The 275,071-nt window shown below is 42.3% G+C and overlaps 9 protein-coding genes across 15 annotated transcripts; 3 read left to right on the forward strand and 6 right to left on the reverse strand.

The window, feature by feature from the left end:
* The first annotated feature begins 446 nt into the window (after positions 1 to 446).
* LOC135550832 (galactosylgalactosylxylosylprotein 3-beta-glucuronosyltransferase 1-like) lies at positions 447 to 54,436 on the forward strand. The gene is made up of 6 exons (XM_064981974.1): positions 447 to 494; positions 39,851 to 40,088; positions 49,093 to 49,235; positions 50,560 to 51,080; positions 51,419 to 51,715; positions 52,507 to 54,436. Exons 3-6 carry the CDS (start codon positions 49,124 to 49,126, stop codon positions 52,591 to 52,593), a joined length of 1,017 nt encoding a protein of 338 aa, XP_064838046.1. The 5' UTR covers positions 447 to 494; positions 39,851 to 40,088; positions 49,093 to 49,123; the 3' UTR covers positions 52,594 to 54,436.
* Positions 54,437 to 54,727: 291 nt separating this feature from the next.
* On the reverse strand, positions 54,728 to 64,996 carry LOC135550833 (beta-galactosidase-1-like protein 2). The gene is made up of 18 exons (XM_064981975.1): positions 64,836 to 64,996; positions 64,082 to 64,150; positions 63,426 to 63,521; positions 62,817 to 62,925; positions 62,606 to 62,698; positions 62,286 to 62,367; positions 61,678 to 61,742; positions 61,417 to 61,501; positions 60,954 to 61,091; positions 60,670 to 60,754; positions 60,370 to 60,478; positions 59,997 to 60,143; positions 59,733 to 59,804; positions 59,525 to 59,603; positions 59,334 to 59,421; positions 59,005 to 59,116; positions 55,962 to 56,078; positions 54,728 to 55,769 (listed from the first exon to the last, which is right to left on the reverse strand). Exons 1-18 carry the CDS (start codon positions 64,871 to 64,873, stop codon positions 55,683 to 55,685), a joined length of 1,671 nt encoding a protein of 556 aa, XP_064838047.1. The 5' UTR covers positions 64,874 to 64,996; the 3' UTR covers positions 54,728 to 55,682.
* Positions 64,997 to 83,277: 18,281 nt separating this feature from the next.
* Positions 83,278 to 104,909, forward strand: micu2 (mitochondrial calcium uptake 2). Of its 3 annotated transcripts, none has more exons than XM_064981977.1 (12): positions 83,278 to 83,508; positions 93,968 to 94,097; positions 94,285 to 94,316; positions 94,456 to 94,531; positions 94,724 to 94,771; positions 97,548 to 97,630; positions 100,666 to 100,725; positions 100,988 to 101,085; positions 101,395 to 101,578; positions 101,874 to 101,982; positions 102,463 to 102,620; positions 103,908 to 104,909. In XM_064981977.1, exons 1-12 carry the CDS (start codon positions 83,320 to 83,322, stop codon positions 104,007 to 104,009), a joined length of 1,269 nt encoding a protein of 422 aa, XP_064838049.1. In that variant the 5' UTR covers positions 83,278 to 83,319; the 3' UTR covers positions 104,010 to 104,909. The 3 variants fall into 3 exon arrangements, with proteins under 3 accessions (XP_064838049.1, XP_064838050.1, XP_064838051.1); XM_064981978.1 differs by having other exon boundaries at positions 83,279 to 83,508; positions 101,395 to 101,566; XM_064981979.1 differs by lacking the exon at positions 83,278 to 83,508 and adding an exon at positions 85,598 to 85,686.
* Positions 104,910 to 106,431: 1,522 nt separating this feature from the next.
* LOC135550834 (interferon regulatory factor 2-binding protein 1-like) lies at positions 106,432 to 109,462 on the reverse strand. The gene is made up of 2 exons (XM_064981976.1): positions 107,457 to 109,462; positions 106,432 to 107,355 (listed from the first exon to the last, which is right to left on the reverse strand). The coding sequence occupies exon 1, from the start codon at positions 109,251 to 109,253 to the stop codon at positions 107,472 to 107,474; it is 1,782 nt and encodes a 593-aa protein (XP_064838048.1). The 5' UTR covers positions 109,254 to 109,462; the 3' UTR covers positions 106,432 to 107,355; positions 107,457 to 107,471.
* Positions 109,463 to 111,606: 2,144 nt separating this feature from the next.
* LOC135550839 (cation channel sperm-associated auxiliary subunit gamma-like) lies at positions 111,607 to 139,727 on the forward strand. The gene is made up of 30 exons (XM_064981987.1): positions 111,607 to 111,650; positions 112,063 to 112,322; positions 112,424 to 112,477; positions 112,565 to 112,712; positions 112,870 to 112,993; positions 113,503 to 113,575; positions 113,851 to 114,006; positions 118,451 to 118,622; positions 121,155 to 121,292; positions 121,539 to 121,604; positions 121,959 to 122,081; positions 122,218 to 122,265; positions 125,253 to 125,382; positions 129,681 to 129,795; positions 129,908 to 130,069; positions 130,828 to 130,946; positions 131,067 to 131,280; positions 131,667 to 131,729; positions 131,875 to 132,076; positions 132,271 to 132,383; positions 132,704 to 132,784; positions 132,944 to 133,000; positions 133,315 to 133,471; positions 133,938 to 134,001; positions 134,160 to 134,258; positions 134,404 to 134,505; positions 138,732 to 138,824; positions 138,933 to 139,032; positions 139,231 to 139,357; positions 139,610 to 139,727. The coding sequence occupies exons 2-30, from the start codon at positions 112,065 to 112,067 to the stop codon at positions 139,699 to 139,701; spliced, it is 3,450 nt and encodes a 1,149-aa protein (XP_064838059.1). The 5' UTR covers positions 111,607 to 111,650; positions 112,063 to 112,064; the 3' UTR covers positions 139,702 to 139,727.
* LOC135550836 (heterogeneous nuclear ribonucleoprotein L-like) lies at positions 139,721 to 152,100 on the reverse strand. Of its 4 annotated transcripts, none has more exons than XM_064981981.1 (14): positions 151,977 to 152,100; positions 151,046 to 151,164; positions 150,663 to 150,900; positions 148,502 to 148,589; positions 148,089 to 148,183; positions 147,903 to 147,975; positions 142,635 to 142,670; positions 142,301 to 142,369; positions 141,901 to 142,181; positions 141,220 to 141,341; positions 140,922 to 141,123; positions 140,712 to 140,769; positions 140,435 to 140,578; positions 139,721 to 140,101 (listed from the first exon to the last, which is right to left on the reverse strand). In XM_064981981.1, exons 1-14 carry the CDS (start codon positions 152,055 to 152,057, stop codon positions 140,043 to 140,045), a joined length of 1,665 nt encoding a protein of 554 aa, XP_064838053.1. In that variant the 5' UTR covers positions 152,058 to 152,100; the 3' UTR covers positions 139,721 to 140,042. The 4 variants fall into 4 exon arrangements, with proteins under 4 accessions (XP_064838053.1, XP_064838052.1, XP_064838055.1 ...); XM_064981980.1 differs by having other exon boundaries at positions 140,435 to 140,587; positions 140,709 to 140,769; positions 151,977 to 152,098; XM_064981983.1 differs by having other exon boundaries at positions 140,483 to 140,578; positions 151,977 to 152,096.
* A 1,897-nt stretch (positions 152,101 to 153,997) lies between these two features.
* On the reverse strand, positions 153,998 to 175,023 carry LOC135550838 (serine/arginine-rich splicing factor 7-like). 2 transcript variants are annotated; one of them, XM_064981984.1, is made up of 7 exons: positions 174,896 to 175,023; positions 171,490 to 171,718; positions 171,188 to 171,370; positions 170,952 to 171,020; positions 160,416 to 160,568; positions 154,844 to 154,954; positions 153,998 to 154,420 (listed from the first exon to the last, which is right to left on the reverse strand). In XM_064981984.1, the coding sequence occupies exons 2-7, from the start codon at positions 171,708 to 171,710 to the stop codon at positions 154,369 to 154,371; spliced, it is 789 nt and encodes a 262-aa protein (XP_064838056.1). In that variant the 5' UTR covers positions 171,711 to 171,718; positions 174,896 to 175,023; the 3' UTR covers positions 153,998 to 154,368. The 2 variants fall into 2 exon arrangements, with proteins under 2 accessions (XP_064838056.1, XP_064838057.1); XM_064981985.1 differs by having other exon boundaries at positions 160,416 to 160,565; positions 174,896 to 175,022.
* A 6,979-nt stretch (positions 175,024 to 182,002) lies between these two features.
* LOC135550840 (sodium/calcium exchanger 2-like) lies at positions 182,003 to 208,830 on the reverse strand. Its single transcript, XM_064981988.1, has 12 exons — positions 208,424 to 208,830; positions 208,013 to 208,150; positions 207,160 to 207,387; positions 206,757 to 207,038; positions 206,030 to 206,485; positions 204,900 to 205,264; positions 202,755 to 202,858; positions 191,099 to 191,116; positions 190,742 to 190,854; positions 185,902 to 186,004; positions 184,418 to 184,684; positions 182,003 to 184,101 (listed from the first exon to the last, which is right to left on the reverse strand). Exons 1-12 carry the CDS (start codon positions 208,784 to 208,786, stop codon positions 183,725 to 183,727), a joined length of 2,814 nt encoding a protein of 937 aa, XP_064838060.1. The 5' UTR covers positions 208,787 to 208,830; the 3' UTR covers positions 182,003 to 183,724.
* Positions 208,831 to 242,725: 33,895 nt separating this feature from the next.
* Positions 242,726 to 245,472, reverse strand: nccrp1 (P1, F-box associated domain containing). The gene is made up of 6 exons (XM_064981989.1): positions 245,285 to 245,472; positions 244,524 to 244,604; positions 244,289 to 244,385; positions 243,568 to 243,663; positions 243,155 to 243,293; positions 242,726 to 243,036 (listed from the first exon to the last, which is right to left on the reverse strand). Exons 1-6 carry the CDS (start codon positions 245,424 to 245,426, stop codon positions 242,890 to 242,892), a joined length of 702 nt encoding a protein of 233 aa, XP_064838061.1. The 5' UTR covers positions 245,427 to 245,472; the 3' UTR covers positions 242,726 to 242,889.
* Between the last annotated feature and the right edge of the window lie 29,599 nt (positions 245,473 to 275,071).

The following is a 275,071-nucleotide window of genomic DNA, read 5'->3' on the forward strand; positions in this document are numbered from 1 at the left end:
ACAGAGGGGAGAGAGCAAACGAGAGAGAGACAGAGAGCTCCGAGAGAGCTGAGAGAGCAAGCAATAGAGGGAAAGAGCTGAGAGAGAGCAAGCTAGAAAGGGAGAGAGCTGAGAGAGAGGAAAAGAGTAAGCAGGAGAGTGCGTACTGTATACTACAGGATGCGCTGCCTTATCTATTCCCACGTCTGTATGCGTGTGAACCGAAGCAAGGAGTGAGCATTGGGAGTATTTTCTGCTTCTCCTTTCAGCCAGAGTGAGCATTGGGAGTATTTTCTGCTTCTCCTTTCAGCCAGGTGTTTTTTGGGGTTGAACATTTCAATAGGAATGTCAGCTACAGTGTTGGCATGAAATGAAATGTAAAAAGGCTTTGAGTCTGTCTTGGAGGTGGAACAGAGCTTGGAAACATAGGAGCGTGAACTGGATTTCATGGACTGAATTGGATTCTACGCAGCAAGGGGAACGCTGTCAGACTGGAGTTACAATTAAGACTTAAAGTAAGTTCTAATGGTCTCTCTTTCTTCATTGATGCCTCCTTTGTCCAAGTCCTTTATCACTTGGAGATGCTAGTGGTTAATCTAGTCAGTCTTTCAGTCTTGTGTTCATTGAAGGGAGTGAGCTATAGTGTGTTGTCTCACAGTGAAGAGGGACACAACCATGTACAGGTGTTGAACTCCATGTCTTCTGTGTTATTTTGTTGCCGTCACCAAAGGGCATGAAGACAAAAATATGTGTCATGGGTCTACAGTTAGCATCCTGAGTGTCATGTTCTAAACAGAATAAATTATTTCCCTACTGAAAATGTAGATTTTTTTCCTTCTAAATATTGTGGTTCTTTGTAATAACACTGCAAACACATTTAGAGCTAAACATGTTTTAAATGCATTTTCAGTTTCAGCAAGTTTATTGCAAATAGATTGAAAATAGTTTGTGTTTTTAACAAACTCAGCAAAAAAAGAAATGTCCCTTTTTTCAGGACCGTGTCTTTCAAAGACAATTCGTAAAAATCAAATAACTTCACATATCTTCATTTCAAAGGGTTTAAACACTGTTTCCCATACAATTAATGAACATGCACCTGTGGAACTGTCTCTAAGACAGTAACAGTGTCCCAGACGTGCTCAATGGGGTAGGCAATTAAGGTCACAATAAAGAAAACTTAGGACACTAAAGAGGCCTTTCTACTGGCTCTGAAAAACACCAAAAGAAAGATGGCCAGGGTCCCTGCTCATCTGTGTGAACGCGCCTTAGGCATGCTGAAAGGAAGCATGAGGCCTGCAGATGTGGCCAGGGCAATAAATTGCAATGTCCGTACTGTGAGACACCTAAGACAGCGCTACGGACAGCTGATCGTCCTCGCTGTGGCAAACCATGTGTAACAACACCTGCACAGGATTGGTACATCCGAACAACATGCCAGATGGCGACAACAACTGTCCGAGTTACACCAGGAACACACAATGAAAATAGGCTGGACTGAGGGCTTGTAGGCCTGTTGTAAGGCAAGTCCTCACCAGACATCACCGGCAACAACGTTGCCTATGGACCAGACAGGACTGGCAAAAAGTGCTCTTCACTGACAAGAGGCAGTTTTGTCTCACCACGGGTGATGGTTGGATTCGTGTTTATCGTCAAAGGAATGAGCGTTACACCGAGGCCTGTACTCTGGAGCAGGATCGATTTGGAGGTGGAGGGCCCGTCATAGTCTGGGGCGGTGTGTCACAGCATCATCGGACTGAGCTTGTTGTCATTGCAGGCAATCTCAATGCTGTGCGTTACCGGGAAGACATCCTCCTCCCTAATGTGGTACCCTTCCTGCAGGCTCATCCTGACATGACCCTCCAGCATGACAATGCCACCAGCTATACTGCTCGGTCTGGCGTGATTTCCTGCAAGACAGGAATGTCAGTGTTCTGCCATTGCCAGCGAAGAGCCCGGATCCCCCCAGAAATGTCTGGGAACTTGCAGGTGCCTTGGTGGAAGAGTGGGGTAACATCTCACAGCAAGAACTGGCAAATGGTGGCCACACCAGATACCGACTGTTACTTTTGATTTAGACCCCCCCCCCTCCTTTGTTCAGGGATACATTATTCCATTTCTGTTAGTCACATGTCTGTGGAACTTGTTCAGTTTGTCTCAGTTGTTGAATCTGGTTGTGTTCATACACATATTTACACGTTATCTTTGCTCAAAATAAATGCAGTTGACAGTGAGAGGACATTTCTTTTTTGCAGAGTTTATTAGAATTAATCTTTCTAAAGTATTTTTGTACAAAGTGTACCTACATTGTAGGATAGATGAAAGATTAGTGAAATCTGTGTGGGTAGCTGGACAGGTAGGATGACTGACAGTGAAGGTGAACAGGTGGTCACGTGTCAGGTGACAGGAATGGATGAGACTGAGGCAGGAATTCCTTTAACCATAAAGTGGTATATTTACTGAGTAGTCTGTGCTTCATCACAAAGGAAACAAATAACATGTATCCAATCAAATTCATAATCAAAGATCAAATCATATCATTCATTATTAACATAATTTAGGGAATTCAACAGTCCAGTTCATTAAGTCAATAGTAATCATCCGCGAGTCATTTAGGCTCGTAACTATTTATCATAAATCATGAAAGAATACAAAACAGTGAATACAATACAATCTATAATCCCCATTATCAAAGTCAATCAGTTAGCAAACAATGACGTTTCTCATTTCACTCTTTCAATTGTCTTCATGTGTCCATATAATTAATTTCAATACACATGAACCATATCGATTGCATAATTGGCCTATGAGGATCCGTAGGGACGTAATCATTGACAATTCACATTACACAATATGTTTGAAGCGTGCGCTCCAAGCCGCGCTCCGCGGTGATAACTATAAACAATAACTGAATGGCCCACTCTCCCGATCGCCACAGATAATTCAGATGAAAGGTAAGAGTCGGTGGACTTACGTGGATTCATGGACGCACAGAACTTCTGGATCAGATGGTGTTAAGAAAGAGAAAGCAGCGAGATCAGGCGATGGCAATTTCCTCCTTTTATGGAGTTGAGATCTGTCGGACATTTCCACCTGACCTAATTAAAGCGCCCCTGGCCCAGCTGAGTAAATGGCAATGAATTAAAGGATTATTCCACCAACTCCATGGGCCTTTTCTACAAGAACGTATTTGCTTTGCTTAGGGTAATTAATCATGTTGTTCTCGGTTATCTTGACATTCTAACCTGTAAATCTACTCCAGGGAATGAATCTAAAGTTATTACCAGAGCTAACTTGCTCTCATCAAGAGTTACAGCTAGCAATGCTTGGTGACTACTGGACAACAACCCCCTATAGTCAATTACTAGCATAATTTAACGAAAACAGTTGTAGCGTCCGAACCGTTTAGGTTACAAACTAATATGAACCCACCATTGAAAGGTGGTACCAGTTAAAAAATATATATTGAATTTTATATGAAAGTACATTCGTTTTTAAAAAAGTGCTAAATCTAAACCGTACCAGTCAAAAGTTCGGACACAACTACTTATTCAAGGGTTTTTCTTTATTTGTACTATTTTCTACATTGTAGAATAATAGTGAAGACATCAAAACTATGCAATAACACATATGGAATCACGTAGTAACCAAAAAAAGTGTTAAACAAATCAAAATATATTTTATATTTGAGGTTCTTCAAAGTAGCCATCTTTTGCCTTGATGACAGCTTTGCACACTCTTGGCATTCTCTCAACCAGCTTCACTTGGAATGCTTTTCCAATAGTCTTGAAGGAGTTCCCACATATGCTGAGCACTTGTTGGCTGATTTTTCTTCACTCTGCAGTCCAACTCATCCCAAACCATCTCAATTGGGTTGACGTTGGGTGATTGTGGAGGCCAGGTCATCTGATGCAGCACTTCATCTCTCTCCTTCTAGGTCAAATATCTCTTACACAGCCTGGAAGTGTGTTGAGTCATTGTCCTGATGAAACACAAATGATAGTCCCACTAAATGCAATCCAGATGGATGGTGTATCAGTGCAGAATGCTGTGGTAGCCATGCTTGCTAAGAGTGCCTTGAATTCTAAATACATGCTGACAGTGTCACCATTAATGCACCATCACACCTCCTCCAAGCTTCACGGTGGGAACCACACATGCAGATATCATTCGTTCACCTACTCTGCGTCTCACAGACACATCAGTTGGAACCGAAAATCTCATATTTGGACTCATCAGACCAAAGGACAGATTTCCACCAGTCTAATGTCTGTTGCTCATGTGTCTTGGCCCAAGCAAGTCTCTTATTTTTATTGATGTCCTTTAGTAGTGGTTTCTTCGCCGCAATTTGACCATGAAGGCCTGATTCACGTTGTCTTCTCTGAACAGATGTTGAGATATGGCTTGATGTTTTTTGCAACCTCACTTGAAGAAACATTCAAAGTTCTTTAAATTTTCCCCATTGACTGACCTTCGTGTCTTAAAGTAATAATGGACTGTCGTTTTTCTTTGCTTAATTGAGCTGTTCTTGTCATAATTTGAACTTGGTCATTTACGAAATAGGGCTATCTTCTGTATACCACCCATAACCTGTCACAACACAACGGAATTGCCCGCGCCTTATGAGTTTCAATTTGTTTACTAAACATGCAAACAAAAGGTGTTTGGACATAAATTATGAACTTTATCAAACAAATCAAACATTTATTGTGAAACTGGGATTCCTGGGAGTGCATTCTGATGAAGATCATCAAAGGTAAGTTAATTAATATTTATAATGCTATTTCTGACTAATATTGACTCCAACATGGCGTATATCTGTTTGGCTTGATTTGTCGTCTGAGTGCCGTACTCAGATTACGCTTTTTCCGTAAAGTGTTTTTGAAATCTGGCACAGCGGTTGCATTAAGGAGAAGTTTATCTAAAGTTCCTTGTATAATAGTTGTATCTATTATCAATGTTTATTATTAGTATTTCTGTGAATTCATGTGGCTCTCTGCAAAATCACTGCATGTTTTGTAACTACTGAACATAACACGCCAATGTAAAATGAGATTTTTGGATATAAATATTCACTTTATCGAACAAAACATACATGTATTGTGTAACATGAAGTCCTATGTGTGTAATCTGATGAAGATCATCAAAGGTTAGTGATTAATTTTATCTATATTTCTGCTTTTTGTGACAACTCTCTTTGGCTGGAAATGTCGCTGTGTTTTTCTGTGACTTGGTGGTGACCTAACATAGTCGTTTGTGGAGCTTTCGCTGTAAAGCCTTTTTGGAATCAGACACTGTGGCTGGATTAACGAGAATTTTATCTTTAAAATTGTGCCTAATACTTGTATGTTTGAGAAATTTGATTTATGAGATTTCTGTTTTGAATTTGACGCCCTGCAATTTCATTGGCTGTTGGCGAGGGGTTCCACTCCCAGACAGATTATTTGAAATGCATTCCAGGTGATTACCTCATGAAGTTGGTTGTGAGCACGCCATGAGTGTGCAAAGCTTTCATCAAGGCAAGTGGTGGCTACTTTGAAAAATTTAAAATATAAATTATATTTTGATTTGTTTTCAAACTGTTTTGGTTACTACATGATTCCATATGTGTTTTTTCATATGTTAGCTTTGTAGAAACCCAGCCCGGGCCCTTAGTCAGTTAATAAGGTCCATCAGTTTATTTAAGTTCCTAACTTCTGATGGAACGGAGTTGTTATGTTTTTCCTTCCCCAGTCAATTTTAAACTTTCTGTGGACCTTTTGTTAAGATGGATGAACATTATTTAAACCGAGCATCCATTTTTGTAAGGAACATCATAAGCCCTACAATCCTACATGCAAACGGAATGGTCTTTCTTGTTCAGATGTTCCAGAAGCAGTTATCAGAATTTTTTTTGTGTCAATCCTCTGTAAACTCTGCCTACTACACTCTTTGTTAAAAAGTTGCTAAGTAGAACCATATTGGGTTCTTCAGCTTGTTTCCATAGGGGAACCCATTTTGGTGCTAGGTCGAACACTTTGCAGGTTGAATCTTTTTATAGTCACTTGTTTTGTAAATAAGAATATAATGTTTCTGAACAATTCTACATTAAAGTGGATGCTACCATGATTAGAGATAATCATAAATTAATTACGAGTTAGATAGTTAGAGGCGCAAAGATTGTACCCCTGTTACCAATAACAGGGGAAGTAACATTGGGGGGTATGATATGTATGCCTCACACTTTCTCACTCATCATTATTCACGATTCATTCATGATTATCCTTAATCATGGTAGCAATAACAAATACAATTAAAAAGCTTATTTAGATTCAGAAGGGATCTATGTAGAATCCTTCTTGCCTTCCAAAGAATCATCAAAGACCACTTTCTATCAAACTGTTCTTAGGATGAAAAAGCCTCTAGGTAGAACATTTTGCCTTACAAAGAACGCTCGTCTTCCAAAAAGGGATCTTCAGATGAAAACGGTTCTTGGTAGAAACCTATCCCTCCGCAAGAATCTCCATTGAAAGTGCTTTTTAGTCCAGGACTAGGCTTAATCTGTGTCCAGGGAACCTCCCCATAGTGTTTTTGTCATAGGCCTAACTAATGTATAGGCCAACATGCCATTGCACCAATGCTGGAGGGGTCTCAGAGTAATAGACTTGATAATGATATGCATTATCTGGTGTTCATTTGCAATGTCAACAAAAAGCAAAGCCCACAGATAATACATCATAAAGGGCTATTGGTAATGTAGCCGCTGGTAGTCCCTTTTTAAATCAACATAATTTACTGACAGCCAGCACAGTCACGTTAAGATCATCAGATATGCGCATATGCAAACAGCTATGATCTAATATTTAAATATGCATTGACCTTAATCAGAGCCGAGGTTTGATGAACAGAAACTCTAATCTTTCCCACAAACACGTGTTCCCATATCTCCTCGTGCAAAAACTGTGTTTTAATGGAAGGTAAAATACTTTTGGAGGATAAGAAACTAGAACTTTGTTACGCTATTGCTTTAGATTAGAAGCATCACAGACTTTCTAAACTCCTTCTCTCCAGGCTATTGTAAGGCTACTGTACAATGAGCTATTGATGTGTGTTCAAAACAAGTGCTTTTGATTCTGTTCTACTGAGGTAGTGCTGCCTGAAGTTCAAAGCCATCTTTCTGAGGATGATCAGAGAGGTATCTCCAGCCTTACGCAGAGGGAATTCTGCATAAGCAATACACAGAGCAAGGGTTGTGCTAAGCTACTTTTGTCATACTACCACAATAGCAAGTAGACTCTTAAATCTCTCTTTCTCTCACTCTCGCTCTCTCACCATCTTTCTCTGTGTAGTTTTTCACAGCCAAAACACAAATGGAATCCAACTGCATAAATCTATATTTACGTTAACCTGCCTTAAAACCACTGAGCAAATGTTTAAGAAGTGACTACTATAAGTAAGAAAGTGCTCCTTATTTTGTCCTTCTCTCTTGTATTGGTTTTATTTTCCCAGTTAAAACACATTAAGTCTAGTCTTTTATTGAAACACACTAACCAGTTATCCTTCAATGTCAGAAAGAAACATTCAACTGCAGGGGCTTCTGAACCCAATTTAATCCGCTGTTAGAGACTGACAGGTTCCATGCTATGATTACATTTATAGGAACTCTCCTGGGACTGGAATCTCTACACAGCAAGAGAGAGGCAGTACTGCATGCTGTGGATTAAAAACATGTGCTATGAAATGTCTACATACTCTTTATGTGTTATGGTTTTGTTGTACAGTTTAATGTAGGCAATCTGTAGGTATGTAATCATTCATCCCATATCCAACCATCACTAATCTCATCACGTCCATGGCAAGACATGTGAGACTCCTTGTGTACGATATCATTTAATTGATTGTGTGTGACATGGGTTTGTCTCCTTCTTTCACACATTTCACTCATATTCTAGTCTCATATTCAGGTTCTGAGACATAGAATAGACGCGAAGCTAGTGATCTTTGATGGATTGTTCCATATGAATTAACTTCTGTATGTACAGTCCCTTCAGAAAGTATTCAGACCTTTTCACTTTTCCACATTTTGTTATGTTACAGCCTTATTCTAAAATTGATTAAAATTGATTAAATAAAAATAAAAATCCTCAGCAATCCACAACACACAATACCCCATAATGACATTTTGGCAAATTACTTAAACATACCTTATTTATATCAATATTTAGACCCTTTGCTATGAGACTCGAAATTGAGCTCAGGTGCATCCTGTTTCCATTAACCATCCTTGAAAGATTTCTACAACTTGATTGGTGTCCACCTGTGGTCAATTCAATTGATTGGACATAATTTGGAAAGGCAAACACCTGTCTATATAAGGTCCCAAAATTGACAGTGCATGTCAGTGCAAAAACAAAACCATGAGGTCGAAGGAATTGTCTGTGGCTCTCTGAGACAGGTTTGTGTTGAGGCGCAGATCTGAAGAAGCGTTCCCAAAAAAATCTGCAACATTGAAACAAGATTCTCTGGTCTGATGAAACCAAGATCTTTGTCCTGAATGCCAAGCGTTACATCTGGAGGGAACCTGGCACCATCCCTACGGTGAAGCATGGTGGTGGCAGCATCATGTTGTGAGGGTGTTTTTCAGTGGTAGGGACTGGGAGACTAGTCAGGATCAAGGCACTGATGAACAGAGCAAAGTACAGAGATTATTGATCTCTGTTCCAGAGCGATCAGGACCTCAGACTGGGGCGACGGTTCACCTTCCAACAGAACAACGACCCTAAGCACACAGCCAAGACAATGCAGAAGTGGCTTCGGGACAAGTGTCTGAATGTCCTTGAGTGGCCCAGCCAGAGCCCAGACTTGAACCCGATTTGAACAAGGCCCTTCTACCCCAATTGCTCAGTTTGACCAGGCTCTACGGACAGTTCCTTCAACCTCTTGGCTTGTTTTTTGCTCTGACATGCACTGTCAACTGTGGAACCTTAGAGAAGTGTGTGTGTGTGCCTTTCCAAATCATGTCTAATCAATTGAATTTACCACAGTCGGACTCTAATCAGGTTGCAGAAACATCTCAAGGATGATCAACGGAAACAGAATGCACCTGAGCTCAATTTCGAGTCGCATAGCAAAGGGTCTGAATACAGTAAATAAGGTGTTTTTGTTTTTTGTTCTTTATAAATTTGCAAACGTTTTTGAACCGGTTTTCGGTCATTAAGTAAATTACGTGTCAAACTTATTCCACGGAGGGCCAAGTGTCTGCAGGTTTTCGCTCCTCCTTTGTACTTGTTTGATGAATTACGGCAACTAATTAGTGAAATACTCCCCTCACCTGGGTTTCCCCTGTTTTTTTTAATAATTAAAGATACACTGGTTCTTAATGCAACCGCTGTGTCAGATTTTTTAAGAACGTTACGAAAAAAGCATACCATGCAATAATCTGTGACGGCGCTAAGACGTAAATATATTTCTCCGCCCTGTTGGAGTCAACAGAAATACAAAATTACATCATAAATATTCCCTTACCTTTGATGATCTTTCATCAGAATGCAGTGCAAGGAATCCTAGTTCCGCAATAAATCGTTGTTTTGTTCCATAATGTCCATCACTAGTGTCCAATTAGATACTTTTGCTAGCACGTTTAGTTCACATGTCCAAAAGCTGGCGCTGGTCCAGGTGGAACTCGGACGAACACTTCAAAAAGTTATATTCCAGGTCGAATAAACTGGTCAAACTAAGTAGAGAATCAATCTTCAGGATGTTATTATTATATATATCCAATAACGTTCCAACCGGAGCATTCGTTTTTGTCTACATGGTAATGGAACGCAAGACAATATAATGACTACTGCGCGTAACCAGGAACTGGTATTCTGCCAGACCAGTGACTCAAATAGCTGCCATCTGGTCCCACATCACACTAGAGGCTTCATTCCACGTTCTACTGACTGTTGACATCTAGTGGAAGGCGTAGGAAGTGCGAACAGATCCATATCTTATTTGGATGTGAATAGGCGATGAGTTGAAAATCAACCAGCCCCAGAAATTCCACTTCCTGTTTGGAAGTTTGCCTGCCCTATGAGTACTGTTATACTCACAGACATAATTCAAACAGTTTTAGAAAGTTTAGAGTGTTTTCTATCCAATAGTAATGATAATATGCATATATTAGCACCTGGGACAGAGTAGGAGGCAGTTCACTATGGGCACGCAATTCATCCAAAGTGAAAATGCTGCCCCCTATCCCTAAAAGGATAATTGAAAGCAAATACATGGAATGAGTTTGACACTCCTGATATAAATCAACAGTCAGAACCTTGAAAGTTGCGGGGTGGCCGGTAGTCTAGTGGTTGGAGCATTGGACTAGTAACCAAAAGGGTTGAAAGTTCAAATCCCTGAGCTGACAAGGTAAACATCTGTTGTTCTGAACAGGGCAGTTAATCCACTCTTCCTAAGCTGTCATTGAAAATAAGATTTTTTTCTCAACTGACTTGCCTAGTTAAATCAAATGTGCATGGACGTGTGGTTTGGAGCTTTGCTTCTCTTTTGAGAGAAAGGAGCAGAGACTCTCTTTCGCTTTGAGGTCTAAGATTTGATGTTTTCATTGAAAATGTAGCTTTCGAAACTCTCCGACAGCTCAATTACAGAGTTGAAAATCCATATCTAATAATATCTTCCATGATGAACTCAAATTGTACTGAGAGAATTAAATTCCCTGCGTTTATTTACTGTTTTAGTGACTAGTTCAATAATACATTATGATTAGAAATGCATGATATCTGCCATAAACTCATGGTATTACACACCATTGTAGACGTGAGGTGAGCTGTCATACTGCTCAAGCTTGACAATAATCAAATGTCTATGTGCTGTCATCTTCCTGCCTGGGTTTGCTGGCTACTTTGTATGCTCCAAACCAAGTTAAACATGACTGATTTTAGTACAATTGCACACACTTCACTATCGATTTCAGGGGTATGTCAAGGCTGCACTGTTTTGACTTGTTCATTCAGAATCCATCTGCCCAGGTGGTTATGTTTCTGAGCATCGATGAAACACCGCTAATCCGCCACGCTGTTCTGCTCATGAGAAAGAAAATGTTTGCTCAGATTGCACAAACACAATCATCCTATCTGCAGCCCTTTGCAGCTCCACCAAGAATGTAGAATTAAAACAAGATATTTTCTCAACTCTGTGTAATTATTGTATTTTTTGGTCTTGGTGTTATGGAGGGAATTGTGTTTATTTTACTTTGGAAATTCTTGTTCAATGACCTGTCCTGAGTCTGAAATGTACTATTTTGCTTTGTCTGTTGTAAAGTGAAATAAGTAGGAGAGCGAAACACGCGTGATTAAAAATTATGCTAAACTGGTCCAGTTTGTTATCTACACATTTATTTTTTTCCTTATTTATCAAGCATAAACAGTAAGAGTAACAATAATAGTAGCAGTAAGAGTAACAATAAGAGTGACAGTAATAGTACAAAAGGACATTATCAACGTTTTTGGAGTGGGTATAGGATTCAATAGTGATTGGCAGGGGAAATTGTTGTCTCCTGAATTGACGCTTTGTCATACACCTGAAGAATTATTCCAATCTTTTACATACTGTTTGTGTGAGTTCAGTTAAGAGTTAAGTTTCAAAGTATATGACACATTGCATATACATTCCTTGAAGGAATATTGCACCATTTACCCAGGAGAAAGTGAAAATAAGTATAGGAAATGGATTTCTGTTTCAATTACTAGTTAACAAATAACTTGTGCCAATATCCACACAATATCAGCCTTCACAATCATATGGGACGTATATATATCCCCAACCCCTCATATGTTTAAATGAATCAGACTCCTCACTCTTTCACCATAAAGAAGTTATATGATTACACCCATGGAATATTTTCTCACCCTCATCTTCAGTCATAGAACATGTGTAATCGATCAAAATAACTGATACATTAAGCAATCAATCAAATTAATTTATAAAGCCCTTTTTACATCGATGTCACAAAGTGCTATACAGACACCCAGCCTAAAACCCCAAACAGCAAGCAATGCAGATTTAGAAGCACGGTGGCTAGGGAAAAACTCCCTAGAAAGGCAGGATCCTAGGAAGAAACCTAGAGAGGAACCAGGGTCTGAGGGGTGGCCAGTCCTCTTCTGGCTGTTCCGGGTGGAGATTATAACAGTACATGGCCAAGATGTTCAAACATTCATAGATGACCAGCATGGTCAAATAATAATAATCACAGTGGTTGTAGAGGGTGCAACAGGTCAGCACCCAGGCATAAATGTCCGTTGACTTTTCATAGCCTATCATTCAGAGTTCTCTTCTCCGAGAGAAGAGAAAGAGAGACATTTAGAGGGAGCATACTTAAATTCACACTGGACCCCCAGATAAGACAGGAGAAATACTCCAGAGATAACAGACTGACCCTAGCCCCCGAGACAAACTATTGCAGCATAATTACTGGAGGCTGAGACCGGAGGAGTCTGGAGACACTGTGGCCCGACGATACCCCCGGACAGGGCCAAAGCACAGCCCCTTCACCACGAAAGGGATATCTTCAACCACCAACTTACTACCCTGAGACAAGGCCGAGTATAGCCCCACGAAGATCTCACCCATGGCACGAACAAGAGGGGGGTGCCAACCTGAACAGAAAGACCACATCAGACTCAACCCACTCATCCCTCCTGACACATCCCTCCTAGGGACGGCATGGAGGAGCACCAGTAAGCCAGTGACCCAGCCCCTGTAATAGGGTTAGAGAAAGAGAATCCCAGTGGAGGGAGGGGAACTGGCCAGGCAGAGACAGCAAGGGTGGTTCGTCGCCCCAGTGCTTTTCCGTTCACCTTCACACCCCTGGGCCAGACTACACTCAATCATAGGACCTACTGAAGAGATGAGTCTTCAATAAATACTTAAATATCGAGACCGAGTCTGCGTCTCTCACATGGATAGGCAGACCATTCCATAAAAATGGAGCTCTATAGGAGAAAGCCCTGCCTCCAGCTGTTTGCTTAGAAATTCTAGGGGCAATAAGGAGGCATGCGTCTTGTGACAGAAGCGTACGTGTAGTTATGTACGGCAGGACCAACTCAGAAAGATAGGCGCAAGCCCATGTAATGCTTTGTAGGTTAGCAGTAAAACCTTGAAATCAGCTCTTGCCTTAACATGAAGCCAGTGTAGAGAGGCTAGCACTGGGGTAATATGATAACAAAAATTGGTTCTATTCAAAATTCTAGCAGCCATGTTTAGCACTAACTGAAGTTTATTTAGTGCTTTATACGGGTAGCCGGAAAGTAGAGCATTGCAGTGGTCTAATCTGGAAGTGACAAAAGCATGGATTAATTTTTCTGCATTTTTGTACAGAAAGTTTCAGATTTTTGCAATGTTACTTAAATGGAAAAAAGCTGTCCTTGAAACAGTCTTGATATGTTTGTCAAAAGAGATCAGGGTCCAGAGTAACGCAGAGGGGTGGTGAGAGAGCCAGACGCAATCCCCAAGGTGGAACACAGGGGTCTCGCTGTGGTGATGGTCTGCCTGCTCCTTCTGACGATGGACAGCATGATGGAGTCTCACGTGTGCATTGTTCCACCACCTCCGCACGCTTGGAACTACTCCTCTACTGCAGGAGCTGTGGTCTGGCCCGGGGTCCACGGGGCCAGGGCCGGCTGGAAACCCAACACACACACTGGAAGGGGGTCAACCCAGTGGAGGAGTGACATAGAGAGTTCTGGGCATACTCTGCTCAAGGAAGGAAATGTGCCCACTCACCAGCCGCTCCTGACAGTGATTCCTCAGGAACCTCCCCAGCTCCTGATTCATCTCTCCACCTGCCCGTTAGACTGAGGCCAATACCCGGATGTGAGACTAACCGTGACCCCAAGCTTCTCCAAGAAGTCCCTGAATTGGTGGCTACGGTCCGAGACGATGTCCTCTGGAAGGCCATAATGCCGGAAGACCTCCTGGAAGAGTGCCTCAGTGACCTGGAGAGCAGTAGGAGACCAGGAAGAGGGATTAAACATCATGACTTGGAAAATCTATCCACTACCACGGTGAAACCATCAGAAGGGGGAAGATCAGTAACAAAGTCAATGGACAGATGGGACCAAGGTTGCTGAGGCATGGGAAGTGGCAGGAGCTTCCCTGCTGCATGGAGCAATCTGGGGGGACTTGTTTTGAGCACACACAGAACAGGAGTTGACATACCGCGTAACATCCTGCACCAATGTGGGCCACCAGTATTTCTCAGTGATGGAATGGATGGTGCGAGAAATACCTGGATGTCCAGCAACGACAGCTGTGTGTGCCCAGGTCAGCAGACGATCCCTTATCTTTGCGGGAATGTAGATGCGTGTGGGAGGACAATTCCGGGGAGGTGGGCTCCCTCTCTAGGACCTGGCGGATGTCCACAGCTACGTCCAAAACCACTGGACCCATGACTCGGGAGGACAGTATTATGGGTGCCCTCTGGAAGGGCGATATGTCAGCGTGAAGTCGAACCTGTTGAAGAAGAGGGCCCACCTGGCTTGGCGCGGATTCAGTCTCCTAACTGTACATATTTACTCAAGGCACCCTCCAGCCAGTGTCTCCACTCCTCTAATGCCAACTTCACCACCGTCCCAGGGGCAATGAGGAGGGACACATGTAGCGTGCGTCTTGGAGAATACCTCCCTTAGATCCTGATATTCCTCTGGAATGTTGGGCTGGAGCGCAAACGGGACTCTCAACCGGCGTGGAACCACAGGGGACAGGAAAGCAGGTCTTCCGGCATTCAGCTGACCAGTTGGTGATTCTCATCCTCGACCATGAGATGTTATGGCGCTGAAGCCAAGGTAGGCCGAGGATGATCTTGTGAACTGGTGCATAGGTGATGAAGAAGGGGATGTTTTCCTTGGGGATTGGGCTCCATGGTGAGGGTTAGTGGTTGGGTGATGTGTGTGATGGTTCCAGATCCTAGAGGCCAACAGTCGAGACCTTAAACTGGAAATGGAGAGAAGAGCGGGTAGGTAGTAATATATAGAGAGTAGGCAAGGGTCTAATCCATAATGTTCCCCGTAGCGCTGGAATCCACTAAAGCTGTAGATACAGGGCATTGGAGCCAGAGTGATGGGTATTAAAAATTGTCTAACAGGAAGAGCAGTAGATGGAATACTCACTCCTGGTCCAGGGGATGTAACATCATGTGACCGTCCCTCTGCTCTAGAGGATCTCCGATTCTGAAGTAACGGACACAGCTGGCACTTTTGCCCTCCCTGGCCACAGTACAAACAGAGCCCCAGCTGCATGCGTCTGCTTCATTCCGCTGCGGGACGGCGTGTGACCCCTACCTCCATGGGTTCAGGCTCTGATCCCAAACACTCACCGAAGGAGGGAGAGAAGCGATGTAGATGCCAACGCTCCGGGAGGAGGTTATCCAGATGGACGGCCATCACAATGAGTGTGTCCAGGTTGAGGTTGTCATCTCGGCAGGCCAGTTTCGTCTGGACCTCCTCGCACAGACCTCTTCTAAATAACGTGCTGAGCGCCGGCTCATACCAAGCTGCTACCATTGGTTAGAGCCTGTAAGTAAGCATTTCACTGTAAGGTCTACCTATACCTGTTGTATTCGGCGCACGTGACAAATAAACTTTGATTTGATTTACTGTCTGGAAGGTGAACGCATACTCAGCAGCCATCTGATTCCCCTTCTGTAGCTGAAGCAGACGCTCACCTCCCTCTCTGCCCTCCGCGGGATGATCGAAAATACATTTAAACAGAGCCATGAATCCCTCATAAGACTCAAGCTCCTCTCTCCCAGACGGCCGTAGCACATTCCAATGCCCACCCAGTCAGCAGAGAAATAACCATAGCAACCTTAGACCTCTCAGTGGTGGGAGCGCCCATTTGATGTGCGAAATAGAGGAGGCACTGAAGGAGGAACCCACGGCATTTGGATGGTATCCTGTCATATTTCTCCAGGAGGGATAGATTGCATCGCTGACCTGAGCGGGTTGCTGAATGGGCTGGTGTGCTGACTCGTTGGGTAGACTGGCTCTAGAATATCCTCTGTTGAGACATTGTAGACTGCGGAGAACCTTTCCCCTGGCCGTCCCCAGTTGAGCCAGCTGATCATGGTGTTGACGAAGGTCACCTTGTTCGTTGATCATCTGGGAGATGTCCGGTTATCCTGCTGCTTCCATATTTTGAGTTGGTATTCTGTAATGATGGGGTGGTGAGTCGGAAGCAGGTGAAACGTTTTAATAAAATAACAAAACCAAGAACACGACACTAACATAAGGCAGAACACCGATACACAAGAGGAATACCAACTGGTGAGTTACCCTGGGAGAGTGACATATAAAAGGGAGGAAATTATGAAGGTAATGGAGTCCAGGTGTGAATCATAGGTGCTCGTAATGATGAGTGCCAGGAGTACGTAATGATGAATCCCAGGAACAGTGGTTAGTAATCTGGCGACGTCGCACGCCGGAGGGGAGGAGCAGGAGCAGACGTGACAGACATCTCCAAGAGGTAAAATATATTGTGAAAACAATAGAGGTCCCAAAGCGGAACCTTGAGGAACACCGCTATTTACCGTTGATTAGTCAGAGGACAAACCATCCACAGAGACAAACTGATATCTTTCCAACAGATAAGATCAAAACTAGGCCAGAACTTGTCCGTGTAGACCAATTTGGATTTCCAATCTCTCCAAAGGAATGTGGTGATCGATGGTATCAAAAGCAGCCCTAAGGTCTAGGAGCACGAGGACAGATGTAGAGCCTTGGTATGACGCCATTAAAATGTAATTTAACACCTTCACAAGTGCAGTCTCAGTGCTATGATGGGGTCTAAAACCAGACTGAAGTGTTTCGTATACATTGTTTGTCTTCAGGAAGGCAGTGAGTTGCTGTGCAATAGCTTTTTCAAAAAATGTTGAGAGGAATGAGAGATTTGATATTGGACGATAGTTTTTTATATTTTCTGGGTCAAGGTTTGGCTTTTTCAAGAGAGGCATTTTTTATTGCCACTTTTAGTGAGTTTAGTACACATCCGGTGGATAGATAGGCATTTATTATGTTCAACATAGGAGGGCCAAGTACAGGAAGCAGCTCTTTCAGTAGTTTAGTTGGAATAGGGTCCAGTATGCAGCTTGAAGATTTAGAGGCCATGAATATTTTCATCAATGTGTCAAGAGATAGAGTATTAAAAAACTTGAGTGTCTCCCTTGATCCTAGGTCCAGACAGTGTTGTGCAGACTCAGGACAACTAAGCTTTGGAGAAATACGCAGATTTAAAGATGAGTCCGTAATTTGCTGTCTAATGATCATAATCTTTTCATCAAAGAAGTTAATGAATTTCATTGCTGAAGTGAAAGCCATCCTCTCTTGGGGAATGCTGCTTTTTAGTTAGCTTTGCAACTATATCAAAAATATATTTTGGATTGTTCTTATTCTCCTCAATTAAGTTGGAAAAATAGGATGATCAAGCTCTTCGATACTGCACTGTACTGTCTTTCCAAGCTAGTCGGAAGACCTCCAGTTTGGTGAAGCGCCATTTCCGTTCCAGTTTTCTGGAAGCTTGCTTCAGGGCTCGGGTATTTTCTGTATACCCGGGAGCTAGTTTGTTATAACAAATGTTTTTTGTTTTTAATGGTGCGGCTGCATCTGGAATATTATGCAAGGTTAAATTGAGTTCCTCAGTTAGGTGGTAATCTGATTGTTGTACTCTGACATCCTTGGGTAGGTGGAGGGAGTCTTGAAGGGCATCTAGGAATCTTTGGGTTGTCTGAGAATTTATAGCACAGCTTTTGATGATCCTTGGATGGGGTCTGAGCAGATTATTTGTTGTGATTGCAAACGTAATAAAACGGTGGTCCGATAGTCCAGGATAATGAGGAAAAACATTTAGATCCACAACATTTTATTAAATGGGATAAAACTAGGTCCAGAGTATGACTGTGACAGTGAGTAGGTCCGGAGACATGTTGGACAAAACCCACTGAGTCGATGATGGCTCTGAAATCCCTTTGGAGTGGGTCTGTGGACTTTTCCATGTGAATATTAAAGTCACCAAAAATTAGAATATTATCTGCTATGAATACGAGGTCCGATAGGAATTCATGGGACTTAGTGAGGAACGCTGTATATGTCCCAGGAGACCAGTAAACAGTAGCTATAAAAAGTGATTGAATAAGCTGCATAGATTTCTTGACAAGAAGCTCAATAGACGAAAAATTATTTTTTTGCTTTTTTTTTTGTAAATTGAAATTTGGTATCGAAATGTTAGCAACACCTTCGCCTTTGTGGGATGCGCGGGGGATATGGCCGCTAGTGTAACCAGGAGGAAAGGCATCATTTAACACAGTAAATTCATCAGGCTTAAGCCATGTTTTAGTCAGGCCAATCACATCAACATAATGATCAGTGATTAGTTATTTGACTTTAACTGCCTTGGAAGTGAGGGATCTGACATTTAGTAGCCCTATTTTGAGATGTAAGATATTACAATCTCTTTCAATAAGGACAGGAATAGAGGTCTTTATTCCAGTGAGATTGCTAAGGCAAGCACCGCCATGTCTAGTTTTGCCCAACCTAGATCGAGGCACAGACACGGTCTCAATGGGGATAGCTGAGCTGACTACACTGACTGTGCTAGTGGCAGACTCCACTAAGCTGACAGGCTGGCTGGCTAACAGCCAGGAGGGATCCAGAGACAATTACTCAATGCCGACACATCTTTAGCTGATTTACAAGCTGAGGCTATGTTGCGCTTGATGACCTCTGACTGTTCCATCCTAACATCGTTGGTGCCGACATGGATAACAATATCCTTATACTCTCTACACTCGCCTTAGCCAGCACCATCTTCAGATTAGCCTTAACTTCGGTAGCCCTGCCCCCTGGTAAACAGCCTATGATCGCTGGGTGATTATTTTTAAGTCTAATACTGTGGGTAATGGAGTCGCCAATTACTAGAGTATTCCATTTGTCAGAGCTAATGGTGGGAAGCTTCAGCGTCTCAGACCCCATAACGGGTGGAGGAGAGACCAGAGAAGCCTCGGCCTCTGACTAGTTGCTTAATGGGGAGAACCGGTTGAAAGTTTCTGTCTGCTGAATGAGCGACACCGGTTGAGCATTCCTACAGCATTTCCTTCAAGAAGCCATGAGAAAGTTGTCCGGCTGCGGGGACTGTGCGAGGGGATTTATACTACTATCTGTATTTATTTGTGGCACAGACGCCGTTTCATCCTTTCCTACACTTAAATTACCCTTGCCTAATGATTGCGTCTGAAGCTGGACTTGTAGCAAGGCTATCTTTACCCTAAGGCGATCTTTCTCCTGTATATTATTGTAATGAGTATGATGGGAGACAGTGTGCTGGTTTCAAGCGCAGGGCGCAGCAGGTGATTATTAGTAAAAGACCACAGGAGGAGGCAGGTAGCTGGGTCCAGGGACAGGGACAGGCAGAAGGCCATACATAGGGACTCCAAAAGGTAACAGTACAGGCAGGGAAAAGGCTAATAATGTAGTCCAGGAGATCAGGCAAGAGGTTGACGACAGGAAATCTGATAGGCAAAAGTACTGGCAGGTAATAGGCAAAAATGGCGTCGTTAGTGAGGATGGCCAAAAACTACGATACATGGGAGGACTACTACTGAAATAAACAGCGCTCTGAATAGACCATGTATCAAAACAAATGGAACAATGGAATAGTCCTATCGTTCACACTCATTGGTTCACTCCAGGCATGTTCAATCAAACAGTCAAAGTATTTGAAAGAAAACAAATAGGCTACTATTTGAACCTATGTGTGATCACAAATCAGACGTTACTTTTGAAACACAAAGGGAGGAGGAGCAGCAGGAGTTGGGAGCAGAGAGGAACACAACAAGCCAGTACCCAGAAGCCCCACTCATTGCCTGGAGCTGTGGTGCCTGTGTTGCCATAGCAACTGTCATTAAGCGTAATAGTGTGGTTTGTATTTGAGTCACAAGGGGGGTTTCAATCGACAAAGACAAGTTGGCTCCTTTGTCTGTCTGTGGCCTCTATCATTTCTTTGTCCTTCAATATACAGTGCTGTAATTAAGTACAGCAAGTTGGTATAAACATCCTCTGTGTATGTGACTAAAACACTAACTCCTGAAGCATGATGTACAGAAAAAGGCACTTATTATTCATAAGTAAATGAAAAGGGCACATTCCTATCACGCCTCCAATAATAAGGACATCAGTTTGATGTCAGAATCATCACGTGGGTTTAGTTTTGCTTGATTTGATATTTTGAAAGACATACTGTATAATATACTGTGTACTATCCAGAGGAGTACAGAACAATCATGTTAATATGGGTTCGGGGACAACACATGCAGTTTTTGTAAAGTCTGCTTCCAATTCGCACTCTCAAACATGTAGATCCCCTGAACACAGCTCACTCTCCAGATTCCAATCACCTGAATTCTGATCACCTGTTCACACACCTGTATGTCATTATCACACACTATTTAGTGCGGCAGGGTAGCCTAGTGGTTAGAGCGTTGGGCTAAAGTTCAGTTCTTTGCGAGGTATTATTTGTTTTGTGACACACTTCTAGTCAGAGCTCTGGTTTGCCCGTAATTTAATCCTCCCGTATATGATAGTTTTTGCCTGCCTCACTAACAACGCCTATTCCCTGCCTGTACCTTAACCTATTGGATTTCCTGTAATCAACCTATTGCCTGATCTCCCAGACGACGTTACTAGCCTTTTCCCTGCCTCTACTGTTGCCTTTTTGGACCCCCTGTGTATGAACTTCTGCCTGCCCTTGGACCCTGCTACTTTTCTCCTCCTGTGGTCCTTTACAAATAAACACCTGCTGCATCCTGCGCTTGAAACCATCTCTTTGTCTGACATCGTGTTCATTACAGTTTTATGTTAATGCAACTTGTTACATCTGCACAAATTAATTGTGGAGTCCATTCCGAGGACCATGTAAATGTCCTCTGTCGAATCAACTTCTATTCGCCTCCCTCTGGTTCTCGGATGCATCGTGACATCATTTTATATCACTTCACTGCAGCGTTACGTCAAAGGGGCAGTCCTTAGAAAGACATTTAGCCAACTCGAATGCTTCACGGGACAGATATGGCAAAGCAATCGCTGAATTTGTCTTGATCAGGAGGATCAATCGATTTTACTGTGTAAAAGTATTATCTAATTCTCTTTTACATATTTTTCATACTGAATGTTATCAGATCTTCAACCAAAACTAATATTAGATAAAGGGAACCTGAGTGAAAAAATAACACAATTACGTACTCAATTTATTTTATAAACACAGTTATGCAACACCCAATACCCCTGTGTGAAAAAGTAATTGCCCTTAATAAACTGGTTGTGCCATCTTTAGCTGCAATGACTCCAACCAAACACTTGCAGTTGTTGAGTATCTCACGTCACTGTGGAGGCAGTAAAGCATCCCTAAACCATCACCAAAATGCTTAACCGTTGTTATTAGGTTCTTACTGTGGAATGCAGTGATGGTTTTCACCAAGCATAACTTATTTATTATTTAACTAGACAAGTCAGTTCAGAACAAATTCTTATTTACAATGACTGCCTACCCCAGCCAAACCCTAACGAGGACGATGCTGGGCGTATTGTCCGCCGCCCTGTGGGACTCACAATCATGGCCGGTTGTGATATAGCCTGGAATCGAACCAGGATCTGTAGTGACGCATTTAGCACTGAAATGCAGTACCTTAGACCGCTGCGCCACTCGGGAGCACAAATATGGGACCCATGTCATCCAAAAAGTTATCCTTTTGACTAATCTGACCATAGAACATTCATAAAATATTATTGATGATCATCCAGATGCTTCCAGGAGTTCTTTGGCAAACTTTAATCACTTTTTGGTTGAAAATGGTCCCATTATGTCTGTTGAAAATAGTCCCATTATGTCTGGTGAAAACCTAACACTGCATTCCACTGTAAGGACCTCTGTAACGGATTTCCTCCTCTTCGTCTGATGAGGAGTAAGGATCGGACCGAAGCGCAGCGTGGTAAGTGTTCATGATGATGATGATTTTTAATTCAAACTCAGAACACTAAACAGAAAATAACAACGTGAATTTACAAAACCGAAACAGTACCGTGTGGCCAAAACACTCACACGGAAACAAACAAAAGTGAAACCCAGGCTACCTAAGTATGATTCTCAATCAGAGACACCTAACAACACCTGCCTCTGATTGAGAACCGAACACAAAAACCAACATAGAAAAACAAACAGACTGCCCACCCCAACTCATGCCCTGACCATACTAAAACAAAGAATAAACAAAGGAACTAAGGTCAGAACGTGACAACCTCATTCCAACGGTCAAGCATGGTGGTGGTCGTGTGATGGTTTTGGGATGCTATACTGCTTCAGGACCTGGACCACTTGGTTTAATAGAAGGAACCATGAATTCTTCTCTGTATCAGATAATTCTACAGGAGAATGTCAGGCCATCCGTCTGTGAGCTGAAGCTGAAGAACAGCTGGGTCATCCAAAATGTGTTAAAAAAACACATTTGACATTTTGGAATGGCCTAGTCAAAGTCCAGACCTATCCCCAATTGAAATATTGTGGCAGGACTTGAAAAGAGCAGTTCATGCTGGAAAACCCACAAATGTCACTGAGTTATAGCAGTTATGAATGCAAGAGTGAGCCAAAATTCCTACACAGCGATGTGAGAAACTGATCAACAACTACATGAAGCATTTGGTTGCAACAACCAGCACAACCAGTTATTGATTATAAGGGGGCAATTACTTTTTCACACATTTATATTTGTAAACTCAGGTTCCCGTTAGCTAATATTAGGTTTTTTGTTGAAGATCTGATAACATTCAATTTGCAAGATTTGCAAAAAGTGGCTTCCTGAGTGGCACAGCGGTCTAAGGCACTGCATCGCATTGTTGCAGTGTCACTGCAGCCTGGGGTTCGATGTGCCATGACCGAGAGTCCCATAGGGTGGCGCACAATTGGCCCAGCATTGTCTGGGTTGGGGGAGGGTTTGGCCGGAGGGGCTTTACTTGGCTCATCGCACTCTAGTGACTCATTGTAGCGGGCTGCAGGCTGACTTTGGTCGTCAGTTGAACAGTGTTTTCTCCGACACATTGGTGCAGCTGACTTCTGGGTTAAGTCAACAGGTGTTAAGAAGCGTGGCTTGGTGTGCCATGTTTCAGACGACGCATGACTTGACCTTTGCCTCTCCCAAGCCCGTTGGGGAGTTGCAGAGATGAGACAAGATCTTAATCATGAAGTAGGGAAGGAAAAGAGGGTATACAAATATAGAATAATATGCAAAAAACAGAGAAAATCAGAAAGGGGGCAAATACTGTTTCAAGGCACTGTAAATACATAACTTTTGTCAGCTCAACTTTAACATGATTTTTGAATGATGACCTCATCTGTACTCCACATACTACCGTTTTGGGTCACTTAGAAATGTCCTTGTTTTTGAAAGAAATTTTTTGGGTATTTTTAAAATAACACGAAATTGTTCAGAAATACAGTGTAGACATTGTTTACTTTGTAAATGACTATTATAGCTGGAAACGTCTGATTTAAAAAAAAAATGGAATATCAACATAGGCGTACAGAGGCCCATAATCAGCAACCATCACTCCTGTGTTCCAATGGCATGCAGTGTTAGCTAATCCAAGTTTATAATTTTAAAGTGCTAATTGATCATTAGAAAACCCTTTAGCGTTCATGATAGCACAGCTGAAAACTGTTGTGCTAATTAAAGAAGCAATAAAACTGTCCTTCTTTAGACTAGTTGAGTATCTGAAGCATTAGCATTTGTGGGAAACAAAGAGCTTTCTTCTGAAATTCATCATTCTATTCTTGTTCTGAGAAATTAAAGCTATTCCATGCGAGAAATTGCCAGGAAACTGAAGATCTCGTACAACGCTGTGTACTTTTCCCTTCACAGAACAGCGTAAACTAACCCTAACCAATATAGAAAGAGGAGTGGGAGGCCCCGGTGCACAACTGAGCAAGAGGACAAGTAATTTAGAGTGTCTGGTTTGAGAAACAGATTCCTCTCAAGTGGCAGCTTCATTAACATAATTGCAAAAAGGTTTTCCAGTGATCAATTAGCCTTTTAAAATTATAGACTTGGATTAGCTAACACAACGTGCCATTGGAACACAGGAGTGATGATTGCTGATAATGGGCCTCTGTTCGCCTATGCACGTAGATATTCCATAAAGAATCTGCCGTTTCAAGCTACAGTAGTCATTTACAATGTCTACACTGTATTTCTGATCACTTTAATGTTATTTTCATAGACAAAAATGTGCTTTTCTTTCAAAAACAAGGAAACGGAAATGTACCTGCAAGGTCCCTGAGTTCAGCAGTGAATTTCAAACACAGACTCAACCACGAAGACCATTGCAAAGAAAGGCACCTATGGGTAGATGGGTAAAAATGTTTTAAAAAGCAGACATTGAATATCCTTTTGAGCATGGTGAAGTTATTAATTACACTTTGGATGCAATACATCCAGTCACTACAAAGATGCAAGTGTCCTTCCTAACTCAGTTGCCGGAGAGGAAGGAAACATTTCAGGGAATTCACCATGAGGCCAGTTACAGAGTTTAATGGCTGTGATAGGAGAAAAATTAGGATGGATCAACAACATTGTAGTTACTCCACAATCCTAACTTAATTGACAGAGTGAAAGGAAGGAAACCTGCACAGAATATATATTCCAAAGCATGCATCCTGTTTGCAACAAAGCACAAAAGTAATACCACTAAAAAATGTGGTAAAGCAATTCACTTTGTGTCCTGAATACAATGTGTTTTTTGGGGGGAAATCCAATACAATACATTACTGAGTACCACTGTCCGTATTTTCAAGTATAGTGGTGGCTGCATCATGTTATGGGTATGATTGTAATCATTAAGGACAGGGTAGTTTTTCAGGATAAAAAAGAAATGGAATGGAGCTAAGCAGGCAAATTCCTAAAGGAATACCTGGATCAGTCTGCTTTCCACCTGACACTGGGAGATTAATTCACCTTTCAGCAGGACAATAACCTGAAACACAAGGCCAAATCTACACTGGAGTTCCTTACCAAGAAGACAGTGACTGTTCCTGAGTGGCAAAGTTACATTTTCGACTTAAATCTGCTTGAAAATAAGTCTATGGCAATATTTGAAAATGGTTGTCCAGCAATAATCAACAACCAATTTGACTGAGCTTGAAGAATGATGGGCAAATATTGTACAATCCAGGTGTGTAAAGCTCTTAGAGCCTTACCCAGAAAGACTCTCAGCTGCCAAAGGTGATTCTAACATGTATTGACTCAGGGGTGTGAATATTTATGTAAATTCGATATTTCTGTATTTCATTTTCAAAAAAAGTCTAAAAAATGTGTTCACTTTGCTATTTTTTTATTTTACCAGCCAAGTCAGTTAAGAACAAATTCTTATTTTCAATGATGGCCTAGGAACAGTGGGTTAACTGCCTGTTCAGGGGCAGAACAACAGACATGTACCTTGTCAGCTCGGGGGTTTGAACTTGCAACTTTACGGTTACTAGTCCAACGCTCTAACCACTAGGCTACCCTGCCCTATAGTGTATGTAGATGGGTGAGAAAAAATATACATTTAATCCCTTTTGAATTCAGTCTGTAACAACTAAATGTGGAATAAGTTAAGGGGTATGAATACTTTCTGAAGGCACTGTATATGTACGATATATATATATGTATATATCGTACAAGTCAAGTTTGGACAAGTCAAGATTAGACAAATCTACTCATTCAAGGGTTTTTCTTTATTTTTACTATTTTCTACATTGTAGAATAATAGTGAAGACATCAAAATGTTGAAATAACACATATGGAATCATGTAGTAACCAAAAAAGTGTAAAACAAATCATAACATATTTTATATTTGAGATTCTTCAAAATAGTCAGCCTTTGCCTTGATGACAGCTTTGCACACGCTTGGCATTCTCTCAACCAGCTTCACCTGGAATGCTTTTCCAAAAGTCTTAACGGAGTTCCGACCTAACCTGAGCACTTGTTGGCTGCTTTTCCTTCACTCTGCGGTCCTACTCATCCGAAGCCATCTCAATTGGGTTGAGTTTGGGTGATTGTGGAGGCCAGGTCATCTGATGCAGCAATCCATCAATCTATTTCTTGGTGAAATATGTATGTTGGGTCATGTACTTTTGAAACAGAAATGATAGTCCCACTAAGCGTATTGCTGCAGAATGCTGTGCCTTGAATTCTAAAAAAATCAGACAGTGTCACCAGCAAAGCTCCCCCAGACCATCAAACCTCCTCCTCCATGCTTCACAGTGGGAACCACACATTCGGAGATCATCTGTCCACCTACTCTGCGTCTCACAAATACACTGCAGTTGGAGCACAAAATCTTGAATTTGGACTCATCAGACCAAAGGACAGATTTCCACCAGTCTAACTAAATCAAATGTATTTATTTAGTCCTTCTTACATCAGCTGATATATCAAAGTGCTGTACAGAAACCCAGCCTAAACCCCCAAACAGCAAGCAATGCAGGTGTAGAAGCACGGTGGCTAGTAAAAAGTCCCTAGAATGTCCAAAACCTAGGAAGAAACCTAGAGAGGAACCAGGCATGAGGGGTGGCCAGTCCTCTTCTGGCTGTGCCGGGTGGAGATTATAACAGAACATGTCCAAGATATTCAAATGTTCATAATTGACCAGCATGGTCAAATAATAGTAATCACAGTGAACAGGTCAGGGTTCCATAGCCGCGGGCAGAACAGTTGAAACTGGAGAAGCAGCACGGCCAGGTGGACTGGGGACAACAAGGAGTCATCATGCCAGGTATTCCTGAAGCATGGTCCTAGTGTTCAGGTCCCCCGAGAGAGAGAAAGAAACAGAATTAGAGAGATCATACTTAAATTCACACAGGACACCGGATAAGACAGGAGAAATACTCCAGATATAACAGACTGACCCTAGCCCCCCAACACATAAACTACTGCAGCATAAATACTGGAGGTTGAGGCAGGAGGGGTCAGAAGACACATGGCCCCATCCGATGATACCCACGGAGAGGGCCAAACAGGAAGGATATAACCCCACCCACTTTGCCAAAGCACAGCCCCCACACAACTAGAGGGATATCATTCTACTTCCGGCGCCAACAGAGATGGCTGCCTCGCTTCGCGTTCCTAGGAAACTATGCAGTATTTTGTTTTTTTACATGTTATTTCTTACTTTGGTACCCCAGGTAATCTTAGGTTTTATTACATACAGTCGGGAGGAACTACTAAATATAAGAGCAACTCACCATCATTACGACCAGGAATATGACATGCCCGAAGCGGATCCTGTGTTTTGCCTTCCACCCAGGACAACGGATTGGATGACAGCCGGCGACCCAAAACAACAACGTCGTAAAAGAGGCAAATGAGGCGGTTTTCTGGTCAGGCTCCGGAGACAGGCACATCGCGCACCACTCCCTAGCATACTACTCGCCAATGTCCGGTCTCTTGACAACAAGGTTGATGAAATCCAAGCAAGGGTAGCATTCCAGAGAGACACAAGATACTGTAACGTTCTTTGCTTCACGGAAACATGGCTCACTCGAGAGATGCTAACGGAGTCGGTGCAGCCAGCTGGTTTCTTCACGCATCGCACCGATAGAAACAAGCATCTTTCTGGTAAGAAGAGGGGCAGGGGGGTATGCCTTATGATTAACGAGACATGGTGTGATCATAACATACATACATACATACATACATAACATACAGGAACTCAAGTCCTTCTGTTCACCTGACTTAGAATTCCTCACAATCAAATGTCGACCACATTACCTACCAAGGGAATTCTCTTCGATCATAATCACAGCCGTATATATTCCCCCCCAAGCAGACACATCGATGGCCCTGAACAAACTTTATTTGACTCTATGCAAACTGGAAACCACATATCCTGAGGCTGCATGATTTTAACAAGGCTAATCTGAAAACAAGACTCCATAAACTGTATCAGCATATCGATTGCGCAACCAGGGCTAGTAAAACCTTGGATCATTGTTATTCTAACTTCCGCTACGCATATAAGGCCCTCCCCCACCCTCCTTTCAGAAAAGCTGACCACGACTCTGTTTTGTTGCTCCCTGCCTACAGACAGAAACTAAAACAAGAAGCTCCCGCGCTCAGGTCTGTTCAACGCTGGTCAGAGCAATCTGATTCCACGCTTCAAGACTGCTTTGATCACGTGGATTGGGATATGTTCCGTATTGCGTCCAACAACAACATTGACGAATACGCTGATTCGGTGAGCGAGTTCAATAGAAAGTGCATTGACGATGACGTACCCATCGCAACGATTAATACATTCCCAAACCAGAAACCGTGGATTGATGGCAGCATTCGCGTGAAACTGAAAGCGCGAACCACTGATTTTAACCAGGGCAAGGTGACCCGGAAACATGACCGAATAAAAACAGTGTAGTTATTCCCTCCGCAAGGCAATCAAACAAGCTAAGTGCCAGTATAGAGTCAAAGCAGAGTCGCAATTCAACGGCTCAGACACAAGAGGTATGTGGCAGGGTCTACAGTCAATCACGGATTACAAAAAGAAAACCAGCCCCGTCGCGGACCAGGATGTCTTGCTCCCAGACAGACTAAATAACTTTTTTGCCCGCTTTGAGGACAATACAGTGCCACTGACACGGCCTGCAACCAAAACCTGCGGACTCTCCTTCACTGCAGCCGATGTGAGTAAAACATTTAAACGTGTTAACCCTCGCAAGGCTGCAGGACCAGACGGCATCCCCAGCCGCGTCCTGAGAGCATGCGCAGACCAGCTGGCTGGTGTGTTTACGGACATATTCAATTAATCCTTATCCAAGTCTGCTGTTCCCACATGCTTCAAGAGGGCCACCATTGTCCCTGTTCCCAAGAAAGCTAAGGTAACTGAGCTAAACGACTACTGCCCCGTAGCACTCACTTCCGTCATCATAAGTGCTTTGAGAGACTAGTCAAGGACCATATCACCTGCACCCTACCTGACACCCTAGACCCACTCCAATTTGCTTACCGCCCCAATAGGTCCACAGACGACGCAATCGCAACCACACTGCACACTGCCCTAACCCATCTGGACAAGAGGAATACCTATGTGAGCACGCTGTTCGTCATATACATTGTTTGTTGAAGACAAACAATGTATACGAAATGCTTCAGTCTGGTTTTAGATCCCATCATAGCACTGAGACTTCACTTGTGAAGGTGGTAAATGACCTTTTAATGGCATCAGACCGAGGCTCTGCATCTGTCCTCGTGCTCCTAGACCTTAGTGCTGCTTTTGATTCCATCGATCACCACATTCTTTTGGAGAGATTGAAAGCACTAAATAAACTTCAGTTTAAATATGGCTGCTAGAATCCTGACTAGAACCAAAACATTTGATCATATTACTCCAGTGCTGGCCTCCCTACACTGGCTTCCTGTCAAGGCAAGGGCTGATTTCAAGGTTTTACTGCTAACCTACAAAGCATTACATGGGCTTGCTCCTACCTATCTCTCTGATTTGGTCCTGCCGTACATACCTACATCTACGCTACGGTCACAAGACGCAGGCCTCCTAATTGTCCCTACAATTTGTAAGCAAACAGCTGGAGGCAGGGCTTTCTCCTATAGAGCTCCATTTTTATGGAATGGTCCGCCTACACATGTGAGAGACGCAAACTCGGTCCCAACCTTTAAGTCTTTACTGAAGACTCATCTCTTCAGTGGGTCATATGATTGAGTGTAGTCTGGCCCAGGAGTGTGAAGGTGAACAGAAAGGCTCTGGAGTAATGAACCGCCCTTGCTGTCTCTGCCTGGCCGGTTCCCCTCTTTCCACTGGGATTCTCTGCCTCTAACCCTATTACAGGGGCTGAGTCACTGGCTTACTAGGGCTCTTTCATATCCCTAGGAGGGGTGCATCACTTGAGTGGGTTGAGTCACTGATGTGATCTTCCTGTCTGGGTTGGCACCCCCCTTGGGTTGTGCCGTGGCGGAGATCTTTGTGGGCTATACTCGGCCTTGTCTCAGGATGGTAAGTTGGTGGTTGAAGATATCCCTCTAGTGGTGTGGGGGCTGTGCTTTGGCAAAGTGGGTGGGGTTATATCCTTCCTGTTTGGCCCTGTCCGGGGGTGTCATCGGATAGGGCCACAGTGTCTCCTGACCCCTCCTGTCTCAGCCGCCAGTATTTATGCTGCAGTAGTTTATGTGTCGGGGGGCTCGGGTCAGTTTGTTATATCTGGAGTACTTCTCCTGTCCTATCTGGTGTCCTGTGTGAATTTAAGTATGCTCTCTCTAATTCTCCCTTTCTTTCTCTCTCTCGAATCCTCTCTTTCTTTCTTTCTCTCGGAGGACCTGAGCCCTAGGACCATGCCTCAGGACTACCTGACATGATGACTCCTTGCTGTCCCCAGTCCACCTGGCCGTGCTGCTGCTCCAGTTTTTTGACCATGCTGGTCATTTATGAACATTGGAACATCTTGGCCATTTTCTGTTATAATCTCCACCCGGCACAGCCAGAAGAGGACTGGCCACCCCACGTAGCCTGGTTCTGCTCTAGGTTTCTTCCTAGGTTTTGGCCTTTCTAGGGAGTTTTTCCTAGCCACCGTGCTTCTACACCTGCATTGCTTGCTGTTTGGGGTTTTAGGCTGGGTTTCTGTACAGCACTTTGATATATTAGCTGATGTAAGAAGGGCTATATAAATACATTTGATTTGATTTGATTTGACTAGAGCTCAGCATTTAACACCATAGTACCCTCCAAACTTGTCATCAAGCTCGAGACCCTGGGTCTCGACCCCGCCCTGTGCAACTGGGTACTGGACTTCCTGACGGGCTGCCCCCAGGTGGTGAGGGTAGGTAACAACATCTCCACCCCATGGATCCTCAACACTGGGGCCCCACAAGGGTGTGTTCTGAGCCCTCTCCTGTACTCCCTGTACTCCCCACACGCACGACTGTGTGGCCATGCACGCCTCCAACTCAATCATCAAGTTTGCGGACGACACTACAGTAGTAGGCTTGATTACCAACAACGACGAGACGGCCTACAGGGAGGAGGTGAGGGCCCTCGGAGTGTGGTGTCAGGAAAATAACCCCACACTCAACGTCAACAAAACAAAGCAGATGATTGTGGACTTCAGGAAACAGTAGTGGGACAGTAGTGGAGAGGGTAGTAAGTTTTAAGTTCCTCGGCGTACACATAACGGACAAACTGAATTGGTCCAAACACACAGACAGCGTCATGAAGAAGGTGCAGCAGCGCCTCTTCAACCTCAGGAGGCTGAAGAAATACGGCTTGTCACCAAAAGCACTCACAAACGTTTACAGATGCACAATCAAGAGCATCCTGTCGGGCTGTATCACCGCCTTGTACGGCAACTGCTCCGCCCACAACCGTAAGGCTCTCCAGAGGGTAGTGAGGTCTGCACAATGCATCACCGGGGGCAAACTACCAGCCCTCCAGGACACCGACACCATCCGATGTCACAGGAAGGCCATAACGATCATCAAGGACAACAACCACCCGAGCCACTGCCTGTTCACCCCGCTATCATCCAGAAGGCGAGGTCAGTACAGGTGCATCAAAGCAGGGACCGAGAGACTGAAAAACAGCTTCTATCTCAAGGCCATCAGACTGTTAAACAGCCACCACTAACATTGAGTGGCTGCTGCCAAAACACTGACTCAACTACAGCCACTTCAACAATGGAAATTGATGGAAAATATATCATTAGCCACTTTAAACAATGCTACTTAATATAATGTTTACATACCGTACATTACTCATCTCATATGTATATGTATATACTGTACTCTACATCATCTACTGCATCTTTATCTAATACATGTATCACTAGCCACTTTAACTATGCCACTTTGTTTACATACCCTACATTACTCATCTCATATGTATATACTGTACTCGATACCATCTACTGCATCTTGCCGTTCTGTACCATTACTCATTCATGGCCGAGTATAGCCCACACAGATCTCTGCCACGGCACAACCCAAGGGGGGTGGCGCCAACCCAGACAGGAAGATCACGTCAGTGACTCACCCCTCCTAGGGAGGGTCTAATGTCCATTGCTCGTGTTTCTAAACCCAATCAAGTCTCTTATTTTTATTGGTGTCCTTTAGTAGTGGTTTCTTTGCAGCAATTTAACCATAAAGACCTGTTTCACGCAGTCTCCTCTGAACAGTTGATGTTGAGATGTGTCTGTTACTTGAACTCTGAAGCTTTGTTTTGGGCTGAAAATTCTGAGGCTGGTAACTCTAATAAACTTATCCTCTGCAGCAGAGGTAACTCTGGGTCTTATTTTCCTGTGGTGTTCCTCATGAGAGCCAATTTCATCATAGGGCTTGATGGTTTTTGCGACTGCGCTTGAAGAAACTTGAAAAGTTCTTGACATTTCAAGATTGACTGACCATGTCTTAAAGTAATGATGGACTGTCGTTTCTCTTTGCTTATTTGAGCTGTTCTTACCATAATATGGACTTGGTCTTTTAACAAATAGCCCCACCACCACCTTGTCATAGTACCACTGATTGGCTCAAATGCACTAAGGAGGAAAGAAATTCCACAAATTAACTTTTAACAAGGCGAACCTGTTAATTGAAATGCATTCGGGGTGATTACCTCATGAAGTTGGTTGAGAGAATGCCAAGAGTTTGCGAAGCGGTGTTGGCTATTTTGAAGAATCTCAAATATAGAATATATACACTTCTATATATATATATATATATTTATACACTTTTTGGTTACTACATGATTTGTGTTTTTTCATAGTTTTGATGTATTCACTGTTTCATTCCACAATGTAAAAATGAAGGAAACCGTTGAATGAGTGTGTGTGTGTGTGTGTGTGTGTGTGTGTGTGTGTGTGTGTGTGTGTGTGTGTGCGTGTGTGTGTATGTATGTATACATATATACAATGGGGAGAACAAGAATTTGATACACTGCCGATTTTGCAGGTTTCCCCACTTACAAAGCATATAGAGGTCTGTAATTTTTATCATAGGTACACTTCAACTGTGAGAGACGGAATCTAAAACAAAAATCCTGAAAATCACATTGTATGATTTTTGAGTAATTAATTTGCATTTTGTTGCATGACATACGTATTTGATACATCAGAAAAGCAGAACTTAATATTTGGTACAGAAACCGTTGTTTGCAATTACAGAGAACATACGTTTCCTGTAGTTCTTGACCAGGTTTGCACACACTGCAGCAGGGATTTTGGCCCACTCCTCCATACAGACCTTCTCCAGATCCTTCAGGTTTCGGGGCTGTCGCTGGGCAATACGGACTTTCAGCTCCCTCCAAAGATGTTCTATTGGGTTCTGGTCTGGAGACTGGCTAGGCCACTCCAGGACCTTGAGATGCTTCTTACTCCTTAGTTGCCCTGGCTGTGTGTTTCGGGTCGTGGTCATGCTGGAAGACCCAGCCTCGACCCATCTTCAATGCTCTTACTGAGGGAAGGAGGTTGTTGGCCAAGATCTCGCGATACATGGCCCCATCCATCCTCCCCTCAATACGGTGCAGTCGTCCTGTCCCCTTTGCAGAAAAGCATCCCCAAAGAATGTTTCCACCTGTAACGGCGTTCTTCGTTTGTCAAAAGAGAGTCGGACCGAAATGCAGCGTGTTGGTTACTCATGTTTTTTAATGAAACAAATGACGATTACATGAAATAACTTATAAATACAAAAACAACAAACGTGAAAAACCTATACAGCCTGTCTGGTGAACACTAACACAGAGACAGGAACAATCACCCACGAAATACACAGTGAAACCCAGGCTACCTAAATACGGTTCCCCATCAGAGACAACAAGAATCACCTGACTCTGATTGAGAACTGCCTCAGGCAGCCAAACCTAAACTAAACACACCCCTAATCAACCACAATCCCAATGCCTACAAAAACCCCAATACGACAACACAATAAACCCATGTCACACCCTGGCCTGAACAAATATATAACGAAAACACAAAATACAATGACCAAGGCGTGACACCACCTCCATGCTTCACGGTTGGGATGATGTTCTTGGGGTCATACTCATCATTCTTCTTCCTTCAAACACGGCGAGTGCAGTTTAGACCAAAAAGCTCTATTTTTGTCTCATCAGACCACATGAACTTCTTCCATTCCTCCTCTGGATCATCCAGATGGTCATTGGCAAACTTCAGACGGGCCTGGACATGCGCTGGCTTGAGCAGGGGGACCTTGCGTGCGCTGCAGGATTTTAATCCATGACTACGTAGTGTGTTACTAATGGTTTTCTTTGAGACTGTGGTCCCAGCTCTCTTCAGTTCATTGACCAGGTCCTGCCGTGTTGTTCTGGGCTGATCCCTCACCTTCCTCATCATTGATGCCCTACGAGGTGAGATCTTGCACGTAGCCCCAGACCGAGGGTGATTGACCGTCTTCTTGAACTTCTTCCATCTTCTAATAATTGCGCCAACAGTTGTTGCCTTCTCACCAAGCTGCTTGCCTATTGTCCTGTAGCCCACCCCAGCCTTGTGCAGGTCTATAATTTTATCTATGATGTCCTTACACAGCTCTCTGGTCTTGGCCATTGTGGAGAGGTTGGAGTCTGTTTGATTGAGTGTGTGGACAGGTGTCTTTTATACAGGTAACGAGTTCAAACAGGTGCAGTTAATACAGGTAATGAGTGGAGAACAGGAGGGCTTCTTAAAATAAAACTAACATGTATGTGAGAGCCGGAATTCTTACTGGTTGGTAGGTGATCAAATAATTATGTCATGCAATAACATGCATGCATGGGGATTTACTTAAAAGTCATACAAAGTGATTTTCTGGATTTTTGTTTTAGATTCCGTCTCTCACAGTTGAAGTGTACCCATGATAAAAATTACAGATCTCAACATATTTTGTAAGTCGGAAAACCTGCAAAATTGTTAGTGTATCAAATACTTGTTCTCCCCACTGTGTGTATATATATACTATACCTTTCAGTTAATCCAAGTAATGAAGGTGATTACTATTATTTATATATCACTACAGTACTCAGCTACCAATGTGTTGCCTCATTCAGAAATCTTGGCAGAAGGCAGATATTGATCATGGTTCATTTATGGTTGTATTCTCATATCCTACCTGAATAATTAAATAGAGCATGGAGAGATATTTATCAGAGGAAGAGATACTGTATTTGTTATATTGGGCAGAGACAGATGGAAGAAGATAAACTTTGGAAATGTTGGAATTCCAATATGGCTCCAAATACAATTGTATGTGTAGCAGTTGATTTTCCAGTTCTCTTAAATCATACTGTAAATTGTGTTTAGGATATTCTATCTTGAGAAATGCCACATATATAGAATATTTTGTTCTCTGTACCTAAGCTTTTTTCCACTTGGTCTCAACTCAAGAGTAGGTTTCACATACTCAGTGGCTCTAAAAAAACAGTCAGAAAACAATGACTCATTTTTATATCCTGAACAATTGTTTAAATTGTCTCAAACTACAAAAGAATAGAAGAAAGGAGTCATTTCTATGGAATGTATTTCTGGTATCGTGTAGCATGATAGAGTACTCAAACACCCAGACCTAAAGCATTACATTCAGTGCAGCACGCTAGTGCTCTAATAGGAAAGTAGTTTGAGCATGTGTAGATGCTGCTCCTCCTGGATAAATTGCAGGTGTTTTATTGCAACTGGGACCACAGAGCGGGCACAAGACCAGCTGACCTTGGCTATATCCCTTTACAATGGGAGGAATAATACCAGGGATACAGACTGTGGGGCAAAGGAAGAGCTGTAATGAACAAGCAATGGGAGAATGGCAGAGTGGACAGAGGTGGTAGAAGCCAATGCTTCCACATCCCCACTTTTTTGCCAGTTGTGCAACATTTTTGTTCCTTCTAACTTGGCAATATTGGAGAAAGCAATTGTTGTCAAAACGTTCTATTTGCTACGATCAAAATTAGGAGTTTCACTGAAACAGGAATGCAGAAACACACTTTTAAGTCTTTTCCAACTAAGAGCGAAGAATGGGTGGTATCGGCAGTGTAGTGATGGGTTTGAAACTGGCCCTTTAATTAGAAGACTTGAGTGAATGGACCCAAGGCAATTTGATGAGAAAAACAAACAAATTCTAGTGATTCATGTGTGTTTTAAATCAGTTTTGGGAAAGCTACTTCAAAATATAGTTTATCAAGCTACCAAGTACTTCACACTGGAAGAAGTTGAGCTACAGTTAAGAAACCCTTAAGAGAAATATAGTTTCTTTAACTAAAGTTACTTAGAAAAAGTAGTGTCTGATTGTCATAATACAAAGGTAAGAAACATGACTGCAAGAACACATCACTCTCTGGAGTCAGATGTTAGCCATATGGGGCTACGGGTTCCCAACTAGGAACCCCCCCCCCCCCCTTCAGCCCAAACGGTGGCGCAGGGAAAGCAAAAATATTCTTAAAAATATTTAACCTCCACACATTAACAAGTCCAATAGCTTAAATGAAAGATAAACACCTTGTTCATCTACCCAGCATGTCAGAACTTTAAAATGTTTTACAGCGAAGACATAGCACATATTTATGTTAAACCACCACTAGGAAAACATACAATATGTAGCCACATGGCTATGCAAAACAAAATAGCACAATCACAAACGCAGGATTAAAAGAAAAATAATTCACTAACCTTTTGAAAATCTTCATCAGATGACAGTAATAGCACATGTTACACAGTACATTTATGTTTTTTTCAATAATATGCAATTTATATCCATAAATCTCCATTTACATTGAGCCATGTTCAAAAAATGCAGCAGAAATGACTGGAATTATAAATATCTCTGGCAGCTAACGCCAGATAACAGCAATAAACATCATAAACTTTGACTAAATATACATGTTCTACATATATTTAGAAAGATACACTTCTTCTGAACGCAAACGCTGTGTTACATTTATTTTTAACGTTACAGAATTCGTTCACTATTCAATAATCTGAGACGGTGTTCAGCCATTAGCATTATTTCTCTACTATGTTGGATTCGACAAAAATACAATTTTATAACATAAATATTCCCTTACCTTTAATGGTCTTCGACAAGAATGCCGTGGAAGGAGTTATACTTACCTAATATAACGTTTGGTTGCTGTTGGTGTGTCTTTGTATTAGCAAAAGCTAACATCTTCAGGTGAATTACCCCAAAAAGGACTTCTGATCACGAAAATTGCGCATCAAAACTTCAAATTTACATATTATATGTCGACTAAACTGGTCAAACTAAGTGCAGAATCAAGCTTTAGGATGATTTTAACGTACAAAACAATTGGCGATTAAATCAAACATAACGAACTCTCTTCAGCCAAGCTGGGAAAAAAAGACCCTTTTCACAGAGCGCGCACCTGAAAACTTGTGACACCTCAGTATTTTGCCCGCCAAGCAGTCAAAGCTCGTGCTATTTTCTCCGTTCCACGTCTCATTGAAAGACGAGAGCGCGCTGAAGAAATAGAAACTGTTCCCAGATCCATAGCTGGTTGGGAAGGGTGGGGGCGATGACGTCAAAGTTGGAGCAACTTTCTTAGGAGAGAGAGAGAGTTTGGGAGAATGGCTGCCCTGTGAGTTCTGCTTTACATACAGACATAATTTGAACGGTTTTAGAAGCTTTAGAGTGTTTTCTATTCAATAATAATTATATGCATATATTAGCAATTTTTGACAGTTTTTTTTTAAGTTTACTTTGGGCACACAATTCATCCAAAGGAGGCAGTATTTCCCATAGCCCCATCAGGTGCAGTGAGATCTGTATAACAGTCAGAGAGTGAGTGCATCAAGTTAGTCCAGTGGTCAGGGAGAGAGAAAAATATTTGTACCATGTCAAATTTGCCAAATATGTACTACACTACATGGCAAACAAGTTATGAACTACTGCAAAACACTACAAAGATTTTAATTTAGTTAAACTACCACCAAGCTACTGCAAAATAGAGTTAAATTGCTAGTTGAATTACACTTAGGAAATTACTCCCCAACACTGGTTGGAATATAAAGCATCATTCAAGAGAAGACTTTCTCGCACAATGAGGTTAACAAAGCCTTTTTTTTATAAAATGAAATGATAACATTTGTTAGGAAATAAGACAGACTTGTCATTCAACAGGAGCCAACTGCCAGAATCAGATGTTGGAGTTTTTCAAGGATACCCTTCTCTCTGTCATCCTGTAATCTTATTTTGTGAGCTGCCTTCCATCATCTTCTGTCATGGCCCTTAAAGTAAAATACCCTAACAAATATCTTCTTCAAAAAAGGAGACTGAGACGGGGTGCATGCCTTTTCAAGAAGTTGATGCTGTCTGTGTTATGTACTTGAGTGAAGACCCAAAAGCGGTTTTAACAGAAACAGAGTTCTTTTAATGAAAAAACAGGAATGGCATAGATCCTCTTCCGACGTTGTCAATGGCACAATAGAATACCCGCAGAGAGGGTGACAAATGAAACATAAAGTCCCTCTGATGAATAGCTGGGTAGCGGCGACAGGCTGCAGGTCGCTCTGGGTCGGTGCGGGTCACAGAGGAACGGTGGTAGCTGATCACACGTAGCATATGATGAACTGGACACGGTGCAAACAAAAGATAGTTAGTAGAGTGCAGGATGCACCTGCCAGGCAGACTCCGACAGGATAGGACTAGGTGGAAGCAAACGAGACGATAGCTTGCTTCTGGCATGAGAAACACAAACGAGAATCTGACACCGAAAGTAGCAGGAACAGAGAGAGAAATAGAGACCTAATCAGAGGGAAAAAAGGGAACAGGTGGGGAAAGGGTGAATGAGCTAGTTAGGGGAGATGAGGAACAGCTGGAGAAGGAGAGAAAGAGAAGGTAACCTAATAAGACCAGCAGAGAGAGACAGAGTGAAGAGAAAGGACAGGAACAGACATAATAAGACATGACAGTCTGTCTCACCTGTCTGGTACTAAAGAATAAATGGCTTGTGAGATTTCAAACATGTCATCAGTTGTTGTTGTGTTTTTTTGTGACAAATTCTGAAGAAATCTGACAAATGTTTTCTTTGCTGAAGAGATTATCGAGTCCAAAGCATATACAGAATTTGACACATCATTCAATATAATCTTATAATACTTCACTGATGAACAATTTATCTTAAAATGACTAATTCACTCATTCTGAGTACTCTTTTATTTCACATTGCCATTTTAATACAGTAGCTTTGATCTCAACTGGTCTAGTCTGTCACAGGGCAGGGAGTTCACAGACAGTTCCTCCTCATCCAAAACACCTGCTGCATGCACTCCTCAGAGAAACAACAGTATTCTAATCCCCATGCCAAAAGTATTTAGCTAATTTCCAGCTAAATTACCACTATCAGCATGTTCTTCAATCCAATCTTGATCCAATTTAGAAATGTCTCACTGTACTGCCTCTCATATAGTCGGTTTTCTTTTTTACCATCTGTGAAATTCCTTCGATTAGAGGATTATTTTTACCATGTCAAATGTGTGGCAGTTTGGGGGCTTTAGGAATTCTGCTGAGAATGTGGCCCTTTCATAACGCTAGTCAGGAAATTAAAGCGAATGAAAAGAAATGACACAACTGTCTGTCTGACTACCCATGTGACTGCTGCTTGTACTGCAGATGAAAGACCTGAATGTTATGCATCACTCGCTTTGTTTTTCAATGCCTCATCCCTAAAATTCCGTTCAGAGGGCTGTGACATTTTTTACGTGATTTATTCCATTGTCCCACCATGCCCCCCCCCCTTCTCCTTCCGTCAGCTTTCAACAATCACAGCCTTTGTTTTAGGAATGAGAAGCAGCATTCTTCCAGAGGGATGACCTCTTCTGTCTCCACAGGGGCTGGCATTGAGGAAGAGTACCCTGCTGCCGGTGTATCGAATACTCCCGCCCGAACACACAGCCCGGATCAGCCTGCTCAGACTCATAGCTTCTCAGTGGGGCAAATCACTTTGTATAGTTTACTGGAGAGAGAGGAGGAAGCTGACTTAATGGGTCCCGTCTGACACACTATAGCACCATCACCAGACACTACAGGATTTGCCTCCCTGAGAAGAGCAGCAGATCCAATGTCCTTGTGAGTATGACGAGTCATTCATGTTTGAGTTGCTGTGGCATTTGATTTCCCTCTTATTTTGGAATCAGTCCCAATCTCAACCACAGGAAAATAATGACCACCATCATAGAGTGTTGACACACATGGCGATGTCTGTTCTAGAAATTCTATTTCAATAAGTCAAGAATGTTTAACATGCTGTCCAGGTTCAGGGACTGATCCAATTGGATTGACCTGAGAACTACATGTCATGTAGGTCTGTTTCACAAATTGATAGTATTTAAAATGATGATTCTGTAACTGCTTGGGTGCCCATGCAGACCACTCATTGGAACACAAAGATTGGTTCCTACTGACCAGTGCAGTCAAAAATGTGATTTTCCTTTGTTTTATATATATTTCTATACTATGAGGTTGAAATTATACTGTGAAATTGTGATGCCCGTTTATTGTAAGAGCTGTTTGAAAAGACTGCCTGAAATTGAGCCTGTTTTTGTGGGATGGAGTTTTGGCCTTCCACGGTGACATCACCATGCAGTAAATTAGTTAATGTACCAATAAGAAAGAGAGTTCCAAATCTTTTGTCTAATAACAGAAGTTTTCAGTTTCCCCTCCCCACTCAGACCATTCCCAAACAGTCCTATCAAAGTTCTTGCTTGAGAAATTGCTCTTTGCTAAGCATATATTTTTGTTTCTTTTTGACAATTTTAATTGAAAACAATCACAGTAATTATTGTATTTTATAATTGGCACTGATAACACTTCATGTTGCTGTGTCATGCTGTATGCATGCAAAACATGTCTGCATCTAAAACCAATACATTAGTCTACTTTCTCTTTAACATTTAAAATGGACAACAATCCACTGTATTCCATGCTGACATTTTTATAACCTTAACCTAAAGCATCTTTCCTGTCCTACTCCCACCTTGTGATGGTCGTTAATGCCGACAACATTGTGGATTTCCCCACTGAGACTGGAATTTAACACAAAAAGACCCCTATCTGAGTGTTTTGATATCAGAAGTCGAAGGTTTACATGCACTTAGGTTGGAGTCATTAAAACTAGTTTTTCAACCACTCCACAAATTTCTTGTTAACAACCTATAATTTTGTAAGTCGGTTAGGACATCTACTTTGTCCATGATACACGTAAAGTTCCCAACAATTGTTTACAGACAGATTATTTCACTTATAATTCACTGTATCACAATTGCAGTGGGTCAGATGTTTACATACACTATGTTGATTGTGCCTTTAAACAGCTTGGAAAATTCCAGAAAATGATGTCATGGCTTTAGAAGAATGTACATATTTTATTTTGAGTCCATTGGAGGTGTACCTGTGGATGTATTTCAAAGCCTACCTTTGCTTGACATCATGGAAAAATCTAAAGAAATCAGCCAAGACTTCAGAAAAAAATGTAGACCTCCACAAGTCTGGTTCATCCTTGGGATCAATTTCCAAATGCCTGAATGTACCACGTTCATCTGTACAAACAATAGTGCGCAAGTAGAAACACCATGGGTTCACGCAGCCGTCAAACCACTCAGGAAGGAGATGTGTTCTGTCTCCTAGAGATGAACATACTTTGGTGCGAAAAGTGCAAATCAATCTCAGAACAACAGCAAAGGATCTTGTGAAGATGCTGGAGGAAACGGGTACAAAATGATCTATATCCAAATAACCTGAAATGCCGCTCAGCAAGGAAGAAGCCACTGATCCAAAACCGCCATAAAAAAGCCAGACTACGGTTTGCAACTGCACATGGAGACAAAGATTGTACTTTTTGGAGAAATGTCCTCTGGTCTGATGAAACAAAAATAGAGCTGTTTGGCCATAATGACCATCGTTATGTTTGGAGGAAAAAGGGGAAGCTTGCAAGTTGAAGAACACCATCCCAACCGTGAAGTACGGGGGTCGCAGCATCATGTTGTGGGGGTGCTTTGCTGCAGGAGGGACTGGTGCACTTCACAAAATAGATTGCATCATGAGGAAGTAAAATTATGTGGACATATTGAAGCAGCATCTCAAGACACCAGTCAGGAAGTTAATGCTTGGTCGCAAATGGGTCTTCCAAATTAACAATTACCCCAAGCATACTTCCAAAGTTGTGGCAAAATGGTTTAAGGACAACAAAGTCAAGGTATTGGAGTGGCCATCACAAAGCCCTGACCTCAATCCTATAGAAAATTTGTGGGCAGAACTGAAAAGGCGTGTGTGAGCAAGGAGGCCTACAATCCTGGCCCAGTTACACCAGCTCTGTCAGGAGGAATGGGCCAAAATTCACCCAACTTATTGTGGGAAGCTTGTGGAAGGCTACCCAAAATGTTTGACGCAAGTTCAACAATTTAAAGGCAACGCTACCAAATACTAATTGAGTGTATGTAATCTCCCACTGGGAATATGATGAAAGAAATAAAAGCAGAAATAAATCATTCTCTCTACTATTATTCTGACATTTCACATTCTTAAAATAAAGTGGTGATCCTAACTGACCTAAAACAGGGAATTTTTACTAGGATTAAATGTCAGGAATTGTGAAAAACTGAGTTGAAATGTATCTGGCTAAGGTGTATGTAAACTTCCGACTTTAACTGTATATATAGTTTATGGTTTGGTCCTTGTCCATCTCCTTCACTGAGTGTGAGTGTGAGTGTGAGTGTGAGTGTGAGTGTGAGTGTGAGTGTGAGTGTGAGTGTGAGTGTGTGTGTGTGTGTGTGTGTGTGTGTGTGTGTGTGTGTGTGTGTGTGTGTGTGTGTGTGTGTGTGTGTGTGTGTGTGTGTGTGTGTGTGTGTGTGTGTGTGTGTGGACACGCACGCATGCAAGGCTCTTTGTGATGTCTTTGTCACCATGGAGCATGCAGTGAGACTTGCAGTCAGTCCCCCAAATCTATGGCATTCAGAGGACAAACTCCAGAGCTGCCAAGCATTTGAAAAAGTGGCCTGACTGTTATATCTACAGTACCTATCAGTTAGATTCAGTTTGCACATCTACTATATCTAGGCATCACAAAGCTGAAAAAGATGTAACTATTAATTTGCGTCACTAGTAAGCACATAAGAGGCAGTGAGCATTTACAAACATCAATACAGTAAGTGTAACGAGGGAGTAACAATGAAAAAAATAAGTTGGTTCGTTGTCAGATAAATCAGATACTGTAAGTTTTGTGTGTTAGGCGGTTTTCTCATTCCATCACAATGTCCTCGGGGGGGGGGGGTTGTATTGTGTGATGTGCTTTGATATTATTCTGTCACTCAGAAAAGCTTTGCATGTAAAACAAGCTGAGTTCATATCATGAATATAAACATTTAATATATCTACGCTGGGTTGGCTTTGCTTGTCTGGCTTTTTAAGCTCAAGATTTTTAATACAAGTTTGTTTGCAGATTTTAATAATACCCCTATTATGACCTGTGGCTATGTTATTCCAGTATGATACACTTTACAGTCCATTCACGTCTTAAAATACTGACACAAGAGAAAACACCATTGTTGTTGTTGTTCCTCTATTCATCACTGTTTAGTGAGGAAGAACAAGGTCATGGTTTTGTCTTGACTCAGTCCAATCACATAATGACATCCATGGTATGTGCTTTGCTTACCATGCAAAATGGAGTCTGTAAACAAAAATAAGTACTTGAGAATCGCCCTGCACCTCTTCTGAGATCAGGCAGACAGGCAGCTTTTCTAGATGTAGCAGATGTGAAGTTACAGAACAGTGTCCTCATTTACAAGATGAGTGTACATGTTGTTACTAATTGTACAGTGGAAGCTGGACCAGGTAGGAAGTGAAAAATTGGCCTCCCTTGTAAATTTGTGGAAATTGTAATGATTCATCCTCCTAGTAAATAAAACTAGACTTAATATACTATCATCAAATAACTGCTTAAAACAGTAACATCTTATATTTTATGTTCATAGTCTGTTTTTAAATCTACCTATTTATATTTGCCAACCACAAAACATACACGGATCTTAGAAATGAGGCTAATGACAAATAGCAACACATTTTACTAACCTTCACCTGCTCATAGTTGTTTAATATCACTATGATGCACACCAGATGATGTCATCAGTGTCACCGGATTATGTCATCGGAAACTCTTTGCTTTCTATTCTTTTGACTACAAAACATAGCAACCTGCCATTTTCATAATTTGATATTGGGGTGGTGCTGAAGATATTGAATTTAATGTTGAAAAAGGGTGGAATTTCCCTTTAACAATGAATATAGATATTAGTCATGGTTGCTCTAATACCACATCAAACTGATTACATAATTATAATGCACAGTGTGTCAGCTTTAGGCTTGCCATGTAGTGCCATGTTGGAGCAATGCTGGATGTGTTCCCTTTCTAATGAGTCCCAGCCTCTAGCTAGGCTTGGTGTGGGCTAGCCTGTGCTCGGCTTGGTGTGGGCTAGCCCGTGCTAGGCTTGGTGTGGGCTAGCCCGTGCTAGGCTTGGTGTGGGCTAGCTCGTGCTAGGCTTGGTGTGGGCTAACCCTTGCTGGGCTTGGTGTGGGCTAACCCTTGCTGGGCTTGGTGTTGGCTAGCCCGTGCTGGGATTGATGTGGGCTAGTCCGTGCTGGGCTTGGTATGGGCTGGCCTGTGTTGGATTGGTGTGGGCTAGTCTGTGTTGGGCTGTTTTAGGCTAGCTTGTGTTGGGCTGGTGTGGGCTAGCACGTGTTGGTCTGGCGTGGACTTGGTGTGGGCTAGCACGTGTTGAGCTTGGAGTGGTCCTGTTGGGTTGGTGTGGGCTTGGTGTGGTCGTGTTGGGCTGGTGTGGGCTTGGTATGGTCGTGTTGGGTTGGTGTGGGGCTGGGGCTGGTGTGGTCGTGTTGGGCTGATGTGGGCTTGGTGTGGTTGTGTTGGGCTAGTGTGGGTTTGGTGTGGTTGTGTTTAGCTGGTATGGGTTTGGTGTGGTCATGTTGGGTTGGGTTGGTGTGGGCCTGGTGTGGTCGTGTTGGGCTGGTGTGTGCTTGGTGTGGTCATGTTGGGCTGGTGGGGGCTTGGTGTGGTCATGTTGGGCTGGCTTCTCCCCCAATTGCTCAGTTTAGAAATAGTTTTGGTGGTTACAAACTTCTTCCATTTAAGAATGATTGAGAGGGCTCCCGGGTGGCGCAGTGTTTAAGGGTGCTGTACTGCAGCACCAGCTGTGCCACCAGAGACTCTGGGTTCGTGCCCAGCTTGCGCCCAATCTCGTAACTGGCCGTGACCGGGAGGTCCATGGGGCGATGCACAATTGGCATAGCGTTGTCTGGGTTAGGGAGGGCTTGGCCGGTAGGGATATCCTTGTCTCATTGCGCACCAGCGACTCCTGTGGTGGGCCGGGTGCAGTGCACGCTAACCAAGGTTGCCAGGTGCACGGTGTTTCCTCCGACACATTGGTGCGGCTGGCTTCCGGGTTGGATGCGCACTGTGTTAAGAAGTGCGGCTTGGTTGGATTGCGTATCGGAGGACGCATGACTTTCAACCTTCATCTCTCCCGAGCCCATCCAGGAGTTGTAGCGATGAGACAAGATAATAGCTACTAACAATTGGATACCATGAAATTGGGGAGAAAAAACACACAAAAAAACACACACAAAAAAGAATGATTGAGGCCACTGTGTTCTTGGAGGAACTGTAGACATTTTTTGGTACCCTTCCCCAGATCTGTGCCTCAACACAATCCTGTCTCGGAGCTCTACGGACAGTTCCTTCGACCTCATGGCTTGGTTTTTGCTCTGACATGCACTGTCAACTGTGGGATCTTAAATAGACAAGTGTGTGCCTTTCCAAATCATGTCTAATCAATAGATTTTACCACAGGTGGACTTCATTAAAGTTGTAGAAATACCTCAAGGATGTTCAATGGAAACAAAATGCACCTGAGCTCAATTTCAGGTCTCATAGCAAAGGATCTGAATACTTACGAAAATAAAGTATATCTGTTTTTGATTTTTAATACAATTGCAAACATGTCTAAAAAGCTGTTTTTTCTTTGTCATTATGGGGTATTGTGTGTAGATTGCTGAGGATTTTTTTTCAATTAATCAATTTTATAATAAGGCTGAAACGTAACAAAATGTGGAAAAAGTGAATACTCTCCGAAGGCACTATATATATATATGTATACACACTGCTCAAAAAAATAAAGGGAACACTAAAATAACACATCCTAGATCTGCATGAATGAAATGTTCTTATTAAATACCTTTTTATTTACATAGTTGAATGTGTTGACAACAAAATCACACAAAAATAATCAATGGAAACCAAATTTATCAACCCATGGAGGTCTGGATTTGGAGTCACTCAAAATTAAAGTGGAAAACCACACTACAGGCTGATCCAACTTTGATGTAATGTCCTTAAAACAAGTCAAAATGTGGCTCAGTAGTGTGTGTGGCCTCCACGTGCCTGTATGACCTCCATACAACGCCTGGGCATGCTCCTGATGAGGTGGCGGATGGTCTCCTGAGGGATCTCCTCCCAGACCTGGACTAAAGCATCCGCCAACTCCTGGACAGTCAAATTTCTATAGATGGTTGACATCTATTGGAACCCCTAGGCAGTGCAACATCATTAATATCTCAAGGGGATTTCATTGGGGACTGTGGTGAATACATACAAAGCTCAGATTTCTCACTTCCTGTTTTGATTTCTCCTCCGGATTTTGCCTGCCATATGAGTTCTGTTATACTCACAGACATCATTCAAACAGTTTTAGAAACTTTAGAATGTTTTCTATCCAATACTAATAATAATATGCATATATTAGCAACTGAGCCTGAGGAGTAGGCCGTTTACTTTGGCCAACTTATTCATCCAAGCTACTCAATACTGCCCCCCAGCCATAAGAAGTTATTAATCACCGTATTCTTATCAGCAGTCTCAACAGCCTTGGTTTCTCAAATGACTGCCTCGCCTGGTTCACCAACTACTTCTCAGGTAGAGTTCAGTGTGTCAAATCGGAGGGCCTGTTGTCCGGACCTCTGGCAGTCCCTGTGGGGGTGCCACAGGGTTCAATTCTCGGGGCTGACTCTTTTCTCTGTATATATCAACGATGGCGCTCTTGCTGCTGGTGATTCCTTGATCCACCTCTACACAGACGACACCATTCTGTGTACATCTGGCTCTTCTATGGACACTGTGTTAACAAACCTCCAAACAAGCTTCAGTGCCATACAACACTCCTTCCGTGGCCTCCAACTGCTCTTAAATGCTAGTAAAACTAAATGCGTGCTTTTCAACCAATCGCTGTCCGCACCCGCCCACCCGACTAGCATCACTACTCTGGACGGTTCTGACTTAGAATATGTGGACAACTACATATACCTAGTTGTCTGGCTGGACTGTAAACTCTTCTTCCAGACTCATATTAAGCATCTCCAATCCAAAATTACATTTAGAATAAGCTTCCTATTTCGCAACAAAGCCTCCTTCACTCACGCTGCCAAACATACCCTCACAAAACTGACTATCCTACCGATCCTCAACTTCGGCGGTGTAATTTACAAAATACCCTTCAACAATCTATTCAGCAAACTGTATGCAGTCTATCATAGTGCCATCTGTTTTGTCACCAAAGCCCCATATACCACCCACCACTGCGACCTGTATGCTCTCATCGACTGGCCCTCGCTACATATTCGTCACCAGACCCACGGGCTCCAGGTCATCTATAAGTCTTTGTTAGGTAATGCTCCACCTTATCTCAGCCCACTGGTCACCATAACAACACCCACCCATAGCACGCCTCCAGCAGGTATATCTCACTGGTCATCCCCAAAGCCAACACCTACTTTGGCCGCTTTTCCTTACAGTTCTCTGCTGCCAATGACTGGAACAAATTGCAAAAAATCATTGAAGTTGGAGACTTATATCTCCCACACTAACTTTAAGCATCAGCTATCTGAGCAGCTTATCGATCGCTGCATCTGTACACAGCCCATCTGTAAATAGCCCATCCAACTAACTACCTCATCCCCATATTGTTTTTTTATTTACTTTTTTTTGCTCTTTTGCACACCAGTATTTCTACTGGCACATCATCATCTGCATATCTATCACTCCAGTCTTAATTTGCTAAATTGTAATTACTTCGCTACTATGGCTTATTTATTGCTTTACCTCCTTACGCCATTTGACCACACTGTATTTAGATTTTTCTATTGTATTATTGACTGTACTTTTGTTTATCCCACGTGTAACACTGTGTTGTTTTTTGTCGCACTGCTTTGCTTTATCTTGGCCAGGTTGCAGTTGTAAATGAGAACTTGTTCTCAACTGGACTACCTGATTAAATAAAGGTGAAATAAAAATGTTTAAAAAATAATAATAAAAAATGACAATGCCATACTGCTCGTTTTGTGTGCGATTTCCTGCAAGACAGGAATGTCAGTGTCTGCCATGGCCAGTTAAGAGCCTGGATCTCAATCCCATTGAGCATGTCTGGGACCTGTTGGATCGGAGGGTGAGGGCTCACAGAACTGGAAAATCTGGTGCAGTCCATGAGGAGAAGATGCACTGCAGTTCTTAATGCAGCTGGTGGCCACACCAGATACTGGCTGTTACTTTTGATTTTGATCCCCCCCCCCCTTTGTTCAGTGACACATTATTACATTTCTGTTAGTCACATGTCTGTGGAACTTGTTCAGTTTATGTCTCGGTTGTTGAATCTTGTAATGTTCATACAAATATTTGCACAAAATAGACGCATTTGACAGTGAGAGGACATTTATTTTTTTGTTGAGTTTATATATTCTGATGACAAGTTATGAGGCTTGCATGGAGTATGGGCACATGAATCATGCAGTTACTGGCAGTTTAACCAATGCTTACAGGCCTACCTCTTAGCCTTAACAGGTCAATTGGCTAACAATAATCATTGCATGTCAAAACAGAGGAAAACGACATGTTAACATGTCTGTAAGTAGACTGTTAATGTGTTGCCAATATCAAAACGATATTTCCAGAGGGAACTGTAAAAGTGTAAAGGAGACTAGGCACATAACACTCCCCATCTGTTGTGTGTTGCAGGTAATGACGTGGCTCAGGTTTGACCTCGGAGATGCCGAAGAGACGAGACATTCTGGCCATCGTGTTGATCGTGTTGCCTTGGACGCTACTCATCACTGTTTGGCATCAGGGAGCCATCAACCCCTTGCTAGCTGCTCGAAAGGGTAAAAGTCGTTCCTGCATTTACGTAGGGGGGTTTCATGGTTAGTCTCTCTAGTAAAGGAAACCATTTTTGCTTATTTTGGGATGCTCCTCTTTATATAGTACACTTTAGAGACATGATTAAAAATAACGTCTACACATGTCCCTGATTTTACAGCTGATTTTTTGGGCATTTTCCCCCACTTAACATTTTATCAGAATATGCTTCATTCTCTATTGCAAGACTTTTAAGACAATGGGGATATGTTTTTGTTCATAATGAGCTGAAAATCTCACCCGTGTGTGAAGGAAAATTGTCATTTTGTGAGACCGTGGCATGAGGTCGCTATCAATTTGAGGTCGCTGAGGTCGCTATCAAATTTCAGTACAACATGTATGGTCCGCGAAATTGAATTTCACTATATATACAAAAGTATGTGGACACCCTTTCAAATTAGTGGATTCAGCTATTTCAGCTACACCCGTTGCTGGCAGGTGTATAAAATCGAGCACACAGCCATGCGATCTCCATAGACAAACATTGGCAATAGAATGGCCTTACTGAACAGCCCCACCATGGCACCATCATAGGATGCCACCTTTCCAACAAGTCAGTTCGTCAAATTTCTGCCCTGCTAGAGCTGCCCCGGTCCACTGTATGTACTGTTATTGTGAAGTGGAAAAATCTAGGAGCGACAACGGCTCAGCCGCGAAGTGGTAGGCCACACAAGCTCACAGAATGGGAGCGCATACAAATCTGTCCTTGGTTACAATACAAGGCCTAATCGCCCAAAATCAGTGCCAACCTCACTAATGCGCTTGTGGCTGAATTTGAAGCAAATCCCACAACAAATGTTCCAACATCTTTTGGAAAGCCTTCCCCAAGAGTAGAGGCTGTTATAGCAGCAAGGGGGGGGGGGGGGCAACTCCATATTAATGCCCAGGATTTTGGAATGAAATGTTTGACAAGCAGGTGTCCACATACTTTTGGTCATGTAGTGTATTTCTCTATTCGGATTCACACCTTCAACTAACTCATATTAGTCTGACAACTACTTCATTCCTTTATAAGTTAGTGATGAGTATATTATATTTATCACAAGGAGAATACATGTCTCGCAAAAGAGCATGGCATTAGATTTCAGAATGATACGTTTGTTCCAAAAATTTACTCCATAACATATGGGTAAGTCCAACTATGCAACTGTAGAACTATGTACAACTATTTGCACGACTAGATCTTGCCTTACTCTCTACGCAGGCCATCTTTCTGGAAACATACAGTTCCTAAACAGTCTATAATAGTTTATTATACCAACAATACCAGCTTTCTTTCCCTTCTCCTAGATGACAGACATGAGAGTCGACGAGACTCCCGGAACACCTTCACCCTCAAGAAGCCCTGCTCCTCTGAGAACAACAAGGACATTGTTGAGGTGGTACACACCGAATACGTCTACAGCCGCCCGCCACCCTGGTCGGATGTCCTCCCCACCCTCCACGTCGTCACCCCAACCTACAGCCGGCCGGTCCAGAAGGCAGAGCTGACACGTCTGGCCAACACCTTCCTCCACGTGCCTAACCTGCACTGGATCCTGGTGGAGGACTCTCCGAGACGAACCCCGCTGGTCACCAGGCTTCTCCGGGAAACAAGCCTGAACTACACTCACCTCAACGTGGAGACACCCAGGAACTATAAGCTGCGTGGGGACACGAGGGACCCCAGGATACCCCGGGGAACCATGCAGAGGAACCTGGCCCTGCGCTGGCTCCGAGAGACGTTCAGCTCCAATAATATACACAGCCAGCCAGGTATCGTCTACTTTGCAGATGATGACAACACCTACAGTCTGGAGCTGTTTGAGGAGGTGAGTGGAACAGGGAGAGATGTTGTGCAGTACAGAGTTGTTTCCTCTTGAGTTACCAAAATAGGCTACATTTTTGGCTTCAGTGCACACTAACTGTGTAATGACATAAAGAACATGAATCCTTACAGTATTCCAGGTAAATGCACAGCCTAAAAACATAGGCATCACTTGACACCTGCCTATTTGCGCATGATAAAATAAATTAATATAATATACTGGAAAATCAATACTTATTGATCACATGGTAATCCTTCTCCAACCAATGACTCAACCATATAATTACATATAGAATACAAATCTCTATGGGAACAACCCTCTCTCTCCTTCATTTTGTGTAGATGCGTTCAACGAGGAAGGTGTCGGTGTGGCCTGTAGCCTTTGTGGGCGGCCTGCGCTACGAGTCCCCTAAGGTCAACACCCTGGGCAAGGTGTATGGATGGAAGACTGTGTTTGACCCCCACCGACCCTTTGCCATAGACATGGCTGGGTTTGCGGTGAACCTCCGCCTCATTCTCTTTAAACCTCAGGCCTACTTCAAGCTGTGGGGAGTCAAGGGAGGATACCAGGAGAGCAGCTTACTGCGGGAGCTGGTCACCCTCAATGACCTGGAGCCCAAGGCTGCTAATTGCACTAAGGTGAGGAACTGATAGTTGTTCTGTGTGGCTCAGTTAATAGAGCATGGTGCTTGCAACACTATGGTTGTGGGTTTGATTCCACCCATAAGAAAATATATGCACTCACTACTGTAAGTTTCTCTGGATAAAAGTGTCTGCTAAATGGCATATACTATTATTATATTAAAGAGGTGTGTTGTGACTGTTGACCATTACAAGACAAGTAGACTATTATATTGGTTACAGCTGATATTACACTGACATTATAATCTTGTTGTAGTGACTTAATTTCAACTAGTTTGGTGCTCTGAAAATGTGTTCATAACAAATAGTGGTATGCACAGCACAGGAAGTCACTGAAGCAAACTTGTCTTTTACTTGTTCTTTTCCACTGTAAATGGAGGAGAATAATGCTCTTACTGTATGGATTTCAATAGGCTTTCAGTTGCTAAGGCCTTTATTCCTCAACATTTTTTACATTTTGCCTCATGAAATGTACTTCCGATCAAGTGCTTTAGAAAATGCATGTTGTTTCATAAACCCATGTGTTTTAGACCCCTTGCATCTCACCTGTGTTCACACACTCGCACACACAGTTCCGATACTCCATATACCTTCAGCAAATGTTGACCATGTTTGAATCAGTGCAAATCTAGCAAGTGAATCATACTTCCGCTCTCTACAACAATACAAACATCTTCAAAAACACGATAAAAAAGGTGCGCAAAGATTTGTGGATCTTTGAACTGGTACAAACATGCTTTCAGCTGTACCTTCTCCACCTTTTTAACTTGAACCCCCCCACCCACCAGGTACTTGTATGGCACACTAGAACAGAGAAGCCTGTTCTGGTGAATGAGGGAAAGAAAGGATTTACCGACTCCAACGTGGAGATATGAAACTTCTTCCAACACAGGTAATAAGAAAGCTTTACATTGACTGGGATTATGTACCTTTCCCAAATTTCCCAAGTTTTTCAAACGGAATTTTGCAACCTTATGTCTGAGGGCCAACCTGTCTATCTGAGCCTCTGTGAGCTTATTATTATTACATTAAAACATTTAATATTATTTTATTATTCATAGAGTAAAGCTTTGCCGAATCTGTCTGAATTTGTATAACAGGGATGTTATGATTTCATAAAATAAAAACTTGACAAGTGATCCATACTAAAAAGCTATTTTTATGGTTTAATGTCTATGAACCCCTCTTCAAAACCAGTTGCCTAAATAATTCTCTCAATGTTTGGTATTAATGAGAATGTAACTCTGAAATTATTTCTTAATTATGTATTTTCTTTATCTCCTAAGCCCATATACTTTACACCATTGAGTTATTAATAAATATGACTGTCATTCCAAACGGACTGACAAAAGACAAGGCAGGCAGGATTGGAGTTTAACATGTATTTACAGTAATAGTACTGTAAAGGGAGTCAGACAGCCACCTTGTCTACTACAAGCAGCACAAAGCCACGTATCAATACAGGCGTAGAATATCAAAGCATAGCTTCAAAGATGGTGATACTGTATCGAGCTAAGCGTTTTATTGATGCATCGATGGAAGCTGTACACGAGGAGCTAGCCAGTCGCCAGAGTGCAGCTTAAGACAAAAGTCTGTCGGTGGTTCAGACTACTGTCGGTGGTTCCTTACAGTAGCCAATAAGAAGCATTGTCAACCCAGCCGACACAAACCAACTGTCCAATCAACATCCTTAAAACTAGGTACTGGACCAAACCGGACCAATCAGGGGACCTGAATGGCCCTTGTTTGCTGGTGATTGGGCTCCCTTTGTCGTAGAGCGGACTGTTCTTGGGGTGTGGAGCAGACCTGGATAAAGGGGTCCTTGTCTGACTCGAGTCAGCATTGACTGAAAGAATGATCTGGAGAGGACATGAACTCTTCCCACGTTCCACTGTAAAACACTGAACAGACACAGACAGCTACACTCCCTCAAATCACTAATTATGACACGTCTCATACACAGATAGGCGTGCACAGTGTACAGACATACAAATGCGTGTGCACAGACACACACATACATACATGCGGGTGCGCATGCGTGACGCACATGCACACATACTTTTGGTTGTTTGTTTTTTGTCCATTTGCACATGTTTTACTGATCACATAACACTACTGATTGTATCAGCACTTTAAGATCAGGCTCTGCTGCCTATGTTCATTTTGGTGTGAAATGCTGTTTCACCTCCAACAGAAAATAGGTGAGGACGTTTGCCAGTGAAATCGTTTTATTTAAAAAATAAAAAATAAATGTTATTATGCTAGTCAATGCAATATTATTATTTCACAACACATACAGTGCCTTGCGAAAGTATTCGGCCTCCTTGAACTTTGCGACCTTTTGCCACATTTCAGGCTTCAAACATAAAGATATAAAACTGTATTTTTTTGTAAAGAATCAACAACAAGTGGGACAAAATCATGAAGTGGTTTTGTCCATCCCCACTGTCAAACATGGTGGTGGCAGCATCATAGTTTGGGCCTGCTTTTCTTCAGCAGGGACAGGGAAGATGGTTAAAATTGATGGGAAGATGGGTGGAGCCAAATACAGGACCATTCTGGAAGAAAACATGATGGAGTCTGCAAAAGACCTGAGACTGGGATGGAGATTTGTCTTCCAACAAGACAATGATCCAAAACATAAAGCAAAATCTACAATGGAATGGTTCAAAAATAAACATATCCAGGTGTTAGAATGGCCAAGTCAAAGTCCAGACCTGAATCCAATCGAGAATCTGTGGAAAGAACTGAAAACTGCTGTTCACAAATGCTCTCCATCCAACCTCACTGAGCTCGAGCTGTTTTGCAAGGAGGAATGGGATAAAAAATTAAGTCTCTCGATGTGCAAAACTGATAGAGACATACCCCAAGCGACTTACAGCTGTAATCGCAGCAAAAGGTGGTATTTATCATCGCTACAAAGTATTAACTTAAGGGGGCTGAATAATTTTGCACACCCAATTTTTCAGTTTTTGATTTGTTAAAAAAGTTTGAAATATCCAATAAATGTCGTTCCACTTCATGATTGTGTCCCACTTGTTGTTGATTCTTCACAAAAAAAATACAGTTTTATATCTTTATGTTTGAAGCCTGAAATGTGGCAAAAGGTCGCAAAGTTCAAGGGGGCCGAATACTTTCGCAAGGCACTGTACTACAGTCACAGGATATATGCCAGTAATAGTCTTCCCTTGATACAGTATGTCATTTTCTGACCAGTCTGGACCCCAAAATGCCACTTATTGACCTTTGATTTGATATTCAAAGGTAAACAGAAGGAATACTTCTGCATTGTAAACTGCCACTGTAATATTTATATGTAAATACGATCATAAAAATATACTTAGTATGTCAGCATCTCTTTGCTTTCCTTGTTTGATGTGGTTTATTATTCTTGTTGATATTGTAATTTCTGTTCAAAATCATAGTATTGTTTTAATTTTGTATTAATTAGTCCTATACAGTCCTGGTCTCAGGGAAGATACATTATTGAAGTGCCAAGCACATACAGCACACTAACTCATATTTGCCAATTTGATGCATGATGAATACTAAAATAAAACTGCTTAAGCTCTTGTAGTCTATCAATCAGTGGTCAGATGATACAGGTATAACATTTTGTGTGGAAGCAAGGGTCACCAGAATGCTATCATTAACATGACATGCCATTTGTTATAACCAAAATACTTGTCATCATGACACATACAGACATTGATGACTTGTTTAGCCAACACAATGATTCCAGTTGAAAATAGCTTTGTTTTTAGGCTGTGATATTTTGTTATTGTTACTAGATTCAATAAAAATCCAGTTTGGATGATATTTACGTCAATAAAATGATGAACAATATTGTATGGTGAGTTATCCCCATACAATGTACAGCATTTTGGGTAAAAAAAAGAATTTTTTAAAATAAGATCCATCCAGTATTATTGTTTATTAAAAGTACAGTAGCTTGGGAATGCAGTTACTGAATGTCCACAGCCATGCCCAGATCAGGAGTCTCTTCAAACGTGATTTTATAATCAGCTTCCTGCTCTTCAAACACAATGACCTGCATGATGATGATGATTATGATGTTGATGAAAATGGAGATGATGAAGAAACACATGAGGGTAACTGAACGAGACTGTAAGTAAACACAACTTTGTGAACCTAAGACTAAGAACCTAAGAGCATGTATGATCTCTTTTAATGTCTTATTTTACCATAATGTTGCTGACTAAGTGCTTGTAGTGAGTCCTACCTGGTTTACTCCACTGTTGAGAAAAGGTCCTGGGAGGTAGAGTGTTTGCTGGGGGCCGATATACCAGTGGCGCCCCAGGTTCAAACCATTGATGAAGACTACCCCTTTGCCCCAGCCCTGCAGAGATTATTATAGGCATTACAAAATTATCAACATCATAACTTCACTGTCATCCCCTTTAGTTTATGCCTCATAAATAATTAATGTGCTTGCTGAAAGCCACCTCAAACATAGTACTTATGGTATTGAAGTAGTATCAACACATTTTTTTCAAGGGATTTTCTAGTTCATTCTTAGAAAATTTATCTATTTACAATTCACTTAGGAGGAATTCAGATTTGAGCTATGGGACTTTATTCCCTTTTTATGCACTTTTATCTTTACGCGTATTTTGACCTTGAACTTGTGTGTGAGAAAACGCGTGTGACAGCCAGCTATTGGTTTGTGGTGGAGATCATAGAAATGTATGGCGGAGGTGACTATACAGATACGCCGTATTCTGCCATGGTTTAATACCCTCATAATTTCACCACCTTTACACATGAGGAAACCATGAATAAGGCCGAGCACCGGTCGGTTCCAAGTGGAAAAACATGTGCTATAGAAATAACACCATTCTCCATGCGCTATAATGTAGAAATTGATAAAAGCTAGGTAATTGAGTTTAGAGAAGAGGATTGTAATTACAAATAGCAATTTTTTTAGATGATATTTACTTATGATCGCTGGAGACAAATGTGAAACCAGTCATATGGAAGCAAACATTTCAACATGATATGTACAGTGAATTCAGTAAGTATTTAGACCCCTTGACTTTTTCAACATTTTGTTGCATTACAGCCTTGTTCTAAAATTGATTAAATTGTCCCCCCCCCCCCTCATTAGTCTACAAAGCTAAAACTGTTTAAAAATAATAATAATAATGAAAAGTGACATTTATATACAATACCAATCAAATGTTTGGACACACCTACACATTCCAAGGGTTTTCTTTATTTTTTACTATTTTATACATAGTAGAATAATAGTGAAGACATCAAAACTATGAAATAACATATAGAATCAAGTAGAAACCAAAAATGTGTTAAACAAATTAAAATATATTTTATATTCTTCAAAGTAGCTACCCTTTACCTTGATGACAGCTTTGCACACTCTTGGCATTCTCTCAACCAGCTTTACCTGGAATGCTTTCCCAAAAGTCTTGAAGGAGTTTCCACATATGCTGAGCACTTGTTGGCTGCTTTTCCTTCACCCTGCAGTCCAACTCATCCCAAACCATGTTAATTGAGTTGAGGTCAGGTGATTGTGGAGGGTGACAGGTCATTTGATGCAGCACTCCATCACTCTCCTTGGTCAAATAGCCCTTACACAGCCTGGAAGTGTATTTTGGGCACTGTCCTGAAGAAAAAAAAAATAATAGTCCCACTAAGAGCAAAACAGATGGGAATGGCGTATCGCTGCAGAATGCTGTGGTAGCCATACTGGTGAAGTGTGCCTTGAATTCTAAATAAATTACTGACAGTGTCACCAGCAAAGCAACCCCACACCATCACACCTCCTCCTCCATGGTTCATGATGGGAACCACACATGCGGAGATCATCCGTTCACCTACTCTGCGTCTCACAAAGACATGGCGGTTGGAACCAAAAATCTCAAATTTGGACTAATCAGACCAAAGGACAGATTTCCACCAGTCTAATGTCCATTGCTCGTATTTCTTGGCCAAAGCAAGTCTCTTCTTATTATTGGTATCCTTTAGTAGTGGTTTATTTGCAGAAATTCGAACATGAAGGCCTGATTCACGCAGTCTCTGAACAGTTGATGTTAAGATGTGTCTGTTACTTGAACTCTGTGAACTCTGTGAAGCATTAATTTGGGCTGCAATTTCTGAGGTGGGGTAACTCTAATGAACTTATCCACAGTTTCATCATAGCGATGGTTTTTTGCAACTGCACTTGAAGAAACTGTCAAAGATCTTGAAATGTTCCTGACCTTCATGTCTTAAAGTTAAAAAATGTTGTTTCTCTTTGCTTATTTGTGCTGTTCTTGCCATAATATGGACATGGTCTTTTACCAAATAGGGCTATCTTCTGTATACCACCTCTACCTTGTCACTACACAACTGATTGGCTCAAATGCATTAAGAAGGAAAGATATTCCACAAATTAATTTTGAACAAGGCACACCTGTTAATTGAAATGCATTCCAGGTGACTACCTCATGAAGCTGGTTGAGTGAATGCCAAGAGTGTGCGAAGCTGTCATCAAGGCAAAGGGTGGCTACTTTGAAGAATCTTAAATATAAAATATATTTAGATTTGTTTAACACATTTTTTGGTTACTACATGATTCCATATGTGTTATTTCATAGTGTTGATGTCTTGACTATTATGCTACAATGTAGAAAATAGTAAAATAAAGAAAACCCCTGGAATGAGTAGGTGTGTCCAAACTTTTGACTAGTACTGTAAGTATTTAGACCCATTACTCAGTACTTTGTTGAAGCACTTTTGGCAGCGATTACAGCCTCGAGTCTTCTTGGGTATGACGCAACAAGCTTGGCACACCCGTATTTGAGGAGTTTCTACCATTCTTTTCTGCAGATCCTTTCAAGCTCTGAATATGCATATGTTTAGATGGCTTTCTTTCATTGATCCCTAATATTCTGAACCCGTTATCTCAATATATTATATTGAGTCTATAAAAAAAGTATCATTAATGGTACACCGTATTTAAAGGGATGGCTTTAGATAAATGTACTGAAAACACCATTGAATGAAAACTCCATGAGGAAATCTACTTGCCAGCAAGTGGGAGGTTTTTCAGCGGTTTAATTCAATATATTCAGTCTGCATAAGGGAGACACTACCAAAGAGCTCATTGTACATTTCCTAAGTCTGAAAATCAGGCCCTTAATCACAAGACTTCCCTGCTCCACTTCCACGATAACAAACATACAATAGCATCAGAGAGAAGCACGCACACCATAACAAGTGTCACAGCCAAAGTATCACAGTATAATATGACTGTATTTACTCACTGGTAGCTTGACGAAGGTGTCACTTGGATAGCCGTAGGTAAACATTCTTCCCAGGAAGAATCCAGGGAAACTGGGCACGTGTGGAAGGGACATCCAAGGTGCCTGGTTGAGGCTGAAATAGATATTGCTCAAGGTATAGTCACAAATATATTAATGTACATGCATACCATCAAAGAGTGGGCCACCAACAGAAATCTGTTCCATGAAATGTTCACACGCAAACATTGGTTTACTTGATTGGTATCTGTAGTGCTCAAGCGCATAAAAATGACTTTTTATGAACTTGATTGTTTACAAGTACTACAGGTTGAAAATTAAAATATACAAACCTATCAATAAAGCTGGTTTTCATATCCAGACTGTATATCGTGAAGTCCCTCAAAGGACTGTTGTTCAATAGAATGTCACCTACCAGACCTAAAATACAACACAGACAATAAAAAGGCATCAAAGCTGAAAATAAGGACATTGTTATCGGTTTCTGCTACAGTAGAATAATATAGGCAAAATAGGTGTGCACCTTTGCGCTGTTTATCTAGAGCTTTCCCATAGTGAACTCGTCCACAGTTCTCAACCAGTAAGCTCAATGTCCGTTTCTCCTGTAGTTAGAATATTAAATCATTATTTGGCTCCATACTTTTTGTTGTTGACAATTATGAAAGTTTGAAAAGCTTGTAGGTACTATTTGGAAGTAGCTTCCAGTAGGCCTCATGTTCATCTTGCAGTACCTTTCCATCAGGCACCGCTAGCTCCAGATTCTGATGCTTGAAAATGCCAATGTAGTGTCTGTCCACAAACACCTAAAAACAAACTTCATATCTGTCAAATAAATGCCTTCAAACCTGACTGTATTTTCCCAACTTCTTTATCATAAGAGAATCATAATAGATTTCCACATTAACAGGACCATTTGAATAAAAGAATGTGATAGAACTGTGTCATAAACTCTATATTTTAACAAGACATTGTGTCTATAGGATGTGTAGACCCACCAGGGCTCTGTCCCGTACATTGTCTCCAGACTTGAGGGAGCCTCCGCTGGTTATAATGGTTTCATAGAGGGTATAGCCATAGGACTGGCCATTCCCACTGTTCACTGGGAGATTCTCCATGTTGACTGGGGTTGGTGATTTAAATGGCTAGAGAGACATAAAGAGCCACACACACACACACACACACACAGTCGTGAAGCGTAAGTTTGGTGTAGATCTGACCCATGATTATGCATACACACGCATACAGTACGTACACACATACGCACACAGAGGCACAAACAGACCCACACACACACACACAGACCGACCTACACATGGACCAGCACACACACACACACACACACAAACACACACATATGCACACGCATACCTCCTCAGCGAAGGTCAAGGCGTCCCACAGAGAGAGGTGCTGGTACATGATGGCTGGCTCATACGTCTCCTTCCAACGCAGGGCTGGCATATCAGGGAGCTTCTCACCTCCGACACACAAGGACAAGGGAGTCATCAGACAGTGAGGTCACACACAGTCTTCCAGACTCAGGTTACAGTAAAACTAACCCTGGATTTGAACACATTTTCAATGGGGATTCTCTATTGGTCTGGAAAACCAGCCCTTAAAGTTGACAAAAGTCGGGCTATTTAATTATTATTTTTACGTTTAGTGATCAACTTACTGTGGTACTGACTGAATAGATCCCTGAGAAGGTGATACTTTGGCGTGTATTCTCCCGATTCGGACAGAGGTGCATCATAATCTGGATAACAGCAATCATCAGTCGGGACAGGGAAGATCTCTTATGACATGTTGGTACACACTGCCACTCACTGGTGGCAATGTGTAATACAAGCTAATACAATACAAAACTCATTTGTGAGAGGAAACTTCAAAACACATTGCCACTAGTGTAAATTGGAATGCTGCTAAAACCTGTAATAAATATCTGGATAAGATACCATAGCTTGTGATTAGTGCCTTGTAGATTGGGTTTGTCAGTGCTCCACTCATGAAGCCAAAGTTAGTCCCTCCGTGGAACATGTACAGGTTGATGGACATGCCGCGTCTCAGAATCTCCCGTACAGCAGAAACCATATCTGACGAACAAAGAGATCATTCATGTTCATCGCAGATATCAAACAATTTAATAACTGACATTTTGGAGAAGCATGTTAATGTGGAAATGACAGGCACAAGAATATGTTCATGAATAGCAGCTTCAGAAAAACTCCACAGTCTGAAAAACTACAGAATAAGCTAACGGAATATTAGTCATTTCACTGACTACTACTTTTAAATCATTGCGGAATCCTGCATATACTGGAAAGATGAAGGTAAACACATGGAAAGAGGTTCAGGACAGGGAGAAATGGAGGGACCACGACAAAGCCTAAGTAAGTAAGCTTAAAAATACAACCCTACCCTCTTGAGCGAGGACATGGTGGAGGTCTCCCCATGCATCAAACCAGCCTGTCCAGCACTCCATCACCATCATGGGGCTATTGGGCTGCCATGCATAAATACACAGCCCACAACATACACATGATCAATACAGACTTGTGTCATTTTAAAACGTGGCCAATGTATAAATACTTAGCTGATCTTCCTAGTAACCTATGCTAAGCATTTGTTGAAAATGTTCTAATATGAAGATGAGGAGCAAGTGGAGTGGATGAGACGTACCTGAATAGCATTCAAATACTTGATGTCCCCCTGATTTAGTTTCTGTAGATTCACTGTTCTGATTACTATAAGATAGGTTGGAATGAAAAGAATATACTGTAAAATGACAGCAGAACTTTGATCAGTGAATGTGGATGTCACGGTCGTCCTCCTCTTCATCTGAAGAGGAGAGGCGAGAAGGATTGGAAGACCAAAATGCGGCGTGGTATGTGTTCATCATGAATTTTAATTAAGAAAACACTGAAACACTATACAAAAACAATAAACGAAATAACAACCGTGACGCTAATGAGAACTGTGCCGAAACAAGCAATCAACATAGACAATCACCCACAAACAAACAGTGCAACCCAGGCTACCTAAGTATGATTCTCAATAAGAGACAACTAATGACACCTGCCTCTGATTGAGAACCATACTAGGCCGAAACATAGAAATCCCCAAATCATAGAAAATCACACATAGACTGCCCACCCCAACTCACGCCCTGACCATACTAAATAATGAATACAAAACAAAGGAAATAAAGGTCAGAACGTGACAGAGGACACAAGGACGGTGTAAAATAAGGACTCTGAAAGTGTGTCTACGGTAATGATAAACTTTACCTCCCGTCACACCCCCTTCCTTTAATCCCTCATGGTTATCTGACGTCAGTAAGAGCTCATTGATTCCTCTGGACTGTAGAGCCTATGAAGAAACACAGTAGTGAGTACCAATACTGGACATGGCCCATACATTATAAAACCTCATTGGATAATGCCATACATACCGTAATTACATTGTGTGTGTGTGTGTGTGTGTGTGTGTGTGTGTGTGTGTGTGTGTGTGTGTGTGTGTGTGTGTGTGTGTGTGTGTGTGTGTGTGTGTGTGTGTGTGTGTGTGTGTGTGTGTGTGTGTGTGTGTGTGTGTGTGTGTGTATGATTACCTCCTTGATGAAAGGCATGTAAGTGTTATCCATTGCAAATGATCCATATTCATTTTCCAACTGTACAGCAATGATGGGCCCTCCTTTCTTGAACTGAAAAAAAAACAAAAATACATTTTCAAATGATATAGGACAATTATACCGCTAATGTATTCCCTAGCTTTAGTTTGGCTATAGCCAGGTTCTATTCGAATAGGAACCAAGTAATGACCTGTAGAGGAACCACTTTTGGAATGAGCTTGTCAAAGAACGTATTGACTGCCTCAGCAAATCCTGGGTGAGTAGTCCTCAACCTCATACTCTCGTCACGAAGAAGCCAACTTAACCGAGGGAAGAAAAGAGAGTGGAAAAGTATTATTAGAGCTGCCAGGGAGAAAGAGAATTGGGGGTGTTGTAGTCAGTGAAACTCACTGTTCATGAACTGTTGAGTCATATTCCCAGGAGGACAGAAAGGTAGAAGACAGCCAATCCACTCCTCCCTGGGGTATAGCATAAGTTGTTTACCCTGGTCCCCATGGTCGCATATTACAATCAAAATGGTACCTTGTGTTGCTAAATCAAGTGCCTCTGTGCAAAACACATTTACACGCTCCGACTTCCTTATTACATTTACTGAGGAATGTTGCCTCAGAAATGTCCTGGCTCTTAAGAGTAGACAATTCAACAGTAAAGTAGTGTAGGACAGAGTCTCCTATTCAAAATGGATGGCTCCGTTGGCCTCAATTTCACCAAACTCCAAATGCAGTGGTTTAAAAATGGAAGGTCAGACAGACAGATAGACAGGCAAACATACAAATAGATAGACCGACAGCTGACTGACCTCGGCAGCCCTCCTAGGTCGAGCTCAGAGCAAATGTATGGCCCTGGACGCAGGATCACCCAGAGTCCTACCTCAGCAGCCAAGTTAATGTAGGCTCTGGGAAAACAAGACACGATGAAGAGTTATAATCAGTCAGGTACACCACTTACTTCACCTCAACACCAGTGGCAAAAGCAGGGACATCACTCTGTACCAAAGATTGTCAGTACTTTTCAGATATAAAAATAAGTCCACTTCTGGACTGAGGTCTGATTTTGGAGTGTAAGTTTCACTTGAGCATCAGATTTGCAAATATTCTGTGAACCATAGACATATGAAATTGGTGTGAACCCAAGTCCCCTGGAAACATGATAAATCATGTGACCTGACCTCAGTGCCATTAATTGCACAGCAAGCGCTGTTGTTGTGGAGATGCATTGGATGTTGTCAGGATAGTGCATCTGCTACTCACTCCCATGAGCATGGCAGCTCGAGTAATAACAACACCTGATGCCAAAAGATGTAGAATGAAATTGCCAATACATTTTAGTCGTTTGAGTATTAATGCCAGGGGGGATAAATAAGATGAAAGGCAATTGTTTGTGTTTGTATAGAGCAATGGAAAGCTGCAAACGTTCAACTGTAAATGGTGAAGAGGAGGAACAGGGGGTCCTTACTCTAAATCCAACTCTGTTTGAAAGTGGAAAACCCCTCTCTCTGGCTGATGTAAGCTCCATGGTACATATCTGCAAGATAAACAGAATGCTCCTCATTATCGCTCAACAAATGACCAGTCATGAACTATTACAACACACACACACACACATAACATGCGCACACATGTATACTGATGCCACAGGCACACTGAACACACACACACACATGCATACTGATGCTACACACACACACTCACACAAACACTTTCACACTCACCACATATACTGCAGTTACTGTCTATTTTCTATCCTGTTGCCTCGTCACTTTACCCCTACCTACTGTATATATTCATAGCTACATAAACAACCTTGTACCCCTGCACATCGACTCGGTACTGGTACTCCCTGTGTACAGACAAAGTTTTTTTTACTCATTATTGTTATTCGTTATTCACTTCTCGGTTTACTATTTCAAATGTATTTATTTTTATCTTTAATTATGCATTGTTTGAAAAGGATTCTTAAGTAAGCATTTCACTGTTAGTCTACACATGTTGTTTACAAAGCGTGTGACAAATAAAATGAGATTTTATTTTATTAGTAACTATTGTACTGTAGGCTTAAGTTACGACCAAATTGGAACCCTATTCAGTATAGTGCACTACCTGGACCCATAGGACCCATAGGACTCTGGTCAAAAGTAGTGATCTATGAATAGCATGCCATTTCAGATGGTCAAAGGTAGTGATTGCCTTAGTGATTGTATGCTACCTACGTAGTGAGGGTGTTGATGCCACAAGCCTTCATTTTCATCAGGCGGTCTCTCCAGTAGGCTCTAGGGACCCGGAAGTAGTGGACGGATCCCCCCAGAATACGGAATGTTTCTCCCTCCAAGGTGAACTGGGACGAGTTGGCACTCAAACCTACTCTCCTGCTCATTCTCTTGCCTCCGGGCGCAGTACTAGGCAAGAATTGTCCGTGTCACATTGATTTGGGTCAATAAACATTGAACAATACAGGTCACACAAGTAGTACTCCTTTCTAGGCTTCTCCAATTCATAGCCTTGTGCTTGGAGATTTTTGTATTTTTAGACCCCAAGTTTGCTGACGTTCCAGATGGGACATAGTCCTCCAATCTTATAAATAGATCATATGGATAAAATAAGGTACTTTTTTGTTATCCACTATCAAGAAATGATATGCATGAAACCACACACAGTTGTATTCATCCTTTTTACATACTGGATAGAAAAGGGCACTGTGCGAAAGTCCAATACTTCAGAGTAGGGCTAATCATTGAAGTGAAGACAAAACGTTTTTTCAGTCTATCAATTCATGCTCATAAAACATGCCATAGAATGAATAGTAAGTAAAATATTATTATCTTACTTACCCCAGGTACCGGTACATGATGAAGCCAACAATGCTCAAACATAGAAGTGCATAACGTCTTTTGTGGGCTTTCCTTATTCTTAGAACAACCATCTGTTAAGCGTAAATATATATGTTAATCTGTTATCTGTTGATAGACAGTACTTACTTTATAGAAATGAAACCCTTTCCAATGACAAACACATCTAATCTGCTCGGATCTGCTGGGGAAAATGTAGCTAGGAGAATCACTGCAACTCCCTCAGGATAGATAGAGCATAGCCTATTAAGCATTGCACCGCCCAGAAAGGGTGTGTTTGTGCGATGGTGTGAGAGAGAGACTCTTTGAGACAAAAGAAATACATTGAGACATTTCCACGTCATAAATTGATAGCCTATCGAAGCAAAATGCTGAAGAATTTAAAATATTAAAGTATTTATGGGACATTATTATTTCCATATTAGAACCATGGTTGGGGTAATGTAGTCAGTCGTCGGTGTGGTAAGTGTTTGTAAGGTGAAGGAAGCATGGAGAGGTCAACGATAGCCAGACTTGTTAAGTGGGCTAATTAACAGAAGTTGGGTTTGGAGGAACGCCATCAGTGCGTGCTCTACAAGCAATGTAGTGGATGAAGGTGCAGCAAGAGCGTGGAGAACGGATAGATGTGTTTATAGACAGCGAGGAAGATGAAGAGCCAAGTGTAATTGGGAAGATGAATGTTTAGGAAGAATGGCATCAGACATGATAAAGAAGAATCTGGACCAGTAGGAGTTACATTTTTGGAGAAAGTGGACCCTTGCCTTTTGGCTGATCTATTTGTGGTTTCAGGGTGTGTGAGAAAGGAGTTGGGGGTAGTTGAATCAGTGAAGGTAGCCTGTAGTGGACTTGTGATATCTGTGCTTCTTCTGAACAGAGGGAACAGGCTTGGGTTACGTAACTTGGGTCAATATCTGTTTCTTGCTTTGCTCTTAGGAACAGGGCATCATGGAAAGGAGTAGCGTTAAGTTTGGAGGTGGAGCAATTTAAGTTGAAAATTCCTGGTGTTTGTGATGCCTGCCGTTTGGTGCGACGTAGAACCGGTGGGGAGCGTAGTAAAACAGAGGAGTCATTGTCAGCCCTTTAGAGTTTTACTACGCTCCCCACCGGTTCTACGTCGCACCAAACGGCATTTTCAACTTAAATTGCTCCACCTCCAAACTTAATGCTACTCCTTTCCATGATGCCCTGTTCCTAAGAGCAAAGCAAGAAACCCAAGTTATGTAACCCAAGCCTGTCAGAGCCTCTACCAGACAAAGTCATGTTAGGATATGTCAGTTATCCTGTTAGAGTTTCATGATCATGTTGCAGCAGTGTGTAGGAAGGAGACTCCAAGATGTGTGAATTGTGCAGGAGGGCATGGGACAGAGGATTGTATAGTTTTGGTGGATAAAGTTGTGTGTCAATGGTAGGGGTGCTCATCTTGCCGGCGGATCAGCGGTGTAAGGTGCGAGAGAGGCAGGTTGATGTGGCCAGAGTCAGAATAGTGCAGAGGGTGTATGCTGAGGTAATGAAGAAAGTGGAGGAGGATGGGTCAAGGGTGAGGGATAGTAGTAGATTTGTGCCAGCACAGAGGGTTAGTGTTGGTATAATTTCATTATTCCAATATGTTTTCATTAATTGAATTCACTTAGTCTATTTTATGAGAATTTGTAAGATTCTTATTTGCATAAAATAGACGGAGACCAGTCTTAACAAAAATAGATAATAGTATTTATTCTCGGAGCGCGCTGCCATGTAACCATGAACAACAGTTTATATACAAGATATGACGTCATTGGTTCTAGAATGAATCTCCTCCTCTCGACCAAGACAAAGCAGGTTTAAAAGTTAATTCCGACCTACTAGCGCACACACATGACACACAATATAACTGAATTAACTCTTGACTCCTCACCATTATCCATCACCATTTAGCTGACAATTCCAGTTAACGGAAAACCTGGGAAAGCACTCATTGCCTTATCTAAACCTCCCAGAGCTAAGTTGCGTCGGTTCAACCATAGGTTAATGACCTTTTCTGCTTACTTAAAAACCCCAACTTCCAATCTTCTCCAACCTGGCTGGAATGGTATTTATTTAATTTAATTACTCCCTGTTTCAGGCTACACAATCCCTCACTTATGAATTCATATTGTTAATCAGATATAATAAAACAGAGTATAAGTTTACTTAGTTACAGTTCTATTTATAATGGGAATATTGTTTAGTCATTTATTCATAAAAGTCCTAACAGTTAGGGCAACAAGTGAGTTATGCTTCAGTAAGGTTGTCTTCTTAGCGTTCATAGCAATGGTTATTAACTGTACCGCAGAAATGGAACGTAAATCATGGAGAATAGATGGTGTGGTGGCAGCTGCAGAGAAGTAATTGGGTATACGAGATTTGACTTCAGAATGGTTACAGGGTGTGTTGAGGGGTGGTGTCAGGTCCTCCCAGGCCGTTGGCATAGAGCAGGAGCTAATAGGGTCAAAGTAGTGGAATGGGTTAGTGGGGTTTTCATGAGTTTAGGTGGCAGCTGCAGAGAAGTACCTGGGTGTATGCAATTTTAGGATTAGGGTTAGGGTAAACGGGATGGTGATTTAAATTTTGATGAAATAGTGGTATATAGGTGTAGGGTTAGTTGGTGCATGTTTTTCCTTTTAGAAACAGGAATAATGAAGAGAATTTAATGTAGGTCAGCCGTGACTGGCCTCACACTTTAGTACAGAAGGTGGTGGTGTATGAACCTTTAAGTAAGATGCGATCCACCAACCCAATTCCGAAGAAGAAGAAGAAGAAGAAGAAGAAGAAGAAGAAGCAGGGTTCGATAATGGTTGGGGAAAGATGGATGAAGAGTTTGAATCAAGCAGAGCGGTGAGCAAAGTTGGTGAAGATGAATGTTCTGAATGGACAACAGTAGTTTCGAAAACTGGATAAAAAAGGAAATTGTCTAAAATTGGAGTGGATGATACTTGTATGAATTATAATTAATCACTTCTTGTTGGGATGTGTTTATTGAGTCGGGGTGCATATGTGGAAGACCCGTTTTAGGTGTCGAAAATGGTGAAGTACGCATTGGGAAAAGTGGAGTCTGTCAGAGTGACCAGGAGTGGTCTTATTTTTATTAATTGTATTTCTGAAGAACAGAGGAAGATTGCAGTGAGCCTCAAAAGAATCCAGACAACAGAAGTTTTGTGGTTTTAACTTCGCAGTAGAACACCGGTCAAAGGAGTCATCTCAGGGGTGACGACGGATGTTCAGGTTAAATCCCTGAAGAGAATTCCTGGTGTGGTTGGTGCCCAGCGTCTGACTCACTGGTTAAATGGAGAAAGAGAAGAAATGCTGTATGTCCTCTTTTTTTTATAAAGAGCAAGTACCTACGCATGTGATGCTTGGTTAAGCAAGATACACTGTAAGAGCTTTTTTCCCCAAACCATTGCAGTTGTAGAATTGTAAAGGATTTGGCCATGTTTCAAGTGTGTGCAGACAGACAGAGTATATTGAAGAATGGTGTGTAGAAGGACAACGGTGTTGCAATTGTGGTGGGGATCATGATCCCAATTACCTGAAGTGCCCTGTAAGGGTGACGGAGATTGAGGTGGCAAAAGTTGAATCTCCTATGTGGAGGCGATTAAAATAATTGAGAAAACAATTGATGCTCATAAAGACATGGTGGTGGACACACCACAGCCTGCAGTAAATGTTTGCTGCCAGTCAAAGATACCCTGGATGTTAAAAAGTTGGCCCGTCCTACCAGGTTCCCCTTGAGCCTGTGTAGGGATCAGATTTGTGTTTTATTTTTATTTATTTTTTTGAAAAGTTGTTTGATTTAGTTTATTTTTTAATATTTTGGTAGTTTTTTTGTTTGATTTTCTTCCATATTTTGGAATCATGTTTCCATCCCGCACAGTAGGTGGCGGAATGCATACTAAATTCTGTGATCGCCAATATAGCATAGAAGAAGAAGAAGAAGAAGAAGAAGAAGAAGAAGAAGAAGAAGAAGAAAAACCACCTGTTGGAACATGGAGAGGCCACAATGTGGAAAGGTGGCGGAAGTGGACGCTGAAGTGGATTGTGAATCTAATGGTGGTAGAATGAAGGAGAATTAGTATTGTCCAAAGGAATGGAAAACAGAGCAAAGTATTGTACAGTGCTGAGAATGTCTCTTTATATCTTGAAGGAGTGTGGTTTGTTAATGAGCAGCAGCTGATCGAAATACCAATCTTGAAGAATCCATTTAAGCTATCCACACTGGTGGGAGTATGTTATGGGTAAAGTGAAGGCTGTGAGGATCACAAGAGGCGGGCTTGTTTTGATTTTTTGTACTTCTGCGGATCAGAAGGAACGTGTGCTGCGTCTCAACCGATTTGATAAGTTTGACGTGTTGTGTGTGTCTCTTTGGAACAGGGCACCCCTCAAGATGGTAATATCTGACATTACGTTGAAAGTCGATGTTGAAGAGATTAAAAATATTCCTGGAGTGATTGATGCACATCGGATGAATCGTGTGGTGAATGATGATGAAGTGAAGAGTTTTTCTGTTTGTTTGTTTTTTGATTGGACGTTTCTCCCTACTAAAATGCAGTTGGGGTATATAAACTACAAAGTCAGAGCATTTATCCCAAGACCAATGCAGTGGGATCACTGTAAAGCTTTTGGTCATTATTTCAAGTGTTTGCAGACGGGAGAAACCGAGATATCCAAGTTGTGGAAAACATCACATCATGTGTTATAAAAGTGATGAAAATGTGACATGTTGCGATTGTGGTGGGAACCATGAAGCCACGTCATTTCAATGCCCGACAAGGGTTAAAGAAAATTAGGTGGCCAAAGTTAGGCTTGTCCAGAGCATTTCATATGCAGCAGTTGTTTAAAGTGTTGAGGGTTTGAATGGTGCTCATGAAAAGTCCATGCTGGTGGATAGGCTTCACTACATGCTGCAGGGGTTTGCCTTTCACGAGCAGGACCTTGATATTTTTAAGAAGGTGGCCTTTATAGCTATGGTGATCAATGTCATTGCCAAGGTGGAGAGAAGGTGCAGGAAAAAATATATTATTGTGGATGCGGCGGAGCATTTCCTGGGAGTAAAAGATTTGTCGGCGGAGGAACAGGGAATATTGTCACAAGCCGTACTCTCAGGCCCTAGAGGCTGAGAAGGAGATATGGAGAAGTGGGAGTTTTGTTTTGTTTTTGTCAATTTACTATTTTTATTTGGGTGGATTAAGTTAGGTTCCCTGTCACGTATGGATTTTGTACCTTTTTTTTTCAACCCGTCCAGTTGGTGGCGGCAATACACCTTTTGGGGTTGTAGTCCGCTATAAAACCCACAGAAAAAGAAGAAGAAGAAGAAGAACAACAACAACAACAACTCGGATGGTGGTTAGAAGAGAATGCTTGTTTGAAATGGAAAAGCGTTGGGGTATCTTTTGATAAAGAATAACATCAAGACGAAGCAGCTGCTTTACAAGTGGGATGCACTGTTGAGCACTACATCCCGAGGGGTTCGTGCTGATTGTACGGAGATTGTGACAATCGGTTAAATGGCATCCATTTGTCACGTTCTGACCTTAGTTCCTTTGATTTGTCTTTGTTTTAGTATGGTCAGGGCGTGAGTTGGGTGGGTGGTCTATGTTCCATTTTCTATGTTGTGTTTGCGTTTGGCCTGGTATGTTTCTCAATCAGAGGCAGGTGTTGTTAGTTGTCTCTGCTTGAGAATCATATTTAGGTAGCCTTTTCCCACTTGTGTTTCGTGGGTGTTTATTTTCTGTTCTGTGTTTGTATTTCACCGTTCTAGACTGTTTTCGTTTCGTTCTCGTGTTTTTTTTTTTTCCGTTTGAGTATTCCTTTTCATTAAAAGAGAATATGAACACCTACTACGCTGCACCTTGGTCCTCCTCTCTATCTCCCAACGACAAGCGTTACAGAAACACCCACCACCAAAGGACCAAGCAGCGTGGTAACGGGCAGCAGTAGCAGCAGCAGCGGCGGCAGCAGCGGCAGCGGCAGCAGCGGCAGCAGCAGCAGCGGCAGCAGCGGCCGAAATCTCAGGACTCCTGGACATGGGAGAAGATTTTGAACAGAGAAGGACCCTGGGCTCAGGCTGGAGAATATCGTCGCCCCAAAGCAGAGCTGGAGGCAGCGAGGACTGAGCGGCGGTGGCATGAGGAGGCAGCACGGCATCGCAGTTGTAAGCTCGTGAGGCAGCCCCAAAAATGTCTTGGGGCGGCACATGGGGAGTGTGGCGAAGTCAGGTAGGAGACCTGCGCCAACCAACTCCCCATGCTTACCGTGGAGAGAGAGGGACCGGGCAGGCAACGTGTTATGCCGTGAGGCGCACGGTGTCCCCGGTGTGCAGGCATAGCCCGGTGCGGTACATAGCAGCGCCTCGTATCAGCCGGGCTAGGTCGGGCATCGAGCCAGGTGCCATGAAGCCGGCTCAGCGCATCTGGTCTCCAGTGCGTCTCCTCGGGCCGGGGTACATGGCACCAGCCCTACGCATGGTGTCCCCGGTTCGCCAGCACAACCCAGTGCGGGCTATTCCACCTCGCCGCACTGGCCTGGCTACGGGGAGCATCCAGCCAGGTAGGGTTGTGCAGGCTCGGTGCTCAAGACCTCCAGTGCGCCTTCACGGTCAGGTCTATCCGGTGCCACCTCCACGCACCAGCCCTCCCTACAGGTGCTCCCGCCTGTCCAGCGCTGCCAGAGCCTTCCTAATGCCCAGCGCTGCCAGAGTCTCCCGTCTGTCCTGAGCTGCCAGAGTCTCCCGTCTGTCCTGAGCTGCCAGAGTCTCCCGTCTGTCCTGAGCTGTCAGAGTCGCCCGTCTGTCCTGAGCTGACAGAGTCTCCCGTCTGTCCTAAGCTGCCAGAGTCGGCCATCAATCAGGAGCTACCAGAGCCACTCGTCAGTCAGGAGCTACCAGAGCCACTCGTCAGTCAGGAGCTGCCAGAGCCGCTCGTCAGCAAGGAGCTGCCAGAGCCGTCCGTCAGCCAAGAGCTGCCAGAGCTGTCCATCAGCCAGGAGCTGCCAGAGCCGTCCGTCACTCCAGTGCCTCCGGAGGCATCCTTCACTCCGGTGCTGCCGGAGTCTCCCGCCTGTCCGGTGCTGCCGGAATCTCCATTCCATTCGGGACCCATTGCTAGGGTCCCCAGCCCGAGGTCGGTGGCGAGGGTCGCCGCTCGAAAGAGGCCACGGAGGCAGTTGAAGAGGCGGACAAAGACTATGGTGGAGTGGGGTCCACGTCCCGCGCCAGAGCCGCCACCGCGGACAGACACCCACCCAGACCCTCCCCTATGGGTTTAGGTTTTGTGGCCGGGGTCTGCACATTTGGGGTTTGTTTTGTCTTTGTTTTAGTATGATCAGGGCGTGAGTTGGGTGGGTGGTCTATGTTCCGTTTTCTACAGTGCCTTGCGAAAGTATTCGGCCCCCTTGAACTTTGCGACCTTTTGACACATTTCAGGCTTCAAACATAAAGAAATAAAACTGTATTTTTTTGTGAAGAATCAACAACAAGTGGGACACAATCATGAAGTGGAACGACATTTATTGGATATTTCAAACTTTTTCAACAAATCAAAAACTGAAAAATTGGGCGTGCAAAATTATTCAGCCCCTTTACTTTCAGTGCAGCAAACTCTCTCCAGAAGTTCAGTGAGGATCTCTGAATGATCCAATGTTGACCTAAATGACTAATGATGATCAATACAATCCACCTGTGTGTAATCAAGTCTCCGTATAAATGCACCTGCACTGTGATAGTCAATTTTGGGGCTTCAGCAGGGACAGGGAAGATGGTTAAAATTGATGGGAAGCTGGATGGAGCCAAATACAGGACCATTCTGGAAGAAAACCTGATGGAGTCTGCAAAAGACCTGAGACAGGGATGGAGATTTGTCTTCCAACAAGACAATGATTCAAAACATAAAGCATTGAAATGTACAGCTGTGTGTCATCCGCATAGCAGTGAAAGTTGACATTATGTTTTCAAATGACATCCCCAAGAGGTAAAATCTATAGTGAAAACAATAGTGGTCCTAAAACAGAACCTTGAGGAACACCAAAATTTACAGTTGATTTGTCAGAGGACAAACCATTCACAGAGACAAACTGATATCTTTCCGACAGATAAGATCTAAACCAGGTCAGAACTTGTCCGTGTAGATCAATTTGGGTTTCCAATCTCTCCAAAAGAATGTGGTGATTGATGGTATCAAAAGCAGCACTAAAGTCTAGGAGCACGAGGACAGATGCAGACCCTTGATAATTTACCACCTTCACAAGTGCAGTCTCAGTGCTTTGATAGGGTCTAAAACCAGACTGAAGCATTTCGTATACATTGTTTGTCTTCAGGAAGGCAGTGATTTGCTGCGCAACAGCTTTTTCTAAAATCTTTGAGAGGAATGGGAGATTCGATATAGGCCGATTCGTTTTTTATATTTTCTGGGTCAAGTTTGGCTTTTTCAAGAGGCTTTATTACTGCCACTTTTAGTGAGTTTGGTACACATCCGGTGGATAGAGAGGCATTTATTATGTTCAACATAGGAGGGCCAAGCACAGGAAGCAGCTCTTTCAGTAGTTTAGTTGGAATAGGGTCAAGTATACAGCTTGAAGGTTTAGAGGCCATGATTATTTTCATCATTGTGTCAAGAGAGATAGTACTAAAACACTTGAGTGTCTCTCTTGATCCTAGGTCCTGGCAGAGTTGTGCAGACTCAGGACAACTGAGCTTTGGAGGAATACGCAGAATAAAGAGGAGTCCATAATTTGCTTTCTAATGATCATGATCACCAGCAGAATACCACCCTGCATACCACTGCTGGCTTGCTTCTGAAGCTAAGCAGGGTTGGTCCTGGTCAGTTCCTGGATGGGAGACCAGATCCTGCTGGAAGAGGTGCTGGAGTGCCAGTAGGAGGCACTCTTCCAATGTTCTAAAAAAATATTTAAAAATTTCCCAATACCCCAGGGCAGTGATTGGGGACACTGCCCTGTGTAGGGTCCTGTCTTTCAGATGGGATGGTAAATGGGTGTCCTGACTCTCTGAGGTCATTAAAGATCCCATGGCACTTATTGTAAAAGTAGGGGTGTTAACCCTGTTGTCTTGGCTAAATTCTCAATCTGGCCCTCAAACCGTCACCTAATAATCCCCAATTTAAATTTGGCTCATTCATCCCCCTCCTCTCCCCTGTAAATGAGAATGTGTTCTCAGTCAATTTACCTGGTAAAATAAAAATGATCTTTTCCTCAAAGAAGTTCATGAATTTATTACTACTTCTTATGACAAATGTTTTTAGTTTTTAGGGATGCAACTGCATCTAGGGTATAGCACAAGGTTAAGTTGAGTTCCTCAGTTGGGTAGTTAACTGATTTTTGTCCTCTGACGTCCTTGGGTAGGCAGAGGGAGTCTGGAAGGGCATCAATGAATCTTTGGGTTGTCTGAGAATTTATATGCTCCTTTTGATGCTCCTTGGTTGGGGTCTGAGCAGATTTTTGTTGCGATTGCAAACGTAATAAAATGGTGGTCCGATAGTCCAGGATAATAAGGAAAAACATTAAGATCCACAACATTTATTCCATGGGACAAAACTAGGTCCAGAGTATGACTGTGGCAGTGAGTAGGTCCGGAGACATGTTGGACAAAATCCACTGAGTCGATGATGGCTCCGAAAGCCTTTTGTAGTGGGTCTGTGGACTTTTCCATGTGAATATTAAAGTCACCAAAAATGTTCATATTATCTGCTATAACTACAAGGTCCGATAGGAATTCAGGGAACTCAGTGAGGAATGCTGTATATGGCCCAGGAGGCCTGTAAACAGTAGCTATAAAAAGTGATTGAGTAGGCTGCATAGATTTCATGACTAGAAGCTAAAAAGACGAAAAAAATAGAAATTTGCTATCGTAAATGTTAGCAACACCTCCGCCTTTGCGGGATGCGTGGGGGATATGGTCACTAGTGTAACCAGGAGGTGAGGCCTCATTTAACACAGTAAATTCATCGGGGTTAAGTCTTGTTTCAGTCAGGCCAATCACATCAAGATTATGATCAGTGATTAGTTCATTGACCATAACTGCCTTTGAAGTGAGGGATCTAACACCTAAGTAGCCCTAAATAGCCACCCTTTGCCTTGATGACAGCTTTGCAGCCTCTTGGAATTCTCTCAACCAGCGTCATGAGGTAGTTACCTGGAATGCATTTCAATTAACAGGTGTGCCTTGTTCAAAGTTTATTTGTGGAATTTCTTTCCTTCTTAATGCATTTGAGCTAATCAGTTGTGTGCGACAAGGTATGGGTGGTATACAGAAGATAGCCCTATTTGGTAAAAGACCAAGTCCATGAGGAGCACGTGATGCCGCGGAGCTGAGCAGACGTTGACAAACCGAGCTCTTCAAAATTATTCTATTTTTACCTAAATAACAACGTTGAAACAATATTCTAACATCGGCTGATAAATTGTCAAGTACTTACCTTCCCAAAGAGCCATGGACCTCCGACCGAGAGGCAAGAAGGACGACCAAAACGTCGTTGATTCCCAAGATAACGATAACGCTACAGCTAGCAAGATTAGCATTAGCCCTCATAACTCAGACGACAGTTCCAGACTGTTGCTCTCAGCAACCTCTTGCGAGCCTGCCGACATGCTGGCTACTCTCCTCCGGGAAATTCAGGATGGTAACAGAGGTCTTTCTCTGAAAATCGATAAGAAATCAGCTGAACTCCATTCCTCCATTGACGACCTGAAATCCTCCATGAAAGATCTCCTTTTGAGAACGACTGAGGCAGAGTTACGCATTAGCACAGTTGAAGATACCATCGCTAGACATGACCAGGTCTTGACACAACTGCAAAAGGACAATGCCTACCTCAAAAACAAAGTAGATCAGATGGAAAACCAGAGTAGACGTAGTAATATCCGTGTGGTGGGATTGAATGAGGACAGCGAGGGCCGTGACCCGGTCCGTTTCTTCACTCAATGGATCCCGGAGGTCCTAGGCATAATCAACTTCACCAAACCGCTGGAAATCGAACGCGCCCACAGAACATCAGCGCCGAAACCCCGGCCAGATGAGCCCCCACGAGCCGTCCTGATCAGGTTCCTCCATTTCCAAGACAGAGAGAAGATACTGCAACTCGCAAGAGCCAAAGGGGACATCACCATCGATGGAAAGAGGGTCAGCCTTTTCCCAGATATGAGCGCGGATCTCGCCAGACGCCGCAAGCAGTTCAGACCTGCCGACAAAGCACTGAAGGAGAAGAACATCACCGGCTACCTCATCCACCCTGCGAGGATGAAAGTTCAGTACAAAGGCCGAAGCCATCTCTTCAACACACCGGGAGAAGTGCACACTTTTCTCAAAGAACTGAGCAACTTCTGAGCCAGGACGGTCTCTCTGGGGGTTTTCTCTTATCTGGATTGAACTGCTGGTATCTCCCGGTCACTTTAATTGATTTGTATATTTTCAACTAACCGTATCTTCCCGGCGTGAGTTCTATTACATTTACAGGAGAGTATATTTTGGTTTCGTCCATATCTACTGGGCGAAGCAATAAGTGGGCTTAGGCCCACTGCTTTCCCCCTCATTTATGTTAATCTTTCGTAAAGAGACTCAAGCATCCCTTACCGTGGGCAGTAAATATTCAGCCATAAATATCTATTCACAACGTTTGTTTTCAACTTAGAGAGCTCACAGGTTTTAGTTTACGCCAAGGTTTAGCTAGTAAGAGCAAGATGGAAAGCGAGCAGCAACGTATCTCTACAAGTGTATTCATGTTTGATTGTTGGGACTGTTGTTCTAGTCTGACAATCGGGGTGGGTGGGATTTTTATTATTTTTTCTTCCTTTTTTCTATGTTTATTGTTTTCTTCCTAAAGAGACACACAGGTCACTTTTGTGCTCAAACCAAAGTTGAAACATTTCCTAATTATCTGCATATGATAGATTTCTATTCAGTTACATATTTGAAACCCAACCTATGCTTAACCCACTAAAATATGTCACATTCAACGTAAAAGGTCTTAACAGCCCGATTAAAAGGAAAAGAGTCTATACATACCTTAAGAAATTAAAGGCTGACATTGTGTTTTTACAAGAAACACATCTTACAGCCAGTGAACACAAGAAATTGAAGAAGGAATGGGTAGGACAAGTTTTTGCATCCTCTTTTAACTCCAAAGCAAGAGGAACTGCAATTTTGATAAGTAGACACATCCCCTTCTGCGTCAACAACACCATCTCTGATCCCTCTGGCAGGTTTGTTTTGGTGCAGGGGCATATGTTTTCAGAGTCTTGGACCCTATTGAATATTTATGCTCCTAACTTTGATGACCATATGTTTATTCAGAATGTCTTCCTTCAGGTTGCTCAAGCACCACCAGGATGGCTACTGGTTGGAGGAGATTTTAATTTTTGCTTAGATACAGTTCTTGATAGGTCTTCTGATAAACCCTCACTTCTTTCCAAAGCCGGCAAGCTCACCATGTCATTCATGAAAGATCTCAATTTACTAGACATCTGGAGACAGTTGCACCCACAGGATAGGGACTACTCTTTTTATTCACACCCACACAAGACACACACACGCATAGATAACTTTTTACTTTCGACACAACTGTTTCATAGAGTGTTAGATGTCGAGTATCTCCCCATATTGCTTAGTGACCATTCTCCTCTGGTATTATCAATCTCCATTCCTACCAAAGTAAATGGAGCATATAGATGGAGACTAAATCCTACACTTCTAAAGCAACCTAAATTTTGTGCATTCATCAAAGAGCAGATCAATATTTTTACTTTGACAAACAAACCCTCTGCTCCTGACAGCTTCATTCTTTGGGACACATTGAAGGCCTATCTGAGGGGACAGATTATTTCCTATACTAAAGGGCTGAAGAAAAAACACGGTGCGGAACTGAGTGCCCTTGAATCTGAAATCTCCGAGCTAGAGAAAACCTACCAAAGAGGCCCGACTAAAGATCTATACAGGCTTTTGGTAAATAAAAAACTTAAATATAATATTCTGAACACATATCAAGCTGAGAGGGCCATCACTAAATCAAAACAGCGTTATTATGAGCTTGGAGAGAAAGTTCACAAAGTATTGCCATGGCAACTGAAAGCAGAGGAAAGTAAGAGGACAATTAATGCCATAGAAACTCTTACTAAAGAGATATCCTTCGACCCTACTGAAATTAATAATACTTTTAAGAAATACTATGAAGACCTCTACACTTCCCAATCAAGCGATGATCTATCAGAGATAGACTCCTTTCTCTCGTCTCTCTCTCCTCCCATGCCTGTCATGGGAAGACAGCGAGCGCCTGAGTGAACACTTCTCAGTTCCTGAATTGTTGGGGGCCATTAAATCCCTACCTTCTAATAAATCTCCTGGGGAGGATGGCTTCCCTCCAGAGTTCTATAAAGAATTTAGGGAGCTGTTGGTCCCCTACCTTATGGAGGTACTTAAAAAAGCCAGAGAAGACAACTGCTTTCCAGAGTCCTTCTCTCAAGCAGTGATTACTGTAATCCACAAGAAAGTGAAAAACCTGCTAAAGTGCGCCTCCTATAGATCAATCTCTCTCCTTAACACAGATTGTAAACTGGTCACCAAGATGCTATCTAAGAGACTGGAGTCATGTCTTCCCCTGTTGGTCAACCCAGATCAGACTGGCTTCATAATTAATAGATTGTCCTCAACAATCTCAGACGGTTCTTTGATATCATTCACCTTGCTAACAAAAACAAAATACCTAGTGTCGCAGTCTCCCTCAACGCTGAAAAGGCCTTTGATAGGGTTGAATGGCCATACCTCTTTCGCGTCTTGGAAAAGTTTGGTTTAGGTACCGTGTTTGTAAATTTGATAAAATCACTCCACAAATCTCCTAAAGCTAGGATTGCTACCAATGGGATTACTTCCTCCTCTTTCCCTCTTTATAGGGGGAACAGACAAGGTTGCCCAATTAGCCCCCACCTCTTTGCCCTCGCTATCGAACCGTTGGCTGAGGCTATTAGAACGTGCCCTGACATACATGGCTTTGAGGTGGGCCCCCATACCCATAAATTATCACTCTTTGCGGACGACCTTGTCTTATTTCTAACAAACCCAGAACACTCCCTCTCTCACTTGCAGATCCTACTACAGCGTTATAGTTCTTTCTCTGGATATAAGGTCAATCTTGATTAAAGCGAAATCTTACCGTTGTCTGTCTTTGACCATCATACCATCAAGCACAAGTTTCCTTTCAGATGGTCGCCTATGGGCTTCACATATTTGGGCATAATGGTGGATGGTAATCTGAACAACCTCTATAAACTCAATCTGGCCAGTTAGTTGCAAAAGGTGGAGGTTGACCTTTGTAAATGGATGGACTTACCTCTCACTCTACTGGGTAGAATCAATGTAATTAAAATGAATGTCCTGCCCAGGTTTCCATATCTGTTTCAATCTCTCCCTATCCCTGTTCCCGCAGCATTTCTTTCCTCTCTCGACAAGCTGACCAGACGGTTTATCTGGCACGGCAAAACCCCTAGGGTTGGCCTGGATAAACTGACCCTTGATTACAGTCAAGGGGGCTTAAACCTCCCCAATTTTAGAATGTACTACTGGGCTGCACAGTCTAGGTTTCTGGCTCAGAGGTTTGACAAGGGTCCCTCTCCCTCATGGTTGAACATTGAAAAGCTTGAGGTAAATGATGACACTGGGGCAGATTTGTTTTACAAATGGGACAGAAAATCTATAAAAACCATCACAGACAACCCTTTAATCATACATTCTGTCCTGGCATGGTGCAAACTGCATGAGCTGTTCGGACGAGGGGGATTCCTTTCCCCTAAAACCCCTTTATGGAACAATAGATTGATCCCTATGTTTTTCCAGAATAGTAACTTTAGACCATTGTCTGATAAGGGGATCACTCTTCTGGAACATTGTTACGAGGAGGGAGTTCTTATGTCTTTTGATCAGCTGAAACAGAAATACCACTTGTCTAACAGGGACTTCTTTAGCTACCTACAACTACGAAACTTTATTAGGGTGACTCTCAAGGGACAATGGAACCTACCTAAGATGTCACCTATTGAACAACTCTGCCACGCAGACCAACCACTGTTCAAGACCATTTCCCGTGTTTACAATGCTCTTATGTCAGGACTAACACTGCCTGGGCTAGATAAACCCTGACTTAGATAGGAGAAAGATCTGGGTATTGATCTTGATGAGGATCTATGGAGTGACCTATGCAGGGATGGGGTTACATCCACATTGAACTCCAGATACAGACTGATCCAGTTTAATTTCCTCCATCAGCTCTATATCACCCCATCTAGACTGCACAAGTTCAACCCAGATATCTCCTCCCTATGTTTTAGATGTGGCTCAGATGAAGGAACATTCCTCCATTCCACTTGGCAGTGTTCAAAACTACACGGTTTCTGGCAGGGGGTATGCGATACCATATCCTCAATTCACGGGTTGCATTCCCTTTAGACCCGGAGGTCTGTCTACTGGGTAACTTTACTAACACCAATCTTAGGCAAAGCCATACTATAAAGCTAACAGAAATATTGCTAGCGATTGCCAAGAAATGTATTGCCTCGAAATGGAAATTGGATTCCTCCCTGCCAGTTGCAATGTGGCTTTCGGAAGTTAATAGTTGTATCCCTTTGGAGAAAATCACTTACTGCTTGAGGAATAAGTTAAAGACATTTTACCGAATTTGGCAACCTTTTATTGACTATATGGAGAATCTCCCCCCACATCTCATCGATTGAATCTATATATAATCCTCACATAATGTTTCACACGTAATGTATAATATGTAGCCTACGGCAGGTGATCCAATGTCTCGTTATTTTGTTTTTTTAATTAAAAAAAAAAAATTTCTTATTGTATGTTTGTTTATATAATTATAATTATAATTTATTTTTGTTACGTTCGTCTGTTACTGTCACTTTGTCCTATCGTTGTCTAATATCTTTTCACTTTTGTTTTGAATGTTCTTAATTGGAAAATGCAAAAAAAAATAAAAAAAAATTAAAAGACCAAGTCCATGTTAGGGCAAGAACAGCTCAAATAAGCAAAGTGAAATGACAGTCCATCCTTGCTTTAAGACATGAAGGTCAGTCAATACGGCAAATGTAAAGACCTTTGAAAGTTTCTTCAAGTGCAGTCACAAAAACCATCAAGCGCTATGATGAAACTGGCTCTCATGAGGACCGCCACAGGAATGGAAGACATCTAGTTACTTGAGGTCGACCGATTATGATTTTTCAACGCCGATACCTATACCGATTATTGGAGGACCAAAAAAAGCCAATATCGATTAATAGGCCGATTTTTATATATATATTTGTAAAAATTACAATTACAACAGTACTGAATTAACAATGAACACTTTTATTTATTATGTTTTAACCCCCTTTTTCTCCCCAATTTCGTGGTATCCAATTGTTTTAGCAGCTACTATCCTGTCTCATCGCTACAACTCCCGTATGGGCTCGGGAGAGACGAAGGTCGAAAGTCATGCGTCCTCCGATACACAACCCAACCAAGCCGCACTGCTTCTTAACACAGCGCGCATCCAACCCAACATCTGCTTCTTAACATAGCGTGCATCCAACATCGCGCGTTAGCGACTCCTGTGGCGGGTCGGGCGCAAGTGCACGCTAACCAGGTCACCAGGTGCACAGTGTTTCCTCCGACACATTGGTACGACTGGCTTCCGGGTTGGATGCGTGCTATGTTAAGAAGCAGTGTGGCTTGGTTGGGTTGTGTTTCGGAGGATGCATGGCTTTCAACCTTCGTCTCTCCCGAGCCCATACAGGAGTTGTAGCGATGAGACAAGATAGTAACTACTAACAAAAAAACAAAACAAAAAAAGAGTTACCAGCCTCAGAAATAGCAGCCCAAATAAATGCTTCACAAAGTTCAAGTAACAGACATATCTAAACATCAACTGTTCAGAGGAGACTGTGTGAATCAGGACTTCATGGTCAAATATGGTCATTGTCTGTTCTTTTGAGTGTTGATGTTGAGTCTTTGCTCGACAAAGTGATGTTAGGATATATAAGTTATCCTGTACAAGCTTTTGTGCAGAATACATTTTATGGTTATATGTGTCAAGCTTATGGGCATGTGTGTAGGAGGGAGGTTCCTAGGTGTGAGAAGTGTGCAGAAGGCCATGAGATAAAGGAATGTGTAGCATTGAGGAAAGTAGTGTTAATTGTAGGGGTGTCGATGGGGCTGGGGATCAGAAATGTACGAGAGAGGCAGGTTGAGGTTTCCAGGGTTAGAGTAGTGCAGAAGTTGTCATATGTTGATGCAGTGAAGAAAGTAAAGGAAGATGGGTCATGTGGGAGGGACCCTGAGAGGAGTGGTGTGAGTAGTAGATCTCTACCAGTACATATATGTTTCAGTAAGATTGGATTTTTAGCATTTATAGCAATGATTATCAACTGTACTGCAGGGATGGAACGTAAATTGCAGAAAATTGAGGTTGTGGTGGCAGCTGCAGAGAGGTATTTGGGTGTGAGAGTCTTGACATCAGAAGAGTTAGAGGGTGTGTTAAGTGGTGATATCCCATCCTTTCAGGTTGTTGGCCTGAGGAAAGTTTAAATAGATTTAAATAGTCGAGTAGGGTGGTATTATTTTTATTGTATAAAAAGTGTGGTGTTAGAAGGGTAGGATATTTGCTTATATTGTTATATTTTTTATTTTCAAGCGAGGTATAAGGGAGCTGTAATTCAGTCTGGCGGTGGTGGCGGTAATTCAGTGGTGGCGGTAATGCAACATATTGGATGTCAGACGCCGTTAAACCTCATCGAAGAAGAAAATTCTTAAGAATGTTGGAACCTGACCAGTGGGTGTGGCAGTTTATGGAAAATGGCTAGCTGGGGAAGGGCTGCTGGAGTTTTGAGAAACTTGTTGACTAGACCTTGGTCGTACAGAGCGCTGCATCGTGCCTTGGGACCTGGCATTTTGGGGACTCTCGTTGGAAGCGGACTGATATATTATCACTATGAACCGAGCAAGAGGTTTTTTCCCTTCACCGTTCATGCGGAGGAAGAAAAGGTAACGTATATTTGGCGCAGCAGTAACTAACGTTAGCTGGATTTATATCTATGTTAGCTAGCTAAAGTTAGCTAGTCAGCCACAATGTGACATTTTCTTGCTAGTTAGTTACCTGTCAGTGCCTGGTGAATCAGTGTTTGTTCGCTATACTCGTCTACCATGATCACAACTGAATATTACAGTGCACAAGTAAACAGCCCTACATAGGACGATTCGCGGAGTCCTATATAGGGCTAAAGTAAACAAGTAACGTTAGTCCAGGGTTGAGGAGTAACGGATTACATATATTCTGTTACATGTAAGGGATTACATTTTAAAAAACTGTAATCCGTTACCTTTAAATATATATATATTGTAATCAGATTACCTATTGTTTTGAAAAACTAGATTAATTGGAGGATTATTTTTGAATTCTGAAAGGATGTTTCAGAAAAACAATATTTGACACTTCTCTGTTTACTAAATGACATTCAAATAAGCATTGAAAAACGGAGCATGTTTACATTTGTTCCACCTGAGCGAGTCTGGCCACAATGATGACACACCAAATGGGTTTGATGGATCGCGGGAAAATAGCAGGAAAAGGCTTTTGCAGGCTACAGTTTGTTAGGGTTGCGTAAATTCGAATCTGGTATCAGGATAAATATAACAATGAGTCACCGATTTTATACTATGTATTTTTTATTAGCTAAGTAATAAATGGCAAATGCAACTTTCGTATATACGGCTCTCTGTAATACCACGCAGGGCAGAACAGAGAACTGACAGGATGTACTAAACAACTGTTGTTCTTATACTGTGATGACATGGTTCCAACCCGTCTGTTGGCCTATCACAGTAGAGGCTGGGCGTGGTTTAGACTTGTTCAGCCTATTGCAGGCGCTCAGGCGGGTTCCCGCCTCTTGGCGTTTCTTGGAGTCCTCCCTCCATCGATGTATAGATTCCTATTGTTCTGGTATCACCCCCTAGTTGTAACAGTTGCTCAGTTCCTGCTATTGTGTTCAGTATTTTTTCCATCTCAGTTAAACCGAGTGATGACCACCCCTCCCTATCACAACTTTGTAAAATACAGCAAGTCACACCATGTGCTCAATATTGTTACATACAAACACAAGGACAAAGCATCTGCTGGGCTGTTATCTACAGTTTTGCAAAAGTGCAGGACACAACATGTTACTCAGTTCTTGTCACACACAAACAGGCAAGTAGCAAGCAGTTGTTTAATTTCATAATGATGCTCCAGTGCACAAATGCAGATACCTCACACAACCAACATCAGATAATATTTAATCATATATATGGTAATGGCTATAATGTAAAACACAGAATCCAACAATCCCCCTTTTTCACACCTCCAAAGGTGTGAACAAAAATTCAGCAATGAATCATATAACAGTTACAAAGTTCAAAATACCTTCATGTTCTCCATTTGATCCCACTATGTACTAGATTGGCTACCAGCCACCTAGGAACTTAAAACCCTCATGTCAAAAGAGAACAGCTCATTTATAAACAGAATAAAAAAAAATGGTGTTAAATTTAAGTCCCCCTTTTGACACCTGCTAGGGTGTCACTCATTATCCTTTATTTCAGCGGTCCCAACATAGTAATATGTTAATAGCATTTCATGAAAATAATAGAACGTTTATTATTAATAAAACATTATTATTATCTTTATTATTATTATTTTTTTTACTGAAAAACAGAAAAGGAAAATCAACCAAGAAAAAATAAAAATCAACAAGTGATATGCTTTTGTCTCCCCCTTTTGACAAAAACAGGATAAGACTTTGCTGTTTATTGACATGTATATTAAAACTTTGGTCACGGAAAACAGAGTAAAGCAGTGCAAAGCATTATTATAAACCATCTGATCCTCTCAGCTACTCTTATCCTGCACCAGGTGGGCACCATGCCACCCAGGGCATCCAAACCTTCACAACAGGGAGAACAAACATACTGGAAAGAACTTATCATAAAACAAACATGTAAAACAAGGAACTGTGGTGGTGTAATATTTATTCTACTACCTCACCCACAGCATACCATGGGTCATCCTCAGTCAGTCCCATCCTCCCTGAAAGCTTGATTCAGTGTCAGGATCTCCAACTGGAGCATCAAGCAAAGGCATCATGCCTGAAGCCTTCACCACATCTGTAACAGACTTCTTAAAACACGGTATGATGCAAGCAGCACAACACATCAATAATAAAAATAAAGAATTAGGGTCAGAAATCCAGTAACCACCATACTAGTGTACTTACCAAACCAGGCTCCCAACCAAGAGAACAGTCCAGACTCCTCCACCCCCGCCATGGTCCTCATCTCAGCAGATAGTGCATCAAGCCCACTAAGGGCCTTAGATATACTACCATCTGGACTGGTGTCATTAGGAATATACGTGCAACTTTGTTCACCGAACATCTTGCAGACACCCCCCTGACTGGCAAGAAGCATATCCAAAGCAAGTCTATTCTGTCTGGCAACCTTAGATGTGGCCTCAAGCTGTTCAGACATACCAGTGAGTGCATAACGGGAGTAATTCACCAAACGCTGTTGATTATAGTAGATATAATTAATCCATGCAGTCTGTCTTGCATCCACTATGGCTGGACCTATAATAGGTAGTAAGTGCCAGAGTCCATCATTCCTACCCAAGGCCTGAAACTCATGAGGAACCCCCACTGGCACCCCCAACAGGTTAGCGTGTATGTCAACTACATCATCCGTCCATGTAGCACTACGTCAATGTCTCCCAGAGGATGTAATGTTTTCAGGCCCCCTGGATACAGAACCCAACAGCTGTTCAGCAGTAACATCAAGGGGTCCTGTGTGGCTCAGTCGGTAGAGCATGGCGCTTGCAACGCCAAGCGTCGTGGGTTCGATTCCCGCTGGGACCACCCATATGTAAAAGTAGTGGCCCCAGCCGACTTGTAAGTCGCTTTGGACAAAAGCGTCTGCTAAATGGGATATATATCAACAATGGTCAGTGGAATTATCAAACTGGTCAGAGCACACATACCTTGCCAGTCTCCTCTAAGAATGGGTCTCAGCACTCTTTTCGGTCCACAGATCCACCACACATCAGCCAGACCACTAGTTTGGTTTAGGCCTGCAACCGGCCAAGTGGCATTAATGGTATGTTACTACTGCAATCAGCTTCAGGCAATCTCCCATAGTCTATGCCATTACCTGTACCCGTGATGCAACTGTAGATGCCCTCATATGCCTTAACACCCCAAGGGGCCCGATGAGGAGGTAGTGTAGGTAACACAAGGCTCAAAGGGGAACAGACAGTTGAATTGGGCTGAACCTGGTAAAAACCTCTCAGAATACACAACCACCCCTCTCCTTCTCCTATAGCAAATGGGTGTGTAGCCAGAACAGGTCTAGCATGACCACATAATGCAGTCCTTTCTTTTCAGGGTCTTCGCTGTATACCTCATATAAGACAGCCACAAATTGTCCCTACCATCAAAACCAGTCTCAGTGCCTAATTGATCAATAGCTGAATAGTCTCTAACGTTAATTACCTGAATGGGATTTAACACAGTGGTGGTAGGTGGTAGGTGGCAGGTTTGGTCCAGGGGTGGTAGAGGAGTGTGTCTGGCTCTGGTTTGTCTGGGACCTCTGTGGTTTTGGCAGCACCTTAATAGAAAACACACCCATCGTGTCTGTCCCGGTCCTTTGTAGTCCGAGGGTGTAAGTGCCTGCATCAGAGAGCTTAATAGTTTTGATGGTTAGTAGGATTTCATCACCTTTACAGAGTTCAACAGTGCTCCCAGGTTTCCCCCATATCTTGGAAAACCTATCCACCTTTGCGGGATCCCCTATGCTATAAGGATACCCTCTTCTCCAATCCCAGAACTGTCCCAAGTTGGTTATCATGTAATCCCCATACGGACACCCTCCCCCATTACACAGGTACACTGGCACTCCTGTACACAGATGTTAAAACCAAACACAAATATCTCAATTTCTTCCCTGCCCTGTTGGCTCAAAATATGTCCCAAATACTTAACATGAGTCTACCATAATTAAAACTTATCCTAGCTAATTTTCACACCACATTCATCAGAGAAAATATAATGACACTATAATGTAAATTTCACTGCCTTTTTTGTATGAAATTACCTTAATATCAGTATTACAAATGACCCTAGATTCTCCATCCAAATGGCTTTCCAATGAGGCTGATCAGACCACAAAGGAAAGTTACAATGGAGGTCATAAGTCATACCACCCCTCCAAAGAAGTGTTTCTTACTATATTAAACAACATTCCATTATTAAAAGATTTCACCTATTTAATTAAGACTCAGAAAATAAAAACTTCTATTTTTTTCATATGTGAGTGTACCCCTTTAAGATATCTTGTCTCTGGGAACATGGAAATCCCCTTAAACCCAAAACGTTTACTACAAAAACAAAACCTAATAATTATGATAATCCCCTCAAACTCAAATAATTAGTCTCGATGTTTCATGTCTTACATTCGTGTTTCTCCAAATTGTCTCCCCAAAATACTTCTTAAATACCTTGCCATTAGACACACACAACTGTGATAAACGTACACTGTCCCTTTAACATAAAATAAACTCAGCCTGCAATCCACTCTGCGGGCCTTTCATTGTTCCCCATAATGAAAACAGATTCTAATGTTAGTATACCTTAACCTCCTGTTTAATTTCAATTGTGTTATCTGAACAATCAAACAAATCAATAACCGGGAAGTACTTGTGTAAATTAATTAAAAGAACAAAATAAATCTACCTTATTTCTCAGCACTTGGTTAGAACACCCCTCCCGTCTTACGTCGACCACACCCTACACCCCGTCTCCCGTACCTAGTGTATATCTTATCTATTACTCAGTGGCTCAATTAATGTTTAACGTAAGTATGTTCAGATGTTGATTATGTCATTCTACAATATCAGTATAGTTCAAACCTCATACACACAGAATTTTACATTAATAGAGTTTAACACTTTTTCCAATAGTCATGCACACCCCCTCAATATTCAATGATATAACTCTGTGCAAACGTCTCATTTGCAAGTCTGCGACTTTTTAAACATTCTCCCCGGTACCAGCTCCAACTGTAATACCTAATGTACCACACTCGCTTGGTCCCCGACCTCATTCATACCGATATTAGCCCCCGACTGAATATCAAGCGTATTTCATGCACACGATTGAGTCTCACAAATCTTCATTCACGCCAGTAAGCTTCAATTTACACCATACACACACAGATCTTCATTTTACCCCAGTAAACCGACCAGTGGGAGACGCAATGGCCCCACCTTCTATCCATTCTCTGCACAGCTTCTCCCCCCGTCTCTTCCACTCCCCACTCTCTTCACCTCCATTCACTTCTAGAGTGGACTTCAGCGTTTTCAACACCTTTTCTATTTCCAACGACATTTTATGTACACTACAATACCGTCAACAACCTATGCCTTTTCTCAAACCCAAGTGGTACCCTTTCCATATGGCTAAATCGGCCCCCAATTAGGTCTAAAGTAAGAACTCAATTATGCACTGTGGGTCCCCTAGGGTATTAAGTAGTCTAGTGTCCCCCGGATTATCACCTTTACTTCAATACCAAATGTACAAAATAAAAAATACAATCACTCCATATGACTAATGTGTTGACCGGATCACGTTTCTAGAACAACTTAATGTCTCACTCAAACTTGGTAGTCAGTGCGCCGACTTTACTACCCGATGTACTTCACACACACCTATGCTTTGTTAGGACCTTAGAGAGACCCTCTCCATAGGGCTAAATCGGTCTCAAGTCCATTTAGTCAATTTAATTATCCGTCATTCACACTTGGCCCTGCCTAGTACATCACATTCGCATCATATGGCTTTCCATTCGCACTTGGGTGGTAACTCGTTACCCACCACTCATACATGTAGTCCCAGACTATCCATTCACACTATGGTGGTCACTCGTTACCCACCACTCAGTTACCCACCACTCATACATGTAGTCCCAGACTATCCAGTCACACTTTTATAATCAACTAGAATGAATCATACATGTAGTCCCAGACTATCCAGTCACGCTTTGGTGGTCACCCGTTACGCACCATTCATACATGTAGTAAGTGTCCTCTGTTACCACCTACCAGCCAGGCATACTAGTACATCCCATACACAATGCATCATTAAGTATTGTTGATCAATAATAAAATTGCAGTTTCCAATGGAGATATTACTTTCTCAACTATTTTCCAATCTCACACATCATAATAGTTTAAATTTAGTAACTTACATCAAACAGGTGTCTCACAAAACTAAATTTGGATAACTCCAATGTACAGAACTTTAGTTTTTCACAACAGGTGTCTGCTTACCTCTTTTAGTTGACCGGTCAGGATTTGTGAGACACACCGTCCGACGACAGTACTGGCCAATCGGCTGGCACACCAGTGTCCAGTGATGTCCTTTACCAGATCACGTCGGGGTCACCAAATTGTTAGGGTTGCGTAAATTCGAATCTGGCATCAGGATAAATATAACAATGAGTCACCGATTTTATACTATGTATTTTTTATTAGCTAAGTAATAAATGGCAAATGCAACTTTCGTATATACGGCTCTCTGTAATACCATGCAGGGCAGAACAGAGAACTGACAGGATGTATGTAAACAGTTGTTCTTATACTGTGATGGACATAGGCCACCAGACGGGTTTGAACTATCACAGTAGAGGCTGGGCGTGGTTTAGACTTGCCCAGCCTATTGCAGGCGCTCAGGCGGGTCCCCGCCTCTTGGCGCTTCTTGGAGTCCTCCCTCCGTCGATGTATAGATTCCTACTGTTCTGGTATCACCCCCTAGTTATAACAGTTGCTCAGTTCCTTCTATTGCACATGCACAATGCACATGTAAATAGCACTTGTCAGAGCTATTTAGTGTAAACATTAACATTGATTTATCCTGCAATAGATGTAATTCAATTGGTAACATTTTTGTCTTCTTCGAATTCCTCTTAAGGGGAAAGTAATCTAAAAGTAATGGAATTGAATCAGATTACGTTACTGAGTTTGGGTAATCCAAAAGTTACATTACTGATTACAATTTTGGACAGGTAACTGTAATGGATTACATTTAGAGTAACCTACCCAACCCTGCAAGTAGCCTATTTAAGGCTGCATACAAATATGGTAGGTAGCTAGAGACTACAACTACTTATTCGGTGGAGTTTACCGGCGGTTGGCATCCAATATGTTGAATTACCACCACCAACGGAAATATAGTATACAGTGGGACAAAAAAGTATTTAGTCAGCCACCAATTGTGCAAGTTCTCCCACTTAAAAATATGTGAGGCCTGTAATTTTCATCATAGGTACACTTCAACTATGACAGACAAAATGAGGAAAGAAATCCAAAAACTCACATTGTAGGATTTTGTGAATTTATTTGCAAATTATGGTGGAAAATAAGTATTTGGTCACCTACAAACAAGCAAGATTTCTGGCTCTCACAGACCTGTAACTTCTTCTTTAAGAGGCTCCTCTGTCCTCCACTCGTTACCTGCATTAATGGCACCTGTTTGAACTTGTTATCAGTATAAAAGACACCTGTCCACAACCTCAAACAGTCACACTCCAAACTCCACTATGGCCAAGACCAAAGAGCTGTCAAAGGACACCAGAAACAAAATTGTAGACCTGCACCAGGCTGGGAAGACTGAATCTGCAATAGCTAAGCAACTTGGTTTGAAGAAATCAACTGTGGGAGCAATTATTCGGAAATGGAAGACATACAAGACCACTGATAATCTCCCTCGATCTGGGGCTCCACGCAAGATCTCACCCCGTGGGGTCAAAATGATCACAAGAACGGTGAGCAAAAATCCCAGAACTACACCGGGGGACCTATTGAATGACCTGCAGAGAGCTGGGACCAAAGTAACAAAGCCTACCATCAGTAATACACTACGCCGCCAGGGACTAAAATCTTGCAGTGCCAGACGTGTCCCCCTGCTTAAGCCAGTACATGTCCAGGCCCGTCTGAAGTTTGCTAGAGAGCATTTGTATGTTCCAGAAGAAGATTGGGAGAATGTCATATGGTCAGATGAAACCAAAATATAACTTTTTTATAACTGACATTTAATCCTAGTAAAAATTCCTGTTTTATGTCAGTTAGGATCACCACTTTATTCTAAGAATGTGAAATGAATAATAGAGTTATTTATTTCAGCTTTTATTTCTTTCATCACATTCCCAGTGGGTCAGAAGTTTACATAAACTCAATTAGTATTTGGTAGCATTGCCTTTAAGTTGTTTAACTTGGGTCAAATGTTTTGGGTAGCCTTCCACAAGCTTCCCACAATAGGATGGGTGAATTTTGTCCCATTCCTCCTGACAAAGCTGGTGTACCTGAGTCAGGTTTATCGGCCTCCAAGCTCCCACGCTCTTTTTCAGTTCTGCCCCCACATTTTCTATAGGATTGAGGTCAGGGCTTTGTGATGGCCACTCCAATACCTTGACTTTGTTGTCCTTAAACCATTTTGCCACAACTTTGGAAGTATGCTTGGGGTCATTGTCCATTTAGAAGACCCATTTACGATCAAGCTTTAACTTCCTGACTGATGTCTTGAGATGTTGCTTCAATATATCCACATAATTTTCCATCCTCATGATGTAATCTATTTTGTGAAATGCACCAGTCCCTCCTGCAGCAAAGCATCCCCACAACATGATGCTGCCACCCCCGTGCTTCACGGTTGGGATGGTGTTCTTCGCCTTGCAAGCGTCCCCCGTTTTCCTCCTACCATAACAATGGTCATTATGGTCAAACAGTTCTATTTTTGTTTCATCAGAGCAGAGGACATTTCTCCAAAAAGTACCATCTTTGTTCCCATGTGCAGTTGCAAACTGTAGTCTGGCTTTTTTATGGCGGTTTTGGAGCAGTGGCATCTTCCTTGCTGAGTGACCTCCACACTTAATGCTACCCCAGAAAACACTCCCTTCAATGGTGCCCTGTACCTAAGTGCAAAGCAAGATACTGGTCTTTCCTCAAGTTGCCGCATGGAGTGCCTGCTCCCTCTGATCGGAAAAAACACAAACATCACAAGTCTGCTTCGGGTTACCTTCACCGACTCAACAGCACCCACCATCTTTTCCACCCAACCTGAAACCATCCATGGATCAGCCAAAAGGCCTGGTTCCACCCTATTCAAAAATCACACTCCCTCTGGACCAAACGTATCTTTATCACAACCATGTCCGGCAATGCAAGGCTCTGGCTCCGAGCTCCTCACATCACCTTCTACCCCTTCCATTTCACCTCCAGAACTCAAAAATGGCATCTGGCTTACTCTGTATGAACTTGACACCAATCGTCCTCTACATACCCTCTCCCTTGTTATTGTTAGCTTCAACAGATTCAAACCCATACTCTGCCTCCCTCAGTCTTTTCAACCTCCTCTCTTTTTTTCCTCCAATCCTCCTCCCTTAACCAATTACCCGACTCCTTTTGAAAATATTCAACTTTTCCAAGACAATCTCGTTTTAGCCTCCTCGAGAGATATGCTAAGCCCTGTACTCCCTTCACCTCAAACGTGAGCAATCTGCCAAAAATGCTACTGAACGACAAGCTAGCTAGCGAACTAGCCCCAATCAGCATTCGAGCCCAGAATGACAGCCATGGTATATCAGACCGTATACCACAAGTATTTTTACTGCTCTAGTTAAGTTGGTAACCAGTTTATAATAGCAATAAGGCTACTATTGATATATCGCCAATATACCACAGCCCTTAGCTGTAGTAGATTGGTCCTATACCACCCCCCCAGGACTTATTGCTTATATATATATATATATATATCACTATCCCCAACACACCCCACCATTCCTTCCCACTACTTTTGGGGTAGAAAAATAAAATTGCGACACCTCTTAAGACATTGGGGACTTAGCTGAAAGTTACATACCCTATAAAGGGATAACAGACAATAGGCTAACAGACATGAGCCAAGTAGAGAATGGGTTATAAGACCCCTGATTCATTTCATTTAGTCAGTTCTACCACTGAATTGCTCATTTTTAACAAGGTTAAAGGTTGTAGTACAGTTCAGCTTCAGTCCACAGGAGGGCACTGTGTCACTGTCAGAAGATGTGTGCTTCAGTCAGAAAAAGTTTCTCTTATCTCTTTGGTCTCAGCTAGCTAGCCAGCCAGTGTTTATTTCCTATGTTTTCTATCTATGGGGAAATTGTGCAATCAGTAGCCTTGATAAATTGATAGCTGAAGCAAGTGAAATGTATTAACTAGTTGCTGTTAGATAAATAACAGACATTCATGCAATGTGCCACAATAGTTGGTCAGGAGTACTGACAATTGTTCTATAGTCATTACCTTATCCAATTTTCAGCTTTGCACTGCCCTTGTATTTTAGACCTTGTCTTTCTTTTAGTGCTAATGCTTCTTTCCATATTATAGTTGCTTCCAGTGTTCCAGCATTCTGCCAGACGGATGTGCTTCAACCAGTTTGCTTCCATGACGTACAATAAGGAACTCTACATGACACCAAGGGATTTCCTCTTCTCAATCATGTTGGAGAATGTTGACCGTAAGTACAGTTGTATCAAATGATAGTGTCCATGTTGTAAAATGGCCTAGCTGGTAGAAAAGGGAATACTTCATGATGTAATGAATTGAATTGATTGGTATATGGCTACATAAGCTCCCTCTGTATTCAATTTTGTTACAGGCAAGAACTGCACTTTACATAATTTTCCTTTCATCTGCCATTATAGGTAAATTACCAAAGAAAGCTCTAACCAAAAAGGTGAGTGTTGTGATCAGGTTAACTCATTGTCAGAACGGGTTTTGGATTTTAGTCCTATCGTGCAATGCCATCAACATGAGCTTTACAGCAATAGAATACTATTGGTTGTTTCTCCTTGTATAATATATGTTACTTGCAGGAGGTGGATAAGATGCTGGATGCTGCCTCACGGGTCCAGGCAGGTAACAGTCTGTTCAGACACTTCGGCGACGATGGTACGTTTTTATGCCATGGTCAAACAGCCTCACTGGTGCTATGTGCTTCATCAATGTAAAAAGATGCGGGATAGTTATACTTCAGGCAGGATATATGTATTTGATCACTATGTGGGAGTGTCAATCTAAACAGGATAAATGAACACTCACTGAAATGTTTGTGTGATGGAGAAGGCATGTTTTGTCTTGCAGGTCTGATATCCTACACAGAGTACCTGTTCCTGTTGACTATTCTGACCAGTAAGTTATAGACCCAGAATGACATACAGTGGAAACAGCCCTCCCTTTCAATGACATGCATTTGCAACCGGCATCCTCTAATTCTTACACAACACATTTCACTTCATCTGGGTTGTGTGGATTATGAGTCCATGTCCTTGTTTTTGTTTGAAAGCCATTTTTTTTGTCAATTTAAAATAACATCAAATTGATCAGAATTACAGTGTAGACTTTGTTAATGCTGTAAATTAATATTGTAGCTGGAAACGGCAGATATATATATATTTTTTATGGAATATCTACAAAGGCGTACAGAGGCCCATTTATCAGCAACCATCACTCCTGTATTCCAATGGCACGTTGTGTTAGCTAATCCAAGTCTATCATTTTAAAAGGCTAATTGATCATTAGAAAAGGCTTTTGCTATTATGTTAGCACAGCTGAAAACTGTTCTGATTTAAAGAAGCAATAAAACTGGCCTTTAGACTAGTTGACAATGTCTGCACTGTATTTCTGATCAATTTGATGTTATTTTAATTGACAAATTCTTTTTGCTTTTCTTGAGAGAGATCATTTTAGAATAATAGTGAAGACATCAAAACTATGAAACACCTGGAATCATACAGTAACCAAAAAAGTGTTATATATTTTTTGAGATTCTTCAAAGTAGCCACCCTTTGCTTTGATGACAGCTTTACACACTCTTGGCATTCTCTCAACCAGCTTCATGAGGTATTCACCTGGAATGCATTATAATTAACAGGTGTGCCATGTTAAAAGTTAATTTGTGGAATTTCTTTCATAATGCGTTTGAGCCAATCAGTTGTATTGTGACAAGGTAGGGGTGGAATACAGAAGACATCCCTATTTGGTAAAAGACCAAGTCCATATTATGGCAAGAAACACAAATAAGCAAAGATAAACGACAGTCCGTTACTTTAAGGCATGAAGGTCTGTCAATCTGGAAAATTTCAAAAACTTTGAAAGTTTCTTCAAGTGCAGTCGCAAAAACTACCAAGCCCTATAATGAAACTGGCTCTCATGACCACCACAGGAAAGGAAGACCCAGAGGTACCTCTGCTGCAGAGGATAAGTTAACTAATTAACTGCACCTCGAATTGCAGCCCAAGTAAATGCTTCACAGCGTTTAAGTAACATGCACATCTCAACATCAACTGTTCAGAGGAATCAGGCCTTCATGGTTCATTTGCTACAAAGAAACCACTAAAGGACACCAATAAGAAGAAGACTTGTTTGGGTAAAGAAACACGAGCAATGGACATTTGACCAATGGAGTCCAAATTTGAGATTTTTGTTTCCAACCTCCATGTCTTTGTGAGACGAAGAGTAGGTGAATGGATGATTTCCGCATTTGTGCTTCCCCCCATGAAGCGTGGAGGTGTGTCGAGGCTTTGCTGATGACACTGTGATTTATTTAGAATTCAAGGTACACTTAACCAGCATGGCTACCACAGCATTCTGCAGCAATACTCCATCCCATCTGGTTTGTGCTTAGTGGGATGATCATTTGTTTTTCAATAGGGCAATGACCCAACACACCTCCAGGCTGTGTAAGGGCTATTTGTGCTGCATCAGATGACCTGGATTCCACAATCACCCGACCTCAAATCAATTTGAGATGGTTTGGGATGAGTTGGACAACAGAGTGAAGGAAAAGCAGTGCTCAGCATATGTGGGATCTCCTTCAAAATATAGAAAACCCTTGACTGAGTAGGTGTGTCCAAACTTTTGACTGGTACTTATCTTTTTTCTTTCTTACTTTCTAACCCTACCTCTCCTGATTGGAGTGAGCTAGTGAACAACAACGCTTAGCCCTCTACTTCCAGCTTATACATATTATGGACACAGTATTTTACAATAGTTCTATTTTGTTTGTTTTTACTCCATTCCTTCATAATTTACATGCATTAACATGTAGTGTGTGTGCATCTATCAGGTGCATTTCAGTACATATAGTGGAGACAACATATGGGTGACAGTTGTCGATGTGTTCAGAGGGTCCCTGATTCGAGCCCAGATTGGGGCAAGGAGAGGGACTGAAGCAAAACTGTTACACAAGTACATATAGTACCACCTTGTTTCACTCTGTTTTGGAACACTTTCTTCTGTTGAGTTTTGCCAAATGAACAGGACCCTGGTTTAGTGCAGCTGTAGTTTAAAGACGTGACCAGGCAGTGCCACATTAGTAAGCTCTCATATACTTTTCTTCACACACGGCACAACCTTGCCTTGGCGGACCAGCACAACCATAATTGTCGCAATATTTTTGTACAGGAGCTGGCTCCTTATGGATTGCCGAGTGTCCGTTGCCCATGATATTCTCAGGACCTGCAGTTGTCTGCACATTAACTTAATTTATTGACATTGTACGTTAGATTATGGTATCTATCCTGTTTAGGATCGTACATTGTGTAGCCTTTTACTGTAACACATTGACTGAACCTGGGTGGTGTTCAGTTGGCACAAAACAAAAAAGGATGTCTTCAAACGGTCCAATAGAACACACATTTTCCATTGACAGTTTTTTATTGCTGTTTTCGTACTTACTGAACACACTGCCCATGTGGTAGTGTTTTGGCGACTTAGCTTCCTCATTCAAAATGTTGCCCAGTCACCAACAATGTTGTGCTTGAATCATTATTTCAGGAGACCCTGCTGTTAACCTTGTGGCGTGGACAGCAATCGAAAACTAACCGCTCATCTTGTCGCTGCTTTGTTCTGTCCAAGCAGCACCTAGTGACGTTAATTTCTAACAGAAAATGCATTGTTATTTCAGAGCCACACACAGGATTTCATATAGCTTTCAAAATGCTTGATATTGATGGCAATGAGCATGTGGACAGAAAGGAGTTTCTCAAGGTATGTTTTATAATCTATATTATAAAATGTTCCTTAAAGGGCCAATCTGCAGTTCAAACAACAGCAACCGGGTACCACTCCACAGTTTTAGGTAAACGGCTTTGGGGTGGGACTAGAGAAATGTAACCACTCTCACTTTCATAGACAGGACTATGGATGCAAGGACTAACCATCCATGAGAGTTTTAACTATGTTTTTAAGCTATAGTGTTATTTTACAATTGCATTGTTTATAAACAATGGAGTAACTCAAGCTTATATTATATATAAGCTTATCATTAATTTTACATTTTAAAAATGGATGTAGCAATCGCAGATTGCCCCTTTTAAATGTTTTATTTTATGCTTCTCAAGGAATTGATGGAATTGTATTCTGTATTCAGTGTCATGTATTGTATATCTATACAGTGGGGGGAAAAAGTATTTAGTCAGCCACCATTTGTGCAAGTTCTCCTACTTAAAAATATGGGAGAGGCCTGTAATTTTCATCATAGGTACACTTGAACTATGACAGACAAAATAAGAAGAAAAAATCCAGAAAATCACATTGTAGGATTTGTAATGAATTTATTTGCAAATTATGGTGGAAAATAAGTATTTGGTCAATAACAAAAGATTATCTCAATACTTTGTTATATATCCTTTGTTGGCAATGACAGAGGTCAAAGATTTTCTGTAAGTCTTCACAAGGTTTTCACACACACTTGCTGGTATTTTGGCCCATTCCTCCATGCAGATTTCCTCTAGAGCAGTGATGTTTTGGGGCTGTTGCTGGGCAACACGGACTTTCAACTCCCTCCAAAGATTTTCTATGGGGTTGAGATCTGGAGACTGGCTAGGCCACTCCAGGACCTTGAAATGCTTCTTACGAAGCCACTCCTTCGTTGCCCGGGCGGTGTGTTTGGGATCATTGTCATGCTGAAAGACCCAGCCACGTTTCATCTTCAATGCCCTTGCTGATGGAAGGAGGTTTTCACCCAAAATCTCACGATACATGGCCCCATTCATTCTTTCCTTTACACGGATCAGTCGTCCTGGTCCCTTTGCAGAAAAACAGCCCCAAAGCATGATTTCTCCACCCCCATGCTTCACAGTATGTATGGTGTTCTTTGGATGCAACTCAGCATTCTTTGTCTTCCAAACACGATGTGTTGAGTTTTTACCAAAAAGTTATATTTTGGTTTCATCTGACCATATGACATTCTCCCAATCTTCTTCTGGATCATCCACATGCTCTCTAGCAAACTTCAGACGGGCCTGGACATGTACTGGCTTAAGCAGGGGGACACGTCTGGCACTGCAGGATTTGAGTCCCTGGTGGCGTAGTGTGTTACTGATGGTAGGCTTTGTTACTTTGGTCACAGCTCTCTGCGGGTCATTCACTAGGTCCCCGGTGTGGTTCTGGGATTTTTGCTCACCGTTCTTGTGATCATTTTGACCCCACGGGGTGAGATCTTGCGTGGAGCCCCAGATCGAGGGAGATTATCAGTGGTCTTGTATGTCTTCCATTTCCTAATAATTTCTCCCACAGTTGTTTTCTTCAAACCAAACTGCTTACTTATTGCAGATTCAGTCTTCCCAGCCTGGTGCAGGTCTACAATTTTGTTTCTGGTGTCCTTTGACAGCTCTTTAGTCTTGACCATAGTGGAGTTTGGAGTGTGGCTGTTTGAGGCTGTGGACAGGTGTCTTTTATACTGATAACAACAAGTTCAAACAGGTGTCATTAATACAGGTAACGAGTGGAGGACAGAAGAGCCTCTTAAAGAAGAAGTTACAGGTCTGTGAGAGCCAGAAATCTTGCTTGTTTGTAGGTGACCAAATACTTATTTTCCATCATAATTTGGAAATAAATTCATTAAAAATCCCACAATGTGATTTTCTGGATTTTTTTTTTTCATTTTGTCTGTCATAGTTGAAGTGTACCTATGATGAAAATTACAGGCCTCTCTCATCTTTTTTAAAGGGGAGAACTTGCACAATTGGTGGCTGACTAAATACTTTTTTGCCCCACTGTATAAAGTATCCACACTGAAAAATATTGCTGCCCCTTACATGGACATTACCTAATTGGAGGTTTTGACATACACACTCCTACAATGAATGAGTACTATGAACACTTGATGCTAATGCAGAGGTACTATATGGCCAGTACCTTAAGTCTGTGCCACATGTTTGTTCCTCTGAACTAGTTTCTCCCACCTCAATTGGTTCCTTCTGTCAAAACATTGGCCTATTCATTCTCAGTCTGAAGTATCACATTTTACAAGGCACAGAAACTAGCTTGTAAACATACTGTATCTGTTAGTTGGCTTTAGCACAAGACAGTATGCATACATGGCTACAAAAATGCCCGTGACTATACAATTTTGTACAAAACCAGTGAAAAGTTGATTCCCTAATTTAGGCTGTTGTGAAAATTGGCAACACTGGGAACCACAAGGGTTAGAGTTAGACCACTGTTGTGTTCCTAAAACCCACTGCACGTCTAAAAGGTGTTATGCACCTCCAATTAGATTATTGTTTGGTTTAGAAGATGAGTTCCACACCTGACAAAGTAGAGCGGAGCAGCATGGATAATAATTCAGTGTGTTTGAGGGGTTCCGTGTGAGCAAAGCAAGGCAAAGGATCACTAATCTTGATCACATAATAATTAGTAATTGGGCTTCAAAGTGATTTGTAGATTAGTGATTCTGTGTGGTCCAACTGCTTTGTAGTCGATCTCAAACACTCACTGTTTGCTGTTTCATACTGTTTCCAGTTTTAATATTAGAGTGAGGCATTGTGGGTAGTTGATAACCTTTTGACTAATGAAATGTTCTGTTATTGCTGACATTTCTTGGATTATTCAGATGAGTATGAGGTATGTATGTGTTATTAGTGAATTTAACTGAATTAGTAGTTTCCCGCATTCTGAGAACATGTAAGCTCGCTAAGAAATGCTCTCACAAGTAGTAAATGTTTTTAGCTTAATCTTCTGTTTTATCTGCATTATTATAATGCAAAGAATCATTGTTGCTGCTTTGTTTTATGATGAAGCTCAAGAAAATAATTGGGAAAAGAAAAGAGACAGTGCCTAAGGAAGGTGCCACAGACATGGTAAGTCAACACTGAACTTTTATTTTTAAGGCGGAATTCTCATGTGACTTTTGGAAACACTTTTTAAAATACTCTCTATAGATGACATTGAATGGCCTTTGGGGAAATGCCTATTGAAAGCACTAAGCCTGGCCAACTGTCATTATATGATATTGTAAACCGTTGTATACGGAAAATGATTGTTTACTCGTATTTCAAGCGTGATGGGGCTTGCAGTAATAACAAAGGCAGGAAGTGTTGAAACTTGATGTCATCTAAACAGAAACCAGTCGCAGAGGGGGATGATGTGAACACTACACTGCAGGCCTTCTTCTTTGGCAGGAATGGTGAAAACAAGCTTCAGTACAAGGGATTTTGCAGGTAAAATATATGTGGGTTACAATGTAGTATCATTGGTGTTAAATGATATAGCTACTCCCAACCTTTTTCTTGTAGGTATACATAATCCTAGTAAAATCATGTTTTTGATACTTCATATAGACACTAATGATAGACTTCAGAGTAGGAGTATTGATCTAGGATAATTGTTGCCTGTCAGATCATAATGAATATGGTCACATAGACAGGGGGAACCTGATCCTAGATCAGCACTCCTACTATTAGACACTTTTTGAATACAGGCCCAGAACCGACCTGTGTCAGTGTCTTTACTCTGGATTTCTCCTCTAGGTTCATGGAGGACCTGCAGGCGGAGGTGCAGGAGATGGAGTTCCTGCAGTTCTCCAAAGGTATGGACACCATGCGGCGGGAGGACTTTGCCGAGTGGCTGCTGCACTACACCAACGAGGAAGCCAACGAGGCCTACTGGGAGAACATGAGGAAGAGGATCCCTGCGGGCCAGGTAAAAAGGAATGTAATCCACCCTCCTTTCCTCATTTCCTTGAGATCATCACAGATCAGTAAGGGTTGTAATAGGTGATATTGAGGTTGCCAATTACTACCCAAATGTTTTCCCCAATTCAACAAATTCAGATATGGGGGTCACTTTTTATTGAAGGATGAAATTTCAAAACATTCGGATAGGGATAATATGCAGTAATGTCAATGTACCTTCAGGTCTAAGAAGTGAAATATAGCACATTTTGGGGGACTCTCAAAAGGTGACTGATCAATGTACGACTTGGACATTTGTCCCTCTTCTCTTCTAGAGCATCACATTTGACGAGTTCAAAGCGTTCTGCCTCTTCACCAACAACCTGGAGGACTTTGCCTTCTCTGTGAAAATGATAAGTGAAGCCAACCGACCTATCGGAATGGGTAATTTTCTTATCTCTCATAGTTTTTTGTAGGAAGGACATTTTGTCTGAAATATTCTGATTCTACACAGTCAAATCACTTTAAAGCAGCATTCAGCAGTTGAAACAGTAACAAAGGGCACTCCCTGCCCCTGTTTTGGTGAAAAGCTGAGGAAATGTGCTCGAGAAATGTAACCACTCAAATGTATATCCAGAAGGACTGACCATCCATGATATCAACATTTTAGCCATGTTTTGAGGCTATATAGTGTTTATTTACATTTACTTTGATTACAAACATTGGCGTAAAACAAGCTTATTTTGGGTTCTGTTGGGGTACGACAGTTGAACTCAGTTCATGAGACATTTCTAAGTTATATTCTTCCATGGATACGTATCATAATTATTATTTTTTTGTCCAATAATAGATGTAGCAACTGCTGATTGCCCTGTTAGCCAAGTACATTATCCTGATAGTTTATTTCCCTTGCATTCTCTGCAGTCCAATTTAGGCGAGCTGTGAAGATTGCCACAGGGCACGACCTCTCTGAGAACGTGCTGGACACTGTGTTCAAGATCTTTGACCTGGACGGCGATAACTGTCTGAGCCACAAGGAGTTTATCGGAGTGATGGAAGACAGAGTACTGCGCGGCTTGAAGGTACAGGGGGCATTTATATATCAGTTGAAGCAGTCCTTTATGGCGTTATTTGGTCTTGAGATCCACACTTAACTCTAACTTTCATGCAAGTCTCCAATTGACGTTAACAATCATTGTGATGTGAGTTGCGGTCTCTGTATGAATTGTGCTATACAAATCAAGTTTAGGCTGAGGCTGTATGACCTGATCGATTTGCAATGTTACTTTACGCAAAAAAAAACATTCAGAAAAACCTGATGCAGCTGCTGCTCCCTCCCCATCCCTTCACGTTCCTCACTTTAGGCTACTCACCTTTATGAAAACCCCAGTCTTATCAGCAACATGGTTTACAATCTGCCTCACATTTCTGAACTAAAATAATATATTTTAAATTTATTTCACCTGTGCTTTTGAATATTTCCTGCATGTATTATTTTAGAACGCATGGGTGTGGTTTTATGCTGTCTGTTAACTCCCCCATCAATTGATGTAATCTATTTGGGCCCAGTACAGACTAAAAAGCTTTGTGCAATGATGTAATCATCCTAGATATGCTGTCATATCGGAGGCCTACCCTAAATTACAGGGGGGGTGGGGAGTTAATAGCTGCTTGTTACTCCCCACCTGAGAAAGGAATATTAAATCACTATTTGGATGTTGATCATGTCGCCCATTTTTTTTGTATGTTCATCCCGGAGGTAAGTGAGAATTAAAAAAGGGGAAGGAGGGAGCAGCAGACATTGTGTAAAAAAAATAACACGTGCAGTAAAGTTGTTTAGTCCTGGGCTCAGTTTGTCAAAAGTTATCTGTATTTTGCCTATCGGATAGGATTAAATGCATAGAAATAGAATGAATAGAACGGACAAATCCGTCTTGAATGGGGGCTCCCGTTCTATTTTTATGCTTTTAATCGTATCTGATAGGATAGGGCCCTGGTGATCAGGTCATGCAGCCACTCTGGGAAGTTTATTAAAGCTGCAATATGTAACTTTTTGGGCGACCCGACCAAATTCAGACATGTCATTCTCATTGAAAGCAAGTCTAAGAAGCGGTAGGTCTGTTTTATGTGTACTATTTCTATGCTACCCATTAAATGTAGTTTTACTTTCGGTTTTGTATACTAGCTTCAAACAGCGGAAAATGCAATATTTTTGGTTATGGAAAAGATACTTCAGTTATTTTAGATAATTCATTGTACTATCTAAACAATGACTGCTTGTTTTGTTGGCAAACTATTAGAATTGTAGCAGAGCGATATTTGCATATTTTACCTTTAACGTTTATTATGTGATGTCTGTATTTCCCCAGGTGCAGCCCCAGCGTGGCATCACAAATTACTGGAAGTGTGTGAAGAGGGAGACCCTAAAGGGGGCCCAAGAGGCCCTCCGGGACACCGGAAGCCCTTTTTGAGGGGCTAGGCCATTGGATGGAGATGCGTCTTACGAGTGTTCACTGGGTGACTCCAATGTAAAGCATTGATGGCTGACCACTAGTTGACTATTATCACTGGATATTTGTCAATGGAATATAAACATGGTCCTAATGAACTAAATCAATGTTTTTCAGGATTTTTGTTTGCGAAAATATAATTGCAATATACAGCACATAATCTATAGGTGAGGTTTATTCTAATATAAATGGGTTGTTGTGATGCTTGATACCAGTCTATGCATACAAGGCATATAAATGTGAGATCTTTTTACATTTTATTGAAAGTGTCTTGGCACTTTTTACCCTATTTCTCTCAAATGCAAGTGATTTGTTTACAGGTAGACATGGTGTACTGTGGTATCATTTGAAAGTTCTAAACTGTTGAGTCATATAGGTGGAAAGAGTCATGTTTGAAATATGTTTGTCTTCAACACATTGCTAAGTACAGTTGTGTTGTAATATATTGGCACCCTTGCACAATTCACTTTGATTTCTTCAATAAGTTGACATTTAAACTTTTTGTTCACCCATGTATTTAAGAACTGCGCAGGATCAAAAAAAAAATCTGAAATTAAGATTGTTCACTACAAAGTCAAAATGGCGTGGACAAAAGAATTCAGAATTCCAATTAATTTGGTTGAAGGAAGGAGATTCTTGTTTAAGGTGTGATTTTTCACCTGTGGTAAGTTGCATGTGCTTACAGGGTACAAAGCTGTTCAATACGTTTTGAAAACAGAACATTCTGCTCCATTTCACTCCATTGTAAAGTGCAAGGGTGCCAATCTATTAGATCATAGCTGTGTACTTTTTTTGTTGTGTAGATTAAATAAATTCAGAATTGCTGCATTGCTCCTGGAATGTGCATTTGGGAAAGATTCAGACCCCTTGACTTGTTCTACATTTTGTTACGTTACAGCCTTATACTAAAATTGATTAAATACTTTTTACCCCCTCATTAATCTACACACACCCCATAATGACAAAGCTAAAACTTTTTTTTTGCAAATATCTTTAAAAAATAACATACCTTATTTACAAAAGTATTCAGACCCTTTGTTATGAGACTTGAAATTGAGTTCAGGTGCATCCTCGATGTTTCTACAACTTGATTGGAGTCCACCTGTGGTCAATTCAATTGAATGGACATGATTTGGAAAGGCACACACCTGTCTATATAAGGTCCCACAATTGTCAGAGTAAAAACCAAGCCATTAGGTCTAAGGAATTGTCTATAGAGCTCTGAGACAGGATGGTGTTGAGGCACAGATCTGGGGAAGGGTACCAAATAAATTATGCAGCATGGAAGGTCCTTAAGAACACAGTGGCCTCCATTCTTAAATGGAAGCAGTTTGGAGCCACCGTGACTTCCAAGAGCTGGCCACACTGAGCAATTGGGGGTGAAGGGCCTTGGGCAGGGAGGAAGAACCTGATGGTCACTGACAGAGTGTAGAGTTCCTCTGTGGACATGGGAGAACCTTCCAGAAGTACAACTATCGCTGCAGCACTCCACCATTCAGGCCTTTATGGTAGCGTTGCCAGATAGATGCCACTCCTCAGTAAAAGGCACATGACAGCCTGGTTGGGGTTTGCCAAAAGGCACCCAAAAGACTGACCATGAGAATCAAGATTATCTGGTCTGATGAAACCAAGATTAAACTCTTTGGCCTAAATGCCAAGCATCACATCTGGAGGAAACCTGGCACCCTACAGTGAAGCATAGTGGTGGCAGCATCATGCTGTGGGAATGTTTTGTTTTTTTTTCGGACTGGGAGACTAGTCAGCTTGGAGGGAAAGATCCTTGATGAAAACCTGCTCCAGAGAGCTCAGAACCTCAGACTAGGTTGACAGTTTACTTTCCAACAGGACACCAACCCTAAGCACACAGCCAAGAAAACACAGGAGTGGTTTTGGGACAAGTCTCAATGTACTTGAGTGGCCCAGCCAGACCCCAGACTTGAACCAGATCGAACATCTCTGGAGACCTGAAAGCAGAGATGCTCCCCGTCCAACCTGAGCTTGGGAGGATCTGCAAAGAATGGCAAACTCCCCAAATACAGGTGTGCTAAGCTTGTGTCATACCCAAGAAGACTCAAGGCTGTAATCACTGACAAGGTGCTTCAACAAAGTACTGAGTTGGGGGACTGAATCCGTATTTAAATGTTTTTTTTTTTTTTTTTGCTAAAACTTCTAAAAAACTGTTTTTGCTTTGTCATTATGGGGTATTGAGGGAAACAAACTATTTCATCCATTTCGGAATAAGGCTGTAACTTAACATTTGGAAAAGTCAAATGGTCTGAATACTTTCTGAATGCGCTGTACATGTAAACAAAGCGTATCATTACAAGTTGGTAGAACTGCAATTGCACCACCAAAAAGGGAGCAAGAAAAAAAACAAGTGCAATGAATATTCTGTAATTTATTATAGAGTTGACCCCATTCGATCACATTTGAGTACGTGGGCTAACCATTGAAGCATGTTGCTAATTATCTAACCGTACATATATTTGGGAGGATTTCAGGAAAAGTCAATTAGACAGACAAACAACCAGCTTACTTTTGTGGTAGATGAAACAGAGTGACTGATGCCAGAGGTTATCAGCATGTACAGCATACATAGATACAATACAATAAAATTACAGCGCACAAAGCAGTCTTTGGTCTTACCACTATATAAACTCATACATATAAATGTGTATTGTATCAAAAGTAGAAATTACATAGTCGTTGAAAGTAAATTCACATTTTTGACATACAATATGTAATAAAGGAGCATACATAGAGACATTGTATGTGTTAATAAAATGTTGAAACCATGGCTTTTTTAAGGACCTACTGGTTTTGCCATTTATTTTTTCACAATTATATTTTTCCTGTCCAAATAATTGCATGATTCTGGCTACCCATGTACTTTCAATATCAGTATCATTCACTTGTATGACAGTATGCAACTAAATATTTTTTTAAATATAATATATAGAAACATCTGAAACGCTGAGAGATTGTCATATTGAAGAGCAGACCTGTGCTTTTAATCCTGGGCTTTTAAAACAAGGCCTCTTGAATAGCCTCTGCTGCTGTGTTGGACATGAAGAATAATGTGTGCCAGATTTTCTCTTGTTTAAACTGTTACTACTAACCCCTGCAGATGAGCCCAGCCCAGAAAATACTTGTGGCCCCCCTCGATGGTTCTGGTGCCCTCCTAACTTGTTTAGAAGGTTGTTCTGTTGCCTCCTGGCTTGCGTGGTGATTCAGTTGTGAGGCACATGTGATGAACCTTCCGGGTGAGATAGATCAGGGAAGTGCTTTTAAAGTGTTGTTTGACCCGCTGTGGAGAAAGAGGACAATTACAATCTTTATTAGCAACAGAATCACTACTCAAATAGAACTATGGAAAAAATATAAAGAGTGATGTCATCAGCCTCTCACCTCAATAAGACATGGTCAGGGGTCGTTCTCCTTCTTTACCGTCACGTCTCCGTCTCCGGCAAGGATGGTGGAGATCTCTCCCTGCATGAAGGCCCAGGGTACGGTGGATCCAGCCAGAGGGCAGCGCTCGCCGCTGGGGCAGTACACCTCTCCTCCGGGTCCCTGGCTGCGAATGGAGCCGCGCGTGCATGGGAAGCAGAACTTGTGGTGCGGGACAGATGGACACTGGACAAAATGAGTGTCCTCCAGGCGCTCTCGGCAAAGGGTGCAGCAGAGCAGGGCGCTTGGGGTGCCGCTTCCAGACTCCCCAACGCTGGTGGTGCTTGGCCCCCCTTGGCCCATAACTGCCTGGGAGACTGCAGCAGAGGCTGAAGAGGGACTGCCACTGGTTGGGCGACCAGATGCGGAGGAGTGGGCCGAGGACATCCCGGGGCCATCTCGGGACATCTGGTTGGAGCTCAGGCTGTCGGCCACTCCCATGAGCGCTGAGATGGGTGAGGGCTGGCTGTGGGAGCGGGGCGGGCATTCCTGGGGGTTGGGCATGCCTGAGCCCAGGGGCTCCATGCCTGGATAGGCACCTCGAGGCCAGGGATCCCTGGCTGGGTGATCCCCCATGGGCCTTCCTTCACTCTCTCCGTTTTCTGAGCCAGGGGATGCTTTGCGTCGCCGTGCAGCACCCTTTGGAGGTGCAGAGCGAACGGCAGGCACCATTGGCATGCCGCCATCTGCGTACAACTGTGGAAGAACATCGGGCATCGGTGGCTCCTTAAATGAACGCACGCCATCGCTCAGGAGCTCAGTGAGTGCACGCCAGTCCCCAGCGCTCTGCCGCCTCTCGTATTCCACGTAGCGCAGCCCAGAGTTCACTGCTTTGCCTGCGTCTTTGTTAGAGTCACGGAACATCTGCCTGACCAGCTCCGTGATGCCAGAGAACACTATTCCAGAGCCGCTGGGGTACTCCACAAACACCTTCAGCTCAAACTCTGGCCCGGCCCCGGCTTCGAAAGCGAGGATGCGCCCCACCAAGTTGTGGTCTTTCCTGAAGCGCACACTGAAGGGGGCACAGCCACAGAGGGTCACCAGGACTTCTCTTACCACTTTGGGGCGGTTGGGCCAGCCCTCTGCCCGGCTCCTGGCGCTCTCCGCTAGCTCAGCCATGACCTCCCCATTCCTCCAGCCTGCTTCCAGACCCACCAGAGCAGAGGCGCCAGCTCCCAGCGACATGGCTGACACTACCTGACGCCTACTAACATCACCCATTATAGGGCCAGATGAGCCAACAATCTGTTGCCCCCCAGCCCTGGTGCCTAAAACGGGAGTCAACAAGCCGTGAGGGGGCCCCACTAACCCCTGGGATATCAAAGCATGAGGTATGGTCCCATGTAGAGCAGGTATGGCCCCAGCCATAGCCCGTCTGGTGTTGGGGCTCTGTCTGCTCCCTTCTGACATACTCACATCCTCAGCTCTGTGCAGACCATTGGGGAGACGGGGGGAAACTCCATACTCTCCCCTAACCCTGTCTAAACGCTCTGCGTGCTGCCTCCCTCCTTCCATTGGCCCACCTGAGCTGGGTTTTCCTTGCTGAGGGCCTGGGGACCTTCCGTCCAAAACACCGTGACTGCTCTTCAACTGCCTGGCAGTCTCAATTAGAAGCTCGATTCTGTCTGCCCCGTCGTAGTTCACGCATCCCCGGCAAACAGCTTCGCTGAATTCCCAGAGCATGGCCCAGGGCATCTTGGGCAGATCGCAGAGATAGCACCATTGCCGCCTAGAGGATGTCTGTGAGGCAGACGACATGTTGTTTACAGGCCCTCGCACAAACTTTCTTGAGCGGCCAACGCGTTTCAGTCTTTACTTTTCGCGGATTTTTCAATATTCAGTCACGTCGAACAACATGCCCCGATTTTGTTGTAAAATTTCAAACTGTCCGAACAGCTCTTGTCGATTGCCGCTTTTAAAAGTTATCTACGTTTTCTTTCTCGGGCTACCCGTGTCGTTATGTCTGGGAGGAAGTAAAATGAGTTTAAGACACCGGATACACCTACTGCATTGCTGTTGAATTCTGGGAGTTGTGGTTGAAGTCGGAACTTCTAGAATTTATGAGATACCATTTAAAAATGTTGCGATACTAAGTCAACATTTTGAGATACAGACAGACCATATATATTTAAGCAATAAGGCAATTTGCCAATATACCACAGCTAAGGGCTGTTCTTAGCTGTGGTATATTGGCCATATACTACGAACCTCTGAGGTGCCTTATTGCTATTATAAACTGGTTACAAATGTAATTAGAGCAGTAAAAAATACATATTTTGTATACCCACGGTATGCAGTCTGATACACCACGGCTGTCAGCCAATCAACATTCAGGGCTCTAACCACCCAGTTTATAATTCATAATTTGTAACATTGTGAGGTGATTTCAAAGGTGACACCACAGGAGTGTTTTCCTGGGGCCCAAAGTTTATCCTGATCTGGTAGGCAAAGCTAACCAGGAAAAAATCTGGACCGTAATTCTAGGGTATGACAAAGTAAATAATCAGCTTTAATTTAAAACGGTTTTATATGGGCTATAATGGGACCACTTCTAATCAGGTCATACATTTTTTTTTACGACAACTGCGATTAGACAACATAACTACATTTACATTTACATTTAAGTCATTTAGCAGACGCTCTTATCCAGAGCGACTTACAAACAGGAATGAGCTTGCTTTATGCAGGGTTGCATTGTGTAGGCAATTGCATCAGTAATTAAACAGTTACTCACGCAGTATGTCATCACTGTGCAGTGTTGGAAAAAGTACAAAATTGTCATACTTGAGTAAAAGTAAAGATACCTTAACAGAAAATGACTCAAGTAAAAGTGAAAGTCACTCAGTAAAATACTACTTGAGTAAAAGTCCAAAAGTATTTGATTTTAAATATACTTAAGTATCAAAAGTAAATGTAATTTAAGAAATATATACTTAAGTATCAAAAGTGAAAGTATAAATAATTTCAAATAGCTTATATCAGGTAAACCAGACTGCACGATTATTATTATTTATTTTTTTAAATTTACGGATAGTCAGGGTCACACTCCAATACTCAGACATAATTTACAAATGAAGCATTTGTGTTTAGTGAGTCAGCCAAATCAGAGGCAGTAGGGATGAGCAGGGATGTTCTCTTGATAAGTATGTGAATTGGACCATTTTCCTGCCCTGTTAAGTATTCAAAATGTAATGAGTACTTTTGGGTGTCAGGGAAATGTATGGAGTAACAGTACATAATTTTCTTTAGGGATGTAGTGGAGTAAAAGTAAAAGTTGTCAAAAATGTAAATAGTAAAGTACAGATACTACTTAAATAGTACTTAAAAGTATTTTACTTAAGTCCTTCCTTTACACAATTGCTATTGTGTTGATTAATTCCAGTCAATACTTTTGGATTCATAAGGTCGAGGTAGCCTAATCACCCGAAGTTTGAATATAATCAACATTTGATCACATTCACGTGTTCTCTTAACACATATAAATAGTTGATAAATACATAGTTTATGGTCTATAAATACATGGCCTTACCGCTTCGTTTCCCCTGGCCAGAGGGGATAAGACTGCATAGGCTTCTCTAGGCTACCTACAGTTGTGGTTGTTATCAGTAGGCTACACTTAATCAGACTGAAGCACAGATTAATTGTGCATGAGTTGACAAATCATGAGGCAAAACAGACTAAACAACAGTACTTGGTCCCTCTTTTCAGCGCTTTTGTGTTTATCTAATCTAAAGTTTTGGGGCAAATACCAGTTGACCACATGTTTGCCAGTGGCCCTGTTGTGCTGTTCCCTGCAATGATAGATCTCTGTAAATCTCCACCTAATGCTACAAATGAAGAAATATATCCAGTTTGTTATATCTCAAAATGTCGAGATACTATCTCGATTTTTTTAGACAGTATCTCAACATTTTTACATACGTATCTCAAATTGAGATAGTACATTTTATAAATTGGTGTTTATAAAATACATTTTATAAATTGGTGTTTATAAAATACATTTTATAAATTGGTGTTTATAAAATACATTTTATAAATTGGTGGCTGGATTGGGCTTCCTTCCATACACGACAGTGCCGTTTTAATGTGTTTATCTGATTTGCTTGGTGAGGCCATGGCATGAGGGAATGTCCGTTGTCCCCAATTGAGTGAAAAGTAGGCTCTTTCTTTGTCTATTCATAACTGTTAAGCTAGCTACAGGTGTAAACTATATACTCAGATGTTGAAACAAATTCGCGAATTAGCTATGTATTTTGATTGAATTTGACTTTTGTCAAAAGTTTTGGTGACGTTCATGTCTTAACGTTACTCAATGCGAGCTAGCTAACTAATGCATAGTTAGCTAACGTTACAGTACACAATAATGTTAAATTGGTGAAAGAAATTACTTTTGCAGTAAGTAGCTAGCCAGCTACTTTTACGCTCATACTTTTATTATCTTATATAACTAACCACCTGTGTAGATATGTGTAGTCAACTCTTTGTTAGCTAACGGTTAACTTGCTAGCAAAGTTGAATTTAATTTCACACAAATATCAACATTGTTTTTTGGTTTTGTCCATTCTAGAAATGTGGACCATCCAGGTCTCCCTCATTCTGAGCTTTCTGTGTGGAAGAGGATTAGGAGGAGCAGCTAGAGGAGAGTGTGAATGGGGTGTCAGTCTTTGTGAAATCGGTGACCCCCTCAACCGCATTTCAACCTGTAACTTTGAAAGTCCTCTGACCACCCTGTCAGGAGGCATAGAGATGCAGCAGTTCAGCACCAAGGTTCAGGACATTATAAAGACTCTGACTGACCAGCCAGTCAACACCCAGGAGAGTACCACTGTGAGTTTCCAACCCAGTCAAAGTACAGTGGTTGAGATTTATACCTTGTAACTAGAGGAAGATTCTTCACTGGTTAACTGTGCACAGTTTCTGTTCTGCAGAGTTATCTTGGCTTCCCTTATTACCTACGCATAGACCTACTGTGTGGTTCAAAGGTAACATAACACCTCTTACATCCTTTAATATGACTTATTTTGAATGCAAACACATTGACTAGAAGAAGAATCTACATCTACATACAGGAGTCTTCTAAGCGTGCCATTCGGGAGGCCCTTCTCACAGGGTTGACCCCCAATGTAGTCCTGACCTTCCAGGAACCTGTCCACCCCATCCGCCTCAAATCGCAGAGACTGCAGATCATCCTTACCACAGCCCCCCTGCTGGACAGTGGTGTGTGCGCATGTGTGTCAGTTTTATCTTGCATGTTGATTTGAACTAGGCCAAGTTTTTATGAGCTACATGTGTGGTCTGTTTGTAGAGTGGAATTCACTCATGTTCATTTGTGCTCCCGGTTAGGAATGTCAAGTGTGTGTGTTTCCCCCTGCAGTGCCCTGTGACAGCGACCTGTGCCAGCTGGGTTGGTATGCTCCCATGCCCATCCTTAATGGGTCGGTAGTATACAGGGTTCAAGTGGTGTCAAATGGCCAGGGTCAACTGGTGCCTGAGAGAAGGTCAGTGACAACTGTTTGTGTATTTAAATGTGCATGCATGCATAGGCCTATACCACACAGTGCCTGTCTAGCGTTGGTCGTGTACTTGCTTCACTTTACAGGATGTCAAATCGGCCACACTTAAAAGTTTACTATTGAATTCTCATCTAGAAAATATTTTTGGGGGTATGTCTATTAAGCAATAAGGCACGAGTGATTGTGGTATATGGCCAATATACCACGGCTAATGGCTTTTCTTATGCACAATGCATCGCGGAGTCCCTGGACACAGCCCGTAGCCGTGTATATTTTGGCCATATACCACAAACCCCCGAGGTGCCTTATTGCTATTATAAACTGGTTACCAACGTAATTAGAGCAGTAAAAATAAACGTTTTGTCATACCCGTGGTATACGGTCTGATATACCATGGCTGTCAGCCAATCAGCATTCAGGGCCAGAACCAAGATCATTACTCTCTCTCTACATGACTGCTGAACTGCATGTTGTGTCTGTGTTTGTGTGAGCAGCTTTGCAGTGAATGTTAATGGCTATGTGCGCACCACTGACAGAGGGGAGACGGAGATCTCCTTTGGTACGGAGGTGAGGGACAGACAGATCCACAAAGAGGGAGAGGAGGAAGGAGAGGGAAAATTAAGCTAACAGACATCTGTAGATGTGTGGGTGGTTTTGTGCAAAAATGTTTTGCACTAGGTGTCTTCTGAAGGAAGGATTTTTAAAGACATGTAAACAAAAATGTATTGAAGTTGATTATCCACGAGTAATTGTTAAAGTATAGATTATTTATGATTTATGATATATCAAATGTATATACAGTGCTCTGCTCTTTCTATCTCTCTCTGTTCGTATGTCTATAGATGCCAGCACTGGAGGACATGATGGTTTTGGGCAGTCCCTCTCGCCCTCTGTGGGCAGTGGTGCAGAGTTCTCCCGTCCTCATCCTCCCTGGTATTCCTGGCTTCAAGGCTGTTCTGATGACCGCCACAGAGTTCCAGCACACCTCCCCCATCGAGGTAAAACCAGACACATAGTATAAAGATGCAGGCTCATTGACAGTTTGTGTGAGTGTGTAGTACTGTGTACCCAGAAGACCTGGGTTCAAATAGCATTTGAAAAAAGATCAATCTATTTTGTCAGAGAGTCATGCTGAGACCAAGGTCTATTTTGCAGGTTAGCTCTGAAATTACAAAAATAAAAGTCAATACAATACATTATGCAAAACAGAGATACATTCATGGAAGGAAAACACATTCTTCGTCAAAAATCAGCTGCCTGAATTGCTATAGAGGCACCAAATCATCCAATTTTGGAGAGTTTTGGAGATTATTCCACAAGGTGAATTTTTTTTCTCCTAAAACCTGATATACATAACTCTTGTCGACTGAATTATCTGCTTTCTACTATTAAGCAAGAGGCATGACCTATTTCTATAGAAGAAGCCAATTTTTATTCTAAGCTTCTTTACTTACTCCTCAATATGCTTTTTAAAAGACAATTTATTGTCTTTCAAGATGCCCAGACATTTGTTATCTGGGACACGATAATGTGGACCCCATCCAAAGTACTTATGCTTAAGTCATTGGCGTCATCTCTATCCGTTCTAGAAAGCAACATATACTTAGTTTTAGTTTTACCCGCTTTCAAAACTATTTTAAGTTCACATGTTTTCTGTAAAACAAGGAAGTTCAGATAGTGCCTGGTTAACAGAAAGGGCAATAGAATACACAACAATATCATCCGCATAGTGACAGTTACAATTTTTTACAGACAAACCAATATTGTTTATATAGATAGTAAAAAGTACATCACCTAAAATCAACCCCTGTGGGACACCTTTTGTAATATCAAGAAAACCTGACTTAGCACCATCAGAAAATACACATTGTGTCCTGTCAGTCAGGTCATTTTTAAACCAATTACATGCAGCCTTATCCAGACCAATTTTGGACAACCTTTTTAATGAATAATGAGTGGTCAACAGTGTCAAATGACTTTTACAGGTCAATGAAAAGGGCAGCACAATGTTGTCTTTTGTCCATACAGTTAACTATATCATTTATAACCAATGAAGCAGCAGAGATAGTGCTGCCTGAAGCCAGATTGAGGAACTCTTAAAATACATTTTGTAGATAGGAATGATCTTAGCTGAGAGTTGATCAGAGTTTCTAATATTTTTGCTAGTCAAGAAAGTTTAAAGAGAGGGTGGTAATTATTTCGTTCTGATGGGTCACCATCTTTGTGGAGAAGGAGCACATGGGTCACCTTCCAAATGCTCGGGATAAAACCAGATATGAACGCCAGATAAAAAAATGTTTAATAATTCAGCAATCAAGGGGCTGGAAACCTGCAGTAAAAACAGGTCAAGCACATCAACCCCAGTAGGTTATGTAACATCAATCTTAAGCAAGGCAGTTAGCACATCACAGATAGTAACTTGTTGAAATGAAAACACAGATTCACTAGTAGTTGAGGAGTTTTCAGCTAGAGGCTGGGAACAAACTGACTGATCAGGGCCCTGTATCCCGATAGTGATGGAACCTAGGTATACGAGTGTTTTAACTATGCATCTTTCCTACAACGGCTGAAGATGTAACGTACATTTCCCAAAACACCCCGCAGATATGTCTTTGAGGTATGTCGATACTGATAGTATCAAAAGAAAGACAATGCTGCTCTCGGATCAGCTTTCTCCATTAAAATCTTAACTTAACATTATAATTATTCTACAACACTGACAATGGATCAGCTCCTAGAAAGATATTATCACCTATGGCTGCAAATATTGATATGGCTTATTATAATGCTTACCCTATAACAGGTTACCAACTTTGTTAAAGCAAGGCCCCTGAACTCTCATGTATTTTCTGCACTATGCAATGATATGGGCAGCGACCATGTAAGGCTTTTACAACATATAGAAGTGCGCTGGTTATCAAGGGGCAAAGTATTGACACATCTTTTTAAATTGAGAGACGAGCTTAAAGTTTTCTTTACTGACCACCATTTTCACTTTCCTGACCGCTTGCATAATGACGAGTTTCTCACACCACTGGCCTATCTGGGTGATGTTTTTTCTTGCCTGAATGATCTGAATCTAGGATTACAGGGACTCTCCGCAACTATATTCAATGTGCGGGACAAAATTGAGGCTATGATTAAGAAGTTGGAGCTCTTCTCTGTCTGCATTAACAAGGACAACACACAGGTCTTTCCATCATTGTATGATTCTTTTTGTGTGCAAATGAACTCAAGCTTATGGACAATGTCAAATGTGATATAGCACCTGAGTGAGTAGGGTGCGCAATTACGCAGGTACTTTCCCGAAACGGATGACACTAACAACTGGATTCGTTATCCCTTTCATGCTCTGCCTCCAGTCCACTTACCGATATCTGAACAAGAGAGCCTCATTGAAACTGCAACAAGGGGTTCTGTGAAAATTTTATTTAATCAGAAGCCACCGACAGATTTCTGGATTGGGCTGCCCTCAGAGTATCCTGCATTGGCAAATCGCGCTGTTAAGACACTGGTGCCCTTTGCAACCACATACCTATGTGAGAGTGGATTATCGACCCTCGCTAGCATGAAAACGAAATACAGGCACCAACTGTGTGTGGGAAATTATTTAAGATTGAGACTCTCTCTAATACAACCCAACAATGCAGAGTTATGTGCATCCTTTCAAGCACACCCTTCTCATTAACATGTGATGAGTTATTCACAATTGTCGATGAACCAATTAGGTTTTATATGTAAGATTGTTAAATAAAGAGCAAAATTATTGATTATTATATTATTATTTGTGCACTGGTCCTATAAGAGCTCTTTGTCACTTCCCACGAGCCGGGTTGTGACAAAAACTCACACTCATTCTTGTGTTTAATAAATGTATCGTATAGTGTGTGGCAGGCTTACAATGTTGGCAAAAAACAACATTTGAGAGTGCGCTGACTCTGATGCTAGAGAAGGTACGCAGCTGGATGTTGAATATTTAAAGGGGTACAGGACTATAAAAAGTTTGGAAACCACTGCCCTATAATAATGCACTAAATCAATATTTGGGAACATCATTATGTACATGTTAGGCTACACTTCATGAAATATATTGAGACAAATTACAGACAGTAGTAGAAAAATAGAACTCAATTCATTGAACATAGGCCTATAACCTACTGTAGACAATTTATATTTGAATGCAGTCATCTGTTTTAATTTGAAGCATGTTTTTTTATACGTCGCTTGTTTGTATGAATTGCAAAGACATTGGCAACTTTGTAATGATGCCTGAGTCTGACAGAACTTGCTTAGGTAGGGAAGGGGAGGAATTTGCACACTTCAGCAAATACATTTTTTTCACAAATGTATAAGAATCACCAGCAGAGTCAGAAATAGAGCTTAACAAGTTTCGCTTTCTTAATGAAGGTTGTACAACTGATTCTGAGTTGTCTGAAAGATTGCCAATCAGAAACAGTCAGTTTTCCTAGCTTTGGCCGAGGCTTGGTTCCTCTTGTGAATAAGCTTTGAAATATCAAATGAATACCAAGTGTTTGATTTGTTCTTAACTCTATATTGTTTTAAAGGTGCATGTTTATCTGCTAGGCATCAACCTGGGCAACTCCAGTCCTCGGGGGCCTGATTGGTGTCACACTTTTGTCCCAGTCCCAGCTAACACACCTGACTCCAATAATCAACTAATCATGATCTTCAGTTTACAATGCAATTAGTTTAAATCAGCTGTGTTTGCTAGGAGGGGCAAAGTGGGGGAAAGTGTGACACCAATCAGGCCCCGAGGACTGGAGTTGCCCAGGCCTGTCAGACCTCAGACAGTGAGGGGAAAAAAAATAGAGGAGAAATGTTCAATGGCTAACTGAGTCAGGAATTCGGGAAACTCTGGATAACTCGCATTGGGATAATTCATGTAAAATTTTAATAGCCGATTAAGTATAGAGGTTCGGCCACTGTTGCGACTCGATAGGTTTGGGAGATCCCTCGGTGACCAACGGGAAGTGGGACATGGTGGACCCAAGCCAATCAGTAGAATACCCCGAGGCTGAGGGACTGTAGTCCTCCGCAAGTAAACAGGTGTTGCATTGGAAATTGGGCCGGTCCACGTTGTCCAAGAACAGAGCAAAATAGATGCAACTCCTACAACGTAAGAAACGTTTACCTTTGATATGTTTGTTTCATATACTCCCAATAATAAACTATACAAAAATATGAAAATGTTTGAAAGCTTTAGTTGTGCTTGATTGCTCTTGCATGGTGCAATGGAACTAATGGAATAGTCCCTAAAGTGCAAACCCTGCCCATCTGTCACACCAAACAGGCTCAAGCAAACGTTTCATTTTAGTCAATTTCAATTCCAATTTTCCTGAATGCTTATCCATAAGAAAAACATTGTAATTTCAGTATACTACCTGAATTTACATGGAATTGACCCCCACGGTTTACACTTAGGTGGGCATCGAGAGCTGTTGGGCGGGCTCCCTGAACTGCCCCCAGGTGGAGTTCTCCTCCATGATCTTGGAGGCAATCTCCACAGAGAGCTCCCTGTTCATCCGCCAGAACCAGCTGCTGCACCGCTTCGTGGGCAACTTCTCTCTGCTGCCTCTAAGAGCCCCACCCTCAGGTACAGCACACCGTCAGACACAGCTGGCTCCCATTCACCCTGCTTACACACTGGAACATGAAATCGGGAATCTCTGTCCCTGTGTCCACAGAATAAATCAAATCAAAGTTTATTTGTCACGTGCGCCGAATACAACAGGTGAAATGCTTACTTACAGGCTCTAACCAATAGTGCAAAAAAGGTATTAGGTGAACAATAGGTAGGTAAAGAAATAAAATAACAGTAAAAAAGACAGGCTATATACAGTAGCGAGGCTAAATACAGACACTGGTTGGTCAGGCTGATTGAGGTAGTACAGTGGGGCAAAAAAGTATTTAGTCACCCACCAATTGTGCAAGTTCTACCACTTAAAAAGATAAGAGAGGCCTGTAATTTTCATCATAGGTACACTTCAACTATGACAGACAAAATGAGAAAAAAAATTCCAGAAAATCACATTGTAGGATTTTTAATGAATTTATTTGCAAATTATGGTGGAAATTAAGTATTTGGTCACCTACAAACAAGCAAGATTTCTGGCTCTCACAGACCTGTAATTTCTTCTTTAAGAGGCTCATCTGTCCTCCACTTGTTACCTGTATTAATGGCACATGTTTGAACTTGTTATCAGTATAAAAGACACCTGTCCACAGCCTCAAACAGCCACACTCCAAACTCCACTATGGCCAAGACCAAAGAGCTGTCAAAGGACACCAGAAACAAAATTGTAAACCTGCACCAGGCTGGGAAGACTGAATCTGCAATAGGTAAGCAGCTTGGTTTGAAGAAATCAACTGTGGGAGCAATTATTAGGAAATGGAAGACATACAAGACCACTGATAATCTCCCTCGATCTGGGGCTCCATGCACGATCTCACCCCGTTGGGTCAAAATGATCACAAGAACGGTGAGCAAAAATCCCAGAACCACACGGGGGGACCTAGTGAATGACCTGCAGAGAGCCGGGACCAAAGTAACAAAGCCTACCATCACTAACACACTACGCCGCCAGGGACTCAAATCCTGCAGTGCCAGACGTGTCCCCCTGCTAAAGCCAGTACATGTCCAGGCCAGTCTGAAGTTTGCTAGAGAGCATTTGGATGATCCAGAAGAAGATTGGGAGAATGTCATATGGTCAGATGAAACCAAAATATAACTTTTTGGTAAAAACTCAACTCGTCGTGTTTGGAGGACAAAGAATGCTGAGTTGCATCCAAAGAACACCATACCTAGCATCATGCTTTGGGGCTGTTTTTCTGCAAAAGGACCAGGACGACTGGTCCGTGTAAAGGAAAGAATGAATAGGGCCATGTATTGTGAGATTTTGAGTGAAAACCTCCTTCCATCAGCAAGGGCATTGAAGATGAAACGTGGCTGGGTCTTTCAGCATGACAATGATCCCAAACACACCGCCCGGGCAACAAAGGAGTGGCTTCGTAAGAAGCATTTCAAGGTCCTGGAGTGGCCTAGTTAGTCTCCAGATCTCAACCCCATAGAAAATCTTTTGGAGGGAGTTGAAAGTCCGTGTTGCCCAGCAACAGCCCCAAAACATCACTGCTCTAGAGGAGATGTGCATGGAGGAATGGGCCAAAATACGAGCAACAGTGTGTGGAAACCTTGTGAAGACTTACAGAAAACGTTTGACCTCTATCATTGCCAACAAAGGGTATATAACAAAGTATTGAGATAAACTTTTGTTATTGACCAAATACTTATTTTCCACCATAATTTGCAAGTAAATTCATAAAAAATTATACAATGTGATTTTCTGGATTTTTTTTCTCATTTTGTCTGTCATAGTTGAAGTGTACCTATGATGAAAATGTCAGGCCTCTCTCATCTTTTTAAGTGGGAGAACTTACACAATTGGTGGCTGACTAAATACTTTTTGCCCCACTGTATGTTCATGTAGATATGTTTAAAGTGACTATGCATATATGATGAACAGAGAGTAGCAGTAGCGTAAAAGAGGGGTTGGTGGGTGGCGGGACACAATGCAGATAGCCCGGTCAGCCAATGTGCGGGAGCACTGGTTGGTCGGCCCAATTGAGGTAGTATGTACATGAATGTATAGTTAAAGTGACTATGCATATATGATAAACAGAGAGTAGCAGCAGCGTAAAAATAGGGGTTGGGGGGGCACACAATGCAAATTGTCCAGATAGCCTTTTGATTACCTGTTCAGGAGTCTTGGGGATAAAACATTGTTGAGAAGCCTTTTTGTCCTAGACTTTGTCCTAGAAATTGTACAGTTGATTCTCAAACTGAGACTACAGCACCTAGAGACGAATGAACACAGATGAAATTGCATATTCATTCATGAATTGTATGTTTCTGTCCATCAAGTTAAACAACTCAACTATTTTTGGATAAGCTGCATATGTAAAAAGACTGTCAATGGATGACTCACATTGGGAAAAAAACAGTGGCAAGATTTCATACACAAAGTCTCTTTGTGGCCATAGCAATCAGATCCACTAACAAAACCGTACATGGCTCCATATCTCCGTATCCCGTTTATCTCCGTATCCCCCTCTCTCTACCCTGTGTCAGAGGCGTGGCAGCAGGTGCTGCGCACAGTGTGCGTGTCCCGCATGGTGCCTGTGTTCATCCCGTACCACGGCACTGAGTACTTCTACATCCTGGGAGGAGGCTGGCAGAAGGGCACCCTCTACAGGGCCCAGGTCTACGGTCAGTCAGTCAGTCAGTTAGTTAGTTATTCAAGCAGACAGGCAGCCAGTCAATTAGTCAAACAATGAATCAGTCAGCCAGTCAGTCCCAAATCCCTGGCTGTCAGATATGATGATTCTTTTTTTACTCCGGCTATGTGCTTGGCTGTCTCTTATTTGGGATTTACTTCTCTGTTTTTTTCTTATCACACAATTCTCGTAGTCTTTACTTCTCTTATTATTTTCCACGGTTCAATTTCCCCAACAGATGGGGATGTGACGTTTACTCAGTTGCTAGACTCCAAGGGCAGCACTGCTTGCGAGTTTATGAACAGTGAGTTCACCAGCCACTATATTTCCATGAATTACCATGAATGTTTTATATTAAGGTTTTTTGAAGTACCATACACAACTGTCTAATGTAGGCTAACTGATGGTTGTGTTATGATATATTATTTTTCATTGTCTGCAGACCTGGGTAAAATTGTATTTTAAATTATTTGAAAAACTTTATCTGTGCTTGATTGTACTTTCCTGGCTTAATTAACCAATAGAATAGTTACAAAGGTGCTAACCCTGCCCATTTGGTGCTCAAGCAAACGCTGGAAGTATTTGAATGAATTCAAGTAGTATTTGAACCCAGGTCTGAACTGTTTAGATTCACCCCTCATGTATATATTATCCTCAGGTAAAGCCTGCCAGGTCAAATGGGCAGCCCAGGATTCTTCCCACAACCACCTGATTGACTTGGTTCTCCTCGAACTGCTACCGGACAATAAACAGGCCCACTCCTACCACCTCCTCATATTAGGTACAGTAGTAACATGTTATTCCAGAAGATTTACAGAAACTTTGAAGCCCGAAAGTCTGCACACTATAATTTCAATGTAACAGAGTGGTGTGAGAAGTAGGACATGTAATAATAAGACTGTTTCTGGTCTTTGCAGACAATAATTTCCACCTTGGCGACACCTTGCCCAAGTATATACCAAAAGGTATTTTCTGCCCCTCTTATATATGTTTTGCATTTTGTAACTGAGTTGAGTTGGTTTAAACTCACTCCTCAGGTTGAAATACCCCCACCCGCTAGCTTTTCGGTGGTGCAGCTGGCTAAGGTGTTTCCAGAGGATGGGCACGTGTGTTTGCAAGACAGAGGATGCAAGATTGAGTTCCAGTGTGAACTCTTGAGCGAGGAAGCTAAACTATTGAGCGACAGCGTGACCACATTAATATTATGTATTATACAGTGAGAGAAAAAAGTATTTGATCCCCTGCTGATTTAGGTACATTTGCCCACTGACAAAGAAATGATCAGTCTATAATTTTAATGATAGGTTTATTTGAACATTTACATTTACATTACATTTAAGTCATTTAGCAGACGCTCTTATCCAGAGCGACTTACAAATTGGTGAATTCACCTTCTGACATCAGTGGAACAGCCACTTTACAATAGTGCATCTAAATCATTTAGGGGGGGGGGTGAGAAGGATTGCTTTATCCTATCCTAGGTATTCCTTGAAGAGGTGGGGTTTCAGGTGTCTCCGGAAGGTGGTGATTGACTCCGCTGTCCTGGCGTCGTGAGGGAGTTTGTTCCACCATTGGGGGGCCAGAGCAGCAAACAGTTTTGACTGGGCTGAGCGGGAACTGTACTTCCTCAGTGGTAGGGAGGCGAGCAGGCCAGAGGTGGATGAACGCAGTGCCCTTGTTTGGGTGTAGGGCCTGATCAGAGCCTGGAGGTACTGCGGTGCCGTTCCCCTCACAGCTCCGTAGGAGAACAGTGAGAGACAGAATAACAACAACAAAAATCCAGAAAAACGCATGTCAAAAATTGTATAAATTGATTTGCATTTGAATGAGGGAAATAAGTATTTGACCCCTCTGCAAAACATGATTTAGTACTTGGTTGCAAAACCCTTGTTGGCAGTCAGAGGTCAGATGTTTCTTGTAGTTGGCCACCATGTTTGCACACATTTCAGGAGGGAGTTTGTCCCACTTCTCTTTGCAGATCTTCTCCAAGTCAAGGTTTCGAGGCTGACGTTTGGCAAATCGAAACTTCAGCTCCCTCTGTAGATTTTCTATAGGATAGGCCACTCCAGGACCTTAATGTGCTTCTTGAGACATTCCTTTGTTGCCTTGGCTGTGTGTTTTGGGCCATTGTCATGCTGGAATACCCATCCACGACCCATTTTCAATGCCCTGGCTGAGGGAAGGAGGTTCTCACCCAAGATTTGACGGTACATGGCCCCTTCCATCGTCCCTTTGATGCAGTGAAGTTGTCCTGTCCCCTTAGCAGAAAAACACCCCCAAAGCATAATGTTTCCACCTCCATGTTTGACGGTGGGGATGGTGTTCTTGGGGTCATAGGCAGCATTCCTCCTCCTCCAAACACGGCGAGTTGAGTTGATGCCAAAGAGCTCCATTTTGGTCTCATTTGACCACAGCACTTTCACCCAGTTGTCCTCTGAATCATTCTGATGTTCATTGGCAAACTTCAGACGGGCATGTATATGTGCTTTCTTGAGCAGGGGGACCTTGCGGGCGCTGCAGGATTTCAGTCCTTCACGGCGTAGTGTTCCCAATTGTTTTCTTGGTGACTATGGTCCCAGCTGCCTTGAGATCATTGACAAGATCCTCCCGTGTAGTTCTGGGCTGATTCCTCACCGTTCTCCTGATCATTGCAACTCCACATCTTACATGGAGGCCCAGGCTGAGGGAGATTGACAGTTCTTTTGTGTTTCTTCCATTTGCGAATAATCACACTAACTTGTCACCTTCTCACCAAGCTGCTTGGCGATGGTCTTGTAGCCCATTCCTCGTTTTTGAAAGTGTTCAGTTTCATTAAAATAAGATGAACCCTTACCACGCTGCTCTTTGGTCCTCTCCTTCTTCCCAAGACAACCGTTACAGAAACACCCACCAAAAAAGGACCAAGTAGTGTGGGGGGGGGGGGGGAGTGTGGCGAAGTCAGGTAGGAGACCTGTGCCAACTCCCCATGCTTACCGGAGAGAGAGAGGGACCGGGCAGGCACCGTGTTATGCGGTGGAGCGCACGGTGTCCCCGGTGTGTGTGCATAGCCCGGTGCGTTACATTCCAGCTCCTCGTATCGGCCGGGCTAGAGTGGGCATCGAGCTAGGTGCCATGAAGCCGGCTCTACGCATCTGGTCTCCAGTGCGTCTCCTTGGGCCTAATCTCAGCTCATTACCTGTATCATTTTTTATTTTATTTCACCTTTATTTAACCAGGTAGGCAAGTTGATAACAAATTCTCATTTACAATTGCGACCTGGCCAAGATAAAGCAAAGCAGTTTGACACATACAACAACACAGAGTTACACATGGAGTAAAACAAACATACAGTCAATAATACAGTAGAAACAAGTCTATATACGATGTGAGCAAATGAGGTGAGATAAGGCCATGGTGGCAAAGTAAATACAATATAGCAAGTAAAACACTGGAATGGTAGATTTGCAGTGGAAGAATGTGCAAAGTAGAAATAAAAATAATGGGGAGCAAAATAAATAAATAAAATAAATACAGTAGGGAAAGAGGTAGTTGTTTGGGCTAAACTATAGATGGGCTATGTGCAGTAATCTGTGAGCTGCTCTGACAGCTGGTGCTTAAAGCTAGTGAGGGAGATAAGTGTTTCCAGTTTCAGAGATTTTTGTAGTTCGTTCCAATCAAAGACACCTGGGAGCCAGAAATCTTTCTGATTGAGAGGGGGTCAAATACTTATTTCCTCCCATTAAAATGCAAATCAATTTATAACATTTTTGACATGCGTTTTTCTGTTTTTTTTTGTTATTCTGTCTCTCACTGTTCAAATAAACCTACCATTACAATTATAGACGGATCATTTCTTTGTCAGTGGGAAAACGTACAAAATCAGCAGGGGATCAAATACTTTTTTCCCTCACTGTATTATGTGAAATATTGACTTGTTTTGCATTAGGGTGAGTAACGGTGTGTGTTTGTGCAGGCAGTGGAGACTCGTTCACGGTGGTGACCAAGACTCAGGAAAATGTCACAGTGACTCTGCACTTGAGGGGCATGGTGTTCAACCCCATCAGTGCCATCCTCTACATCTGGGGCAACGCTCTGCTCTGCTCGTGGGTATTCAGCTGTGTGTGTGTGAGAGAGAGAGCGGCTGGCTTACATTTAGGGTTCATATATCTATAGATTTGAGCGACAGGACTGTGAGCACACACAACTGAAACCGCCTCTGAAATAAAGGCTAGAAAGTAGCAGAAGTGTGTGCATAACGTTCGTGTAAGGGTTTCCATTAGGAAAATGTGGCGCCGAACATTTGGCTGGCATTATTTTAATGTACCAGACACCCACGGTTCTCAGAATGACAGAAATCACCTCCATCACGGTTGACAACTCCACAGTGTCGCCCTCCCAGAGTGCAAAGAACCTTGGCGTGACTCTGGACAACACCCTGTCATTTTCTGCAAACATCAAAGCAGTAACTCAGTCCTGCAGGTTCATGCTCTACAACATCCGTAGAGTACGACCGTACCTCACACAGGAAGCGGCAAAAGTCCTAATCCAGACACTTGTCCTCTCCCGTCTGCACTACTGCAACTCGCTGTTGGTTGGGCTCCCCGCTTGTACCATCAACCTCCTGCAACTTATCAAGAACACTGCAGCCCACCTGGTTTTCAACCTTTCCAAGTTCTCTCATGTCACCCCGCTCCTCCACACACTCCCCTGGCTTCCACTTGAAGCTCGCATCCACTACAAGACCATGGTGCTTACCTACGGAACAGCAAGAGGAACTGCCCATCCCTACCTTCAGGCTATGCTCAAACCCTACACCCCAACTCAAGCACTCTGTTCTGCCACCTCAGGTCTCTTTGCCCTCCCAACCCTAGGGCAGCTCCCGCTCAGCCCAGTCCAAGCTCTTCACTTTCCTGGTACCCCAATGGTGGAACCAGCTTCCCCCTGCTAAGACAGCAGAGTCCCTTCCCATCTTCGGAACACCCCTGAAATCCTACCTCTTCAAGCAGTATCTTAAATAATCCTCCTCCTCACCTTGAGCGCCCCTCCCCTTCTAGCTCTGACTCTACGTTGAGGAAGAATTTACTGTCTATGCCTGTCATGTGTTTGTCCAACCTAGCTGTCTTTAGATGAATGCACTAACTAGATAAGAGCATCTGCTAAATTACTAAAATGTCAACTTAATTAATCCTATTAACAGAAAATGCAACTCGTTGATGCAACTGCGTGCGTACTTAACAATTCCGTTTTAGAATAAAATTACGAGTAACGTTAGGCCTAATGAACAGCAAAATCACTAGTCTATGTCAATCTATTATCCCCCATAGTAGAAAAGTTGACCTATTCTAATTAGCCTACTCCAAACAGACTCTGGGATGATATATCCCACATTCATATAACCAGTAGGCCTAGGCAAAAAAAATCTAAATAAGCCATGAGGCTGATGCAACAGATAAGAACGTTTCGCTTAAAATGTTGATAAACCATTATTTATTATAAGCGGAGCAATGCATAGGTTTGTGCCTTTGGCTACTGGACAATGAAAGAAAGTTGATTTGAAAACCAATAGCACATGAGAGAAATGGGCTACTTGTTTCAATGGCATATTTATGAAATAATTACCTCCCATGTTTGGTTGTGTTTTGGCTAATAATTTCAAATAATTAAGTGTATGTTTTCAAAATGCATACTGCCTCCAGTTCATTGCAAAGTGGTGTGTGACGAGCTGAAGCCTGCCTACCGTTATATGCACTATATGCGCTTTGAAGCAAGGTGAACATTCCTCATAATATGTCGTAAAATGATCAGGTTTCAAATAATTAAGTGTATGTTTTCAAAATGCATACTGCCTCCAGTTCATTGCAAAGTGGTGTGTGACGAGCTGAAGCCTGCCTACCGTTATATGCACTTGAATGGCAAAGGGGAAGTGTGCTTCAATTACAGTTGAGAAATAAAAAGAATAGTAGCTCTTTTTAGCCGGGGCTATCAAAACTGTTAACAAAAAAAACTTGTTAACAAACTATAGTTTTGGCAAGTCGGTTAGGTCATCTACTTTGTGCATGACACAAGTAATTTCTCCAACAATTGATTACAGACAGTGAATTATAAGTGACATAATCACAATTCCAAAGAAGTTTACATACACTAAGTTGACTGTGCCTTTAAACAGCTTGGAATATTCCAGAAAATGATGTTATGGCTTTAGAAGCTTCTGATAGGCTAATTGACATAATTTGAGTCAATTGGAGGTGTACCTGTGGATATATTTCAAGGCCTACCTTTCAACTCCGTGCTTATTTTCTTGACATCATGGGAAAATCAAAAGAAATACAAGACCTCAGAAGTTTTTTTTTAGACCTCCACAAGTCTGGTTCATCCTTGGGAGCAATTTCCAAACGCCTGAAGGTACCACGTGCCTCTGTACAAACTATAGTACACAAGTATAAATACCATGGGACCACGCAGCTGTCATACCGCTCAGGAAGGAGACGCGTTCTGTCTCCTAGAGATGAACATACTTTGGTGCGAAAAGTGCAAATCAATCTCAGAACAACAGCAAAGCATCTTGTGAAGATGCTGGAGGAAACAGGTACAAAAGTATCTATATCCACAGTAAAATGAGTCCTATATCGACATAACCGGAAAGGCCGCTCAGCAAGGAAGAAGCCACTGCTCCAAAACCGCCATAAAAAAAGCCAGACTACGGTTTGCAACTGCACATGGGGGAAAAAGATTGTACTTTTTGGAGAAATGTCCTCTGGTCTGATGAACCAAAAATAGAACTGTTTGGCCATAATGACCATCGTTATGTTTGGAGGAAAAAGGGGGAGGCTTGCAAGCTGAAGAACACCATCCCAACCGTGAAGCACGGGGGTCGAGTGCTTTGCTGCAGGAGGGACAAGTATACTTCACAAAATAGATGGCATCATGAGGAAGTAAAATTCTGTGGATATATTGAAGCAACATCTGTCATGGAAATGTCCTTAATTACCAAATGATGAGAGAGCAAATCACACACCAGTCAGAGTTATGCTAAACCTTCACCTTTAATAATAATTAAGCTTTTGCAATAGCATTTTGACTTTCAACATTTCGGTATCTCTAATGAAAAGTTGAGTGGTCAACATAATTGCAACTGAGATCTTTTATAGCAAAGATCCACCCCACCTAGTCGACATGACAAACCACAGGTCTTAGGAACTTACACAAAGAAAGACTTTACTTCAGAGAGGAGTATCCCATAGCCAGACAGCATTGGCTAAACAAAGCTCTTATCTCGTTCTTGGTACAAAGTGGTACCAAGACATTACCCCCACCCAATGATATATATTAATTGTCATTTTAGACACTCCCATCCCAAATACAACCAATTCTGGACAAGCTCACGGAGAGGAGAGTGAGCCTCTTGGTCAAGATAAGGGCAACGAGAGAGGGAACATAGAATGGTTCCAGACACTGCCATCCTCCTCTCCCCGATGGGAAAAGTAGGGAGTGACTGGCACACAGACATGGTGGAGCCAAGAGATAATTGGTTCCCCCTCAATCATCCCTTCACATGGTTTAAAATATACGTTTACACATGACGACAAGTTTGACCTCTCCCCTCTCTGCGGCCCAAGTAACTGAACCCTGACAGAGAACAGATAACTGCAAATGGCCACCATATAGTACAACAAGATACATTCTGATGAGAAGTAACTCACAAGCATATAATTAAAATAAAACATCTTATCTATGTTACCCAACTAATTCTGATTTATCCCCAACACATCTCAAGACATCAGTCAGGAAGTTAAAGCTTGGTTGCAAATGGGTCTTCCAAATGGACAATGACCCCAAGCATACTTCCAAAGTTGTGGCAAAATGGCTTAAGGACAACAAAGTCGAGGTATTGGAGTGGCCATCACAAAGCCCTGACCTCAATCCTATAGAAAATTTGTGGGCAGAACTGAAAAAGCGTGTGCGAGCAAGGAGGCATACAAACCTGACTCAGTTACACCAGCTCTGTCAGGGGGAATGGGCCAAAATTCACCCAACTTATTGTGGGAAGCTTGTGGAAGGCTACCTGAAATGTTTGACCCAAGTTAAACAATTTAAAGGCAATGCTACAAAATACTAATTGAGTGTATGTAAACTTCTGTCCCACTGGAAATGTGATGAAATAAATAAAAGCTGAAAGAAATTTCTCTCTCTACTGTTATTCTGACATTTCACATTCTTAAAAAAAAGTGGTGATCCAAACTGACCTAAAACAGGGAATTTTTACTAGGATTAAATGTCAGGAATTGTGAAAAACTGAGTTTAAATGTATTTGGCTATGTATTGTACAAGCATGATGCTTGCATGAAGGTAGATCATATTTGCAGAAAGTCATTGTCTATCGTTTGTCTGTGGTTCCCAACAGTCAAGACCAGGGGATGAGCTACCTGTTCTTTAATGGCTTCCCTCTGGATCAGATGATCAAGTACTTCACTCTGTCCTACCACGGAGAGTTCGCCTTCGTCACAGAGACTGAAGAGGTATATCCGTGTGAAGTACTTTTTTGCTCATTCATTGTGAAATTACGTGTATTTGTGTTACAAATTAGTGTGTGTGAGCATGTTTGTTTGTGTGCACGCGTGTGTGTTTCAGCTGTGGTGGGGGCAGGAGGGCGTGGACCAGGTAATGCGAGTGCGCCCCTCCCTGGGCTGGCAGGCATTCTCTAGCCTGCAGGCTCTGAAGGGAGACAGCTCCTACTCCATGACCCACAGCCTGCTCACGGTCTTCTACGACTGGGACAAACAGTTGCAGGAGGTAACCCTATAACTATTATCAATTTATAAACGTGGATTGTGTATCAGTCTCATAGGGATGTGTATGATTAACCAGATTGACAAGTGTATTGTGGTAGAATCAGACAGTTGTGGCAGTCTTAAGATTTGATCACAGTTGTTATATAAAATAGGTTGTACATCACTTGTACAATCTGAGTGTGCACTAGGCCTATTTGTTTTCATGAGAATATACACTGTGTGTACAGAACATTAGGAACACCTTCCTAATATTGAGTTGCATCCCCTTTTGCCCTCAGAACAGCATCAATTTGTCTGGAATGGACTCTACAAGGTATCAAGCATTCCACAGGGAAGCTGGCCCATGTTGACTCCAATGCTTGACACAGTTGTGTCAAGTTTGCTGGATGTCCTTTTGGTGGTGGACCATTCTTGAAACACACGGGAAACTGCTGAATGTGAAAAACCTGAGTGCGTTGCAATTTTTGACACTCAAACCGGTGCGCCTGGCACCTACTACCATACCCTTTTCAAAGGCACTTAAATCTTTTGTCTTGTCAATCATCCTCTGAATGGCACACGTCTCAATTGTCTGGAGGCTGAAAACTCCTTCTTTTAACCTGTCTTCTCCCCTTCATCTACACAGATTTAACAGGTGACATCAATAAGGGATCATAGCTTTCACCTGGTCAGTCTTTGCAATGGAAAGAGCAGGTGTTCCTAATGTTTAGTTTTCTCATTAGATGAACCCTCTCTCTCGTCTCTCTTTCCTCTCGTTAGGTGGTTTACACAGTGGACTCTAAGGGAAAGGGTTCTGTGGTGAAGAGGGAGCTGCCTGTGCCAGAGATACTTTCCTATAGCCACTTCTCGACCACCCCCCGCAAAGTCCACCACTTGGAGTACTGTTCCTTTATCTGGGTTTTCTACTGACGATACTTCAATGTACATTTTTTGCCGAATATATATATATATATATATTACCGTTTTCCTTTCTCCCGCCCTTTCCCCTCTCCCCCCAGGTCGTTCAGTGCCTTCTCTTTTCCCCTGACCTGCCCCTTCTTCTGGGAGCACATGGCAGACCTGCCCCACCCAGAGCCCTACAACCGCATCCAGCAATACCTGACCCGGCCCCCCCTGGTGCCCACCTCCTTGGGCCTCCAGACCACTGCCTCCCTGGCCACCTACCAGGGCCTGCTGCACCACCTGCTCCAACTGCACTCGGACTACATCATGGTAGGCCTATATCAGCCGTCTGTCTGCTCCATACCACGCCCAATCCCAAGTCGACCCCAATTCACTTGTGGAGATGAGAGGATTTCCCCAGGTCCTACAAATGAGAATGTCATCTCGGTCAACTTACCTGTTAAAATAAGGGTTAAAAAACATTTGACCATTATCTACCTCAGATCGCCACAAGTGCATAGAGCGAAGAATCGAGGGGCCAATTTGGGATTGTGTCCTACTCCTTCATTCTCCTTCCTCAAGCTCCAGTGTAAAATTACCGCCTCCCATCAGGCTGGTGAAATCCCTCACCTCAGTGCTGTTGTGATTGCCAGAGGAGGCATTGCTTTTGTGAAGGATTTAACGATACTGACTTGGTTGACTTTACCTCTTTCCAGGACATTGGCGACCCTGTCCATAACCCAACCTGGCGCTGGTGGAAGGACAAAGTTATATATGCGGTCAGATTCTTCTTCTAAGAGTTTGACACAGCACAGAAAACACACGCACAGATGGATACACACACAAATATATACACCATCTGTCACTCCACATGAAAGTTTCCTTTTACCCCTTAATACCAATCATGTCCTCTTGGCTCCCCAGGACTACTACTTCTACATGGCTAGCAACGGCGTGTCGTCCACAGGCTTCAACGTGGAGATTGGGGGCTACTCCCGGGCCTACATGAGTTCGGAGATCACCTTCCCAGACATGGTGTACCTGGACCGGGTCTCCTCCTTCTCCTTCTCCATATACATCGCCTGCGGCTCAGCCAAACACCTCTCTGTGGAGGAGAAACCCCGAGGTGGGAGCAGAGAATGGGCTCATATTCATTAGGCTATATTTAAAAGAAAGTGAATGCTGTTTGTACTCAAGTCATACACCAGTGAAAATCATTTCAACATACTAATGAACTGTTTAAGAGCATTCTGTTGGCGTTCCTGTGATGTTGTTTTACATCATTTGTTGTGTGTCTCTAATGATTGTCGTACCTTAAAGAGCTCAGTGACATCAACTACATCTGGCTCTCAGCTGAGGTATCCAACAACCGCTACATCCATGTGTCTGTGACCAGGAACGAGCTCTTCAACAGAGGGGCCGTGTTATATAAGGTAACACATACAGAAACCAAGCCTAAGATACCTCAGTATGACCTTTACTTTTACAATCTACAACATATTTCTCACACAGCTTCATTTTCACATATTTTCAGTTGATCACAGTGGCAGTGTGCTCACAGCTCAGTGTAATATAATATTTGCCATTTCGCAGACACTTTTATCCAGAGCATGCATACATTTTCATATCGGTGGCCCCAGTGGCAATCGAACCCATGGCCCACGACCCTAGCATGCTCTACCAACTGAGCAAACAGGACAAACTGTATAGTGTTACCATTACAGAACAAAATTTCGTTCTTACGAGTTCCCAGGTGACTGTGAAAGACAGGGGGCTGTTTCCCGGTCAAGTGCTGGCGGGTGAGGGGCTCCTGGCTTTCAACCTCCTGCTAAGGGTGAGATGCGAACGGCGAGGGCCTGGAACAATATGGCTCATATATTTGACAGGGAATACTACAACTCTGAATGTTTGGAGATGTTTTATCAGTAGTGTTGTTGAGTCTTCTATCCACCAGGTGTCTCTCTCTCTCTCTCGAACTGATGTGTGAATGCAGGTGAGCAGCTCGGAGATGAAGTGCTACCAACAGAAAGACCAGGGGATAGCTCTTAGAGTCAGTATTATGTTGTCTGTACTCCATCTATGCTGTCCTATTTTGTTAGACTCATTTAGTAGGCTCAACTTCAAGACAACCCAATGCATTGAAAACACTGGCGCTATAGGCCATTCAATGCCATCTAATGCATAATTCACATGGCTCGATTATTTTCCTTTCATGTCATCCTTTCCATCACAATATCAGCAACTATGGTGGATGTGTTACCAGGCTAGCCCAATACAGCTCAGCTCAGCCCTATAGTGTGACCAGGCATACATGTCTCTGCCACCTGTAACTGATATTCCGTTTTGTTTTGCACCACCACTTAGGGGCTGCACAGGGTGCCCATCTACATTGGCTGCCCTCCCGGGAACCGCCTGGCGTTTGACATCACAACCACCCTGGAGCAGTGTGCCAACAACAACAAGCGCTACTTCAACTGCCCCAAACCCGACCCCATCATGCCTTGCTTTTACTACGAAGACCGTGAGACTATGACCCTGAACTAAACCTGATTTGAAATAGTCAACGTTTGCGAAGACATAAGTTTTGACCCTCAACCTAAATCTAAATTGCATACATACATCTTGTACGTTAGTGCGGCGGGGAGCACGGCAGTGAAAATGTATAATGTAAGCCCCCTCTAAATAGGGAAACGGGGATACCTAGTCAGTTGTACAACTGAATGCAGTCAACTGAAATGTGTCTTCTGCATTTAACCCAACCCCTCTGAATCAGAGAGGTGCTGCAATAATCGACATCCACATCTTCAGCGCCCGGGGAACAGTGGGTTAACTGCCTTGCTTCGGCAGAAGGACAGGTTTTTACCTTGTCAGCTCAGGGATTTGATCCAGCAACCTTTGGGTTACTGGCCCAACGCTCTAACTACTAGGCTACCTGCCGTCAACTACCTACCCAATTTACATGTCCTCTATTGTGTCTCTGTCTGCAGTGTTCTATCCCTTCTTCTTGATCCAGGACATGGTCTCTGGAGAGTCCGAGAGATTCCTCGGGAGGTAAACCCCCTCCCCCTTCATATTAATCTCATCCCCTCTTGTGCTGCCTTTTTGTACTCAAGACATAAAAAGAAACGTCTTTGTGGTTTCTATACATTAATTGCTGTTGTTGAAGCCCATGGCTTGATATCATACTGTCTCTAATTGTTACACTACAGCTATACCTTTAAGGTGGTTGGCGGAGGAGCTTACTCGAAAGATCACATCCGCCTCTACACTCCAGAGGAGGTGCTTATGTATAACAGCCTCAACTACAGGTAATGGAGTTGCACTGGAGCTACACAGGAAAATACACAGGAACCAAATGTATCGTTTTAATATATTAGGACCAGGTTGGTTTAAAATACGATACCAATAGAGATGCATATGTGTGTGATTCCCTGGTTTCCCTCTGTCCCACAGCTCCCAGAGGACACTGGTCTGGATGTTTGAAGACATGGACAGCAGTGTTAATATCACTAAGGAAGGATTTGTGGTCATGCATGGCAATACAAACAAGATTCGGTAACACTCACCTACACATATATACACATTATTTCAGCTTTTATTTCTTTCATCACATTCCCAGTGAGTCAGAAGTTTACATACACTCAGTAAGTATTTGGTAGCATTGCCTTTAATTGACTTGGGTCAATCGTTTCAGGTAGTCTTCCACGTTTCCCACAATAAGTTGGGTGAATTTTGGCCCATTCCTCCTGACAGAGCTGGTGTAACCGAGTCAGGTTTGTAGGCCTTTTTGCTCGCACATGCTTTTTCAGTTCTGCCCACAAATGTTCTATAGGATTGAGGTCAGGGCTTTGTGATGGCCACTCCAATACCCTGACTTTGTTGTCCTTAAGCCATTTTGCCACAACTTTGGAAGTATGCTTGGGGTCATTGTCCATTTGGAAGACCCATTTGCGACCAAGCTTTAACTTCCTGACTGATGTCTTGAGATGTTGCTTCAATATATCCATACAATTGTCCATCCTCATAAAGCCATCTATTTTGTGAAGTGCACGAGTCCCTCCTGCAGCAAAGCACCCCCACAACATGATGCTGCCACCCCCGTACTTCACGGTTGGGATGGTGTTCTTCGGCTTGCAAGCTTCCCCCTTTTTCCTCCAATCATAACGATGGTCATTATGGCCAAACAGTTCTATTTTTGTTTCATCAGACCACAGGACATTTCTCCAAAAAGTACGATATTTGTCTCCATGGGCAGACCGTAGTCTGGCTTTTGTGTGGCGGTTTTGGAGCAGTGGCTTCTTCCTTGCTGAGCGGCCTTTCAGGTTATGTTGATATAGGACTTGTTTTACTCTGGATATAGATACTTTTGTACCTATTTCCTCCAGCATCTTCACAAGGTCCTTTGCTGTGGTTCTGCACATTTGCACATTTCGCACTAAAGTACGTTAATCTCAAGGAGGTAGGACACTTCTCGTTCCTGAGAGGTTTGATGGCTGCGTGGTCCCATGGTGTTTATGCTTGCGTACTATTGTTTGTACAGATGAGCGTAGTACCTTCAGGCGTTTGGAAATTGCTCCCAAGGATGAACCAGACTTGTGGAGGTCTACATTTTTCTGTGGTCTTGGCTGATTTCTTATGATTTTCACATGATGTCAAGCAAAGAGGCACTGAATTTGAAGGTAGGCCTTGAAACACATCCACAGGTACACCTCCAATTGACTCAATGATGTCAATTAGCCTATCAGAATCTTCTAAAGCCATGACATAATTTTCTGGAATTTTCCAAGCTGTTTAAAGGCACAGTCAACTTAGTGTATGTAAACTTCTGACACACTGGAATTGATACAGTGAATTATAAGTGAAATAATCTGTCTGTAAACAGTTGTTGGAGAAATTACTTGTGTCATGCACAATGTAGATGTCCTTACCGACTTGCCAAAACTATAGTTTGTTAACAAGAAATTTGTGGAGTTGTTGAAAACTAGTTTTAATGACTCCAACCTAAGTGTAATGTAAACTTCCGACTTCAACTGTATATATCAGAATCTATATATCAGAATATACATACATACACACACACATATGTGCGTATATATACACATATGTATATATACATATGTATATATACATATGTATATATATATATATACACACACGTACACATATATATACGTGTGTGTGTGTGTGTATATATATATACATATGTATATATACATATGTGTATATATACGCACATATGTGTGTGTGTGTATGTATGTGTATATATATATATATATATATACACATACATATATACGTATATACACACACATGTATATACGCGCAAATCGGAAGGACGCCTTTTTTCACAGACGATTGCACTCTCTCGAAGGAATCTCCAAATGGGGAACCGGAGATTCTCAACTCCCAAAGGCACGAAACCATGACTGTGCAACTGGAAACATTTGTGATTTTTAATTTAATGCACATATATATCTATATATACACACACGTGTGTGTGTGTGTGTGTGTGTATATATATATACACACACACACACACGTGTGTATATATATGTATATGTCACATGTGCCTAGTGTGAACCTGCTTTCATCTGTGAAGAGCACAGGGTGCCAGTGGCGAATTTGCCAATCTTGGTGTTCTCTGACAAATGCCAAACGTTCTGCACGGTTTTGGACTGTAAGCACAACCCCCACCTGTGGACGTCGGGCCCTCATACCACCCTCATGGAGTCTGTTTCTGACCGTTTGAGCAGACACATTCACATTTGTGGCCTGCTGTAGGTCATTTTGCAGGGCTCTGGCAGTGCTCCTCCTGCACTTCCTTGCACAAAGGCGGAGGTAGCGGTGCTGATGCTGGGTTGTTGCCCTCCTACGGCCTCCTCCACGTCTCCTGATGTACTGGCCTGTCTCCTGGTAGTGCCTCCATGCTCTGGACACTACGCTGACAGACACAGCAAACCTTCTTGCCACAGCTCGCATTGATGTCCCATCCTGGATGAGCTGCACTACCTGAGCCACTTGTGTGGGTTGTAGACTTGAGTGAAAGCACCACCAGAATTCAAAAGTAACCAAAATTATTTTATGTACTCTGCACCATCGTCTTGGAATGCCTTACAAAATACTTTTAAACTGGAAGAACTTGTCCCGATTGGTATTTTTAAATCACTGATGAATGATCTTGAGACTGATTCCCTGACCTGTCAGTGTTTTTAATTCACTGTTTTTGATTTTGTTATACTCTTGTGAATTCTATGGTGATTACTTGTAAGTTTTTCACGTTGTTTGTCTGTATTTTTTGTAATGACTTGGTGCTGCCTTTCTTGGCCAGGACACTCTTGAAAAAGAGCCCTTCCTGCTTTAAAAAAAAACAAGCATACAGTGCATTTGGAAAGTATTCAGACCCCTTGATTTTCTTCCACATTGTTACATTACAGCCTTATTCTAAAATTGATTAAATTGTTTGCATAATACCCCATAGTGACAAATCAAAACAGGTTTTTATAAATGTATTAAAAATAAAACAATTTAATCAGATTTACTTAAGAATTCAGACCCTTTGTTGGGTACTTAGTTGAAGCACCTTTGGCAGCGATTACAGACTGAAGTCTTCTTGGGTATGACGCTACAAGCTTGGCACATCTCTTTTTGGGGAGTTTCTCCCATTCTTCACTGCAGATCCTCTCAAGCTCAGTGAGGTTGGATGGGGAGTATTGCTGCACAACTATTTTCTGGTCTCCAGAGATGTTCGATCAGGTTCATGTCCGGGCTCTGGCACTCAAAGACATTCAGAGACTTGTCTCGAAGCCACTCCTACATTGTCTTGGCTGTGTGCTTTGGGTCGTTGTCCTGTTGGAAGGTGAACCTTCACCCCGGTCTGAGGTCCTGAATGCCCTGGAGCAGGTTTTCATCAAGTATCTCGCTCATCTTTCCCTCGATCCTGACTAGTGTCACAGTCCTTGCTGCTGAAAAACATCCCCACAGCACGATGCTGCCACCACCATGCTTTACCGTAGGGATGGTACCAGGTTTGCTCCAGACGTGACGCTTGACATTCAGGCCAAAACTTTTTGTCAGATTGACCATTGGGTCCTTGGTCTCCTCCCTGACCAAGGCCCTTCTCCCACGACTGCTTAGTTTGGCCCGCCGGCCAGCTCTGGGGAGTCTTGTTGGTTCCAAACTTCCTCCATTTAAGAATGATGGAGGCCACTGTTCTTGGGGACCTTTAATGCAGCAGTTTTGGTACCCTTCCCCAGATCTGTGCCTCGACACAATCCTGTCTCGGTGCTCTATGGACAATTCCTTCGACCTCAAGGCTTGGTTTTTGCTCTGACATGCATTGTCAACTGTGGGACCTTATATAGACGTGTGTGTCTTTCCAGATCATGTCCAATCAATTGAATTTACCACAGGTGGGATCCCAAGTTGTAGAAACATCTCAAGGGAAGATCAGTGGAAAAAGGATGTACCGGAGCTCAATTGAGTCTCATAGCAAAGTGTCTGAATACTTAAAATAGGGTATTTAGTTTTGTTTTGAATAAATTAGCAATAATGTTTGCTTTGTGTGTAGATTTGAGGAAAAAATGTAAAATCAATTTTAAAATACAGCAGTAACGTTAACTAAATGTGGATAAAGTCAAGGGGTCTGAATAATTTCCGAATACACTGTATATAGTCACATACACTGGATAGGTGCAGTAAAATGTGAGTTGGCTATACAGCACAATCAGATCTGGGACCAGGCTACATACTGATCACTGACTGGGCTACTTGTTGATGTGCAGGTGGATGTGTCAGGGGAAATCTCCCTGTGGCAACATGGCAGCTCAGAGCCTGCAAGCACCAGATTATTACTTTGTCATCGAAGTCTCAAACAAGTACGGCTCAAATTTTCTGCATTACATCTGTGTATAGGGTGTACTTTTTGTCAATGGGTACACACAAGGTCTGATTGCATATTAACAGTGCCTTGTGTTCTTCTTTAGGGGTATAGATTTGAGTACGTACTGTGACTATGCGTTGCGGTTTATGCTCCATGTGCATGGATTCCCATTGGACCCCAGCAGAGGCCTTTTCTACATGCTGGTGTGTTCCCTGTGTGCGTCCCAAATGGTACCCCATTCCCTATATAGTGCACAACTTTCTCTGGTCAGAAGTAGTGCACTAAATAGGCAATAGGGTGCAATTTGGGATGTAACCCTAGACTCAAATAGAATAGAACCACAACTCTTTCTGCACTGTTGTCAAGTATTACATTTGGTTAACCTGTCTTTCTTCCTCCAGATGACTCTGGCCACCATCGTAGGAATCCTCTTCTGCTTCATTGTGTATAACTGCTGTGGTCCAGGCTTGAAGAATCTGTTAAAGGTAGCCTACCATGCCACCAAGCACAGGAGCCACGCAGTGCATGGTAAACCACCCCAAAACCTTATCTTTGAGAATGACCTTTATATTCAGTGATTAGTTGTTGACAGCAAACAGTCATACCTCAAAGTTAGTGATACAGTGCATGCTCCTTGAGAATGGGATTAGTAATCAACCGCCTACAGCAATCAAATTGTTCTGTTCGGATGTGACTAAGAGTGAACTGTATTTCTTCTGACGTTGTTCATGGTTTTGTATCTGATGCTATGTACTGAAGAGGGTGGCATCTGTGTTTCAGAATCTGATGTCTCACTGGCACCTAGTATAGGGGATGGATTTCACAGATCCAGGGATTCAAGGCAGGGCTTAAGCCTAACATCTACTAACTGAAAGAAGAAAAAAATATCACTATAGTTCACCATTCACTTTATTAAAAAAAGAGGCAGTGTTAACATGGAATTTTAATTTGTTTCATAATAGGAAAAGGTTCTTTGTTCTGCGGTCTAATGTACTGAACAAATTCAAATGTTTTAAAATAAAAAATCAAACAATACACACTGGTAAAAAATCTTGCCCTCAATATTATCACTTAAGTTAAAGGAAAACGCTGGTCAATCTCATACATTTTGTTTACAATTCATTGGGTCATAGAGGGGACTTGGAGTGAAGACATGACTGCAATATACACTATGCATGGACACAGAGTCAAGTGGGGGGGGCAGTTGGCATGCCTAGTTGGCATGCTGCGCAGTTGAGAAACACAGCTTCAGTGTATAGGGGTACGGACCACCTGGAAGAAAGGGGGGGAAGGTTAGCCAACTGTGGAGAGATGTCGGGCCAGAATAATACATTCTCGTTAACTAGTCTGGGGTGAATTCCCAAAAACAAAGAATTTTTAGCATTAAGATCAGTGTTCCTCGATTTATGCATGAGTCAACATCCGAAGCGTTTACCATGAATGTGATCTCTGTGAACATTTGGTAAATTGCCTTTTAAAAAGGCTCATTGTCAGTAGGGTGGTGCAGGGCCTTCGAATGAATCCCGGACTGATCTTAGTACTAAAGATCATGTTTTTGGGAAAATCACTCCTGAATGACAGACTAGTTACTGTGTGTTTGCTCACCGTTGGTATCATTAGCTGTGGTGTTGTTATCGCAGTCTGAGTACTTACTGGGGTTCTTCATCTGGTAGTGGTTCATCATGGCCAGAGCCTCCATGGCGTCGTTTATAGATTCCCACTCCAGCAACCCGGATGAGCTCCGCTCACCTGTCGCGCCACCCGAGGCGAGAGACACAAATTCCAATTTATTGACACTGCAACATCAAACCAATGGGAACTCACTCCAATTTAAAAGACCAGATGCAACATAATTCATGCAAATAAAGTTCATATTACTCACTCTTTCCAGTGAAGAGTTTGATGTTAGATGGGTTCTTCACACCAAGTTCCTCACAGACCTGAAAGGATAGATAAAGGGTTTGTTCATGAGAAATGCATTTTCCACCCACACACAAACTAAGTAAGCCAAACTTGTCAAGTTCAACCCTCCCAAGAGAACCAACAGCCCAATTCTAAGCTTCCAGCCCCCAATCCTCTCCAGTTGTCTTACCCCGTTGAAGACCTCCACGGAGATGTCGGGCTGCCCGTTGAAGAAGTGCAGGACGTTGCTCGGGTGCTGAATGCGGTTCTTGGCCGCCTGCTCCGGGGAGGTGAAGCGGTTGTTGCGGGAGCCATGGAAGTCCTTGAAGCTGCTGGAGCCATCCTCCAGCTCGTAGGACTGACCAGGCATGATGGCCTGCTGCTTGGACACACTGTGGACAGAGGATGGACAACATGTTGCATCAATGTGTTTCTAGTCAGTTTCTATGGACATCAATGTGTATGCAGAGTTTGAAAGCAGCACTGACCAGACGTTGAGCTTCTGTTCAAACAGGAAGTTGTTGTTGAGGTGGCTGATGGCGCGGTCCACAGCGTAGCAGTCGCCCATCTCCACCATGGCTGCCCCCGGCTTACTCTTCATGAACTTCACCTGAGGACGGAGGGGGACAGGGCTCAGAAAACCTATCCGACTATCCAGTGGTGTAAAAATACTTAAGTAGTACTTTTAAAGTTGTTTTGGGGGGGTATTTGTACCTTACTATTTATATTTGACAACTTTTACTCCACTACATTCCAAAAGAATGATTTTCTCCAATACATTTACCCGGACACCCAAAATTACATTTCGAATGCTTAGGCAGGGCAGCAATATGGTCCAATTCACGCACCTATCAATATTATGCATTGTCATCCCTACTTCCTCTGATCTGGCAGACTCACTAAACACAAATACAGCATTTGTAATTGAGTGTGCCTGTCTGTCCGTAAGTGAAAGTCACCAAGTAGAATACTACTAAAGTCATTTTCTATTAAGGTATTTCACTTTTACTCAAGTACTACAATTGAGTACTTTTTCCACCACTGCTACTACCCACCTCCAACATGACCATAGAACTTTGTTTTCACCAGTCTATACCCCCAGCAAGAACATAACCATGAAGAGTCTTTAACCTCCGCCTCAGTAATGCACTGTTCCCATCTGAACTCACCCGCTCCACATTGCCATAGAGACAGAAGACGTTGAAGACCCTGTCGGCGTTGATCTTTGGGGGCTCCAGGCCGTACACCATGACAACGGGGGAGTCAGCGTGGGCGCTGTAGTCACCAGGGGGAGGTGGGCCATGTCCATACCCAGGTCCCGCGTAACTGCCGCCACGTCCGCGGCCACGCCCTCCCATCAGAGGCCCCATGCGGCGACCACCCTCGTAGTGTGGAGGAGGTCCGTAGCCACTTTCATCATGGTAGCCGTGATAACCACCGGTTGGGCCGCCTTGTGAAAGAAAAAGATAGGGGGTGATTGGGCAAACTCAAACTGTTACTGGAGTCATTCTAGACATCCCAACAGAGTTGACCTGTGACGCTCATAGTACAATGAACGTCTCTGCCTACCATACTCTGGAGGATGGTCTCCTAGTAGAGCTGGCTGTCTCACACGCTTGTTGGGGTTGGCATTGGGATCTGAGGGCAAGAAACAGCAATAAAGTGAGCCCCTGACTCGACAGTCTATCAGTGTGTCAAAAGGGGTACATCTACAAACTATGGGTCAGTGCTGTGATTAACATGCACAAGAAGCTGGGTAGAGATATTGAGCGTGTTAAGAAAATCATATGTATTTGTTACCATAACTACAAAATGTAACATACTGGAGATTTGTAGGAGGATTTAACATTAGCACAGCATATGGAATGGATACTCTTAACCACTCCCATTTAAACTCACACACCTTGTGAATTGTTCCAATTGCCTTCAGCGTCAGCATCTGTACAGGTACATACACATAGTCAAAACCAAAACAAATTATGTACAAACTCTAAACAAATATTCTTCTACCTAAAGAAAGGCTCAATACATTTATTAGAAAAATATATTGTGAAGGATGTTCTAAGAAAGCAGACTAGAGCACAACCGTGGCAAAAACAAATTGAAACACTAACGGGCTACATGAATTAAGATACATTTTTAATTCCAAATTATTATACTCTTTATTTATACTCTCCTATTAAATGTAGACATCAAAACAACTGATTGATTTTAGCATGAGTTGGGTTTCCTAGTCTGACAACAAATGAATGGTACCCCACCCAGGGGCCACAAAGTCTGAAATACAGTTGACAGAAAAACAAAAACCAGGCCTGGAATTTCATATTGCCTTGCCTGGAATGCTGGACCTATTTTGTGTGAATGAATATACAGAGTTAACCAAAATATTAGGAACACTTTCCTAATATTGAGTTGAACAGCCTCAGTTCGTCCGTATGTATTCTACAAGGTGTCAAGCATTCCACAGGGATGCTGGACCATGTTGACTACCACAGTTGTGTCAAGTTGGATGGATGTCCTTTAGGTGGTGGACCATTTCCTAGTACACACAGGAAATTGAGCGTGAAAAACCCTGCAGCATTGCAGTTCTTGACACATACAAACTGGTGCGCCTGGCACCTGCAATTTTTAAATAAAATGTTTACCTTTATTTAACTAGGCAAGTCGGTTCAGAACAAATTCTTATTTACAATGACGGCCTATCCTGGCCAAACCCGGATGATGCTGGGCCAATTGTGCGCTGCCCTATAGGACTCCCAATCATGGCCGAATGTGATTCAGCCTGCATTCGAACCAGGTACTGTAGTGTCGCCTCTCGCACTGAGATGCAGTGCCTTAGACCACTGCGCGACTCAGGAGCCCAACATACCCCAATATTTTGTTTTGCCCATTCACCCTCTGAATGGCACATACACAATCCATGTCTCAAGGCATAAAAATCCCTCTTTAACCAGTCTCCTCCCCTTCGTCTACACTGATTAAAGTGGATTTAATAGGTGACATCAATAAGGGATATCTGGATAATATCATGGACTACCCAACAAACAAAGAAATGTCCTAAAATGTCCAGCTTACTGTGATTTTACAAACTACATCAGCTTATACATCTAACCGTGGTCTGCCTCAATGTGGAAAACTATATATTTCCATGTTGCTGTGAGACTACACATTTCTATCTTAAAGAGCACTAGCAGAAATCTGAGGAGATTCCAGACCTGGAATTTGATGCATGAGTTTGATAAAAGTCAACGATTCACATATGGGGTTGACAAAGTCAATCACAACAAACGATTTACATTACAATCATTATCTATTACCAGGTCAGTCATGTCTCTTTACATGTACTTACAGCACCATACACGGAGAACACAGGATGCAGAGGGCAGGTAGGGGGGCACTCTTCAGCGAGGATCCTACCCGCCAAACCTGTGACTCCAGCTTCAACTCACAGTTTCCACCTTTCCACACCACCAGAGAAAGAGCATCCACCAATCTTCCATGCTTGGCTTCAAGTTGCTGTCCCTTTGTTTTTATGGGTTGCCATTTGAGGCCAATTTCCAGCTTACCGTGCTTTGAACGCAAAGCAGGAGGACATTTGCACCGTTTGATTGAGGCGTGTCTTGTCGTCAGACACACAGAGCCAAACCTGCATCACACGGGAGGCGTTAGAGGTATCACTTACGGGCCAGTTCAGAAAGAAGAAAAAAACAACGTAGTAGAATCAACAAGAACAGCACGGAAAAGAGAGGAAATGGGAGGGGAAGGTAAAGGGGAAAAAACAGCACCTGAGTCCATCAATGCAGAAAGAGCTTTGGGAAAATGCTGAAGTTTCTATCAGTCTGCCTCTATGCTTGTATGCTTGGCGGGTGTTTGATGCTTGTGTCTTCGTGGTCCCCTTTTGAGTTTGTGGGGTGCGTCTTCTCATGTAAGTGGGCACACGTGCTGCTTGTTTTTTTTTGTACAATAGAGGTGGTCCCCCCATGGCGAAGTGAAAGGCATCTAGTGCTTGGCAGTAAAATCATCTGGAATGGCATTGTCTGCGTGGTGTGTTGTCATGGCGATTCAGCTTGGTGTCGTTGCCGTGAATATTCAGCTCGGTGGTGTGTTATGTTGTTCAGCACAAGATGGGAGAGTGATAGCAAAAGGAAGCCCACACACAAGTCAAGAGATGGGATGGCATAGTGGTAGTTTGAGAAAAGAGTTGTCTCTCTCTGCCTCTGTATATTGTCTCAGTATGTAGTGTCATCTGTTCCCTTCTTAGGCTGTTTAGAGTGTGTTTAGAAAACTCCTCTGTTGCTCACTGAAGTGGTTGTGTCTGACAGTCAGATCCCGAGGGCTGGGAGGAGTGGCCTTATCGGCCACACACCAGACTCCCGCCCCCATCACACAATGTGTTTTGTCAAAACGTGAGATCTTCAGCATTCTGGAGATGAGATATGCTGTACTTGTAAGAGGATGGATGGCTATAAATCTATTAGATCAGTCTGTGGTGGTGGTTAATGCTGGGTGTCTGCTCACAATTGACTCTTGGGAGTGTCTCAGGCCCTTACCATGATCAAAACAGGACGGCTACTTTCCTTAAACCAACAGTGGGATAAAGAGTAAAATGTTTTTTCCTTGCAGAAGTGGAGAGTGGTGGTGAAAATTGGGAGTAGGAAGTATTGAGAGTTGAGGTTGTGTGAATTCCAGTGTCTGTTGCCCCCATTGTGTCCGATGTTTACTGAGGAGCTGGTTGGTTTGGAGTACCAGTGGGTGGGAGCTGTAGTGGAGTCTGTATGAGTGTGCACAGTGAGGACACAATGAGGAGCACCTCTTTCTCATGGGGCAGCCAGCCGCACCTTAACACCTGCACATTAACAGGGACCATCTAAACACATGGGACAGGCGTTTTGTCACCTGTTACCTCAGTGTCAAGTGTCTGAAATGAAGATGTGGCCATGGTGGATATGAAACTACTAAGACAAATTCATTGTAGCTCATATGAGAACCTGAACTACCAAAAAAAAAAAAAAAAAACTCGCCAGGGTGATTAAATGGACTACCACTCCAACTAAAAATGTGTTCAGCACAGCATCTCCAAATGGAGACAGAATGCCACAAGAAACCCTACTTGGATACAAAACATCCATCCACAAATGGAGTAAACGACTGACAGGTCGTAAATTGGACTTCTTGAAAGTTCCAGAAATACCATTGAACAAATGTCTCTGCAATATTCCTAATGAAATAAAGTTAAGGGATAATCCACCCCAAACCACTAAGTCTTATGATTAACAGTGTTAACACTAATATATCCAGGACTTATATACTAGGCGGTGACAGAGGAAAGCCCCAGAAATGGTTAAAGACCCAAGTCATAGACTGTTCTCTCATCTACCGCACGGCAAGCTGTAACAGAGCGCAAAGTCTAAGACCAAAAGGCTCCTTAACAGCTTCTACCCCCAAGCCATAAGACTGCTGAACAATTAATCAAATGGCCACCGGATTATTTACATTAATAACCCCCCCATTTATTTATTTTTACACTGCAGTCACCTCACCCCTACCTACATGTACAAATTACCTCAACTATCCTGTACCCCCTGTATATAGCCTCTATTGTTAATTTGTGTTACTTTATATAAAAATTTACTTAGGACAATATTTACAAATAAATGTAACTCTTTCTTGAACTGCACTGTTGGTTAAGGGCTTGTAAGTAAGCATTTCACGTAAGATCTACTACACATGTATTCGGCGCAGGTGACCGTTTGATTTGATGTGAAAAAATCCTTAAAGAAATGTTACATTTTGTCATAAGGTTGTTAGCAATGTGAAATTCATTGTGGAAATCTGACTACAAAACTCTCTCTGGGCTGACTAACTAGCAAACGTAGCTACACACGATAACAAAGTCATTTTCATGTGAAGTAGTTAGCTAGCTGTAACATTGCCAAAACTACTATCAATTAAGGAGTCTCTCACCGGGTTCAACTTGCAGTTCCTCTCTGCCCAGAGCAAGTGCAGAGTATGATGCTATGTTTCCCAGACACAGGGTGCATTGCAAGGGCAAACTGAGCTGAATAACTTGTACTCAATCTAAACAGTGTACCATCTAAAATAAATATATACTTTGTCATGAGACGATATAAATGGATAAATGTATGCCCATACACATCCTGGACCCCAGGAAGAGTAGCTGCTGCTTCGGCAGCAGCTAATGGGGATCCATAATAAATACAAATACCACTGACTGGCTGATTTGATGATCTGAAGTGCAGGTAATGTTTTTTTGTGTGTTATCTCCAGTGACGAGAACCATTTAGCTATGACACGTTCCTTCATGATTTTCCTGATTTCACAGACGGAGCATTTTAATTTTTACCCCGGTAGAACATAGGTTTTCACCAAATTGACAGGAGTTTAATTTCTGGGGTGGATTATACATTTCACTTAACCCCCCCCCCATCCCTCCCAATGTCAGGGAAACCTGGTCCATGACAACTACAGGGTCAGCGGTTATCTAACTCCCCCTGGCTAGAATAGAAACCTACAGACACTTAAGCCCCAAGGAACAGATTTGAATGCCAAAACCCGACCTTAACTGTGATTGACTAATCAAAAGGAAGAAATAACCAGAACTGTATTTTGCAAACAAAATCTCCAATATGTTTAAGATTAACGGATGCATGGGCATTCCAAGTGAGACGCCTAGAGTGCAACACAGTGCTTGGGTGCTGACAGGAGCTTGATTTGTGGAAGTGAGATTGTGAGGTGTGACATGCACTGCAGGGAATGTGAACCTGTGTGATGAGACCCCAGGTTCTTCACTGTGGCATAACAGGGAATTCATCAGTTTACCCATGAATGCATGCGTGGTCCGCAATGCAGACAATTCAACATGCAGGAGCATGTGCTGCAAAATGGCTGCCCCTCAAGGTCACTCCTCGTGCCCTTACTGCACGTCTGTGGTGTTGAGAGAGCATGAGGACACAGGGTGATGCATCACAGACGTAGTGCCTCTGAACAGCTTCCGCTGCTCGCTGTGGTTGTGGCCAAAGTTACCGTGGAGCAGGGCGTTCAAAGGCACTACAGCCGGAGGCCTGGGACTCTACCCATCCCACAGTGTCATTAGAGCAAAAGGAGGAGAGGAAGGGTAGGGGGACGCCTTGAGGGGCCGTGTGTGTTTTACCTTGGCCACTCAGGTTGGGGTTTGTGTAGTCCCAGGTGTCCTGGTCGTTCTTGAACACATTGAGGCGGGTTGGCTGTGAAGACAAGACATTCAAACATTTCATTATTTTGCCCATCGCAGTGTTCCTTCAGTGAAATGAGCTCAGTGTTTGGATGGACAAATGGAGATAAGCATGTAACCACTCACCTTGGCGTACTCAATCTTCAGTGTGCAGCAGCCAGAGTAGATGTCTGCCCCATTTAGAGAGGCTTTCGCCCTCTGGGCACTTTGTACAGAGTCAAATGTATTGGAAGTGAAGGAAACTATGGATAATAAAAGCATTTGTCTACTTTACACATTACATGTTCACCTTGTCATTCAAAGCTCTGCTCACGAAAACAACGAGCACTTGTTACACAATTAGACCTATATCAAGAACAAATAAACAAATATTTACTAGCTGCCACCTACAGACGACTTGTCAGGGGTGCTGACAGAAGCTTCAAGTGTGGAGTGAATTAATATTGTGTGGCATGGACTGCAGGGAATGTGAACCGGTGTGGTGATGAGATCCCAGGTCCGATACACATTTTTGAACAATGAGATTTTGAGCAAAGGATATTCCACCATGGCCTGAACTCCATTCTTCCTGAAGATGACGATCCTTTGCACAGGCCCACAGTTGTTACAGACGGTATACAGCACATCCTGCAGAACAGAGAACCAAAATAGTTTGATTGAAGGCCCAGTACAGTCAAACTTGATTTTCCTGTCTTTTATATACAGTACCAGTCAAAAGTTGACACCAACTCATTCAACAATTTTTCTTTTTACTATTTTTTTAAGTTGTAGAACAATAGTGAGGACATCAAAACTATTAAATAACGTATGGAATCATGAAGTAAGCAAAAAAGTGTTAAACAAATCAAAATATATGGGATTCTCCAAATTAGCCACCAGTTGCCTTGATGACAGCTTTGTATACTCTTGGCATTCTCTAAACCAGCTTCATGAGGTAGTCACCTGGAATGCATTTCAATTAACAGGTGTGCCTTGTTAAGTTTTGGAATTTCTTTCCTTAATGCATTTGAGCCAAATCGGTTGTGTTTTGACAAGGTAGGTGTAGTATATAGAAGGTAGCCCTATTTAGTAAAAGACCAAGTCCATATTATGGCAAGAACAGCGCAAATAAGCAAAGACAAACAACAGTCCATCATTACTGTAAGACATGGTCAGTCAATGCGGAAAATTTTAAGAGTCACAAAAACCATCAAGCACTTTGATGAAAGTGGCTCGCATGAGGACCGCCACAGAAAAGGAAGACCCAGAGTTGCCTCTGCTGCAGAGGATAGGTTCATTAGAGTTAACTGCACCTCAGATTGTAGCCCAAATAAACTCAGTTAACAGACACATCAACTTTTTTTTAAACCCAAATCAGTTAAGAACAAGTTCTTATTTTCAATGACGGCCTCAGAACAGTGGGTTAACTGCCATGTTCAGTGGCAGAACGACATATTTTTACCTTGTCAGCTCGGGGATTTGATCTTGCACCTTTCAGTTACAAGTCCGACGCTCTAACCACTAGGCTACCTGCCGCCCCAGAGGAGACTGTGTGTCAGGACTTCATGGTTGAATTGCTGCAAAGAAATCACTACTAAGAGGACACCAAAATATAAAGACTTGCTTGGGCCAAGAAACACGAGCAATGGACATTTGACCAGTGGAAAACTGTCCTTTGGTCTAATGAGTCCAAATTTGAGCTTCTTGGTTCCAACCGCTGTGTCTTTGTGAGAAGGAGAGTAGGTGAACGGATTATCGCCACATGTGTGGTTCCCAACGTGAAGCATGGAGGTGGTTTGAGGTGCTTTGCTGGTGACACAGTCTGTGGTTTATTTAGAATTGAAGGCACACTGAACCAGCATGGGTACCACAGCATTCTACATCGATACACCATCCCATCTGGTTTGCACTTACTGTGATTATCATTTGTTTTTCAATAGGACAATGAACCAACACACCTCCAGGTTGTGTAAGGGCTATTTGACCAAGAAGGAGAGTGACAGATTGATATACCGGATCTCAACCCAATTGAGATGGTTTGGGGTGAGTTGGACAGCAGAGGGATGTAAAAGCAGCCAAAAAGTGCTCAGCATATGTGGGAACTCCTTCAAGACTGTTGGAAAAGCATTCCAGGTGAAGCTGGTTGAGAGAATGCCAAGAGTGTGCAAAGCTGTCAAAGGCAAGCTACTTTGAAGAATCTAAAATCTATTTTGCTTTGTTTAACACTTTTTTGGTTACTACATGATTCCATATGTGTTATTTGATAGTTTTGATGTCTTCACTATTATTCTACAATGTATTTCCACACTGAGGTTGGAATAATACTGGGAAATTGTGAAAATGATAATATAATGCCATTTTATTGTAAGAGCTGTTTGAAAAGACTGGCACAAATGTCAGCCTGTTTTATTGGGATGGAGTTGGGGCCTGCCTGCCTGGTGGTAAATTAGTTAATAGACTAATGAGAAAGAGTCAATAACATCTAGTTTTCGACCACCCCACTTAGACCACTCTGACAGTCCTTGCGAAATTCTTGCTTTAGAAATTGCTCTTTGCTGTAAGGTACTTCATTCTTATCAAATCATTTCTGGGTATTGAGACAAAAGAAATGGCTGAATTGGACTTTTAACGGTGTGTAAAACAATGTGTTGCAGTGAGCCAAACAATGGTGCCTTGTCATTGCAATGAAACAGCTGACTTGTATAACGGTGGGTGTGTTACCGAGGTTATGGGGTAGATAGGGTTCATGATGGTGAGCAGAAGCACGTTATTGACGCTGCGTGAGTCGTCTGGGTCTCCGGGCCGGGAGATCTTCTGGCTGGTGGAGTAGTTGATGAAGGAGGGGTGCCCAGCAATGTAGACCTGGTTCTCAGCTGCGTAAGTCACAGCGTTGCAGGATCCATTCAAGTCCTCATACTCCACCAGGGCCTGGCGCTTCTTGGGCATCATGACCACATAACTGAAGAGAATGGAAGATTGAATAATTCAGTTTCTATGCACTGCAATTAGGATAATGGGCTACAGGAAGAAAATACATCAATGATGCAAAATCTAAAATCTATCCAGTCCAAGAAAAGGCTTGTTCAAGTGTGTTGGACAGTCACCTGATGGTCCCGAACTCCTGCAGGGCTTCCACTAGATCTGCTTCCATGATGCCATCAACAAGGCCCCTAATGTGGACCACCGGGGAAGGGAGCGTTTTATGGGGGTCATCATAGCCCTCCTTACAAACAAGACAAAAAAGTTAGATTTAAAAATAAATAAATAAAACTACAGATGACAATACCACGATAATATACACATCCCCAGGGTGTATACCAATCAAAACCAACCCTCCATTAATGACAGGCACCACCCCAGGGTACCAAAAAAACCTAAACAGTGATGGGGTTGATATGAACAACACAAACTGAATTTGTAGAGTAGTGGGGGGCTTTGCATAAATCCTGGTCTTCTTGAAAAGACAAGACCGTGCATAAGTGAGTGGAATGGCTGCCTGCCAGAAGATTGTTAGCTGGCTAACGCTTGTCGTACATTCCACGTAGGCCCAAAATAGCGTACGTTACCCCATACAAACAAGTGATATCATCACAAGGTTCTTCCCAAATACTAGGAAACAAGTGTACTAAATTAATGAAAATGGTCACCAAGCATCTCCGCTTGGTTTTATTGATGGTGAGCCTGATGACAAACCTGAACTTAAATCTTCATCACACAACGCTAACGTTAGCTTACTAGAAACATAGCTTCATTAACCGCACATCTGACAAAAAAAACTAAGTTAACCATGTTAGCGTTTAATATAGTTTGATTTTATATACAAGCTTGGTTGAACAAGCAAAAACGCCGGTTGTGAGGCTAGTTCTGCTAGCCAATTACAGAAACGTTACCATAGCTAACTAGTTCCGCCTAGTTTCGGCTCGCTCATGTTCAGCACTCATATTTTGCACACTTGAAGTTCCAAAACGCCGGCTATTTTTGTTTTACTGATGCATGAACCTTTCCTTCCCAACGAAGTGGCGAGTCAATGCTTACCGTCGTCATCCCGTCTTCGGTTTTCTGTCTTTTCGTTGCTCTGCCACCCTCGTTGTAGTAGCGACCTGCTGCGGCGGCCATGTTGTCCCAGACAAAACCCTCAAATGGAAAATCGTAAAGCCGAGTGAAAAACTACAACGTAACACAAAGGAGCTCGAGCACACTTACAGTGGTGAGAGTGATCCTTCAATCTTTCACAACAGACCAATCGTGCGAGTGTGATACATTATCCCTCCCCTAGTGTTTGGACGGTAGAAACATTGATAGAAAAGAGGTGAACACTGGGATGTTGCATGTCTAGTCTCTTAAATATTTTTTGTTATTCAATGTAACTAGCCAATGTTATATCACATCATAGAATTCATACGTTATGTTTACCAATGTCTATGGAACGTGAGCTGGGGATACAAGCACTACCATTAACAAATCGTTTCTCACAACAAAAATCACATTTAGGATTGCAAATCAAAGGCTAAAGTATTTAGCTATAATGTAGTTTGTCTGGGAGATGGGCAAAGGTTTCCCTATGAAAACTTCATACAGTAGCTAATAAATCATAAAAATATCTGCAATTATTTGGTCAGTACATGTTGTATCCTTGAGATCATAGGAGTTCGGATGAAAAACGTACCCAAATGAAACTACCTATTTCTCAGGCCCAGAATATGCATATGTATGCAGAATTGTCAGATGATAGAAAACTCTAAAGTTTCCAAAACTGCCAAAATATTGTCTGAGTATAACAGAACTGATATTGCAGGCAAAAACCTGAGGAAAATCCAACCCGGAGGTGCTGTTTTTCCTGAAAGCTCTCCCGTTCCATTGCCTGCCTTCACTCCATTTAAAAAGGGATATCAACCAGATTCCTTTTCCTATGGCGTCCACATGTTGTGAACAGTCTTTAGACATAGTTTCAGGCTTTTATTTAGAAAAATGAGCAACAGCTTGGAGCAGTTTCTCTCTCCTATTGAAGAAGCTGCAGTCCTGTTGAAATATTAGATTATATATTGTAAAAACAACTGGAGGATTGATTAAAAAAATTTAAAAAAACTTGTGACATGTTTCTACAAACTTTACGGATACTTTGGAATATGTCGTCTGACCGGACGTGACTGCTCGAGCCTGTGGATTTCTGAACATAACACGCCAACCAAATGGAGGTATTTTGGATTTAAAAAAAAAAATCTTTATGGAACATTTGTGTAACTAGGAGTCTCGTGAGTGCAAACATCCGAAGACCAAAGGTAAGCGATTCATTTTATTGCTTTTCTGATTTGTGACCAATCTACTTGTCTGCTAGCTGTTTAATGTTTTGTCTGCTGAAAGAGATGTCCTTACATAAACGCTTGATATGCTTTCGCGGGAAAGGTTTTTTGAAATCTGACACGCCAGGTGGATTAACAACAAGCAAAACTGTTTTTCTATATTGCACTTGTGATTTCATGAAAATTTAATATTTTTAGTAATTTAATTTGGCGCTCTACAATTCAGCGGATGTTGACGAAAATGACCCCGCTAACGGGATGGGTGCATCAAGAAGTTAAGAACAAATTCTTATTTACAATGACGGCCTAGGAACAGTGGATTAACTGCCTTGTTCTTGGGCAGAACAGATTTTTACCTTGTCAGCTCAGGGATTCGATCGAGCAACCATTCAGTTACTAGCCCAATGCTCTCACCACTAGGCTACCTGCCACCCCAAAATTATACAAATATTTGATTTAGAAATATATTTCAAAAAGGTTACAAAATTACTATACATTGAAGCCTAAACGACAATGTAAATCTCAAACAATTAGCCTTCAATTTGAACATGCTATTTTTGAACTGTCTGCATAGTTTGCCTGACAATTGAATCCAACTACTAAATACACTGACATCAGGTATTGTTTAAATGTGATTCATAATGATTCTGATCCCAATTAGATAATTTAATTGAAAAGTTACATCCAAGTTTTAAAATACTTTGAGGCAATGGTGAGTAGTTACAACCACTTGGACCATGAATTAGATCACTAATGTTAGTGTAAAGATCAATTTTATTAAAAAGATCCCGCCATTCACATTGAAAATGAAATAAAACCAAATCATTTAGCTTTAAAAAAAGAAATTGACAAACTAGAGTAAAACGCACAGAATGCAAAAAAAGATTTAAAAAAATACTGTAAAACGAGCTATTGAAATGTACATGATGGAAAAAGGAGTTTGGGAATCCTTTGTACATACAGATGAAATAATGGCAAAGCCAGAGGATGAAAAGCAAGGGATAAATTAAAAAAATGACAGGAGAAAGAAATCAAATAGATAGACAAAGGTGTAAAATGGCTTCAAGCCCCGAGGCAAACGGGGACAGCGGAACAGGAGAGGGCAGGGAGCGGTCTCACCCCCATGGTCAGTCAGCATCAGGAGTGGGGCTTTTCCTCTGGCTCGGAGACCTGGATCGACTGAAACAAGGGATGAAGACCGTTAGCATTTTCAGTGGAGCACGACCTTCGAAACAAAGCTAGAAAATTAGCATAGCTATTCCTTCAGCATAGTGCACCAGGCAGTGTGGAGAGCACTCAAACCACTAATCCTAATTTAATATATCATTGTGTTTAGATACAGGGGACAAAAATGGTAGAAACTGATAGCTGAACAAGCAACTGGAAATCCCAATAACTACACAATAGCGAGTAATCTGGGATAAAAACTGGAAAGAGACTACATCGGTGGTGCAGAAGATGGGAAAACCAGTTCAGACAGGTGATCAATTTTGACCAGTTGAATTTAACTGTCTTCAGTACTACATGCATGAATAAAAAAGTCTTACATCAATGCCACATGAAAGAAAAAAGTGTAGGGGTGTGAAGATTGAAGTTCAATACCTGTCCCTCTTGGTGGTGGCTGAGCGGGATTTGGACCGGGAGCGAGATCTGGAGACGCTGCGCGCCCTGGGGCGGGACACGGACCGGGAGCGGGAGCGAGATCGGGAGCGGCTGCAGAGGAAACAGCATGGTGGTCAGTAGGCAAGGAGGGGACTAAATCCTCATTGCAATACTGGTTATTTTTTGTACTGGCACCCAATTTCATTCCACTTCAAGCAATAGCTAAGTTTCCGTCAATTCGTCAGATTTACACAAATACACTGCTCAAAAAAATAAAAGGGAACACTAAATTAACATCCTAGATCTGAATGATTGAAACATTCTAATTAAATAATTTTTTCTTTGACAACAAAATCACAACAATTATCAATGGAAATGAAATGTATCAACCCATGGAGGTCTGGATTGAGAGTCACACTCAAAATGAAAGTGGAAAACTACAGTACAGGCTGATCCAACGTTGATGTAATGTCCTTAAAACAAGTCAAAATGAGGCTCAGTAGTGTGTGTGGCCTCCACGTGCCTGTATGACCTCCCTACAACGCCTGGGCATGCTCCTGATGAGGTGGCGGATGGTCTCCTGAGGGATCTCCTCCCAGACCTGAACTAAAGCATCCGCCAACTCCTGGACAGTCTGTGGTGCAACGTGGCGTTCGTGGATGGAGCGAGACATGTCCCAAATGTGCTCAATTGGATTCAGGTCTGGGGAACGGGCGGGCCAGTCCATAGCATCAATGCCTTCCTCTTGCAGGAACTGCTGACACACTCCAGCCACATGAGGTCTAGCATTGTCTTGCATTAGGAGGAACCCAGGGCCAACCGCACCAGCATATGGTCTCACAAGGGGTCTGAGGATCTCATCTCGGTACTTAATGGCAGTCAGGCTACCTCTGGCGAGCACATGGAGGGCTGTGCGGCCCCCCCAAAAAATGCAACCCCACACCATGACTGACCCACCGCCAAACCGGTCATGCTGGAGGATGTTGCAGGCAGCAAAACGTTCTCCACGGCGTCTCCAGACTGTCACATGTGCTCAGTGTGAACCTGCTGTAATCTGTGAGGAGCACAGGGCGCCAGTGGCGAATTTTCCAATCTTGGTGTTCTCTGGCAAATGCCAAACGTCATGCCCGGTGTTGGGCTGTAAGCACAATCCCCACCTGTGGACGTCGGGCCCTCATACCACCCTCATGGAGTCTTTCTGACCGTTTGAGCAGACACGTGCGCATTTGTGGCCTGCTGGAGGTCATTTTGCAGGGCTCTGGCAGTACTCCTCCTTTCACAAAGGCGGAGGTAGCAGTCCCGCTGCTGGGTTGTTGCCCTCCTACGGCCTCCTCCACGTCTCCTGATGTACTGGCCTGTCTCCTGGTAGCGCCTCCATGCTCTGGACACTACGCTGACAGACACAGCAAACCTTCTTGCCACAACTCGCATTGATGTGCCATCCTGGATGAGCTGCACTACCTGAGCCACTTGTGTGGGTTGTAGACTCCGTCTCATGCTACCACTAGAGTGAAAGCACCGCCAGCATTCAGTAGTGACCAAAACATCAGCCAGGAAGCATAGGAAATGAGAAGTGGTCTGTGGTCACTACCTGCAGAACCACTCCTTTATTGGGGGTGTCTTGCTAATTGCCTATAAATTCTACCTGTTGTCTATTCCATTTGCACAACAGCATGTGAAATTTATTGTCAATCAGTGTTGCTTCTTAAATGGACAGTTTGATTTTACAGAAGTGTGATTGACTTGGAGTTACATTGTGTTGTTTAAGTGTTCCCTTTATTTTTTTGAGCAGTGTATAATATTGTCATTTTACCAACAGGTGTTGTCATCAAACTGGCTTCTTGTGAATAAAAGGTTGTGCGTAATGACAGTGCATTTTTAGTGCACTGTCAACTTTTATTTATTGAAAAAAAAAAAAAAAAATCCATCCCATATATTTTTTTACTTTGTCAATGGTTTTTGCACAAAAATTCTGCGATAAACAAATGCACACTTGTCTTGATATGCACTCTAGCAAACAGTTTACAGATACAGTGCAGAGGGTAGGCTACATGAGATTATGGATAAGAGGAAGATCATTTGTAGTGGTCAATTGGCAGCCAAACACAGATGACCCATCTATTGGAAAGGAGCATCAAGCTTATCACGATGCACTCTTTCATCCACCTTGTGAAATTAATCCCAATTTATTGAAACTGTAGCCTAATATAGTGTGCACGCTTTTTTAAGTTTGAGGACCACACCACCGCAACATTGTTATTCTATCAAAAATGGCTAAGAGGGCGCCTTGAGCTTCGATAAAACATTTCAGGATTCTTCGTTTTTTTCTAGTGTTGCTCAAATTTCCTTAGTTTGTTTCGTGCATTACTACTCTCACACACACACACACACGTAGAAATTTTGGAATACGAATCGCTGGGTACTCACTGTCCACCTGACCTCAAAGAAAATCCTGAGACAACAGAACAATAGACAAGCTTCTTCGGCGAGGAGCTGAGGTGCTTGCTACCAGAGTAGGCAGAAAAGAAGCCTAACGGCGGGGCAGACGTGGCGGGGTCTTAATCTCACTAAGATGCTGGGCAACCAGTCTTTCATTACAGATTAATTGACGACAGCTCAGCGTTCAACACCATAATGCCCTCAAAGCTCATCACTAATCTGTCATTCTGCCCCTGAACAAGGCAGTTAACCCACTGTTCCTAGGCTGTCATTGAAAATAAGAATTTGTTCTTAACTGACTAGCCTACTTAAATAAAGGTAAAATAAAATATAATCAATGCGGTGCATATTAATTTATTGAGTCACAGCCTACTTCGCCAAACGGGTGATGATTAAACAAGCGCATTCGCAAAAAAAAAAGCAGTCGTTGCACCAGTGTACCTAACACAAACCCCAATGCATTTCTTAAAATCAATACACAAGCATATTTTTATTACCTGCACATTTAGTTAAATTCATGTTAGCAGGCAATATTATTTTAACTAGGGAAATTGTGCCACTTCTCTTGTTCTGTGCAAGCAGAGTCAGGGTATATGCAGCAGTTTGAGTCTCCTGGCTCATTGCAAACTGTAACAAAGACCGTAATGAATTTGCCAGAATTTTACATAATTATGACATAACGTTGAAGGTTGTGCAATGTAACAGCAATATTTAGACTTAGGGATACCACCAGTTTGATAAAATACGGAACGGTTCCGTATTTTACTGAAACAAACATTGTTTTCAAAATGTTTTCCAGATTTGACCATATTAAGCCTATGATTTGATAGAGCAGTCTGAGCGGTGGTAGGTAGCAGCAGGCTCGTAAGCATTCGTTCAAACAGCACTTTCCTGCGTTTGCCAGCAGCTCTTCGCTGTGCTTCAAGCATTGCGCTGTTTATGACCTCTAGCCCATCAACTCTCGAGATTAGGCTGGCAATACTATAGTGCCTATAAGAAGATCCAATAGTCAAAGGTATATGAAATACAAATGGTATAGAGAGATAGTCCTATAACTACAACCTAAACTTCTTAACTGGGAATATTGAAGACTGTTAAAAGGAACCACCAGCTTTCATGTTCTGAGCAAGGAACATAAACGTTAGCTTTATGTAGGTAGCACATATTGCACTTTTACTTTTCACCAACAGTTTTTGTAATATTTAAACCAAATATAATCCATTAATTATTTGAGACTAAATTGATTTTATTCATGTATTATATTAAGTTAAAATAGGTGTTCATTGTTCATTCAGTATTGTTTTAATTGTCATTACAAAATACAATTTTTTTATATACAACATTTAAAAATATATATATTTTTAAACAATTTAAAAGTGTTTGTCCCCCCCCCCATCTAATTATTTTTTTTAAATGGCCGAATCGGTATCGGCTTTTTATGGTCCTCCAATAAACCGGTATCAGCATTGAAAAATCATAATCGGTCTACCTCTACAAGATGTCCACTATCATACCTGTGCACAAGGGAAGGAAAGTTAACCAACAATGACTACCGACCAGTAGCATGCACTTCCACCATCAGTGCTTCGAGAGGCTAGTCAAAGACCATATCACTTCCTCCCTCCTTTCCAATTTGCCTACCGCCCTGACAGTTCCACAGACAACGCCATTGCTCTGCACACTGCCCTTACCCACTTGGACTAAATAAATGCATGTTAAAATGTTCATTGACTACAGCTCGGTCTTCAACACCATAGTGCCCTATAATGGGGCGGCAGGTAGCCTAGTGATTAGAGCGTTGGACAAGTAACCGAAAGGTTGCAAATCTGTCATTCTGCCCCTGAACAAGGCAGTTAACACACTGCTCCTAGGCCGTCATTGAAAATAAGAATTTGTTCTTACCTGACTTCCCTAGTTTAAAAAAGTAAATAAAAATAAGCCCATTACAAAGCTCAGAACCCTGGGTCTGAACTCCTCCCTTTGCCACTGAGTCCTGGACTTCTTGACGGGCCACCCCTGGCCTGTCCCTGAGGACCCTCAGTTTTCTACAGGCGTACCAGAGATCATACTGTTGGACTGCATCATAGCCTGGTACAGCAACTCCACCGCTGTGGACCGCAAGGCTCTTCAGAGAGTGATACGTGCAGCCGAACGCACCATTGGGTGCCCTACAGGACACCTACACCAGGTGCCACAGGAAGATCATCAGGGACACCAGCCCACGCCCTGTTCTCCCCGCTTCATCACTCAGATGCAGGCAGTACAGGAGCATGATGCTAAAAACCGAACCACTGGCCAATAGTTTCTACCCTCAGGCTGCTGAATAGCCACCCCTAGTCAGCTCTCCCGCCATGGACATTTCTCTCCTGCTCCACCTATGGTCATTCCACCCACCAACAGCATTTACTCTGCCTCCACCCCAATGGACACATTCATTCATCATTGCCTCAGTTATTATTATGTATAGTGTTATTTATATAGTTCATTTTATAACCATTTACATTATTTTATTTCACTAGTCCTGCACGTTGGAGCTCAAAGCCTAATATTTTCATTTTACCTGCAACTCTGTACGTGACCGTAAGACAATCTGAAACAATTGCACAAGAAATTGTTTACGCCTCAATTCACCGCATAATCTAACCACCAACAACAAAATACCCACCCTCGTCTAGCGTATTTTGTTTTGCCGACATTTAACAATTTTAGTTTCCATCAGGGTTTCTTTATCCAACAGGTACTTTACTCAAAATAGTTGAATGGAAACTTGGTTATTGGCATACATTCAACATATAGCAATTATCCGGTCTTCTAGTCAGATTGTAGATTAGGTCTACTTTAAACCGTGCCAAAGTCCTATATTATTCTCCCAAGGAATAGATTTCACCAGTAAGCTGCCTCTGCCATGACAGTACAGCCTTGGGTGCAATATAGGTTGGTTTTCAACATTGATGAAAACCCCTTAATTAAAGGGGGCAGTGGCGACACTACACAAAATGAAAGTAGCACTTACAATCAATTTTTTATCAGTCATTACTTTCAGTTGCATAATCTGTCTCAGTAAGAGCTGGACGATGGGCCTACCATGTTGAAAGACCACTTCATTACTGACTATCGTGTATGTGAGCCTTACCTTGCTGCTCTGCGCACTGGACTTCTGGACGACCTGCGCACTGGACTTCTGGACGACCTGCGCACTGGACTTCTGGACGACCTGCGCACTGGACTTCTGGACGACCTGCGCACTGGACTTCTGGACTTGGAACGTGCTGGGGACCCAGATCTACTGTGCAAAGACAATACCCTCAGCATCATCATGTCATCTATTCAAAGCTGCTCTATCCACTATAAGCAAACTAAGGGTTTGGTGCCTATAGTGCCTTTAATTAAACTCCTTGACTTGATCTACTTTGTGTTACAGCCTGAATTTAATATGGATTAAATTGCAATTGTATCTCTGACCTACACACAATACCCCATGTCGAAGTGGAATCATGTTTTTATTATTAATAAAAAATAATAATATTGAGTCAATAGGTATTCAACCCTGTTAATGGCAAGCCTAAATAGGTTCTGGAGAAAGAAAATGTGGTTAACAATTCACATAATATATTGCATGGACTCACTGAAATTAGTGTGTACCATGTTTTTTTTTAATGACTACCTCAGCTGTTTAAAAAAACACCCAATAATAGCGTAGAATTTCAAATCGATTCAACCACAAAGACCAAGGAGTTTTTCCAATGCCTCGTAAAGGGCACCTATTGGTAGATGGGGGAAAAAAAGAAAAAAAAGCAGACATTGAATAACCCGTTGAGCATGGAGAAGTCCTTAATTACACTTTGGATGGTGTATCAATACACCCCGTCACTACAAAAATACACAATTGCCGGAAAGGAAGGAAACCGCTTAGGGATTTCACCATGAAGCCAAACAGTCGAGTTTTATGGCTGTGATGGGCGAAAACTGAGGATGGATCAACATTGTAGTTACTCCACAATACTATCCTAATGGACAGTGAAAAGGAAGCCTACACAAAATAAAAAATATTCCAAAACATGCATCATGTTAGCAATAAGGCACTAAAGTAAAACTTGCAAAAGATGTGGCAGAGAAATTAATTTCATGTCCTGAATACAAAGCGTCATCTTCAAGACGAATCCAACTCAACACAGAGTACCACTTCATATTTTCAAGCATAGTGGTGGCTGCATCATGTTATGGGTATGCTTGTCATCGGCAAGGACTATTCAGGACTATAAAAAGCGTGTAGTTGATTTTAAAATTCCCAAAGGGCATTCTTACCTGGTGACCTATTTTTAGAATTTTGTGTACAGAACCCTGATATAGGTAGGTAGTATTCTAGGCAATTGGAAAATACGAATTGGGTGTAGAGCCACCTAGGCAACAGAAGGTCCGTAATGACACGAGGTATCTGCAGTACCAATATAAACTAGGTCCATAATGACACGAGGTATCAGTGGCTACCACAAAGACTATCAGTGGACACTACCTATGTAAACTAACTGAAAGGAGATAGCAGGAAGGGGAGTCAGATCTACGCACATCTAGGTCTGGTTATCCAACGAAGGAGGGAAGCCTAATACAGCGGCGTGAGATACGAGATAATGTCAAAATAACAAGGAACAGAAAAATAGGCAGCTGACTAGGGATTTACGATCCCTGGAAAATAGCTTGTAGTTTTTTTTATTTATTTTACCTTTATTTAACTAGGCAAGTCAGTTAAGAACAAATTCTTATTTTCAATGACGGCCTAGGAACAGTGGGTTAACTGCTTGTTCAGGGGCAGAACGACATATTTGTACCTTGTCAGCTCGGGGGTTTGAACTTGAAACCTTCCGGTTACTAGTCCAACACTAACCACTAGAGTGGGTGAGACCTAATGTCCGATCGAAAGACCTCTATAGATAAAGTTTCAAGAAAGGAAAAACACACAGGTTAAGAGAATACACAATAGTAAAGGACTATAGCAATTGAGTAAAAGATTAAGAGACACAGATAGTGCAGGAGAGCCACTATAGTAATTGGATAACGGGAAAAGAGCAGATACATAGGTCATAGAAATACAGATTGTGAGAATAAGCATAGTAACTACAAAGTTTTACTAACGATGGGCAGTAAATCCTCAAAGGATGTCCAGGAATTAACTGGGGATGAGAGGTAAATCTAATGCCCAAAATGGAGAAAGTACGAATGAGAGACGCCAAGATGTAGAAAAATTTGAATGAATGATAAGGTAGATACATAAGAAGTGTGTAGATAGTCATGGGAAACAGCAGGTCGAGGGTTAAATACCTGGCTGTCTGAATCCCGGAAAAGAAGGTAAGGCGGCAAGCGTAGAAAGGGTGAGAGAAAGTTACAAGACGGATATCAGCAGGGGGAAAAATTATGTGCGTGTGAGACCTAATAACTTATCAAAAGTCATAATAGGCCTCCTGGGTGGCGCAGTGGTTAAGGGCGCTGTACTGCAGCGCCAGCTGTGCCATCAGAGTCCCTGGGTTCACGCCCAGGCTCATTCGTAATAGCTTGTTTAGGTTAAATTGAGTAATGAATTCATTCTAAATAATAGCAAGGCGATTTCGATGTAATACGGTGTCTGTTGCCTAAATTATCTGCTGGAATAACTTGAGAATGGAGTCGTATTTAAATTACTGGATTATAGAAGAGACAGTTACCCAAATTTAATGAATTTTAAATAATAGTGGAGAGATAATTGTGATAGAGTTATGCCCATCGAATTGTGTTTTTATTCTTATGGATTGACTGACACTTGACAGAGAATTGTTACAGGATAGCCAAGAACGAACTCCCCAGGGAGAATTGGACATGTGGAAAATGAAAGGGACGATCCTACAAGACAAGGTCAGACATAAGGATATTTTACCAATCTTATTTAAGTCATTGTTTAGATATGCGACAATATTGATACATGGCAACCGGGGGGATAGTGGAGCAGGTTGTAGAGCAGGTTAGGACACACTTTGTGGCCTATGTGATCATGAACCCTATGTGATAATGAACTACTTAAAAAAGTATATATATATATACACATACACCGTAATTTCCGGACTATAAGCCGCTACTTTTTTCCCACGCGTTGAACCTCGCGGTTTATACAATGACGCGGCTAATTTATGGATTTTTCCCGCTTTCACAAGATTCATGCCGCCAAAAAACTGAGCACCGTCACATGTGACGTAAATCAGGCACGCCCAAACTTCCCATCATTCTGATTACGGTAGTCATCTTGTTACCCTCATCATGGCAAAGACACGGAGAAATGCATATGATGCAGCTTTCAAGTTGAAGGCGATCGATCTGGCCGTTGGAAAGGGAAATAGAGCTGCTGACAGCGTGGAGCATTGTCAAAAAATTCACTATCAACGGGTTTCGAAAGGCTGGTCTGCTGCGTGTTGAAGAGGGCAGCGATCCAATTCTGAGGCTTTTCAACTCCGACACCGGAGGAGATGACTTCAGTGGTTTCAGTGCACAGGAGGAGGAAGATAGTGACCAATGACTTTCTTGGTAGGCTACTGTTTAATTTTTGTTACAAGCCGTGTTTCGTAACCTCTTGAAACTCCCCCATCCCGGATCCGGGATCGTGACTAAAGCCTCATTAGCATAACGCAACGTTAACGATTTCTGAAAATCGCAAATAAAATGAAAATAATGCACCTGCTCTCAAGCTTAGCCTTTTCTTAAAAACACTGTCATCTCAGATTTTCAAAATATGCTTTTGAACCATAGCAAATCACTAATTTGTGTAAGAGTATGCTAAGCTAGCTTAGCATTTTGAGTAGCATTTAGCACGCAACATTTTCACAAAAACCAGATAAATAAAATCATTTACCTTTGAAGAGCTTTGGATGTTTTCAATGAGGAGACTCTCAGTTACATAGCAAATGTGCAGTTTTTCCTGGGAGCGTCTTTGTGTAGGAGAAATCGCTCCGTTTTGTACATCACATTTGGCTACCAAAAATAACCGATTCAGTCACCTACAACGTAAAACTTTTTCCGAATTAACTCCATAATATCGACCGAAACATGGCAAACGTTGTTTGGAATCAATCCTCAAGGTGTTTTTTCACATATCTCTTCATTGATATATCGTTCGTGGAAGCCTGCATTCTTCTCTGAATTCTGTGGAAAAATACTTGCAGCTGACTTTTTGCGCACCAATTTCGGCGCAGGACACCGGGCGGACACCTGGTAAATGTGGTCTCTTATGGTCAATCTTCCAATGATATGCCTACAAATACGTCACAATGCTGCAGACACCTTGGGGAAACGACAGAAAGGGCAGACTTACTCCTCTCGCATTCACAGCCATATAAGGAGACAATGGAAAACAGAGCCTCAAAAATCCTGCTCATTTCCTGGATGCCGTCTCATCTTGGTTTTGCCTATAGCTCACGTTCTAGGGCACGCACAGAGAATATCTTTGCAGTTCTGGACACGTCAGTGTTTTCTTTCCAAAGCTACCAATTATATGCATAGTCGAGCATCTTTTTGTGACAAAATATTGCGCTTAAAACGGGCACGTCTTTTTATCCAAAAATGATATAGCGCCCCCAGAGTTTCAACAGGTTAAAGCCTATTTATTTTTGTTACAAGCCTGTTTCGTTTAAAGGCTGTGTAAAGTTAACTTGTTTCAATGTACCGGTAGGCACCTGCGGCTTATAGACATGTGCGGCTTATTTATGTACAACATACATATTTTTTAATAATTCAGTGGGTGCGGTTTATATTCAGGTGCAGTATAGTCCAGTAATTATTATATAAATATAGCAAATGGGTAGAAGCGTTCCCAACTTACTTGGTGGACACGATTATGGGAGCTAAAATATTCGGTCAAGATATTATCCCTAGAGTTGGTTTACTAGGATCTATGTCTTCAAATAATGGATGATATTTTAGCTAATCAGGTAGAACAAATAGATGGCTAGAGTTAGGGACCAGAACAGGTAGACAGAAGTTGAAGATATACTAGCAGAACACATGAGAAGACTGTCTTGATACTCCCCATCCCGGATCGTGAATAAAGCCTCAGGCTCATTAGCATAACGCAACGTTAACGATTTCTGAAAATCGCAAATAAAATGAAAATAATGCGCCTGCTCTCAAGCTTAGCCTTTTCTTAACACTGTCATCTCAGATTTTCAAAATATGCTTTTGAACCATAGCAAATCACTAATTTGTGTAAGAGTATGCTAAGCTAGCTTAGCATTTTGAGTAGCATTTAGCACGCAACATTTTCACAAAAACCAGATAACCAAATAAATAAAGTCATTTACCTTTGAAGAGCTTCGGATGTTTTCAATGAGGAGACTCTCAGTTACATAGCAAATGTTCAGTTTTTCCTGAAAGAATCTTTGTGTAGGAGAAAATCACATTTGGCTACCGAAACAAACCGAAAATTCAGTCACCAAAACGTCAAACCTTTTCCGAATTAACTCCATAATATCGACCGAAACATGGCAAACGTTGTTTAGAATCAATCCTCAAGGTGTTTTTTCACATATCTCTTCATTGATATGCAGTTCGTGGAAGCCTGCTTTCCCCTCAGAATCGCATGGAAAAATACCAGCAGCTGAAAAAGACACACCAATTTCGACGGAGGACACTGGGCGGACACCTGGAAAATGTAGTCTCTTATGGTCAATCTTTCAATGATATGCCTACAAATACGTCACAATGCTGCAGACACCTTGGGGAAACGACAGAAAGGGCAGGCTCATTCCTCTCGCATTCACAGCCATATAAGGAGACAATGGAAAACGGAGCCTCAAAAATCCTGCTGGTTTCCTGGTTGCCGTTTCATCTTGGTTTTGCCTGTAGCTCCCGTTCTAGGGCACCCACAGACAATATCTTTGCAGTTCTGGAAAATTCAGTGTTTTCTTTCCAAAGCTATCAATTATATGCATAGTCGAGCATCTTTTTGTGACAAAATATCTTGTTTAAAACGGGAACGTTTTTCATCCAAAAATGAAATTGCGCCCCCAGAGTTTCAAGAGGTTAACCAAACCCATATGTCCCAAGATTGTGTCCAACAGGTGAATTACAGGAAATTCACTCAATCCAACCAGGAGACTGGGTGTGGATCCAGTCCCTGAGGAGAATAGCCAGGAAGCAGCCCCGTCGGGAAGGCCCATAGCAGGTTCTGTTAAACCACTGCCTTTTCCATTAGAATAGCTGAGAGTCACTTGGGTCCACGTTACCCACTGCAAGAAAATATGTACACATGTAAGCACTGATGATCACACACACAGAGTTAGGAGAAGAACCAAGTACCAACAGGGTCCGGGGGTTACCTCCTTAACGAAGAATTCCTATCCCGACCGTTCATCACTGTGGGTGATACTAGAAGTGTGAGTATGGGGTGGTACCTAGCAGACCAACTATGGACAGAAACCCCTTAGAAACCTCTGATACATCCAGATCCACCACCAGCGGGTACTAATTATAGGACGTCATTGATAAAAAGTAAAAGACAAACTATATAATACACTGATGAGTGTCTTACAGAACAAGGAGTCAAAGAAGATCAATATGTAGGATTTAAGGTAAACATTAAGCAATTCCCTAGGAAAGCAAATAACTTTATAGGGATTGGGTTGGCCAGATTGACGTACTCGGCCAACCCACCTCGGTTCACTTTAACTCCGGATGAGTACCAGTGTTATAGATACAAGAATGGCACTGACCTAAGTTTGGAAGTACAGGAGACAATTCATAACCTCACAGCACCTATAACTGATGTAAGGTGGGCCCGTACCAGCAAAGGATGCATACGACAGAAACTACCAAAAAGGGTGGTCAGGAACTTGCACCCCGGTGTTATTGGTCCAACCAGTTCGAGTTAGTCAGAGGCCAGTTATAGGAGGCTAAAGTAGGCACAGGAGGAGTTTTGACCAGGATGGGAGTTTAGATGGATGCTATTGGCATCTTCAGGGAAGTTCCAGATGAAGAAAATAGGTGAAGGCTTTACCACTACATTATTTTGGTGGTGGACAATAAATAAAAATGTGGATTGGATTAATGACTATACTATCTACTATATATCTACTATAATCAGAGATTTATGAATGATACTGGGGATGCAGTAAAGGGGTTCTCTTGACCAATTATCCGCCACTTCCCTCATGACCTGGTAAAATAGACTGACTCTCGATATGTTAATTGGCAGAAAAAGGCGGGTAGGTAGAATGATTGGGGTTCATTGCTGTACGTTTATTTTTTGATAACACAGCTCCAGACAGATCAGTGACCAAGGCCCTGGCTGGTTTAACCACATTGGCTCACAAATTAGCAGAGAACTCTGGGGTGGATAATTCTCTTACAAATTGGTTTGACAGTATGTTTGGGAAATGGAAAAATGTCATCATCACTGTTGTGGGCAACTTTCACCTGTATGAGTGTGTTGGTTCTGTGTGGATGTTGTTGATTCCGTGTATGAGAGGTTTGATCACCAGGACTCTGGAGAGGTCAGTAACGCAACAGATTGTGAGGTACGGACCGATTCCGAGCTCCGGTCAGTGGGATGACGAATACAGGCCTAGGAGATGGCTCCGTTTCTTTTAACTACAAGGAGCCTATGTTGGATGAGACTATTTTTAATGTTTAGACAGGATTTTTATTACAATCTTCATAAACAAACAGGAAGCGTTATAATTGGATTTAGGCTTATAACAGTCATTGATGAATATCGAATATACATACATGTATTGGTTTGAAATATTCTTGGATACCATTTATGTCTCAATATAGTGTTTGATGTATTAGTGTGTATTATTTAGTCATTAAGGGTGGATTGTTAAAGTGATTTAAATGTTTTAAACCATTTTGAAAAGAAGGTTGACGACATCCGATCCTCGTTTGCTAAGTCAAACGACACCGCTGGTTCTGCTCACACTGCCCTACCCTGTGCTCTGACCTCTTTCTCCCCTCTCTCTCCAGATGAAATCTCGCTTCTTGTGACGGCCGGCCGCCCAACAACCTGCCCGCTTGACCCTATCCCCTCCTCTCCTCCAGACCATTTCCGGAGACCTTCTCCCTTACCTCACCTCGCTCATCAACTCATCCCTGACCGCTGGCTACGTCCCTTCCGTCTTCAAGAGAGCGAGAGTTGCACCCCTTCTGAAAAAACCTACACTCGATCCCTCCGATGTCAACAACTACAGACCAGTATCCCTTCTTTCTTTTCTCTCCAAAACTCTTGAACGTGCCGTCCTTGGCCAGCTCTCCCGCTATCTCTCTCAGAATGACCTTCTTGATCCAAATCAGTCAGGTTTCAAGACTAGTCATTCAACTGAGACTGCTCTTCTCTGTATCACGGAGGCGCTCCGCACTGCTAAAGCTAACTCTCGCTCCTCTGCTCTCATCCTTCTAGACCTATCGGCTGCCTTCGATACTGTGAACCATCAGATCCTCCTCTCCACCCTCTCCGAGTTGGGCATCTCCGGCGCGGCCCACGCTTGGATTGCGTCCTACCTGACAGGTCGCTCCTACCAGGTGGCGTGGCGAGAATCTGTCTCCTCGCCACGCGCTCTCACCACTGGTGTCCCCCAGGGCTCTGTTCTAGGCCCTCTCCTATTCTCGCTATACACCAAGTCACTTGGCTCTGTCATAACCTCACATGGTCTCTCCTATCATTGCTATGCAGACGACACACAATTAATCTTCTCCTTTCCCCCTTCTGATGACCAGGTGGCGAATCGCATCTCTGCATGTCTGGCAGACATATCAGTGTGGATGACGGATCACCACCTCAAGCTGAACCTCGGCAAGACGGAGCTGCTCTTCCTCCCGGGGAAGGACTGCCCGTTCCATGATCTCGCCATCACGGTTGACAACTCCATTGTGTCCTCCTCCCAGAGCGCTAAGAACCTTGGCGTGATCCTGGACAACACCCTGTCGTTCTCAACTAACATCAAGGCGGTGGCCCGTTCCTGTAGGTTCATGCTCTACAACATCCGCAGAGTACGACCCTGCCTCACACAGGAAGCGGCGCAGGTCCTAATCCAGGCACTTGTCATCTCCCGTCTGGATTACTGCAACTCGCTGTTGGCTGGGCTCCCTGCCTGTGCCATTAAACCCCTACAACTCATCCATAACGCCGCAGCCCGTCTGGTGTTCAACCTTCCCAAGTTCTCTCACGTCACCCCGCTCCTCCGCTCTCTCCACTGGCTTCCAGTGGAGCTACAAGACCATGGTGCTTGCCTACGGAGCTGTGAGGGGAACGGCACCGCAGTACCTCCAGGCTCTGATCAGGCCCTACACCCAAACAAGGGCACTGCGTTCATCCACCTCTGGCCTGCTCGCCTCCCTACCACTGAGGAAGTACAGTTCCCGCTCAGCCCAGTCAAAACTGTTCGCTGCTCTGGCCCCTCAATGGTGGAACAAACTCCCTCACGACGCCAGGACAGCGGAGTCAATCACCACCTTCCGGAGACACCTGAAACCCCACCTCTTCAAGGAATACCTAGGATAGGATAAAGTAATCCTTCTCACCCCCCCCCTTAATGATTTAGATGCACTATTGTAAAGTGGCTGTTCCACTGGATGTCAGAAGGTGAATTCACCAATTTGTAAGTCGCTCTGGATAAGAGCGTCTGCTAAATGACTTAAATGTAAATGGTAAATGTAAATGTTGAAAGATTAAATAATTCCACTCAGAAACCTTATAACTGTATGAAATTGATTAGAATCATACAATTATCTGATGTTTTTTTTGTTGCAGTTTGTCAGTAAAAAAAATATATATATATATATGCGAGTGTAGTTTTAGTCAGAATTAGGGTAAAACAATATCTGTACAATATGTCTTTATAGTATCTTAAACAGACTGCCTGAGCAAAATTCAGCGCCGACCTGAATTTGGGAGAAGACAGGGAGTACTTCTCAAGGTCTCCCTAATCTTTGTCGGCTGGGTAGCGATACAGTATGTGCATAGGATACCTACTGTTTGTGTGTGAAAGTATGTACGCAGGATACCTACTGTTTGTGTGTGAAAGTAAGTGCGTAAGGAGCCAGTATAAAATGAATGGTTTTGTACAACGGACTAGCACTCTCGTGAATAAACATTTTGCCTATCATAGCTGAGCCCCAGTCTGTTTCATTCAACCAAAATCTTACAAATTATGGGTTGCAGACTGAGTAGTTTATTAACGTTGAGAACAATTCTCATGACAAGTTTCTTCCACTTTGACAGAGTATTGTGTAGATCGTTGACAAAAAAAGGACAATTAAATCTATTTTAATCCCACAACTTAGAAAAATCGAGGGGTGTGAACACTTCCTGAAGGCACTCTAGTTGGGATGATAGCTACAAACTAAGTCAGAAAAAATACAATAAAGAGAAAAATATTTTCACCAATTTCTGCAGTAGATTAAGTCTTACCTGTTTTTGCACTTTGAGTATGATGGGGATTTATAACGCCTAGTGGCGGGAGATAAGGGAACTCAAAGCTATTAACAGCAATTAAGAGAACACTGATCTGAATCAGTCAGGTAGGTCTCTTCGAATTTTAGACAGGTTCGAGTTCGGCTAGAACAAGAACTGATCAAATAAAGAGACCAAGTCTTTCAAAAGATAGAGTCAAGATAGAGTCAACTTGCAGGGGTCCTTTTGTGACACAGAACCACTCACCGGTCGCGGCCGTTGCTTCGGCTGCGTGAGCGGTAACGCCTTCCCCTGGACCTTGACCGCGAGCGGGACCTGCGAGAGGATCATTGATCAAATATGTGCAGTAGAAAGGTGTAGCATTTAAAGACATGTATGATGCCTCCACAAAAAGTACATTCTCTTGGAGCCACCATGACGTTGAATGTCATTCAACAAAAGCGACATTCCAATAACAGTGGGGAAGACCACCTCTACACTACCTGCTGCGGCGGCCACCACCCCTCTTGCTAAAGCGATAGCAGTCATATGCATAATGGCCATTCTCGCCACATTGGTAGCAGCGGTCGTTGGGGTCGAAGTGCCGGCGGCTGGGGCGGTCGTGGCGTGACTTGCGAGACATACCGGTTGACAACTCCACTCTTATGCGGGCACCACAGAGCACTCTGAAACATGACAATGGTTTAAGAATAGATGGCATTTTGGGGCATACATTGATTGGATTCAAAGGGCTCAATCTATACTGTGCTGCTGCTGTAAGCAATTCAACCGCACGTGTACTCACTTGCCGTCCATGCCCTTTGTCGCATCCTCAGCATCTCTGGGATCTTCGTACTCGACAAAGGCAAAACCAGGTGGGTTCCTGGCCACCCAGACACTGCGCAAAGGTCCATAGTAGCTGAACGCCCGTTCCAACTCCCCCTTGGCAGCACCATTGCCTAGGTCACCTACATAGACCTTGCAGTCAGTGTTGCGCGAGGAGCTTCGTGATGACGAGTAGGACATCTTAAAAGCTGAAACCAGATAAAGGAGTGGCAAACAGACATTGAAGCACCATGCAGATCTCAAACTAGCATGGCCTTTTGAAGTGGGTAGGAAATAATCACTAACTCATCATTTTATGAAAATATTGAATTTATCTAGAAGCTCATGTTATGGGAACACCCTGTCAACAATGAAATAGTTTCAGCGCAAGCTGCAAAGAGGCAAAATCAAGGCGAGCTAGCTACAACATTAGCTAACATTAAAAGGCAACTGCACTTGGCCTCTTATTAAATATAAAAACAAATGTGTGGCTGGAAACAGCCCGATGTCTTGATTTAGATTTGGCTAATTAAGAAATGCTGTGTGTTAGATTGATGTGTGTGTTTGCAGGTGGCATGAGTTGCTGGTGTGCAACCGTGGCTAAGTTGTTTTTTACTTTGAATCGCCGGGGCTAGTCAGGGACTGTCAATAAATTACACAGTAAATTATAATATTTTCATGTTGCACACCGTTTAGTTCTCAAACGCTTTCAATATTTGTATAAGAATATCTGCAATTTCTAGTTGGTTTGAGGTTAAGGCATTAAAATTTGGAGTGCTAGAGGCGTCACTTCAGACACCCTGGTGTGAATCCAGGCTGTATCACAACTGCCGTGATTGGGAGTCCCATTGGGCGGCGCACAAGTCGCCCAGCGTCGTCCGGGTTTGGCCGGTGTATGCCGTCATCGTAAATAATAATTTGTTCTCAACTGACTTGCCTAGTTAGATAAAGGTCACACACACCAAATTGATCACTATTTGTGTGCTGCCAGCAGGTTTGAATCAAACCCAACCAGGGTTGCTATATTAGCAGCTTTCGCGCCAAATTAGGCTACTTTGAAAAGTATGTTGCGGGTGAAAATGTATTGGTGGCGGGTTTTTGAGCTACGTCAAAATTCCAGTGCGGCCATCATGGCATTGAATTATTATTTATTTTATCTGTGCCCTGCTACTACTGACTATCAGGAAGTGAGGCAGGTGGTTGCTAAGAATGAGAGGGCTGTGTGTGTGTTGAGAAAGCGCTGCAGCAGAGTCAAGTATTCGAGACCAGCAGCACAAGTTGCTTCCTGACCACCCACAGTCCTACCAATCATTATTAGAGCCTACACAGCTGGGGAAATAAAATGAGAAATAATCACCCAACAGTTCCAGAGAGAGAATTTAATATTGTGCTTTCTCTCTGGGTATGCTATATAGTCAGGGACGGTCCAAACAGACTCAAGGACAGCCCTGGGACGATAGATCCAAAATTCATACAACTAGGCCCACTGTACATAAAACATATTTTTAAAAAGCAATGAGGCTGATGCAACAGATCAGAACGTTTAGCTTAAAATGTTGATATCAACTATTTTTTTCTTCACATTACAAGCACAGCAATGCACACACAGGAGTACTTTCATTGTTGCAGAGTTTAAAATATCCATACAAATTTTTGAAAGAGGGGAGATCTACAGATGCAACAAGAGTTACTAAAATGACTACGATTGTGAATGCCGACTGCCTTCACTCAGATTGCAAAGTGGGCAACGTGCGCCGGCCTTTCTCTCAGCTTGTGACCATTTGATCTGAAGAACCCGTGCCTCAATGACATCACCAGAACCAAGACTTTAGACATTAATGTGAATTATCCTACATTATAATTGTAAAACATGACCGCTGTTTAGCCTGTATGCATGTAATTAAACGTCTCAAGTTTGGTTACATTTCTGGCATATCACTCATGTAAGCGTCGCTGTGGACATGAGGCTGTAAGTAGCCAATAAAACCCAGGCTATACTTTTACATGTAGTCAAATTGTGTACATTTATGCAAAATAGATTTAAGTATTATTCCAATGTTGGTATTTTAGGTGCAATATTTTTAATGTCAATTGCTGGCTCAGTTGACATACCCATTTATCAATTTCAGTAGTAGGCTACCAGTAAACATGTTTTTTTTTTGGTACTGGTCATCTTCAGTTTGGGATGTTTTAAATTGCACTTTGGGATGATGGTGGAAAAAAGTTTGCCTCAAGCCCTGTATGTAGCACTAGCTAACCAACATTGGCTAGAAAGTTGAAGCCAGGAGAGAGAGGAACAGATTAACTTCATTACTGGCTATAAAATTGTCGTAGTAGTGACCGAATAGTAGTATAATAAAACTTGATGTACTGGACTCACAATGGAAAGTAGAGGGACGAGAGCCATCTAGCTCCAGAGGGATTGTGACTGGGGAAAAATAAAATAAAAATCAAGCTGCCTACAGCCACATGAATGTAAAATGTTTTATTTAATAAAAGCAAACTGTTGGGGCTTTTCGATTTTTATACTCCAGTTTAAAAATCGATTTTAAAGCAATGTGCCTTGTTACACCATTTCAATGTTTTCTTAACCATTCCCTATAATCATTCATATCGTTCAGATTAAATAATGTATCTGACGAACCAATATCAGAAAGGGCGAAATGCTGAGAACCAGGTAAATTAATTTTACCAGTTGTGTTAGAATTGTCATTATGGAGATACATTATGGATAAATGTGGGAACTCCTCTCTAGCAGCGAAAAATGCTGGCCTCGTTCTCAGGCCTTGTGGGCGGACTTTGAGTAACTAGCTGGTCAGCCAAGCATGTACTTTTTGATAACCACAACGTTAACTAACAACTGTAACTAATGTATTACAAGTAACAGTAATTAGTTACTACGGGTAAATGTGTAATTAAGCCGGGACCAATGCACACAATTAGCTCGCTTCCTTGCACCAGTGTGTGTCGTACAAAAAAGTGCGCGTACTGCGCTGGTTAGAAATGATAGGCCGCACATTGGTTTCATACGGCTTTGTTCACCAAATAAGGCTATTACAAGTAGGATAAATATCACGATATAAAAACACAGACTGCTTTAAATTTACCCCAAGCATGTTTGATATCCTAAATTTGCTTTAAAACAATTTGTCGAAAACGCAGCTTGGACCACCATATTCAATGGCTGCCATATTCACTTGATGCAGAGAGCTATGCTAACACTAGCCGCCTCAACTCAGCGAGTGAATGAACATCGTTTCCCGGTTGGCCTCAGACGTCAGCTGAAAACACGAGTAAGAAAATGTGATTCTTTTTAAGAGTTTATACATTTAATTAATGTCGTCTTTATTTCCTTAGCATAGTTACAAATCAATCCGGGCACTCACCTTTTCCAGGTCCACCTTTCCCGTATTGACCTAGCTGTTAGCTCTTCACACAGAGCAGCAGCACGTTTTACAGATAACCCAGAGAAGGAAATACCGCCAGCCTTCCCTGGCCAACCGGAGAGCGCTTCTTCTTTCGGTTTCAAGGAGGAGGGATTTCCTCAATAGTAACATCCCATTGGTTCCTACAAACACTATGCACGGTTTCCACTAGATGGTGCAGATACAAACTCAAAATTGGTATAAAAATTTATGGGGGGAAAAAAAATGGAACGAGTGACGATTACTAGTCATGGTAAATACTACCGACACGTCACATGCCAATTATACATTAATGTTGAATGGACTATTCCACAAGTAAACAAAATGGACTATTAAAATAAACTGGTGGATGGATGAATGAAACATTTTACACAATTGGGTCTGGCTCCAGCCTAGCCCTTGAACATGACTCGAGCTTGAGGTAGTCACCTCATACAAGTACTTGGGAGTATGGCTAGAAGGTGCACTGTCCTTCTCGCAGCACATATCAAAACTACAGGCTAAAGTTAAATCTAGACTTGGTTTCCTCTATCGTAATCACTCCTCTTTCACCCAGCTGCCAAACTAATCCCGATTCAGATGACCATCCTACCCATGCTAGATTACGGAGACATAATTTATAGATCGGCAGGTATGCTCTCGAGCGCCTAGATGTTCTCTACCATTTGGCCATCAGATTTGCCACCAATGCTCCTTATAGGACACATCACTGCACTCTATACCTGTCCGTAAACTGGTCATCTCTGTATACCCGTTGCAAGACCCACTGGTTGATGCTTATTTATAAAACCCTCTTAGGCCCCCCTCCCTATTTGAGATATCTACGACAGCCCTCATCCTCCACATACAACACCCGTTCTGTCAGTCACATTCTGTTAAAGTTCCCCAAAGCAAACACATCTCTGGGTCGTGCATCTTTTCAGTTCGCTGCAGCTAGCGACTGGGACGAGCTGCAACAAACACTCAAACTGGACAGTTTTATCTCAATCTCTTAATTCAAAGACTCAATCATGGACAATCTTACTGACAGTTGTAGCTGCTTTGCGTGATGTATTGTTGTTTCTACCTTTTTGCCCTTTGCGCTGTTGTCTGTGCCCAATAATATTTGTACCATGTTGTTGTTGCCATGTTCTGTTTCTACCATGCTATGTTGTTGTCTTAGGTCTCTCTTTATGTAGTGTTGTGTTGTCTCTCTTGTCGTGATGTGTGTTTTGTCCTACATTTATATTTTATGATTTATTTTTAATCCCAGCCCCCGCATGAGGCCTTTTGCCGTTTGGTAGGCCGCCATTGTAAATACGAATGTTCTTAACTGACTTGCCTAGTTAAATTAAGGTTAAATAAATAAAAAATAATAAAAAGACTCTCAGTTATATTACAGTCAGTGGCGACCCGTCATTCAGGGCAGGTGGGGCAGAGACCCACCAGTTTTGAGCCCAACATTTCTAGCACTTGCCTGTTTCGCATGTTATTTTGGCATTAATATGTGTCACATATCTGTTTGCAACAAATATATATATTTGAGTTAATAAAGCCGCATACAAACATGGTCTCTTGTTTGTTTTCTTGACTAAGGCAACTCCAAAATGCAGGTGTTACAACCTAGCTCAGTGCTTTCTGTGGTGGTGGTGGGGCAAGCCAGCAGAAAATATGGAGCGTTGCGCCGTGATTGGCTCAGTGTTCTGTCACTCATGGGGACATTACTCACCTCCAAGTTTAATGGTAGACTTTGTAAATTCTATCCCCTTGGGTGCTGCAATAGAAGTGCCTGTCCAAGAAGGCTCAAGATCATTGGCCACAGATAAAATGACGTCAAATCACATTATATGAACAGTAGCTTGGATTGGACTGATCATGTCAACATCATACTTTCAAAATCTTAGCGAGCAGTCATCATCATGAATCAAGTCGACAATCTACTGGCAAATCCTTTTTAATCCTTATCATATGAAGAGAAATAATGAAGAGAAATTATAGATAAAATGTATTCGGTGCTCATCGGCCATTGGATTAACATTACTCAGCAAATTGGAAATTGCAAATTCAACAATGAGTGGTTTGTAAGGAATCAGTGACAGTGGCTGTGTGGTCCCAAATCTGGGATTAAGGGTCTCTTTTCCAAATTTAAAATGATAAACATTCAACATTGGCCATGCTGTCAATGAAGCATGATTTTGCCGCGCTCAAAACAACTGTTAACTTGGAACTGTGAAAACTTGACTTCAGTGAGTTCAAGACAACTGGGAATTCCGGAAAAAACGAGCTCCGGCTGGGAAATACATTTTGAACGGAATTGTAAGTTGGGAACTCGGGCTTTTTTCTAGAGCTACGACCTGAAGATCAATGATGTCATCATGAAATGACCTTTTTTATTTCAGTTCCCAGTTGTCTTGAAAGCACTATACATCCAGCGAATGCCAGACTTTGATGACAAAATTTGCCCACAAAGGACCGCCATGCCACCTTCCTGTTCAAGTGAGCACAACACAAGGTGAGTCCAAAAATGTCTTGTATGCTGCTGCATAAATTATGTAATATGCCAGGGAGATATGTATACTGTAGCTAAGAAAGTAATACTAAGTGTATGTTGTGTAGTAAGCTGTTAGTAGCCATGTGCCTCACCCTAATAATTTGATCTTTTTACCCCTCTTCATTTCGCCAACTGTTCTGACTTGGTGGTGCACATATAGCCTATAACCTGTTTTAGAGAAATGTAATCATCACATTTTGTAAGAGCTTTCATTGTCTGTTTATATGCCCCCCTTTATTTATCCTATGGTTCTGACTTGGTGTACATGGAGAACACTGTAAGAACGGCCCATGTTCTGAATTCTGTCGCAGTACATTTAAAAAGTGCTAAACAAATAGTTATATTGACTACGTCCATCCTAGCTCATTCAATAATGTCTTAATCGAAATTATGGATTGCCTCTTATCCGCTTATCCGCTTGTTTTCCCCAGGTAAACATATGTTGTTCTGCCCCTGAGCAAGTCAGTTAACCCACTGTTCCCCGAGTGAAGATATGGATTTCGATTAAGGCAGCCCCCGCACCTCTCTTATTCATATGGGTTGGGTTAAATACAGAAAACACATTTCAGTTGAATACATTCAGTTGGACTGACTAGGTATCCCCCTTTTCCTTTCCCTTATGCCATAGTTTGTACATCTCAATTGTCATTAAAAAGCACATTTGTTTAAGCAAGTCAGCCATATCAGCTATGTTTTTTTTAAAGGCAGTAAATGAGGCTGAATGAACTGTTTCGCTGCCAGACAAGGCTCCATTGATAGCCAGGTGTAGCAGTAGTAAGATGTTGGGACTGCTGTTGGGACAGCTTTATGTAGGCCCTAACAGTTTGTGGGCACAGTTTGCCACTGTTATAGTGCAATTAATGTATTATTTAGTGTTGTATTGTGTTGTGTAGTGGCTTTGCTGGCATGCATCCCACATTTATTTTTTTGCACCACCAATATTTACATGCTAAAATCACGACTGATTACATTACACATAAGTCATTGGACAAATGTGTCTTCTGTGGGGGGGGGGGGGGTGTTTTGTTAAGAGCCATGACACTTGGTCTGAACATGAACACGAATCGCTTGCGGTACTGTTTTAGAAGCATAAGGACCTTATCTTGCATATCAGTGAGAAAAAAAAAAGGTTAAATTGACACAAACCTTTATAGGTTTAGGGTTCCCACAGCCATATTTCCATGTTACAGCACTTGTTTATGGAAAACAGATGGAAGACAGTGTAGACCTATGTTCCTTCCAAAAATGTTGGTCACTGAGCTAATTTCAGGTCTGCCGAGCACAAACTTGAACTTTGTGAAATTTCGGTGCATTACATTACATTTACATTACATTTAAGTCATTTGGCAGACGCTCTTATCCAGAGCGACTTACAAATTGGTGAATTCACCTTATGAATTCACCTTATGAATGCAACATCCAGATGTGTTTACTGTGAACACTGAGGCTGTACCCACTTTAATGTACCATTTCAGACAGTGGTCAAGTAGGCTACTTTGGTTATTTGATCATCATAATGTAGGCCTACCAGAGTGGTCTACCATTAAAAAAACAAAGGAGAAAATACATCCAATAACACTTTAACATGAAAATAGCTTTTCTATCATTCAGCCTACAAAAGCAACCAATGTGTGGTGTTCAATGTAGGCCTTACATTCCATGAGACTTTAGAAAAAAACATGCAGGGCTTGATTATCTACTTGTCCTTCTGACAAGGAGGTGACTGGAAATGTTGTTGTGTTGTTGTGTTATTTGATGCGAGAAAATACTTTACAAAATAAAATGCACTATTATTCCCATACCATTATTACAGAGAATCAGACAAATTATGCTACCCTCTGCCTATTGGCTACATAGCTTATTCAAGCCTGTCTCAAAATGCAACACTGCCCCTTTAAGACAAAAAAAGCTCTTTACCCAACTTGCTTTTCAAAGATGTCTGGAAAGTTTTGTGCACTTGTAGGAAGAAATCACACACCCATTGTTAACTATCAATGATCTATATCTGAGATAATAACTCACTAACTAGCAAAGGATATGAACAAATGTGCACACGTGGCTACAGGCCGCTCTCGCTTTGATCTCAACAAAACATCTACTCACGACCCTCATGCTGTAAATCCAGTTCAAAATGAATGGCACAGATCCATATATGGCAATGGTATATTTGCATATACAGTTGAAGTCGGAAGTTTACATACACTTAGGTTGGAGTCATTAAAACTAGTTTTCAACCACTCCACAAATTTCTTGTTAACAAACTATAGTTTTGGCAAGTCGGTTAAGACACCTACTTTGTGCATGACACAAGTAACTTTTCCAAAAGTTGTTTACAGACAGATTATTTCACTTATAATTCACAGTATCACAATTCCAGTGGGTCAGAAGTTTACATTTACATTTACATTTAAGTCATTTAGCAGACGCTCTTATCCAGAGCTACATACACTATGTTGATTGTGCCTTTAAAGAGCTTGGAATATTCCAGAAAATTATGTCATGGCTTTGGAAGCTTCTGATAAACTAATTGACATCATTTGAGTCAATTGGAGGTATGCCTGTGGATGTATTTCAAGGCCTACCTTCAAACTCAGTGCCTCTTTGCTTGACATCATGGGAAAATCAAAAGAAATCTGCCAAGACCTCAGAAAAAAATTGTAGACCTCCACAAGTCTGGTTCGTCCTTGGGAGCAATTTCCAAATGCCTGAAGGTACCACGTTCATCTGTACAAACAATAGTATGTAAGTATAATCACCATGGGACAACGCAGCCATCATACCGCTCAGGAAAGAGACGCATTCTGTCTCCTAGAGATGAACGTACTTTGGTGCGAAAAGTGCGAATCAATCCCAGAACAACAGCAAAGGACCTTGTGAAGATGCTGGAGGAAACAGGTACAAAAGTATCTATATCCACAGTAAAACGTGTCCTATATCGACATAACCTGAAAGGCCGCTCAGCAAGGAAGACGCCACGGCTCCAAAACCGCCATAAAAAAGCCAGACTACGGTTTGCAACTGCACATGGGGACAAAGATCGTACTTTTTGGAGAAATGTCCTCTGGTCTGATGAAATAAAAATAAAACTGTTTGGCCATAATGACCATTGTTATGTTTGGAGGGAAAAGGGGGAGGCTTGCAGGCCGAAGAACACCATCTCAGCCGTGAAGCACGGGGGTGGCAGCATCATGTTGTGGTGGTGCTTTGCTGCAGGAGGGACTGGAGCACTTCACAAAATAGATGACATTATGAGGAGGGAAAATTATGTGGACATATTGAAGCAACATCTCAAGACATCAGTCAGGAAGTTAAAGCTTGGTCGCAAATGGGTCTTCCAAATGGACAATGACCCCAAGCATACTTCCAAAGTTGTGGCAAAATGGCTTAACGACAACAAAGTCAAGGTATTGGAGTGGCCATTACAAAGCCCTGACCTCAATCCTATAGAAAATGTGTGGGCAGAACTGAAAAAGCGTGTGCGAGCAAGGAGGCCTACAAACCTGACTCAGTTACACCAGCTCTGTCAGGAGGAATGGATTAAAAAGCTGAAATAAATAATTTCTGACATTATTTCTGACAAATATTATTGACATTTCAAATTCTTAAAATAAAGTGGTGATCCTAACTGACCTAAGACAGGGAATTTTTACTAGGATTAAATGTCAGGAATTGTGAAAAACTGAGTTTAAATGTATTTGGCTAAGGTGTATATAAACTTCTGACTTCAATTGTAGACTTACTAGAGTTCTGATTGGTTAAGCCGCACAGGTAGAGTACAGTGTCGTGCATGTTAATGCAATAGAATCCTACTACAATACGTTCTGCCTACTATTCTTGCATAGTTGGTTTTGTTTCAGTATGTTACATTGATGGTTAATATTGTGTTTATTCTATCACAATTCCAACAGTAAAGGGAAACAATGATAGTGTTAATTAAGGGGCAAAACTAGAACTTTGAGTGAAGTTCAATCTTGTGCTTCTCTGTGTGCGCTTATATTTCCTTCGCATGGCAGTCCCGCGCAGGCACGCAGTTTAGTGGGAAGATTGGTGTGGACTACCTGTGCTAATTAGCTATCTGATTCTCTGAACACCTGTGTGTAAACAGAAGACAGACAACACAAACATGTTGTCACTGAAAAATACTGTCAGCTGCAACTGTGTTAAAAATAGATTAAAACAGTGTACAGTAAGTGTGTATTTTGCATTTGTGAAATTATTTTGATGTGATATGAAAGTAGAGGGATTTATGTTTCTAGGACTATACCGCAATTGAGAATCGATTCACATTTAGATGGAGTATTTAGCTGTTTTGGCTTCCAGAGCCAATTTGCCCTTTAACCAGAACATGTATGATCCTAGGACTAAGGAGTAACGTTATGCTCCTTTAGTCCAATATTGAGCTAGCTCCAGCCATAGACATTGGCTCCAGCAGAAACTTCCTTAGGCCACAGACACTGAGACACATCTCACATCTTAGGTTAAAAAATTATTAAAATATTACAATAAAATATGAGATTGATCAAACAGAGACTGAGAACTGTGATACATTTTCAATGTAATTGTTACAACTTGAAATAAATTACAATGTCATTTCTTGTGAATGTAAGTTCTTACATTAAAATATACATACATTTAATGACAAAATTCATAAATAAATTGATGATAAGACTACTCATTTTGAGTTGGATGAATTATCTCTGTCACATTGTCACTCTAAATGGCAGATACTCAGTTATTTCTCTATAATTTACAGTATTTCATGTCATAGCAGCTTCTCAGCATTTTTAAACAGCATGCAATAGCATGCTACTAAACAGCATTGAGCCCATAGTCTTTGGTTGTTGTTGCTATGAAGACTGGGGTGAGCCCAAATGAAAGGGGTTAGGCAAATTATATTAGCATTTCACCTCTTGCCACAAGATGACATAATAGGGAATAGAGATACAACTATTTCCAAGAGAAATGTATAATACAAAAGCTGGGGAAGAGGTTGTTGTGGGTGTCGGAGGCAGCTGTATCCATTGAGCCATACAGGACAAAAACGGAGAAAGGGAGATGCTTATCTGCCATGTGTAGTTTACATTGTTCTGTTCATCAAGTTTATCTGGATCAGCCACCGTAGTGCCCTTGTTCAACTAACATAGGTAGGCCATAAGCAGCAAGATGAAGACCTAGACTCAAACCAAAACTCTTATTTGACCTTACAGTCAAATAAGGCATCTTCCCCAGTGGGCAACACTGATTGAAATTATATAATTTCAAACAGATTTGCACAATGGGTCCACCTAAGTGTTAGCCATTACATTCCTACCCGGCTCCCACATTAGGGAATTAACATTGGGGTGCTGATACTTTGCCGCCGGCAAGGCATGCAGAACAAGGTGTCCCCTCAGTGTTGTGTCAGTCCTACTTGGCCACTAGCTCTGGTCCATCGCGTGATGACAACAACCAGTTGCCTCTGAAGAGGTAACTCGTTGTTGTCGTTGCACGATGGACCAGAGCTACGTGGCCAAATAACTCTGACAAGAGATGGTATTCACTGACAGATCTTGACCACGTGAGTTGAGAGACTACCAAAGATCATGGCCTGGTCCAAAACTGTAAAACTATACCTAGACCTCAGGAGCTGAGGCCCAGACAGACTCAGACCAGAATCATGTTGATGTGGTCTCCAGTGGTGTCAAGATCCAGACTTCACACTCCATCCATGTCTTTCCTCTTAACCTGAGCAGCCTATTTTAAAGAGTGTCTTTGCACGGTATCCCCTCCACTTTCTATACCAGGCATATTAGCATCCTGTGATTGTGATCATCACATAGTCCATCACCACCACATTCCTCTACTAATAACCAGCTTTTCCTTCTACATTTTCTTCTACACCCTACATTTTGTGTGTGTGTGTGTGTGTGTGTGTGTGTGTGTGTGTGTGTGTGTGTGTGTGTGTGTGTGTGTGTGTGTGTGTGTGTGTGTGTGTGTGTGTGTGTGTGTGTGTGTGTGTGTGTGTGTGTGAGAGAGTGTCTGACATTCTCTCTGTGAGCAGTGAGTACAGAAAATAGACATTTGCATCATTACTCCTGGTAGTGGATCTTCTGCTAGATGTCGAAGATGTGTTGTTGCAGTGGCAATGATGATGATGATGACGATGTGTATGTGTATGTGTGTGTATGTGTGCGTGCAAGCATGTATGCGCGTGTGTGTGTGTCTGTGTGCATGTGTGAGTTTCTCAATCTACCCATCTACCTATCTAGCCCTGTGCTCCCTCAGAAGCCCTTTACATGGCAGTAGGCCTCCAGGCTGGAAAAGAGGATGTAGATGAACCAGAGGCCAAAGAAGAATAGGGTGGTGAGCACCTTGGTGACCTTGGGCCCCCCCAGCTCTCCCCCTACAGACGGCCGGCGGCGGAGCATCAGCACCCCCATGTTGATGAAGGCGAAGATGGTGAAGAGCGTGACCGAGAAGGCCAGTGAGCCGGGGTCCACACGGAAAGTTTGACCTTTGGTCTCCCAGTAGATGGCAGCGATGGACCACGCCACCCCGATGCCCAAGAAAACGTTGACCGCATTGCTACCCGTCACGTTGCCCACCGACGCGTCAGCATACTGGTCCTGGGTGGCAGCGACTTTACTGGCAAAGGTGTCTATGGAAAGAGGTTTGGGTTAGAGTTTAGAATATGGTTAGGATTAGTATCACTAAGGCTGGGAGAGGTGTAAATAGAGGTTGGGAGGTATGGTTTTGGGTTATAGTTGGTTCAAGAGTTAGGTTTAGGGTAAATAGCTAGCTTGGATTGAAGATAAAGTAACTTAAAGCAGACACTCAGACACACACACACACACACACACACACACACACACACACACACACACACACACACACACACACACACACACACACACACACACACACACACACACACACACACACACACACACACACACACACACTCACTCACTCACCAGGGATGGAAGTGCCCAGAGCCACAAACACCACAGCAGTGACACTGTCTTTGAGGCCCACGGTGCAGCCGAAGTGGGAGGCCAGGTCCCCGATGACGGTGGTTAGTAAGCCAATGACAATGATGGACACCACAAAGCAGGCCCAGCCATTCCAGTACTCGGTAGGTGGCACGCAGGCAAACAGAATCTTCCAGAAAACTGTCACAATGTGCATGAAGTAGTCGAAGCAGTTGGGCATTCGCCGCTCCACTCCCTCTTCCTCGTCACCTGGCAAAATGAGGCAGGTAGAGGACAGGGACAAACAGTGTTATCGATGAGTATTTATCGATAGCATACATTTGCCGGAGAAAAGACCAAACCATGATACAAACCATACAGACAAACAAACACGCATGCACACACACACAATATACTGTAAAATATACACATTATATATGTACAGTGCATTCGGTAAGTATTCAGATCCCTTGATTTTTCCACATTTTGTTGCGTTACTGGCTTAATTGTAAAATTGATATTTTTTTGTAATCCCTCATCAATCTACACACAATATGACATAATGACAAATCAAAAACAGGTCTTTAGACATTTTTGTAAATTTTTTACAAATAAAAAAACGAAATATCATATTTACATAATTATTCAGACCCTTAAAACCCAGTACTTTGTTGAAGCACCTTTGGCCGCCATTACAGCCTGGAGTCTTCTTGGGTACATGACGCTACAAGCTTGGCACACCTTGATTTGGGGACTTTCTCCCATTGTTTTCTGCAGATCCTCTCAAGCTTGGTCAGGTAGGATGGGGAGCGCCGCTGCACAGCTATTTTCAGGTCTCTCCAGAGATGTTCGATCAGATTTAAGTCTGGGCTCTGGCTGGGCCACTCAAGAACATTCATAGACTGGTCCCGAAGCCACTCCTGCGTTGTAGCAGGTTTTCATCAAGGATCTCTCTGTACGTTGCTCTGTTCATATTCCCTTAATCCAGACTAGTCTCCCAGACCACCATGCTTCACCATAGGGATGGTGCCAGGTTTTCTACAGATGTGATGCTTGGCATTCAGGCCCAAGAGTTCAAGCTTGTTTTCATCAGACCAGAGAATCTAGTTTCTCATGGTCTGAGAGTCCTTTAGGTGCCTTTTGGCCAACTCCAAGTGGGCTGTCATGTTCCTTTCCTGAGGATTCACTTCTGTCTGGCCACTCTACCATAAAGGCCTGATTGGTGGAGTGCTGCAGAGAAGGTTGAGTCTCATAGCGAAGGGTCTGGATACTTGCGTAAATAAGATATTTCTGTTTTCGCTTTGTCATTGTGGGGTATTGTGTGTAGATTGATTAATAAAAGTAGTTTTTTAATCCATTTTAGAATAAGGCTGTAACGTAACAAAATGTAGAAAAAGTCAAGCGGTCTGAATACTTTCCGAATGCACTGTATGTATCATTACATATTTGTGAATTATTTACATGACATAACTCAGGTTATGTCTGACCTCCTGAACTGACTGTGACCGCCTCAATGAACTGTTCTCTCCAGGAATGAGTTCCAATCACCACAGCCAGATTGGTGTCCTTCAAGAGTTTGTCCACGGTGCTCTATCAAAACACAAAAAAGATTAGCAATGAGAGTGGGCAAGTATTCAACAACAAAAGCTGACACGGCATGCTCTGAAGCGCAAACACATAAAATGTCACACACATTCTGTCTCATGACTTCTGTTCTTATCAAACTGAAGTCAGGATAGACATGAGGGTAGAAGATAAGTATCATTACTGTTAAAACGGCCAGCTTCAGTCAGCTGATTCTAGCCATTACTTCGGCAGCTTAGTCTCCCATTCAGAGGACCCCCACTTTTGTTAGTGTCTTATTGGTCAAGGTCAGTCCAAATAATTATCACCACATCTCCTTCAGCCTATCACTGGCCTTGATTCCCAGGACTTCAGTTTCAGTTAGTCTATGACCCCAACACTCTGTGTGGTCAGAAACATGCTATCCCCATCCTGATGAGCACATCCACAGTTTTACCTCCTGCTGAACCTTTCCTGCTGTGGACTGAATCCCTGTATGTCTGATGTTTAATTGTGTGTGCATCTAAACATAGGTGCCATGAGATCTGTGTCATATTATATGGAGCTAAGTTTTGTGGTTTATTGTGTACAATTATTGTGTATTGAGGTTGTTAGCTAGCTTGAGCTCCCGCTCGCGTTAGCACTACCATTAGCATTTTGTATTGGAATGCATGAGCATTTCAGCATAACTGTTAGTGATTAGCATTTATTAGCATTACTCATTTATTGTGCTAAGCTATTTTCTATTCTATATATCGTACCAGTCAAAAGATTAGACACACCTACTCATTCAAAGGTTTTTCTTTATTTTTACTATTTCTACATTGTAGAATAATAGTGAAGACATCAAAATGATTAAATAGGACATATGGAATCATGTAGTTACCAAAAAAGTGTATTTTATATTTGAGATTCTTCAAAGTAGCCACCATTTGCCTTGATGACAACTTTGCACACTCTTGGCATTCTCTCAACCAATTTAATGAGGTAGACACCTGGAATGCATTTCAATTAACAGGTTTACCTTGTTAAAATTTAATTTGTGGAATTTCTTTCCTTTCATAATGCGTTTGAGCCAATCAGTTTTGTTGTGACACAGTAGGGGTGGTATAGAGAAGATTTACCAATTAGGGCTAAGACCAAGTTCATGTTATGGCAAAAACAGCTCAAATAAGCAAAGAGAAATTACAGTTCATCATTACTTTAAGACATGAAGGTCGGTCAATGTGTAAAATTTCAAAAACTTTGAAAGTTTCTTTAAGTGCACTCACAAAAACCATCAAGCGCTATGATGAAACTGTCTCTCATGACCGCCACAGGAAAGGAAGACTGAGAGACCCAGAGTTACCTCTGCAACAGAGGATAAGCCCAAATAAATCCTTCACAGAGTTCAAGTAACAGACACAACACCAACTGTTCAGAGGAGACTGGGTGAATCAGACCTTCATGGTCAAATTGCTGCAAGGAAACCATTACTAAAGGAAACCAATAAGAAGAGACTTGCTTGGGCCAAGAAACACGAGCAATGGACATTAGAGTCCAAATTTGAGATTTTTGGTTCCAACCGCCGTGTCTTTGTGAGACGCAGAGTAGGTGAACGGATGATCTCTGCATGTGTGGTTCCCACCGTGAAGCATGGAGGAGGAGGTGTGATGGTGTGGGGATGCTTTGCTGATGACACTGCCAGTAATTTACTGAGAATTCAATGCACACTTAACCAGCATGGCTACCACAGCATTCTGCAGTGATACGCCATCCCATCTGGTTGGCGCATAGTGGGACTATCATTTGTTTTTCAACAGGACAATGACCTAACATACCTCCACGCTGTGTACGGGCTATTTGACCAATAAATAGAGTGATGGAGAATGAATCAGATGATTTGACCTCCGCAATCACCCGACGTCAACCCAATTGAGATGGTTTGGGATGAGTTGGACCGCAGAGTGAAGGAAAAGCAGCCAACAAGTACTCTGCATATGTGGGAAATCCTTCAAGACTGTTGGAAAAGCATTCCAGGTGAAGCTGGTTGAGGGAATGCCAAGAGTGTGCAAAGCTGTCAGAGGCAAAGGGTGGCTACTTTGAAGAATCTAAAATCTAAAATATATTTTGATTTGTTTAACATTTTTTTGGTTACTAAATGATGCCATATGTGATATTATTTATTTCTCCTCTTTCCTTTCAGGACCACATAGTGCGGCAAAAAAGTATTTAGTCAGCCACCAATTGTGCAAGTTCTCCCACTTAAAAATATGAGAGAGGCCTGTAATTTTCATCATAGGTACACTTCAACTATGACAGACAAAATGAGATTATTTTTTTAAAATCACATTGTAGGATTTTTAATGAATTTATTTGCAATGGTGGAAAATAAGTATTTGGTCACCTACAAACAAGCAAGATTTCTGGCTCTCAGAGACCTGTAATTTCTTCTTTAAGAGGCTCCTCTGTCCTCCACTCGTTACCTGTATTAATGGCACCTGTTTGAACTTGTTATCAGTATAAAAGACACCTGTCCACAACCTCAAACAGTCACACTCCAAACTCCACTATGACCAAGACCAAAGAGCTGTCAAAGGACACCAGAAACAAAATTGTAGACCTGCACCAGGCTGGGAAGACTGAATCTGCAATAGGTAAGCAGCTTGGTTTGAAGAAATCAACTGTGGGAGCAATTATTAGGAAATGGAAGACATACAAGACCACGGATAATCTCCCTTGATCTGGGGCTCCATGCAAGATCTCACCACGTGGGGTCAAAATGATCACAAGGACAGTGAGCAAAAATCCCAGAACCACACGGGGGGACCTAGTGAATGACCTGCAGAGAGCTGGGACCAAAGTAACAAAGCCTACCATCAGTAACACATTACGCCGCCAGGGACTCAAAACCTGCAGTGCCAGACGTGTCCCCCTGCTTAAGCCAGTACATGTCCAGGCCCATCTGAAGTTTGCTAGAGAGCATTTGGATGATCCAGAAGAAGATTGGGAGAATGTCATATGGTCAGATGAAACCAAAATATAACTTTTTGGTAAAAACTCAACTTGTCGTGTTTGGAGGACAAAGAATGCTGAGTTGCATCCAAAGAACACCATACCTACTGTGAAGAATGGGGGTGGAAACATCATGCTTTGGGGCTGTTTTTCTGCAAAGGGACCAGGATGACTGATCCGTGTTAAGGAAAGAATGAATGGGCCCATGTATCGTGAGATTTTGAGTGAAAACTTCCTTCCATCAGCAAGGGCATTGAAGATGAAACGTGGCTGGGTCTTTCAGCATGACAATGATCCCAAACACACCGCCCGGGCAACGAAGGAGTGGCTTCGTAAGAAGCATTTCAAGGTCCTGGAGTGGCCTAGCCAGTCTCCAGATCTCAACCCCATAGAAAATCTTTGGAGGGAGTTGAAAGTCTGTGTTGCCCAGCAAAAGCCCCAAAACATCACTGCTCTAGAGGAGATCTGCATGGAGGAATGGGACAAAATACCAGCAACAGTGTGTGAAAACCTTGTGAAGACTTACAGAAAACGTTTGACCTCTGTCATTGCCAACAAAGGGTATATAACAAAGTATTGAGATAAACTTTTGTTATTGACCAAATACTTATTTTCCACCATAATTTGCAAATAAATTCATAAAAAATCCTACAATGTGATTTTCTGGATTTTTTTCCCTCATTTTGTCTGTCATAGTTGAAGTGTACCTATGATGAAAATGACAGGCCTCTTTCATATTTTTAAGTGGGAGAACTTGCACAAATGGTGGCTGACTAAATACTTTTTTGCCCCACTGTAGTTAATGTCAGTTAACACTGGACATGATTCTCAGTTATCTGAACCATGAGTAGTCAGATGTGTCATTTGTGTGTGTGAGTGTGGAGTGTGTGAGTGTGAGTGTCCATTAAACTCCTCTTAACCTGGATATCCGCCTCATCCTTGTTCTGACCGGACATTCTGTAGTGTTTGCTACCGGGCTCAAACCAGCACCTAAGGTTTCTTATTACATTCACAGTCCTTCGATTCTCTACAATCCTACCCCTATTTTTCAATTGCATTACATACATTTCCTGTCTTGTCACTTACAGGACAGTTTGTGTGAAAAGGTTTCTTGGCTTTGATATACATTCTATCAACATCACAATATACTGTATCTATTCCAGTGTTTCCCAACCTGGTCCTCGGACATCCCCCCCGAAAGATTACCCCAGCGATTCCACATTAGTTTAAAATACATTTTTAGAACTAGCTCACCTGATTCAATTAGTAATCTAATTACCAAGCCCTTAATAACTTGAATCAGGTGTTCTGGTGGTTGAATAGACCAAATGTGTAATGGCTGGTGGGGGGCAAAACTAGGTTGAGCAACAGCTCTGTTCTATTCTGAAAGATGAGAACGTGTAAATGGAAGTAGAGATCCTCCAGTTCTAGAGGCACTCAGTTAAGAGACACCTCAGTCCTGTCAAATAAATCCCAGAGCACACTGCATGCTAGTGGCTACAATACCGGGTCTAGTATCCCATTTGGAGTCATTCCCTGTCGGATCTGTTGGGTGAGAAGGTGCCACAGTGAGAGGGGTTAATCAAACATAACACAACACACCTACAGACACGCATGCACACACTGTATATGACACACACACACACACACACACACACACACACACACACACACACACACACACACACACACACACACACACACACACACACACACACACACACACACACACACACACACACACACACACACACACACACACACACACACCTTAAACTCGTAGGACTCCTCTATGATGACCTCTAGCCTGCTGTGCTCCCCTAGAATGGGCTTCCCCATCTCTGAGATACGTCTGGCGTCCTCCTCTTCTGGAGTAGGGTTCCCTAAAGGGGGAGAGGAAAGGCGAATGTTCTCTTACTACAATACATGATGGGACTAATATAAATGGAGTTAAACAAATACATATTTTGTAGTTATGATGGGGTTAGACAGGTGAACTAAGCTCATGATGCATTAATAAGCGATATTGTAAAATAATCAATGGGTATATATCATTTTAATGTTCAAAAGCATCTGTAAAAATCACAGTGGACCTTTCAATTGTGTGCAAAACTTATTAGATCTTACCCTGGTTGAGCAGCAGAGCTGCAATAGGAAGAGAAAAAAATAAATGTGTGATTTTGAGATGTGATTACTTATAATGCTATTCAAGCTAAAGTGATTTTTGCATTGAACCTTTATTTATTCACGTTAGTCTCATTGAAATCAAATGTATTTTGCAAGAGAGACCTTGTCAAAATAGCAACAGTCGACAAAAGACAGAAGTGACAGTACACAGTACACATGCAAGGAATTGATCAACTGAGAAACATTATACTTCGGACAATGTACAAACAATAAATGAATGACAGATTCATCAGATCACAATGTGCATTCTGAAAGTAACCATGCAGTGAGGAAAGAATCAGTACAAATTAACCGACACCAAATTCAAATATTCCTGCGTCTCCATCCTCTACTAAATGCAGTGAGCTCATCCAAAGAGGTATAGGCTTGACTTCCATCCATGTGAAAAAAAATGTGGAAGTGCTTTTTCAATGGGATGCAATGGGAGAGGGTCCATCGAGTTCGATTAACATGAAAAAAAGAAAGCTAATTCACTTCGAGAGGCCTACTTGATCGAATAGGAGGTGCATAATGTTTACATTGTTACGAAGGTCCTGTATGAGTGAACAAGCTTGACATCAGTGTTATGCACTGTACGTCGTACTGTGCGGTTGTTATGGTGTACGACAGTGTGCTGCTTTATATATGAATGGATTATCAGAATGAGTGGCACATGTCAAATCAAATCAAAGTTTATTTGTCACGTGTACCGAATACAACAGGTGTAGACCTTACAGGGAAATGCTTCATTACAGACTCTAACCAATAGTGCAAAAAAGGTATTAGGTGAACAATAGGTCAGTACATAAATAAATCAACAGTAAAAACACAGGCTATATACAGTAGTGAGGCTATAAAAGTAGCGAGGCTACATACAGACACCGGTTAGTCAGGCTGATTGAGGTAGAATGTACATGTAGATATGGTTAAAGTGACTATGCATATATGATGAACAGAGAGTAGCAGTAGCGTAAAAGAGGGATTGGTGGGTGGTGGGTGGCGGGTGGCGGGACACAATGCAGATAGCCCGGCTCGCCAATGTGCGGGAGCACTGGTTGTTCGGCCCAATTGAGGTAGTATGTACATTAAACGTCAGAGTGATTTACAATGTGAAACCGTGCAAACATGTGTTCTACAGCTCAGCTAGATATAACAATCACAACGAATTTGAGGAAAACAACTTTATTTCAGGTCTTGTTCTGCCTAGTGACAAATCTCTCTGGCATCTTATTGGCTAAGAGTTCCAGCCTTTCCTCCGTCTTCATGGACAACGATTTTCTTGTCAGTGTAGTTAAAAATCTTTGGCACATCTCCCAGCCTCACTACATTCTGCCATCAAAGAGGTGCTGAAGTCATTGATTAGGCCTAGTATTTTAGCCTTCTCACAAAAAATGCAAGAAACCATTCGTTTTGGGGGTGTGGTTTGATGTGGGTGTGATATCCCAAACAGCCACCGTACCAACTGCGTGGCGCAGCATGAAAACGTGAACGTAATTGGTCAAGAATCCCAAGCTCCGAGGGTTAAAATGTCTTCATCTCTAGAGAAGTATCTTTGAATGTGTTTAAATCTGAAAGTGTAGCAAGTGAAGTGTGTGACAATGAATCAAAAATAGTGAAATCAAAAGAATGGAACAAACCAAGCAAGTTGTAGTAGAAGACAAGGACCGGTCCAATAATGCATTTCTTATTGGACTGCGTTTTTTGGACAAGGAGATTCATTTGGGAAATCCATTTGTAATATCGAGGACTGTGAAGAGAGCAGTGGGAAAGGTGCATTCAATCAAGGTGACTCGAAGCGGCCTTGTTTTGGTTTATTTTGTCGATGAAGAACAGAAGAAGCTGCACTGGATCTGGCAAAATTGTCCACGTCAGAAGCAACATCTATTGATCTTCGGAGCAGGGCGCCTGCCAAAGGAGTTATAGCTGGAGTCTTGTTGGATATAGTCAGAAAATCCTAGGAGTGGTCAGTGCATTTCGCCTGATTCGTATGGTAAATGGAAGGAAGGAGAAAAGCCTATCATTATTATTGTTGTTTGAAGAGACTCTACCTGAATATGGGAAGCTTGGATATGTGAGGTATGCGGTGAGAGCACTTGTGCCCAAACCATTATAGTGTGGGAATTGTACAAGATAAAATGTGATTTTATATCCATCACATGCGTCGAATACAAAAGGTGTAGACCTTACCTTGAAATGCTTACTTACAAGCCCTTAACCAACAATTTTAAGAAGTAACACAATAAAATAACAATAAAACCGAGTCAATGTGTGGGGGTCGAGGTTAGTTGAGGTAATTTGTATATGTAGGTAGGGGTAAAGTGACTATGCATAGATAATAAACAGCAAGTTGCAGCAGTGTAAAAACAAAGGGGGTGTCAATGCAAATAATGCAAATGAATTGTTCAGCAGTCTTATGGCTTGGGGGTAGAAGCTGTTAAGGAGCCTTTTGGACCTAGTCGTGGTGCTCTGGTACCGCTTGCCGTGCGGTAGCAGAGAGAACAGTCTATGACTTGCATGACTGGAGTCTTTAAATTTCGGCTCTCTCATGCCGTCACTGGAAGGGGTGCGTCACCTGAGTGGGTTGATTCACTGATGTGGTCATCCTGTCTGGGTTGGCGCCCCCCCCCTTGGGTTTTGCCATGGCGGAGATCTTTGTGGGCTATACTCAGCCTTGTCTCAGGATGGTAAGTTGGTGGTTGAAGATATCCCTCTAGTGGTGTGGGGGCTGTGCTTTGGCAAAGTGGGTGGGGTTATATCCTTCCTGTTTGGCCCTGTCCGGGGGTGTCCTCAGATGGGGCCACAGTGTCTCCTGACCCCTCCTGTCTCAGCCTCCAGTATTTATGCTGCAGTAGTTTATGTGTCGGGGGGCTAGGGTCAGTTTGTTATATCTGTAGTACTTCTCCTGTCCTATTCGGTGTCTTGTGTGAATTTAAGTGTGCTTTCTCTAATTCTCTCTTTCTCTCTTTCTTTCTCTCACTCGGAGGACCTGAGCCCTAGGACCATGCCCCAGGACTACCTGACATGATGACTCCTTGCTGTCCCCAGTCCACCTGGCCGTGCTGCTGCTCCAGTTTCAACTGTTCTGCCTTATTATTATTCGACCATGCTGGTCATTTATGAACATTTGAACATCTTGGCCATGTTCTGTTATAATCTCCACCCGGCACAGCCAGAAGAGGACTGGCCACCCCACATAGCCTGGTTCCTCTCTATGTTTCTTCCTAGGTTTTGGCCTTTCTAGGGAGTTTTTCCTAGCCACCGTGCTTCTACACCTGCATTGCTTGCTGTTTGGGGTTTTAGGCTGGGTTTCTGTACAGCACTTTGAGATATCAGCTGATGTACAAAGGGCTATATAAATTGATTTGATTTGACCATTTTTTTGTGCCTTCCTCTGACACCGCCTAGTATATAGGTTATGGATGGCAGGAAGCTTGGCCCCAGTGGTGTACACACTACCCTCTGTAGTGTCTTGCGGTTGGATGCCGAGCAGTTGCCATACCAGGCGGTGATGCAACCGGTCAGGATGCTCTCAATGGTGCAGCTGTAGAACTTTTTGAGGATGTGGGGACCCATCAAATCTTTTCAGTCTCCTGAGGGGGAAAAGGCATTGTCGTGCCCTCTTCAAAACTTTCTTGGTGTGTTTGGACCATGATAGTTTGTTGGTGATGTGAACACTTAACCCATTCCACTACAGCCCCGTCGATGTGAATGGGGGCATGTTCGGCCCTCCTTTTCCTTTATTCCACGATCATCTCCTTTGTCTTGCTCACGGAAAGGTTGTTCGCCTGGCACCACACTGCCAGGTCTCTGACCTCTCCTATAGGGTGTCTTATCGTTGTCGGTGATCAGGCCTACCACCGTTGTGTCGTCAGCAAACTTAATGATGGCGTTGGAGTCGTGCTTGGCCACGCAGTTGTGGGTGAACAGGGAGTACAGGAGGGGGCTAAGCACTCGCACCTGAGGGGCCCACGTGTTGAGGATCAGCGTGGCAGATGTGTTGTTACCTAGCCTTGGGCGGCATGTCAGGAAGTCCAGGATCCAGTTGCAGAAAGAGGTGTTTAGTCCAAGGGTCCTTAGCTTAGTGATAATCTTTGTGTTGAACGCTGAGCTGTAGTCAATGAACAGCATTCTCACATAAGTGCTCCTTTTGTCCACGTGAGAAAGGGCAGTGTGGAAGGCGATTGAGATTGCATCATCTGTGGATCTGTTGGGGCGGTATGTGAATTGGAATGGGTCTAGGGTTTCTGGGATGATGGTGTTGATGTGAGCCATGACCAGCCTTTCAAATCTCATCATGGCTACCGACGTGAATGCTATGGGGCGGTAATCATTTAGGAAGGTTACCTTCGCTTTCTAGGGCACAGGGAGGTCTGTTTGAAACATGTAGGTATTATAAGGTCACATGTTTGTAGAAGGGAGAAGTATGGTATTGAAGAATCTGTGAATGGAAATTGTTGCAACTGTGGTGGGGATCATACTCCAGACTTCCTTAAGTGCCCTGTTAGGGTGAAGGAGGTGTCAAGGATCATGGCTGTGCAGCAGATCTATGTGGAGGTGTTGAAGACAGTCCAAGGGGCAAGAGGCAACAGTGTTGAAGATGCATTACAACCAGTTGCTAGTGTTTTAAGTCAATTGAGTGATCCTGATACATTCATTGTGAAGAAGGTGGATTTGGTGGCATTTATAGCCACAGTGATTAATTGTACAGCATAAATGTCTAAGAAGTCCAAGAAGCTGGATATCATTACTGGATATCATTATATCTGCAGCCAATACGTTTTTGGGGCTCAAAGACTGCAAGGACTATTGTCACTTGGAAATGTTCCCGCCCTCACAGGAGTCGTCTGAGCTTGTGTACCTGATTAGAATGGGGGGGGGGGGGGGGGGGTTACAGAAAAGCGGGTTGATTTTGTTTAGTAATTATTTTGTTAATTGTTAGTTTTGTATATTATTTGTTCCTTTTAGGGATCCTTGATATTTACCTGCACAGTAGGTGGCGGAATGCACATCCAATTATTGCAAATGTCATTATAGCCAAGTTAACAAACAGCCAAGTTAACAAACAGATCACTGACCATTTTGACTCCCACCGTACCTTCTCCGCTGTGCAATCCGGTTTCCGAGCTGGTCACGGGTGCACGTCAGCCACGCTCAAGGTACTAAACGATATCATAACCGCCATCGATAAAAGACAGTACTGTGCAGCCATCTACATCGACCTGGCCAAGGCTTTCGAATCTGTCAATCACCACATTCTTATCGGCAGACTCAACAGCCTTGGTTTCTGAGATGACTGCCTCGCCTGGTTCACCAACTACTTCTCAGATAGAGTTCAATGTGTCAAATCGAAGGGCTTGTTGTCCGGACCTCTGGCAGTCTCTATGGGGGCACCACAGGGTTTAATTCTCGGGCCTACTCTTTTCTATGTATACATCAATGATGTCGCCTTTGTTGCGGGTGCTTCCTTGATCCACCTCTACGCAGACGACACCATTCTGTATACAACACACCTCCAAACGAACTTCAATGCCATACAACACTCCTTCCGTGGCCTCCAACTGCTCTTAAACTCTAGTCAAACTAAATGCATGCTTTTCAACCGATAGCTGCCTGCACCCACCCGCCTGACTAGCATCACTACTCTGGACGGTTCTGACTTAGAATATGTGGACAACTACCTAGGTGTCTGGCTAGACTGTAAACTCTCCTTCCAGACTCATATTAAGCATCTCCAATCCAAAATTAAATCTAGAATCGGCTTCATATTTCGCAACAAACCCTCCACTCACGCTGCCAAACATACCCTCGTAAAACTGACTATCCTACCGATCCTCGACTTCGGAAATGTCATCTACAAAATAGCCTCCAACACTCTACTCAGCAAACTGGATGCAGTCTATCACAGTGCCATCCGTTTTGTCACCAAAGCCCATATACCACCTACCACTACGACTTGTATGCTCTCGTCAGCTGGCCCTCGCTAGATATTCGGCGCCAAACCCACTGGCTCCAGATCATCTATAAGTCTTTGCTAGGTAAAGCTCCACCTTATCTCAGCTCACTGGTGACCATAACAACACCCACCCATAGCTTTCGCTCCAGCAGGTATATCTCACTGGTCAACCCCAAAGCCAACACCTACTTTGGCTGCCTTTCCTTCCAGTTCTCTGCTGCCAATGATGGAACAAATTGCAAAAATAGCTGAAGTTGGAGACTTATATCTCCCTCACTAACTTTAAGCATCAGCTATCTGAGCAGCTTACCGATCGCTGCAGCTGTACACAGCCCATCTGTAAATAGTCCATCCAACTACCTACCTCATCCCCATGTTGTTTTTATTGACTTTTTTTTGCTCTCTTGTACACCAGAATTTTTACTTGCATCATCATCTGCACATCTATCACTCCAGTCTTAATTTTCTAAATTGTAATTACTTCGCTACTATGGCCTATTTATTGCCTTATTTCCTTACGCCATTTGCACACACTGTATGTAGACGTTTCTATTGTGTTATTGACTGTACTTTTGTTTATGTGTAACTCTGTGTTGTTTTTTGTTGCACTGCTTTGCTTTATATTGGCCAGTTCGCAGTTGTAAAAGAGAACTTGTTCTCAACTGGCCTACTTGGTTAAATAAAGGTGAAATAAAAAAATGTATACAATAAAAATTATACAATAGAAGAAGAAGAGTAGTATCTTTGATAACAGTTGTGTTTGTGATGCTAACATTAACTCAAAAATTTGAAAATGCTTGAGTTGGAAAAACCCAAGCTGTTTATGACCGACAAGTCTCATTCTGTCAACATAACATTGGCGATGACGTATGTCTCGTTTTTAGTCCAGAGACACTGTGCGCTAATGCATCAATTGGTGTCAATAAAGAAAAGGGCGGGCTATAGGTTTGTTTCTACTGCTACGATTGGATAGCATGCAGCTGTACTTTAGGTTGAGTCTGCAGTGAGATTGGGGCGCTTGCTGCTGAGCTCCGAATCACTGATTATTTTGAGCATGTGGGCAGGATTGAAATCTAAACCCCAAAAAAGGAAAGCTGTTGTGGGAAAGCTGTTGTGTACCCTAGATTCCCTACATTTTGGAAGATTGGTTATGGAAAATATTACGTAATGACCAAAGTTCTACCACTTACCCGTAGTCCATTTTGCCTATACCAATGATATATAGGCCGTTTTCAATCCGTTTTCAATCAGCTAAGTTGTTTTTTAAGTTCAGCTCTTCTTTAATTCCCTCCTTTCAAATAAACATCCTCCATTCCTCAATTCAATTTTAATCTATTCTGTTCCTTTGTTTCTGATTCCCACACCACCTCCTCCTTGGCACATTGAGTTCCCTTTCATTCAGTCAACTTTGCTACAACATACTATGGGGGAGTAGCACTCTCACAACTTTGAATGAAGGATATACAATCACACGTAATAAGGCCCATGAAATCCACGCTTCGCTGGAAGTCCCGCCTTCCACAGGTGATAAGCATGAGGCTCGGCTTCATTCCTTCAATTATTCAGCTCTTCACCTAGGTGTGATTAGGAACAATTCACACTACTAAAACAAACAATTGGAAAACGAGACTGTCTTACATTGCGCCAACTAAACTGTCCTATAGTGGTAGAGCGTGCTCAGCCCCTGGACGTTGGGGGCTGAAGTTTGTACTTGTTCTCATGGACACTGGGAGACTCTAATCTTGGCTCACTCCCTATTGCTGGGGACCAGTGAGCACATGCTCTCACTTCAGTTGAAGCATGTCCCCGGTTGACTCAACTCCGGTGCAGATCTTTTATCCAGGTGGGGCCCTCTCTCTCAGGAGTGGAGGCTACACACCGGGGTGGTCTCCCTAATATGGGAAATGTTTGGCAGGGCCGATGTAGATCGTGTCGCAAGAAAATGTGCAGTGTAGTTTCAGGATGATTTTCCCCGAGGGACAATACAATTAAAGGGATACTTCAGGATTTTGGCAATCAAGCTCTTTATCTACCTCCCCAAAGTTCGATGAACTCATGGATACCATTTGTATGTCTCTGCATGCAGTTTGATGGAAGTTGCTAATGTAACTCGCATTAGCGCAATGACTGGACGTCCAGGGTAAGTGCTAGCATGTTAGTTAGCATTGGCTCACCAAACTACCAAATCAAATCTTATTTGTCACATACACATGGCTAGCAGATGTTAATGCGAGTGTAGTGAAATGCTTGTGCTTCTAGTTCCGACAATGCAGTAATAACCAACGAGTAATCTAACCTAACAATTTCACAACAATTACCTTATACACACAAGTGTAAAGGGATGAAGAATATGTACATAAAGATATATGAATGAGTGACGGTACAGAACGGCATAGGCAAGATGCAGTAGATGGTATCGAGTACAGTATATACATATGAGATGAGTAATGTAGGGTATGTAAACATTATATTAAGTGGCATTGTTTAAAGTGGCTAGTGATACATTTTTTACATCAATTTTTCCATTATTAAAGTGGCTGGAGTTGAGTCAGTATGTTGGCAGCAGCCACTCAATGTTAGTTAAAAGTCTGATGGCCGGGCCTCCCGGGTGGCGCAGTGGTTAAGGGCTGTGCCACCAGAGACTCTGGGTTCGCGCCCAGGCTCTGTCGTAACCGGCCGCGACCGGGAGGTCCGTGGGGCGACACACAATTGGCATAGCGTCGTCCGGGTTAGGGAGGGCTTGGCTGGTAGGGATATCCTTGTCTAATCGCGCACCAGCAACTCCTGTGGCGGGCCGGGCGCAGTGCACGCTAACCAAGGTTGCCAGGTGCACAGTGTTTCCTCCGACACATTGGTGTGGCTAGCTTTCAGGTTGGATGCGCACTATGTTAAAAAGCAGTGCGGCTTGGTTGGGTTGTGTATCGGAGGACGCATGACTTTCAACCTTTCAACCTTGTCCCGTTGATGTGGATAGGGGGGTCCTCCCTCTGCTGTTTCCTGAAGTCCACGATCATCTCCTTTGTTTTGTTGACGTTGAGTGTGAGGTTATTTTCCTGACACCACACTCCGAGGGCCCTCACCTCCTCCCTGTAGGCCGTCTCGTCATTGTTGGTAATCAAGCCTACCATTGTAGTGTCGTCTGCAAACTTGATGATTGAGTTGGAGGCGTGCATGGCCACGCAGTCGTGGATGAACAGGGAGTACAGGAGAGAGAGAGGAGAGGACTCAGAACGCACCCTTGTGGGTCCCCAGTGTTGCGGATCAGCGGGGTGGAGATGTTGTTACCTACCCTCACCACCTGGGGGCGGCCCCTCAGGAAGTCCAGTACCCAGTTGCACAGGGTGGGGTCGAGACCCAGGGTCTCGAGTTTGTTGTTGAGTTTGGAGGGTACTATGGTGTTAAATGCTGAGCTGTAGTCGATGAACAGCATTCTCACATAGGTATTCCTCTTGTCCAGTTGGGTTAGGGCAGTGTGCAGTGTGGTTGTGATTGCGTCGTCTGTGGACCTATTGGGTCGGTAAGCAAATTGGAGTGGGTCTAGGGTGTCAGGTAGGGTGGAGGTGATATGGTCCTTGACTAGTCTCTCAAAGCACTTCATGATGACAGAAGTGAGTGCAACGGGGTGGTAGTCGTTTAGCTCAGTTACCTTAGCTTTCTTGGGAACAGGAACAATGGTGGCCCTCTTGAAGCATGTGGGAACAGCAGACTGGGATAGGGATTGATTGAATATGTCTGTAAACACCAGCCAGCTGGTCTGCGCATGCTCTGAGGACACGGCTGGGGATGCCGTCTGGTCCTGCAGCCTTGCGAGGGTTAACGCGTTTAAATGTTTTACTCATGTCGGCTGCAGTGAAGGAGAGTCCGCAGGTTGTGGTAGCGGCCGTGTCAGTGGCACTGTATTGTCCTCAAAGCGAGCAAAGCAGTTGTTTAGTCTGTCTGGGAGCAAGACATCCTTGTCCGCGACGGGGCTGGTTTTCTTTTTGTAATCCGTGATTGACTGTAGACCCTGCCACATACCTTTTGTGTCTGAGCCGTTGAATTGCGACTCTACTTTGTCTCTATACTGACACAAAGCTTGTTTGATTAGTCGTGCGGAAGGAATAGCTACACTGTTTGTATCCGGTCATGTTTCCGGTCAATTTGCCCTGGTTAAAAGCAGTGGTTCGCGCTTTCAGTTTCGCGTGAATGCTGCCATCAATCCACGGTTTCTGGTTTAGGAATGTTTTAATAGTTGCTGTGGGTACGACATTGCCGATGCACTTGCTAATAAACTCGCTCACCGAATCAGCGTACTCGTCAATGTTGTTGATTGACGCAATGCGGAACATATCCCAATCCACGTGATCGAAGCAATCTTGAAGCGTGGAATCAGATTGATCGGACCAGCATTGAACAGACCTGAGCGTGGGAGCTTCCTATTTTAGTTTCTGTCTATAGGCTGGGAGCATCAAAATGGAGTCGTGGTCAGCTTTTCCAAAAGGAGGGCGGAGCTTTATATGCATCGCGGATGTTAGAATAACAATGATGCAGGGTTTTACCAGCCCTGGTAGCACAATCGATATTGTTGTATTTTACTATGCAAGTCAGTTATGAACAAATTCTTATTTTCAATGACAGCCTAGGAACAATGGGTTAACTGCCTGTTCAGGGGCAGAACGACAGATTTGTACCTTGTCAGCTCGGGGGTTTGAACTTGCAACCTTCCTGTTACTAGTCCAACGCTCTAACCACTAGGCTACCCTGCTATCGACATTTGATTGTGAGGAAGGACAGAAGGACTTGAATTCTTGTATGTTGTTATGATCACACCACGTCTCGTTAATCATAAGGCATACCCCCCCGGCCCCTCTTCTTACCAGAAAGATGCTTGTTTCTGTCGGCGCGATGTGGGAAGAAACCAGCTGGCTGTACCGACTCCGATAGCGTGTCTCGAGTGAGCCATGTTTCCATGAAGCAAAGAACGTTACATAAAGATGTCTCTAATGTCTGTCTGGAATGCTACCCTTGCTCGGATTTCATCAACCTTGTTGTCAAGAGACTGGACATTGGCGAGTAGTATGCTCGGGAGCGGTGCGCAATGTGCCCGTCTCCGGAGCCTGACCAGAAGACCGCTTCCTCTGCCCCTTTTACGGTGTCGTTGTTTTGGTTCGCCGGCTGGGATCCGATCCATTGTCCTGGGAGGTGGGCAAAACAGAGGATGCACTTCTGGAAAGTCGTATTCCTGGTCGTAATGATGGTGAGTTCACGTTGCTCTTATATCAAGTAGTGCCTCCCGACTGTATGTAATAAAACCTAAGATTACCTGGGGTACCAATGTAAGAAATAACACGTAAAAAAAGAAATACTGCATAGTTTCCTAGCAACGCGAAGCGAGGCGGCCATCTCTGTCGGCACTGGAAGTTACCTGTAACTTCCTGAGAATTGGCTGCAGAGACAGTTCATCTGATTCTGGGGAAGTAGATACTGTAAATCCCTTTAATCTTATATTATCTTATCTTATAAAACTCTTCTAGAGATACTGCAAGTGTAGTGGGAAAAGGTTTCTCACAATATGTGCCAAATGTCAATTTTCGCTGTGTGTAACAGTGGATAGTAGGTTGAACAAACCTTTTGAGATTTTTTATAAACTAACACTAACCTTCACACACCACACACCCCACTGACCTGAGATTCCTCGCTTTAGCCATTTGGGCTCATCCAGCACAATGAAGAAGTTTTCCTGCTTCTCATATTCCTCCACATTTACAATGCATACCTGTAGAGTCTGACTGTGGAGAGACATGCAAGCATGCACCCACCCACACACACACATACATACATATACACCCACACTCACACAGGGAGAGAGAGAAGAGGGTTGTCATCAATACACATTGTTATATTTGTAGACGTTTTAAACACATTTGATGAGGATAAAAGGAAAACATTTTTTTCAATAACACACACACACACACACACACACACACACACACACACACACACACACACACACACACACACACACACACACACACACACACACACACACACACACACACACACACACACACACACACACACACACAGCTAGTGCATTCATCTTGAGATAGCTAGATGAGACAACCACATCTCAGTAATAGCAAGTACAACTGAAGAGTACTTATAAAACACTGTATCCACACATTTTCACTTGTTTTTTCATCAGAAATGATTGCTTATGGGTAGCTTCATGTGTATGGGTACCCTCATGTTGTCATGCCCTGACCATAGAGAGCCCTTGTTTCTCTATGGTGTAGTAGGTCAAGGCGTGACTGGGGGTAGTCTAGTTTATGATTTCTATGTGGTGTTCTAGTTTATTTTTCTATGTTGGTGATTTGTATGATTCCCAATTAGAGGCAGCTGGTAATCATTGTCTCTAATTGGGGGATCATATTTTGGTAGCATTTTTCCCACCTGTTTTTGGGGAATATTACTTTGTGTTTTGTGCATGTGTACCAGGAAGTCACTTTTCGAAGTTAGCAAAAACAAAAAAATAAATCAATAAACTAAGTTTCACTTTATAATAAATATGTGGAACTCAACATCCGCTGCGTCTTGGTCCGTCTCTCCACACGTACGGCACACATGTTTTTATACATAGAGTTTAGATGTGTTACTTATTTTCCACCATAATTTGCAAATAAATTCAATAAATATCCTACAATGTGATTTTCTGGATTTTTTTTCTCATTTTGTCTGTCATAGTTGAAGTGGACCTATGATGAAAATTACAGGCCTCTCTCATCTTTTTAAATGGGAGAACTTGCACAATTGGTGGCTGACTAAATACTTTTTTGCCCCACTGTAGGTGTGATCGAGGTGTTAGTGCACCATTACAGTAATAACTACAATATATGACCTGAAATGACATCACATTACAGTATGAGTACTACCTGTAAGTGCACAATTAGTCCAACGTGGAACCACAGCTTATATCGTCTGAACATTTAATAGGGAAAGGATCTGTCCGCTAACATTAGCAAGAGGCTGTCAATCATAAACTAATGGATGCTGCTCCACATAATAATCCCCATCACCCCAGTTACTGTAGCCTTAGGATACATTTCCATCAATATAACATAGTACATGTGGACACCTACACAGACACACATACTGTACATGAATATAATTTTGATCCCATTTGCTTAATGGAAGGGATACGTATAACATTCAGTATATGTGGACACATACTGTACATAGACAAATGTGGACACAAACTGATGGAAAAACACATTTACCAACATACAACGATGCATTTACACTGAACTGTATGACAGTTCCCTCTAGACCTCGATCCTCATCTGTACTCTGTACTCTCATCTGTACAGCTGCTAACAAACCTTCCATCTGATTCCTTAGCAGAGAGAGTAGGCATTAAGCAAACTTGTTTTGGAGCCTCAGTGTCTATTGGGTTTCTCAGATTCCTGTCTGTACTTCATTGATTTGTTTGTGTAACTAAGTGCATACACCTGGTTTTCCAGGCGTAATCAGACACCAGTTAAAAGGAAAGAGCAGCAATCAGTATACTTTGGCTAGCAAAATCCAGAGTAACCCTTCCCTGGTCTAACCTCATGTACAGGCTATAGGCTGTTGATGACCTAGCATTGACATCTGGTTGAAATTATGTAATTACAACCAGATTACAACTAGTTTACAACCAAATTAAATTATATCATTACAACCGGTTTACAACCAACAGGTTGTAATTTGGTTGTAATGACGCCATTTCAAACAGTTTTTCCGGCTGGGTACCGTCCCCCTACTTTAGGGTTGGCATAGAGCAGGCCTCACCTGGTCTGTTCGTTGGAGAACTCAAGCTCGCCCTTTGTCTCCTCGTAGTCCACGCCGGCACGGGCGCTGCCATCCTCAGTGCGGTAGGGCAACATCACGGTGCCCCGCGAGCCAGAGTTCCGCACCACCGTCACCACCATCGTACCGGAGCTTTCGCTCACTCGCAGCACGCGCTCGCCGAACGTGAAGATGCCGGCGTGGTCGTCGTCCAGGATGGTAACCATGGCAACTAACGGCTCCACCAGCCGGCCCTTGGGTGGCGTTCCCAGTGAAACCTCGTTGCCGCCCTGATCCAGACGGAGATTCTGCAGCCGCACAAAGAAGTGCTCGTCTTCCTCGAAGACGTCGTCGTCCAAGATGCCCACCTGAAATGGACAGGGGACACACAAAAGGTTGTGTTGGGAATTACTGTATGCATTGAGACAATCTTATTTAAATGCCCAGTGCAGTCAAAAATGTGACTTTCCTGGGTTTTATATATATTTCCATGTAGGAATAATACTGTGATAATGCACTTTTTAGTGTGAGAGCTGTTGGAAATTTCATGCTGTTTTGGTGGGATGGAGTTTTGGCCTGCCTGTTGACATCACTCCAATAAGCAAGAGAGTTCCAAACCTTTCTGCCAATAACAGCTAGTTTTTCCCACCCCACTCAGACCACTCCCAGACAGTCCTAGCAAAATTCTTCCTTGAGAAATTGCTCCTGTTAATTAAGAAGTTATTTTTGTTCATTTTAGAGCATTTTGATGGAGAACAATCACAGTAAGGTACTTAATTGTTACCCAGAAATGATTTGATATTGAAGTAAAAACAGCTGCATTGTGCCTTTAATCTAATCTCATCTGAAATTATTTAAACTAATCTCTAATCCATCCAAGAGCAAGTTTTCCCTTGCCACTGTTGCCTCTTTTCGCTCTTTGGAGGTGCAGACAAGTTGCTCACAAGTACTGTACTAGTAAACTAGTAAATTGACTAGTAAACAAATACTAGTCAATGAGTTAGTTGATTGATTGTTTGGTTGATCGAAGTATTACTCAAAACTACAGTAAACAGCGACTATTCACCTCCCTCCTCTCATAATTTCCCACCCTCTTTTCCCCTCTCCGTCCTTCTCTCTCCTCTCCATCTAACCTTAATCTCCTTCCGACTCTCCCCTGGCTTGAACACCAGCGTCCCCTCGCTAAACTCATAGTCCGCCCCGGCATTTGCCGAGCCATTCTCCGTGTGGTAGTCCACATAGAAGGTGTGCTGCCCCATGCCACCCTCACAGATCACTGCTAGGCTCAGGGTACCACAGTTCTCTGTGCACTGGTACTGGGCACGCTCAAAGGACAGGTGGGTGCACGTGGCCCTGTCCTCTTTCTCCAGGGCTCCGCACTCCGTTGCGGCGGCTTTGCGTCGTGTGTGCTCGGCGGCATGCTTCTTGAGCACGTTGCCGGCACCGATCATCATGCGTGTGGCTTGGATGCGGTAAAAGGCGCGGCTCTTCCTCTGCTGCACCAGAGCTGAGTAGTTGGCCATCTCGATAAGCTGCTCCAGGTCTTTGTCCGGGTGCTTCTGCTTCAGGTCCTTCAGGATGCGTACCACCTAGGTTAGGTCACAACGTAAACACAATATTAACTAAATGTTAATACCAGGCTTAAACAAGGATAGCAAAATGATACCGCAATGTAAACACAATGTTAACACAATGTTTGAAATACAGCGTTAACCCAATGTTTTAAAAAAAGGAACAGCACCAGGGCCAAGACACGTAAAGGACCAATACCATCTCCCTGCCCACTCCACTCTCCTATAATGCTAAACTCTTCTGACTCGTCCTGACTATTCTCTTTCCTGATCTCCTGGCTCAGCCTACCTCATCTCTGTTCTGGTCCAGCTCCTTGCCTGTCTGAACAGAGACTGTGCAGACACTGGAGGAGTTTCCAGCAGTGGAATTGCTATCCGAGAACTTAGCGTCCATGATTACATCGATCCCCTTGGGCGCCAGGTCACCTTCCGTTTCCACAACAATGCCATGCCGCTTGTCGGCACGGTAACGCTTGTGCATGTACTTGTAGAAGAGCAGGCGGCGGTCGGCGATCCAAGCCAAGATCACACACACTGGGAAGTAGAGCAGAGTGACCAGAGCCTCCCACACCTGCAGAATTAACACACAACATTTCTATATAATATAAAAACACACAAATGCATACAAAATCTGTCTATAAACCCCCGCTGACACACAAACACACAGACACACACACGCAAATAATACAGACCTCCACTACTCCCGGGGAGATGACAGCCAGGATGAGGTAGAGCCAGATGTAAGCGAAGATGCTCCAGAAGGCTGTGATGAAGAACACTCTCAGATGTTTGATCTTTCGCGACTCCCCGTCGGGGATGACCCACACACACACTCCGATGATCACAAACATGTTGAAGGCAGCGCTGCCCACGATGGTGCCCGGTCCAAGCTCACCCGCGTCAAAGTTGTGACCACACACCTGCCAACAAGACAGCAAAGTTGAATAACAAAATAAGCTAGGGTTACGCTACCTCCATTAAGGTATCTGTCAATGGGGAACCCAGTCTAATTCAAGCAAATCAAGGGTCCGTCAGGTGTAGCATGTAGTACAAAGGGATTGTGGGGACACTCAGGGGTAGTGTGTAGAGCCCTGCACTGGCATGAATTTTAAGCCCGAGCCCTACCCATACTCGCAACGTTCAGGCCCTACCCTACCCAGGCCGATTGTTTCTGCCAAATTGAAGGCCCTGCCCGAAACCCAAGATCAGAAATAACTTCCTCCATTAGTAAATGCATTAGCCGCTCCTCTCTGTCTGTCACTCGCTCCCTGCGTGCAGGTTGAAGCACTTCTGACATCCTGTTATGATCTTACTCAGATATGACTACAGCGCAGGGGAGCAAGCGCAAATGGCTCAGCTTCAAAATGTTAGTGATCAATTTGTGATACCTGAGCCCTGCCCGTACCCTAGTTAGTGATGAAAGATACGACCTACCCAGCCCTAACCTGATGGGTTTGGGGCTTATGGGGAGTGGGGACACTGGGGGAGTGTTGCATATACTCTGGGGTGTGTAGTGATGAAGGTTTTGTGGGGTCACTAGCATACCTCGATGACAGAGAGAAGGATCTCTGGTGCAGAGGAGCCCAGGGCCATGAGCGTGAGGTTAGACACAGTCTCGTTCCAGATCCGCACAGTGGTCACTGATGTCTCCCCGTTGGGTTTGGTGATAGTCACCTCTTTCTCCTACAAAGACAAGGACACACATCACAGTTAGGGGAACATGCAGCTAGTGTTTTACCAATACAACAATTCAGTGATATCGCCTATGAGCTGATGCTAGAGGACAGTATTTCAAAAGTTCCAGAACTTTCACCAAAGTTGACAGGTTTTTCAGAAATCCCGGTCTGAGAAATCCCAGAATCATTTCTGCTAAATTTCTGAAAAACCTGGGAACTTTGGGGTAAGTTTTCAGAATCACCACAAAACAAAACAAAGAGAGAAGTGGTCACTGGTCACCTGGGAGGTGATGACCTCGATGGAGGCCATGAAACGGTCGGCGATGATGGACACACCCAGGAACATGTACATGAGGCAGGTAAAGTAGACTATCGCCCTCCCTGTCTGCTCTGCCAGTGGAGGGCTGAGTGGTAGCCACACAGGCAGCACAATGCCAGGTCTACACATCACCTTGTCTGTGCACGCCCGCTTGCCCCCTGTGGTGTTACCAGATGGGGAAGATTGGGTGCCTGCTACAGATGCCCGCTCCACCACCTGAGGCTTGGAATGGAAGGAAGAGGTGGCCGGGTGGGGCAGGAGGAGGAGGATGGAGAGGAGGAGTAGGAAGGATGGGAGTGGGGGATACACAGGGTGGGGTCCCATGCTATCCCTGAGTTAGGTGGTGCCTGGGGTCACTGGGTAGGAACACTCTCCTGAGAGAACATTGAGAGAGAGAGAGAGAGAGAGAGAGAGAGAGAGAGAGAGAGAGAGAGAGACCAAAAGAACAACAGGGGTTGAGGATGTGGCTCTCTAAATTGTTCACTAGGGTATATTAATAAGGTCTACAATACATTCAACTGTGCCACTCCCCACATACATGAATGCCATTTGGGTATTTCTGAGATTAATTAAAGGGATAGTTCACCCCAAAATAAAAATAAAATGGTTCCTATCCTAGCTACTTTAAAGTAGTTATTTTAACATTCTGAATGTCAGCAATGCTGCTATAATTAACATCTTATAAGTATTAGTATAATATTTATTGCTATTGTTTGTTTGTTTTGAACTATTTATCTGTTTCTTGTGCTGTTTTTTGTATGCGCCTTGGTAGGGGTGGGGGGGGGGATTAAGGATTGGGGATGTTTCATATTTGTTTATTTAGCTACAGTCACTAACGGTTAATATTAGCAGCTAGGACTAATACACAATGGAAGTTAAGGGACCCGAGTTAGCATGCTCTACATTGTCCAACATTACCTTAGTTACTTCAAACCCGAGTTCTCTAGAAACGTACCATTGTTTTACAGTCATCGATGCCAATGCTAGTGGTTGGGCACTGGAGCTTAGTAAACAAAACCCAAAGCGTGGATTGAAGTCTCTTCTGGCACACAGACCATTCTCAAGGTAAGGAAATATAGACAAATATCGTCAAAATGAAAAGAACAAGGACTAATGAGTGTGTGAGTGAATATGCATGTTACCTCACTCTGGCGGTATCAAATGCCAGTCTAGACAAATGCAGAGTGCTATCAGTCAGCAGCGATCTAATCGAGAGGACAGGAGAGGAGACAGAAACAAGAGAGAGGGGGAGAGAGAGTGAGGGGGGGGAGAGAGAGTAGAGGTGCAAACAAACAAACAGAGAGAAGGTATAAAGACATTGATATAAGATCACTGCAGGAGGCAAAGAGTTACAATGACATAAACAGAAACATGAAAGAACATTCAAACACAGAAAGATGTGAGACCTGTATAGTACTAAAGGTGGTGCAGCGGTAACACTACATGTAGGTACCATTTAAGGGAAGGTTTTGCATGTAGGTTATAGACAGTTAAATATAGCTTTAATGTGTTTATAAATCATGAACTAATAACTAAATATCGAAAATTATTTTAAAAGGGAAAACCCTTTACCACCCCCTCAAACAGAACCTTAATGTAAAGTCCTACCAGAGCACCTTTGAAGGTGGAGATCAGATGCAGGTGGGGTAACACTAAACACCCTATCTGACTTAAACCCATCCTTACCCTGGAGTGGAGCTGCCCACTGGCCATGGGGGGGTTTATGTCACAGCGTGAGGCCACCTATAGGGTCACCTGTCACCCCCCCCCCCCCCTGCACAGGTAACCCTAGGGTGGTGTGTGGCACCATGTCTTATTCATTGAGAACTTAAGGTCATTACTTGTTCAATTAGTTATGACGGGCACAAGCCTGGCTGTGACTGGTCCCCAATAAACATGCATTATGAAAAAAGGGTCCTTACAATGGAAAGAATCTGTCTATTAGCAGGTCAAGTATGCTGCCATGATAACTTTGAAAAACAGAATGGAGGCAGACATCTTAATGGTTTTTGATGATAACTTCTGTAACTAGCTACAAATACATTAATATTTATCTACACTACTAAATACGGGGTACATTTTCAGTGCTATCACAAACAAGACCTATGCTTTAGGCTAATGCTAATTTGAACTGTTAATAGGTAAGAACTTTAAAACCCCATGTATGTCATCTAGGGCAGTGGTTCCCAAACTGTGGGTCAGGACCCACTTGTGGGCCACGGCAGGGGTCCAGGTGAGACTTTTTTTGTGCAATGCTACAATTCAGTTAATTAGAATTGGTCACAATAGCTCATAGTCAAATCTACATAATATTTTAAAGATGATGATTTTATAATTATTTTTTACTTTTGTCTGGTCTGGGTATATTTTTTCACCACTCAACCCTTTTGCAATTGGTGGGTCAGGAAGCAGAACGTTTGGGAACACCGGATCTAGGGTACAAACACACACACACTTATTACATAAAAAATGTGCATGCATGCTTGAGTGTATGTTTGTGTAAGTCAATGCATGCAAGGTTGTGCGTGCATGCATGCATGTAACATGGATCATACATGCATGTGTGTGTGAAAAAAATGGGGATGGGTCATCTATGGACTTGAAAGAATGTGTAGAGCATGAACTTGTGTGTGTGTGTGTTTGTGGAGGGGGGTAAGTGATTGAGTGAGAGTGAGTGATGGAAATGGAAGCGTGCTGGCAGGTGTGCGTTGCCCACGGTAACAGACACCGCAGTGTTGCATCATTGATGCCTCCTGTGCCTTGGCAAGCTCATTATTAGGTTGTGATTGAGAAATGTGGCCCCGAGCACCATGCACCGCATCACATTTCACTTTCCAAGGCCTGCTATGGTTACCATGGCCTCAGACTGAGGGCCAACTTACACCGGGCAGTGGGGCCAAGGGGCCCGAACCAAAAATAACCCACCGACTGTTCACACCTGGACAGGAATACTGAATAGGTGACAGAGCACAGCAAAGAGAGATGCTGTCGTATCAAATCAAATGAAATGTATTTATATAGCCCTTCGTACATCAGCTGATATCTCAAAGTGCTGTACAGAAACCCAGCCTAAAACCCCAAACAGCAAGCAATGCAGGTGTTGAAGCACGTTGGCTAGGAAAAACTCCCTAGATAGGCCAAAACCTAGGAAGAAACCTAGAGAGGAACCAGGCTATGAGGGGTGGCCAGTCCTCTTCTGGCTGTGCCGGGTGGAGATTATAACAGAACATGGCCAAGAAGTTCAAATGTTCATAAATGACCAGCATGGTCAAATAATAGGTCTGGGACAGGTAGCACGTCCGGTGAACAGGTCAGGATTCCATAGCCGCAGGCAGAACAGTTGAAACTGGAGCAGCAGCACTAATTGATTAGTAACACGGCCTGCAATGAAAACATGCGGTCTCTCCTTCACTGCAGCCGAGGTGAGTAAAACATTTAAACGTGTTAACCCTCGCAAGGCTGCAGGCCCAGACGGCATCCCCAGCCGCGCCATCAGAGCATGCGCAGACCAGCTGGCTGGTGTGTTTACGGACATATTCAATCAATCCCTATACCAGTCTGCTGTTCCCACATGCTTCAAGTGGGCCACCATTGTTCCTGTTCCCAAGAAAGCTAAGGTAACTGAGCTAAACGACTACCGCCCCGTAGCACTCACTTCCGTCATCATGAAGTGCTTTGCGAGACTAGTCAAGGACCATATCACCTTCACCCTACCTGACACCCTAGACCCACTCCAATTTGCTTACAGCCCAAATAGGTCCACAGACGACGCAATCTCAACCACACTGCACACTGCCCTAACCCATCTGGACAAGAGGAATACCTATGTGAGAATGCTGTTCATCGACTACAGCTCGGCATTTAATACCATAGTACACTCCAAGCTCGTCATCAAGCTCGAGAGCCTGGGTCTCGACCCCGCCCTGTGCAACTGGGTACTGGACTTCCTGACGGACCACCCCCAGGTGGTGAGGGTAGGCAACAACATCTCCACCCCGCTGATCCTCAACACTGGGGCCCCACAAGGGTGTGTTCTGAGCCCTCTCCTGTACTCCCTGTTCACCCACGACTGCGCGGCCACGCACGCCTCCAACTCAATCATCAAGTTTGCGGACGACACAACAGTGGTAGGCTTGATTACCAACAACGACGAGACGGCCTACAGGGAGGAGGTGAGGGCCCTCGGAGTGTGGTGTCAGGAAAATAACCTCACACTCAACGTCAACAAAACTAAGGAGATGATTGTGGACTTCAGGAAACAGCAGAGGGAACACCCCCTATCCACATCGATGGAACAGTAGTGGAGAGGGTAGTAAGTTTTAAGTTCCTCGGCATACACATCACAGACAAACTGAATTGGTCCACTCACACAGACAGCATCGTGAAGAAGGCGCAGCAGCGCCTCTTCAACCTCAGGAGGCTGAAGAAATTTGGCTTGTCACCAAAAGCAGATGCACAATCGAGAGCATCCTGGCGGGCTGCATCACCGCCTGGTACGGCACCTGCTCCGCCCACAACCGTAAGGCTCTCCAGAGGGTAGTGAGGTCTGCACAACGCATCACCGGGGGCAAACTACCTGCCCTCCAGGACACCTACACCACCCGATGTTACAGGAAGGCCATAAAGATCATCAAGGACAACACCCACCCGAGCCACTGCCTGTTCACCCCGCTATCATCCAGAAAGCGAGGTCAGTACAGGTGCATCAAAGCTGGGACCGAGAGACTGAAAAACAGCTTCTATCTCAAGGCCATCAGACTGTTAAACAGCAACCACTAACATTGAGTGGCTGCTGCCAACACACTGACTCAACTCCAGCCACTTTAATAATGGGAATTGATGGGAAATGAAGTAAAATATATCACTAGCCACTTTAAACAATGCTACCTAATATAATGTTTACATACCCTACATTATTCATCTCATATGTATACGTATATACTGTACTCTATATCATCTACTGCATCCTTATGTAATACATGTATCACTAGCCACTTTAACTATGCCACTTTGTTTACATACTCATCTCATATGTATATACTGTACTCGATACCATCTACTGTATCTTGCCTATGCTGCTCTGCACCATCACTCATTCATATCGTTATGTACATATTCTTTATCCCCTTACACTGTGTATAAGAAATTAGTTTTGGAATTGTTAGTTAGATTACTTGTTGGTTATTACTGCATTGTCGGAACTAGAAGCACAAGCATTTCGCTACACTCGCATTAACATCTGCTAACCATGTGTATATGACAAATAAAATTTGATTTGATTTGATTTGATACTCATCAACAGACATACAAAATACATAAACACTCCTTGTGACCCTTAGGCTTTCCTATTATGGACATCATACACACAAATAGAGGAGGGAGCCACACAAACACATACGTATTTTCAGACATGCACTCATAGGACACCGCTAACACACCATACCAGAAAATAAACCTTATCGACAGACAGCTAGCTGCCTGTAAACTCACACACTGAGGCCTGGTCCGTAAACAACCCCTCACTGGGAAAACCTTCTTTTTATTTTTTTTATTTTATTTAACTAGGCAAGTCAGTTAAGAACAAATTATTATTTACAATGACGGCCTACCCTGGCCAAACTCTAACCCGGATGACGCTGGGACAATTGTGCGCCGCCCTGTGGGACTCCCAATCACGGACGGTTGAGATACAGCCTGGAATCAAACCAGGGTCTATAGTGATGCCTCTAGCACTGAGATGCAGTGCCTAAAACCTCTGTGCCACTACACTTCATGTAGATCTGAGATGACTGAATAGATATGAGCAATATACACTGAGTATACCAAACATTTGGAACACTGTCCTAATATTGATTTGGCACCCAGCAACATTTTAGTTCTTGACACAAACCGGTGTGCCTGACACATCTTTTGTCTTGCCCATTCACCCTCTGAATGGCACACATACACAATCCATGTCTCAATTGTCTCAAGCCTTAAAAAGTATTCTTTAACCTGTCTCCTCCACTTCATCTACACTGATTGAAGTGGATTTAACAAATGACATCAATAATGGATCATAGCTTTCACCTGGATTCACCGAGTCAGTCTGTCATGGATAGAGCAGGTGTCCTTAATGTTTTGTACACTAAGTGTATTAATAACTGATAGGCTTGGTAGGACTTTCACCATATTGCTTCTATCTGTCAAATTATTTCAGAACTCCACAAGTGCTTACTGCACTGCACTGTATTGTCCATTATTGAGGCCTTTTCTGGTCGGGACCCAGACCCATCTGTGGCAGTTCAAATGTGTTTACATTGTGATTCTGATTGGGTGAAGGCACTACTAAGTGGTGCACTCACTCTGGGTTTCCAATCCATATTGAGATCAATGGCCTTTAGGTTCTCCCTCTGGACCACCATCAGGCAACACTGCAGATGAAACCCGTTTATAAGAACAGTCAATCGATGGACTCATTAGGGTAACAGAGGTGTAGAGATTATTTATCACTCCCATAAATCCCATAATAGACTTACAATGCATTCTGAAAGTATTCAGATCCCTTGACTTTTTGACTCTTTTTACAAATTTAGTTTTGAATACTTGTATAAATAAGGTATTTCTAAAATTGATTTTTTTTTAAATCCTCAATCTGAACACAGTATTCCATAATGACAAAGGGAAAACTGTTTTTTTTATGCAAATGTATTAAAAATAAAAAACAGAAATACGTATACAAGTATTTATACAAGTATTCAGACCCTTTGCTATGAGACTAGAAATTGAGCTCAAGTCCATCCTGTTTCTATTGCTCATCCTTGAGATGTTTCTACAACTTGATTGGTGTCCACCTTTGGTAAATTCAATTGATTGGACATGATTTGGAAAGGCACACATGTCTATATAAGTTCCCACAGTTGACAGTGCATGTCAGAGCAAAAACCAAGCCATGAGGTTGAAGGAATAGTCCGTAGAGCTCCGAGACAGGATTGTGTTGAGGCACAGATCTGGGGAATGGTACCAAAACATTTCTACAGCATTGAAGGTTCCCAAGAACACAGTGGCCTCCATTATTCTTAAAGGAAAGAAGTTTGGAACCACCAAGACTCTTGCTAGAGCTGGCCGCCCGGCCTGGGCCTTGGTTAGGAGATGACCAAGAACCCGATGGCCACTCTGACAGAGCTCCAGAGGTCCTCTGTGGAGATGGGAGAACCTTCCAGAAGGACAACCATCTCTGCAGCACTCCACCAATCAGGCCCAGAAGGAAGCCACTCCTCAGTAAAAGGCACATGACAGCCCGCTTGGAGTTTGCCAAAAGGCACCAAAAGGACTCTCAGACCATGAGAAATAAGATTCTCTGGTCTGATGAAAACAAGATTGAACTCTTTGGCCTGAATGCCAGGCGTCACGTCTGGAGGAAACCTGGCACCATCCCTATGGTGACGCATGATGGTGGCAGCATCATGCTGTGGCAATGTTTTTCAGGAACAGGGACTGGGAGACTAGTCAGGGTCGAGGGAAAGATGAACGGAGCAAAGTACAGAGAGATCCTTGATGAAAACCTGCTCCAGAGCGCTCAGTAACTTAGACTGGGGTGAAGGTTCACCTTCCAACAGGACAACGACCCTAAACACACAGCCAAGACAATGCAGGAGTGGCTTCGGGACAAGTCTCTGAATGTACTTGAGTTGCCCAGCCAGAGCCCGGACTTGAACCCGATCGAACATCACTGGAGGGACCTGAAAATAGCTGTGCAGCAATGCTCCCCATCCAACCTGACAGAGCTTGAGGGATCTGCAGAGAAGAATGGGAGAAACTCCCCAAATATATTTGTGCCAAGCTTGTAGTGTCATACCGAAGAAGACTCTATGCTGTAATCACGTCCAAAGGTGCTTCAACAAAGTACTGAGTAAAAGGTCTGAATACTTATGTAAATGTGATATCCGTTTCTATTATGAATAAATTTGCAAAAATAAATAAAATCTGTTTTTGCTTTGTCATTATGGGATATTGTGTGTAGATTAATGAGGGGAAAAAAACAATTTCATCAATTTTAGAATAAGGCTGTAATGTAACAAAATATGGAAACATTCAAGGGGTCTGAATACTTTCCAAATGCACTGTAGTTCCCAGGCTAGAGTGTATTTTAATTCAGTTCACAATGGGTGAGAGCTTAGATGGGTTAATGACTTCCGTTGTGTTTCAGTCTCTCTACTCAGCAGATCTGCAGAGGACAAACTGTTGGGATTGTGGCTGCTGCTCAGCTGTTTGAGTCTCCTTGTTTAGATCTGTGAGACCCTGACTGTGTTTTAATAGTCTTATGTGGCCAAATGCGGCCCACTTATGGAGCAAATTTAGAATTTGTGTTAGGATATTGAATTTAATATTATTGCATTTGTAATGCACAAATTGAATCATTGAATTCATAAATTGAACTTGATTTGATTCCATCTGTTCTCCTTTACCTTTCCTGACTGAAATTTTTGTTTATAAACTTGATACACAAACAATAAATGCAGTATCTACAATATTGAAACTGAATATATAAATATTGAATATAAAATGTAATTTAAATAACATTTCAAAACTGAATGCAATGTTCATTAAATTCGGTTTAAAATCATGAAATACAAGTTCAATTTATTAATTGAATGATTCAATTTGTGCATTAAACATAAAAAAATATTACTTTCAAATTCAATAGCTTAATACAAATTAAACATTATTAAATTCAAATACAATTTCTGTTTGCACTGAAATCACTCCATTCTTGCTTGTTGACTAAAACCAGAAAGTATGAAGAAATTATAATGGATGAAAATATATAAATAATTTTTTGAAAGTATTGAACTACTTTCTAACAATGACCAATAATGGATTTAAGCATTCCACGTGCCTTCCAAGCAAGCTGTTCTTTGATGGAGAAGCTCGTTTCCCCTGTCCTCTCTGAGGTGTCAATACGGTAAACCGTCTCGTCCGTCGCCTGTTCTGTTCCTGTACAGAACACTGAGCTGTGTGACAGCTCTTCTCTCGTTAACCCCAGCGACACGGCTGCTGTCTGTCAGCGACGCCGATAAGTGATTGCCTGGGATTCATTTACACAGATAGCAGCGTCAACAAAATGGGAGTTAGCACCTTTTACCGTTTCATATTTTCTCTCCCCACATGGTGACGGAGGGGAAGCGTCAGGTAAGGTAAGGGATACTGTCTCTCTAGGTTCAGGTGAGGGAGAGAGTGAAAGAGAAAGAGAGAGAAAGTGAGAGAGGAAGAGACAGAGATAAGTGTTTTACACTTAAGCAAAGTGAGGTCTTTCTATGTAAATGGACCCCACTGCTGAAGTAATAATATAAGAGAATACACTCAAATGGGCCAAGAATGGTTTTTAAAATTATATATAGAAAAAAAGTCACTATCAAAATGTTTTTGTTGTTGTTTAATTTCATAATCAAACAATATACAGTATATAACAGTACAGTATTAGTCTAAACATGCTACATTGTTATTAAATCTAAAAATGCTTATATTACCAATGCGTATGTTGGCAATGGCTAGTTTAAAAATACCAAAGTGTGGATTGCAGTCACTTCTTGTACATAGAGCTCTTTCAAGGTAAGGAAACAAATGTCTAAATATGCCATTTATCTGAACTGTTCCTTTAATAGAATGCCTGTGTTGACATTTTATAGCACTTAACAGGAGTAAAGAAGACCACAAACCTTCACTCAAGTGAACTGTAACCATCATGGTGCAGGTGGCAGTATACTCCATTTGCATTCATTTTGTCAATGAGAGCATGCTGGCTCCATTATGGCTCAAACACAAAACACTGGACTCTCTACAGTGACTCTGTTTTGGCTCAAAGACAACCCAGTTTCAAGTCTTTCACTGTGTTTTTGTTCCTAAAGTGAGTGTGTTTCAGGAGGGTTAGCATGCCAAAGTCTGCCTCGTTTCTGTTAGCACACAGAGGCCTGTATAAAGCATTACTCCTAACAAGGACATCTTAGAAATAACCCTTTTGGTCTTTTCACGGAACACACTTTATTATTCAATGCCCTTGAAATATGCCAAAGCAAAACCACAAATGTGATAGCAAAATGTAGCTACTCGCAACAAAGCAACCGATCCATTATGCCGTAATGGTAATGCTAGTTTGAGTTACCCACAAATCATGGCAGTTAGACAGTCACCCTGTTTGCTGTTAAACGAAAGAAAGGAAAGTGATCCATCCCTTTAATAAGTAAAGCGAGGGCTGTCCATGGAACCTGTAAGAACCAGATGAGTCAGAGTGTAAACTAATCTACCTCTGGCCCCAGGCCACACAGACAGACAGACTATCATAGCACTGTTACAATTAGACCTACTATCATAAAACTGTTACAATTCAGATATAAGTGAGGGATGTGTACATGCAGATGTTCAAGATGATTAAGAATAGGATTGCCGGACACACAGTAATTCATGGTTACCAGTATTTAGCAGACGCTTTATCCAAAGTAACTTCCATAATGTTACAATTGTGACTTCACTGAAAAGGCCTTTTTGAAGAGCAATTTACCGCCAACTCATTGCATCTGTTAAGACAGAGGTAATAATTAACACTTGAAAATAAATTGGATCCTGGACCTCTGGTTCAAAGTTAGGCCGAACCTAGGATTTGTTAAACAATCTCCCGGTTAGGTTGTTTTCCCTATTCATTTTTTTCCACACATAATGAATGTCCAGATACAGTATATGTGAACCTTTTCAGTTTTAAAACTTTCCATTAACAAAGGGATGATAATAGCGATGCAAATGTCTGACTCAAAGGGAAGATCAGTATTTCACAACTTAATGTTAGATGGTTACTCAGCCTGAAAGTAGTCTATGTATGTCCCTGACCGTAGAGAGCGTTTTATGTCTCTATTTTGGTTTGGTCTGGGTGTGATTTGGGTGGGCAGTCTATGTTCTATGTTCTATGATTTTCTATTTCTATGTGTTTGGCTGGGTGTGGTCCTCAATCAGAGGCAGCTGTCTATCATTGTCTCTGATTGAGAACCATACTTAGGTAGCCTTTTCCCACCTGTGTGTTGTGGGTAATTATTTTTCTGTGTGTGTTTACCTCGGTTGCATCAAGTTCTTTGCTGTTTACCTGTTTTTTTTTGGGGGGGGGGGTTGTTTCGGTTTCACTTTTATTAAAAGATGTGGAACTACATGCACGCTGTGCCTTGGTCAATTTATGACAGGGAGTTTGAGGATAGCAAGCGTGACACTATGGGCCAGGATAAACTGTAATCCATGGTTCAGATTTCTTCAAACAGTCATAAACTTCAGTGAACTTTCGCCACTGCGAGCTAAAAGTCAATGAGAGTAATAGGGGCACCTTCAACCGTGCAATTTACAAAATGTCATGGCCAAATTAACTGAAATTAACAATTATTTTGTTTGACAAGACGTACTTTTGTATACCATAGGTAGTATTTCTGACAGTAGAGCTCACGAACCAAAAGTGGTCGCCGTAACATGCATACAACATCACATATGTGCACCATACATTGCTCTCTCGCTCTGCTGTGTGCATGATGTGCCTCATGCTAGCTGTCACTCATGGTGAGGGGCTGAAGCTCATTGGTTGAACTTAAATTGCTAGGGGGCTGGCCCATGTGGTGGAAAATGGCTCAGCACAGCTTCCAGAAAAACAGTTGCGAGTGAGATTCATTAAAACAAGTATTGCTATGTTGTGACTATGTACCATTTGGAACCAGGTAGTTACTGTGTTGAAATGTAAATATGTTGACCTATATAACTAGATATATAACTATAAAACGAGTTAAAACATATCTTTGTGGAAATGTTAATGCAAACTACAGGATGTTAAAATGTTGAAGTACTAGAATTGAACTAAGGGTTCCAAAGGGTTCCAAAGGGGTTTTTCGGCTGTCCCCATATGATAACCCTTTTTGGTTCCATGTACTGTAGAACCCTTTTTGGTTCCTGGTAGAACTCTTTTGGGTATACATGTAAAGGGTTCTACATGGAACTCAAAACAGTTCTACCTGGAACCAAAAAGGGTTCTTCAAAGGGTTCTCCTATGAGCACAGCCGAAGAACCCTTTTTTAGATAATACCTTTTCTTCTAAGAGTGTACATAGTAGATACAGGGCATTCGGAAAGTATTCAGACCCCTTCCTTTTTCCCACATTTTGTTATGTTACAGCCTTACTCTAAAATGTATTCACTTATTTTTTCCCACTCATCAATCTACACACAATACCCCATTACATAATACTTACGTGAATGTGATATTTCTAAAAACCTGTTTTTGCTTTGTCATCATGGGGTATTGTGTGTAGATTGATGTGGGGAAAAAACAATCAATTTTAGAATAAGACTGTAACGTAGCAAAATATGGAAAAAGTCAAGGGGTCTTAATCATTTCCAAAAGCACTTTATACAGGTAAGTGCCAAAATAAAGGAAACAGCAACATAGTGTCTTAATAGTGTGTTGGGCCACCAAGAGCCATCAGAACACCTTCAATGCACCTTGGCATATATTCTGCAAGTGTCTGGAACTCTACCAGAGGGATGGAACACAATTCTTTCACGCAAAATTTCATAATTTGGTGTCTTGTTGATGGTGTTGGAAAACGCTGTCTCAGGTGCTGCTACAGAATTGGTTTGAGATCTGGTGAGACAAACACACAAACACACTCTTTAAACCCCATGTGCTCCCTTTGAGACCCATCTTTCAAAGTCACTGACATATCTTCTTCTAACCATGATAGCCAATATAATGGTCAACTGAGCATGTTTATACATAATCCTAAGCATGATGGGTTGTTAACTGCTTAATTAACTCAGGAACCACACCTGTGTGGAAGCACTTGCTTTCAATATACTTTGTATCCCTTGTTTACTCAAGTGTTTCCTTTATTTGGGCAGTTATCTGTATGTCATATGAAAGATAATTGTAAAATAAAATGTTACAATTTTCAAAGTGAAAATATTTACTGTGAAACTTTCATCTGTGGCACAAATCTATTCATGTATGGTACTACACAACATACATGTTAATTAAATAAAAAAGCTTCCCAAGAACCATTGCAGTGGGGGGGACATAATTTGAAACCTTTCAGATGGTAGTGCATGACTAGTATGTAATGGTGGCTACCGGAATTTGTCGTGAGCTTTTGAGTAGCCTAAGCTTTTATACAGTATCAGATTTGACCCATCCAATGTGGCAGCCTAAATGTTGTTTCAAGCCGTGGGGTGACTCAGTGCATTATAGTGAAAAATAATTATGACTCAGCACTTTGTCATACTGGTACAACTTTGCAACACCATCTACAACAACTACACTCTAATATTTTTTTTAACCGAATTGTACTTAAAGGGGTACAAACCCTTGTCACTGTAGTGGTACCCTGTAAAATATGTCCATTGTACCATTAGTTGTAGGTACATAGTTGAACCCTTGCAGTTTATACCTTAAAAGTGCCAATAGTGTACCATATTGACGACACAGATACAAAAGTGTTCCTTTACAAAAAGGTACAAATTTGCGTTTTTAGGGTACCACCACATTGACAAAGCATTTGTTCCTTGTAAGTGGCAAAAATGTACCTCCACTCTAGATCAAGTAACTCACATGTAAACGCCTCTCTGCCATACCCACTTCTTTTTTTACCCACTTTATCTCACCAATTTCGTGACTACGATCTTGTCTCATCGCTGCAACTCCCCAACGGGCACGGGAGAGGCGAAGGTCAAATTATGCATCCTCCGAAACATGACCTGCCAAGCCGCGCTTCTTAACACCCGCTTGCTTAACCCAGACGCCAGCTATACCATTCAACTGATGACCGAAGTCAGCCCGTAGGCGCCTGGCCCGCCACAAGGAGTCGCTAGAGCGCGATGAGCCAAGTAAAGCCCCCCCGGCCAAACCCTCCCCTAACCCGGCCGATGCTTGGCCAATTGTACGCAGTCATATGGGACTCCCGGTTATGGCCGTTTGTGACACAGCCTGGGATCGAACCACAGGCTGTAGTGACGCCGCAACCCTGCTGCGCCACTTCAGGGAGTAGGCCCAACTGGGTCTCGCGACTGTCAACGCCAACACCTTAACCATTACGCCAAGAGGTCCGTACCGCTTAACAAGGTAGGTAAAGGGCTCTACAATATTAAATACAGCTCTTTATTTTCACATGCTCTTATGTAAGCCTTTACACAGACTTCAGAACTGTCATCAGACATGTTCAAACTTTAATTAACATAACCATAGACCACTTCAACTGGTACAACGCTTCCACTCACGGGTGGCCAAAAATAACAAACTGAAATCCATGCCCCCTCTTGGAATTTTTGTACCCCAGGGAACAATACTGTAACCTAACTGTACCCTTTTTCTGAGAGTGTAGTGTGAACCTGTGAACTGGGTTAGTCAGTGCTGTAAATGTATCACCACTACCAAATCAGTATCGGACAGACATACGGCACCTTCAGAAAATATTCACACTCCTTGACATTTCTTTGTGTTCCAACCTGAATTTAAAATATATTACATTTAGATTTTTGTAACTGGCCTACACACAATACCCCATAATGTCAAACTGGAATGATGTTTTTAGAATTTTTTACAAATTAATAAAAAATGAAAAGCTGAAATATCTTGAGTCAATATGGGACACCTAGTCAGTTGTACAAATGAAAACATTCAACTGAAATGTGAATCAGAGAGGTGTGCGGGGTTGCCTTACTTGATATCCACGTCATCAGCGCCCGGGGAACAGTGGGTTAACTGCCTTGTACATGGGCAGAACGACAGATTTTTACCTTGTCAGCTCAGGGATTCGATACAGCAACCTTTCGGTTACTGGTCCAACACTCCTACCCACCAGGTTACCTGCAGCCCCCTATTCAACCCCTTTATTATGGCAAACCTAAATAAGTTCAGGAGTAAAAATGTGCTTAACCAGTCACATAATAAGTTGCATGGACTCACTCACACTGCAATAAATGTTTGACGTGTATCCCACACATACAATTATCTGTAAGGTCCCTCAGTCGAGCAGTGAATTTCAAACACAGATTTAACCACAAAGATCAGGGAGGTTTTCCAATGCCTCGCGAAGAAGGGCACCTATTGGTAGATGTGTAAAAGAAAAAGCAGACATTGACTATCCCTTTGAGCATGGTGAAGTTATTAATTACACTTTGGATGGTGTATCAATCCACCCAGTCACTACAAAGACACAAGCGTCCTTCCGAACTCAGTTGCCTGGAGAGGAAGGAAACCGCTCTGGGTTTGTGATAGGAGAAAATTGAGGATGGATCAACAACAGGGAAAAAAGGAAGCATCGTAAAGAATACAAATATTCCAATGAATGCATCATGTTTGCAACAAGGTACTAAAGTAATACTGCAAAAGAATGTGGCAAAGCCGTTCACTTTTGTCCTGAATACAAAGTGTTGTGTTTGGGGCAAATCCAATACAACACATTACTGAGTACACCTCTCCTTATTTCAAGCATAGTGGTGGCTGCATCATGCTATGGGTACTGTATGCTTGTAATCTGGGGAGTGGGGAGTTTTTCCGGATGAAAAAGAAACGGAATGGAACTAAGCACAGGCAAAATCCTAAAGGAAAACCTGGTTCAGTCTGCTTTCCACCAGACACTGGGAGATTAATTCACCTTTCAGCAGGACAATAACCTAAAATACAAGGCCAAATCTATACTGTAATTGTTTACCAAGAAGATAGTGAATGTTCCTGAGTGGCCGACTTACAGTTTTACCTTAAATCTACTTGAAAATCTATGGCAAGAACTGAAAATGGTTGTTTAGCAATGATCAACAACCAATGTGACAGAGCTTGAAGAATTTTTTAAAGAATAACGGCCAAATGTTGCACAATCTAGGTGTGGAAAGCTCTTAGGGACTTGAAAGAGTCACAGCTGTAATCGCTGCCAAAAGGGCTTCTACAAAGTATTGAATCAGGGGTGTGAATACTTATGCTATTAGATATTTCTGTATTTCTGGGGCGGCAGGTAGCCTTGTGGTTAGAGCATTGGGCCAGTAACCGAAAGGTTGGTGGATTGAATCCCCGAGCTGGCAAGGCCAAAATCTGTCATTCTACTCCTGAACAAGGCAGTTAACCCACTGTTCCAAGGCCATCATTGTAAATAAGAATTTGTTCTTAACTGACTTGCCTAGTTAAATAAAGGTTCAATTTAAATATAATTTTTAATACATTTGCAAAAAACATGTTTAGTGGATAGTTATTTGAAATGTTATTGACAGTTATTTAACATTTGCTGAACATCTACAAACCATCTACTTGGAACTATCCATATAAGTAATACCAAATAAAGAGAGAAAGAAAAAATTATGAGAGAGAAAAAAAATCATAAAAAAGAGAGAAAGAAAGAGAGGCTCCATGGGTACACGCCAAAAGAGGAGAGGTGGACAGAAAGAGGACGCTAGACGAACCAGTGACAGCCAGCAGACAGCGACTCCGCTCCTGAGGTTTCTATTACTGCCCTGACACCCTGCCCAGCCCAGCAATCATCCTGCGGTCCTGTCACCTTAGGAGCAGCACGGACCCAGAGAGAAACACTGGTTATGCAATACTCAGGGGCACGCAAGAAACAATGAGGCAGCGAAAAACAGACACATACAGCATGAAAGCCAGGGCCTGTGCCTCCCTTACTATACGTACGTACACACACTGGCCGGGACTGGGAGAGTGACATTGTAGCCTGCTAGTGCCAAAAACAGGACTTTAGTGTTTTCACTCCATACTTCGTAGAAATCCCACAGAAACATCTTCTTCAGATCACTGAGTCTAAAAGACTAAAACTATTTTTAGAAATCTGACGGAATATGACATAACCAATTGTTATACATTAAAGTTAAATAAAGCCTTCGACATGGTAGAAGAGACCGTTATGACACAAAACCGGTTTAAGCACAAAGTGATGTCCTTACACTATAAAAACAATTCATCCGGATGGCCAGAGTTAATTCATACGGATTCAACCCATAATCATGTTGTGTGTGGAAAATAGGTAACAGTTTACAATTTAATTTATGAATACTAGTTACAAATGAGGGAATTAAATATTTTAAACAAGACAAGTCAGATTAAACAAGTCAGATTATATCATATATTAATACATAGCAGTGCCTTTTGAAGCCATTCCAAGCCACTCTTTGAATTCAGGGCAACAATTTAGTCAGAACAACAAAGTGTTGAACAAAAGCGCAGAGGCAGCCAGTAGGCCCTCACAGACAAAGCTATAGACACTGAATGAAAACAAAACAGGCACCCTAACACACACACACACAGTTTCTGTTTGGGACCAGGCTAATAATACCCAACAATAAGCACCTCATTCCCAGTACCAGAGAGAGTACTCCCCATGACCGCGCTACTCTGTCCCACTACCACCGCTAACTTCCCAATAGGAAACACACCACTTTGTCCTGCTATGTAGGACAGCCTTGAAGCATGCCCAATTCACATTTGTAGCCAGTAAAGCCAACCTTCAATACTTTTCCATCATAATCAATATTCTAAACCATGGTAATACTAACTGTTCATAGAAACAAAGCTATGAATGCTTTTTTTGTTATTGGATATGCTGCGATTTCTCCACCTTCATTATAAGCGAACATAGAGAGACAGTGAAAGTGGAAGATCTCATATAGTTAGGAGATAGATAGGGAGTACATCAATCATCAAGGGAATCCATCAATCATCCATCAATCATCAATCCACCTGTGCCTGATGAAACAGTCTGTTAGACAGTGTGTCCGATAGCCTATATGGCTCATCTAATGACTGATCCAGTATGTGTGTTAGAGAACCGTATGGCCCCTTCTTCATCTTCCTCCACTTTACCCAAGTGGGACGTGCTACAATACTGAAGCATTGGTTTACTTCTGACGACACATGCGAAGGGGCAGGGATGTGCACAGACCTTTCAGGGGGCAGATGCTCAAAATTAATATCTCGTAATTAATATCTCAAAATTTATAACATATTAACTGCCTCTGTACCGAAAATTCTAAGTAAACTAGTTACAGTGCCTTTTATAATACATGATTGACAATGGGAAAAGAGGGTAGCCTATCAGCTGATAATTGATGTCGATGACTGATGTAAAGCCAGCTCGATAATTTATTTATCTTCACTGCTCTTTAATAATAACTTCATAATATAGCCTAATATTCATAATCTTCCAACTCTTGATATATGGCTGGCTGACTCGTCGCATGTGTAGATATTTAACACTGTACATGGTGGTTAACTACTGAGGGAATTATTTTTAAATATTTGGAATTATTTTTAAATATTTGATATGAATTTTTCTCTCGTCAATAGTTATTGAACCAAGCGTGCATGACTATTAAAATTATGTATTGGAGAAAAATCAACTGTTTTTTTGTTGTTGAAATTTCTATATATACAACCATTCAAAAGTTTGGGGTCACTTAGAAATGTCCTTGTTTTTGAAAGAAAAGCTAATTTTTCGTCCATTAAAATAACATCAAATTGATCCGAAATACAGTGTAGACATTGTTAATGTTGTAATTACTATTGTAGTTGTAAACGGCAGACTTTTAATGGAATATCTACATAGGAGTACAGAGGCCCAATATCAGCAACCATCAATCCTGTGTTCCAATGGCACATTGTGTTAGCTAATCCAAGTTTATCATTTTAAAAGGCTAATGAAGTGTGAAGAGGCAACTCCGGGATGCTGGTCTTCTAGGCAGAGTTGCAAAGAAAAAGCCATATCTCAGACTGGCCAAGAAAAGGAAAAGATTAAGATGGGCAAAAGAACACAGACACTGGCTAGAAGGCCAGCATCCCGGAGTCGCCTCTTCACTGCTGACGTTGAGACTGGTGTTTTGCAGGTACTATTTAATGAAGCTGCCAGTTGAAGAGGCGTCTGTTTCTCAAACTAGACACACTAATGTACTTGTCCTCTTGCTCAGTTGTGCACCGGGCCTCCCACTCCTCTTTCTATTCTGGGTAGAGCCAGTTCGCTCATGTGCAAGAAAGTTTTTCTGAAATTAACCACTTAATTGCGGCAAAGTTGGTGGACAGCTCGTTTTCTGACCGCAGAATTTCAGTGTGCTACCAAGTTATGGCCAGTGGGCAACAAGGAGAAGATGAAACCGGAGATATCCACTTTCTACCCGCATCTTGAGCTGCACATTGGGAAGATGGAACTTTCTTTATTGAAATCACTCTACAAGAACAACCTGCAGGAGGCCTTGTCTCAAAATAATCATCACCACTCTGATGACAACTGCCAAGTCAGAGAGACATTTTTCCAGCCTTAAGGATAAAAACCTTTACAAGCATCACCATGGGCCAGAAAATGTTGAATGCATTGGCCATGCTGTCAATCCAGCATGACGTCATCAGAGAATGCCAGACTTTCATGACAAAATAATTGAGAAGTTTGCCAACAAGAAGGATCGCCGTGCCACCTTCCTGTTCAAGTCAGCACAACAACGGTATGTCTAATAATATGTCTTGTATGTTGCTGTATAAGTGATATAATATGCCAGGGAGATATGTATACTGTAGCTAAGAAAGTTATTCTAAGTTTAGGTTGTGTAGTAAGCTGTTATTAGCCTATGGTCCCTCTCTGCCTCAAAACTTAGCCTAATGTTCTGACCTGGTGGTGCACATGTTGTCTATAGCCTGTTTTAGAGAAATATTGTAAGAGCTTTCATTGTCTGTTTATGTGCCCCTGTTATTTAGCCTACTGACTTGTTGTACGGGGAGAATACTGCAAGAACGTCCCATGTTCTGAATTCTGACATTGTCCATTTCTAAAGTGCTGAAAAGATAGGCATATAGGCTACGTCCGTCAGCTCGCTCAGGTCTGAATCGAAATCACGGCTTGCTTCTTATATGCTCATCGTTTCCTTCTCATGCCATAGTTTTTAAATGACTTAAATACAGTACCAGTCAAAATTTGGACACAACTACTCATTCCAAGGTTTTTCTCTATTTTTACTATTTTCTATATTGTAAAATAATATTGAAGACATTAAAACTATGAAATAACACATTTGGAATCATGTAGTAACCAAAAAAGTGTTAAATATTTGAGATTCTTCAAAGTAGCCACCCTTTGCCTGATGACAGCTTTGCACACTCTTGGCATTCTCTCAACCAGCTTCATAAGGTAGTCACCTGGAATACATTTCAATTAACCGGTGTGCCTTGTTAAAAGTTCATTTGTGGAATTTATTTCCTTCTAAATGTGTTTGAACCAATCAGTTGTGTTGTGACAAGGTTGGGATGGTATAAAAGCCCAAGTCCATATTTACGCAAGAACAGCGAAAATAAGCAAAGAGATACGACAGTCCATCATTACTTTAAGACATGAAGGTCAGTCAATGCAGACAATTTCAAGAACCTTGAACGTTTCTTTAAGTGCAATCGCAAAACCTTCAAGTGCTATGATGAAACGGGCTCTCATGAGACCTGCTACAGGAAAGGAAGATGCAAAGTTACCTCTGCTGCAGAGGATAAGTTCATTAGAGTTAACTGCACCTCAGATTTCAGCCCAAATAAATGCTTCACAGAGTTCAAGTAACAGACACATCTCAACACTAACTATTCAGAGGAGACTGCGTGAATCAGGCCTTCATGGTCAAATATCTGCAAAGAAACTATTACTAAAGGACACCATAAGAAGAAGAGACTTGCTTGGGCCGAGAACACAAGCAATGGACATTAGACCGGTGGAAATCTGTCCTTTGGTCTGATGAGTCCAAATTTGAGATTTTTTCATTTCAACTGCTGTGTCTTTGTGAGACGCAGAGTAGGTGAACTACATGTGTAGTTCCCACCATGAAGCATGGAGGAGGAGGTGTGATGGTGTGGGGGTGCTTTGCTAGTGACACTGTAAGTGATCTATTTAGAAATCAATGCACACTTAACCAGCAAGGCTACCACAGCATTCTGCAGCGATATGCCATCCCATCTGGTTTGTGCTAGTGGGAGTATCATTTGTTTCTCAACAGGATAATGACCCAACACACCTCCAGGCTGTGTAAGGGCTATTTGACCAAGAAGGAGAGTGATGGAGTGCTGTATCAGATGACCTGGCCTCCACAATCACCCAACCTTAACTGAATTGAGATGGTTTGGGATGATTTGGACTGCAGACTGCCAGCAAGCACTCAGCATTTGTGGGAACTCCTTCAAGACTGCTGGAAAAGCATTCCTCGTGAAGCTGGTTGAGAGAATGCCAAGAGTGTGCAAAGCTGTCATCAAGGAAAAGGGTGGCTACTTTGAATATTCTAAAATATTAAATATCTTTTGATTTGTTGAAAAAAAAACAGGTTACTAGATGATTCCATATGTGTTATTTCATAGTTTGATGTCTTCATTATTATTCTACAATGTAGAAAATAGTAAAAAATAAAGAAAAACCCTTGAATGAGTAGGTGTCCAACTTTTGACTGGTACTGTAGGTCTCTCTCATTAGCATCTTATACATCATTTTGGGCAATGTTAGAATGATGCATGTCATTGTTTTGCTTACTTTGTGTATTATAATTATCTCATGTGCTTTTCTCCACAAGGAGGGGATACTATATAATGGTGTTGGGTCTATAACCCTGTTTACCAGTGATAATCTCTTCCCATTCAAATATTTTTATTCAACAAAAACTTCAGTAATAGACCCATGTAATTCCAGTTCATATTGCGAGGGTCGCTTTGTTTGAGCAATGCACTGTCTGTGTGTTAGTATATTGTCTATAAAAGTGGATCAGTGTGATTGATTTTCCTTCCTTTTTAGACCACAAAATAAAATACTTCAAATGGTAGGCTAACCACCCTGTCTGTGAATCTAACCACCCTGTCTGTGACTTAAAGAAGACTAAAATTAAAGTACTCAACATGTTGCTTGAATTTATCTGAACTAACATCTATCTGAATTTCTGTTACTTTCCATTTTGAAAGTACTGAACGAATAGGCCGAGTCAATGTGCGTGGGTACAGGTTAGTCAAGGTAATTGGTGCTTACCGGAGAGAGAGAGGGACCGGGCAGGCACCGTGTTATGCGATGGAGCGCACAGTCTCCCCAGTGTGTGTGCATAGCCCCGTACATTCCAGCTTCTCATATCAGCCGGGCTAGAGTGGGCATCGAGCCAGCTGCCATGAAGCCGGCTTTACGCATCTGGTCTCCAGTGCGTCTCCTCGGGCCGGCGTACATAGCACCAGCCTTACGCATGGGGTCCCCAGTTCGCCAGCACAGCCCAGTGAGGGCTATTCCACCTCGCCGCACTGGCCTGACTACCGGGAGCATTCAACCAGGTAAGGTTGGGCAGGCTCAGTGCTCAAGAGCTCCAGTGTGCCTGCACGGTCCGGTCTATCCAGTGCCACCTCCACGCACCGGCCCTCCTCCCCCGCAAAAGGCTGTCTCTCCGTCTTCTGCCTACAGGTGCTGCTGCCTGTCCAGAGCTGCCAGAGCCTTCCTCTTGTCCTGAGCTGCTAGAGTCTCCCGTCTGTCCTGAGCTGCTAAAGTCTCCCGTCTGTCCTGAGCTGCTAGAGCCGCCAGTCTGTCCTGAGCTGTCAGAGCCGCCAGTCTGTCCTGAGCTGTCAGAGCCGCCAGTCTGTCCTGAGCCGTCAGAGACGCCAGTCTGTCCTGAGCCGTCAGTCAGCCAGGAGCCGTCAACCAGGAGCCGCCAGAGCAGTCAGTCAGCCAGGAGCCACCAGAGCCGTCAGTCAGCCAGGACCTGCCAGAGCCGCCAGTCAGCCAGGACTTGCCAGAGCCGTCAGTCAGCCACGACCTGCCAGAGCCGTCAGCCAGCCAGGACCTGCCAGAGCCGTCAGCCAGCCAGGAGCTGCCAGAGCCGCCTGTCACATCGGCGATGCCGGAATCGCCCTTCACTCCCGTCCATTCGAGACCCGTGGCGTGGGTCCCCAGTCCAAGGTTGCCGGTGAGGGTCGCAGCTCTAAAGAGGCCACGGAGGGGGGCTAAGAGGCGCACTAAAACTATGGTGAAGTGGAGTCCACGTCCCGCGCCAGAGCCGCCACCACAGACAGACGCCCACCCAGACACTCCCCTATAGGTTCAGGTTTTGCGGCCGGAGTCCGCACCTTTGGGGGGGTACTGTCACGTTCTGACCTTTATTTCCTTTGTTTTGTCTGTATTTAGTATGGACAGGGCGTGAGATGGGGTGGGCAGTCTGTTTGTTTTTCTATGTTGGTTTTTGTGTTCAGCCTAGTATGGTTCTCAATCAGAGGCAGGTGTCATTAGTTGTCTCTGATTGAGAATCATACTTAGGTAGCCAGGGTTTCACTGTTGGTTTGTGGGTGTTTGTTTCCGTGTGAGTGTTTGTCGCCACACGGTACTGTTTCGGTTTTCGTTTTCATCACGTTTATTGTTTTGTATTTTAGTGTTCAGTTCGTTTTTAATAAATCGTCATGAACACTTACCACGCTGCATCTTGGTCCGATCCTTAATCCCTTCAGACGAAGAGGAAATCTGCCGTTACAGAAACACACAAACTTCACGACGTCACAACGAGTTGGGGGCAGTGGCTTCAGAACAATAACGACAACTGTATACAAAAAAATAACAAATTATACCACTACCCAAAAGGGCAATTGGGAGGGCAAAGGGGCAGGTGATCGGGCACAGGTAGACCCAATCTGTGCTCATACCTGCGAAGGGGGAGGGTCGCGTTTCAGTGAGCTTTAGTGGTATATTGCATGGGGTTTAGCTGAGGATATTGTTTTCAACCGTCAATTATTATAATTAGCTCATGTGCTTTTCTCCACAAGCAGGGGATGCTATATAATGTTGTTGGGTCTGTAACCCTGTTTGCCAGTGACAGTCTCTTCCCATTCAAAATATATGAAATAACAGAATGCGCTGATTACAAAAAACATAGAATGACAAAGCAGGTAAACGTCATCCTAAATATATACCATCAACTTAGTGAATACCATTTGTGTTTAATATGTGGGTTTTAGCATGAAATATTCTTTGTATTTTTTTATTACAAACTTTTATTTATTTAAACTATGTCAATATGCATTTGCTGTCAATGTTTTTGCGTCAAACTGGTGGCAGTCCTGAAAAAGTTTCAGAGTGAAAATAATGCCATTGTTGATTAGATGCTTTTTAAAAAAATAATTAGGCCATTTTCTCTTGAACCATATAGTCTATCTACTCAAAACTTATTGAAGATATGGGCACAGATATAATAAATGAATACTATTATAAATGAATACTATATAGAAATACATCAAAGTATAAATTACCAAACATATGATAGATTGCCAAAGATTTTCTGTTAATTACAAAAAATTACTGAAGATTCCAGTAACTTTGGTAAATTACCGGTAGCTTTGCAACCCTAACCTAGACCCATACATGCAACAGTATCTTTTGTGCTTTTGACAATGATTTTACATGAGGCCTAATTCACATGATATGCCTAAATACCACTAGCCTAATAAATAATCACAATTTTATTTTGATTATTTGTTTAACCTACATCATGTTATTTCAAGTTATCCCTTTGGAGTGCAATATCACATTGTTAAAAAAAGATCCCTAAATTGGGCATGCAATTGACAGCATCTAAGACCTAGGGGACTGTTCCCAAACGTTTTTGCCCATGACCACAACCATGTGAAGAAAAATACGGAATTAACAGCCAATGTAAACCGTTTTTATTTGGAGCTATGGCAGTCAAATGACAAACATACTGATGCGAGTTACAAAGTAATGACGTGAGTTACAAATATATATATAAAAATAAACCTTCAGGATTTTGGAAATTCCTCCTGCGGTGAACTCTAGCTTGGGAACTGCTGGCCTTGGGTGTCTCGTAAAACGCCCTCTGCCTGTAATTCTCACAGAAACCACATTCTGTCACACTTTACCTGGCTGCCACTAGTCTTTCTCAACTAAAAATGTAATCTGTCTCATCTCAACATTTTTAAGTCAACAAAACAATTTTGAGTTAAATGTATCTAATATGTTGTCATTTAGAAAAAAAAATATATAAAATCTAATCAAGTTAGATCTATAAGCTTTTTTATTTGTAACCCCCTGTAAAGACTGGATTTAATTTATTATGTGTGGCAATACTCATGTCCGCGTTCCTGAAATGACCGCGTCCACGTACAGAGTGGCACCAAGTACACTGCTCAAAAAAATAATGGGAACACTTAAACAACACAATGTAACTCCAAGTCAATCACACTTCTGTGAAATCAAACTGTCCACTTAGGAAGCAACACTGATTGACAATCAATTTCATATGCTGTTGTGCAACTGGAATAGACAACAGGTGGAAATTATAGGCAATTAGCAAGACACCCCCAATAAAGGAGTGGTTCTGCAGGTGGTGACCACAGACCACTTCTCAGTTCCTATGCTTCCTGGCTGATGTTTGGTCACTTTTGAATGCTGGCGGTGCGTTCACTCTAGTGGTAGCATGAGACGGAGTCTACAACCCACACAAGTGGCTCAGGTAGTGCAGCTCATCCAGGATGGGACATCAATGCGAGCTGTGGCAAGACGTTTTGCTGTGTCTGTCAGCGTAGTGTCCAGAACATGGAGGCGCTACCAGGAGGACAGGCCAAGTACATCAGGAGACGTGGAGGAGGCCGTAGGAGGGCAACAACCCAGCAGCAGGACCGCTACCTCCGCCTTTGTGCAAGGAGGAGCAGGAGCACTGCCAGAGCCCTGCAAAATGACCTCCAGCAGGCCACAAATGTGCATGTGTCTGCTCAAAAGGTCAGAAACAGACTCCATGAGGGTGGTATGAGGGCCCGACGTCCACAGGTGGGGGTTGTGCTTACAGCCCAACACCGTGCAGGACGTTTGGCATTTGCCAGAGAACACCAAGACTGGCAAATTCGCCACTGGCGCCCTGTGCTCTTCACAGATGAAAGCAGGTTCACACTGAGCACATGTGAGAGATGTGACAGAGTCTGGAGATGCCGTGGAGAACGTTCTGCTGCCTGCAACATCCTCCAGCATGACCGGTTTGGCGGTGGGTCAGTCATGGTGTGGAATTCTAGACGATTCTGTTCTTCCAACTTTGTGGCAACTGCCCTTTCCTGTTTCTGCATGACAATGCACCCGTGCACAAAGTAAATCTGTACAGCAATGGTTTGTCGAGATCGGTATGGTAGAACTTGACTAGCCTGCACAGAGCCCTGACCTCAACCCCATCAAACACCTTTGAGATTAACTGGAACGCAGAGTGCAAGCCAGGCCTAATTGCCCAATATTAGTGCCCGATCTCACTAATGCTCTTCTGGCTGAATGGACACCAGTCCCCGGAGCAATGTTCCATCATCTAGTGGAAAGCCTTCCCAGAAGAGTGAAGGCTGTTTTGGCAGCAAAGGGGAATCCAACTCCATATTATTGCCCCTGATTTTGGAAGGAAATGTTCGATGAGCAGGTGCCCACAACATTTTGGTCATGTAGTGTATAATGTTATTGTACCAGTTTCAAACTAGCTTCAGCTTTCTAGGGTTCTAGGTTGGGAAAGCACCCCCTGAAAGATCGGAATATCAAGAAAATGTATAACAATTTTTTATTTTAAATGTTCACAAAAGTTTTTAATAGTCCTGTATTAGTGGACAGACTGCATCACTGGCAAAACAAAATTCCTGTGGACAAAACATTAACCAACAACAACAAAAAGTTGCAGTACACCAACCCCCAAACTACTTCACGCAGTTATGCACCTGTCTACAAGGTTTGATACATATTTTATATATGGTTGTACAGTCGTGGCCAAAAGTTGAGAATGACACAAATATTAATTTTCACAAAGTCTGCTACCTCAGTTTGTATGATGGCAATTTGCACATACTCCAGAATGATATGAAGAGTGATCAGATTAATTGCAAAGTCCCTCTTTGCCAAACAAATGAATTGAATCCCCCAAAAACATTTCCACTGCATTTCAGCCCTGCCACAAAAGGACATTGTGTCAGTGAATCTCTCGTTAACACAGGTGTGAGTGTTGACGAGGACAAGGCTGGAGATCACTCTGTCATGCTGATTGAGTTCGAATAACAGACAGGAAGCTTCAAGAGGGTGGTGCTTGGAATCATTGTTCTTCCTCTGTCAACCATGGTTACCTGCAAGGAAACACGTGCCGTCATCATTGCTTTGCACAAAAAGGGCTTCACGGGCAAGGATATTGCTGCCAGTAAGATTGCACCTAAATCAACCATTTATCGGATCATCAAGAACTTCAAGGAGAGCAGATCAATTGTTGTGAAGAAGGCTTCAGGGCACCCAAGAAAGTCCAGCAAGCGCCAGGACCATCTCCTAAAGTTGATTCAGCTGCGGGATCGGGGCACCACCATTACAGAGCTTGCTCAGGAATGGCAGCAGGCAGGTGTGAGTGCATCTGCACGCACAGTGAGGCGGAGACTTTTGGAGGATGGCCTGGTGTCAAGAAGGGCAGCAAAGAAGCCACTTCTCTCCAGGAAAAACATCAGGGACAGACTGATATTCTGCAAAAGGTACAGGGATTGGACTGCTGATTGCTGGGGTCAAGTCATTTTATCTGATGAATCCCCTTTCCAACTGTTTGGGGCATCCGGAAAAAAGCTTGTCCAGAGAAGACAAGGTGAGCGCTACCATCAGTCCTGTGTCATGCCAACAGTAAAGCATCCTGAGACCATTCATGTGTGGGGTTGATTCTCAGCCAAGGGAGTGGGCTCACTCACAATTTTGCCTAAAAACACAGCCATGAATAAAGAATGGTACCAACACATCCTCCGAGAGCAACTTCTCCCAACCATCCAGGAACAGTTTGGTGATGAGCAATGCCTTTTCCAGCATGATGGAGCACTTTGCCATAAGGCAAAAGTGATAACTTATTGGCTCGGGGAACAAAACATTGATATTTTGGGTCCATGGCCAGGAAACTCCCCAGATCTTAACCCCATTGAGAACTTGTGGTCAATCCTCAAGAGGCGGGTGGACAAACAAAAACCCACAAATTCTGACAAACTCCAAGCATTGATTATGCAAGACTGGGCTTCCATCAGTCAGGATGTGGCCCAGAAGTTAATTGACAGCATGCCAGGGCGGATTGCAGAGGTCTTGAAAAAGAAAGGTCAACAATTAAAATATTGACTCTTTGCATCAACTTCATGAAATGCTTGTAATTATACTTCAGTATTCCATAGTAACATCTGACCAAATCTAAAGACACTGAAGCAGCAAACTTTGTGGAAATGAATGTGTCATTCTCAAAATGTTTAGCCACGACTGTACAATTGAATAAGACAAATAAATAATCAACGGTATTGCAAATCATTTGCACATTTTTAAGTTGTAATATTTTTCCTGTTAACAATTCATCTCAGGGTTTTAATTTAGGTCAAGGATTATTATGTTGTCCTCTTGGGTCCTTTGTGATAATTGCTATGTCCTTAAATTTACCTTTCATTTTAATCTATTTTTTACCATTATCTTTTGTGTTAATGAATTCCACTAACGTGGAGGAAAAAGGTAATTGTATTCCATTGTGTGGGTGTATCATAGTTTTGTAATGACCCTGGGAGGTCATTACAGTATGTATTATAGGTTATTATAAGCTAGTAATAACCTATGAAGTGTTTGTGGTTATTAGGTGGAGGCACCGCATTATTCTATACACGGTACACATATATTCTTATTGTATATTTTTCCCCTGTATCATCCATGGGCATACTGCCTCATGGTAATACACATACAGTGTCCTGTAGGCCGACATGCTACCATATACACCCCCGTTGTTGACTATTGCCTCACCTATATACAGTATAGGCCCCACCTGATATAAGACCCGGGTTCTCTCTCTATCAGTACTAGCCTAGTTAGTCATAAAAAAAGCTGCCTGAATAAAGAGGGTCACATATACAAAACATTTAGAACACCTGCACTTTCCATGACAGACTGACCAGGGGAATCCATTTGGAAGCTGGCCAGATTGGGAATTTAGCCAGGACACTAGGTTTAACACCCCAATTCTGTCAGGACAACCATTTAATGTCCCATTCAAAAGACAGCACCCTGCACAGGGCAATGTCCCCAATCACTGCCCTGGGGTATTGGGATGTTTTTTGGGGGACCAGAGGAAAGAGTGCCTCCTACCGGCCCTCCAACACCATTTCCAGCATCAGGTCTCCCAACCAGGGACCGATCAGGACCAACCCTGCTTAGCTTCAGTGGCATTAGTAATCGATCAAAATTATACTTCAAGGAAAATGTTTTTTTTATATATACTGAACAAAGATATAAATGCAAAATGCAACAATTTCAAAGATTTTGCTGAATTACAGTTCATAAGGAAATCAGTCATTTTAAATAAATAAATTAGGCCCGAATCGAGGGATTTCACATAACTGGGCAGGGGCACAGCCATGGGTGGGACTGGGAGGGAATGGGCCCACCCCACTGTAGAGCCAGGCCCAGCCAATCAGATTTTTTTCCCCCAACAAAATGATTTTATGACAGACAGAAATACTCCTTGACAAAGGATAAAATCCTCACTAACAGGGATGTAAACAAATTTGCACACAAGTTGAGAGAAATACGTTTTTTCGTGCGTATGGAACATTTTTGGGATCTTTTATTTCAGCTCATGAAACATGACCAACATTTATATTTTTGTTCAGTGTATATACAGTACCAGTCGAAGTTTGGACACACCTAATCATTCAAGGGTTTTTCTTTATTTTCACTATTGAAGGCATTAAAAATACAAAAAAACACATTTGGAATCATGTAGTAACCAAAAAAGTGTTAAATATTTGAGATTCTTCAAAGTAGCCACCCTTTGCCTTGATAACAGCTTTACACACTCTTGGCATTCTCTCAACCAGCTTCATGAGGTAGTCACCTGGAATGCATTTCAATTAACAGGTGTGCCTTGTTAAAAGTTCATTTGTGGAATTCCTTTCCTTCTAAATGTGTTTGAGCCAATCAGTTGTGTTGTGACAAGGTAGGGGTGGTATATGGAAGATAGCCCTATTTGGTAAAAGACCAAGTCCATATTAGGGCAAGAACAGCTCAAATAAGCAAAGAGAAACGACAGTCCATCATTACTTTAACACATGAAGGTCAGTCAATTCAGAACATTTCTATAACTTTGGCAGTTTCTTCAAGTGCAGTCGCAAAAACCATCAAGCTCTATGATGAAACAGGCTCTCATGAGGACCGCCTTAGGAAAGGAAGACGCAGTTACCTCTGATACAGATGATAAGTTAGAGTTAACTGCACCTCAGATTGCAGCCCAAATAAATCCTTCACAGAGATCAAGTAACAGACATCTCAACATCAACTGTTCAGAGGAGACTCTGAATCAGGCCTTCATGGTTGAATTGATGAAAAAAAAACTGCTAAAGGAAACCAATAAGAAGAGATTTACTTGGGCCAAGAAACACGAGCAATGGACATTAGACCGGTCTAATGAGTCTAAATTTGAGATTTTTGGATCCATCTGCTGTGTCTTTGTGAGATGCAGAGTAGGTGAATGGATGATCTCTGCGTGTGCGGTTCCCACCATGAAGCATGGAGGTGTGACACTGTTAGTGATTTATTTGGAATTCAAGGGACACTTAACCAGTATGGTTACCACAGCATTCTGCAGCAATACGTCATCCCATCTGGTGGGACTATCATTTGTTTTTCAACGGGACAATGACCCAACACACCGCCAGGCTATGTAAGGGCTATTTGACCAAGAAGTAGAGTGATGGATCAGATGACCTGGCCTCCACAATCACTTTCACTTTTTCTTTGGTGCGCCTGGACCATTCACAGTTGAGCTCGCTCAGTTTCCCTCAACACTGATTGACAAATTTTGTATACTTTTTGTCGTCAAGGGAGGCCAGATGCTCGCTGGCTTCCCTTGCCTTCAATGCTATGGGCGGCAACAATGTCATAGTGGTTTGGTTCAGACAGCATCGGATAGATGGCCTACACGTAGAGACAGAGAGGTGCTGTTTCACTCGCTCGGATGCTTTCTCCTGTGAGATGCATTCAGCCTTGTGACATGAAGGGAAATTATGAAACACAGAAACAAATATGTATTATTATTGCATTTTTTCTTGGTCAATTTTGGGGGAAGCCTTGGCATCCATCAATACACGCCACTGATAAATGCATTTCTATAGCGTTCAAAATATTTTTTACAATGGTAGGAGATTGCCAAGAAGGCGACATGGTGGCTTCAACACAGCACCCCCTATATGTATTCTAGTGTATATATAAATCATTGAACATACCCATAAGTGGTCGTGTCTAATGTTGTCAAACATTTTATGTAACATTATCACAAGTGACTTGATACCTACTGTGACAAAAGTGATTTAGGGTTGCTGAACGGGTTGGTTGATAACGGTAATATTAACAGAATTCCACTTTTAACAAGCTTTGTATCATTCAGTGCAATATCACATTATTCAAAACATCAGAATGTGTATATAAAAAGGGGGTTATGCATGCCAACATACAGTATATGTTAGCCGAAAATGATAGACGCTTTACCATTGCAACATTTGATGTACAGTCACACTCACTGTGGTTGTTTGAAGTGCGCTATGAGTTTACAGCTGACGATGCCTCATCGTGATTGGTTATTCCCCACAATTTGCAATAACGCCAATAAGCGTCATCACGGACTTTCCTTTGCGGTACATCAAACTGTCGTGATTACCAGCTGAGAAACTTTTATGAGTCGATTTTACTCCTAACGCGGCAGTGTCTTACAGTTTTAATCAAACGTGTACAAATATTTTTTCGGAACCGAGTCCACAAGCCACAGAACTCCGTGGCCTTTTGCAAAACAGTAAATGCTTATTTTTTTTCTTTTTAATGTAGTTGCCTTCTCAAAACAAATTCATTAATCAAAACTATTATACACTCAAAATTGCAAATACATTCATCAAAAGAACATGACTGCCTGCAAAAAGAGTAATGCAACCATACTTATCTCTCGGGTCCAAGCAAACAAAACAGAAAAAAATCCAAGTAGATCAATGCATATTCTTTGCCGTCACAAAATCATGATGATCGAAATTGAAAGTGCAACTATCCAAAGGTTCAGAATTATGGGCAAAAGCACATTGTGTGCAATATTCATTCACTGGTATAATCACAATCCAAATCCATGTAATCAATATAGTTTTTTTTCTCATAGTTTTGTAGACTTTACATTGGCATACAGAAACACAATCCACAGTAGAAATAAGGAAAGGTGAAGAAAATGAAGGAACACAATTGATATGATTGTATAGGCCACAACCCACACCAATGCAAAGCTCTAAAATGAAAGTTCACAATGTTGGAGATGACTTAAGTAACCCAACTACATTTTCTACCTCTGCATGTCTGCAAAATTGTTTTGTTTTTTAAAGCAAACACATTCAATTAGAGTCGCCATTGCCTAGATATTTCCCTATATTGTACATGTTATGACACTGATGGGGTGATTTTAGAATTGTGCAGTAGTATTTACTGTTTGCCGAAGACAGTGAACACAATTGCACACATTTATCTTCTGATGAAAACAATGTGATAATATTCGGTGAACAAAACACTTCGCAGTGAATTTTGTATTCACTGATACACATTTGTATCAGTGTATCATTTAGCAAAGGGTGGTCTAAGATATGCAAGTCAGGTACAAAGCGAATAAAATTATTATTAGAAGTTAACGTATTTAAACATTTAATCATTGCTGTTCTGCTATACGCGATTGTGAAACTAACATGCATGGACCATCCTAAAACCTACTCTGAGCTGGGAGTTTTTTGTTGTCTTACAACAGATTTTAACCACTGACTGTCTAAATAGGACGCAACAGAATACAATTTAGGCGATAAAGTTGGAAATTGAGTTCACATCACGGACATTACTCACTTATAATAGGCAAATAACGTGGCCTATGCGAATAAGATAATTTGTATTCCATTGAATAAAACTTAAAGTGTAAGATGTAAATGGGAAATGTAGCCAACAATTTAGTAAGCTACTATGTTCTGTGGGTTGACATGACAAAAGGTGTCTGATATTGAAACGTTATATTCTATATAAATTCAAACAGCATGGATAACATGACCACCTGCATTACATTAAACATGTTCAAGCATTGTAAATTCCCAGTCATGACAATTACAATTGCCTAGAATGAACGTAAGCTACGCAGCGACGAGAATCAACAGAGATGCGCACTAGTTGATCTGCTGAACAGTTGATCAAAAATAGCAGATTTACATTAAATTATTGAAATGAAACAATCTGTGTACGCACGCACACATGCTAAAACAAATATTGTGAATAACCGAGAAAAGTACAACGGTCAACTATGAAAAGTATTTGCGTCCACCTGTCATTTATTCTATTAATTCTTACCTCGTCGCCTACGGCCCGTTTCGCCGTAATGCTGACATTGCTTCGAAACAATCAGAACAAGTCCCCAGTAAAACTGTCCTCTTCTTCCCAAACAGGTGGACTCACAGACGCACTTTCCCGTTTACTCACAATCCCCTACTGATGCTGGAATCCATGCGGGTGATCACACACGGCGTAAACTGCGCAACCGCGAAACCGACACGATCATTGGTCATGCAACGAACCCGTCTCTTTACAGCAGAGAATATTGCCGCGTTCACGTGCTAGTTGGAACTTGCATGTTTCCGAAACCTTACTGGTTCTGATGGTACGGAGGCCGCGTTCAACCAGCTAGCAAGTCGAACATAACCGAGTTTAGCTCCGACTAGCACGTGAATGCGGCATATATAGAAGGCCTATGGAAAAAAATAAAAATAATGTTAGTACAAAAGTAGGCCTGTTTAAAGAAGCAAATTAAAGGGAAAGGGGATACCTGGTCAGTTGTACAATAATGCATTCAACTGAAACGTGTCTTCCGCATTTAACCCAACCCCTCTGAATCAAAGTATTAAGTTTAACATTTAGTAGGCTAGGCTACTTATAACAAATGAAGTACTAGAGAACTTACCTTTAATTTCAGAAGAAAATACTTGCATTTAAGTATATACACACCTTTGTTCAGCCCTATTTAAAGTTTGGTCTACATGTTTATACCCTACTTAAATGGAATATTAGTCTACACATTTCTAGTTGCATTTGAGCCTATTAGGGCTATATAATACAGCAGTATGAAGATTGGTCCTCACTGCTGTTGCAGGTCTATTTGTAAATAGCAGACTGAAAAATGTCAAATGATGTGTAATGCAAATGCTTGGTTCTCAACAAGAATATCAACGTTTTTCATTAAAGATGATTTCTTTATTTTCTTTTCAAAAGTGCTTTGTAATGTAGAATATGATCTACATTTCCACTACCAATGACTGACAATATGGACATTGGACACATGGTCCATTGTGGATATCACTTCCAAAGTGTCCATTGTGGTCCTTTAGAAGGTTTTCTATTGGCTGGATTTGCTTGGCTTGACAAGGACAGTACTTCCTGTGACCAGGGTGGGGAAGAACTCCACCATGAACTTGTTCTTCAGTCTATGGAGGAAGTGGACATACCTTACCCCAGGCCCGTAGTCTGAGAACACATGGGACACCTACATAGACAGAAAATGACTTACTGCACAAATAAGTATATAAAATGATCAAACACAATCAGTCTTTCAAGCTAATATGTATAATACAAACTCATAACAAAACATGTCTAGGCCCCACCTCTTTCCAGTTGTGGGAGTATTCACTAAGCTCCTCAGTAGGGCTCATTATGTATTCAGAGATGACCGTCTGTCCATCTGTCCCCAGCAACCTCACCCGCAGCTGGTAGATGGACTCGTGCAGTTGGCTCTCCTCATACCTACAGGGGTCAAAACAGTTCCTATGTTTTAAAAACCAAAACATGAATACAAGGAGGGTCAATCTAAACTAGTGTGTTGCATAATGTTGTGGTTCTGGATAGAGGTAGTGAAACTCTACACTGATTGCAACATTATTGGAAACTGCTGGTATTGCAATTGCCTATTGCTATCTGACTTCAAACGATTCAGTCCCAGATTGTGATGTTGACATAGACACATCATAATGTAGCATGAGTCATGAATGCATGCTTAGGCTGTCAGGTTGAAATTCACCAGTCTTTGATGACGATGTCAGGTTGGAAACCATCCAAAAGCTCGTCCCATACTCCCTCAGCCTTTAGGTCCACTCTTTGCTCCAAGGTAAACCAGCTGAGAACACAGAAACACAGCACCAGTCAGAGATAGCTCCGTATCTATCTACCACCGTCTCTGATAAAACTTGAAGCATTTGGTCTGGTTTACCGGCCACACCCAGATTAAGACTACTCTTGGACAAAAAGCACTTTGAATGAAGAACCTCCAATGAGAATGTTTTAAATTCAGGGAACGCTTATAGAGAAATGTCACAATTTTTAACATCTCCAGCATCACCCCAACTTGTATGAAATTGCACATTTCTATGTTTTGTAGTAAAAAAACAGAGGAAGATAAGTGTTTCCAATTACCTAATCAGTGTACATAGTGTTATTCTAACTAATTATGAGTAGGCATTGCCTACTAATTGCTTGATGATGTCATTGAAACACATCTTCCTCTATATTTTTCACTACAAAACATACAAACACACCATTTCACATGTTGATGTTAGGGTGGTGCTGGAGATGATGAATATGAAGTAGAACATTTTAGACATATTCCATTAATCTGGGTCCAGGAAATGTGCCTTTAGAGGGAGTGGTTATACGACGAGCTTGACTGATAGTGAGGCCTGTGACAAGTTAAAGAGGGGTAGCTCATTTGTACAAAGGTGACAGTTGGTTGTTGCTCATGTCACCTGTAGTTAGGCAGGTAACAGATGGTGACCCCTGGTGGTACGCCGCTGGCATCATAACCAAGGTCCTCTCTGCTGGTGGTCCAGCCAGTATAGTCACCTATAGATTGAAAGATATGAATCATGAAAGGAATTTCACTTAATGTTAAAAATCAATTAGGCCTACTCCTATTGCGTTATGGTCTTATAAATGGAAATAATAGTCAACATTTTCTTCGTGTATTCTGTAACTATGTACCCTCAGGTTCAGAGCGAGGAGGTCCTTCTGGAGGAAACTCTGTCAGTTCACGCTCCGGAGGAGGGGAGTCCTGACTCACACCTGGGTGGGGAAGGAGGAAGACAGAGTCAATATAACAACAAAGGACTTTAACCTACAGCAGTGGTATTCAAAGTCGGGGTTGTGAGTCAACATTTACACAGATATTTCTAAAAATGTAACAAAAGATTAAGAGTACATATTATTGTATGGGCCAATATACAAACATTTGAGAAATACTTTTAAAAACTCAATTTCCTTAGTAAATGTATTTATTGGTTTATTTTCATTTTTTAGTTAAGAGATGAAAATGCAATGAATAAGGTTATTTGTTGATGCAAAAATCGACAATTCCGATTTGAAAAGTGTGTCATTATTTTTGGAGCGTTCGCGAGCAATTATTGCAGAAAAAAATGGGGTCTGGGCTGAAGAAGTTTCAATACCACTGACCTACCCTCTAGTAGTCCAAACAGGTCTTAAATAAAAGGCAAACCAACGATTGATGTTCAAACAATACACTATTTTCTCTACGTCGTAGTGTTCCTGAATTTGTACCATTTAGTTGTTCAAAACCCTTGCCCCTTAAGATAACCCTTGCCTCCTACATATCTAACATAGACTAAGGTACTATGCCAGATCAAGCTTTACTACTTACTATCATTTTTATTCCAGTGAAACCTAAAGACAGCTGATGTAAACATACACCACTTTCAATACAATTCGACAAATTGTGACGTAGGTACCGTGAGGCGCAGGATTCCTCAACAAATTTCGACCGAACGGCTTCGCTTCGTAGACGAACTTCCAATCCACTCCATCGGGCATCGAAATGCCTTTGATATTCCACTCTGTCTCGCATCTTTTTTTCCATTCATTGGTCGCCATTGTGTGATGTGTTCGTATCCAGCGTACAGTGAAACAGGAAGTGTAAAGTCGAAAGCTGCATTTGATAATAGTAGTTTATGCCCCACCCTTAACCTACCTGGAAACACGAAGATTGGTCGCGCAGAAATGAGCGTTTGAATAAGGAAAGTTTGCTCTCGCGACCTCTACAAGCCAGAGTGGCGCAGCGGCCTAAGACACTGCATCTCAGTGCTTGAGGCGTCACTACAGACACCCTGGTTCGAATCCAAGCTGTATCACAACCGGCCGTGATTGGGAGTTGCATAGGGCGGCGCACAATTGGCGCGGGTGTAGGCCGTCATTGTAAATAAAGAATGTGTTCTTAACTGACTTGCCTGGTTAAATAAAAAATGGGTCCTTTCGGCGATAGGAATGTGAGACATATCCACAGTAAAGTGCAATCAGGCTACAACTGTTTAAAGCCCTGATAGTGCGTTCAGATTTACGGTAAAGTACATTAAACATGTATTTTATTCAACATTATGTCTTTGGGAGGTCAGTTGAGGAAACTTTTCTAAATCAAACGCTCATTTCTGACCGACAGAATTCAATGCAATTCAACTTCGGGTTTCTAGGCAAGCTCCACCCCTGGAGAAGATTGTGACATTTGATAGATGCCCAAGTAATGCTGCATTTATAACCAATTGGGAAAATGATATTTACCACATAGTACTGGGGAAAATTCACAAGAACTCCCATCCAACTCGTAATTGGGCTATTAGTGGGAAACTTATCTATTATCCCTGTCTCAGACTCACCCCCATGCTGAACTATGACCTCGCCTACTAAATAAATGACCTAAGGAAATTACCTTGTTAACAGCCTTTTGACTAATAACAAAATATTATTTATAAGAAGCAATCTATAAATATATACTGTTTAACACTAAAATTTGTTTACAAGCATGATAGCTGTAATCTACCTTTTGTTTATGGCTGATGCAGCGTGTTGGCCATTAGCCAATTAGCATTTCTCAACTCGTTAAAAGCATGTGAATGCATCCGACTGGTGACTTCACAACACCTTCCCACTTGGTTATGAACGCAGCAGAACTACTTCTGAGTAATATATAAAGGATATTCATTCTTCCATTCATTTAGTTTACATTAATTTGATCAACTTGAAGCATCAACCCATTTCATTATTAGAAAACACTAATAACATTGGGGAAAATAGAGATTGAATAGGGCATATCTGTCCAATAACTAAGGAGTAGCCTAGGCTATTATTCACAATTTTATTTATTTAACCTTTATTTAACTAGGCAAGTCAGTTAAGAACAAATTCTTATTTACAATGACGGCCTACCAAAAGGCAAAAGACCTCCTGTGGGGACAGGGGCTGGGATTAAAAAATAAATAAATGTGTGACTACACTTTCATTAGAGCTAATTTAGACTTTATTATAGGCTACATATTGCTTTACAGACTATGCCAGGGGTTATTTAGGCCTATCTGATGTTTGGTGGCTTCTCTATGGGCATCACAATAAAGGTTTTCGTTTTTAATTATGACCTCAAATAGGATTCCAAACCAACGTTCTAACGAAGCACAATCAATAGGATAAAAGCACAAAATAGCAGGCAAATAAGGAGGTTTAGGAATGAAGCTATGTAGGGTCTGAACCTTCAGGAACATAGCATACGCCGACTGCCTTTCAATTATTAGTTTCCAGACAGATAAAATGCCACAACATGTGTGGAGGGAAGCTGTGCTGAAAACGGAAAAGGACCATTGCCACCGGTTGAAGGTAAATTTCACTGGTAGCACATGAAATGAACATGTTTAATTATCTGGTTGCCTACGAAAATGTTTGGTGGGAAACACAAGTCCTCTGTTCAAACACAAGCCATGGAAATTAATAAGAAGGGGTTGGCCCACTATTGCTAAAAATGTGTCAAAAACAAAAATGGCCTGCCCTCATACAGACATTATTCCCTTTAGTCTCCTGGACAGCTGTCTCCTGAGACACCAGTTGTAACAGTGCTTCCAATGACTGGTCGAACCAAGAGCCCTGGTATAGGCAGGCACAGAACAGGGAACACTACCATAGAAGAATACCGTAGAGCACTACAGCCAGACAACTTCAGCAAAGACAACATTCTCAGCACAGAGAGAAGGAAAAACGCCAAAACAGTCCAAATAGACAACTGCCAAAGTGACAGGACAGACATCAGGACTGGCATCTATGTGAGAGACAATATTAGCACAGACAAATCAAATCAAATTTTATTTGTCACATACACATGGTTAGCAGATGTTAATGCGAGTGTAGCGAAATGCTTGTGCTTCTAGTTCCGACAATGCAGTAATAACCAACAAGTAATCTAACTAACAATTCCTAAACTACTGTCTTATACACAGTGTAAGGGGATAAAGAATATGTACATAAGGATATATGAATGAGTGATGGTACAGAGCAGCATAGGCAAGATACAGTAGATGGTATCGAGTACAGTATATACATATGAGATGAGTATGTAAACAAAGTGGCATAGTTAAAGTGGCTAGTGATACATGTATTACATAAGGATGCAGTCGATGATATAGAGTACAGTATATACGTATGCATATGAGATGAATAATGTAGGGTAAGTAACTGGTTGCCTAAGTTGGGCCACCTAAGTTACAGGGCAGATGCCCTAAGAGAAGATACTCACTTTAGAAATGATTGTAAGCAGCTCAGAATGGACCAATTTCGGACAGTCCACCCCAAAGCAGACAGCATTGGGATAGATCTGGGTAGAGACCTCCATAGGACAGACATTGGGTCAAAGGACCTGGAGACCAACATCATTGGGACATCACCATCCCAGTCCAATGTTTTGCACCCGTGGCAGGTTTGGGACAGTTTTGCCAGATATCAGTCGAGGTCCTTGCTCTGTGAGGTTGGCACACAGACATACCTGACTGCCCTAGCCCAGGGTCCTCACTCCATCCCAGGCCCTGACACTGAACCTATCATGGGTAAGTTATCATCGGTCATCAGGAAGCATCAGAACACAAGTGCAACAGAAAAGAGAGAGAGAGAGAAAATATGTTAGTTTCAGATCAGTTGTTGTATCTCAAAAAGGTACATTATTTAATTTTACAATATTTTTTTTCTTCATGGTTTGATTACTTTCCATTGTCTATTATAACCTTGGCCTGTAGTGTTTAGGGCCCAGAGGGAAAGTGCAATGGAAAGGAGCCAGCAGAGCAGCATTCGGCAGCAACACCAACCCATGGCCACCTCACATCTGGTGGTCCTGCAGAAAGACATAGGGCCTTACTGCTCCTCCCGTGATGCTGCCACTCAGACCTATATCTGTGCCCTTACCCACACACCTGCACTGAAAACAGGGGAGGCAGGTGGGTGATACCCAAACGATTCCAGATTTCCATATATTGTGAGAAATGGATAAAAGTGTTCTTCCTCTTCTATTCATGTTTGAACCAGTGAAGAGGGCCAATGTGATAAAAGCAGTAGGACAGCCCATTCGACTCCACAGACTGTGTCCTGTAGAGGAATCCTCTGAGCATTGCAGGAGCCAGCTGAGGGTGATTGGGGATGAGGTGAACAGCATGTTCTCCAAGGGAAAGGTGTGTAAGTTCAATGGGGAAGGAGGGGAGAAAGAGAACAATAGGTTAATAGAGGGATAACAGTCAAGAAGAAAGAGAATGTGTCATACTAGGCTAGGATACTGTTAAAGGACTTTGAGACAACTGCTGATGTAAAAAGGCCTTTATACATTTGATTGCTTGATGTACTCCCCTCATAGAGATTCCTAATGCAATCTGTCATTCATTCACACCTGATGTTTTGTGTGTGTGTGTGTGTGTGTGTGTGTGTGTGTGTGTGTGTGTGTATTAGGTGGGGTCCACACATTGGCAGACCTGGAGGGGAGGAATCATCACGTGCCTGTTCACTGTCCTCAGTGGCATTGGATCTCTCTACCTGCTCCAGTACAGAAACCTTAGGACATCCTAGAGACCCACTGACCCACGGCGTCACACCGCACTTGACCTTTGACCTTTCTTAATACATTTCTATCCAGGCATTTATGATTTTATTTATTTGATTGTTTATTGATTTAGTTGACATTGCACAATATGTCATATAGAGTAGAATATTTGCATTTTCTGTTCCATTACTTGACAATGTAGGCTGACTATTTTGAGGGGCAAGTTGACAGTGCTTACTGTGGAAATGGCTCCACCTAGTGGTGTTGGATGGTGTCTGAAGCTACTTATTTAATAGCGCCAAAATCAGTGCTGTAGAGAAATGTGTGCTGTATCTCCACTCAGGATTTTGGTAGCTTTAGACACCATCAACATCCACGGGATTACACAATTGTTTAACTCTTTAATGATTTAATAATTTACTTCAATCTTACTGTGATTTCAGTGGAATATACAGTCACATCCCAAATTATTTGCACCCTTGATAAAGATGAGCAAAAAATACAGTATAAAAGAAATAATACAAAAACTGAGCTATATTGTATGCAAAATAAAATAAAATAAATGTATATTTGTTTATAGATGCACAATTGTTAAAAGAAAAAGTAATACAAAAAAGTTTAAATGAAAATAATTTAAAAAAGATGTCGAAATGATTGGCACCGCTGTTTTCAATACCTTGTGTACCCTTCCCTTGTGAGGATAATGGCACTGAGGATTTTTCTATAATGTTTTATGAGATTGGAGAACACATTGGGAGAGATCTTAGACCATTCCGCCATACAGAATCTTTCCAGATCCTTTATATTCTTCGGTCTGCGCTTATGCACTGCCCTCTTCAATTCAAACCACAGGTTTCCAAATGGGGTTCATATCCAGAGACTGAGGTGGCCATTGCAAAATGTTGATTTTGTGGTCAATTAACCATTTATTTGTGGATGTACAGTGCATTCAGAAAGTATTCAGACCCCTTGACTTTTTCCACACTTTGTTACGTTATTCTGTTTTTTTCCCCTCATCAATCTATACACAATATCCCATAATGACAAAGCAAAAACAGTTTTTTCTAGAAATATCACATTTACATATGTATTCAGACCATTTACTCAGTCTTTGTTGAAGCACCTTTGGCAGTGATTACAGCCTTGAGTCTTTGGTATGATGCTACAATCTTGGCACACCTTTATTTGGGGAGTTTATCCCATTCTTCTCTGTAGATCCTCTCAAGTGCTGCCAGGTTGGATGGGGAGTGTCACTGCACAGCTATTTTCAGGTCTCTCCAAAGATGTTCGATCGGGTTCAAGTCTGGGCTCTGGCTGGGCCACTCAAGGACATTCAGAGACTTGTCCTGAAGACACTCATGTGTTTTCTTGGCTGTGTGCTTAGGGTTGTTGCCCTGTTGTAAGCTGAACCTTTGCCCCAGTCTGAATTACTGAGCACTCTGGAGCAGGTTTTCATCAAGCAAGTTTTCATCTTTCCCTCTATCCTGACTAGTCTCCCAGTCCCTGCTGTTGAAAAACATCCCCACAGCATGATGCTGCCACCAACATGTTCCACCATAGGGATGGTGCCAGGATTCCTCCAGACGTGACGCTTGGCATTCAGGAAAAATAGTTCAATCTTGGTTTCACCAGCCCAGGGTATTTTGTTTCTCATGGTCTGAGAGTCCTTTAGATGCCTTTTGGCAAACTCCAAGGGGGCTGTCATATGCCTTCATTTGAGGAGCAGTTTCCGTCTGGCCACTCTATCGTAAAGGCCGGATTGGTGGAGTACTGCAGAGATGATTGTCCTTCTGGAAGGTTCTCCCATCTCCACAGAGGAACTCTGGAGCTCTCTCAGAGTGACCATCGGGTTCTTGGTCACTTCCCTGACCAAGGCCCTTCTCCACCGATTGCTCAGTTTGGCCGGGCGGCCAGCTCTAGGAAGAGTCTTAATGGTTCAAAACTTCTTCCATTTAAGATTGATGGAGGCCAATGTGTTATTGGGGACCTTCAATGCTGCCAAAATGTTTTGGTACACTTCCCCAGATCTGCGCTTTGGACAATTCCTTCGACCCCGTGGCTTGGTTTTTGCTCTGACATCAATCGAATTTCAAATCAAATGTATTTATAAAGCCCTTTTTTACATCAGCTAATGTCACAAAGTAATATACAGAAACCCAGCCTAAAACTCCAAACAGCAAGCAATGCAGATGTAGAAGCACGGTGGCTCGGAAAAATTCCCTAGAAAGGCAGGAACCAAGGAAGAAACCTAGATAGGAACCAGGCTCTGAGGGGTGGCCAGTCCTCTTCTGTCTGTGCCGGGTGGAGATTATAACAGTACATAGCCAAAATGTTCATAGATGACCAGCAGGGTCAAATAATAAAAATCACAGTGGCGGTAGAGGGTGCAACAGGTCAAAACCTCAGGAGTAAATGTTAGTTGGCTTTTCACGGCCGATCATTCAGAGTTAGAGACGGTAGGTCCAGTAGAGAAAGAGTCGAAAACAGCAGGTCCGGAACAAGGTAGCACGTCCGGTGAACAGGTCAGGGTTCCATAGCCGCAGGCAGAACAGTTGAAACTGGAGCAGCAGCACGACCAGGTGGACTGGGGACATAATATAATAGAGACAGTAGATCTACCTGGTCTGTCATAGTATAATAGAGACAGTAGATCTAGCTGGTCTGTCATATTATAAAAGAGACAGTAGACCTACCTGGTCTGTCATAATATAATAGAGACAGCAGATCTAGCTGGTCTGTCATAATACAAAAGAGACAGTAGATCTAGCTGGTCTGTCATAATATAATAGAGACAGTAGATCTAGCTGGTCTGTCATAATATAATAGAGACAGTAGATCTAGCTGGTCTGTCATACTATAATAGAGACAATAGATCTAGCTGGTCTGTCATAATATAATAGAGACAGTAGATCAAGCTGGTCTGTCATAATATAATAGACACAGTAGATCTAGCTGGTCTGTCATAATATAATAGAGACAGTATATCTACCTGGTCTGTCATAATATAATAGAGACAGTATATCTACCTGGTCTGTCAAAATATCATAGAGACAGTAGATCTAGCTGGTCTGTCATAATATAATAGAGACAGTAGATCTCACTGGTCTGTCATTTTATAGTAGAGACAATAGATCTAGCTGGTCTGTCATAATATAATAGAGACAGTATATCTACCTGTTCTGTCATAATATAATAGAGATAGTATATCTACCGGGTCTGTCAAAATAAAATAGAGACAGTAGATCTAGCTGGTCAGTCATAATACAATAGAGACAGTAGATCTAGCTGGTCTGTCATAATACAATAGAGACAGTAGATCTAGCTGGTCTGTCATAATGTAATAGAGACAGTAGATCTTGCTGGTCTGTCATAATATAATAGAGACAGTAGATCTAGCTGGTCTGTCATAATATAATAGAGACAGTAGATCTAGCTGGTCTGTCATAATATAATAGAGACAGTAGATCTAGCTGGTCTGTCATAATATAATAGAGACATAGAGACAGTAGATCTAGCTGGTCTGTCATAATATAATATAGACAGTAGATCTAGCTGGTCTGTCATAATATAATAGAGACATAGAGACAGTAGATCTAGCTGGTCTGTCATAATATAATAGAGACAGTAGATCTAGCTGGTCTGTCATAATATAATAGAGATAGTAAATCTAGCTGGTCTGTCATAATATAATAGAGACAGTAGATCTAGCTGGTCTGTCATAATATAATAGAGACAGTAGATCTAGCTGGTCTGTCATAATATAATAGAGACAGTAGATCTAGCTGGTCTGACATATTACAATAGAGACAGTAGATCTAGCTGGTCTGTCATAATATAATAGAGACAGTAGATCTAGCTGGTCTGTCATAATATAATAGAGACAGTAGATCTAGCTGGTCTGTCATAATATAATAGAGACAGTAGATCTAGCTGGTCTGTCATAATATAATAGAGACAGTAGATCTAGCTGGTCTGTCATAATATAAGAGAGACAGAGATAGTAGATCTAGCTGGTCTGTCATAATATAATAGAGACAGTAGATCTAGCTGGTCTGTCATAATATAATAGAGACAGTAGATCTAGCTGGTCTGTCATAATATAATAGAGACAGTAGATCTAGCTGGTCTGTCATAATATAATAGAGACAGTAGATCTAGCTGGTCTGTCATAATATAATAGAGACAGTAGATCTAGCTGGTCTGTCATTGTATAATAGAGACAGTAGATATGTCTGGTCTGTCATAATATAATAGAGACAGTAGATCTAGCTGGTCTGTCATAATATAATAGAGACAGTAGATATAGCTGGTCTGTCATAATATAATAGAGACAGTAGATCTAGCTGGTCTGTCATAATATAATAGAGACAGTAGATCTAGTCTGGATCTGTCATAATATAATAGAGACAGTAGATCTAGTTGGTCTGTCATCAGTAGATCTATCTGGTCTGTCATATTATAATAGAGACAATAGATCTAGCTGGTCTGTCATAATATAATAGAGACAGTAGATCTAGCTGGTCTGTCATAATATAATAGAGACAGTAGATCTAGCTAGTCTGTCATAATATAATAGAGACATAGAGACAGTAGATCTAGCTGGTCTGTCATAGTATAATAGAGACAGTAGATCTAGCTGGTCTGTCATAATATAATAGAGACATAGAGACAGTAGATCTAGCTGGTCTGTCATAATATAATAGAGACAGTAGATCTACCTGGTCTGTCATAATATAATAGACACAGTAGATCTAGTTGGTCTGTCATAATATAATAGATACAGTAGATCTATCTGGTCTGTCATATTATAATAGAGACAATAGATCTAGCTGGTCTGTCATAATATAATAGAGACAGTAGATCTAGCTGGTCTGTCATAATATAATAGACACAGTAGATATAGCTGGTCTGTCATAATATAATAGAGACATAGAGACAGTAGATCTAGCTGGTCTGTCATAATATAATAGAGACAGTAGATCTAGCTGGTCTGTCATAATATAATAGAGACAGTAGATCTAGCTGGTCTGTCATAATATAATAGAGACAGTAGATCTAGCTGGTCTGTCATAATATAATAGAGACAGTAGATCTAGCTGGTCTGTCATAATACAATAGAGACAGTAGATCTAGCTGGTCTGTCATAATATAATAGAGACAGTAGATCTTGCTGGTCTGTCATAATACAATAGAGACAGTAGATCTAGCTGGTCTGTCATAATATAATAGAGACAGAGATAGTCGATCTAGCTGGTCTGTCATAACATAATAGAGACAGTATATCTAGCTGGTCTGTCATAATATAATAGCGACAGTGGATCTAGCTGGTCTGTCATAATATAATAGAGACGGTAGATCTAGCTGGTCTCTCATAATATCATAGAGACAGTAGATCTAGCTGGTCTGTCATAATATAATAGAGACAGTAGATCTCACTGGTCTGTCATTTTATAGTAGAGACAGTAGATCTAGCTGGTCTGTCATAATATAATAGAGACAGTATATCTACCTGGTCTGTCATAATATAATAGAGACAGTAGATCTAGCTGGTCTGTCATAATATAATAGAGACAGTAGATCTAGCTGGTCTGTTATAATATAATAGAGACAGTAGATCTAGCTGGTCTGTCATAATATAATAGAGACAGTAGATCTAGCTGGTCTGTCATAATATAACAGAGACAGTAGATCTAGCTGGTCTGTCATAATATAATAGAGACAGTAGATCTAGCTGGTCTGTCATAATATAATAGAGACAGTATATCTAGCTGGTCTGTCATAATATAATAGAGACAGTAGATCTAGCTGGTCTGTCATAATATAATAGAGACAGTAGATCTAGCTGGTCTGTCATAATATAATAGAGACATAGAGACAGTAGATCTAGCTGGTCTGTCATAATATAATAGAGACAGTAGATCTAGCTGGTCTGTCATAATATAATAGAGACAGTAGATCTAGCTGGTCTGTCATAATATAATAGAGACAGTAGATCTAGCTGGTCTGTCATAATATAATAGAGACAGTAGATCTAGCTGGTCTGTCATAATATAATAGAGACAGTAGATCTAGCTGGTCTGTCATAATATAATAGAGACAGTAGATCTAGCTGGTCTGTCATAATATAATAGACACAGTAGATCTAGCTGGTCTGTCATAATATAATAGAGACAGTATATCTACCTGGTCTGTCATTTTATAATAGAATAGAGACAGTAGATCTAGCTGGTCTGTCATAATATAATAGAGACAGTAGATCTAGCTGGTCTGTCATAATATAATAGAGACAGATAGATCTAGCTGGTCTGTCATAACATAATAGAGACAGTAGATCTAGCTGGTCTGTCATAATATAATAGAGACAGTAGATCTAGCTGGTCTGTCATAATATAATAGAGACAGTAGATCTAGCTGGTCTGTCATAATATAATAGAGACAGTAGATCTAGCTGGTCTGTCATAATATAATAGAGACAGTAGATCTAGCTGGTCTGTCATAATATAATAGAGACAGTAGATCTAGCTGGTCTGTCATAATATAATAGAGACAGTAGATCTAGCTGGTCTGTCATAATATAATAGAGACAGTAGATCTAGCTGGTCTGTCATAATAATAATAGAGACAGTAGATCTAGCTGGTCTGTCATATATATAATAGAGACAGTAGATCTAGCTGGTCTGTCATAATATAATAGAGACAGTAGATCTAGCTGGTCTTTTATATCATAATATAATAGAGACAGTAGATCTAGCTGGTCTGTCATAATATAATAGAGACAGTAGATCTATCTGGTCTGTCATAATATAATAGAGACAGTAGATCTAGCTGGTCTGTCATAATATAATAGAGACAGTAGATCTAGCTGGTCTGTCATAATATAATAGAGACAGTAGATCTAGCTGGTCTGTCATAATATATAATAGAGACAGTAGATCTAGCTGGTCTGTCATAATATAATAGAGACAGTAGATCTAGCTGGTCTGTCATAATATAATAGAGACAGTAGATCTAGCTGGTCTGTCATAATATAATAGAGACAGTAGATCTAGCTGGTCTGTCATAATATAATAGAGACAGTAGATCTAGCTGGTCTGTCATAATATAATAGAGACAGTAGATCTAGCTGGTCTGTCATAATATAATAGAGACAGTAGATCTAGCTGGTCTGTCATAATATAATAGAGACAGTAGATCTACCTGGTCGGTCAAAATATCATAGAGACAGTAGATCTAGCTGGTCTGTCATAATATAATAGAGACAGTAGATCTAGCTGGTCTGTCATAATATAATAGAGACAGTAGATCTAGCTGGTCTGTCATAATATAATAGAGACAGTAGATCTAGCTGGTCTGTCATAATATAATAGAGATAGTATATCTAGCTGGTCTGTCATAATATAATAGAGACAGTAGATCTAGCTGGTCTGTCATAATATAATAGAGACAGTAGATCTAGCTGGTCTGTCATAATATAATAGAGACAGTAGATCTAGCTGGTCTGTCATAATATAATAGAGACAGTAGATCTAGCTGGTCTGTCATAATATAATAGAGACAGTAGATCTAGCTGGTCTGTCATAATATAATAGAGACAGTAGATCTAGCTGGTCTGTCATAATATAATAGAGACAGTAGATCTAGCTGGTCTGTCATAATATAATAGAGACAATAGAGACAGTAGATCTAGCTGGTCTGTCATAATATAATAGAGACAGTAGATCTAGCTGGTCTGTCATAATATAATAGAGACAGTAGATCTACCTGGTCTGTCAAAATATAATAGAGACAGTAGATCTAGCTGGTCTGTCATAATATAATAGAGACAGTAGATCTAGCTGGTCTGTCATAATATAATAGAGACAGTAGATCTAGCTGGTCTGTCATAATATAATAGAGACAGTAGATCTAGCTGGTCTGTCATAATATAATAGAGACAGTAGATCTAGCTGGTCTGTCATAATATAATAGAGACAGTAGATCTAGCTGGTCTGTCATAATATAATAGAGACAGTAGATCTAGCTGGTCTGTCATAATATAATAGAGACAGTAGATCTAGCTGGTCTGTCATAATATAATAGAGACAGTAGATCTAGCTGGTCTGTCATAATATAATAGAGACAGTAGATCTAGCTGGTCTGTCATAATATAATAGAGACAGTAGATCTAGCTGGTCTGTCATAATATAATAGAGACAGTAGATCTAGCTGGTCTGTCATATATATAATAGAGACAGTAGATCTAGCTGGTCTGTCATAATATAATAGAGACAGTAGATCTAGCTGGTCTGTCATAATATAATAGAGACAGTAGATCTAGCTGGTCTGTCATAATATAATAGAGACAGTAGATCTAGCTGGTCTGTCATAATATAATAGAGACAGTAGATCTAGCTGGTCTGTCATAATATATAATAGAGACAGTAGATTTAGCTGGTCTGTCATAATATAATAGAGACAGTAGATCTAGCTGGTCTGTCATAATATAATAGAGACAGTAGATCTAGCTGGTCTGTCATATTATAATAGAGACAGTAGATCTAGCTGGTCTGTCATAATATAATAGAGACAGTAGATCTAGCTGGTCTGTCATAATATAATAGAGACAGTAGATCTAGCTGGTCTGTCATAATATAATAGAGACAGTAGATCTAGCTGGTCTGTCATAATATAATAGAGACAGTAGATCTAGCTGGTCTGTCATAATATAATAGAGAAATAGAGACAGTAGATCTAGCTGGTCTGTCATAATATAATAGAGACATAGAGACAGTAGATCTAGCTGGTCTGTCATAATATAATAGAGACAGTAGATCTAGCTGGTCTGTCATAATATAATAGAGAAATAGAGACAGTAGATCTAGCTGGTCTGTCATATTATAAGAGACAGTAGATCTAGCTGGTCTGTCATAATACAATAGAGACATAGAGACAGTAGATCTAGCTGGTCTGTCATAATATAATAGAGACAGTAGATCTAGCTGGTCTGTCATAATATAATAGAGACAGTAGATCTAGCTGGTCTGTCATAATATAATAGAGACAATAGATCTAGCTGGTCTGTCATAATATAATAGAGACAGTAGATCTAGCTGGTCTGTCATAATATAATAGAGACAGTAGATCTAGCTGGTCTGTCATAATATAATAGAGACATAGAGACAGTAGATCTAGCTGGTCTGTCATAATATAATAGAGACAGTAGATCTAGCTGGTCTGTCATTTTATAATAGAGACATAGAGACAGTAGATCTAGCTGGTCTGTCATAATATAATAGAGACAGTAGATCTAGCTGGTCTGTCATAATATAATAGAGACAGTAGATCTAGCTGGTCTGTCATAATATAATAGAGACAGTAGATCTAGCTGGTCTGTCATAATATAGAGAATAGAGACAGTAGATCTAGCTGGTCTGTCATAAATATAATAGAGACAGTAGATCTAGCTGGTCTGTCATAATATAATAGAGAATAGAGACAGTAGATCTAGCTGGTCTGTCATAATATAATAGAGACAGTAGATCTAGCTGGTCTGTCATAATATAATAGAGACAGTAGATCTAGCTGGTCTGTCATAATATAATAGAGACAGTAGATTTAGCTGGTCTGTCATAATATAATAGAGACAGTAGATCTAGCTGGTCTGTCATAATATAATAGAGACAGTAGATCTAGCTGGTCTGTCATAATATAATAGAGACAGTAGATCTAGCTGGTCTGTCATAATATAATAGAGACAGTAGATAGAGACTGGTCTGTCATAATATAATAGAGACAGTAGATCTAGCTGGTCTGTCATATTATAATAGAGACAGTAGATCTAGCTGGTCTGTCATAATATATAATAGAGACAGTAGATCTAGCTGGTCTGTCATACTATAATAGAGACAGTAGATCTAGCTGGTCTGTCATAATATAATAGAGACAGTAGATCTAGCTGGTCTGTCATAATATAATAGAGACAGTAGATTAGCTGGTCTGTCATAATATAATAGAGACAGTAGATCTAGCTGGTCTGTCATAATATAATAGAGACAGTAGATCTAGCTGGTCTGTCTTAATATAATAGAGACAGTAGATCTAGCTGGTCTGTCATAATATAATAGAGACAGTAGATCTAGCTGGTCTGTCATAATATAATAGAGACAGTAGATCTAGCTGGTCTGTCATAATATAATAGAGACAGTAGATCTAGCTGGTCTGTTATAATATAATAGAGACAGTAGATCTAGCTGGTCTGTCATAATATAATAGAGACAGTAGATCTAGCTGGTCTGTCATAATATAATAGAGACAGTAGATCTAGCTGGTCTGTCATAATATAATAGAGACAGTAGATCTAGCTGGTCTGTCATACTATATAAAGACATAGAGACAGTAGATCTAGCTGGTCTGTCATAATATAATAGAGACAGTAGATCTAGCTGGTCTGTCATAATATAATAGAGACAGTAGATCTAGCTGGTCTGTCATAATATAATAGAGACAGTAGATCTAGCTGGTCTGTCATAAAATAATAGAGATAGTAGATCTAGCTGGTCTGTCATAATATAATGGTCTGTCATAATATAATAGAGACAGTAGATCTAGCTGGTCTGTCATAATATAATAGATAGAGACAGTAGATCTAGTTGGTCTGTCATAATATAATAGAGACAGTAGATCTACCTGGTCTGTCATAATATAATAGAGACAGTAGATCTAGCTGGTCTGTCATAATATAATAGAGACAGTAGATCTAGCTGGTCTGTCATAATATAATAGAGACAGTAGATCTAGCTGGTCTGTCAAATTAATAGAGACAGTAGATCTAGCTGGTCTGTCATAATATAATAGAGACAGTAGATCTAGCTGGTCTGTCATAATATAATAGAGACAGTAGATCTACCTGGTCTGTCATAATATAATAGAGACAGTAGATCTAGCTGGTCTGTCATAATATAATAGAGACAGTAGATCTACCTGGTCTGTCATAGCTGGTCTTTATAATATAATAGAGACAGTAGATCTAGCTGGTCTGTCATTGGTATAATAGAGACAGTAGATCTAGCTGGTCTGTCATAATATAATAGAGACAGTAGATCTAGCTGGTCTGTCATAATACAATAGAGACAGTAGATCTAGCTGGTCTGTCATAATATAATAGAGACAGTAGATCTAGCTGGTCTGTCATAATATAATAGAGACAGTAGATCTAGCTGGTCTGTCATAATATAATAGAGACAGTAGATCTAGCTGGTCTGTCATAATATAATAGAGACAGTAGATCTAGCTGGTCTGTCATAATATAATAGAGACAGTAGATCTAGCTGGTCTGTCATAATATAATAGAGACAGTAGATCTAGCTGGTCTGTCATAATACAATAGAGACAGTAGATCTAGCTGGTCTGTCATAATATAATAGAGACAGTAGATCTAGCTGGTCTGTCATAATATAATAGAGACAGTAGATCTAGACTGGTCTGTCATAATATAATAGAGACAGTAGATCTAGCTGGTCTGTCATAATATAATAGAGACAGTAGATCTAGCTGGTCTGTCATAATATAATAGAGACAGTAGATCTAGCTGGTCTGTCATAATATAATAGAGACAGTAGATCTAGCTGGTCTGTCATAATATAATAGAGACAGTAGATCTAGTTGGTCTGTCATAATATAATAGAGACAGTAGATCTAGCTGGTCTGTCATAATATAATAGAGACAGTAGATCTAGCTGGTCTGTCATAATATAATAGAGACAGTAGATCTAGCTGGTCTGTCATAATATAATAGAGACAGTAGATCTAGCTGGTCTGTCATAATATAATAGAGACAGTAGATCTACCTGGTCTGTCATAATATAATAGAGACAGTATATCTACCTGGTGTGTCATTTTATAATAGAGACAGTAGATCTAGCTGGTCTGTCATAATATAATAGAGACAGTAGATCTAGCTGGTCTGTCATAATACAATAGAGACAGTAGATCTAGCTGGTCTGTCATAATATAATAGAGACAGTAGATCTAGCTGGTCTGTCATAATATAATAGAGACAGTAGATCTACCTGCTCTGTCAAAATATAATAGAGACAGTAGATCTAGATCTAGCTGGTCTGTCATAATATAATAGAGACAGTAGATCTAGCTGGTCTGTCATATATAATACAATAGAGAGCTGGTCTGTCATAATATAATAGAATAGAGCTGGTCTCTCATAATATAATAGGCAGTAGATCTAGCTGGTCTGTCATAATATAATAGAGACAGTAGATCTAGCTGGTCTGTCATAATATAATAGAGACAGTAGATCTAGCTGGTCTGTCATAATATAATAGAGACAGTAGATCTACCTGGTCTGTCATAATATAATAGAGACAGTAGATCTAGTTGGTCTGTCATAATATAATAGAGACAGTAGATCTAGCTGGTCTGTCATAATATAATAGAGACAGTAGATCTACCTGGTCTGTCATAATATAATAGAGACAGTAGATCTAGCTGGTCTGTCATAATATAATAGAGACAGTAGATCTAGCTGGTCTGTCATAATATAATAGAGATAGTAGATCTAGCTGGTCTGTCATATTATAATAGAGACAATAGATCTAGCTGGTCTGTCATAATATAATAGAGACAGTAGATCTAGCTGGTCTGTCATAATATAATAGAGACAGTAGATCTAGCTGGTCTGTCATAATATAATAGAGACAGTAGATCTAGCTGGTCTGTCATAATACAATAGAGACAGTAGATCTAGCTGGTCTGTCATAATATAATAGAGACAGTAGATCTACCTGGTCTGTCATAATATAATAGAGACAGTAGATCTAGTTGGTCTGTCATAATATCAAAGAGACAGTATATCTACCTGGTGTGTCATTTTACAATAGAGACAGTAGATCTAGCTGGTCTGTCATAATATAATAGAGACAGTAGATCTAGCTGGTCTGTCATAATATAATAGAGACAGTAGATCTACTTGCTCTGTCAAAATATAATAGAGACAGTAGATTTAGTTGGTCTGTCATAATATAATAGAGACACTAGATCTAGCTGGTCTGTCATAATATAATAGAGACAGTATATCTACCTGGTCTGTCATTTTATAATAGAGACAGTAGATCTAGCTGGTCTGTCATAATACAATAGAGACAGTAGATCTTGCTGGTCTGTCATAATTCAATAGAGACAGTAGATCTAGCTGGTCTGTCATAATATAATAGAGACAGTAGATCTATCTGGTCTGTCATAATATAATAGAGACAGTAGATCTAGCTGGTCTGTCATAATATAATAGAGACAGTAGATCTAGCTGGTCTGTCATAATATAATAGAGACAGTAGATCTACCTGGTCTGTCATTTTATAATAGAGACAGTAGATCTACCTGGTCTGTCAAAATATAATAGAGACAGTAGATCTAGTTGTTCTGTCATAATATCAAAGAGACAGTATATCTACCTGGTGTGTCATTTTACAATAGAGACAGTAGATCTAGCTGGTCTGTCATAATATAATAGAGACAGTAGATCTAGCTGGTCTGTCATAATATAATAGAGACAGTAGATCTAGCTGGTCTGTCATAATATAATAGAGACAATAGATCTACCTGGTCTGTCATAATATAATAGAGACAGTAGATCTAGCTGGTCTGTCATAATATAATAGAGACAGTAGATCTAGCTGGTCTGTCATAATATAATAGAGACAGTAGATCTAGCTGGTCTGTCATAATATAATAGAGACAGTAGATCTAGCTGGTCTGTCATAATATAATAGAGACAGTAGATCTACCTGGTCTGTCAAAATATAATAGAGACAGTAGATCTAGTTGGTCTGTCATAATATCATAGAGACAGTATATCTACCTGGTGTGTCATTTTATAATAGAGACAGTAGATCTAGCTGGTTTGTCATAATACAATAGAGACAGTAGATCTAGCTGGTCTGTCATAATATAACAGGTAGTCCTGATGCATGATCTTAGGGCTCAGGTCGGAGAGAGACAGAGAGAATTTGAGGGAACAAACTTAAAATCACACAGGACATTGGATAAGACAGGATAAATACTCCAGATATAACAGACTGATCCTAGCCCCCCGACAAACTATTGCAGCATATATACTGGAAGCTAAGACAGGAGGGGTTGGGAGACACCGTGGCACTGTCCGACGTTACCCTCGGACAAGGCTAACCAGGCAGGATATAAACCCACCCACTTCGCCAAAGCAAAGCCCCTACACCACTAGAGGGATATCTTCAAACCACCAACTTACTACCCTGAGGCGAGGCCGAGTATAGCCCACGAAGATCTTCCCCATGGCACAAACTTGGAGGGGGTCCCCAACACATGGCACACAGCTGTACATTTCAATGAAACATGGTGAAGCCCCAAAATTGCCCTCGCTAGAAGCATGTGTTTCAGACAAGGAAGTGGATGGCTGCAAACTTTCTACTTTTAAACTCGGACAAAACAGAGATGCTTGTTCTAGGTCCCAAGAAACAAAGAGATCTTCTGTTGAATCTGACAATTAATCTTAATGGTTGTACAGTCGTGTCAACTAAAACTGTGAAGGACCTCGGCGTTACTCTGGACCCTGATCTATCTTTTGAAGAACATATCAAGACCATTTCAAGGACAGCTTTTTTTTCCATATACGTAACATTGCAAAAATCAGAAACTTTCTGTCCAGAAATGATGCAGAAAAAATTCATCCATGCTTTTGTCACTTCTAGGTTAGACTATTGCAATGCTTTACTTTCCGGCTAAATAAACTTCAGTTAGTGCTAAATACGGCTGCTAGAATTCTGACTAGAACCAAAACATTTGATCATATTACTCCAGTGCTAGCCTCCCTACACTGGCTTCCTGTCAAAGCAAGGGCTGATTTCAAGGTTTTACTGCTAACCTACAAAGCATTACATGGGCTTGCTCCTACCTATCTCTCTGATTTGGTCCTGCCGTACATACCTACACATACGCTATGGTCACAAGACGCAGGCCTCCTAATTGTCCCTAGAATTTCTAAGCAAACAGCTGGAGGCATGGCTTTCTCCTATAGAGCTCCATTTTTATGGAACGGTCTGCCTACCCATGTCAGAGACGCAAACTTGGGCGCAACCTTTAAGTCTTTACTGAAGACTCATCTCTTCAGTGGGTCATATGATTGAGTGTTGTCTGACCCAGGAGTGGGAAGGTGAACGGAAAGGCTCTGGAGCAACGAACCGCCCTTGCTGTCTCTGCCTGGCCGGTTCCCCTCTTTCCACTGGGATTCTCTGCCTCTAACCCTATTACTGGGGCTGAGTCACTGGCTTACTGGGGCTCTCTCATACTGTCCCTGGGAGGGGTGCGTCACCTGAGTGGGTTGAGTCACTGATGTGGTCATCCTGTCTGGGTTGCCCCCCCCTTGGGTTGTGCCGTGGCGGAGATCTTTGTGGGCTATAGTCAGCCTTGTCTCAGGATGGTAGATTGGTAGTTGAAGATATCCCTCTAGTGGTGTGGGGGCTGTGCTTTGGCATAGTGGGTGGGGTTATATCCTTCCTGTTTGGCCCTGTCCAGGGGTGTCCTCGGATGGGGCCACAGTGTCTCCTGACCCCTCCTGTCTCAGCCTCCAGTATTTATGCTGCAGTAGTTTATGTGTCGGGGGGCTAGGGTCAGTTGGTTATATCTGGAGTACTTCTCCTGTCCTATTCGGTGTCCTGTGTGAATTTAAGTGTGCTCTCTCTAATTCTCTCTTTCTCTCTTTCTTTCTCTCTCTCGGAGGACCTGAGCCCTAGGACCATGCCTCAGCACTACCTGACATGATGACTCCTTGCTGTCCCCAGTCCACCTGGCCGTGCTGCTGCTCCAGTTTCAACTGTTCTGCCTTATTATTATTGGACCATGCTGGTCATTAATGAACATTTGAACATCTTGGCCATGTTCTGTTATAATCTCCACCCGGCACAGCCAGAAGAGGACTGGCCCCCCCACATAGCCTGATTCCTCTCTAGGTTTCTTCCTAGGTTTTGGCCTTTCTAGGGAGTTTTTCCTAGCCACCGTGCTTCTACACCTGCATTGCTTGCTGTTTGGGGTTTTAGGCTGGGTTTCTGTACAGCACTTTGAGATATCAGCTGATGTACGAAGGGCTATATAAATCAATTTGATTTGATTTGATTTACATCGGCTGCGGAGAGCGTGATCACACAGTCATCCGGAACAGCTGGTGCTCTCATGCATGTTTCAGTGTTATTTGCCTCGAAGCGAGCGTAGAAATAGTTTAGCTCGTCTGGTCAGCTCTCGGCTGTGCTTCCCTTTGTAGTCTGTAATGGTTTGCAAGCCCTGCCACATCTCACGAGCATCAGAGCCGGTGTAGTACGACTCGATCTTAGTCCTGTATTGATGCTTTGCATGTTTGATGGTTCGTCGGAGGGCATAGAGGGATTTCTTATAAGCTTCCGGGTTAGAGTCCCGCTCCTTGAAAGTGGCAGCTCTAGCCTTTAGCTCAGTGCGGATGTTGACTGTAATCCATGGCTCCTGTTTGGGGTATGTACGTACGGTCACTGTGGGGACGACGTCATCAATGCACTTATTGATAAAACCAATGACTGATGTGGTGTACTCCTCAATGCCATCGGAGGAATCCCGGAACATATTTCAGTCTGTGCTCGCGAAACGGTCCTGTAGCTTAGCATCTGCTTCCTCTGACCACTTTTTTATTGATCTAGTCACTGGTGCTTCCTGCTTTAATTTTTGCTTGTGCGCAGGAATCAGGAGGATAGAATTATGGTTTGCCAAATGGAGGGCGAGGGAGAGCTTTGTATGTGTCTCTGTGTGTGGAGTATAGGTGGTCCAGAGTTATTTTCCCTCTGGTTGCACATTTAACATGCTGATAGAAATTTGGTTAAACGGATTTAAGTTTCCCTGCATTAAAGTCCCCGGCTACTAAGAGCGTCGCCTCTGGGTGAGCGTTTTCTTGTATGCTTATGGTGGAATACAGCTCATTCAATTTTGTCTTACTGCCAGCCTCAGTCTGTGGTGATATGTAAACATCTACATAGAATACAGATAAACTCTCTCGGTAGGTAGTGTGGTCTACAGCTTATCATGAGATACTCTACCTCCAGGTGAGCAATAGCTCGAGACTTCCTTAGTTATTGTGCACCGGCTGTTGTTTACAAAATGTCATAGACCACCACCTTTTGTCATACCAGATGGCGCTGTGCGATCCTGCCGGTACATCGTATAACCAGGAAGCTGTATGTTGATATTGTCAATGTTCAGCCACGACTCCGTGAAGCATAAGATGTTACAGTTTTTAATGTCCCATTGGGAGTTTAGTCTTCCGCATAAAGTTGGGGTTCATTCGATCACCTACAAATTCTCAGCCGACCTTCGGCCCCTCTTTCTCCGCCTCCTTTTCATGCAGATCACCGGTATCTGGGCCTGTTCCCGAGGAAGCAGTATATTCTTTGCGTCGAGCTCGTCAGAGTCATGAATGGAAAAAAAATATTTTGCTAGTCCAGGGTGAGTAATCGCAGTCCTGATGTCTAGAAGTTGTTTCCGGTCATAAGAGACGGTAGCGGCAACATTATGTACAAAATAAGGAAAAAAATAAATTACAGCAACGCAAATAAACTATCAAGGAAACACAATCGGCTGGGGGCACGTAAAATGTCTGCCTTCTTCTCCGGAGCCATCCGACTTCCTCCATGATGATGGATGACAAATGGATTTTACATGTGGGTTACCTCATTTTTATAGCTCAGTGAAACCCAATGCCGTGAAAGGCCACAATACAGTTCCTTAAACTGAGATTAAGTTTTTTTAAGTGGATTGTAAATGCAGATACAATTTTGCTTGATTTTATTGATAACATTCATAAGGGGTGCCAATAATTTTGACAGCTATCTGTTTTAGATTTTTAAAAACTTGTTAAACAAATGATCTTTCTCTGAGCAAATGCATTAGAACAAAATAATATAATTTCCAAATTTTTTATATACCTCAGTATTTATATTATTTATTTTATACAGTATTTTTGCTCATCTTAATGAAGGGTGGCAATCATTTAGGATGTGACTATGTGCTTAGATGAGCTGTAGCAGGGGTGCTCAAATCTTTGGCCTTGCGTGTTGGGCTGCGAGCCAAACAAATACACATTAGGCCTATGTATTTAGACACATAGAAGGTAAACAATAGCTATTTATGGTCTTTAAACAATAGGTCTTTAGTAAGCAATCCTAAAAATCACACTTCAATCATTAATACAATTGTAGCCATATAACTTGACACCTAACAGCACATTCTGATTACCTGTATTAAAGATGTATATATACATTTTTTTTAAACTGCAACCAAGTGTCTATGTTCTTTTTGGCAGACCAGGGGGTTGGGTCAAAATGTTTACACAGATCAGACACAGACAGAGTAGGATTAGCTCAGTTTCAAATGTGTTTATTAAAATAATAGTTCAAAAGAAAAGAACAGGTCTCCCCCATGAGACCCTCTCTCCGAGATACCGTCTTCTGGACCCGTGGTCTTGCTGTGTCCTGTGGGAATCAAAAACTGAACTCCCTCCTGTTACATCGGGAACCTTCCCCAACTATACGGGAGTCCTTTCTTCCCCCAGTCTCTCCCCTGTGTGCTGCCCTTCTTGCAGCTTTATGGGACTCATACAGCTGATGAGCAGTCAGCCCTTGATTACTCACCAGCCCCAATTTGTCCTGGCCAAAGATCCCATCGAGACCTGGCACGTCCAGCAGAGGGAGCCATCGCCTCATGATGTATACTCTGTCTGTCACCAGGCCTCGACGAGTCTCCCCCTGGTGGCTGACCTGCTGTACACCACACATCCTCCTGTATGCTCTGTCGGGGAGGGGACTGTCATCAGTGCGACGTATGTCTCCCTTGTTGATAGGGAATCCGCGTTTCCATGTTTCGCCCATGACCTGTGCACAACAGAAAAAGAAAAGCGTTGAAGGGACAAGAACCACTTGGTGACCTGATCGTTTGCGTCCCATCTCCTGGTCTGGATGGTCCATGACCAGGGTGAAGTGGGTACCTAACAGGTAATACTTGAGTGTGTCTAGTGCCAACTTCACTGCTAGACAATCTTTCTCAACAATAGAGTACTTTTTCTCTCTGGGTATCAGCTTTGGGGATAAACCGGCTATAGGACTTGACCTGTGTCTTGGTGCGTGGAATGGGCCAGTCAGATATTGTGTGAACCTTCCGCTCCTGGGGCTTGACGTTCCTCTGTCCGAGCAAATATCACAGGTACTCCACCTCCTCGAACCCTGGTTTGCATTTCTTGGGGTTCGCGGTCAACCCGGCTTGTCTGAGCGCATCCAGCACCGCCTGCAGGCGTGTCAGTTACTCTTTCCAACCTTGGCTGTGGATGATGATATCATCCAAATAGGCCACTGTGTACTGCTGGTGGGGTGGATGTACTTTGTTTATCAGTCGCTGGAATGTGGGCGGGGCTCCATGGAGACCGAATGGGAGCACCCGGTACTGATACAATCCGTCTGGTGTCGAAAATGCCGTCTTCTCCCTGGAGGAGGCTGCCAACGGTACCTGCCAGTATCCTATGGTCAGGTCAAGGGTGCTGATGTACCGGGCCTTTCCCAATCGTTCGATGAGCTCATCCACCCTCGGCATAGGGTAGGCTTCGAACAAGCTTATGTCGTTCACACCCCAGAAATCATTACAGAAGTGTAGGCTACCGTCGGGTTTGGTACCAACACAATGGAGCTGCACCATGCACTGTGGGACTCTTCAACAACCCCCATCCTCAGCATAACCTCCACGTCCTGTTTCACAGCCTTCCTTTTGGCCTCCGGAATCCGATATGGCCTCTTTCGTACCGTTTCCCTGGGCTGGGTACGGATGTGGTATTCAATGAGGGTCGTGCGACCCGGCATCCCTGAGAACACCGTCGTGTTCCGATCAACGAGCTCCCTGAGATCTGGCTTCTGGGTCCTTATTGCTCGGGACCACCACTGGTACCGTTGGCGTCCTGGGTCCCGACCATAACACGGCCAAAGCTGTCCTCTTGTGCCACTTCTTCAACAGGTTCACATGGTAAATCTGTTGTGGTTTCCGTCTCCCAGGTTACCATATGCGGTAATTGACAGGTCCCAGCTTCTCTATCACCTTGTATGACCCGTGCCATGTTGCCAGGAACTTCCTTTCGGCCGTGGGGATTAAGACCAACACCCTGTCTCCAACCTGGAATTCTCGGGGCTGGGCTCCCCGATTGTAGACCTGGGCTTGGGCGCGTTGGGCCTTCTCCATATGTTCCCTCATGACTGGCCATATGGCTGTCATCCACTCCCTCATCGTCTCCACGTGCTCTATCACGCTGCGTAAGGAGGTCGGTTGGGCTTCCCACACCTCCTTGGCAAGGTCCAGTAGGCCGTGTGGCCTCCTCCCGTAGAGGAGTTCGAAAGGGGAATACCCAGTGGAGGACTGGGGTACTTCTCAGGTTGAGAACATTAGGTGGCGCAGTAGCTGGTACCAGTTCTTCCCGTCCTGCTCGATGACCTTCAACAGCATTTGTTTGAGCATTTTATTGAACCGCTTGACAAGCCCATCCGTCTGTGGGTGAAAGACGGAGGTCCGGATCTGCTTGATCTGCAGGAGAGCACACAAATCTCTCATTAGGCGGGACATAAACTCAGTACCTTGGTCTGTCAGGATCTCTTTTGGGATGCCCACCCGGCTAAAGAGGTGGAACAGCTCCCGGGCGATTCCCTTGGAGATCGCCGCCTGCAGGGAAATGGCCTCGGGATACCGGTTGGAATAGTCTACTATTACCAGGATGTACTGGTGTCCTCGTGCTGTTTTTACCAGGGGTCCAACTATGGCCATGGCGATGCGTCCAAAGGGCACCCCGATGATCGGTAGGGGGAGCAGTGGGTTTCGGAGTGGTTCTTTGGGGCAGTCATTTGACACTCCGGATAGCAGTCTTCCACGGCCCTCCTCATCTCGGGCCAGTGGAACCGGTGTGGGATTCTGTGTTTTACATTATAGCCATTACCATATATATGATTAAATATTATCTGATGTTGGTTGTGTGAGGTATCTGTATTTGTGCACTGGAGCATCATTATGAGATTAAACAACTGCTTGCTACTTGCCTGTTTGTGTGTGTGACAAGAACTGAGTAACATGGTGTGACCTGCATGTTGCAGGTCAGCAGATGCTCGGGGGGATGCGTTGGCTACGAACCTCCAGTTGTGGAAGAGTTGAGTCCGATGGGCCAGGCTGTACCGTAGCGGCTGAGTAGCTCCTGTTTGAGTCCGTCGTAGCCGCCTGTTCATCGTTCAGGTCCCAATACGCCTTTTGGGCATCCCCAGAGAGTAATGGGGCCAGCAGACTGGCCCACTTCTGCCTTGGCCATCCTTCCAGTAGTGCTGTCCATTCAAACGCACAGAGGTAGGTTTCGATGTCGTCATCTTCTGTTAGCTTGATTAAAAACTGGTTTGTAGCTTCCTGATTTCCTCAATGAGTCGGCTGTTTTGTAGCCTCTGTTCCTCCAGCGTTCATTCCTGAACCGCCTGTTGGGCTTGTTGGGCCCGGATGAACTGAGCTATCAACTCGTCTATGCTGATGCTGTGTAAACGTCAACCCTGATCTGACCACGTTATCAGAATGCCTGCATTCTCCACCACTTGTGGCAGACCAGGGGGTTGGGTCAAAACGTTTACACAGATCAGACACGGACAGAGTAGGATTAGCTCAGTTTCAAAGGTGTTTATTAAAATAATAGTTCAAAAGAAAAGAATAGGTCTCCCCCGATAGACTCTCTCCGGGATACTGTCTTCTGAGCTCCGGGTCTTGCTGTGTCCTGTGGGGATCAAAAACTGAACTCCCTCCTGTTACGTCTGGAACCAAAAACTGAACTCCCTCCTGTTACGTCTGGAACCGTCCCAAACTATACAAGAGTCTTTTCCTCCCCCAGTCTCTCCCCTGTGTGCTACCTTTCTGGCAGCTTTATGGGACTCGTACAGCTGATGAGCAATCAGCCCTTGATTACTCACCAACCCCAATCAGCCCCAATTAGTCCTGGGCGGAGAGCCCGTCGAGACCTGGCACGTCCAGCAGAGGGAGCCATCACCTTGTGATGTATAGTCCGTCTGTCAACAGGCCTCGACAAGTCTCCCCCTGGTGGCTGACCTGCTGTACGCCACAGTTCCTAAGAATAATAACTAGGATATGTGTCAAATTTCTTGAGGGAAAAGTGTAACAATTTGTATTTGCATCAGTAAGTGACTGAAATGCATCAAAACGGTATTGAAAATGTCCATGCTCAATCAAGCACAATGTACCCTCAAATATTTGAATCACTTAGGTGAGACAAAAATGTTCAGCTGCCGCCTTTAAGGGCGGGTGGTTGGTTGCACTGGCATGTCAGAGATGAGATACCCCGATGTCTCTTCTCCAATCGCTAGCAGTTGAGAAAGCTCAAACTAACATTGAAATATAACCTAGCGTGTGAACAAAACGATGTAAATAGCCAAGAAACACAAGGAACAACTTCTATCCCTGCACGCTTCTAAAAAGCAATATTTCAGTTTCAGCACTTCACTAACAGTACGCACAGTCCTGTTGCTGCAGAGGGTAAAATCCATCCTCACATTCTTCGCACAGCAACGGGCTGTGCACACTGTGAGTGGAGTGCTGAAAAGTGAAAAGCTGCTTATGCACTACTAAATTTCAATTTTGCACCTGTTTATTTTAATTGTCTAACTCCAAACAGTAAATTGAGAGCCCAACCAAGGGCTTCTGCATTGCAGAAGTTCAGCTTTACAACATGATTGACATTGTACATTTTTAGTAGACACTCTTATCCAGTGCATCTAGGGTTAAGTGCCTTGCTCAAGGGCACACTGACAGATGTTTCACCTATTCAGCTCAGTGTGTGTGTGTGTGTGTGTGTGTGTGTGTGTGTGTGTGTGTGTGTGTGTGTGTGTGTGCGTGTGCAAATAGGGCTGGAGTTTTATACAAGCTAATTTATGGTTCAGCTGCTAGTGGCATAGAGAGACAACCACACCCTATATGGGCTGGCAAAATCTGGCAGGGGGCAGCACAGGGCCTGGAATCATACTGGGGAATGACACAGTGAAATGTACCCGAATTCTCTCGTTGAGCCAAGACACTTATTAACCAACAAATTGAATACGTTTGAAAGTCAAGTGCCAAGACTGTATTTCACAGTACACATTTCAACGCTCTGTGAAACGGGTACAAGAAAACACTGTGTGCTTATTGAACAGAACTGTACTGAAATCAGTGAAAAAGCCTCAAGGATATAGACTGTAGATAGCTGAGCTGTCCAACGATCGGCTTTTGCTTGATGTTTTGTTGCTTTGTACTTGATGTGTTTTAAGGGTGGGGATCGGTGGGGTTGGGAGTGCACGAACTACGGAATAACATATTTTGCAATGACATGAACAAGTGCGTATGTGTATTTTGTGTGTTCATATATGCACAGTATGTAGCAGCATGTGTTGTTAGGCAGGCCCCAACATTGAAGAGAGTGGTGTTGGCATAGGATGTTTTCCACTGCACTGGGTGGAGGTCTGTGTACTGTCTGAGCCTGTGCTTAGTTTTGGGAATGCCTGTGCTAGAGGCTGTTTATGCCGGGATCAGTGCACCCACACCAGGTGATGCCCACGGGACAGCTGGCAAACACCACGTGTCTGTTCCTGTGCAAATGGGTCAACTTTGAGTACCTATATCTCCTGAATGTTTTGGCATTCAGGTACAAAAAGTAACTTTCTGACCACTTCTACAATCGGCAAGCATGTATGGAAAGTGTATTTTTTAATCAAAGGGATGCTGTCAAAAAGGGTTTGAATTCAAACGGATTTACCCGGATGTTACTCATCACACGACCGTGCATCCTCGGTGCTGGGGGATTTTGGGGTATGTAAGGATGCAGGCTGTCTGGTGATCAGATGGGATAGGAAAATATTCTGCCACAGCAACTAGAAATGTGCCAACCCAGTGGTATAATATACATAAGTACGTCTCATCTATGGTCACACACTGTACATAAATACATGTCCTTTGCACATTCAAACAAACAAACAAACAAACAAACATGATGACATAAAAGAGTACATCCTGTACATATATGTTCCACATATGCTGGGCTGTTGGCTTTGTAGCATGCATTTTTATGCCCATTCGCACCTACAATTGCATGACATTTTTGCTGAACCTACAGGCTTTCTGGGAACAGTTTGCCTGGACTAGATCTTTGGGATGGTGGACAGACAAGCAACTGACTCAATGAAATGTAATCACCACTTTAGGTAGGTGGGGGGTGGGGGGCAATGTTTGGGGTGTGATAAATATAGCCTCCTCTTGACCTCAGTACACATAACCCTGCAGGCTCGTTACCAGCAAACAAGCACTCCTCTCTCTTCTCACTGACAACCATATAACAGCACTGATCTTCAAATAGGAAATTCAATAAACACAATCTGCGTTCACTAGCTTTCTTAATTTAATGATTCTTAGTCTGTTTTCAAAAGACAGGTGGGATTTACACATATTTTCTCTAAAATGCCATAGCAGTTAGACAGGTGAACAAAGCTAACATGGTGGTAAAACAATTGTCACCATTAAGATAAAATGTATTGAGGGCTGTTAAAAAGCTGGAACAACTTGATTTGCTGTTCAGGACAAGAGGTGAACAATTTTGAAATCATGTTTCTTAAGTAATTCCACAAGACTATGGATCAGGGTAAGATAACGGTCTAGGAAAGACTGTGGAATCCTAAAGGAGCCCCCTGCTTTGGATGAGTAACACCCTCCACAACCCTGATCCTTCGTCTCCCACCTTAAGCATTGAGCCACCAGTTGAAACCACAACCTCTTAAAAATCCAAACCCTTTTTTTAAATTTTAGCCTAAAATGACATACCCAAATCTAACTGCCTGTAGCTCCGGACTTGAAGCAAGGATATGCATATTCTTAATACCATTTGAAAGGAAACACTGAAGTTTGTGGAAATGTGAAATTAATGTGGGAGAATATAAGACATTAGATCTGGTAAAAGATAATACAAAGAAAAAAACATGCGTTTTTTTGTACCACCTTTGAAATGCAAGAGAAAGGCCATAATGTATTATTCCAGTCCAGGTTCCATTTAGATTTTGGCCACTAGATGGCAGCAGTGTATGTACAAAATTTTACACTGATCAAATGAACCATTGCATATCTGTTCAAAATGTTGTATCTAGACTGCCCAAATGTGCCTAATTGGTTTACTAATACATTTTCAAGTTCATAATTGTGCACTCTCCTCAAACAATAGCATGGTATTATTTCACTGTAAAAGCTACTGTAGATTGGACAGTGCAGTTAGATTAACAAGAATTTAAGCTTTCTGCCCATATCAGATATGTCTATGTCCTGGGAAATGTTCATGTTACTTACAACCTCATGCTAATCATATTAGCCTACGTATTTTGGGCAGTTGCAGCTTGCCACCATGATATTCTGACATGGGATGTACAGTTGACATGGCTAGCTCCTCAAAAGGGTCAAGTTGTATGGATTCCAAGCAAGGCGCTCTCAGGGGCTACAATTCTCACCTCTTCCAACACGTATCCAGAGTAGGCTACAAGTGAAAATATCTTCCATGTATAATGTTTTTATGTTCCCAACATATCACTTTCCTTAAAGTTAAACTTTCAGGAAACTT

This window comes from Oncorhynchus masou, chromosome 12 (genome assembly GCF_036934945.1).
Source record: "Oncorhynchus masou masou isolate Uvic2021 chromosome 12, UVic_Omas_1.1, whole genome shotgun sequence".
In the NCBI taxonomy this organism is placed as follows: Eukaryota; Metazoa; Chordata; class Actinopteri; order Salmoniformes; family Salmonidae; genus Oncorhynchus; species Oncorhynchus masou.

Excerpts from the sequence above, each read along its gene's own strand:
- LOC135550836 (XM_064981980.1), bottom strand. The coding sequence starts at position 152,057 with ATGGCCGCCGCAGCAGGTCGCTACTACAACGAGGGTGGCAGAGCAACG. Across the intron at positions 150,901-151,045 it reads CAGGAGTTCGGGACCATCAG|TTATGTGGTCATGATGCCCA; the intron begins GTGACTGTCCAA and ends CATTCTCTTCAG. Across the intron at positions 142,182-142,300 it reads AGACCATCCTCCAGAGTATG|GCGGCCCAACCGGTGGTTAT; the intron begins GTAGGCAGAGAC and ends TTCTTTCACAAG.
- LOC135550833 (XM_064981975.1), bottom strand. The coding sequence starts at position 64,873 with ATGAAAATGAAGGCTTGTGGCATCAACACCCTCACTAC. Across the intron at positions 60,144-60,369 it reads CCTTGACCTTCGCTGAGGAG|CCATTTAAATCACCAACCCC; the intron begins GTATGCGTGTGC and ends ATGTCTCTCTAG. Across the intron at positions 59,117-59,333 it reads AAAACCAGCTTTATTGATAG|CCTCAACCAGGCACCTTGGA; the intron begins GTTTGTATATTT and ends TATCTATTTCAG.
- LOC135550832 (XM_064981974.1), top strand. The coding sequence starts at position 49,124 with ATGCCGAAGAGACGAGACATTCTGGCCATCGTGTTGATCGTGTTGCCT. Across the intron at positions 51,081-51,418 it reads GTCTGGAGCTGTTTGAGGAG|ATGCGTTCAACGAGGAAGGT; the intron begins GTGAGTGGAACA and ends CATTTTGTGTAG. Across the intron at positions 51,716-52,506 it reads AGGCTGCTAATTGCACTAAG|GTACTTGTATGGCACACTAG; the intron begins GTGAGGAACTGA and ends CCCACCCACCAG.
- LOC135550834 (XM_064981976.1), bottom strand. The coding sequence starts at position 109,253 with ATGTCGTCTGCCTCACAGACATCCTCTAGGCGGCAATGGTGCTATCTC.
- LOC135550840 (XM_064981988.1), bottom strand. The coding sequence starts at position 208,786 with ATGGGACCCCACCCTGTGTATCCCCCACTCCCATCCTTCCTACTCCTC. Across the intron at positions 202,859-204,899 it reads TTCTCCAACGAACAGACCAG|TCAGACTCTACAGGTATGCA; the intron begins GTGAGGCCTGCT and ends GTCTCTCCACAG. Across the intron at positions 186,005-190,741 it reads AGGAGTCCTACGAGTTTAAG|AGCACCGTGGACAAACTCTT; the intron begins GTGTGTGTGTGT and ends GTGTTTTGATAG.
- nccrp1 (XM_064981989.1), bottom strand. The coding sequence starts at position 245,426 with ATGGCGACCAATGAATGGAAAAAAAGATGCGAGACAGAGTGGAATATC. Across the intron at positions 244,605-245,284 it reads GAGGAATCCTGCGCCTCACG|GTGTGAGTCAGGACTCCCCT; the intron begins GTACCTACGTCA and ends TTCCCCACCCAG. Across the intron at positions 243,664-244,288 it reads TGTTACCTGCCTAACTACAG|CTGGTTTACCTTGGAGCAAA; the intron begins GTGACATGAGCA and ends CTGTGTTCTCAG.
- LOC135550839 (XM_064981987.1), top strand. The coding sequence starts at position 112,065 with ATGTGGACCATCCAGGTCTCCCTCATTCTGAGCTTTCTGTGTGGAAGA. Across the intron at positions 129,796-129,907 it reads TCGTCACAGAGACTGAAGAG|CTGTGGTGGGGGCAGGAGGG; the intron begins GTATATCCGTGT and ends TGTGTGTTTCAG. Across the intron at positions 139,358-139,609 it reads CAGGAGCCACGCAGTGCATG|AATCTGATGTCTCACTGGCA; the intron begins GTAAACCACCCC and ends TCTGTGTTTCAG.
- micu2 (XM_064981977.1), top strand. The coding sequence starts at position 83,320 with ATGGCTAGCTGGGGAAGGGCTGCTGGAGTTTTGAGAAACTTGTTGACT. Across the intron at positions 94,098-94,284 it reads CATGTTGGAGAATGTTGACC|GTAAATTACCAAAGAAAGCT; the intron begins GTAAGTACAGTT and ends CTGCCATTATAG. Across the intron at positions 94,772-97,547 it reads CCTGTTGACTATTCTGACCA|AGCCACACACAGGATTTCAT; the intron begins GTAAGTTATAGA and ends TTGTTATTTCAG.
- LOC135550838 (XM_064981984.1), bottom strand. The coding sequence starts at position 171,710 with ATGTCCTACTCGTCATCACGAAGCTCCTCGCGCAACACTGACTGCAAG. Across the intron at positions 171,371-171,489 it reads ACAAAGGGCATGGACGGCAA|AGTGCTCTGTGGTGCCCGCA; the intron begins GTGAGTACACGT and ends GTCATGTTTCAG. Across the intron at positions 154,421-154,843 it reads GCCACCACCAAGAGGGACAG|TCGATCCAGGTCTCCGAGCC; the intron begins GTATTGAACTTC and ends CCCTTGTTTCAG.